The sequence below is a fragment of the Alligator mississippiensis genome, chromosome 12 (genome assembly GCF_030867095.1).
Source record: "Alligator mississippiensis isolate rAllMis1 chromosome 12, rAllMis1, whole genome shotgun sequence".
NCBI classification, from domain to species: Eukaryota; Metazoa; Chordata; order Crocodylia; family Alligatoridae; genus Alligator; species Alligator mississippiensis.
In genome coordinates, this window is record NC_081835.1 from 42,871,654 (window position 1) to 43,086,267 (window position 214,614).

General features: G+C 50.3%; 1 protein-coding gene across 3 annotated transcripts; it reads left to right on the forward strand.

Annotated features, from left to right (window-relative positions):
- The first annotated feature begins 63,772 nt into the window (after positions 1–63,772).
- On the forward strand, positions 63,773–190,432 carry SEMA3F (semaphorin 3F). Of its 3 annotated transcripts, none has more exons than XM_006265543.4 (19): positions 63,773–63,854; positions 71,779–71,939; positions 149,438–149,598; positions 151,209–151,271; positions 153,488–153,607; positions 159,924–160,013; positions 170,125–170,218; positions 173,220–173,339; positions 176,849–176,988; positions 177,176–177,290; positions 178,197–178,266; positions 178,930–179,074; positions 180,329–180,551; positions 182,895–182,983; positions 183,233–183,274; positions 184,060–184,217; positions 184,612–184,679; positions 185,226–185,359; positions 185,582–190,432. In XM_006265543.4, the coding sequence occupies exons 2-19, from the start codon at positions 71,828–71,830 to the stop codon at positions 186,032–186,034; spliced, it is 2,397 nt and encodes a 798-aa protein (XP_006265605.1). In that variant the 5' UTR covers positions 63,773–63,854; positions 71,779–71,827; the 3' UTR covers positions 186,035–190,432. The 3 variants fall into 3 exon arrangements, with proteins under 3 accessions (XP_006265605.1, XP_059572136.1, XP_059572137.1); XM_059716153.1 differs by lacking the exon at positions 63,773–63,854 and adding an exon at positions 64,481–64,568; XM_059716154.1 differs by lacking the exons at positions 63,773–63,854; positions 159,924–160,013 and adding an exon at positions 64,481–64,568.
- Positions 190,433–214,614: the final 24,182 nt, after the last annotated feature.

Consider the following 214,614-nt stretch of genomic DNA (forward strand, 5'->3'; position numbering starts at 1 on the left):
TCACCAGACAGAACTGCTCCAGCCCCAGCCCCAGCCCTGACCAGTGTGCACAGCTTCCTGGCATGGCTGCTATCACAGCCTTACAGGCACTGCTCGGCTCCCCCACCTCCAGCAATTCCAGCTTCTCCTCCTCCTGCACCTGCTGCATTGCTCCAGGGAGCAAGTAATGCAGGGAATACATGGGGATGCATGCCAGGCAGCATTTGCCCAGCTAGGGGGGGGGGCAGCTGCAGCCAGGTGGCTCCTGCCCCAGCACAGGGGGCTTCAGCTTCAGCTCTACCTTCAGCTCCCAGCTGCCTTCCACCTACTTGGCCGTCCAGCATAACAAGCAGCCACCAGTGGGTGGCTGAGTGGTTGGAAGGTGACCTGGAGCTGGAGCCTTACGCCCTATGGCAGGAGCCACCTGGCTGCAGCTTCCCCCCGCCTTGCTGGGCATCTGCTTCCTGGCATGCGTCCCCACATCTTCCTTGTGTTACCTGCTGCCCAAAGCAGCACAGCAGGGGCAGGTGAAGAAGGAGGAGCCGCTTGAGACATACCTGTGCAGCTGCCTGCCAGGAAGCTGTGAAGACAGGCTGGGGCCAAGCCAGAGCTGCCAAGTATGGCGAGGGCTGCCCCAGGTGGGAGCAGGTGGGACTCAGTCCCATGCTGAGGCTAGATGTAATCAACTGGTGGGTGCCTGCCTGTGGGCCAGATCCAATCAGTTGGCAGGCTGGACTTGACTCACGAGCTGTATTTTGCACCCCCTGCTCTAACATGAGGTGTCTCTTTTTGTTCCTCTACCATCTCACTTGCTTCATTTGTATGAAAATGACACTGGCCATCAAACCCAGCTGTGACTAAAGAGTCTTGGCCATGACTGAAACCATCTCCTTTCAGGCTTATAGGAAGCATAGCCTTGTGGTTACAGGACAAGTCTGAGAGACAAGAGATCTGTTCTCTGCTCTGCTGAAGACTTGCTAGATCACCTTGGAAACTTCCCTTAAATTCTCCTGTACATGGAGCTAATGAATCTCTGCCATACGGGGGTATTGTATAAAGAAGTTAAGTAACATGTGTGAGGATACACCAGGAGACTATAGTGATAAGATCACTACGGGATAGATAGAGGACAGGATGTGGACAGTGTATGTAAAGCATATGTTGTATAAATGTGACAAATCAAACTGCCTGTGCTGATCATCATGTGTCTGCAGGGTGTGTGGGGGTCATTGAGAGGATGGGAATTATCCTGAGATAATCTTATTTTTCCAGCTGGGACTTATTCCCAAGAGAGCATTCAAGGGAGGCAGATGAATGCAGTGGCTTGGTTATAATGAGTGTAAAGCCACAGAAATGAATTCTAGGGTAAAATCCATAATACACCGTAGAGGTCTTCACCTTGGATTTTGCTGCACACCAAAATTCGGAGCCTGGCCTCCAGAGTAAAATGCAAAGAAATGAAGGACCCTGGGCTCTCTACACAGTCAGTGGAGAAGAGTTAGAAGTCCCTGAAGGGTGATACACATAAGTCCATATGCCAGATTTAAAAGAGGTCTAGAGCTAGCTAGTAGGACACGCTGAGCACAGCAGGCTTTGGGCTCCTACACCACTCCAGAGCTTAGTCTCCTGAAATCAGGACTGCCTCCATCCATTCAAGATTTGTTTCTGAGGGCAGGCACCTTACCTCTACCACCCACTATGTCACACTGAGGAACCAGGTGTTCACTACCTAGTGGAATGCTCAAACCATTTGCTCTTACATAAAAGGTGGGCAGCATCAGAGCCACACTCTTCGGGATAAAATCTTTACTGAAAGTGACCATGGTTACTGTGCTCTGTCTTGGCCTCAGTGCAGCTGGTGCTCCGAGTACCTCCTTGGATCAGGGGCTTGGGCAAAATTTAGGTGTTGTTCTCCTGTGTATATCTGCTTCAGGGTACATCTTAGATGGGAGCAAGGCACGTGCTCAGAGAAGGGTGCTGCTGTGCAGGTACTGGGTGCATCTACATGTACAATTCACTCATAGCAATAAACTCTGGCACATACTGTACTGGAGTTTGTTCCCAGGTATGCTGTTTGAATATGCGCCCAGGACCACAGCACATTGAGCCAGGTTGAAGCAGCCCTGATTGGCAGGGGGCCTAGGGGGTCAGCCAACCAGCTCAGGGCTGCTCTGACCTAGCCCAGCTTGTTGATGAGGGGCTGGCTGGGCCATGAAGGTGCTCCAGTGTGCAGCTAGCCACCAGGTAGCCCCTGCACTGAGGCACCCTCATGCCCCGCCAGCTCCATCATTGTCTACACATGCATTGCTGCAGAATAAAAAACTCCACAACAAGATAGTACTTGTATTTGCAAGTAACTCTGCAGTAAACATCTTGTGTAGATGCACCCACTAAAGTCTACATTTAGGCACTGAGGGGATTGATTTTTAAAAGTAAAATGCAGGCACCAAATGAGTTGAGGGAACCACTGGGTTTTGCAGCTAGTGGGGGCTTCCTGGATCACTTTTTTAGGTTCCAAAATTCTACCTAAGTCCCATTTTAAGCACCTATGTTGCCTCTCCAGATCTCATCCCTTGTCCCTGCTCTGACACTTGGTGCACTCCCCTGACAAACCCAACACATGCCCAAAAGAGGCACTGTGTTAGTTGGACCCAACTCATCCCATATCTGTATAGATCAGGCTCTTTAGTGGGACTTTTTGGCACTTTTATCTAATAGCTGATTGAATCAGGGTTTGATTCTTTTCTCACTTGCACTGGTGTAAATCAGGTGTAGCCCTGTGGAAGTCACTGAGCTTCCACACGTGCCAGGACAGAGCTGAGCATCATGAGTGATGCACATTGCTGTTGCTCTGCTGTGTCTTTAGTGGCTCAGGCTCCTGCATCCAATATCACACAACCAGTCCGTTCCAAAAAAGGGACTAGTCATGCTCAGCTTGCCTCAGGATGGAGGTGGGACATTGTTCCACTGAGACAATCCCTCCAGGGTGAAGTTCTCCGCTGCACTGGGGCTTCCATAGTGCCTAGGCTGTGTGCAGGCTCTTTGTGCATCAGTGCATTTCAGCCAACTTCTTTCTTCAGCTTTATGATTTACAACCACCTGCAAACTCATTCTTCCTGGAACAGCTGCCTCAGGCTGTCCCAGAGGCCCAGCTGGGGTATTTAGATCCACATGACCCACAGCCCCTTCTTGTATCTATTTCTCATTGATTCACTTAATTTTCCATGAACTGCACTCTCCCTGGGAGCTGTTGGGTTAATGATGCCCATCCCACCCACTTCTTATCGGGAGGATTATGGATGATCCAGTAACTCTCTGCAGCTTTTCAGCCCTCTCTCTCTTTAGTTAATGTTAAGTCTGGATGTACTATCTCTTCTTCAAATGAGGCTATTGATCCCACACATAAGCCTCTCCATTATCAGCAAATCAGCTCTTCAAACAAGTTTTACTTTTAAGCTATGCTCAGTATTGATCCATTGTCCATAGGGCCGGATGTGAGTGAGGAATTGATTCCTTTTCTATGTTGTTTTCTTCCCTGATATTCATCAGATTCCAGTAAAAACACATCCAAGATATTCCTCACCTCATTTCTCGAAGGTGACTGTAAAAACCTTCACTGCTTCTTTTCCCACCATGCGCAGACACAACAAAGCCTTACACTTTCTGTGACTCTTCCTTTAAGTCCAAAGCCACAAAGTGAATCAAAACTCCCTCCGATTTCAGCAGCCTTTTTCCCATGGGATTGCTCCTCAAAGGCATTTGTTTTTCCCATCTTGTTTAAAGTGGAGCCCTCACCTGACACACTGTATGTGAGAGGCAGCCAAGTGGGGGCTATTGCTTTGTTATGGAGAATTGTGAGTTGCACAAGTAGGACAGCTACCCCAGGGACCATTTCTGTATGAACAGAGTACAGGATTATTTTCTGATAGTCTGCTTAGTGTGGTGTGTCATCTCCTGCTGGGCACAGAACCACGTACTTTAGAGCAGAGGTGCTCATGCTACCCAGTTCTGTGGCCAGATGAGTAGCACAGAGATGGTCCATGGGCTGAACTCCAAGTGTGAGGTCAGCCCAGGGGCCAGATGCAGTGTGCGGTTGATCTGGCATGCTAGAATTAACCCCATGCATCATGCTGTCTGGTACACTGAGTCATGTCATCCAGCCCATGGGACTTCCCATAGGTCCAGAAATTTGGCAGTCAGAGGGTGGTGGTAGCATGAATTGCCACAGCTCTGGGAGTAATAAACACTGCCAATTTCTGGACCCATGGGGAGCCCTGTGGGCTGGATGACATGGTGCTACAGGTCATAGGTTGAACAGCAGTGCTTTAGAGGAAGGAGCAAAAAAAAAATCTTTCAGTAGGTTTATTCCTGCTCCCTATATTCCCAGCTCTACTACTAGTCTCCTGTGTGACCTTCGGAAGTCACTTCATCGCCTTGGGCCTCAGTTTCACTAGCTGTAAATGCGGAGTAATACCTTCTGCTCTTCCTCACCTGGAGCAAAGCCTTAAAGCAAAACCAGAGAGAAATCCACATGCATCCTAGCCACCTAGCAATGGTATTTATAGACTCTTTGGCACCTGGCAGGGCATTGTTTTTGCCCTGGGAGAATTTCCCCCACTTCTGGGCAGTTTTTTCCACTGCAAGAATTTTCTTTACTAAGGCTGGTGACAGATGCTGACGCAGGAGTGTCTCTACAAAGTAACAATGAAACACTGAAGAAATGCTAAACTAGCACTGCATAGTGAAGTGGAGAGTGGTGCTTCCCTGGAATTTCCAGTGGTTTGGAATTCAAGGCCAAGAAGTTCCTGGCCATTTTACCATTCTTTTTAAAGTAACACTACTGTACTCTAGTTAGAATTTTTTCCTTTCAGATAGGAACTTTAAAGGTACCCAAGCATGTTAGGTACATGCAGAGCTGACCCGAGCAGGTTATGGGGCCCGGGAAGCATCAGCTCATGCAGGGCCCCGCCTCCACCCCGATTCCACATGCCCTGGATGCGAAGAAGCCGCTGCTACCAGTGCACCTTGAGGAATGACTACAAAATCTTCCATGACCTCAAGGGGCCCCAAAGCACGGGGCCTGGGGTGGTCACCCCAATTTGCACCCAGCTAGGTATGGCCCTGGGTACATGAGTCCCACTGGGCGCATCTATATATTCATTAATGTGCTTTTGCTACTGTGCATTGAGATTAGTACCTCTAATATGAGGTACTATATAAAGGCACATTAGGCTGCCCAAATGCACAGTAGCAAAAGCAAATGCCTTTTTAGTGATGCAGACAAGGTTCTTTGGGTGAATCTGATATCTTCTATTAGACCAACTTAAATAGTTGGAAAACAATTTTGGCAAACAAATTTTTTTCCAACTATTTAAGTTGGTCTAATAAAAGATATCGGATTCACCCAAAAAGCCTTGTCTGCCTATGTCCTTAGACCAACACGGCTACAACCTACACCCCTTTTTAGTGATGCTTAATGCACAGTAGACTAATTCTACTGTACATTAACGTATTAGCACAGTTTTTGACATGACACTTCAATGCGCAGTAGAATAGGCTACAGCATATTCAAGTGCATATGTAGATGCATCCACTGAAACTCAGTGGGAGGAAGGCATCTAAATTCACCTATTAAAAATGCAGAATTCCCTAAAGTGAATAAGTACTAAACAGTTAGTGCCTTTGAACTGGCTGAGTTTAGTCCCCACACCAGTGTGTTACCAGCATAACAACTGATCTTGGAGAGAGAGCAGAACTGGAACCTATGACCTACAGAGCTATACTGTATAAAGGCTGAAGTCAAAGTGAAGCAGCTTGCAATGTACTAACAAGGAAGTATCCTGTGCTGTCTATGGCCTGTATCTCTCAGAACACCAGTGCAGTCAGAAGCCAGAGGCCTCACATCACCTAGTATAATTAGTTCATTGACTAAGTGCTAGCTTCAATTTAGTTATCAATGAGCACATCTACAGGAGACTTTTACTGCAGAATTGCCTAATTAGCTCTGCAGTAAAGTCTCTACATCTACACTAGGCAGAAGTAAACTAATTAACTTCGCCATAGGTTAGTACTTGTAAGCACAAGCCCTGCTGCTCAACGTGCAGGCTCCTTTGCAGCCTGCAACAGCCCACTAAGTGGCGAGCACCCCCATGGTGCTCTGCTACATTATGATAAAACTGTAAGCCAACAGAAGTGACAGTGGACATTCCCTGGGGCTGTCCCATTGATCATCAGTGATGCTGGTGGGATAGAGAGGGCACATGCCTCTGAGAATACCCCAGTTCATTTCACCCCAGTCTATCACCCCACACATTTAAAGTGTGGCTCTGTTCTGTAAAGGAGCTTCCTAAATCCATCCCCTTTCCTGCTCTGAGACCTGCTCCCTGCTTGTGTCTGAGCTAGTTGTGCTGATGGCAGTGACTCAGGGGCTGTGTCCAGATGTGCAGAGGAGTGTGCTTGCAGTGGCAAAAATAGTAGTGGCACAAATTTATGCCTCTACTTTTTGCCACAGCGCACACCCTTGTACATGTGCTTTGTGAAGGGACAAATTGTTCCGCTTTAGGCAAGCTGCCTGTGCCCAGCTCTTCCCAGCTCCTGATGTTTGCCAGCAGCCAGAGATCTCCCTGGAGAACTAAGCCTCTGTCTTTGGGTGCACACTTCTGTCGCATGCACTGAGCTGTGCTTTTTCCTGGTGCTTTTTTTTTTTTTTTTTGCTACTGGGATTTCCCAATAGCAAATGTTGGCCCCGCACTGCAACTTTGCAACACAGGGCATGTTTTAACATTCTCTGTGTGTGGTTTGTATTGCCAAAAACTACATGCCCCTGCTCATCTGGATGTGGCCAGGGTGGGCAAATACAGACACAAGAAAAGGAGCTGGTAGCTGTCCCATCTCAAATATCTTCAGCTGGGTTGTCTACTACATTCCAAGCAGTTATACTTGTGCTAATCTATGAGCCTCAGAGGTCACTGGAGTGACAAGGAGGGCAGGGCCCCAATGGCAGTGGAGTGGTTGCAGATATTTATTAATGGTCCTGTCTCTTTTGCCAGTAAATGTCTTCGTCTGACAGGTTCTCTTCCTACCAAGCAATTAGAGCACTTCTCATGCAGCTAAAGCCTTTCATGTCTTTTAACCCCCTGTAAGATGTGCTGGCAGTAATGGCTTGAATTGCTCTGCCAGGAGTGTCTGACTGCTTTATTTAACAATGCACAATGTGTCAATGCAAATGAGTGCAATAAACAGTGAAGGGAGGGGAGAGACCTCTGCTTAACCTGCAGGCTGGAGATCCTGCAAAGTGTTATTAGTGCTGGCTCAGCCAGAAGTACCCTTTAGTTCTGAAGGGAGAATGCAAGCAAGCATGTTTAGAGGTTCAGAAAAGTAGCATACACACATAGCTTGTCTGGCCATTGACCAGAAGCCCCAGATCTTCAGGAACATGTATATCTCAGTTCCAATCTACCTCAGCCCCAAGGTGCTCAAGCTGCCAGTGAACCACAGGCCTAAACTGCCACACCACTTGTTAATGCAGACCTGTGCACCCCACCACTGCACCAACCCACAGTCCTTCTGATGCTGCAGTATCAGGTCCTCACTGTGATAACCTGCACTCACATGCAGGGTGAGGCCTCCCCACTCAGAAAGACTTTCCCTCCCTTATGTACTTGCAGCCTGCTTGGCTCCTCTCTCCTGGATTCCCACTGGTCTGTGCCATATCAAAATCCACTTATGGGACTTGCAGCGGAGCAGCAGCACTCTGCTCAACATCATCTGTCCCTGAACACAGCCTAGGACTCTGAACCTTGCTTCTTGTCTGATATGCAGCCTTGACACTCACAGCTATCAATCAAGGAATACTGGCCAAAACAACAGTCCTCTGCTATCTCCATCCTGGAGGGAGAGATACACACACACAGCTCTGCCAGCACCGCTCAGTATTGACCCACAGCCCACAGCTATCCCCGCCCTTGGCTTTCCATACACAGACTTCTGTGGGTGTCCTGAGATCTTGACCTGCTGCCCCCTGCTACCCAACCCTGCATCTCTACTTGAAATGAGTAGTGGCAAACTTTGTGTTGTGGTCCCAGAATTAGAATAAGAAGCCACCATACTCATTTTCAACAGTGACCAGGACCTTTATTAGAATTAAGGCTACTAGGACCAAACAAGGCAACTATGGCATTAACTAAATGAATTCTCAATCTTTTCTTTCCAAGCCTTCCTAGGCCCATCCTCCCATGTAAGTAAGAGAAAGCCACCTCTCCCTCCCCTGCTGCTGGAATCTAGCCAGCCTTCCCATCTAACAGTATGTGAAGGGCAGGGATGTTCATTTCTCATGCTGAAAGCCCCTGCACTCCTGAGCCCTGTGTCTCCTTGCATGATGGTTCTCACCCCCCATGTCCAAGTTCCCATCTGCAATCTCTACTCTCCACACAGTCCCTCTCTGCATTCCCATGAGCCCAGCTCCTTGGTCAGAGTTTCTTTGGGGCCCATTAAGAGCTGCAGCAGAGGCATCTCTGTTCCCCTAGAGTTCCCCGCATGTTGGCAGAGTGCTCTATACTTAAGTAATCTCATGGCCCTTTGGACCACTGCCAGATGAAAGAGCTTCTTCTATGCTAAAATGAAACAAAGGGCTTCTGCTCTTCCTCTACAGGAGACACCAAGGAGAGGTTAATTTATCCTGAGAAAAGAATAAAGAAAGATGGCCTCTTCTGCAAAGCCAAGATGGTAGGGGACAAGAAGGACTCATTGAAAGCTCCTTCCTTAGTCAGTGCAGATTGCAGGGTGAAAACTAGTCCCATGGAAGAGAAGCCTACCATTCTATCTGAGGGGGTTATGGTTGACCCCTTCTAGTCTGTGATGTTATGGAGGCGAGGCTTCCAAAAAGGTTACTGTAAGTCAAAAATAAGACATTATCATATATCATTATCAACAGAAAATGCATTGCAATGAATGAGTAGAAGGAACTCCTGCTCCAGAGCCCCTTCTGCTTGCTCATGCTCACACAGGCTCTGCCTTCCCAGTGCTGCTGCTGCCTTGCTACAAGCACCCCATCTGGATTTTTACTTCTGCATCCTGTCAATGGGTTTTGTATCTCAAGGGGGCAGAACAAACCTTGGTCAGGTTCCTTCTTTTCCAGTAATCAGAAAAATACATCTCAGTCTCCATGGTCAAGTGTGGTTGTAAGTGTCCCAGTCCTCACAGATAAAATATTGCATATGGGAACTAGGAGTGGTGGTGGGGAGCCCCATTTTTCTCTGCTTTTGCTCTTCATGCTCTACTCTCTGCCATGTTTTGTTCAATAGGATGCTGATCTGGTCATGGAAGATTTTGTAGTCATTCCTCAAGGTGCAGACATTAGGGCTGTGCAAAACAGTACTGTTCCGTTTTGACTTACGTTTCGACATTTTGACGAAACAGAGTTTTGTTTAGAATTTTGTTTCAGTTTGAAACCACTGTTCCGTTTTGTTTTGTGATGCCGTTTTGACTCTGTTTCGAGTTTCTCCCATAAGCTGTAATGAGGAAGCTCAAAACAGCTTCTCTTATCCAGCAGGCATATCAGGGGCCCGCAACCCTGGGAGGGCTGCGGGGGCTGTGCCAGTCCTTCTGGGATTTCAGGCCCCCGATCTGACTGCCGAATGAGGGAGGGAAGCCAGGTGCTGCCACTTGGGACTGGCACCAGCATGCCGCCGGTCCCAGGCAGCAGCACCCAGCTCCTCTCATCCAGCAGGCAGATTGGGGGCCATAGCCCCAGGAGGGCTGTGGGGGCTATGCGATGGGGCTCAGTTCCCTTCCTCAGCCCAATTGAGCTGGGGAAGGAAACTGAGCCCCATTGCTCAGTTCCCCTCCCCAGTGCTGCGATCCATTGGGCTGGGGAAGGCAACTCAGCCCAGCTGAGTTCCCCTCCCCAGCACTATGATCCAGCTGGGGAAGGCAACTCAGCAGATGGTAGCACTGATGAGGGGAACTCAGCTCAGATGGCCTCAGTTGCCTTCCCCAGCCTGATGGATTGCAACGCTGGGAAGGGGAAATGAACAATGGGGCTCAGTTCCCTTCCCTAGCTCCATCAATAGCAGCGCTGGGGAAGAGAACTGAGCAGTCGGCCTCAGTTCCCTTCCCCAGCCCAGTCCTAGCACTGGGGAAAGGAACTCAGCCAGGCTGCTTCGAAACTTGAAACGTTTCGAAACTTTTGAAGCATTTCGACTGCCCTTGTTTTGTTTTGAGGCCGTTTTGAAGCCTTCATTTCATTTTGATTTTGCTGTTTTGAGCTCGAAATGAGTCGAAACAGTGTTGAAACGAAACAGCCGGCGAAATTTCGCACAGCCCTAGCAGACATACAGCATGTCTGATATGAAGGAAATTGACCTTACTCTGCAATAAGCATGGAGCAGATGCATGACATATCACTGTAAGGAAACGCACTCCAGAGTAAAGCTACCCATCAAAAAGCGGGGAGTAATTTTACACCAGTTCACTTCCTCAGTCAATTCCAGTGTGGAAAAATAATTTGCTAAAGCAAACTGCCTTTTCACAATCTAGTGGCCAGGCACTATTATAGCTCCTACTACAAGCAGTCAGCTGGGTTGTGTGTTCATCTTTGCTATGGAGCAAATTTGCTTCAGAAATTTACTACTATAAATGACTGCATTATAATAATGTCATGTGTCTGCACCCTGACATTTACCTGAGTTACACTGCAAGATTTACTCAGGGTAGGACTGTGGTCTTTGCTTTTTCAGCCTCTAAGGAGAATCATCAGGGTGGTTGGCTGAATAGATTGGATCCAGGCTCAGTTGCATGTGTTTTGCCATCTCCTACCCTCCAGCAACACAAATCAGAGAATGCCTTGGTCTCTTGCAACACAAAGCATGGGTTTGTTTTTAAGAATCCTGATGTTGCAGCAGCAGGTACTTCAAAGAGATACAGAATCTTCTGTCTTGTTTGGAAGTGAATCTGCCAAGGTTTAGAACACAGTGTGTGCATCTACATGTGCACTTTACTGTGGAGTTGACTAATTAGCTCCACAGTAAAGTATCATTGTCTATATGTGTGCCGGTATTAGATGGAGTAAACTAATTAACTCAGCCATAGGAGAGTACTGTTGTGGATAGTACTATCTTATGGCAGAGTACTTTACTGCGATGAAACACACATGTAGACGTTGGCTGGGCATGTTACTTGCACACGGTCAGCCCAGCTAGCTAGGGACCTGCACCACCCCAGCTCAGATTGCTACTGTCCAAGGCACACGTGTTAACGCTGAGCCCAGAAGTAGCTGACTTCTGCATGAGTAGCTCTGGGGTTTATCACGTCGCATTAATTGCACATGTAAATGCATCCAGAGAAACTTAAACTACATAGAGACAACAGACAGTTCTAGCTCAACTGTCCCAGATTGTTGGATGCTAAAGGCCCTACTCACCTGCCTTAGCCATGATTAGCTAAGTCTTGGCCTGGTTCTGGAAAGGAAGTCTTTTTTTCTTTTTTTGCGGTGGCTGGATCATCATTAATGTTAGTCAAACATCAGGCCACCAGGAGACCAGGAGAATGAATACAAGTCAGGATGGCCCTCCCACAAGGTTCTAGCTTATGATCCAGAAAGTTTTGGTGCCTTCTGCCTAGTTCTTGTGATAAGCTGTCAGAGCTGTTCCATCACTCACCACCATTGGTGATAAAGCCACCTTTGTCTTCCTTGTAGAACTTGCAGGCTTATTGATGAACCATGGGAAGGAAAGTATTTGAACATCTCAAAAAGGCCAGCTGCTTAAGATCTAATGTGTGCATACCTGCTCGTGGTCACTGAAATCAAGCAAGTTGTCTAGCATTTTTATTGCAAAAACAAAGAACCACTTTAGGCTGTACATATTGTCTGTCATCTCATCTGAGACAGCTGACAGCTTCTTGCCAAGCTGTTTTCTAGCCTTCTGTGCTGAAATTGAAAAGATCAAAACCTTGGCCACATTGGGCATGTCTACACGTGCATGTACTGTGTACTAAGTTACTGTGCATTAAGTGCATTTAGGCCAGCATCTACACCTGCAGGCATTAAAGTGCAGTAACGCTGTGTTTGGACAGATTTTGGAGTAAAGTTAGTCCCAAATCAGTCCACACACACAGTGTTACTGCGCAGTAACACATCTACACGTGCATTACTATGCAGTAACTAATCGGGCTACATGCAGTAACTAATCAGGCATGATGCAGGTAGCAAATTTATGCCCAAATTGGTGTAAGTCACCATAGTTACTGCACAGTACAGGTGTGAACCTGTAGATGCACGCCCGTACTGTGCAGTAATTTTTGGTTACTGCGCGGTAACTTCAGTTACCGCCCAGTAAATGTGCATGTGTAGATGTGCCCATTGTGGGGCAGTTGCATCAGTTCAGTCTCTCATGCCAGGGGAGGGGCTAGTAACCTGCCTGATGAAGATTATGACTCCACTCTGAAGAGATGACAAGTATCTTTAGGACAAGCCAAATGTGGGGAGTGTCATTGCTATCACCATCATGGCTAGATACAAAATAACACTATAGGGGAAAGTAACTGAGAAGTTAGGAAATGGGTTGCTCTAAGGCAAAGCAGGCTCTTTGTCCATCAGTGAGGGCTGAAGAGAGGTTGTGACCACAGAATTGTTCTTGGCAGGCAATGAAGATAAGACACTGATTGAGGCTGAGGTGTCGCAGAGAGGGAGGTTGGAACATACTAGTCATAAGTCATTAATATGTCACCATGGTATCCATCAAAGGACACTTCAGAACAAAGTGGTTAAGGTGCTAACAAAACATGCCAGTCTGCTACTCAAATCTATTACACTTGAGGATGAGAGGGTTAGCAATGTTGCTCTGACCTTTAAAAAAGGGTGTTGGGCTCTTCCCAGGAATTACAGCACAGTAAGCACCACTCCAGGTCAACAAGTTACAATGGCAACTAGCACTGGAGAATTACAGGAGCATGAAATAAAGACAAATCAGCCCACTTCTCTTACAATAAATTCTCTCCACCTAACTAGAAAACTTTGAGTGTTAACTGAAGAGCGGCTAATGGGAAGACACCTGATATGATTTATTTGGACTATTAACAGGCTGCAACCTGTCAGTCTGAGTTGTATTTGCAGCATAGAAATGACATATAACAGTTAAAGCATCTCAAGTACAGAAAGGCACAACTCAGTGTTTAGGAACTAGGCACTGCTCTGGCTGGTTCTGACAAATGTGACACACAACAGAGCTGGCCAGTGATGTACACAGGGGAGCAAGGCAGGGGCAGAGCTCGTATGAGCAGTGGTGAGGAAGGGCACAGGCTGGACACTGGCCATCCTCTCAGTCAGAGCTAAGAGGGGCCTCCTGATTGCCCCAAATCTAGATGTCAGATACTTGGAGCAGAATGCTATTCACTTTTTGCACCCAAATGGCAGTTTACCCAGCTCCATAGTCATTACTTTTGGCACCTGCACACAGTTTTGGGTCCTGTTCATTGTGTGCTGAGTACATGTAAGTGTCCATGTGGCTACTGAGCATGCTCAGAAAACCATGCTTCATCCAGGAAGGTAGGCTTCTCCACATGAATGTACCTTAGTGTAAGTCAAAAAATTCTAGTAAATAGAATTCCTCCCCTTTCAACAGCCTAACACTTAGGGCACTTGCCCAGGAAGCAGAAGACCCAAGCCACAGACTAGACATTACCCATCCCTCCTCTGAGCAGCTTCGCTTTGCATTTCATAGTCAGTAGATGGAGGGCAATTCAGTGGTGAAACTTCTGCTCCAAAAGGAGCAAGAGTGCAAGAGCCCTCCTTTCCTAAACAACTCCCATTTCACTGAGCCACTCACTCTCTTCCTTGCTTGACTCCTCCTGCAACCAACTCTCTCTCTCTCTTTCCATCTCTGCCCCCACTTCCCCACTCAGAAAGCCAGCTTCAAAGGGAGGTCTGGCAAAAGAGGATTGGATAATGCCTAAGCTGTGACATGGTGAATTTGTAAATGATATCCAGAGAGAAGGACTTGATACCCACCTAATTCTTTGAACAGGGCAAATAGAAAGAAGAGGGCAGCATCTCTAGTAAAAAGCTTAGTTAGGCTGTGTTACCATGACCCTCTGATCTGCCAACAGATCTTTCTCCTGAACAGCCATAATGCTTCTGGCAACCTGTCTGTCAGTGGGGATAGCCATCTGTTGGCTTCAGTGCATCCAAGGATGAGGGAACTCATTAAGTATAGAATTCAACTTCCAGTGCCTGGCAGGAAAAGTCTGTCAGCAGATACAAATCCTCCTGCTCCCCCAGGCCTGATCTGTCCCTCTCATCACTCATTGGGAAGGAGCTAGAAGCGGTAAGCACTGTGCTTTCCTCTCCACTGCAATCCCAGTGATTCATCTTTTTCAAACTCAAGGTGTCCCAACAGAGTATTGTTAAGCTTGACACCTTCATTAGAACAGGAACACTTTTTCTCAGACCAGCAGCAGACATGTCTGTGTACCCTTTCAAGCCACACAACTTTTTTCAAAACACAAAATACTCATTGAAAAAAACCTTTTTTAGGAAAATAACAAATGTGTTTCAATGTTTTCTGAAAGTTTTTAACCTAAAAATCAGGTCCTGTAAAAAGAGTTCATCCTTGCCACCTTTTCCAGTGCAGATTAGAGGGAATATAAAAGCCACCAGAGTAGACTATCTACATTGTCATTCGTTTGGCCCAGTGCCTCAGTTTCCCCTTTGGGTTGGGTGGTTTAAAGGTCTAGTGACCACCACTCCCCTTCAGGGGTAAATAAATGCAAGTCAAAAGGAACAAAGAAAGTGGTGGGCTACAGGCCCCACATCAGGATCCAGAAAGACTCATTCACCCTGTCAAGCCCTCCAGACTGAGAAAACAGGCCCTTTATTCTGAGCATGGTTGATAAGTAATCCCAGAATACCTTTGTTCCTCTCCGCATCTTCCTGCACAGAACTGAGCTAAGATTTGACTTTAATGAGGCCTGAAGTTCACCCCGTGACAAAAAGAAGGGAGAGGGGAAGGGGTAGGACAGGAGGAACAAATGAACTCTGTGAATGTTAAGGTAAAAATGGCCATTTTTTTTTGTTTTTTAATTATCAAAAAATAACTTCAAATAACCAAAATTAGGTTGGCATTTTTTATGAATATTCTGTGTTTCTCTTTGGCTGGCTCTTATTTCCATGTTGGGAGCCACATGGAAAAGAAATGATACTGGAAACCTGGGATGAGGGTGATAGAAAATAAGAGGCTATTGTCGTGTCCTACTAGACAATTCTCTACAATCAAATGTACCATAGGGATTAGTTATGCAACCTCAACCTGAGCAAGCACAAACTCTTCTAATTGGTGCCACCAAACTGGAAGTGGTTTGTGTTAGGAAGAAATTGTGGGCCAGTATGACTAAATGGTGACTATTCAATGGTGTGAAACAGTAATGTCTGCATGTACCTCCATCAACATGCAGGCTAGGGACAAACATTCAAAAAGCCTGAGCCTGAATTGTATCATAGTGCTTAGTGCTTAGGGTTGGAAGGGACCTAACCAGATTATCAGGTCCAACCCACTGCCCCAGGCAGGAATGGGTGCCAGGGTCATATCACCCCAGCCAAATATCCATCCAAACTCCTCTTGAAGACCCCCAAGTTAGGGGAGAGTACCACCTCACTTGGGAGCCCATTCCAGAGTCTGGCAGCCCTAACGATAAAGTAGTGTCTCCTGGTGTCCAGCCTGAACCTTCTCTCTAACAATTTGTGGCCGTTATTCCTAGTAACCCCGGGTGGTGCCCAGGGAAACAGAGCCTCCCCCAATTCTCGCTGGTCCCCCCCTGGTGAGTTTGTAAATGGCCACCAAATCCGCTCTTAGCCTTCTCTTGTGGAGGCTGAACAGGTTCAGGCCCTCTAGCCTCTCTTCATAGGGTCTGCCCTGCTGCCCCTTGACCATGCGAGTGGCCCTCCTCTGGACCCTCCCAATGCTAGCCACATCCCTCTTGAAGTGCAGCGCCCAGAACTGGATGCAGTACTCCAACTGTGGCCTGACCAATGCCGCAGAGAGGGGAAGGACCAACCCCCTTGGCCCTGCTTGTGATGCATCTGTAGATGTACGACAAGGTGTGGTTAGACTTACTGACTGCTTCCTCGCATTGGCGGCTCATGTTCATCCTGGAGTCAACAATGGCTCCAAGATCCCTTTCTGCCACTTTGTTGACAAGAAGGGTATTCCCCAGCCTATAAGTGTGTTGCTGGTTCCTTCTCCCTAGATGCAGCACCTTGCACTTGTCTATGTTGAATTCCACCCTATTCTCATCCACCCACGTCTGTAATTTGTCTAGATCTAGCTGGATTCTGTCCCTCTGCTCCAGCGTACCCACCTCACCCCACAACTTGGTGTCATCAGTGAATTTGGACAGCGTGCTTTCCACACCCACATCCAGATTGCTGATAAAGATGTTGAACAGTACAAGGCCCAGGTCTGAGCCCTGGGGGACTCCACTGCCCACATCCCTCCAGGCCGAAAACGACCCATCCACCACTATTCTCTTGGTGTGACCGTCTAGCCAATTTGCCACCCATCTGACTGTGTAGGCATCAATGTCTCAGTCACCTAGTTTTTTTAAGAGAACGTGGTGGGAAACCGTGTCAAAGGCCTTCTTAAAGTCCAGGAAGACGACATCCACCCTGACACCCTCGTCCAGGGACTTTGTGACCTGATCATAAAAATAAACCAGGTTAGTTAGGCAGGACCTGCCCTCAATTAACCCATGTTGGTTGCCCCTGAGCATTACCTCCCATGCTGGGCCCTTGCAGATGTGCTCCTTGATAATTTTCAAAAAGGTCTGCCCAAGGACCGAGGTAAGGCTGACTGGCGTATAATTGCTGGGGTCCTCCTTTCTCCCCTTCTTGTAAATGGGGACCACATTGGCCCTTTTCCAATCCTCTGGCACCTGGCTGGTGCCCCACGAGCGCTCATAGCCAAAAGCCCCGCTATGACCCCTGCCAATTCCCTCAGCACCCTCAGGTGAAGAGCATCTGGACCTACTGATTTAAACATGTCCAGCCCCTCCAAAAGTTCCCTAACTAGGTCATCCCTGACCCTAGGCATGGCAGTGCCTCCCCTGGGTCCATCCACAATTCTAGTATTGAATCAATCTAGAATTGATTCAATCTTTGCAGGTTAATCTAACCTGGCTAAACTAAACTGGTTTGTAACCATACAGACATCCCAGAAATGCAGGCACATGTCTGCAGTGGCTCGGGCTAGAAGCTGTGGGGTTCTAAAGCAGCCCTCTCTTCCCTTCCACACTGCTGAGCTGAGGGGGGGCATGGCCAGGCCCCAGCAGGGGACTCTGATTAGGGAGGAGTTGAGGAGTTTCCCTACCCTTCTCCTGAGCAGCCCAGCATGCAGTTGATAACAGTGTTTATCACCCCTAATTCAGTGTTTATCAGCCTATTAAGGAAACAAAAGCATCTCAGCTACCTGTTGATCAGCTCCAAAAAGCCCTAAGTAGACACAGTCCTGTTTGCCTTTGTCCTGTCTGCCCCAGCACTGTAGCCAGTATGTGGTATGCTAGCTAATGCTGAGAGGTATCTGTGTAAGGCAGAGGGGAGGAGGGAGTCCCTGCTGAGCAGGGAGTGATGGGGGGTGTGGGGGTGGAGGGAGCAGCAGGGGGATGCCCAGCAGATGCCTGCAGTCTCTGCTGGAACTCCAGCCAGGGAGCACTGGGGAGGGGTTGGCTCTAGTATGGAGCAGAAAGCCCAGCCCAGAGAGCAGGCCAGGATACTGGGATTGTCTGGTTTAGCTTAAACCAGGAAGGGGTCTGGGACAGACATTGCATAAACCGGTTTGAGTCAAATAATTTAAATCTGATACTACATTCAACCAGGTTTATCTCAAACCAGTTTCAGACATTCTCAAGCTGGTTTATGTGCACTGAATATCTGTTTTGTTACAGATTTAAACCAGTTTCTGATCACTTAATCCAGTTTATATGTAATGTCTGTCCCTAGCCGCAGTGTCAGTGTGGGTGTAATGTGGCCCCTTCCCCTCTCATTTCTGTGTTCTTTTGGGGTCTATAGTCTGTCTAGTCATCCCTTCCCTTTGTGGTGCTCCTTTGCATGTTTCTTTTGTTGTACACCCTGCTCTCCCCTCACCACTGCCCCACCTTCCTGGTATTATTTGTTCTCCTGTTACTTATGATTTCTTGTGCTGCTCAAGTTAACTAGCAGGTGGAGGAGCCTGAAAGAGGATGGTCACCAGGTCCAGGTGCAGGCAGTCCCTGATGGCCCAAGGGCAGAAGTAGAAGAGTCAGGTAACCCAGAGCACCCTTTATAAGCCCAATCCTCAGGCCTGAGAGGCAGCCTGGCCATTGGAGCCACAGTAGGAAGGGCTCCTTGTGCAAAGACAAAGGGACTGAACTCTGGGCCAGGAAGAAGGGACTCTGAGTGGCAGCTGGGGTGAAGCAGACTGAGGATTCTGCATCAGGAACCAGATAAGTTCTGGGACCTTTTCTTTGTTTGTGGCTTGGAAAATGCTGTCCCAGGGCATGACAAACCCTGGGTAGGCCATTTTTGTTTTGAGCCAAGCAGGCACTTTAGGTTTTGTAGATTTTTGTTTCTGGTGCTCCGATTGTGGCTGTAGGGGAGGTGGAGACCACTGAGAGGGGTGTTTCAGAAATTTCAAATTTCAAACATGATTGTGAAGATAGAAGACAGAGATTGGGGGATAAGTTGTGAGCCCAGAAGGGCAAAGCCTGTGAGGGACTAAAAGGCTGTGGCAAGACTTGAGGCAATAGGTCCTCAAGCCTGAGGTTTCATCCTGCTGTGTCCAAAGCTTGTGGCCCTGAATATTGGGCTCTGAGCTAGAGGGAACAGCTAGAGTAAAAGTGGCATGAGGCCAGGAGGGACCCAGCCCAGATAAGGGTCCAACTCTGAATGGTTTCCTCACCCATGGGCAGCCTTCCCTATCAGTTGGTTCTATCAAGACATGGCAGGTGGAAATATTGTGAAGATCCAAATAAAGGTGGTGATTTTGATAAATCCCCCTGACTCCAGCAGTTAGAGCTTGAAAGTGTTAGAGTTTGGTAATAAAATCATGACAACTGGGTACACCAGGAATAGCTAACCTGTGGCATATGGCATACTGAGAAGGGGACAGGCAACACAACAACAGACAGGGCAGGGAGCAGAAAACAGAGCAGCAGATTGGGCAAGGGGAAAGAGAAGGAAGTGACCCTCAGGAAAGTTGTGGAGCTATTTCTGCCAGAAAGATTAGCCCTGCACTGGGCTATGTCAATCACTGCCCAGAGGTAAATTTTACAGATGGAATTTTGATGAAATGGATGAAACACCAACGTTTTAATAATTCCCAGGCAGGAGCTATGCTAAGGGGAACTTAATGTTTAGAGTATCAATTCTATGCTAGACTGTCTAGGTTCTGATAACATACTTGCCACTAGAGCATCTGAGTGCTGTTTAGTTGCACCTTAAATTGTTTGACTAGTGTCTGCGTATTTTCTCTCATCTTCTGTCTAGTGGGAGAGGTGTGGATGGTGATGCAGTAGACAGACAGACAGACAAGGGTGCACGTATATACAGAGCTATATTTTAGGTAAAGCAAAGTCAAAGAAAAGTGGTTTGCACTCCAACTGGAATGTAGAAAGGTATGTGAAGGTCCTTAACTTCTGTGGGAGTTCACAGAGAAAGCACTGCCTCCTGCTTTCTATAATTATGTATCAGTACTTTATGATAAATGACATTACAGGGATGTATGTTATCTCCAAACTTGGTACTGAGAGGTAATTAGCTGTACCAAACTGAAGTCAGGTAGAAGGTAGGGCTGTGTGGCACCTAAGGGTACCTATACACAAGCGCGGAGGCTGCTCCAACCAATGCATTGTAATTGCAGCACATCGTAGCAGACTCAATTAATTAAGTCTGATAAGCGTGACAGTTACAGTGCTCCAACAGCCTCGCTCGCCTTGTAAGCATCCCCATGCTTGAAAATGGCGGCCATGTGCCACAGGTCAAACAAGCTTTAGTTCAAGTGCCCTGCCACCATTTTTCAGTGCAGGGATGCTGATACATGAGACACTGAGGCACTTTAATTAGAGTGGTTTTCAGAGCTGCTCTAATTATAGAGCCCCTTCCCTCCCCACCCCCTTTCCTGAAGCATGTGTAAAAGTGCCTTTAGAGACTAACTGCTTTAAAGAGGTCTGAGCTTTTGTAGGCAACTCTGATGAAGTAAGTTGCTGCCTATGAAGGCTCATGCCTCTATAAATTAGTCAGTCTCTAAAGTACCCCCATATTCTGCCTTCTGCCAAACTAGGTACTGAAAACCATGGGGATTTCACAGTTAAAATTAAGCATAATCCAAATTAATTTAAGTCAGAAAAGTGCAGGTATGCCATGCAAACACCCTTACCTCTACTCTGAAGCGACACCATGAGAGGAAAAAGTATGGTTTTAAAAACTGATTTAATCTAACCCAGGAACCTAAATACTAGAATGCTAAATCACAACTGTATGGTTGTTGCCTGGGTAGAATCATAGACAATTTAAAAAATGAGTGTTGGAAAGGACCTCAGGAGTTTATCTAGTCCAACCCCCTGCTCAAAGCAGGACTATCCCCAATTATATCATCCCACCCAAGGCTTTGTCTACCCAGGACTTACAAACCTCTAAGGATGGAGATTCCAAAATGTCTCTGGGTAACCTGTTTCACTGCTTTACTGCCCTCCTAGTGAGAAAGTTTTCCCTAATCTCTAACCTAAACTTCCCTGCTGCAATTTAAGACCATTGCTTTCTGTTCTGTCATCTGCCACCATTGAGAATAGTCTAACTCCATCCTCTTTGAAACCACCCTTCAGATACTTGAAGGCTCTTATTAAATCCTCGCTCAGTCTTCTCTTCTCCAGGCTAAAAAAGACCAGTTCCCTCAGCCTCTCCTTGTAAGTCACATTCCCCAGCCCCCTCAAGATTTTCATTGCCCTCTGCTGGACTCTCTCCAATTTGTCCACATTCTTTCTGTAGTGGGGGGCCCAAAACTGGACAGCATACTCCAGATGTGGCCTCACCAGTGCTGAATAGAGGGGATAATCACTTCCCTTGAACTACTGGCAATGCTCCTACTATCCAGTCAGTTGCCAGCCTGTAGCTGTGCATGGGATTGTTCCATCCTAACTTTGCACTTGTCCTTATGGAACTTCATGAGATTTTGTTTGGTCCAGTCTTTTGATTTGTTGAGGTCTCTCTGAATCTTAGCCTTACCATCCAGTGTATTTACTACTCCACCCAGCTTGGTGTCATCCACAAATTTGCTGAAGGTGCACTCTATTCCATCTTTCAGATTTTTGATAAAGATATTGAACAAAACCAGGCCCAGGACCAACCCCTGGGGCACTCCACTTGATCCTAGCTGCCAACTAGACATCAACCTATTGATTACTATCCTTTGAGCCTGACACTCCAGCCAGTTTTCTGCTCTGAGCCCAATGTTCCAGCCAGTTTTCTATCCACCTTACAGTCCATTCATCCAGCCCATACTTCCTTAGCTTGTTTGGAAGAATGTTTTGGGACCCTGTATCAAAAGTCTTGCTAAAGTCAAGGTATATCATATCCACTGCTCTCCCCACATCCATAGAGACATTATCTCATCACAGAAGGCATGACGCCCTTGGTGAATCTATGCTGACTGTTCTTACACACCTTCTTCTCCAAGTGCTTAGAAATGGATTATTTGAGGAACTGCTCCGTGATTTTTCCGGGGACTGAGGTAAGGCTGCCAAGTCTGTAGTTCTCAGGATCCTCCTTCTTCCCTTTCTTAAAGATGGACACTATATTTGCCCTTTTCCAGTCATCAAATCTGAGTGCTTTATTTGAGTGCTTTACCTATGCATTTCTCTGTGCCACCTAATCAGGATCCTCTTATCAGAATGCTCAGCTCATATTAGCATGTGGTAGGGGAGCTTGCTTTCTGCTCTCACTGGGGAAATGATGAAAGGGAATGATTGGGGAAATAGCTTCAAAGGCTAAAATCCCCCATCAGCAGAGCAGAGGAATTCAATTCTTTGGCAGTGCCAGCTTCCCCCAAACCATCCTTTGCCATGGTGCTTTGTTCCTGACCTGGAAGAATAATAGATTCATAGATTGTAAGACTGGAAGGGACCTTGGAAGATCATTGGGTCCAGCCCCCTGCACCAGGTGGGAAAGGCAACTGGGGTCAGGTGACCCCAGCAAGATGACTATCCAGTCTCCTCTTGAAGATTTCCAAGGTAGGCGATTGCACCACCTCTGGAGGGAGCTTATTCCATAGTCTGGACACTCTAACTGTAAAGAAGTTTTTCCTAATGTTGAGCCTGAAATGGTCTTCCAGGAGTTTGTAGCCATTACTCCTGGTTCTCCCCAAGGGCACCCTGGTGAACAGTTATTCACTAAGCCCCTGATGTACTCCTGCAATGGAGTGGTAAACTGCTACCAAGTCTCCTCCCAGCTTTCTCTTTTCCAGGCTGAAGAGTCCCAGGTTTCTCAGCCTTTCCTTGTATGGCTTGCCATGCAAGCCTCTAATCATAAGGTGGCCCTTCTCTGGACCCTCTCAAGTTGTACCACATCCTTGTAAAAGTGTGGCACCCAGAACTGGATGCAGTACTCTAGCTGGGGGCTCACCACTGGTGAGTAGAGCAGAAGAATCACCTCCTTGGTCTTGCTGGAGGTGCATTGATCGATGCATGCCAGAGTATTATTTGCCCTGCTGGCAAGAGAGTTACATTTACAGCTAATATTCATGCTGTGTTCTATTATTACCCCCAGGTCTCTTTCATTCGTAGTGCTGGTCAGGTTGATGTTGCTATGCCTGTAGGTGTGCAGGGGATTGTTCATCCCCAGGTGGAGCACTTTACATTTCTCAACATTGAACTTCATCTGGTTCTGACTTGCCCAACTTGCTAGCCTGTCTAAATCCCACCTGTATCTGTAGCCTATCTTCAAGTGTGACCACGCTTCCCCATAACTTGGTGTCATTTGTGAACTTGGCTAGTGAGCTCTTCACCCGTAGCAATGAGAGGGGAACTCAGTCCATATGGCCAGTCAGTCCTTAGTCTCTCTGCTGGTGATTGTGGTGATGTCTGCAGTGCAGTCACTTGTGCAGCAGGCCTTCCACAACTGCTTTATTGCACTCTAGGAACATAGCCTGCATGATAAGGTATATGATCACTTTGAACCAGGTAAGCAGAGAAGGAAGAATCAGTTTCTTTTACCAGATCCCTTAGTGCCTTTCTTGCTTTTCTTCCCCCTAGTTGGTTCTCCCCCAGTGTCTCAGTATTTTCCATCCTCTGGCTGCCCATAGGTCCATTTATACTGTTCAGGGCTCAACTGCCCCACACATTTCAGGGCCTTCTGACCTCTACAGTGGGTTTTCATGAAGATCTTCTCCTCACTCACCCACCTGTAAGTGCTCAGCCACCTGTGTGGGAATCAAAGATTTCTAAAAGCTTGAGCTGGAAGAGACCTTCTAGAGCACTAATTTCATCTTTCTGCCTGTGTATAATTGTTTGCCACAAGACATTTCCACCACTTTGTCTAAGCTAATTTTAAACATCCCAATCAACAGGAAGGGAGGAGAACGAGTCCTGGTGGATAGCAGTCATGAAACCTGGATTATGCTTCCAGCTTTGTCACTAACTCACTAAATGACCTTCCTCAATTTGTTTTCTCTCTCTGTTCATCACTTTCAGAACTAGAAGCATGATAACAAAGTACTTGGAGGTCTGTATAATGAGTACTACCCATTGTTATGGCAAGTATTATCAGGTGGTACTGTTACCCATCTACTACCCATTGACTTTGAAGTCCTTATTTTTTTGGATTGTGCAAGCAAATGTGCTCTGCATTCCTGCTGCAGGACTATGTGGAGATGGGGAGTGCCTTTTCCTAAATAACTGAGATATTTTGAAATCTGGTTTTGTTCTGATCAACTCCAGAAGCCAAGCTGGTTGGCTGTCATGAGACCAAGCAAGTGAGCTTGCAGGAAATCAACCCGGCTAAACATTTAAAAACTGACAAATCAATGATCTCCAATGCATAAATGCTCCACTGACAAATTTCCATTGTATCCTGTTTGGATACAACTTCTGTGTAGAAGAACAGTGTGAAAAGAAAAGTGTGCTTCCAGGAACTCAGATTAATTCCTGAGCCGAGTCTCTCCCTGGGAAGGAAGAAGGGCTTTTGGGCAGGGATTCCTCGGATAAGGAATTTTTCTGTATGTTGTTTGATCACTTCTGTTCCAGGACCAGTGTATTTGGCTACAAACAGATATTGCATTTGTTCCAGGATAAGCCATTTTATCCTGGGACAAATTGAGATTGTTCAAATGTCCATGTCTATTGTTCCTGGGATAAATCTTAAAAAGGTTCACAGTACAAGAAGTACTAATAGTTTACCCTGGGACATTGCAAACTGTATCTAAATGGTTAGCCCAGGATTGCATTGTTTAATTAAAGGCAGAAAAGCAGCAGTGCATTCAGCCACTGACTAGACCCTGATTATAAGGATGATGCGTGTACATACCAATCCCAGGATATTTCTGTCCCCAGACAAACAGATACAGCTTGTCCAGGGACAAATGCAATGTCTATTCCTAGTCTTCATGTCAATAAAGGACATTATATTATGACTATACACAGACCTGCAATCACTGATTTCTCTTCCATTAGGAAGCTGACCTGTAATGTCACTTATCCTATCATTCAGCAAAGAGCATCACTGGAGTCAGAATGGGAGATATTAATGCTATCACTACTGATGTCAGTAGTAAGAGTAAAAATATCACTACTTCCCTTAGGAAACTGTTGAATGACCTTCTAGGTTGCACCATTAGCTCCCCTTTCCCCTTTACTTTCACTCCCACACTAAATAAACTTGATTGTTACTTACACCCATCGGATGTTTTTAGGTTGTTTACCTGTCCTTCCTCAGATCTTGGTCAGCCAAGGTAAGCAAATAGCTTTTCTAGGAACTCCTAATATATTTAATCTTCCTCTCCTCTCATGGCCTTTCCCTCACTCTCAAACTTTGCCCAGTACCAGATCCATCAACCCCTGACAGGGAACTAGTTTAAATGTTAGCTTCACAGCAACACCCTGTGGATTTCCCATCTCATCAGGCAGGAGATGGCTGATGGGATGACATTGCACAGCTGCCAAGACAAACATAAGAGAATCCAAGCAAGCAAGAGTTGGCAAGCCTATGAGTCATCCATCTATCAAGGAGTCCCTTGCAGCGAGTCCCTCAGCCAATTCACACTGTGGCATCTCCAGGTGATGGAACATGTTCCTTTATGGGATTAAGGTGGATCTAGAGTCTGGCAAAGACAGAGATTTCCACGGGATAATTATACCTCTGGGGAATTGGGGGAACTTGGCAGCTCTTGCACACAGTCATGTCCGGGTTTGAATTAACCTCCTGGTAAACTCCTCCCACTCTCCCTTTCTGTTTCTACAGCATTTTAGAGAGGAGCTTGCAATATAGAGCATTGTGCTTGATTTCGGAAGGGAAGGGACAGATTTGGGGCATGGGAAGGGAAGCTGGGGGGTCAACCCCATGAGGAATGTGGTTTCTGGACATGAACCAGCACCTGGTCAGCTGCTTGTGGGCTTAATACAAGCATAACCCAAAGCAGGAGTCCCCAAGTGTCCCAGTCTGTGCAGTGCAGTCCCTAGCAGGTGGAAGGACAGTACTATGAACAGCAGAGGGCACAGTGGAGCAGATGCTGAAATACACCCAGAGTTTAACTGCTTAAAGGATGTTTCCACCTCCTCCATTTTCCATGATTTCCATAAAAGAATGAGCTTGGGCTTTATCAGGAGATGACCTTAGAAAAGATCTGGGAAGAGATGGGCTAACTGGTTATGAGATGGGAAAAGTCATATGTTGTTTTGGATTGTTGGGGTTCCACACGAGGGGAGAGAGCTGAGGACTGGCTTTGGTTCAGGGCTCAGCCTTGATATCCTGATACCAATTCCTCCAGCTGGATCAGGATACCAGCTCACATGCTGAACCAACCATGAATGTGGTAAGGACACTACATCCTATCCAATACTGGGCTGACATGCACCACCATGACATCACACTGCTTAGCAAGTGTCCCCACCATCCCTGTAACCTGGGAGCTAGCCATCTCAGAAGTTGGGATGTGCAGTGGTGTTAGACCTGCTGGGGCCTGGGTAGCAGCTCTGTTTTGGGGCTGGTCTTCACTTTAGAAAATAGGGGTTAATGGTGTTTTTCTCCTATGGTTTTTGGCCCAGCTACTTTTAGAAAATTGACCAGAACTTTTATAATAATAGTTAATAATAAACCCTTATTAAGAAGGCATTTGTCACCACAGCAAAGGAGTAAAGAAGCCCAGATGTCATAAGCATCTGCACAATGGGGCGCTGTCATTTTTACAGGAGCCAAATGTCAGCCAGCTGAAAGCTAAATAAAGGTGCAGACTGTCAACCAAGGTTTAGGGCATAGATTGTCCCCTTTTCTCTGTGACTCAACAGAGAGAAAGGACAGTGCAGGTGTGCAAAGAGATCCTGGTAGGGGCTTTAGGATGGGGCCATGCCCCAAATAACCTGAACTCTGCCCTGCAGCAGTGTTGGGCTGATGAGGGAAACTAGAGTTGTCATTAAAAACAGCTTAATGTAATTTGGAACTAAACCCAATAAAAATCCAGTCTCTAATGGCTAGAGTTAAAGGGTGTTTAGCTACATTTCTCAATATTATCTTATATATAACCTTAACTCTGAGTTTTCTGGATTTACAATGGCTCTTTGGGCATAAGGAAGCCTTCAGTGCTGTTGTGATTAAGTTATTGTTACGGACTTGCCACTCTAAGTACAGATAAATATAGGGCTTTGTCTTGGATTTACGAGCTTTGTGCTTTCATCTTGTATATAAAACTCCAAGCCTCAACTGCTTTCTTGTTCTAGCCCCACTTTTCAGGCTGCATTTGTTATCATGTGGTGTCCCACTGTGGTGGCACAGCAGTTGGATCTTACACCTGTCTGGCATAGGGACTGGACACAAATGATGCAACCTTGATCAGCTCAGCAGCTCCTCTACTCTGATGTTAATAGTGATACATATCCAGAAGCCAGCACCAATGTCCTGGCACTGCCTGTCAGATGGAGAAGCAAGCCCTGCCTTCCTTTCCTCTTTCTACCTGCCTATCTTCCCATTCCCTGCATATTCTTTTGCTGTGAGACCTTTTCTGGTTTATGTTTGTCCTTGGATTAAATATTAAACTGATAAGATGTTTCAAGTGTTCTCTAGTGCTGAAAAAATCCAGATGATTTTTTTTTCTTTTGGATGCAAATGCAACTGGGCCAGGTGCCCGTGAATAGCTCAGCGAGTCTCTACTCGAACTAAATATTGACTCAAGGCATCATCAATTGCATTCTTCACATCCAGCAAGGAGGGAGATAAAGTTACGTTCCTAGCACTCCTTCAGCTGCTTTTCTGCACATCTCCATCGCATACATTCCTCTCTCATTGCCCTGCCTGAAATGCTGCTTGGCCACTTTCCTTCCTGATTGGCTCAGACATACCCAAAATATCCAGAGGAGCCAATGAAAAAAGTCCATTTCTGTAAGGGGACATTTGCCTCCAGTGTTTTGCTTGTTTTCTTCAGCGAGGTGTAAAGAAATCTTTGGCTGCAAGAAGCTGACCTTCACCTCAGCTCCCCACCCCCACCTTGCCTCGCAAATGCTGGGGGAGAACTTCTCTAGGGGAGAAATCTCTGCTTCATCGCCAAGGAAAACTCAAGTGAAAAGGGCCCAGATGTTTGCAATTAGCTGCCTCTCATCCTGTCTGATGTTTCTCTGCCCTCCTGCTATGCCACTTTCCAACGCCAGCTAGAGTGTGGATCTGAAGTTCAGGTTCCTGGCTTGTGAGCGCAATGCAGTACAGAGTTATAACCCTGTCATCACTCAGGGGAAGGAGAAAGCTGCTGAAGCTGGAGATTACACCACTCCTCACTTAGAAATGAGAGCCTCTGCTCAAACACACTCCGGGCCATGGCCTCCACGGCAATGTTAATCTAATGGCAAGTGGATAATAAAGGCCCTGCTCTGTGCCTGATCTCCAGAGTATGTGGGTCTGTGTTAGCTCTGCTAAGGGGCCTGATTCTTTAGCTGAAGCTGTTGCAACCATTCTTTTCATCTCCAGAAGCCCCCAGATGAATCCTGGATACATCCATCAAGATGGTGGTCATTACATAATCATTCAAGACAACAGTGTTCTCTATGCAGGGGGAAGCTATTCCAGCCTTTACTGCCTGTGCTGGGCAGATAAGTAAGAATAATGGAAAAGCAATCGCCAAGAGTTACCTGCTAACAGTGAGCCTGGGAGCTGAGGTGTGGAAGTGGAGGGGCCTTGGAGAGGCACTTATAGAGGTGGGATGGGCTCTTTGGCACAGGTGAATGCAGGTTGTGAGAGTTGGCTGATGTGGTTCATGAGCAGTGGTCTGATCCTGTGAAGAAAGACCTCCTGTCTTGAGATACAGAAAGAGAGGACACCACTGGGCAAAGTTAAATGGAATCTAAGAATGAGAAATGTCACCACTGGAAACAAACAGAGGCTGCCTTGAGAGTCAAGGTGACTAGAGGGAAGGTTACCCAAAAGGAAGCTCCAGGATGTTTGTTGCTCCAGTCAATCCTATTACAGGACCTTATGGCAATGCCCTTTTCCAGCCATGCCAGTGCACACATTCTTCAGCCAATGAGGATTGGTATATGAGGAAGAGCCAGGGCAGGGGCACCAAGGCTAGCACTATACCCCTAGCTAGCTGGGAAATGGGTTTTGAAACCAACATCTCCAAGCCCTGGCCAGGGCCCCAGCACTTTCCTATCCTTGCCTTCTCTCCACAGGAGAAACCCTGGGCTGTGTGACAAGTCCTGTTTCAAGATGAAGGGGAAGATGAGGAGAAGGTAGGTTGGTAAGAAAAGGGAAGACAAAAGGTGCAGACAAGAATGAGGGGTGCTAGGAAGAAGGTACAAAACTTTTGCTCTCTCACCTACTGGACTCCCTGCTGTTTGGACCTATTCCCAGGTGGGCTGTAGGAAAGTACCACTAAGTCCTACAGGTGGGACCTTACCTCTGTCTAAGGAGCCAAGGTCACAGCAGAATTAACCTGCAGGTACATGAGGGAAAACAACACATTGAGTTTGTTTAATTGACTAAAGTTATACAACTGTGCAGGTTGAACAAGCCTCTGCCTGCGCCCCTCAATCCTGATTCACATCCCCTGGGATCTCAGCCCTGGGATACCCCCAGCACTGCTAGTGCCTCTCACTCCCAACCCACAGCCTTCTGTTATCCCAGCCCTGTACTCCCACTCCTCAGTTCAGCTAGTGCTCCTCACTCCCCATTCACAGCCCCTTGCTACGCGAGCCCTGGGTTTCCCCCTTGTCTCCACCAAATTCAGCTAGCATCCTACAATCCTGACCTGCAGGCCATCCCTATCACAGCTATGGACTCCCCTCAGAGACTGGTGCCCTTTAGTCTCAATCTGCAGCCCACTATGCTGTTCCAGCCAGGACTTCCTCACCTCCTAAACTTCCCACAGCTTCACTGAATCTCACCTCGGTGCCTATCCAGAGTACCTTCTACTGTTTCAGTCCTGGTCCTTACAAGCAAACAACTCTGCCAGTGTTTCTCAATCCCAATACACAGCCCCTTGCCCTCCCTGCATTCCAGTGCTGGCATTTTCCTTTCATAATTTGTAATGGCCAAGCTAAAAGAAGTTGTCTAGACAAAGGTAACTGCAGAAGAAGGGCAGTGGGGACAGAGTGGATTACACCAGGCTTGCTAGCAAAGGGCAGACAGGCAGCAAGAGGCAGCTAGGTTATAAAAAGCAGGAATGTTTCTCTTAACAGCATGATACCAAAGGAAATTCCTGCAAACCAGCAGGGAACTCCAATCTTCTTATGCTGCTAGTACAAGGCACTAGCAGCAGTGTTCAGAATAGCAATTGAAAGGCAAGCTCCCGACAACAATGACATGATTCCAACTAGGGCTGATGCCCCAGTAACCTCATCTGGAAACAAGGACACCTACTGGAGCCCCTTCCCAAATGCTGATGCTGCGTCACACCGTGCTATGGTATAGACATGAGCATAGACCAGTCTGCTGTGATGCCTGCTGCAGGATCTTGCTTAGCAAAAGGGTTGGGATGCGTGATGCTGGGTGCCTCTGCACAAGGCTGAATCCCACCACTGGTTGAGATTAACTGAGAACTCTCAAAAGACATCTTCAAGGAAGCAGCCTCTATACATGATCCTGCCACCAGAGGAGGACAAAGGAGTGTAGGACTGGCAGGTGTGTCATCCCGGAGAGTCCTCTGCCATCGCAGCCACATCGTGGAATTCTACTAATCGAACTTCATTGTAAAACCCAGTATCTCTCTTTTTCTCACCGCTCCTGCTGGAAGGCTATTATGCAACTTCATTGCTCTGGTTAGAAACCTTGTAATTGCCCCCCCCCCCAATTTATCCATGACCAGTTTATAGCCATTTGTTCCGATGCCAGCATTGCCCTTTAGCTTAAATAGATCTTACCCTCCTAAGTTTTGGCCTCCTGAGGTGTTTCTAGAGAACACATCTCTTTTCTGCCTTCATTTTACTGGGCCAAACGAGGCAAGGTCAAAGCGCTACACATTAGCTTGGGTTACATTATAAACCTAGCTCTGAGCAGCTCTCCACTTATCCATACAGTCTCCCATGTACAACATGGATAACTTTACAATAAAACCCACTGGACAGTTTTCCTTTTTAAATACAAGATGCCCACCCTTTGATTTCCCTTTGCAGATCACTTTGACCTGACCATGACTCTAGCAGGATGCGGATATTAGCAGAAGGTTTCTGACCTGAGACCTGGCAGTGACATAGTTAACTCTAGTAGCACATTTAACAAGCACATTAAGTTAGGTCCCTGCATTAGCCCCCTGTGGAGATGATTTGAGAGGGAGGGGAGGCAGAATTTCACAGGCTTCTCATTCCTGTTGTCTCTCTAAGAAGTAGGAGGTTTTTGCTAGGTATGCATTCATAGTTGCCTCCCAGTCAAAAGGGCTCAGTGCTCCCTGTTCCACTTCACATGGGAACTCAGGTTAGGGGGAGCAGCCTGGCACACAGTGGGCTTGCTTTTCTGTGTGTGGACTTATACTCACCTGCTTGTTCCCCACCGAGCCAAATGTCTGGTGACCCACACCCCAAAGCATTCTTTCCTGCAGGGGCACACAGAGCTACCCAACCCAATTGTTTCTACACAGAGGGGTGTGTGACACTCCTGGCATGTTTCTGAAGCAAGGGGAACAGCTCCCTGCTTCAAGTAGTGGCAGAAGTACCAGTGAAGACCAGCCTGGGGGAGGTCCACTGTGTTATATGCTCCAAGCTGGCCCACATGACTTAGTGGCAGCAAATCTAATGCCCTTGAACACTCCTGGTTGGGGCCAGTAGGAAACAGCTCAACCTCCCACAGGAATGAATAGGTTTCCCTGTTGTCTGGGGAAGCTCCAGTTATCTGGAAAGGGACCAGAGAGGGTCCAGAGAAGGGCAACTCGTATGGTCAAGGGCCTGCAGACCAAGCACTACTAGGAGAGACTAGAGAAACTGAACCTTTTCAGCCTCCTCAAGAGAAGGTTGAGAGGCAACCTTGTGGCTGCCTATAAGTTCATCACGGGGGCACAGAAGGGAATTGGTGAGTATTTATTCACCAAGGCGCCCCCGGGGGTTACAAGAAACAATGTCCACAAGCTAGCAGAGAGCAGATTTAGATTGGACATTCATAGATTCATAGATGTTAGGGTCAGAAGGGACCTCAATAGATCATCGAGTCCGACCCCCTGCATAAGCAGGAAAGAGTGCTGGGTCTAGATGACCCCAGCTAGATACTCATCTAACCTCCTCTTGAAGACCCCCAGGGTAGGGGAGAGCACCACCTCCCTTGGGAGCCCGTTCCAGACCTTGGCCACTCGAACTGTGAAGAAGTTCTTCCTAATGTCCAATCTAAATCTGCTCTCTGCTAGCTTGTGGCCATTAGGAAGAACTTCTTCACAGTTAGAGTGGCCAAGGTCTGGAATGGGCTCCCAAGGGAGGTGGTGCTCTCCCCTACCCTGGGGGTCTTCAAGAGGAGGTTAGATGAGTATCTAGCTGGGGTCATCTAGACCCAGCACTCTTTCCTGCCTATGCAGGGGGTCGGACTCGATGATCTATTGAGGTCCCTTCCGACCCTAACATCTATGAATCTATGAATCTATGAATCTGCAAGGGGGAGTTGGAGCCAGAGGAACCAGTGAATGGTGACACCAGGAGAGTCACATTCCCACCTCACTTTAGACAAGCCTGTTCTGGGCAGTGGTATGTAAATATCAGCAGCAGTTGAATTTGGTTGGTCCAGATCATCTCAGTTTTAACTGGTGTCAAGGAAGTCAGTAACATGATCTTAGGAAGGGTATCCAGGATGTAGGCATATTGGTCTAAAGACAAAAGGAATCAAAACTAGTGGAAGAGGTGATATCTTTTATTAGACCAATTACGTATTTGTAAACAAATTATTTTAAAGTTAATCTAAGGAAGTGCATATTGTGCAGAAAAGCTTGTCTAACCTCTTTCCCAACTGCAGCTGGCCTAATAAAAGATTTCTCTCATACTTCCCTGACCATCATGGGTACAACAACTCTCCAACCTCAGGAAAGGTCAAAGAACTGGGGAAGGAGGTTGGATTGGAATAGTCTGACTGATCTGAATTGGGATCACAGGCATCAGGGCAGTTTGGAAAGACAAGGCTAGGACAGCAGGGGGGTGCAGGTCAGGACTGATGAAGCGAGGTGTGAGAGCAATCCAAAACAGGAGGTGCTGCACAATGGGACAGAGGAGTGTCAGCAGAGCTGCAGAGTGCAACCTAAAGGCGAGAGAGCAGGAAGAGGCAGGGCAGGACCGAAGGGCATTGGCAGAAAGGGGTGGGGGGGAGGGGTGCTGTAACAGGGGCCTGCTCAGGGCTGACTTCCCAGTGGCCCGCCCACCTGTTCCTGGGCCAACTGCCCATGTTCTCGCCCGCCATGCCTTGCTGTTAATTAGTTAATTTAGATGTTAATAAGCAGGAGGCTGCCCATTTCCTGCCCTGGTGCCAGGGGGCGCTATCTGCAGCTCCATTCCTCCCCTACACCGCAGCCCAAGCCTTGCAGATGGCATCTAGATGTTCCTCTAATCACCGGCCCCTCACTCTGGGCCCCACAATCCTCCTATTGAGCCCCGCCTGGATTCCTCCCTTCAGGCGGACTCTTCCGCCGTCATACCGGGCAACGTAGCTCCCTGAACTGATCACACCTTTGGGTGTGATCCCCCCCCCCCCCCCCCCGGGACCTTCGGCTCTCTAGCCCTGGCCCACCTCCAGGCCAGTCAGGACCCCAGGCTCTCAGCTCTTGGGCGTTCCTTGCGGTGCGCCCCTCCCAGCCCTTCCGGTCCTGGCCCCAGCACGGATCAGTCATGGGGAGGTCAGACAGGCCTGAGTCTATGGCCCTTTTCTCTCTCCGAGGGTCCACTCTCTGGGCCCTCCAAACAAAGGGGTCAGCCACCCAGTCATGGGGGCTAGGGGTTAAGGCTCCCCAACCTGCCTTTCACTGGGGTGGTCACTGGCCTGGCATTTCCTGGGGGCTCCCGCGCCACTGAGAGCCCCACCAGGCCACCCACTCCCAGCAGGGTGCAGTTTTAGGTCATGCCCAGGACCAGGAGCCTCCTTTCCATCCCCTCCAGCTCCTCCCTTATCTCCAGATGACACCAGCAGCCAGGCGATGTTGTTGCCTCACCTCCAGCAGCAGAACTGCCCTGTTCATATGGGCAGCCCTGAATCTAACACCCCTGCCCTCCTCAGGCACCTGCCAGCTGCTGCCTTCTGGCCCTTAAAGTGGCAGGTACCTGCAGCGCCCTGCCACAGGAGCCCAGAGCAGGACTATCAGGGAGCTGCACATCAGGACTAAGGGGCATCAATGGACTTGTGTACTCAGTCATATCTCCTCACTCTAATGATCACTAAACCACATGAGTAGCCTCCGTACACCAAGCCCCTCTGTGCATGTGACAAACCTTTCTTCTCCTCACAAAAGGGGTAATCCCGACAAACCTTTGCTGCCCACTGTGTCTGTAGTTCCCAGAGGCCCTGGCAGTCCATGGTGCAGTAGTCTACTGTCACCTTTGTCTCACTCCATGTGCAGTGATGGCCACGTCCAGTGCTTTTCCAGTGTGACCACTACTGAATCTTGGAAATGTCTCCTGGGCACAGAGGAGCCCGAGTGCAACAAAATATAAGGTCAAGGGTTAATCAGTGATCTCTCTGAGTGTAAGAATGAATGAACGCTGGTCTGACATGCACCGCAAACACTTAAAGGCCTGTGTCAGACTGCCCTGGACAGTCCATTGCTGACCTCTAGATTGCTGTTCTCAGGCAGCAACATTTTAAAAAATCAGTTTGAATGGGAAATTGCAGAACAAGAAATCATCTACAAACTCACCTGTATTAAGTGTGGTTTAAACAAGGACTATGGATTTGTATCCTATTACCTAAATTACCTTTTTTTGACCCCTTTGTTCCTATGTTTTCTTTGCTTGTATGCTTCTCCTAGTTCTGTCTCTCTCCCCTCTCTTCTCTCCCCAATCCCTTTTCCTCTCCCTCCTCTCTTCCCACATTTTGTATTCAAATCATTCACTCTGCTTTATACTCTGCTCTATGCTGTCCTTTCACAGCATCTGATAAAGTGAACTTCAGTTCACAAAACCCTGTGTTCTATATATATCTTAGTTAATCTGGAAGATGCAGCTCTACCCTGCCTTCTACCTGTCTTCAGACTAGCACAGCTAAATACCTCTCTGTGCAATCCCTTTGCCAGATATTGTTTCACAGTGACAAGGGCTGGGTACATTCCCAGAGGTTCCTACGAACACTCAAAAATACCAGCTGAAAACCTGGGGAAATGGAATTACACCATGTATGCAGTATTTCCCCATTTGTGAGCAATGAGCCCTGGGAGTTCACAAGCAGGCTTTTATTAAAAGGAAAAGACCAGTAACAACTTGGGAAAACCTGGATAACAAGCCAACAGGAGGCAAGGTTACCCCTAGGACTCTTTGGCAACAGTCCTAAGACAACTCTCCTCCCACAGCTATGAGTGGCTGATGTCGTGACTGCCACTACTCTTCTCTCTTCATGGTATATAATTCCTGGCTCATTATCCTACTTTAGAAAGGTTTAGGTTTGAGGCAGGTTGATCTTTCACACTAGGGGGTAGACAGGTCCAGGGGCCCAGCTAGAATAAGGTAGAAAGGCTCTTGCTAGAGTCTTGCATCTCCGCTATCACTTTGCCACTGCTTCAGAGCAAACAGGTGTCACTGCTGCTCCACTGGTCTGTATCATCACTCCTCAATTTTCTTCAGGCCACCCACTGCAAAGCAGCTCCTGTCATGTAACATCTCTTTTAGAAGAAAATCAGGAGCATGTGAAATCCATCGAAGTCCTTCCCATCACAGGGCAGTACTGATGGATGACATTTCTTTCCCTTTTCATTCATCCTGTTTACCATGCCTTCACCTCACCACAATAGACTCTAGCACAGGATAAGATGACCTCTGAGCCTTGCCACAAATGCCAACTGAATGCCGTTTCTGCTATGGGACCTCTGTCCATGTAGAGGTATCAGGAAGCTCTGGGCCACAAGATGCCCACAGCAAGCTCCCTCCCTCCCCTTAGACCACAGGCTTACAGATCAGATAGACAGACAGACAACTGAGGGAGATGCATGCAGGAACCTACAGACTTCTTCATTTCCCACTGAAGTACAATACTAAGGCTGCTGGGCAATCAACTTGGAGTCTTATTGGGAGTCTTTGTCTTAATGTAAGTCTCTCTCCTCCACAGCCAGATCGGCATAGATTAACTACCCAGGTCAACTGTTAGCTGAATGCAAAGTGATGATATTTCCCTTCTATTCCTGGCTAGAGAAGATGATCCAGTCTCATTCTATTCACTGTCATAACTCTTGCTGCCTCCAGCCCATTCATCTTCACCGAAGTCACTTGCATGGTCTGTGTGAGCTTGGAGGAGGGCTGCTGTTCAAGCCATGATCTCCCTCATCTTCATTCTAAGCCACATCATTCAGCCTTGCCACTTTCAAATCCAATCCCTCTATATCTCAGATTTACAGTGATAAAGAATCCTGTGCCTGTGCTTAGGGGTCTCAAGACTTTTCTCTTCATGCAGGAAGGTTAGAAACCGAGGGCAGTTTTAAAATGCAATCTCTGGTACTCTCAAAATCACATGACACTGACAGCTTGAGAGGAAGCAACAAGGCACCAAGAGATACCACTGCCCTATTGTCTTGCAACAGTTTAGCCTCCAGTTTAGCCCCTCCTGTTTTCCCAGAATCACCCTGTTCTCCCTTGGTGGGTGACTTAGCTCCTTTGTGATGAGATAACTGCTTGAAGCCTGGACAACCCTGCTGGGAAGGGGCTTCATTCACCACTGCAGCATGAAAGCATAGTGTACAAAAGCCATAGCATAATGAAGGGGGATGCAACCTAGGCACCAGCCCTGACTTCTGTTCCAGAGATGGGGAGGTTGCAAAAAGAGCAGCAGCTGCACTTCTGGCATTGCCACTACTGTGTCTGCTGCATCCCTGTGTACAGCTGCTGCTTAGGGAACTCAGGTGCCCAGCTATGCCTTTGTACAGAGGCATCTGGTTCTCATGTTCTGTACTCTGCCCTGTGGCTTTGGCTACACACCTACACTGCTTCAACTAAAGTGGTCAGCTCAGAAGCCTCCCAGGGAGCAGCTTCTTGGCTGACACTTCAAATTGTTTCTTCTCTTCCTAGATGTGGTTGATGCTTGCTTGACAGTCCATGATTTGTTGCCTTTTTTTGGTGATCTATGGTTGGCAGGTTTAGTTGATAGTGGAAACAATCTGGGTAATAGATGCTTCAGTCCCCAAGCTTTTGCTAATACAATACTTATTGGCCATGTACTTAGCAATTCCTATTGTGTGACAAAGAATTTCCAGGCCAAGCAACAGGCAGAGGAAGGGGAAGGGCAATACCTAGACAGGAGCTTACAGTTGCTGATGGGTCTTTTGGAAGAAACCGTGGACAAGCTTTGGCCAAATGGAAGGAAATCCCCCATCTTGTCATATTTCATGAATTGGAGATTCCTGCCTTGCCCCCAACTTTTTCCACCCCTAGAAAGAGGCTAGATGCAGTATTTCTACCCCAAACAGGGGGCAGCACATGGCAACTGCAAAGGTCTGGTGATTTTAATATCTATGATTCCCAAAGCAAGCTCACTGCTTCTTGTGCCAGGTTCTGTGTGGGGCAAAATAGTCAATACAAAATCTCCCCCCAACAAGGCACAGAGTCAAATCAGAGGAGGGGGAATGCTCTAGGAAGGGAAGTGCAATGCTTCAAAATGGAAATGAATGGAAGGCACTTGGTGGGCCTGATTCTCTGCTGGGTGGCGCAATGGGTCACAATTCCGGCTGGAAGCTGCCAGCAAGGATGTCCCCCTATGTCTGAGTGTACACTGTCGGTTGGCTATCCAGTCCATGTCACATCAGACCTATCTGGGCAGAGAGGTTGTGCAAAGCAAAGCAAGCTTATCCTCCACTGCACAGGGGACAATGAGGGCATGACCAAGAGTAGTTTCTTGGCTGCCCAGATTTTCCCCACTATTGGGACCAATGTCAGACTACATTTGGAGATGTGAGCCTGCAGCTATTCCCTGATGCCTATTTTTCTCCTGGCTGAATAGCTCCTGGCTGCTGGAGTGAATGAAACACACCTAAGATAGCTGTAGGCTGGACATACCAATCCAGAGTTCTGGAAGTGATTGTGTCACAGGCAGTCACACCCTTCCCAACCTCCCCACAAAGCAGGGGTGAGGGATGGATACACAAGCTGTGCCTCCTGAAGCTCATGCTCCTCTGGATCTTTGACTTATTCAGGATGCAGGCAGGAGAAGGCTGCTGCTCCTAGACCATGGGACAATCAGGCCCAATTGGTTATTTGTGTTTTTCATCCCACAATGCAGTGCAGCTGCATGGCAATTGCCTGGGGTCAGGAGAGTGAGGCTCTCTAGGAATTCCCAGGGACTTGTAACTACTTAATGATTAAATTAGATTGATCCACTAAGACTTACCTGCCTGGAAGCCCTGACCCTTGCTGCATGACCTGCCTGTGACCTGTACCACAGAGCACTCTCTCCAGTCAGGACTGGAGAGCTTTCCTGGGCAGCAAGGATTCATTCACGTAGCAGTTGAGTTTTAAGCAGATCTAAACAGATCTAAAGTCTGACTTAAGCTATGAAATCTAATAGTGTCTGAACGCAGTTGTCAGCAATCCTTAGCTGAGCAGCAGCAGCAGCACCATTATTGTCATTGTTGTTAGTAACCCTTCCAACACCTGGTGTCTCAGGAGGAACACAACTGAAAATGCATACCTGAGTTAGGTCTTGGTATCAATTAATTAAGAATACTATCGCTTTCCTCTGCATTGTCAAAGGCCCACTGTTGTTGCTTCCTGAAGGACATATGGTCTCATAATAAAGGTTATTTCCAATGTACACACTGATTTTATAATAAAGACAATTTCCAACGTATACACCTGTCATGAGATCCCACTGTGTCATCAGCAACAGGCATTGTGCTTCTGTTTCTCAGATTTACTGCAGTTCTTGCCATAACTGATTATATTTGTCTGTCATACCTTGCTTTTTCTGAATGCCACCCATACAAGAAACAATAAGAAGGGAAAAGGAAACCAAAGTGGACAGCAAGTGGCAGGTATCACTGAAAAAAGGTCAAAGATCTTCCCAAGCCTGCCAGTGCATCAAACCATAGCAGGGGTCAGCAACCTATGGACCACAGGCCATATCTGGCTCACAAAGGAATTGAAACTAGCTCATGGAGCATAGCATCAGTGATTTAGTAGCTTTGGCAGTGGGAGAAGCACAGCTGCAGGAAGTGGGTCAGAATTTGCAATATTTTTCCATGAGAGAATCCACATCATGGGGCAGCAAGCCCGCCTTACTCTGAGTTCCATTAATTCGATCCACTGCTGCTCGACGGTTGCTGACCCCAGTGCTACAGCATCAAAGACTCACCAGTTTCCATAACCATGAGGTACATAACACCCAGCCACTTTTGACTCCCTGGTCTGGATGACCTCATTTACAACTGGAGGTGCCCTTCTGATTTTGGAGGTGTAGTGAGGTACATTGCCCAAATTGCTCAAGTGCCTCACCACAGTTGCAGCTGCCTGCAATATTTTTTATTCACGTTAGCTTTAGTGTCAGTTTACTTTTTAATTTCCCAGACTGCACCTTGTTTCAGAGTTACAAAAGCTTGTCTACTGCTTGCTAGCAATCAGTAGGTTTGATGGCACAGCTCTTTACTTTTTGCCTTGCATATATTTGCAAGTTTAATAAGACCTGTGCTTGTTTATGCACCTGTTGTCCCTTTAATTATAGGGAAATGGGAAGCCACCGCTATACCTAAAAGTTTTATTAAAATATAACAAAACAGCAAGCAACCTACACGAGCCAATTAAATGGCACCCCATGCCCCCAGACTTACAGGCACAGAGTTACATTTAAATTGATATTTTATTCAGCAAATAAATCAACCCTTATCCAACTCAAGCCATCAAATTAATTAGGCACAATACACCCCATACAGAGTAGCAGTCCCCTCACCCCAGTAGTTTAAAAAAATAAGCACAATAGGCAGTAGAAAACCCTGCAACATGTCAGTACAACATGTTCTGTGGTATTTCATCATCCACAAGGCAGCACTTGCTTTAGGAATTGATTCCTCTTAAAATCACCACATGTGGCATGGATATGAGCACATATGATGTTCCTAGTTTCCTGAGCCTTATTTGACCCAGGGCCCATAGTGCTTATGGGAATGCTTTCTGAATGTGCAAAATGACTTAGGAATCTGATGGCGTGCAGGTTCCATTCCATATGAAAATACTGACTTCTTGCAGTGCAGACACTGTAGGACAGCAAGGTGTAATTGTGCCTATAATGTTTGCAGTGTTGGCATCCCAACAATTTTGGAGGCAGCACTATCTTGTCTTCTGCCTTCCCAGTGTGCTCTCAGTTACCATCCTGCAACTGCTAGGAGTATGGCTGAATGTTCTGTGCAACCCCATGTTGTCCAGGGATGGCTTCAGTAGCCATGGCAAGAGAATGGGGTCCCCCAAAACAATGGTGGCCATCTTCATCCTGTTGATGGTGATACAGTTGGGATGGAATAAAGTTTCAGCTTGTTCCAGCTTGTCCCAGCATGCAAGACCCTTTGCCAGTGCTTTGCCCACTAGGGTTCCTAAACCTGCCCTGTGGTCCATCAAGCCCTGCAGAATGGACCCAGCTCTCTCAAGACAGCTTTCAGAGGCCGTACTGTCAAGGGACATGGTTGTCATGGGTGACCTCAACTACCCTGACATCTGCTGGGAGGAGCAGTCAGCTAGATCCAAATGTTCACGTAGATTCTTAACCTGCGTACAGGACCTCCTCCTAATACAAGAGGTATACAGTCCCACTAGGGGAAACGCCATACTGGGCTTGGTGCTGGCTACAGGGGATGACCTGGTGGGGGATCAACAGACACAAGGTAACCTAGGGGACAGTGACCATCACTTGATTGAATTCACTCTCTGGCGTAGGGTGGGAAAGATAACCAGTAGGGCAGAAGTGCTAGACTTCAGAAAGGCTGACTTCAGTGTGCTCAGTAGATTAGTTAGTGAGGCATTGAAGAACAAGAGCATTGGTGAGATGGGAGTCTAGGAAGGGCGGTCGTTCCTAAAGGGAGCAATCCTACGGGCACAGAAGGAGACAATCCCATTGTGCAGGAAAGGGGGCAAAGGGGCCAAGAAACCCTCTTGGCTGAACAGGGAAATCTAGGAAAGTCTAGGGGCAAAAAAGGAGACATATATGCTGTGGAAGCAGGGAATAGCTACCAAGGTGGTATATACCTACTTGGCCCACACTTGCAGGCAGGCAGTCAGAAAGGGCAAAGCAGAACTGGAACTTAGGCTGGCAACAAAAATTAAAGACAACAAAAAGTCCTTTTTCAGGTACATAGGGAGTAAAAAGAAGGTGCAGGGCAGCATAGGACCCCTACAGGACAAACTAGGGCAATTAGTGACAGATAGGGGGAAAAAGGCTGGGCTCTTCAATGAGTATTTTGCTTCTGTAAATCAGGACAAATCTCCCAATTGGATCATAGACAGGCACAAAAGGGAAACCAGCCTACCAACTGTTAGTGCTGACTTGGTGAAGAGGCACTTGGAAGGACTGGATGTGTTTAAGTCAGCAGGCCCAGATGATCTTCATCCAAGGGTGCTGAAGGAATTGGCCAGTGTCATAGCAGAGCCACTGGCACAGCTGTTTGAGCACTCGTGGTGTTCAGGTCAGGTTTCAGAGGACTGGAAAAGGGCCAATGTGGTCCCTCTCAAGAAGGAGAGGAAGGAGGATCTGGGTAAATACAGACTAGTTAGTCTCACCTCTATCCTTGGGAAAACTTTTGAAAAAAACATTAAGGACCACATTTGTGGGAGTCCAGCAGGAAAAATAATGCTGAAGGGTACCCAGCATGGATTCATAGCATGTAGATCCTGCCTGACTAACCTTGTTTCTTTTTATGACCGTGTCACAAAATGCTTAGATGCAGGAGTCAAGCAAGGTAGGTGTCATTTACTTAGATTTTAAGAAGGCCTTTGGTATGGTATCTCATCCTATTCTCATAAATAAACTGAGCAGCTGTGACACAGATGATTACACAGTCAGGTGGGTGGCAAATTGGCTTAGGGGTCACACCCAGAGAGTGGTGGTGGATGGGTCGGTATTGACCTGGAAAGCTGTGGGCATCTTGGACCTGTGGTGTTCAATGTCTTCATCAGTGACTTGGATGAAGGCGTGGAAAGCACTCTTTCCAAATTTGCAGATGATACCAAATTATGGGGCAAAGGTAACACACTAGAGGGTAGGGAATGAATCTAGGCAGATCTGGACAAGTTGAAAAAGTGGGCAGAACAGAATAGGATACGGTTCAACAAAGACAAGTGCAAGGTGCTGCATCTAGGGAGAAGGAATCACCAGCACACTTACAGGCTGGGGGAGGATCTTCGCAGAAGCACAGCAGCAGAAGGGGATCTCAGAGTCATTGTTGACACCAAGATGAACATGAGTCGACAATGTGATGAAGTGATCAGTAAAGCTAACCGCACTTAATCATGCATTAACAGGTGCATCATGAACAGGTCCAGGGAAATGATACTTCCCCTTTATGTGGCATTGGTCAAGCCTCAGTTGAAGTACTGTGTCCAGTTTTGGGTGCCACACTTCAAAAGGGATGTGAACAACCTCAAGAGAGTTCAGAGGAGGGCCACTCATATGGTTAGGAGCCTTCAGCCGAACCCAAGGAGAGATTGATGGGCATGGATATCTTCAGCCAAGAGGTAGACTGGGAGGTGATCTTGTGGCTGCCTACAAATTCATCGGAGAGGGGCAGCAAGGAATAGGAGATGCTTTGTTTACCAGGGCACTCCTTAGAGTAACTAGGAACAACGGCCACAAACTGATGGAGAGCAGACTTAGGCTAGACATCTGGAAGAACTTCTTTATGGTAAGGGTTGCCAGAATCTGGAATAGGCTTCCAAAGGAGGTGATGCTCTCCCCTACCTTGGCGGTCTTTAAGAGGAGGCTAGATATGCACCTGGCTGGGGTCATCTAACCCCAGCGCTCTTTCCTGCCCAGGGCAGGGGGTTGGACTTCATGATCTACTGAGGTCCCTTCCAACCCAAACATCTATGAATCTATGAATCAGGAAGTAATCTCATGCTTTGCAGGTAATGTATTTTCTGGCTCCTTCAGGGTAAGCAAACTACAGGCACACATGTACTATCAATGGCCCAAGCAAAAATGGAGAGACCTATTCTTTGAAACCCTAGAATTTCAGACACATTCTGATGCCCACAGCTTGCAGAAAACTTCCATGTTAGCATCACAGATCACCACCATTTCAGCAGTTGACTTTCGAACACAAACCTGTTACCAATGAACCCACAGCAGTCTCAGATAGCCATTTTCCAGACAGTGATTACAAGCCAGCTCTGTCCTGTTATGGGCTCCTTCAATCATGTGCTGAAGTGTTAGAGGGTCACAGAGGGGCCATATCATGCCTGCAAGAAGATGGAATCCCAGCAGTTTGTTCCAGCTCATCTTCTTCAGAAACGCTGGTGTGTACATGGGGATAGTGCAAAAATTGAAGCATTCACCAGCTCTTCCAAATCCAACTTGTGTGCTGCCACCCCACCCCCTGTGATTAGCACTCTTACATGTTTCTGTAAGCTTGAATGATGTCTCTCTAAGCAAATGTCTCACATCAAAAATAGCTGAGCTGGAGTCAGGAGGAGCTCCTCCAATAGATCCCTGAGTCTGACACTGCACAGAACTGACCAGCATGCTAGGACAATGAAGATGCATGCAATGGCCAGCTAAGGTAACTTCCACCCTCAGGGCCATTAAGGAAAGATGAGTTAATTCACTATGAATAACAGAGCAATTCCTAGAAGGGCTCCCCTGTGTTCAGTGCAAGGGAACCTGGAATAGATGTCTACAAAACTTAGAATAACACATGATGACTACCAGTAACTGTGTGCATTTGTTAAACAAAAGTGTGTTGATGAAGGAAGGGCAGTTTGCCTGCCCTGGTCACACACAAAAATTGTGTGCTAAGTGGAAGATAAGAGACAAAATATCCCCATCAAATATGAAAGAACTCAGTTCTCATGGGAGTTGCCAATGCTGTGATTATTAATGATGCAATGGGTAGCAGATGCAATGAGTAGCAGCCAACTAACCACTGCTGAGAGTTATGTAGGCATATTAACCAAGGAGAGCTTTAAAAACAGTTTAGAAGGAGGACAAATGAGCTGGTCTGGAGGATGTTTACAGGGGCTTCTCCCAGACATAAGGGGAATGATGAAAGAAAGTACAAGTGGGACTCATTGGAAAACTGGATAAATGGATGGCCAAGAACAGCATCACTGACAAGATAAGAGTCAATATACTTATGACATAAGTATGCTCAAACTTGGTTTCACTAGCATGATGCCAGCAACCAACTACAGATAGGGCTGTACTTGGTAGTGTGGACCAGGGAGTAAAGCAGAAAGTGAAAAGAGCTGGTGTGGTCAGATGGGATTAGAAAAGGATGGATCCTTGTAATTAAGGCACTGGCGTGGCATTTAGGAAATCTGGGTTTGGCTCCTGCATCTGTTGGTGATTCCTTGCATGACCTTTGCCCACATCTGTGTCCAAGTTTCCCATTTCTAAATGAGAGATCATAATCTCCCACCTTCAGTCTACTTAGACCAGTGATCCCCATCTCATGGCCCATGGGCAACAAACTGCCTGCAAGATCTTCCAATAGTGCTTGGGATCACAAGAATTTAAAAAGCTTAAATTGAGGCTGACAGAGAGAGTAAACACACTCATGGAGTGAGAGGAAGTATTTGTCTCATGCTTGTGTAAGAGTGGCTAGCCAGGGTGCCAGAACCAAAAGTGTTGCCCAGGGGCTAGTGAAGGTTGTAGACCATCAGTTTGGACTGTAACCTTATTGGAAAAGACAAACCCTTCTTACTATTCTTATGTATAGCACAATGGGTCCTTGATCTTGGCTGGTTCTCAAGTTTAATTCTAGGCAGGCTTTTATATGATGCCCATCACTGTGGCATTTGGGTGTCAAAGAGATGGAAAAAACCTTGAATTACATTGGTAATTTGAAGCTGAATCCAACAATAGTGGTATGTGAGTCACTCTAATAGCCTGGTCCCTTTCACACTGCACTCATCCAAAATGTGATGCCTAATAACCCTAGCGATCCATGCTTGCTGCCTCCGAAGCCTGGAAATGCCTCTTACACTTTGAAAGTTCACACATTCGAGAATATATATATATATAACAAGCAAGCAAAGAGGTCGTCATTTCCTCTCCAGCTGTAATAATACCGCAGCGGAAGGCAGGGTGGGGGAACAGCGTGGAGGCTGCAAAGGCAGTTTCTGTGCAATTCTTTGAATTGCATGAGAGAGAAAAGAGATTGGAAAAGGCTGGTGGATGAGTTGGATAATGATTTTTGCCTCTGGAGAGTAAGAGCTAAATGTTGTTTGATTTCAGTTTAACCTTGAAAAGCAGCAGGTAATTGACAAAGCTTCTCCATCCAGCCCTGTCCCAGAGACACCCCCAACCGACTCACACCAAGAGCTTAATGAAGTCCCATTACACTTACTAATGGGAGCCCCAGACTGGGATGGGCCCAGCTGGATAACACCAGGGCAGATATCCAGGGTCCTTCTGAAGAGAGCACAGGACAGGCTGCTGGAAAGACTAGTCAGGGAACAGCTCAGGGATCTGAGCCAAGCCCCAAATCCAGCATTTCCAAGGCTCCTCTATCTCCTGCCTTTAACCTTGAGGGGGAGAGAGAGATGAAAAGCAGAAGAGATCTGGAGTGGGGAGCACTTCTAGCAAATGGTATTTCATATCAGCTGTGCATGGGCTTGACAGAAAAATGTCATTTGCACATCTAAGGAAAAGCCAACCCCCCTCTTGGTCCCAGCAGAGTCTGACAGTGGTGGAATATATTGTAAAAACCTCCTGTACTAGCTTTCTTTCCAGCTCCCAGTTCATGAGCCCAGAGGCAGAAAAGCAGCACCATTAACACTGAAATGGTGGGGAGCTGGACTCTGTCCTATTTTTGACCCCTCCCTGCCAAAGTCTTCTCTTGCCTTTGGGCAAATGCCCAAGAAATATCTCTGGGCTCCTCATTCTTCCCTGAGCAGCTCCCAAGTGCTCATGTGATATCTTGTAGCCAGGACAGACCAGGCTGATGAAATCAAGAGTTTACTGCTTGCCTGCTTCAGAGCTATTATCAGCAGTCTGGCCAGAGGTCCTTACTGTTAGTTAATAAAATACATATCCATGGAAGGCAATTGCAAGGCATGGGCTCATGGAGTTGGAGGAGGAATCTGTCCCATACTTGTGTAAGAATAGCTAGACAGGATCAGGGGCCCACCATGCTCAGGGCTGCACACAGACTGGGGAAGGCCAAAACCAGCTGCAGTGATCTCTCCCATCTGCCACTGCCCCAGGAGTCTACTAATGCTGCAAGTGGGCCATTCACTGAGCTAGCAATAAAGAGGAAGGATCTAAGATGGATTTCTGTATCCTCCTATATTGGACTCTGGGACCAGACCACAGGCAGAAAACTCTGACCTAGGTTTCCATGCTTATGTGGATGGCCTCTAGGTTGACTGGCTTTAGAGAGACATAGCAAGGTTACATACATGTCTGGCTTGGTGTAGACAGGGTGGAGCAACAGAGTACATTTAGCAAGATTCACTGGCCAGCTGGACCCCTTCAACTGCCCTTGGAGAGGCATGAGGGGCCCAATTCACCATTGCATTACAGCCCCTTTACAACAACTCCGCTGGGGTTCCAGGCCCTGGAAAATGTGCCTGGTTTAGGGGAGCCCATGTGTGGTACAGAGCCTGTGCAAGAAGCTTCATTCATACCACCACTGTGCAACCCTCAGGATTGGACTATGACTAAGCAATAGGGAGCATGGCCAGAAGACTGGTAATTCATAGCTGCTGCAATGGGGCCTTGGGGCCACAGATAGCTAGGTCTAATTTAGAACTACCTTTAGGCTGCTCTAACCTGTGAATTGGCCTGAAAAATAATAGGGAAGGTACAATGGTGGACTAAAGTCATCTCCTCCCTTCCCCAGAGCCGAAAAGGAATCTGGCTGTGTGGTAATGAGGACTGCATACCTAACAGTTGAACTTCCCAGACATTGAATCCAGGAGGAAAGCTGCACTTCAGAAACAACAGTAATGGCTTTAAATTCAACTTCCTAGGAGACTTCCCCCTATAGTGTAGTCAGGTCTTAACAACCATAACTAAGCCCTTGGAAAAATAAGGCCTTGGAGGAACAATTAGTTGAACAGGGAGACATGATAACTTTTCCATCAAATAAGCTCAGGAGTGTTAGAAAGAGGCCAGGGACCAATTAATCTCATTAGTGAATTAGGACAGGAAGCGATGGGCTTAAACTGCAGCAGGGGAAATGTAGGTTAAAAAGGAGGATGATTTATAATGATACAAACCTGGGAAGAGGCAATTCCAGTCAAGTACTACATTCTAGGTTAACAATTGGCTAAAGAGGAACATGAGCAGCCAAGGTTACCATGAAATTTGCCTTATCACAGTCTAAGTGTGTAAGCAATTTAAGGGGTCTGCCTGGCATAATTCTTAAACCATAATGCGTAATCATACAGCAGCTGACAAGGTCTGGAATTTAAACTCCTGACCTGCTATAGGGAGTTAAACTGACTTAAATGCTAAACTGTATTAACTTTCTGTTTAAGCTGGCTAACTTCTTAAAATGGTTAAAACATTTAAGATGCTCCCAGGAACAAAGTCATTAGTGTTGCGGGGCTTTAACATTCATATGTTTGTAGGGATTCATTCAAAAGAGCAGTGAGTAGGGAGCCTGTGACTGGAGGTTTAATCTTTTCCCTGCCATTGCTTTTCTATGTGACCTTGGGCAAGTCACTTTAATGCTGTTTGCCCCAATTTCCACATCTGCATAATGGTGGTGCTAGCTCCTGACAACCAGCGATGGAGTATGGGATTGTGGATGGCAGAAACCATTTCAAATCAGCTCAAGGAAGAAAGAAATGACCCAGAGGTGCATAAAGTATTTCCAAACAGGACAGCTGGATGTTAAAACCTATGTGAAACAGGTTAATTTGACTTACAAGGACACCAGAATTCAGCTAACAAAGGCAAAAATGCTTGCTTTGGCAGATACCATCATACTACACCAGTGGTGCCCAAACTTTTTGCTTCCCAGGCTAGATGACCGGTTTTGTGCAGGTCTGTGGGATGGATCCATTCAGTGGGCTGATCTAGTGAGCATGGGGGCGGGGCCCAATCTGGTGCATGCTAAAAGGGCCCAGGTCCCACATGCCATAATGTGGCTGCAACTTCATGCTGTATCGGCCTGCTAACCCCACCCTGGCCCTGTACACTTAGGACCAGGTCCCATTGCCCTGGTGCCACCCCTCAGATTGTGTCCTGCAGACACAGCATCAGGCCTTATCACCCTACCTTCACTCCATACACTCTGGATTGGGCCAAGCCACCTTGTGTGCCCAGGATTGGGGTCTGCTGCCCACCCCTACTTCACACAGACCCCTGCTAGTCACCAAAGGCCAGCTTGCTCAGATTTGGGCCATGCCACCCACCCCCAGCCAAACAGGAACAGGAATAGGCCCTGCTACCATAGCCTCTGCTGCTTACCCCTGTGCATGCAGGTGGGACGCTCCCAAAGGACCATGTCATCTGGTTCATGTGGCTTGGAAATTTGGCAGTAGAAGAGCAGCGGCAGCACTCCAGATTTCCAGGCCCTTGGAGATCACTGCAAACTGGGTCATGCTATTCCACATGCCAGGTCTGGGCCACAGGCCAGGGGTTGAACACCCCTTCGCTACACTATACAGCCCTCCTGCCTGAATCCTATCCCAGGGTTAAGATTTAACCAGAATCCAGAAGGGACTGGTACTCTCTTTCCTGGGCATTATTGACCCCATTTAAGTCTGTTGCCTCCTCCCAAGATTAATTTCAACCTCTCACCCCTTCCATTTTCCTGCGCTGGAGGCAGGAAGGGCTTGTAATAGGCTGGAGTGGGGGAGGGGATTGTAAGCAGGGGTAGATCTGGGGGGCTGGGGTGCAATGGTGCAGTTGTGCCCCCAACCCTTGATTCTTGTTCCACCCAAACTTTAAAACCAACTGTCTGTCAGGGGCAGCAGAATTTCTATTCAGGCAGCAATAAAAGAGTTAGTTCACTTCATGGCTCATTATCATCTCCCTGCTTCTTATTAATTTCTTTCCTCTATCCTTTTTAATGGTCTGGTGCAGACGGAAGTGACAATTTTTACCTGATCTGGCCACAGAAAGCAGTTTATAGCTGTGACCAAACACAATGCACAGCTGCAAACAGCTTCAAAAATGGCCAGTTGGGTGAAAATTTGACCCCTGTTGCATGGGGTATCAAATAAATACCTTATAAAACAGGGGCGGGCAAAATGCAGCCTGCGGACCAGATGCAGCCTGCCAAGCCATTTTATCTGGCCCGCGGGACCCATAAAAAATTTAGAAAATTAATATTTATCTGCCCTTGGCTGCCTGTCATGTGGCCCTCGATGGCTTGCCAAAACTCAGTAAGTGGCCCGCGGCCTGAAATAATTGCATCTTTTGTAAAGTGTGTCTTCAGAGCTCCTAGCCTGTCCCTGTTTTCAGAATGGGAGCCGGGAAGAGAGCAGGAGGAAGTTCTGTCTGGGAGATTTTCAGCCTCCCCCTCCCCTCACAGAGGGTGGGGCAGGTGTATTACAGCCTCCCCCAAGGTAGGGGCTCCAGTTCACCCACCCCAACCTTTAGCACCAGCTGGGGAGCTCCAAGAATGAACTCCCTCCACTGCTTTGCCCCCCTCCCACTCTGAAAACAGCAAGCACTGGCAGAGAGCCTGGCCATTGCTATGGGAACAGGGCTCCAGGCTCCCAGCCCGCAGCTAGATTCCCCTCTCCCCTGGAACCAACAGTGAACTTCTGTTTGGTCTGGGGTAACATTGTAACTCACGGCACTTGGCAAAAATCATTCTGAGTTACAGCTGGGAGCTGCACTTCTGCCTGCAACCCTTGATATTCCACTATTCAAACTATCATTTCTTCTGTAATTGTGCTGTCTGTTAGAAAAAAGATATTACCAGGAATGGCTATTTCACAGTCCTGCAGACTGTTTTTAGCTCTACCAATAAACATTAACTTGGGTGTGGCAATATTACCTCAAGTGTAGAAGTGACTGGCAATGAAGTATTAGAGACACTGTCAAGATGCTCAAGTAGGCTAGATTTTGTTTTATGAATGTGAATAAGAGGTGTACATTTAACTATAATGACTACAGGACTAATGACACAATATCATTTAACTATTTTGACAATTTTTGCCTACTTTGTTTTTTAAAAACTTTACATATACTCTAGAAAACTGGTGCACTTTCCAATAGTTATAGTTGGTTCTGCTTTGAGCTTAAAATGAAGAATATATTGCTAGCCCCTTAGCGTATTAGTAAAGGTTCTAGTTTTTATTTAAATGGAGAAAATGTGTTGTGTTATATGTGATGATGTGCTACACTACCTGTACACCCATTTTCAAAATCCTAGAACCACCCATGGTTGTAAGTTCTCCTCCTCACTCTTTTTTGTGGCTTTATGCACAGAGTATAAGTTTCTGAGCCAAAGCTGGGCACTTAGTAATTCAGGGCTGTCCAGTTTCAAAGTGGCTATGGCTGCATACCATGCAGGCCACATAAGTAGGTGCCACATGCCCTGCCACATGCCCTGGGGGCCACATTAATGCAAGACACAGGACCCTAAGCTGCACCCCCAGGCTGCACTATGAGCTCAGGGAGGTAACCTCCTCCCACCACTGTACCACATGTGCAGTAATTTCCCTCTCCCTGAACCACTGCAGTATCCCCAACTCATCTCTGGCTGCAGACTCCTCTGTTGCACTGCACCATAGGCTACCCCATGACCCAGACTATACCTCCCTGCCCCCTGGGGTAGAAGCAGAAAGCAAAGGTCAGGGGAGGGAGGGGGTTCTTAGAGACTACTGGCTGTAGCAGATGCCGGAGTGAAAGGGGAGTGGTGGCCAGGTGACAACTCTGTAATAATGTGTATGACATGGGGCCTGCCTAGTTCTTCCAGTCCTCCCATCAGTTTCTTTGTCTGGCAAGCTCTGGATATACCCACACTCTGACTCCATGGTCAGATTGGTACAGACCCGGGGGTGGAGAGGGGAGGGAGGGTGTTGCCTTCCTCTGTAGCGGGGGGCATAGCCCTCTTCCTTGGATTTCTCAAGTGTATTTTTAACAACCCTTGTAGCAGCAGGACATTGGCTGCCATTGTCTCCCTGCTTTAGCTGTGGCACTTTGAGGTGCCCCTCTTGTGGCTGTGTCAGGGTTGTCTAAATAGTTTTACTAAGAGGTTAGATAGTGGGTTTGGATAGGATGGTTTGGATAAGGATGATCCCACCGGGGGGGGGGGGGGGGGGGGGGGGAGCATGAACTAGATGACCTCTGGAAGTGCCTTCCAGCCCTACTTTTCTATGATTCTGTGATTCTAATGATGCTGATAAAGTAGGTTGTTACCTATGAAAGTTCATGCCTCTCTGAACCAGTTAATCTCTACGGTACCACCCTGATCCACCTCCTGCCTGACATGGCTAACCACCTCTGTGCTAATGGTGCTGTAATACTGCCTACTGAGGGCAGCTAACTCAGGAGACATAGGTAAACTCTGAGGTCTCAGAAGTTCAATACTTGTAGGGGTAACAGGACCAGGCCCCAGGGGCAACTGGATGCCCCCTGGTGGCCAAACAGCTCTTGCCTTGCCCTGGCTCTTTGTCCTCATCTGCCATGCCTTGATGTACTCACTTGATTTTTAAAAGAGAGGCTGCCCAAGAATCCTTATTGATTCCTAGTCCTTCCTTCAGCCAGCAGATCCCTCTTGGACCCAGCTAGCCCAATCCTATCCCCATGCTAGTTAGGCCCTCCTGGGCCTAGGGTGGCCATCATAGAGGACAGTCTGGTTGTCCTCTGTCCTCTATTGTTACGAAACCTGAAGAGAAAAATAGAGGACATGAAGGCATCGGGTTTTGTATCAATAGAGGACAGAGTAGCAGAAAACTGGAATGTCCTCTATGATGGCCACTCTACCTGGGCCATCTGTGCCTCCAGGGCACCTGTTGCTTTATGAGCCATTCCTGGCTTCAGCCTCTCTTATAGCCACCCCATGCCTTGCAGCTGTTATTGTTCAGTTGCTTTCCGTTGCTGAGGTCTTAGCCTCATTGGCCTCCTCCCCTCTACTCTCACTGGCCCCTTTGCTTAGGCTCATTGTACCAGATCTTAGCTTACTGGGTGCCAGCCCTTTTCTCATCCCTCTCAACTTTGAGCCCCAGCCTCATTAGGGCTGGGATTTCTCCCCCTGAGGACTCTGGTCTCAATTCTTGAGGGCTACAGGGCCCGTGCCCCATCTCCACCCTTTTTGGGCACTGGGCTCCTGGGCCTTTGTTCTTATCCTCTCAAGCTATGGCCTCATCCAGCTTAGGGTTCAACCCTTACTGGCAGCTGCCTGTCATTGCCTATAGCCTGGCCCATGGCTGGGTTCAAAACAATAACATGCCCCTCGAGCACCACTGAGATCCATAGACCCCTAATAGTCCCAACCTAAACCACTGGTATAAAGCACAAACCAAAATATAAGCCTTCTGGCTGCATAACAAAATCCTCCTCATTTTAGCTCCTTGCAAGCCCTCCCTGACTCTTGTTGGTGCAGACAGATCTCAAGCACTATCTTCAGCCACAACCTGTGCTGCAATGCTCTCTCCCCTGAGGCTCACAGCACCAGACTGACTGCTCCAGCTCAGGCTCTGGGCTTATATCTCTCTCAAGTTCTGCTAGGGTGACTACCCATCCCTTATTGGGCAGGACAGTCCTGAAATGGGAACATCAGATCCCAGTCCTGGGCTGCATGACTCTGGGACAGCATTTGTCCTGGACTTGCAGTGTTGTGCGGGCATCTGGGGTTTCTGTTCACTGCGGAAAAACGGAGGAAAAAAAGCAGGTTTCCCTTTGTAGGTTGGCAGAGTTCCTGGAGAAATACAACTCCAGGCAGTGGTGGAGAGAAGCTCCCCCAGCTGCCTGCAGGTAAATCCATGGGGGGAGGGGGCAAATTGAGGCCCCCATGGGGCAGCGCTGATGGCTGTGGGTGGAGGCACTGCCCAGCTAAGGCAGTGCACGGGGCCTGGGGTATGAATGTGCAGCTGCAGAACCCAGCCAGGGAGTGGGACAGAGCTGCGGGTGGTTCATTCAGGGAGCGAGAGGAGCAGCTCCCCACTGCTGCGTGCGTGCCGGGCAGGAAGGCATAAGGGAGCATATGCCTCCCAGATTTGTGTGTGGGGTGGGGAAGGATTCAGGCTCAGGGCTCCCCAACCTGCTAGCCTGCCCCCAGATGCCTCGTACTGGCTGTGTAGCCATAGCAAGATGCCCCCTGCCCACCTGGCTTCAGTGGCACGGAGTCATGCCCCTCGCTGCTGCTGGGCAGGCAGGGGGCACCTCGCCATGGCAGTGCACGGTGCAAGGCTCCCAGGAGCAGGACAGCAGGGTGGGGAGCCCCAAGCACACAGCTCTGTCTGCTCCAGCCATGCTGCGGGGAGGGCAAGTGGGGTGGGGAGGCAGGCATGTGTCCCACTTTCTAATTTGGAAAAGGTGGTCACCCTAAGCTCTTCCCACTTCTGGCCAGTTGGCTTCCTAGCCCTGGCACAGCTGATTCTCTATCATTCTAATGGGCTGCCAGTCTGCCTGCTGTGGCAGTGTTCCTGCTGCCCAGGCAGGTCTCTGCCCTATTGTACCACTGCAGAGCAGCCAGGTCTGCAATAGGCATAGCCTCTGACCCCTGGCTACCTATTCCCTTGCAGCCATCTCATCAAGGCAGTGTTCCGTCTGTCTGGAGAACTCTCCACTTGCTGCTTTTCCCTCAAAGTAACAGGGAGCCTCTGGCTTCCCCAGTATGAATGTGAGGCTGCAGAACCTGACAAGGGAGCAGGACAGAACCACGGGTGGCTCCACCCATAACTGTCCCGCTTCCTGGCTGGGTTCTGCAGCTGCACATTCATACCCCAGGAGCCAGAGGCTCCCTGTTATTTTAAAGGAAAAGCAGTAAGTGGGGAGTGTCTGGCTCCCTGTTACAGTACCCCTACTTTATTTGAGCCAGCCAGCCTTCGGAAAGGCATCCTGGGCATAAATATCAGATTGGTCAAAGAGACAATACTTGGAATTGCTATACCATTTTGGGAAGATGATGTTCCAAGTTACATAAACCTTGTCTTAACATACAAGTTGCATTGATAAAAATTAATACAGGTAATCGGGGGGGGGGGGGGGGTTGTCTTTAGATACAGCCGTAGGAGACTTTGGCTCAAAGGGAATAATCTCTTAATTTAAAGCCTTTTATCTCAGAAAGCCCCTATATATCATATTTCATGTAGTTTATTTGTACTCTTGAGTAGATCCATCTTTGGATGGATCCAAAGGTGATGATCTCAGGGGTGATCTGATGGCCACCTATAAGTTTATCAGGGGTGACCACCAGTATCTGGGGGAACGTTTGTTCACCAGAGCGCCCCAAGGGATGACGACTAGGTCGAACGGTCATAAACTACTACAAGACCGTTTCAGGCTGGACATAAGGAAGAGTTTCTTTACTGTCCGAGCCCCCAAGGTCTGGAACAGCCTGCCACCGGAGGTGGTTCAAGCGCCTACACTGAACACCTTCAAGAGCAAACTGGATGCTCATCTTCCTGGGATCCTATGAACCCAGCTGACATCCTGCCCTTTGGGCAGGGGGCTGGACTCGATGATCTTCCGAGGTCCCTTCCAGCCCTAATGTCTATGAAATCTATGAAATCTTTATATGTGTGTGTGTGTATATACACACACACACACACACACACACACACACACGTATGTATGTATGTATGTATGTATGTACACACACACATATAAATTGCTCAATGATTAGAAGCCTGGAAAACTTTGCTTTGTAAGAGAAATGGAAAAAAAGATTGAGGCTAATTTTCTTTGTGAACAGATAACTGAAAGGCAATATAATAAGATGTACAAAACAATGCATGGGACAAAGTAGGTAAGTCCAATTTCTGCTCATCCTATCTCATCCTCCTAGTACTAAGGAATATTAATGGAAAAACAAACATTTACAAATTGAAAACTGAAAAGAATCTAGTTTGAAGAACAACATGCAGTTAACCTGTAAAACTCATTGCCACAAGACAGCATAACAAAGTGAATATTCAGTTCCCTCAAATTTTCAATATTTTAACTTCCTTTTCTTTTGTCATTGGAATGAAAAAATACCCGAACATTTTTTTCAGGAAGGAAAGGCAGGAAAATGTCATTGGGAAAACCAAAAAAAGAATATTTGAATTGCCCTGTAGTTGTTGGGTGCGAGAGAAGCCTGGAACATAGCAGAGTACACTACCAGGCTCCTGAGATGCCTATTCAATATATGAAGTTCCACCCAGTAAACCGCCTTCCACACTATTGCATTGTGATCTTCATTGGGACAAGGACACTCTCTCTGTTCTGTTTCTGGACAGCATTTAGCTCAGCAAGGTCCAAGATGGGAGCTCCTAGAGGATACAGCAGTACAAATAATACCAATGAGAACAATAGTCCATATATAAATTCTGACATTTGCCTTGGGAATTTATTCTGCACTGATTTGGTCTCAGAGATCAATACAATGATAGTGTCCCCACAGCAAAATAGAAGATAGCATTCCTGCAACTAGTCACAATAGCAGCTAATTCTGTATTAGACTGATGATCGTTGGCCCCAGGAAAGACTTCCTTCTAGAGATGGCAATTTTTTCCCCCTCATGTTACCCTGTAATATTCTTTGAGCCACCCAAATTTTTCTATTTCCATTTCACTTCATTAGCCAGACCACAGAAGCATAAAGCTCAGCTACCCCCGGTTATAATCTCTGCCTCTGTGCTGCACAGTGTTTGGAACATGGGCAACACTTTATATAAAGGCTGATTGTTATTCTTTTCAGCTCTTCCTTCTCTTTAGGTAATTCATGAATGGCTACCTGCTGTGGCTCCTCAGTGTTATGGGGAAAGGTAAACAGGAGTATCCGACTGGCTTTCTTTATCTCATCCATCATTTTATATTCCTCTCTCATATCTCCTCCTCAGCCTCATCTTTTTAATCTCTCCTTCTATGGAATATTTTCGTTTCACCGATCATCTTTTGCCCTTCTCTAGAACTTGTATATTTCCACTGTTTCTTCTCTCGAGACAAGACAGACATACTAATGAAAGGGACGATGTCCTTCTGATTCTGTGCCTCCATGGTACAGTATTTTGCAATGCAGCTTCATTTTGTCTGGGCAGTAGCAGGTCCAGGGAGCCCAGTAGCGGCAGGAAGTAGTACTGGTGACTCAGTAGGTAGCATTCTTCTCTGTAAACAAGGTACCTCTATGCTAGAGGGCACTGGCTATCTTTCGAATGACAAACAAACTTAATGCCCTTGTGTTCACCAAAAAAATCACTGGCCTATTCAGCCTGAGCGTCCTGAGGAAATTCCAATCTAGGTGACTCCATGCTTCTGAAACCTAGAATTTCCCACCAGAGATCCAGATAAAGAAGTTATTCTTCCTTTGAAGGAATGGCAATGTGCAGAAAGGCTGAAATGTTCCAACCCCAGGGTGGCAGTATTTTAGAGCATGGATGATGTGATTGTAAAGCACCCTGGGATCCTTCAGGAAGAAGGATCTGGTGGAGCTACAATAGCATTAGAGAGCTCTACATCTGGACCAGGACTTCTTCATGGCAGGTACTATACAAACAGAGAACAAGCAGACAGTCCCTGCCCTAGAGAGCTCACAATCTAAATCCTGGCCTTGACTAAAACTGGTTTGGCTTCTTTAACCTACTACAGGTTTGGCCACTCATCCAAAAATAACAGATTCTCTTTCTGTAGGCATTATGGGCTTCACAAGTTCCCGTGATCTCCAGACAAGCTCTTCTCACTACAGCATTCTGTGGTAGAGTCAACTGTGGCCTCAAGCTCTATAGGAGCAGACTGTTATTCTGCCATAAATCAGGCATACAATTTAAATAGTAGCCTCTGTCTGGGGAAACCCATTTCTTGGCACCACCAGCAATAACATCCAGGGCACCTGCAGGCATCCCTGGAAAGCAAATCAACATCGTTAGAAAATGTATTTCTGGTAGGAAATGGCACTGACTTCCTTCCTTCCTTCCTTCTATTTCCTGCCTATTCACCACACCGTCTTCTTACTGCTCAGGCACTTCTCACATGGAGTCAAACTTCCTTCCACTGTTCAGGTGTGTGCAGCTGCAGTTTTATTCACTATAGATAAAATAACTTAATTTCTGGCTGAATCAAGGATCTTGAAGACTATGTTGTTTCCTGCCAGGGTGTCCCTAATCTGGCTAGATAGACTACCTACCTGTAGGGGAAAGGAGGAACTCCCATGGTGAGCAAGTTACCGAGGGTTTAGTAGGCTGCCTGTACAGCCAGCTGGCCTGATTAGTTCTGGCCCCAGACTTAAGGAGAGCCCAAGAGTTGCACAGTGTGCATCTCCCCAACTCAGCACACTTGCAGCCCTGCCCCCCTCCCACCCCCCGCAGTTCCTACCAGCTCCTGCCAGCGCTCAGTGCCTGCCCTGGAGCCTGCTTCAGTCTTCTTTCTGCCCTGGCCTGGATTCTGTTCCTGCCTGGCTGCCCCCAGTGCCCTGGATTCCTGGTCTCTGGCACTGACCTGACCACAATTTGTGGGTTCCTCCCTCCTCACTGAGCTTCTGACTTTGGTCTTTTGATTCTCCCCTGACTCAGATGCCAGTGCTTGCCACTCAACAGACTGCTGTATGCCTTGGCCCAAACTCTAGGTGAACCAAGATGGGTAGCTAGCATTGCCTTGTGTTATCTCTGCTTTACACAGAGATTTGCTGCCCCAAATCTATTCTTTCCCCTCCTTTACGTTTCACTTCTACATACAATGCAAAAGGCCCAGAGCTTGGAAACAGACAGTGTGCACTTCTGCCCCATTCCAGCTCCTCACTGCAACTCCTCTCCTGCTTGCCAGAATTTCAGTTTTCATGTAAAATAGAGGGGTGAGGACTTGAGCTCTTATGGGCAACACAAAAATCTCAAAAATGTGACCAAGGCAGAGTGGAGTTTGTAGAGGGGTTGGACATCACTTTGGAAAGGAGCAAACTGCCCCATTCACCTTTGGGAGGGGTGGATGTATCTCCACTGAGCTGTTCCTTTCAGGGTCATCATTTTTAACTATTTCATCACTCACCTCAGAAGTGGGAGTTGGGCTACATAGCTGCAGGCTACAAAGTATGCTGAGAGTGAGGTCTCATTTTGATGACACAAGTGGGTAGTATTTGGGTGACACCATTTCTTTTCCGCTAGCCAACGTGGAGCTGAGCCAAGTAGAGTTTAGGAAGTGGTGGGATTATGTATTAGACATCCCCACCTCATAGAGATGGAACCAAATTTGTGGGAGGAGCCATTTATTTCCCCCAGTTTAACCCCAGGCTAAACAAATATTGTAGGGGTTTAGGCCCTGGAAACAAGGTGGCATTGGCTGATGTTATGGTAATTAACCAGCTCTACATCATAATGCTCCTTTATGGCCTGCCTTTATAATGCCCAAGGGGGCGCATGGGAGTGAAAGTCCCAACCAAAAATAGGGCATAAATTCCTGGCCTTCTCTATAAGCTGGAGGCCAAAGGGTGTGAAAACTCACACTGTGTGAATTTTCTGGCCCTTTGCATTTCCTGGGGCACTTTTGCTTGGCTTTTCTTTCACCCACTTTGAATGGGAAGACACTGATTTGGACACTGGAGGAAGATTTTTCTTGGCCGCTGTACTTTTCACTGTTGACCAGTCTCTTTTAAAAGAGATCCGTCATCTGCACAAAACTTGTCAGGGAGTTAGATCCTGATTAGAACCAGTGCAGAGCTTCTTCCCCCTCCCCCCTTTTTGTTCAAGAAAGGTGGATTTAGGATTATTTTAAGCCATTATTCAAGTTATAACTGAAAGCTCATGTCCTGTGAGCACAAACTGACTGATGGGAGCCATATGCTGCCAGGCTGGACACAGAAACTTTCTCTCATGGACAGCCTTTTCACACAGCTCTCTTGAGGGCGCATGTGTAGCTGCAGACACACAATTTTCTCCTTCAGCTGCTGTACTTGTTCGTCCAAATAAACACTATCCGCCCCTCACCATGAATGCAGAAGAATCTCCATTGTGCAGCAGTCACGCACACACACATCATCCTGACAAGGATCTACAAACAAGGTAGTGAAAAGTTGACCCACCAAACCAGCATCACCCCACTGCAGCAACTGCCACCCACCAGCACAGACTCTGGGCCCATATCACTGCTTTAGCACTGCCCTGCAAGGGATAGCAGTCTTCCATTGCCTCCCCCCATCCGCTCACCATCCCCTTTGTCCCTGACCTTCTGCATATACTGCCTTATCATTGTACCCCTTCTCAATACAACTCAGCCCTTCCATATCCTTGCCCTGCCTCAGGGCTTCATGTAGGAGCCTTCCCATACTTTGTGGTTCCTAGCTACCCATACCACAGGGCTTTCTTCTGTTCCTTGCTTGGTACCTGCTCCCTGAAGGTTTGCATTTTGCAGACTGCCTACCTGAGGGCCAAGTTTGAACTGAGCTTGCTCTCATCACCCAGGAACTCCCATTACTCTTGTCCAACTCCTCTGAACTCTGCTACCTTTTGTGGGGACTGAGGATGAGCCCACAAAAGGATTTATGTGTCTCAGGATCCTCAAAAACCTCTATTCAGCTGCTATCCAACCCCAGAGGCACCTCAAGTCCCTTAGTGACTATGGACTAAATCCTATTTGATGTCATGGTTTTAAGTGGCACGTGCCCAGCTGCATAACTGCCAGCTTGAGGACCTAATGCTCAGTTCTCAATCCAGCTTTGAGCATGCTCAGCAGGACTGCATGCTGGGCAGGAGGGTGGTCAGTGATACAGGATAGTGAAGGTACAAATTGTAGTCACAGAAAAACTGATTAGCAGCTGCTTGCTGTCGAAGGAGAAGGCACTCCCCTTTTAACCCAGTAGCTGTTAGTTAAGGCACTTCCCCAGAGACAGAAAAACCCAGGGTCCAGACCCTTCTCTCCCAGAGAGGGCTTGAATCTGCATGTTTTTGACTGTCCTGCCTTGTTCTTGAACCACAAGGTCACAGGCATTATCAAGCCAGTTTTCCATCTTCCTCTTGCAGCTGGTGCCCTGGGCAGCCAAGGGTGGGAAATATGAAGGGCTAGGGAGGAAGAGAACAAACTAAAGGGTGTGTGGGCCTCAGTTCACTGACAGCTAGATGTGAGGGAGCCCTTGGTTCTAGTTTGGACCCTGCTTCTCATAGGGTTAGAAATTTCTCACTGCTGTTTATCCATTGCACATTAACTGCCAAGTGCAAAATGCCAGCTTCAAGAGGAGGGCTGGAGACATGCTTGAGCAGTGCTTTATCCATTGCCTGGCAGTGTGCTGGGATGCAGGTTCAAACACCCTCTGGCAGAAGGGGGCCTAGAACCACAGGAGAAGACCGAATCCCAAATTGTGCAGTTAGCTGGGAGATATCCTTCAGTGCCTCATGGTCTGTCTTTGAGCATGCACAGAACTGCCTTGGTGCTGATCAGTTGGGCACCTAACTCAGGCCTAAGTCTCATCTGAATCCCCAAAATAGGCATTTCATGCTCTGTCTCAGCTGCAGGACATGTACCAGATCACAGTCCCTCACAAAACATAGATTGAGGTGAGGGTGATGCCCTGCTTTGGCCCAATGTCCCCATGGTTAGAGCATTCACCCAGGATGGGGCAGGGGTGAGAAATCTGTTATCCCTGCCCCACGTGAGTGGTCTAATTCTGGAGCTGTACAGCCGTTCTTGCTCACTCCTCATCCCTCTGGCCCAATGAATGATTAAGTATTATACAGAGTGGTAAAGCTCAGCAGGAAAGACTGAGAGAGACCACACCAGAATGCCCTGTGGCTTGGTATTTAGGGTAGTGTGTCTCAACTGGTGGGCTACAGAATTGCTGGAACTGAGCTGTAAGGGTGGCTCTGAGGTGTGGAGGTGGCAGGCAATCCCCCACAATGTTCCTGGAACAAGGCTACTCTATACCCACTCTCTCTGGCTCATGAAGCAGCAGAGCCCCCTCAGGGAAATGCTGCAGGCAGGCTAGGTAGCTCTGCTGAGAGGCAAAACTAATTAGCCCAGCCACAGCATGCTGGGAAGAGTGTCTGCTGCTTGTGTTCCAGAGCTAGCACATGTAGAGCTAATGCAGGTATACCTGCAGCCTGCCTGACAAGAGGCATGGATTTGCAGGGTGGAAGGGGTATGCACTGCCAGGAATTGGGTTTTGGAAAGGGCTGAAAGAAAACAAGCTGTACAGAGAAGGCTGTGCATAGGTCTTGATGAAGAAGAGGTGCACTAAGGAGCTGTGGCGGTTTGGGGGCCTGTGCATGAAGTTAAAGGAAAATTGAGGGGTAGGGGGCTGAGCAGAGGTGGGCTGAGGGGTTGTGTGGGAGACTGAAAATGAACTCTAAGTACCACTGGACTAGTGTGCTCACCCAGGAGTGATTGATTCAAATCTCAGGCAAAGAAGGGAATCAAACCTGGTTTCCCATGTCCACAATGAATGCTCTCTCTAACTATTGGCTATCTGGTGAAAGCAGAGCTTCTCCTCTGGCTGTTTTGTAAGGCACCTGCTCCCAGGAGGGGGACTCTTGATGGTAAATCTTGAATGGAGGAGGTATCTCCCAGAAGCCCTGCATTTGGAACCTAAGTTCCAGATGGGATGGGTTTTCACACACCGCTGTCTTCAGTGTTTCCTATAGGTTAGATCTGATGGCTTCCCAGCCCCAGACTGATCCTTAGTTCTCCTACTTTCAGGTGCCTAACTTGTTCAACCCTCTGTTTGGAGTTGTCAAGGGCCTGGCTTGGGGTGGTGGATTCCACTAGGTAGTAGGTCTCTCAGTGCTGCAGTGCCTTGCACGTGGGGATCTTCCCAGCCTCACAGAATTACTGGGAAGGCAGATGATTAGTCACAGGTGGGGATCAAGCTGTATTTCGCTAGAGGGCCAGACAGATGTTCCACTCCAGGGCAGCAACCAGTGACTGTACCACCCATTATCCCCACTAATGTTAGTTGGACTGCAGTAAGGGGAGGCTGAAGGGCAGAGGTCAGCCTATGGTACACAGAGGCTGCAGGGCTGTGGCTGGGGGAGAGGGCTTTGTCCGGTTATCCATTTCCTTGCTTTACAGCTTCAGAAAGCTTGAGGCCTTATGGGACCGTTAGACCATCCAACCTCAGCTTGTACAAAGCACTGACTGTACAATATAATCTTTGTATCCAAACTGAGCCATAGAACTTGTGTTTAATTAAAGTGTCTTTCAGAAAGACAACCTTGGTCAGGTATCTCAGTGCTCATTGCTCTATACCAAGGAGTTCTGTGTCTTTGTTTAGGCATGAACCACAACCACATGAGTTAAAAAGCCACCACCCCAGAGAATGAGCTGGAGCAGATTCTAAATTTCTAGGGAGAGGCACAGAGGTATGGGCATGTAATGTATTTTGTGTCCCAGGTCAAATCAGCCAAATCAGTTCCAAATCGTATTGACTAAGCAGAACTCAATTGTTCCAAAAACCGTATCAATTGAGCAGGCAGAACTCAATCATTTTAGGCACCATGTATGGTGCTACAACCAGCCAGCATCCTCCATTCCAGGCTCTTACCCTGGGATTTCAGATACTCCCAAATCCATTGGCAGGCATCCTACATGCAGGCCTAAGCCCAGAGGCCTTGGGATTCCGATGCCCCCACATGATGGGCATGTGCCAAGGTCTGCTTTAAGAGCATACTTTGGTTCTTCAGGGAGGAAGGGGAACCCCAGCACCCACAGAGCAGCTGTTGCAAGCTACACAAATGTTTACTTTACCATAGAAGCACCTTGGTCCTAGCTCCTCTCATGCATGTTTTACATGCAGCATGGCCTGGGAAAGATGCAGGCAGACCAACCCTAGGCTCAACAGTTAGGGAGCAACGAAAAGGTCCATCTTCTGCTCCACAAGAGGTTAACTTGGGGTCTTCTCATGCAACAGTCAGAGGAGTCATTTTTCCTCCCAAGAGAGGCACGCTGTTCTGAGCACAAGTCCACCCCTCATTGTAAACTCCCTGCAGGCTGTTTGATTTGCACTTATAACAGTTGTGCATGTGTAAGGAGCACCTCCCATCCTTGGTGATGCCCAGATGCCTGGTTAGCAGGCAGATCACTGTGGGCCCTCTCTGGGGAACAACAGAACAGCATGGATTAGGTGATGCCTCATGAAAAATGTGATGATCCCAGGAGCCTATAAACCCTGGACAAACACCCCACCACTCTGGGCAGATTCAGAAGAGAAAGCGCCACCTACTGAATCTTGAGGGCAGACAGGGACCCGTGAATAGTGGGAGCTCCCTATTGCCAAGCACTGCCATGCCTCGGACCCTCGCTGCTGCAGTCCTGCCCTGCTGCCCATCCAGGAGCTTGCCCCCCTGCCAATGTGGGTGCAGCAGTCTGAGCCGCCTCCCTGGAAGGGTTAACCTGCTTTCCCTCGATAAGCAGATAGCAGGCAGGAGGAGTTGGGTGGGGGCTGGGATAATGAAGCACAAACTCTGGGAGCTGCTGTCAGTTACTGCCTGAGTTTTTCTTTGTTGTAGGATATTTGTTGAGATCAGGCTGGCTGGGTTCTGCGGTATCACAAAGCAAGGCCCCTTCCTCCCCTCCCTCCCTCTGTCACTCACACTCCTCTTCCTCCTCTCTCTGCCTCCCTCCCCCCGGGAGTCAAGACACACTGTTGCAATACACAGCATAACTCCGCCAGACAAAGGAGGGCCTTTATTTATTTATTTCGATCCGGGAGGTGGCCGGCTCCCCCCTGCCCCGCCGGCCACGTCCCGGCGCTGTCAGCCCCGGCCGCAGAGTCGGCGGAGACAGAGGAAAGGTACAAAGGGGGGCGCTTTACAAGACAAGTGTCACTGGAACAAAAAAGCCAGGAGCTGGAGGTGAGCGGGGAGGGGGAGGGGGACACCGCGGGGAATGCCAATTGATCCGAGTCAGGGTAGGAGGAGATGAGACCAATTGCTCTCCAGCAGCTCCGTGCCAGCCATTCCGGGCTGCCGGCCTCGCAGGGCACGGGGATGGCGCCGGCTCGCCCGGCCGCGGCGGGCCCAGGTTGAGCGGGGAGGGGCGGTACAGGTGGAAGGGGCCGGGGGCGGGAGCAGCGGGGATCGGGCCGCCCCCCCCGTCCGGCCCTTCTCGGCGGGAGGGGCGGGGCTATGCAAATCACAGGAATTAGAAGCCAATTGCCTGTGCCCGGGGCTCCGGGCTCAGAGTTTGGAGCCGGGCGGGCGCAGGTCCGCACCCGCCGCAGCCCCGCACCGCTCTCGGCACGGGCGCTCCTGGGCCGCTCCGCGCCGGCAGCCCCGGGCCGTGCGGGGCGCGGGAGGGGGCGCGGCGGCCCCCGTGGGCAGGAGGCGGCTGCGCGGTCCCCTATGGATTGGAGCGGAGCCCCGGCGGCCGCCTGAGCGCAGCCCCGACGGGCACCCGGCGCCGAGTCCGGCCGGCGGCGCCGCGCAGCGGGGCTCGGGGATGGCGGCGGGACGCCGCTCCGGGGAGAGCTGCTGAGGCTCGGCCCGCGCCGGCCGGGCTGCTCCGCCGCTGCCTTCGCGGGAGCGCCGCATCCTTTGCTGCCCCGCGAGTCCCGCGCCGCCCGCAAGGTGAGTGCGTGCCCGGGGCCGCGCGGGCGCTGCTGGCGAGCGGGAGCCCTGCGTGCCCCGGCACCCCTGGGCGTCCCGTCCCGTCCCGTCCCGCCCCGCCCCGCCCCGCCGCGGGTGACAGCTCCGCCGCCGGCTCCTCCGCTCCGCTCCGCCGAGCCGGGCGCGTCTCCCTGCCCTGCCCTGCCCTGCCCTGCCCTGCCGAGCGAGCGGCCGCGCCGGCTCCCGCCCTGCAGAGGCAGCGGGCAGGGCAGGGCAGGACGCGCTGGAGGTACGCGGGGAGCCCCCGCCTCGCCCACCTCGTACTCGCGGCGGGCGGCGCGGGGCGGCGGCGCGGAGTTGCTGCTGAAAAGAAACTTTCGGGTTGTTCTTGCTCGGCCCGGCCCGCGGTCCCCGGGCGGCGCGCCCTGCCCCGATCGCCGGGGCCCGAGGCTGTCCCGTGGGGCGGGGGGTCCAAGCGCTGCCCCGCGCCCCGATCGGGCCCGGCCGGCTCAGCGCCTCTGCGCTGCCGACGGCGCCGGGCCCCTGCGCGTCCCGCCGGGCATCAGCTCCGCCGCCGACCGGGCGCCGCCCGAGCTGCAGCCTCCCGAGTGCCGGCCTTCGCGCCCGCCGCTCCGCGCTCGAGCCGCCAACCCGGAGCTCCGGGCCCGCCGGGCGAAGGGGGCGTGTCTCCGGCCTCGCCGGTGCCGTGGGGGCCTCGGCGAGCGCCCGCCTGGAGCCCTCTGCCCAGGCCCGGGGACGTAGGGGGAGGCATAGGAGCCCTTCCCAATCCTGCTGCCAGCCGGATCTGGTAGTCTTCCCTTTGGCTTCCTACCCACAAGCCACCCCCTGGCTGTTAGGAAGGAGCCAGGGCGATCCCATCTCGGGAACCTCATTCTGCTCCCTCATCTTCTCAATTCATTACAAGGAGAAGGGGAAAGAAACCCAGCCCCTGACTGAGGGCTAGTGCCCAACAGCCCAGGCTCCTGGTAAACCCTGCCAGCAGCTGGAGGAGCCTGACTGGTGGTGCAAGGATGCTTGGGCACAATAGGTCGCTGCCCTGCTTAGGGGTCCCCGCTGCTTTGGTCTGAAACAGGTTGTGGCCTTGATTCCAGTGTCACCAGGTCCCTGCCCATCCCTCAGCTTGGTCCCTGCTGTGACCTGGCCTATGCAAGCAGCTTTCTCCAGATTGGTGTCCCCCACACCACTTCTGCACTGGGCCAAAGGGTTCATAGTGGGTGCCCCTAGGGTAGCAGAGTGGGCTGGATCTGCCACTGCTGCTTCCTAGATTACTGTGGGCAAGGGACCACATGGATCAGGTCTGGGACAAGGACTGGGACAAGGAGATTTGGGGGGGGACAAGGGGATGTGAGAAGAGATGCTCTAGTGGGGCACAGGGCTGCAGCCAGTGTGTCATCCTGACTGCAGCAGGCTCCTGGTCAGGGACAAGTGAGTCTGGCCTTGGGTTGCTCAGAGCCAGCATTAGCCAGGCTGGTGGGTAGGGGTCCTTCAGCTGGCATTTCCTACTCCTCCCTGGAGTTGACTTGGGGTGATGGTCTTTCAGGGCTCTGCCCGTTACCATATGGCGGGGGTGGGAGGTGGGGGCTGACCTCTGTGCACATGTGATGGAAAGATAGGCACTGGAAATGGGCAGAGCCTGGGTGCAGATTGGGGTTGGTAGACTGCGGTGTTCAACCTGCTAGTTCAATGAGGTAAGTGCCCTTAGCCCCAGCAGATCCCAGAGTAGGTAGTAAGCACTGCTGTCCCTTTAACTCACTTGTAGTGGCTGCCAGTGCTGATGGTCAGAGGTGTCCCCTCCCCTGCCATGCCAGGAGGCCAGGGACCAATATCACCTTGGGGAAACAGCCAGAAGTTGGCGCTTTCCAAGTGGGGCAGGGAGTGACATGGGAATGTGGTGGAGGTGTGTGTGGTCTGGGAAGAGTGCCCTTGGACTAGATCAGCATGTTGGGAGCAGCCTCAAAGTCTCACTGCTCTGTCTTTCTAAGATCCAGGCTGCTGCTTCACATCCTCAGGGGGTAAACTAGCACAAGGCAGGACCTTTGCCCTGAATGTTCAGGGGCCTCCGTCTTCCCTACCAGGAGCCAGCTCTGGGAAGCGCTATGACATGGTGCCAGGCCTCTCTATCCCAGTGGTCAGAGCCCCATATTGGTGAGGGTGGGTCCACAATACATTCCTGAGGGACAATAGAATTTTAGCTTGGGTGTCCTGAGAGGATGGTCATCTTTTTAACTTTCTCCCCAAACGTGCAGATGAGGGATAAGGGATCCCAAGAGCAGCTATCATGTCAAGCTGGAGAGGTTAAAAGAGAGAAAATATCTCTTAATACCCCCCAACAAGGACTGGACTGGGAGAGGACAGACAAGGAAAGAAGGCAAGACAGGGTTAAATGGGGCTGCAGTGGAGTTAAGTTGTGTGAAGTTATTTGTCCTGTTAATGGGCAGCAGCAATTTTGCTGATGTCATATTACATGTGTAGATCTTAGTCACGGAGTTCCAATTAATTTTCGTCTTTCTTCCTCATCTTGTGGCTTTCTTTTTCTCCCTAAACATTTCCTGTTCTCTTGGCTCTCTTTCTCAGCAAAAACCAACAACACCCACCCCTACAAGTGGGCATTTTAGCATCCAAAAGGGTTCCTCTTGCAGCTTAGAAAATCTTTTCCTTTTCTCTTAACCATCCCAGCTCTGAAACATTTTGTCTAATCTTTATTTTATTATTTAGATGGAGGAGGGGGAGGACTAGGAAGGAACTGAACTGTTTGTGAAAAAAAAATAAAATAAAATTGCCCAGTGTTAGAGCTTAGCACTGCCCTTCCTACGCCCCGGGAGAAGAGTGTAGCTTTTATTCAACGCTAAACAATCTGTGCTGAGCATTTGAGTTTCCCATTCTTGTGAGTGTAAATGACATTGAAGATAAGAATCATAAAGCTAAGATGAACTTGGAGAACAATATGTTTTCCTTTCTTTCTAGATTTGCTGTTCCTTCCAGCTTTGGACTCTGCTTTTTTTCTTTTATTCCCTATTTCTGATCCTTCTTTTTTCCAGTATCCTTCTTCCTCCACCTCCATTCTTTCCATTCTCTTCTTTCCCCTCCTTTTCTTCTCTCCCCCTTCCCTTTGTTTGCCAGCTCGCTCCCTGTCTCAGTGACGCGTGCACGGCTTCATCCAAATGCAATATCGGTATTTGCCAGAACTATTTCCGAGGCCAACGGGGGTTTTATTTAACTGCAACCGACTGTAGCTTTTCTATCACAGGGTAATTTGGTTTTCAGATGTCCCAGCCCCAAAACACACAGCATTGTTAAGTGCAGACTCACAGAACAGGGAAGCTACTATGGAAATCTGCTACAGTACAATAGACTTTTACCTTGTAGATCTGTGCGTATGTATGTATATGTGCGTGCGTGCACACAAGGGAACATAGATAGACAATACAAATGTTTACTAACTCTAGAGGCAATAGCAATGAAATACCAACCCCTGGGGAGCTGTAATTCCTGAGATTATAGTGTATTGCTCACAGCTGAAGGATGTTGAGTGCTCACCAGCTCATCCCATCCCCTTTACATTCTTCCAGGCATTAGCTTTACTAATTTGAGAGATTTTCTTATTATATCTAATACATTCAGTCTTTGGGGTCAGACATTTCTCCCCACCCCTGTCCTATAGTTTGTACCTTGGGCACAGGGGGGCCCCCTTGGGCACAGGGGGCCAGCCCTGAGTCTATTTTAGCTTCCTACCACACAGTAGGTCCCAAGGAGATTGCTAAGAAAGTTCTGTGCTGCCCCAAGGAGACATCCTGCTCTCTGGTCAACTCAGTCTAAGCAGCTTCTTGCCACAAACATCTGCAGCCACCACTGTTGTTCAAAGGCAATAACACAGACACCACCATCCAGAAACTGAGCCATGCACCTCCAGAGAGAAAAGCCAGTGCTGGTCCTGCATGTTGTAAAGCACCACAGCTCCCAACTTTGGCCTGCAGGAAAATCCTATCTGCTGTTAGACCTGGAGGGGAGACCCCTAGCATGAGCTGGCTCATGGGGAATAAGAGGAACTGTTTATATGATTTTACAACCAAGATAGAAATACTGCCCACATGTTGGGGAGAAGCCGTTCTGTACTAGAGTGTCTGTTCCTTTGCTTACCTGACCCCAAATACGGGACAGGAAGGAACCAGGGTCATGAAATAGGCAGGGTGTGGTAGCCAAGTCCCCTTTCTGCATCTGGGGAAGGGCTGTGCCTCCCCAACTCCTGCTGTATAGCACAAAAAAACAGGAGAAAAGCTGGAAAATGTAATCCAGCTGACACCAAAAGGCTCAAACCCCAGAAGGCAATGAAAAGCTCATGCTTTTGGGGGTCTAACTCATGACTTTTGAATATTTGGCTTTGGTCACTTTGCAATGGGGAACCTGCAAATAAGTCTTCCTTATCCTTTCACCCAAAAGAGAGCCCTTCTGCCCATCTTGACCACATCATGAATTGTTAGCAAGATCATGCTTTGGGATCATTATGCCAAATAAGACCATATGTGAACTAATGTCCCAGGGCACCTTGCAAAGAATCCCTTTCACTGATCTCTACCATCACTGGCCTTTGGTGATTCTTCATTAGGAACAGTGGTTCTTATTTTGTCTGCAGCTTCTGCAGAAGCAGGCCATACTGGGGTTTCCGCTGAGTTCTACAGGGCCAAGAGGTTGAGACAGTTCTCTAAGCTTGGGTACTTGTCTGAATTAAAACCACAGCTGTGAGCTGTCTTGGGACCCAATGAAAGAGCGTGGACTGAGCAGGAAAGAATTCTTCTTTGGTAGGCTATGTGAATTGGGTAGGAATTGTCTCCTGATACATAGCTTAATTCTATTACTTTATTGCATTGAGGCTGCTGCCACAGCAAACCAAATCCAGCAGTGATCAATAACAAGCAGTGTCCCTTATATCTCCTTAAACCCTTTACTGATGCTCAACACACTCAGCAGAGCCAATGAAGGTATGTGTTAGCATCAATGCTGCCTCGCTCTTACTGCACACTGAGCTCTATTTTTCAAACGCACATTTCTAAGCACTTTCTACAGGTTGATCAGGCTCAGTATCTCCACTATTAGAAGGGGGAGCTAAGGTGATAACTCAAGGTAGTCTGCATAGAACCCAGATATCAATATGTGACAGGCCTCTGTTCAGTGCCCCAGTCACTGGGTTACACTGCTTGTTTTCTAGGATGCCTTAGTGGGCCAAATTCAGAGGGATGGATGCAAGTCCTAGATAGATGGGACACTTAGGGAGATCAGTTTTGAAAGTAGAGAGTGACAAGCCACAGTCTTAAGTACCAGCCCATGGAGTAGATTTTGGCTAGCATAAGGTTCTTTGCTCTAGCAGCCAAAGGCAGAACAAAATCCAAGGCTGGGACTGAAAGCTAGACAAGATTCCAGCACAAAATAAGATGTCCACGTTTAGGTAAGGATGATCACCCTTGAAAGCTACAGCTTGGAATGCAGTAGCTTCCCCCTCACCTGCAGCCATCAAGTCAAATTTGGTTGTGTCTTTCAATAGAAATTACCTGCCAACTCAGTTGCGCATTATTAGGCTTAGAGCAGCATCACTGGAAAGGGTTCTCTGGCCTGTGATGGGCAAGAATAGATCATTATTACAGGCCCTTTTAGGAACATGGGACTTGAAAGGGTCTTCTGAGTCATCAAGACTAGTCACCACGTGATAGGATCCTGTACATAAGCCTTTCTGGTTTTTCAAGTCATGACTATGTAATTTAAGGGTTGAAATAGATGAAAAAGTGGGTGACATTGAGTTTAATTTTCCCAGGTTCCTTGGGAATCGCATCTGCACTGACCAAGTGGCTCATGTGTGGCCCCTGGCATTGGTTCCAGAAGGCTGAGTAGAATCTGTTCTGTGTTGAGCCCCTGTGGAGACCAGCCGGCCTGGCACACACTAAAATCTTTTTTTGGAAAAATGCTTTTTTTCCCCTTGTTCTTTAAATAATTAAGTCCAGATTTCCCCTTTGCTGGGAAACAGAGCCCATATGAGCATGCCTTTCCCCAGCTTGCTACATTTCTATGCTCAGTGGGGGACGAGGACCAGGAGAAGGACAAGGCAGCCCCATTTGACTTTATGGGGAGACAATCCTGATCCGGGAGAGGAGATGCCAGTGGGGTGGAGTATCTTAGTCCATCCGACCGCCACTGGATTGGGATATAAGAGGTCTTTTCATTCGTGAAAGGAGCAGCTTTGATTGCTTCCCCTCAGTCAAACTCTGTTTACTTTACCAAGTGAGACCAGCATATAAGCCTGTTAATTACAGTTCTGTTCTCAGCACAGCATTGGCTGGTCCTGGAGACTCTAGCTAGCCTGGCGGAGTCCAATTCTCTGCAGGAAATGGCAACACCTTCCTGAAATGTGCATAGTGACTATATGGGCAGTCAGCTCTTGTCCATCTCCCCAGCTTCTCTTAGCCGTCAGTGCTAAATGAGAAGCTCGTTTGCATTTTGGAAATGGTTGATTTCCAGGGTTTGGGCTTGTCTGATCAGATGGGTTTCTCATACTGGAGTGTGTGAGAGGGTAAAGGGACTAAGCAGGAAGATACAAAGAGATCATCTCTATGGCAGAATAAGATAGGGTCAGCTCTAGCCCCCATGGGGGAGATCTAGCTCCCCATTAACCTGCTTAGGGTCCATTCATCCACCAGTGGTGCCAGAGACCAGGAAGGTTGGACTGAGCATAACCTTTTTTTTATGGGGAATAGGTGTCATTCCCTGAACTCTTGCAAAAGTGTTTTATAGCATGTAAATGTCCAGGCTGGATAAATGATGCCCAGGAGTAAGGGGCAGGGGCTGGAGAATGGAACTCATGGGACCTTGAAAGTTGGAGTTCCCCCATAGAAGAGGCTGATGACTGCCACTGGGGGTTCTCCTAGTGGCAGATTCATGGAGTAAATAGGTTCCTGGACCAGTCCTTATATAGCTGCCGATGTCTCACACAGCATGTGGAACTGTGTCTGGGAGAGGACTGTGAATGGACCTGTGGGGCACAGCCCCCTGGAAATGGCTGTGTGTGGGGTTGCCTACCCATGCAGTATACTCAGGGCATTATGACCTTTGTGGGAGGGGTAGATAGCATCAGAAGGACCTTCCCATGGAGGTGAGGCCTGGTTGTCAGCACTTGCTCAGGGTGTTCTCAGGGTAATGCTGATTTCTGTCATATCCTTTTTGGCAGGTTTCCCCAGGACTCTGCCTGGATTTAGGGTCCAGACACTCACCTCACCATGCCCCTTGTTGCCTTCATCCTCTGGTCCACCCTGCTGACTCTGGGCTGGCGGGCAGCCCACACCAAGGATTATGTCTTTGCCACTCCGAGGGTGCAGCTCTCCTTCAAAGGTAAGAAGCTTCCTCCTCCTCACTGCAAAAGTTGAGGCATTGTACATTGTGTGCCTTGGTAGTAAAAACTAAATTACCATGGCTGTCCCCAGAGTCTATGCCAATGGGATCAAAAATCCAGGCCTGGGCCTTCTCCTCCTAGGGGCTTGCCCTGAGCTCGTTCCAGGGGTACAGGAATCCAGATCTTTGGACAATACTGGCCAGGATCATGTTACTTAAGTGGAATGGAATGAGGCTGGGAGCCTGTTTGTGTTGTGGATGGGCATGTTGTGGGTATCCCTCTCCATCTGGGGAGAACCTGTACTTGGGCATGAGGAGCTTTGCTATAATTTGTAGAGACAAGCATGGTGGCAAGTGTTGCAGGCAGCAGCTTGACAACACAGCAACTCCAAACTAATACTGGTGGCTAGGACCTGGCAAGAAGCCAGCCAAGGGTGGAATGAAGGGATGTCTTCACCTCCTCGGCTCTAAATTGTTGGATACATTCTGGCCTTCATGAAACACTGCATTAACCTAATCAAACAGTGCAATGGTTTGGGTGTGATATGGACAATCCATGGGGATGCAGCTGAGACATCATAGAAGGCAGTTCTTTCCAGGCCTACCACCCCACAACCAGGAAAGGGGCAAATACCCACTTTGGGATCAACATATTTTGAGTTCACCCAGCAGAGGGCAGCTGTTGCAGTGTTAAATAAAGCTTCTGCTTCCAGTGCAGGACACTAGTCCCCTCCCTCACGTCCCCATCATGTGGCATAAAATGCCATAGCCGTTAAGGACAGAAGTTTGCCTGTGGACATCAGTTTACAAAGATTTAGGCAAGGAGTGATGCCATCTGTTGAAAATGAAGCCATGCACTGGTGCTGATGCCTGTAGATCCCTACACAAATTTCTGGTCACTCAGTCAAATCCCATTGTCCTGTCATGATCTACCCAGCTTTGTGCATTCACTCGTGCTATGGACACATGGGACTTGTGCTGTGTCATCTGCTGATGGTGTGGGGCTTGATTTGTAGGGAGAGGCTGGTGGGCAGTTGCATGCATAAATCTGTGAATTACCTGGGTTTGCACAAGCAAACTGTGGGGAACGTGTATGCACATTTCTGGCATATGCAACCTGATCTAAGAATACAGGCCTCTGCTGTCTTTATGTACATCTCCTGTCACTCACCAACTGTTGGAATAGAAGAAGGATTCCTGGGTACAACATGTTAACTGTTCCCAGCCCCGCTACCCTTCATCTGCTGACCTTGATCAAGTTCCTTTGTCTCTCAATACCTAAGCTTCCCCTTTCACCTTTTATCTAGCTAACCTGTGAGCTCTCCCAGGAAACTCTTTCACTGTGGGTTTGTTCAGAGCCCAGCATAAAGAGCTCCTGGTCGGGGCTTCCAGGTCGCACTGTGCTGCCTGTAATAAACAAGAATGAGTGTGTGAAACAAAGGCACCGGGACAGGCTGGATGTGGGCCTTAAGGTCATCCCTGAGAGCAAGGATTCAAACTAGGGAGAGGCTGTCGTATACAAGCTCCCCCTGCCAGGACCTGGCTTGGGGAGTTTTTCCTTTGGATCCTCTGAACACATGTAGATGTGGGTAGCTGTGTGGACAATAGGGTGCCAGGCAGCTGGGCAGGCTGATTGGAGTGGTAGGGGCCAAACAAGAGAGAGACCATGAGAAAGGGCTCTGGGTGGGGAGTCCCAGGGAACTGGTGAATACTGATGATCTGTGTTGCTGGGCCATGCAGCTAGCCAGTATTCCCACCAGAAGGAGTTGGTTCCTCACGGTCTGCTGGGCCATGGCTGCTAACAGATGTGACTGCCACCCTTCAGATGAGTCAGATGTTTATGTGCATGGACAGAAGAGGAGTTACAGCTGTAACTCCCTACAGTAACTCTCCGTTAAAATCCAGCCCAGGGATAACGCCAGGCACAGTTCTTTACTGTTTTCTGCATATACCCACCAACTCAGAAAGGGGCTCCCTCCCATTATAACATGATGACACTAAAATCTTTTGTTGCTGCCAGTGACCTTTACCTCTGCACCTCCTCCTTGCCCTCCCATCCCACCTCATCTGGGCTGAGTCAGGCTGACTCTCTGAGGCTGTCTTGTACCTCTTGAGTGCTGAAGAGCAGGTACATGCTGATCACACAGCTAACAAAACAAGATGGCACCTGACAGGTGTTGATCCCACCTGCTGGAAATGGGGAGTTTAAATTTTCTATCAAACTTTTCCTGGTTTTGTTTTCAAAATCTTCTGCTTGTTGCACTGTGAGGCCCCATGCCCAGCCTGGCCACACAGAATCCCAGACCCTTGCTGCTCTCCCTATGCTCCATTCACATGCCAGTAGATCCAGATCCTTTGTCCCCCCCCACCAACACACACACACATTGCTGTCACACACACATCACAGCTGGCAGACCCAGGCCTAGCCAATAATGGATTCACCAAGTTTAGCCCTTGTTTAGCAATGAACTTTGGCTTGTGGGAATTTCCCCCCTTTTTTTTTATTCCACAAGCCCTTCCTGACAAGAGACTGCAGCCAAAGGGATTTCAAATCATCCGGACAGATTTGCCACCCGCGTTCCAGAAAGATGAATTGAAACTGGAACAGGTGCAGAGAAGGGCTTCTGAGATGATCAGGGGAATGGGGAGCCTGTCCCATAAGCAGAGACTAGGACAGCTCAGCATGTTCAGCTTAAGCACAACGAAAGGCAGAGAGAGGATCTGATTGCTGTCTATAAATACACTGGGGTGCAGACACCAGGAGAAGAGCTATTGAAGCTAAATGACAATGTTGGCACAAGAACAAATGGGTATAACTGGCCATGGATAAATTTAGGCTGGGAGCTACAAGAAGGTTTCAAGCCATCAGACTTGAGAGGTTCTGGAATGCCCTTCCAGAGGAGTAGGAGGGACAAGAAGCTGAACTGCTTTTAAGATGATCCTTGACACATTTATAAAAGGGCCGTGATGCCAGGTACCTGCGAGAACAGGGTAGCAGATTTGATCACCCAGGCCGGTATTTCTAATAGAAGTAGATACATCGGTCTGATATCGGATCGGCACCAATATAAAGAAAATTTACTGTATCGGAAATCAGCCTGATGTGGCCAATAATTTGGCCAATAAATGCCTGTGCATGTGTGCAGCTACAGCACAGCACATAGCAGCCCAGCAGCTTGGAGAGCTGGGTGCAGCTGGTAAGTCTGTTGTGGTAGAAGGGGAGGGAAGGGCTAGAGGAGGGAGCAGATGAAGAGATGAAGCCCCCGTGGTAAGGGAGGGAATGGAGCTGGGGCTGGGGCAGGCGCTGGCCAGCCGGGGTGGAGCGGGGCATAGGACAGAGCTGTGGCTCATCCAGGGGGTGCCGGGGGGGGGGGGGGGGGGCAGGTCTCACCACTGCACACACCCCAGGAGGGCACGGGGGGAGGGCACGTGCCTCCAGATCTGCATGGGGCAGGGCAAGCTGCAGCTGCAGGCTGGGGCTGTGCTGGGCTCTTCCCAGCAGGGGCTGGGTCAGGCTATGCTCAGGGCAGGGCAGGTGGTGGTGCTGGGACCGAGGGTTGGGGGGCTACAGTGAATTTTGGGGTGGCTGCAGACCCCCCCCAATATCTCCCCTCCCAGCACCGCCACCACCCACCTGAGCTCAGCCTGGCCCAGCCCACATTGGGAAGAGCCCACCACAGCCCCAGCCCCAGCCTGCAGTTAAGCCTACCCCGCCCCATGCAGATCCGGGGGCACATGTCCCCCATGCCCTCCCGGGGTGCGCACAGCAGTGGGAGCTGCCGCCCCCCAACACCCTGCCCTAGCCCCAGCCCCACTCATCCTTCACCACAGAAAGCTTGATCTGCCCCCCTCAAGCCCCTTCCCTCCCCCCCTTCCACCACAACAGACTTACCAGCTGGATGCAGCTCTTCAAGCTGCCAAGCTGGGTATTGGAAATCAAATTGGCATCAACCAATATGTCTCCTTAAAAATCAGCTATTGGTATCAGCCCTCAAAATCTCTATCGGTGCACCCCTAGTTTCTCATTGGTACTTACGATTCATGCCCAGTCTCCTAAATCACATGGCAATTTGAGGGGGGAGGGAGGAGAATTCCAAGGACTTTGAGGTGACTGATGGCACCCTTGAGCACTCTGATTCATGATTACACAAAAGGCAGGACAAAGGTTTGCTGGACACAGAGTGGGAGTGTCTGTAGATCCCAACAGCGTGTCTTCTGGAATGAGACAGATTTGGACTTATTGCTTTATAAGGCACTTTAGGGGAATCCCAAGGTATGAAAGGTGCTACTAGTTATCAGGCCTTCCTATTTCACATGGACACTATGGGTCAGATTTCCAACTGATATAAATCAGTGTAGCTCCTCTGGAACCAATGGGGCAAATCCCCAATGGTGTAAACCAGCAGTGCTCAGTGGAGTCAGTGAGCTAAGTCCAGATATCCTGTGAAGAAGCATCACTCCCATGCAGCCATTAGACTAAATCTCCATTTGTTGTAAATCAATGCTTCAATGGAATCAGTGGGCCAAATACTCAGATAGTGCAAGCCTCTGTAGCTCCACTCTAGTTAATACCAATTCCCATCATCTAAGGATGTGCTCAGTTGGCTCCCATTCTGTTTGTACATGGTAGAACTCCTTGTAGTTACCCTATTGTAGGGGAGGGATTCCCCTCTTACCTGTTGTAAGTAAGAGGGGAATCCAGCCAGTAAGGTGTAGCATGGCATATGGGAGTGACCTGTTGTACAAGGTGAGCAATGGGGTGCAGGCAAGGAGCCTGGACCACGTTGGAGGGTGTAAATACGTGTGCATGGATCTGCTTTATGTAGCTGCGAAGTTGTCAAGGGGGTTCCTGGTAGACAACACTCTTCAGGCAGGTTCCAGATAGACATCACAAGTGTCTGAGGCTAGGAGAAAAGAGGCAGGGAGATCATCTGGATCTAAGGAGGCCTCAGGAGAGTGCTTCTAACTTGGGCTCCTGCCCTGGGGAAACAGGAGGTCTGTTTCTCGTGTCTGGAGCCTGCAGTGTAGTTTCTACTCGGCATACAAAGAGAAGGTGTGTGCATGTGTGTGATGGTAGCAAGAGGCGTTTTATATGTTCCTAGTACCAGATCCCAGCCATGCTCTGGTGATTGTTGAATCACGGAAGAAAGCAATAGCATTGCCAGCTCTGGTGAGGTTTGAATGCACTGTGAAGTCCTACCAGTCTTTGCCAGCATAAATGAGAGAGGAGGTGGGCCTCAGGGCATCCGTGACGTCAGCTGTGCTGCTGCCATCTATTCCTAGGCCATACTTCAGCCTGCCAAGAGAGCTGTGGATTGGACACTGCGTGGCCAGTGTTCAATCCTTGCTCAACAGCCCCCCTCCCAGACACAGTTAAAAACAGAGTAGGTTACCAACTTCAACTCCATGCATGGAACAAACGAAGACACTGGTGCCTGCATGGGGGGGGCCCAATGGTTCTGGAGGACCTCTGGGCATCTTGGGATGGAAATCAGTAAAGATGGGCTAGGCCCTTTACTCATAGACATTGTATTGTTGTTATGTTAGCATTGTGCATATAGGGAAGGTCCACCCTTGTGCGGATGGGCCAGAACAAGATCTTAGCAAACGTACAATCCAGGTGAGTCCCTTTTTCAGGATTGACAGTTTGCTGCGTGGGGCTGGTTTTCACCTCTAGAACGTGTTGTAGACCTTTCATTGCTTTTATACTATTGGAATTCCACTTGAGTCAATGGAGAAACTCCTGACTTACACCAGTGTAGTGGAATGCAGTTACATTTGTTTCAAGGGAAGCTTTAGTTGATAAAATGATTCAAAGTATCCTAGGGGAAGACTGTCAAGTGAGTTGGAAAGTAGCTAAAAGGCCATCAGCAGAAGGCTGTACTGAACAGCTCTGCATTGACTATGAGAGGGGAGGATAAGTCAAGTCAATAATTTCTATGTCTCTCCGTGGCTAAGCAGCAGGATTAGTAGAAGGGAATCAGATCTGGGCCCAGCCTTGCATAAAATCTTTGCTAATGAATGCGAGTAACTCGCCTGCTGATGGGACAAGTAGAAACTGGTAAACTGGGAGGAGACCAGAAAAGCAAGATAACACAAAAGGAACTAAGAGTTTTAAGAGAGAGATGGTGTGTCTACATGTGATGCTATGTCACTGTAGCGATGCGCTACAGCAATGTAGCATCCACGGGTGTCTACATGTAACCAGCAGCTACTTTGCCATAGCAGCACGCTCCCCTGTTATAGCGGGTCACTATGGTGAAGTAGCTGCTATAAGTACTGGTGTGCTGTGCGTACAGTGAAGTACAGGAGACATATTGGCTGTGCGTACAGTGCAGTACAGGCAGTTACTGTGCCATGCTTTAGTACTTTCAAAAGGAAGTACTAAAGCACCGTGCAGTAACAACGTTGTTGCAAGGCAATGTATAGATGTACCCAGAGAGAACCAAAATTCATCTTATGGAGCCTGAGACTGAGGGATCTGAACGAGGCAAGGAGCAGAGAAATAGTCACAGTTCTGTGACCAGTGTACTGGACTGACAAAAAGTTGCGTAGTTCAACTAAGCAAAGATTCCTGGGCTCAGGCTACAAGTATTTGCTCCATGTAAAACCAAGGGGAGGATGTTTTAGCATGATGCATGCAGGTGTAACAAGGATGAAGTTGCAGGAGGAGCCCCATCAGATGGCTATTGTAATAAGCCAGGGCTGTCCAATTTCAGAGTGGCAGAGGGCTACATACTGCACTGGTCATGGGCCACAGGCCACACACCACATGGACTGTATGCCACAGGGACCACTTCGCAGCCCCCTGCCATGCACAGCTCCCTCGCTACACAAGTCCTCTGGTGCCCCTGCTGCATGAGTGAGCTCCCACTCCACCCCAGCCTATCTTGCTGCTGCCATGTGAGCAGCAAAAGCTCTCTTGCTGCTGTCAGTGTACAGGCAAGTGGGTGAGCACCCTCTACTTCAGCCACAGCTGTGGAAGTAGCATGAGCCCCCACGCTGCCACATGGGCAAACTCCTCCCCAGTTGCCACTACTGCACAATCCCAGCTGCTGCTATCACTGTGCAGGCAAGTCCCCCCTGCTTCTGCTCCTGCATGAGCCTATGTGTTGCTGCTGTGAGGGCAACCCTCTCCCCCCACCCCTTGTGGGTCAAGTGGCCACCAGTTGGACAGTCTGGGGTAAGGTGAGGGGAAGGAGCGGTAGGAGTAGCTTTAAGGGAAATGCAGCTCTTGGGCTGGGTGCTCAGGAATGAGTTTCAGGGAACAGTGTGTGTTGGCTGGGAGATATATTGATATATTGGGCTTTTTCCCAGGGCCATGGCTCTGATCCCCTGGAACGTGGATGTGCTGCAGTGTGTGGCATTTCCAGGTATCCCATGTGCAAACTCAAAGAGCAAGAGAGCCAACTGTACAAATTGCAGCTCTGTTTCTCCCTCCAGCTGTAAGCTTCTCTCTCACAGAGCGCTGCCTCCAAGTCTGAGACCAGGTTGATGGTGGTACATTTACTGTGCCTGGCAGCAGCACCCCTGCTCACTTGGCCCTGCCTCCTGCACTGGAGGCAGCATTATCACATCCATGGGGCACTTTAGGCATGCTAAAGAACATGGGGTCAGCTCACTGACCCTGTCATTCAGCAGTGTCATTTATCCCACCATAGCCCCATGTGCACATAGCTACATGGTTCCTGGTTCTGGAGGGAGCCTGGATGGAGCAGCATAGTGCAGTTGAGGGCAGTGCTGTTGGGCATAATAGTTTACACAGTAGACATGGCCTATACTCTTGCATAGTGTTTCCCACTGGGAAGCTGTTTATCATAACATCCAGGTGTTAGAGGGGTGGGGGACTGAGAAGTAAGTTTGTAAGAGTAATTATCTTAAAACAGATTGGATAACTGCCAGGATGACAATCATGCAACACCACTGTGCTGTGTAGCTTGCATGTAACCATACTCTGCATTTCTGACAACACGTACATCAATGCAATTCCTGTTCCATAGCTGGATGGTAGGCCTGGAGGCAGCAGAATTAATGCAGTACAGATAAGCATTATTAGGCACAGTATGCTGCAAGATTGTTTGTGCAAATTCACTTCCAAGTCAGCTGGGTGTTCCTTTTCATGCAGCTCCAATCTAACCTGTTCTGTCCTTGCTGCTGTGGCAGCCCATGAAAACAGGGCCTGTATATGTGAGGCTGGAACTGGACAGCTGCTTAGGGCCAAGGTTTTCCCAAGTGCCTGAGGAGCCAAGCCCATGTCCCACTGATGTTCAGTTTTATGTAGAAATCCTAGCCAGCTGTGATTCAGGATCATATTCCATTCCTCACCCACCACCCGCAACTTGAGGTTATGTCTGCACCACAGCAGCAAGGTGCTCAGTTGCATCAGTGAGGAAATAAGTCTCTCCCCCCCCCCCCAGCATCTTCCACTCTCATTTCATACATGCCATCCCTGAAAATGAGGCACTGAGGGACACCCTGGCACTGTGCTCAGGACCTGGGCTTGAAGTGTGCTCAAGTGCAGTAGGGAGGGGCATGCCCTGGGCCTATGCTCTGCTTTGCTTCTGGGATTCCTGCATGGGGAGGAGCTTATTTCCTCAGGTGAAGCTAAGCATCCTGCCCCCTGGAGTGGATACATCTTTCCTGCCTGTCCACCTGCTCCTGTTAACCCTGCCAGCTTCTGCTGCCTGTGGCTTCTTCTGCCTTGAGATCTTTTGTGCCCCTCAATCTGCTGTCAGTCAGAGGCAGTTAGATAATTATTTCTTCCTTGGACACCCCACTGAAAACCACTTGCACTGACTGGAAGTGTCTGGATCTGATGGGAGAAGAGGTTGCAGTTTTTCCCACTCCTTGGGCTAACTACTGGAGTGTTTTCTTGCTTCCCCAAAACAAGCAGTCAAATCCTGTCGTGCATGAGAAGATTGCTCTTTCTCTTGCGGCACTTGCAGCATCTCCAGTCAATGGGAATTAACCTCTAGCTTTCCTTAAGAGCCAGCTGGGATGGTGAAGCTGTAAATTGAGCTGTCTTTAATCGGCTTTTACGAATGGATAATTTCTCTCTATGAGTCTCTTTCCATTGAAGTAGTGGGGTAGGGCAGGGGGTCTGCAGCCCAGGAAGGTGGAGAGGAAGAGCTAATCAACTTGGGCTGTGAAAGTGATCAGCTAGACCCAGCCAGTTTTACCCATAAAGCTGCAGCCACTGGGGGAGAGGTGAGAGATTTAATGCACTTGATATCTCCTTCCCCTTTGGCCTCGATTCCACATAGTGGATTAGCAACCAGGCCCTGCTGCTGCGCTTGGGAGAGGAAAGGGATCACTTGAAGGTCTGGAACGGGCTCCCAAGGGAGGTGGTGCTCTCCCCTACCCTGGGGGTCTTCAAGAGGAGGTTAGATAGGCATCTAGCTGGGGTCAACTAAACCCAGCACTCTTTCCTGCCTATGCAGGGGGTCGGACTCGATGATCTATTGAGGTCCCTTCCGTCCCTAACATCTATGAATCTATGAAGATAAACTGCCTCCACCAGGGGGGCAGTCTAGGGACATGGCATAATGTTGGAGCTCAGGGTCCATTCACATAGGAGGCCCAGACAGGACCTCTGCTAAGATGTCAGGGCCAAAGGCTGGGGCAGTGAGACATGGCACTGCAGGGGTCAACCCCTACACAACTGGAATGGGTTTGGCTGTCTTGTCCTAAGTACCATTAGTAGGTGTTAAGTCACATCATAAAAGCCACTGGTGGCTTTGGCTGAAGTGATTGGATTTTCTCTGGGGAGGAGAACAGCTGGAATTGCAGCAGCTCTGCAGGGCTGGAATGGAGAAAGGGGGAGCTGCATTTTGGAATTGAGGGATGCCAGCACAGCTTGGGATGAGACTCAGGTTTGGAGTAACCAAGGGGGCTTTGGGTTAGGACTGAGTTCCTTGAGCATTTTGGGGATGGCAGGGATGAGATGGGGATGTCTGCAGGTCAGAATGGTAGAACTTGGCAGTGGGAGTGAATGCATGGTATGTGAGTTGGGCAGTACTGTGATAGCAAGGAGTACCATGTGGCCAGGACTGAGCTGTATTGGTCAACTTCTCCAGGAATCCTGGTCCTGGACATCCCTATGGCTCCCCAAATATCAAATGTGTCCAACCAGGGAGGACAGAATGCTTCCCAGAGAGTTGGGGAGGTTTTGGGACTTGATGCGGAGGGAAGAGATAGTCAGGGCAAGCCACAGGTGGAGATGGGTGGGTCTGAAGGCATCAATGGGTTGCCAGCATCAGGGTGGACAGGCATGTAGTTCTCTCCTAGGAGAAGGGGCTTGCTGTGGAGGGACTGGCCCAAGGGCAGTGACAGGCTAAATGGCTCTGAGGGGTTTCTGCAGAAAAGACAGGCACTTGGGAGGTGATGAGAGCAGGTAGGGCTGACAGCCAAAATATACTGGTTGCCCTCTATGCCTCTTCTGAGAAAGGGGCAGAGGAAGCTGACTATTGGGGCTTGCAATCAAAACCTCCATTAAAAACCGAGGGTATGACTTCTAGGAGACATAAATCAGAGTCACTGCATGGAACCCAATGAGCCAGACCCCAGAGAATTTAAATCTGCATTGCTCTTTTGGAGTTCAGTGGCCCAGATCCCCGGTTCAGTAAATCAACATAGCTCCATTGAGTCAGTGGAGTTGGGCCCCAAGCTGGTATAATCTGTTATTGTCCCATTACAGCCAAGGAACCAGATGTCCAGCTGGTGTAAATCAGCACCATTCCTTTGGTCCAATCCCCAGCTAGGGTGAATTAGGGTATTTCCACTAGGGGCAGAGAGTGGGGCCTCCAGAAGTTGCCAGTCAGCACTGCCAAACAGCTGCAGGGCACTGGGTCCACCAGCTGAGATCTGGCCCATGGCTGTGGCTCACAGTGCCAGCACTTGGGAATCTGATTTGGCCATGCTGAGGCTGTACCCCTGCAGCCTCAGGGAGGTGTGATCCACTTCCAATCAGCTGCCCCTTCAAAGCCTTTTGTGGAATTTATATAAATGTTTATGCTTCCTTGAGCTGGCTGGTTGGAAACAGGAACACCCAGCCTGGCTGCAGCACTGTAATTACAGCCAAGCACAGGGCAGCATGGTACTTGCTCCGGGCCAGGATCATGCCATGTGAGTTGAATGTGTGCCCCACAGTTCTGCTTGCATGTCTATCTGAGGAAGCCTGCTGAGCTCCAAGGCTTCCTCACTCATGAACCAGCTCCTTCCATTCTATAGGGTTTGTGGGTACAGGGCCCTGGCAATGACTGACATCCCCAGGTTGCTTCCCTCTGGGTTCCTCCTCCTTCTCTAGCCTGGTTTGTTTTAAGTGTCTCCTGTGAACAGCTATATCATTCACTTCCTCAACCCCCAGCCAGCTTGCAGTATAGCTACATTATCATCCAACATTGCAGGAGTAAAATGTGAGCTTCTTTGCACCACTCATGTGTACCCTATTACACTGGGGTAATTTGAAGCTAAACCTTGCCATCTTATCCCTCAGTGGAAGGGGACTGCGTTACCATGGCTTAGTTTCCACTTACCATGATATGATGTTCTTCTCTCCAGACCCTTAGCTTCCTGTGGGATCCCATGTATTTTGTTAGATACATGTATGCATCCCATGGGTTGGCATGTGTTACAAGACTCCTTCATTCCTCAGTTGCAGAAAACAAGCCAGCTATATTGTCAGCAAGGGGACGGCACCTCCTTAGCTCAAGCTGTAGCTGTTTAGGCTTTTTCATTTGAGGTCCTGGTGAACTAAGATGTGTTGAACCAAGATGGCAGCCCTTCCCATAGGTGCTCTGAGATGTTAAGTCATGCTGCTGGATTAGGAGCATTGCTTTTTATGATGGGCTCAATTTTGCTCCTGAATTTCCTAAGCGAACTCTTGGTGTCTGACTGGGTGTGTGTGATTCAGGGCCAGTTGTTCAAAGCAGATTTGGGCAAGCAGAGAAGGGGGGTGGGGGGGTGATGGGAAATGGATGGCTCAGGCCTGATCAGAATCTTGGTTCAGAATTGCCCTGGCTTTCCTTTTGAGCTTTTGCAAGGTTCTCACCCCCTGGGTCCCTGATGGGGATACTCAACTTAATTCCAGCATCACACACACATTTTTTTAGGCAACTGGACACACCTGGGCCTGATTCCAATCACTTGCTCTGGCTTTACCGCTTCATAATCCTATTGCAGCTACTTCTGGTACTTGCAAGGTGAGAACCAAAATCCCATCCTGTTTGCTGCATGGTACCTCCTCATCCCCTACCCTGCTTCCTGGGTCTTCCTGTCACATTGGGCTGTCCTGTGTGCTCAGGAAGGAGAATGAGGATCAGTGGAAAATGACGACAGTATCCTGAATGTTCCTGTTGATTCTCAGGGAAGGGGCGAGGTTGGGGAGTGGTTCTATTTATACCGGCTGGCGTGATGGGAAGGATAGCTTCTGCCGGTAGCAGCCAGGAGCCACACAGACTTCCTCCTCTCAACATTGGGCAAAAATAGGGTGGATATTTTTAGTGTGCTTTATGCTAAACACGCTCCCTTTTCCACTCTGCCACCAATGTCCTGCCTTTGCCTCCTCCTTTGCTCCATGGAGGGAGAGGGGACAGAGCACCAGTGGCATGTCTGCATGCTGCTCCATCAGGGCAAGACTCCTTGTAGAATGCATTCTCCCTCCAGTCTCCATGCTTACTCTGGGACATGCCAAAGACTCTTCAGGACATGGGAGACCCATTCCCGTTCCAGTAGACCTCTGGGAAAATCCCAGCCTCAGATCTCTGCTTGTTGACAGTTCTTAGCAACAGTCCCCAGGGCTCTGACATGACGAAGGGAAGTGCTTTTTCACACAATGTTTCATTAGCCCTTGGAATTCATGGCCGCAGGAAGTTGTTGAGGTCAAGACCATAGAGCACACATCAAAACAGTTTTGGATATTTATAAGGATAACAGAAATATCCAGTAGTTACTGCTAAAAAATATTCTGGCAGGGATGCTGAACTTCTGCTCCAGGACCTGCACCAGATTCTAAGTATTGGAGACCAGCAGGAGGCAGGACATGGGGGCAGGTTATCTTGATTCTGGTCCCACAGGGTCTTTCTAGCTCCCTCTGCAGCATCTAGCACTGGCTGCTCTTGGAGACAGGACACTAGATGGACATTAGAGTTGATCCAGGCTTGTGGGATAAATGATAAAGCCACCTCCTAGATGAAGTTTAGTCAGTTCATGAATTAGGTTACACAGCAGGGTTGCCTTTAAGAGTAGAGACCAGACTCAGTGACCCAAAAAGCTCCTTCCAGTGGTGTGTTCTATCGGAGCAGGATACCATGGGATCCAACATAGGCATCTTTGGGGGAATGCTCTGACCTGTGCTGTGCAGGTTTCTGACCTCACAACCCGCAAATCTTCTTTCTCGGAAATATCTCCACTGTCTGTATTACGAGCTCCCAAATATGTCAATGGCAAAAAGCCCATTGACTCGTCTGAGGTTACATGCCTTCCATTTGCTTTTCTCCTGGGGAGGAACTTTGACCACGAGTCTTGAGCAGTATCAGTCAAGGCATGGAAATCAGCCTCCAGGAGGAGGTTTGGGGCAATCACTTGCTGAGCCACAGAGATGATTTAAGTGCTGTCAGGAATCAGTTTTCCCACTTGTGGAAACAAGCTGCTACATTAAGTGGGAATTTGTTACCTCGCTGAGTAAAGAAAGGACTTCCCCCTCTCCAGCCCCAGACTTACGCTGAACTAAAACTCACAGGGAAGCACAGCCACAGCAGAATCCCCTGCCTAGAAGGAGAGAAATGGGAAACTGTTCACCTGGGCCGCATCTACACGAGTAGTGGTGTGCAGTTGCAGCAGCACAAATGCATGCCACAGTGCCGCAGTGGATACCCCTGCCTGTGTGCTTTGCAGTGCGACACATTGTCCCGCTGCTCCACATGCCGCAGGGGGCGCTGGCTGGGGCACAGGGTGCCTCAGTGCTTGCAGGGCTGGGTGGCAGGCAACCCCTATGCTGAAGCACCCTGTGCCCCAGGCAGCCCAGGGCTAGCCACATTGGTGGCTTTATGCTGCTTTTTTTTTTTTTTCAGGGGGTGAGGGTTTGCTACTGAGAAATCCCAGTAGCAAATTTTGCCCCAGCACTGCAAATTAGCAGCACTGCACATGGTTTAACATGCAATGCATGTGGTTTGTGGTGCTGCAAAGAGGTTTGTGGTACCACAAACTGCACGTGCCTGCACATCTGGATCCAGCCCTGGAGGTCAGCAAGCTCCAGTGAGAACCAGGGCCAGATTTACCAGCACAGCCTGACTGCTCACAGCTGTGCCAGCAAACACCCACAACAGAGACATAGATATCCCACTACAGTTGTACCATTACCAGGATGATTTGTTGTTCTTGGTAGCAGTATTCATGTCAAAGGTCTACCTGGGCCAGACAAGCCACTGGGTAATCGTGATTAAAGATATCTATGCTGACAGTACACAAAGCAGAAATGTGACTAGAGTCACTGTTGTCTGATGAAGTTAGTTTCAGCCCACAAAAGCTTGTGCTATATCTATATCTACCTTGGCTAATCTATGAAGTGCAAATCTACTTGACTTTGGATTGACATGGTTGACTGTCTCTCTGCCTTTGAATGACCAGGGACTCATTTACAGCTAGGTGTACTGGGAACAGCCTTCAGCATGAATCTAGAGTAGGGCTTGTATTCATGCCTTATGAGCTATCACAGGACACTGTGGCTGTCTGACCACTTGCCCCACCATGGTGGTAGTGATTTTATGAAGCCAATACAGAGTTTGGCTTTGCCAGTGCACATACATGAGCAGTACACTGTTGGTATAATACTCTAGCACTTCTGCCTACCTATAAAGCAGTCTTTGTGCTAGCTCAGCTTGCCCAAAGGACATCCTTTTCAGCAGAGAGCTCTTTGGTCCAAAGACAGCACACTGGTTGTCTTAAACTAATTCCAAATGGACAGGTGCCTCCTCCTCAGTCACTCCCCACTCTCTGGCCATCTCAGAGGGGTGACAAGGAGGGCATGACATAAAGACTTATCTTTCATGGCCATCTGCCTAGATCAGGGTAATGCAATAGGCATGTTCATACCACTGCTCTGTGATGAGGTGGAGAAGTCCAACACCAAAGCAGAGCATCTGGCACCTTATACTTTCAATAGAACTAAGGAATTAAAACTTTATTAGTGAGTAGTAAGAATCGTAGTTATTTACGTGACTTTGTAGAGATTGTAGAGAATGTAGAACCATACCTATAGCTGGTATATGTTGATGACATCTACAGCTGCATTTCTCAACTGCTGGGTTGTGACCCAAAAGCGGGTCACAAGAATATATGAAAGGGTTACAAAAAATCACAGAAAAATGTAGAAAATCAGAAATGTTCTCCTTTAAAAGAGAAAAATGTGGGAAACCATGAATTTCCGCATGCCAGCTGGCAGAGTTCCTGCCTGCAAGGGGCTGCTTGGGGTTGAGGGAAGTGGGAGGAGGGGGATGAAGCAGGGGGCACTCCCGTAGTTTCCCACAGGTAAGTATATGGGGGGGGGGCATAGACAACGTGTCAGAGAAGCACAGGTGATGCATCAGGGGTGCACATGCCCCCTCCCCAGATTTATACACCCACAGTGGGCATGGGACTGCAGCCTGGCCCAACTGGCAGGCTGCAGTGAGTCGACGCCCCACTCTGGGTCCTGTCTGCTGAGCCATGGAGGTGGCTTTTGCTGATGCTGGTCCTGCCAGGCCGTAGTCCCATGCCCGCTGTGTGTGCACACCTCCCCTCTGCCCCACACTCTCATCCCCTGCCCCACACACTGGGGAGCTGGGATCTGGGGGTGGGGGGCAGCAGGTCAGGAGTGAGGGGCACCAGCAGGACTGGGGGGTGGAGGGTTGTGGGTTGGGACTGGGAGGGCACTGGCAGGGCCAGGGGGCTGCGAGTCGGGAGTGAGGGGCACCAGTAATTTGTATTGCACAACTTGCACAATGATGAATGTCACGTGGGAGTAATAGTGGGCAACATGTTGTTACTGCTGTTAGTGTTTTCCTATTGATGTTGATTTCTGTCCTTAGTATTAAGACTGTTGAGCTGTTTTTACTAGTTTTGTGTAATAAATATTTTGGGTCCAAAATACTTGTGTGTTTTCTACTTAAACTATTTACTGGGTTGGGACTGGCCCTCACTGTTTACAAATGGGTCCTGGTACAAAAAAAGTTGAGAACCACTGATCTAGAGCGTGCAGTTAGTCCTGTAGCCTACGTTAGCCTTGGGTAAAAAGGGTGAAAAAGTTTCAACGGGACATTATTTAGAGAAAAGAGAACAAGACCCCATGTATGGTAACTGCATGAGTACAGAGTTGTAGGGTAGCAAGTCATTCTTTGACAATGGTTTAGCATGCGGTGTACAATTGCTCAGATGGGGAATAGTCCATGGCCAACTTATTGGTTGATGGTGTGTGTGGGAGGGGTTCAGTCTGTCCCCTTGCTTTCATTTCTGGCCAGTGGTCTTGGGCAGCTCTCTTCATATTGCAGATGGCCCATGATACGTCATTGCTAAGCAGCAGTCCTGCCTTTGGCTGGCAACTTACCAAAGTAAGCAGTGCAGGTCACCTGTTTGCTCTGGAACTCACTAGCTGGGTAGTCCTGCCTGGATTTATACCCAGGGAGTAGGTAGCAGAGAAGAGAATTGAACTCCTGTGCCCCAAGCCCTGGAGTCCTGGCCTACAGATGTCATCTGACAGCATTGCCTCTCAACTTCACACACTTCTGCAGACATCTCCCCTCCAACCTTTATATTTTGGCTCCTTTTGGCAATTCATTAACATGCTTCCTCAGAAGCCACATGGAAATGTCCACAAAGAAATTTTGCTTAGTGGCCAATATTCCCTGGGCCCCCAGTCAATGCTCTCCTCCTCCTCATCACCGAAGGAAGAGGATATTACAACGGAAACCAGCCCTGCGCTGGACTCTGTGGGCTTATCCCTGCCAGAGAGGGACATCACAGCCTGTGCCAGGCACATGCAAGTAAAATGCACATGCTGAGCTTTTGGAGAGACTGGAGGCATCTGCCTGGGCCCAGGACAGTGCTGCTTGAATGGCAGTACTCAGTTGGCATGGTGCTGTCCCTGTAGTGGAGGGGTTAAGCCTAGTCAGAGTCTATCATTACCCTCCCCAACTCTGGAACTAATCCCTGAGGCTGGGAAAGAAACAAATACAAACAGAGTGATCCCATGGGCTAAGCACTGGCAGAGATCCAAGGGGGAAGATTGTGGAGCCCAGGGGCTGGGCTGGGTGAAAGCATTATGAAACCACTTTTCTGAGCTCGCAATCCTGGGCTGTTGCAAGGCTCAGGGGAGTCCCTGGCATAATGTATAGAGGGGCCACCCATCTCATTTACAACTGCTATCTAGACTGTTCAGAAACTGCATGTTGCAACTACCTATGGCACACCCAACCAGCCTCTAGCCCCAGCTGGTCCAGGGCATGTGATAGGGTCCTGGGAATGCAGCTCTGTGACTGTCTCTGCAGTGCCTGCACCAGGGCAATTCCCCCATGACCTGGAACTTGGACTTTATACTTTTCCGACCCTTTTACCCAGAATAAAAAAGGACAATATGGGAATGAAGGTGCCACCCCTGGACTTTCAGCTCTGCCACTGACCTGCTCCATAACCCTGGTCACATCATATACCTTCTTCCTGCTTCATTTTCCTTTCCCCTCCCTTCTCAGTTTGTGTCTCTTTAGATGGTGAGGCCATCAGGCAAGCCCATACACTTTGTGATCTCACCCCCCTAGGACAGTAAAGGTCTCTCGGTGTCACTTGAATAGATCAAAGATTGGGGTGGATTTTTCCTGAGTGAGGTAGAGAGCAGATGGGTGGATAAGGGTTGGGGCAAGTGAGACTTGGAACTATATGCTGAGGAAGACTCATTAATAAGCCATCCCTCAAGCTGCTGTAGCTGTCTTGAAGCAGGGATTGCTTAATAAGCACACATTCAAGTAAACCTGGCAGGATTAGGGGTGCACAGGGGAGAGCCAAGGTCTGGGGGAGATCAGAGAGGCAAGGATTGTTGATTTACAACCTGTGTGTGCGCCTGAGGATTGTTGTGCTGTGCAAGGTGTTAGAGGACAGCAAACACACAGATACAGTGAGCTACATACATCCTGCTCTCTGTTATGTCCAGGAGACCTACCACACTTGCACAGGCTGTAGGCTGAGAGCAGAGGGCTTTAAATGCTTGTAATGTTGCCATCACCTGAATGTCAGATGTACCACTGTGCTTATTCCACAGGGAAGGTGCTTTGTCTTGTTTAGACAACCTGTGCACAGAATAATGCATCTCTAAAACACCCTTGATAGTGGGCTACAGCAACATTTCATGCCTGGGTTTCTTTAAAACAGAGCTTGTTCCTAGAAAGCCAAAGGATCTCTGGGTGTCTTTACACGTGCTCGGGGAGTGGGTGGGTGGGGGCGTGTTAATTAGAGCAGCTCTCAGGAGCCACTCTAATTAAAGTGCCCTCAATGTTTCATGTATTTAGCATCCTGCACTTCAAAATAGTGGTGGGGACACTTTAACTAAAGCTCTTCCACAAGCTTTAGTTAAAGCACCCCTGCTGCCATTTTGAAGCATGGGAGCACTGAATACACCAGATTCCGAGGCTGCTGGAGCATGCTAATTAGCATGCTCCAGCAGACTCAGTTATAGAGTCTGCTCTGACACGCTTGAATTACAGCACATCAGAGCAGGCGTCCCACATGTCTACAGGCACTGTTCATGCACAAATGTTTTCTGGGCTGAGAAGAAAGAAACTTTAAGTTAAAGGGATGTTTGCTTGAGAAGTGTCTGACACTGGGTCCACCTAAGACAAGCCTTTCATGATTGTTTTTAAAAGGGTTTTGAGCTCCATACACCAAGGTGTTAGTGGTTGGTGCCAAATGTTGGATGCTGGTCAGCAGCTCTTCCCAAGTGGATACTGAACATTTGCGTATGTCTGTGTCACTCTGAAGCAATTTCTTTAGGTGGTAAAGAGCACATGTAATGGTTGGGTGGGTCATGGGCTGTGATTCAGGCTAGGATGTCAGAACCTAAAAGCCTGAGATGCAATGGCTTGAGTTAAGGGCCAGTCTCCTTAGAGAAGAGGCATTGCCAGACTCCTCAGCTGCTACATGTGTTGCAGCCACTAGAAACAGGAGACTTGGTGTGGAGGGCTGCTGTAGTACAGTAAAAGCCCTGTTATCCAGCATTTTACTAACCAGCATTTCTATTAGCTGGAATTTTCGGCCAGCCAGCCGGACACAAAGGGGGTGGGGAGCTCGCATGCAGCCACTGCTATCGCCACCCACCACCCTGCGCTGTCGCTGCTCCACATGTAGCCGCTGCCATCACCACCCTCCCCTCCTCCAACTCTGCATCTGGCCGGAAACCCCTGTGCCTCAGGTAACCAGCATTTTTAGATTACCGACACCCCCCATTCCCCACTCGTGCCCGAAAACAGGGCTTTTATTCTACTAAGTTGGGCATCCTCCGTGAACCCCTTCACTTCCTAACTTTCTGTGCTGCATCTCTCAGCTAATGCCCGGGGCTGTGATGGGTGTGTGCCTTGGTCACTTGAACTGGAATGAGACCACCAGCCTCCCAGCAGCTTTTCAGGTGGTAACAGCTGTCACTCCCTGTTGACCTGGCTTTGACTGGAATGGGCAGTCTACAACCAAAAGGCTCTGTAATCGTATTACCAACCCCCTTGAGCCATCCAATCTTGTAAATGCCTTACTGAAGTCAAGATATATTAAGTCCACCCTGCTCCCTTTATCTACTAAGCTTGTTATCCAATCAAAGAAATAAACTGACTGAGTCTGGCATGGTTTCTTCTTGAATAATTCACACTGTCTTGTACTTACCATCTCATTCTACAAATTGACTGCTCTGCTCCTTGTCCCATTGTCCTTTTGTAAGACACTGGCCTTCTTTTTGGGTCCTTATGTCCTCCCCATGTTTTTCCCTTCAATGCTGTTTAACATTTTCCATTCCTTCAGGCTATATTTGCCCATGAATTCTCTGAAATAAACATTAGTATATCTCATCTTGTATTGTCCACAGCTATGCAGCATGCTGGCATAGAAGGATCCACCTGGCTTGAAACTGTTCTGGCTAGCTAAATTTTCTCATCCAGTCCTCCTTCCTAGAGCCATTTGAAATCTATTTTATAGGGCTGTGCAAAGCTTCGGGTGGTGATTTGATTTGGAGGAGATTCAGCCCGATTCGTTGGCCAAATCTCCAAATCCGAATCGAATCAGGGGACCAGTTCAAATTGATTCAAAGCTCTCCAAATCTTTTCCAAAGATTCAGAGAGCTTTGATGACTCGGGCAGTCCCCAGTGGCTGCAGCAGGGAGCTTCAGCCACTCTGAGCTGGTAAGTACTAGGGGTAGGGGCCTGGGGGAGGCATGTGTGGGGAGGGGACCATAGGGGGACCCCTGCCAACCCCCCCAAGCCCTGCCTGCTCCCCCAGCCCCCCATGGCTGCCCCCCTCCCCCCCCCACTTGGTACTTTAAAGAAAAGCCCTGGTGCTCACCGGGTGCTGCCGGGCGGGGGGCAATCCCTGCTGCCCCCACTGCCCCATGCTGCATGGGGGGCTCTGCATGAGCCTTCCGACCACCCCCCTGCTTCCCCAGCCCCCCACGGGTGCCACCTGGGCCCACTCTAGCCCTTTAAGAGAAAAAATAATGAAGAAAAGCCATGGGACTCAACATCGCTCCTGCTGCGGTCTCGGGGCTTCGGGGTCTTGTGCAGAGCCCCCGACATGGTGCGGGGCAGTGGAGGGCAGCAGGGATTGCCCCCCGCCCGGCAGAAGCGTTGAGTCCTGGGGTTTTTTCTTTTTTTTTTCTTGAAGAGCCGGAGCTGGCCTGGGCAGGGCACCCGTGGGGGGCTGGGGGAGCGAGGGCGGGGTTGGGGGCCTTGTGCAGAGCCCCCCGTGCAGCATGGGGCAGTGGGGGGCAGCAGGGATCCCCCTCTGCCTGACAGCATCCACTGAGTCGGGGTTTGTTTGTATTTTAACAAGAGCTGGGGCAAGCGGGGCAGGCACTGCTGGGCGGAAACAGCGGGCGGGGGATGGGCCCGGCCTGGCTGATTCGGAGATTCGGCCAGATCAAATCAGGACAGTGTTTTGAATCACCGAATCGAATCACTGTCCCCTGAATCGGCCAAATCCAAAGCAAATACTAGCTACTTCACCCAGGCCTACTATTTTACCACTAGTATATATTATAAATGACGCCTTCTCCTTGGTTAACAAGTTGTAAAATAGATCTACTTACTTTTCAGTGCATTTGCAGCTTGCAAGGACTGCTGTTTGTCATGGTCAGAGTCAGAGTAGTCCTAGTTTTTTAAAAAGAAGAATCCTGGCACACACCATTTGCTATTATTAAGTTTATTTTCCTTGGAACTAGTTTTCATTCGTTGTTTAAATATATGTAAATTTAGCAAAACACCCAAATCCACATGCTATAGAATCTATCTGCAGATCTTCTGGAGCATTCGCTCGTGTGCTTTATTTGGATAAAACATGTTACACATTCCTATATTACATGGTTTATAAAACCATTTAAAAACTTAGGTTTCTCTTCCAAACATAACCACTGTGGAGATGTACAGAGCCAGAACTATCTGTCACTCCCTGAGGCGTTGCTTATTAGCATTCTGGTGACAAAGATTGTGATTTAAAAAATATAGGCTTGGGGGTTTTGTACCCCCAAATAATGATTTTAACAAATGTACTTCTTTACCTATGCCCCAGTTCTGCTACCTTTCTCAGACCCAGTTGAGCATTAATGAGACCCCTTACAGCGTTATGGTAGTAATCATGATCTGTAAAGGTATCAGAAACTGAGGTTTGGATTAGAACAAATACGGGCTGTTTGTCTTGAGTGTTCTTGTAGGCGCTCTGTGTGACTGGTTAGCTAGATCCCATTATATCCTTTCTTCTTCTCTGTCTTCCCATAACACCTCAGAGCCCCCAGACCCCCATGCACTAGCAAAACAACTGTCTTTGCCCCAGAGAGCTTACAAGTTAAGCATAAGACAAGAGATAACTCGTGAACACAGGCAGGTTGGGAACACAAGACACAGCATTGGTCAGTGTGGTAAGCGGGGTTCTCAGCCCCTCGGCAGCCTAGCTACAGTTTCTGTCCCCTGCCTGCATGAGCATGACACTCAAACAGGAGATCAGGGAATAACATCCTTTGGGGATTGACAGTCATTCACATGAACCTTCCCAGGAATGTGGATATGTGCACCAGCCTCAGGGAATACATCCAAATCCATGTGAAAACAGTGAATAAGCAGGGCTTTCCGGAGGCAAGGTGAGTCAAAGCTACTGCATGCATTCATCCAAATATTAATGTTTCCTTTTTTCACTCCTCCTAGAGCCAGTGAACGTGGTGATGTCTGACCTGTGCTAGGAATCAGGATCTCCCGTTAGGAAGCAGCTCCTCCAGTTATGATAAATAGCTTCCCCCGCTCCCGAGGACATGCTGTCTTGTGACCGTGCCCAGGAGCTTGGAGTTCCACGTTCAGGAAGTCCTGGATGAGAGATGATGTCTTACGTGCAGGAAGGAAGAAGGCTTAGATGCTCCACCTCTCCTGGCTGTCTCTCTCTTGAATACTTTGCCATTCAACACTAGTGGTGATTCTCCATCACTTCCTGTCTTTAAATCAGCTATAACATATTGTATTCCCTTGCCTACCACAGGTCCCCACGTAAGATATGTCCCTTGTTTTGAAAGGTGGCATGTAGGAAAAAAAAGATACTTTCCAGAGTTATGACCTAGAACTGCCTTTTTCATGGAGAGACTGTGCTGCAAGACAGCTGCCAGCTTCTTCGTGTGAGCAAGCTGGAGGGATGGAGTCCAGTGCTAAAACTTTCATAGCTGCTCTCAAACTGGTGACAGTTTTTGACTTCTCATGTGGCTGCTCAGCCAGAAACTGTTGCCAATTTGAGAGTGGCTGCAAAAGGGTTAACACTGGACTCCACCTCTCCAGCTTGTGGCCTAAGAGAGAAGCTGGCAGCCTTCTTGCAGCAGTGTCTCCATGCTTCTTTTCCTCTAAATTACTATTCCAGTGAAGAAAAAGCAGTTTCCCTGCTTAAGACATGTACCCGAATTTTGGAGGGCTGATTTTTGGGAAAATGGGGTATGTTTATGTGAGTAAATATGGTGTTTGGCTCAGCTCAGGGCTTTCTGGGTGAAAACCTAGGGTCTGGGCTGTGCTGGAGGTTGGACTAGTTCAACAGGTTAGTTACTACTAGGGAAAAGTTCTGCCTCTGTTCACCGGAGTCATAACCACTGCTTTCAGTAAGCCTGGATTTCACCCCCTCCCGTATCCATGGAAAATGAATATTCCTGCCACTGGCCTGGATGAGCTTTTAAAAAAAAATGACAGTTAATGATTTTGTAAATATTTATGTATTTGGAAAAATCATCTTTGCTAAGCTCAAGGATGGGCCATGGCCAAAGTCCACAAGTGCTTCTTCAGCTGTGCTAGCAGAGTGCAGAGTGTAGGAGGCTGACATTGTCTATTGACATCAGAGGGTAAGCAGCTGGGTATCGGCTCTCTTGTCCCTGTGAGTCCACCTTGGAGCTGGACTCTTCACCTGTGGAATTCCCTGCTGCCTGGTCACTGCAAGGATGCGCCACTTGGGTTGGTGACCAGGTGCTCTCTTGGGGGAGGTACCAGTTTCTGAAGCATCCAGCCTTGGGTACCTTGAGTCTGTTCCCATGCTGCAGGTTCCCCTTTGGAGATGCATCCCTGGGGGCATGTAGGATTCACACATATTGCATAGATTGCACACTAGGATCCAACCCCCTGTTGGTGTGTTTGGAAAGGCCCCTAGTGTCCTTGGCACAAAGGGATGCCATCCTCCAGTCCTCTCTGCTCCATCTCATTTCTCCCTGGGCCACCCTGACCAGCACCAGGGAAAGGTCCAGCAGTGGAGGCTTCCCATCACTGTGTGCATGAAACTATGGGCCAGACTGCAGCTGCAAGGGCCCTTAGGGATTGAAGTTCCCCTCAGTTTACACCAAACAAGACCAGAATTTGGCCCTTGAATTGCTGAGCTGCTAGGACACCTGGTGCTACCATGGTCCTAATGTGTCTATGGACAAGGCATCTCAATGGCAGTGGGCCAGGGTTAATCCACACCAGGTTCAGGTCAGCTTCTCAGCTGCTGTTTGAGAGAGGAAAGGACCCTTGCAAGGCTGTCTTGTTTTCAAGGAATCTACACCTACCTCCTACCCTGCAGACAGCAGAGGGTGAGGTGTCTGAGAGGAGAGCAAAGAGAAGGAGTAGCAAAGTTTGGGGCAGAGACGGACAACTCAGCAAGGGGCTGGTGGGAAATGATGAGTGATTTATTGATGCCAATTAGCCGTGAAGAGTTTGTTTCCTATAAGCAGAATAAAGGGCTCTATGCAGAGGGAGCTGCTTCCTCAGGAAGTTACAGAGGTCACCCATGAAACTTGGTGAGAGATACTGGTGTTAATGAGGGTCCCGTAGTTCCAGTGAGCAGCACCTCTTATTCTCCCTGCCCTGCAGAAACTTGGCCTGAGTTTCCAAAGTGCTTCTCATACATAGAGCTTGTAGGACAGCCTGGCTAGAGGACATACTTTGTTCACATCAGGCTCCATCCCCTCTGTGTTGAGTGATGCTTCCTTGCCTGCATTATTCCTCCTGTTCCAGCCCTGCTTTCTCCCAGGCTGTGAGCAGGATGGGCTGGGACCTGGCCTCCAGAACTGAGCAGACAGGTTAGTTGTGTATAGGCAGAATTGTCTTGCAAATGTCCCTAGCCAGTTTGAACAGAGTGGCTCTCCCCCAGGAGCAGGGGGCAGGTGGCAGGGGGTGCCTTGTGCAGGGGGAAATTAGGAATAAGGCTAATTGAGACAGAGCTGTTCCTCCCTACACAAGTTTCCAAGATTTCCAGTATGGTGGAGTGCTGTAGCCATGGTGATCCAGGAAATACACAAGAGACAAAGGGGGTTTTGGTTATATCTTTTATTGGACCAGCTATATAATTAGGAGAGGTATTAGACAAGCTTTGGGGCTCAAAGTCCTTTCCTCAGATCTGAGAAAAGAACAGATACAGCTTAAGGGTCCTCCCTTGCTGAACTGGGATCCAAAGGCAAACTCTTGAAAAATGCTGTGAACAGATAATCAGAGGAAAATTAGGATCAAGTCATTTGCAAGCTGACTATTTTAAACCTATTTTTTTTCTAAAAGAAAGAGTAAAAGTATAAAATGAGAAGTCATTCGGAGCCAAAGAGCAGAGGAGCTGATTTGTTTAGGAGATGGCAATGTGACTTCCTTGGACCATTTCAAAATGTTTTCAAATGGGGCAATTGGTCTGACCCATCCCCCACCTCAGGTGCTCCTCATGCAAAGAAGCTGGCATTTCCCAATGGAAAAACATTTTGTCAGAAAATTCCCAACCATCTCCAGTCAGGGGCCGCCAGTGCAAAGCCTAGAATTCACATCCTGCTGCTGCTTGCTGATGCCAGTTCAGCAAGGGCCAGCTCTTCTCGGGGGCGGGGGGGTGTAAGACAACATTCACCCCTCTTTGACCCTTCCCTCCCAACACCTTACCCTTGCCTGAATCATAAATACATGGAGCTGCTCCAGATCCTTAGCAAGAACACCTGTTCCTCCAGTGCCTTTGAACCTGTAACCGAGCAGGGAAGAAAACAGCTGACATTTCTGGGTGGGAAGTTTCCTGGGGCAAGCCCCAGACAGCTGCCTCACTATGCAGAGAGCCCTGTGCTCAGACCTCCCCTTCAGATCTTGACACCTCCCATCCAGCCAGGGACTAGCACTTACACCCTCAGTCCTCAGCGGGACATGGAGCTCCCAGCTTCAACTCCAGCTCCGGCTCCATTGGCTTTACAAGATGTTCTGGAATAAAGCATGCCTGTCTCCTTTGGCCCCTGCAAACTGAGTGGGTGAGGGAAGGGGTGGCAGGTGGAGGTAATAGGCTTATCCCTGGCTTGCCTGGCTTCCCTTAACTGCAACAGTGAGGCACATGTGGGAAGATGGGGTAGAGGAGTCAGGCAGGCCCATGTTGCTTGTTTGGCAGATTCAGGATGAAAGCAAGGTATACGTGCATCTTTATAGACTAACTAAATAAAGGGTCAGTGTGACCAGTGGGTGATGCCTATCCCCTGTCTGTGATGATTTCCTTCCCTTCCCTCCAGCTTTTTTTGTACTTTCCTCTGATCCCGTTCTTTGCTCTCCGTTGTTTCTTTCCCACTTGCTTGCTCACTTTTCCATCTCACTGCAGGGGATCTGCATGCATCTCAGGTTCTGATCATTCTTTCTCTCCGTCCCATGGGTGCCTGGATTGCTTCCTGTCTGCTGCTGTGGGATACCCCAGCTGAATGAGCCTCATATTCTGCAGCTGGTGAAGTGTGTGCTGCTTTTTCCAGGCCAGGAGGTATCCTACACCCAGGAGGCCAGCAGGTCTGTGGTCCCTCTGCCACATTGCCATGGTACACAGTGGTATTGGCCAGTCCTGTGGTATGTTTTGATGACGAGGCTTTCGCCGTCACTCCACAGAAAGTGCAGTGTTTATTACAGAGACATTAGGACCTTTTGGGCATGTCTATATGTGCTATTAATGCTATAAAGGCTTACTGCCCAGTAAAATTCTGTGCAGTCAGCCTTCCCTGGGATTATGTTTACACATGCTGCCTGTTAGAAGCAAATCTGTTCTCAGTGGGAGCAACCAGGTACAGGGTTGCTCTTACCCTGTTCTGACCACCTGCAGCATCCAGGAGCAGCTCCAGGCTCCTCCAGGGTGCTAGCCTGGGGGATGGCAGGGAGCATGGGACTGGTTCCTGAGGGGAGCTAGGAACTGAGCAGTGCCAAGACTGGGGGAATTCCCTGTTCCTGATGCCCCCCTGGTGTTGGGGCTGACTGGGAGCAAACTTGTTCCTGATCAGCATCTCCATGTGTATTTACAGTAGTAGCTAACTGCACAGTAGACTTATTTACTGTGCAGTAAATGGTGCACACTGTAAACAGCATTGCTTTACTGCACAGTAGATTAGTCTGCTGGCTGTTCCATATAGATAGGCCTTTTGTTAACCAGCTGCTGCACTGTGAACCAGGTACAGCTTTGCTTTTAGGCTGATAATTACATACCAGAGCCCACCAGTGCATAGATTGGCATGGTCACATTGGACATCCATAAGGTGGGATGCAGTCTCTTTCCCAAGCTCATTCTTGTTTCTCCTCTTTCAGCACTCAGAGGTGAGATAGGGATTGGGTACCTGTTTATTCTAGATAACAGGAGACCGAGACAGCATGCCATCCTCTGAGGGGCTTGCTATTCCCCCTCTGCACTCATTTCAAGCTGATTCTAGCAAGGCCTCTACCCACAGAGGCACAATGAGAACTTCCAAACAGGTGCTGGGTGACTGTGCATACTGAAGTGCCCGTGGGAGTCGGAAATGGTTTGCAATCAAAGCAAATGCACACAAGTAGCACAAATGCTCAGCGGAGCAGCAAAAACACCAGGGCTGTTTCATCACTACACCATCATCAGACTTCTTCAGTTCTCTACCACCTGTGAATTGGTTAAATAGGAAAAAAGCTTGGCTCAGGGCCACAGAGACTCTCTTATTACATGTAATTAGCTTAATTACATCATAAATAACCCATCAAGGGGTAGCGAAGGGAAGCTCAAACAAATCAGCAATCCTGCTTTTAGATGCAACCCACGCAGTGCTTTGATCAACCCAATAACAACAAATGATTTAAACATGCATGGAGACAACCCCACCACAAGGCCTTCATCTCTAAGGTGGCACAGACCTCCTCCTTGCCAAGCTGCCCTCTCCAGTTCATATGTGTTCCTATCTAATTGGCAGCTTTAGTGTAAAGGAGAACCAGAAAGATGAAGGCAAAGTACAGGATGTCCAGTCTGGGAGGAAGAACTTTCAGTCCATTTGGACCCAGGCCTCATTTTTCAGAATTTTTCATGACCTGGAAATTCTAAAATAAAAGAATAGTTTCAGAGGCAGCAACATGTGGTGCTTCTGAAATACCCTGTGTTCTCCCCAGGACCCGGCAAAGGTGAAATGTAGTTGGCATTCTTACCAGGTTCACTGCTGCTCAGAGCAAGCATGTCCACTACACTCAGCAGCCGTTACTGCTTCTAGGACCTGGGGTCCCAGGTAGCTGGAATGGTGGGGATGTTCCCAAACCACTGTTACTAGCCTAGCCTTGTGGGGGCCCCAGGCAGAGGCTAAGGAAAGGGTCCCTTCCTCCTCCTAGCAGCACCACTACTCTGTAGATATGAGGTAGCTTAGCCAAGTGGGACTCCCATACCTAGAGTCCAAGGGAACTGTTCTGGTCACCTCTGTTGCCAGATCTGAAGAGCTCAGGCTGTTGGTCTCTTCCAGGAATCCTAGGCTCTGAGTCTTAGCTTCAGGATAGGAGTCCCAGGGTCTCCAGAACTGGAACAGCATACCTGGTGGGGTTCCTGGCAGCTCTCCATTAACCTAGGCAGGGTTCCATAAGGACCCTCCTCTGATCCACTGAACATTTATCAAACCCAAGATGTTTCAGTGAAACTTAGGATGCATTTTCAGCAGAACTTGCCAAATACATTCTAGCAAGTTCAAGAATCAAGGGTAAGGTATGCAAAGGTAGTTGGGTTTCCAAAGATGCAGCGAGGGGCCTGGCTGAATTTATAAAAAGCACAGAAGATTGGGTGTCTATCCCACTGACTTCAATAGGCGTTAGCAGCCTGATTCCATAAGGTCCCTCTGCAGACCCCTTTAGGTGCCTATTAGCATCTCTGAGGACCTTTGTAAATCTGTAAATTAATTTGTTATCATACCCTTGCAGTGGCCTGGACCTGGGGAAGTCATGTACCTTCAAAACAATGAGGACAGAGGGGTACCCAAATGTGACTAGAGCCATTGCTAGGTTTGCCACCAGAGAGACTGACAAGGCACTGGAGGAGGCCAGTCCCCACCATAGTCAGAAAGCAAACATAGAGCCTTGGTGTGATCAGAGGTTCAGACAAACACAACTGAACAAGGACCAGCATGGGTATTTCCAAGCATTGAGAACCACTTGAGGTTTTGAAAACATACAGGTCACTAGCTCAAAGGAGACAAAACTCTGGAGGTTTGAATGATCATGGATGTGGTTTGTTGTTTCATGGTCTCCAAGCACTTGGGGGTTACATTTTCAAATGTTTTTTTGCACCCACAGGAGCCAAAAAAACAAATAAAAGTTGGGATGCTCACAGGTAATTGTGTGGCTCCAAGGGCTGGGGCTCTGCAGACATGTACCAAGTCTCATGGGAGTCATGCTAAAACCATGATTCTTGTCAATGCTACGGGCACATCCCTTCCTCCCCATGGACCATTAGCATTCAGCCCTGCTGATCTCCCAGGCCTTGCTGGGGCTGATGCTGATCTGAGAGTCTGGCTTCTTACTGAGTCTGTTTAAATGGGCAAAGCAGAGTCAGCAAGAAAAAGCTAATGAGCTTGTGGGAGGATGGGAGACATCTCCCCAGTGCAGCTGCCATGGGTATTCCACATCCTCCCCCACACCTTGCTGAGGGCAAAGGGCAGCTGCCTTGGTTCATTGCCACAAAGGTCACCACGGGCAAGTTGGCTGTCAAAGCTGCCCAGTCAGCCAGGAAGACCCCGTGCAGTGGGGCACAGTGTGCCGGCCTTTGGTGAATGGTCCTTTTATCTCTGGGAGACAACGGAACCAGTTTGTTTGGTAGGAGAGACGGGATGTTTATTCCTCCTCTCACCATGCGTTCATCCAAGCATGGATTCCTTCTGCACTTCTGTTCACTCCTAGCTGAAAGCCCTGTGGATTCCCCCATCCCAACCCTTTCATTCCCAGAGAGTCCTGTGCCAGCTGCTGTGTGATCCCCTGGCAGTGCGCACTCTCACACCAGCAGGGGCACACACCGCCATGGATTAGGCTTTTTCTGTGGCTGGTGGCCACCTGCATCTCCTGGGGGTACAGAACCAAAAGGCTTGAGGCCCCACATCTGGCACTGATTCCCATGGCTGATCTTATCTCATCTCTGTGCTTCAGTTTCCCCATCCCTTACATGCCAGCTGAGCAGGGCAAGGGAAGGCCCTGAATGTGCTCTCACCACAAACCTTCTGCTCTGGCAGCAAGTGCCATGGAGTTGATGCCTATAAATCAATACCCATGATGATGGTTGCACAGCTGAGCTATCTCCAGGCTGCAGGTCTGGTGGCCAACTGGCAGTTTGCCCCATGGTGCATTTAATGGCTCAGGAAAGATGGCCAAGACCCGTGTTTCCCAGGGAGGGTGGTCACTCGATTAGGCACTTGGCTGAAACAGCAAGAGGGAAGCCTGTTACTTTCTTGAGCACACTGCCCCTTGCCTATCTCTAGAACCAGCCCTGCCTTTAGGCACTGAGCAGGGCTGAGCAGGGGACATGGCTTTTTTTCACTGGGGGCATCTTCACAAGGAAGAGTCCCAATGAAATGGCTTTGAAGGAGCATACCATTGGCTTGAACTGGGCTGGATTTTTATCTGAGTGCCCTGGCTCTGGGGGGGTCTGTGGTTTGTATGAGGTTAATAGAACATACCTTTGCCCATATACAGTTGATATATGGAACCAGGACCCCTCTGCACACCCAGGGCACCAGCATGGTGTGTGGGGCAATACAGGATTCAGTTCATAGCTAGAATTACTGAGATACCAGTCACACAGAAGACCCCATACTGTAGGGTATGTGTGATCACCATCATCATGGTCAGCACTGGGGACTGACCCAGAGACTCCTCTAGCTAAAGGCATATGCTGCTCTACTTTGAGCACTTGTCTGGGGTGATGACAGACCCCTCTCTAAGTAGGGGGCCTGGAGAGGGACCCCTAGCATGCCTGCACTGATCAGCATCTTGCACATGTACACAGCACCCTGCTGCCATGCAGGTGTGAAAGAAACCAAACTCACACCTACCCACATGCACTATCAATTATCTCCCAGGCACGTTTCAGAGCCCAAGCAGGGTATCGTAAAACCTGATGGAGGGGGCAGAGTTGGGATCTGTGGCATGGGAGCTGACAACAGAGGCTGTGCCCTAGGCTAACTGTGGGAACCAGGCTTTCAAACTTGCCATTCAGCTGTTGGTTTCAAATCAGTTACAGCTTCAAAAGCTGACTGTGCAGGAGGCAGCCTCAGCCCACATATCATCTTTGTGGGCAGGGGCAGGGAGGGATGCAGCTGTGTGCTGGCAGCTGTGGGTCAGGCAGACACGTTTCCAGTAGTGTCTGACAGCAGAGGGGCAGATTCTGTCTCAGGTGAGGGAGCTTGGGGCAGAATGGGTTGCTCTTCCTACCAAGACCTTGTCAATAATCCATCTGGATGGGATGCAGGACTCGGTTTCAGGGCATTTCCTGCCATAAAGTCTGCATCTGAGGCTGCAGGCTGGTTCCCCTGTGCTGGTGACTACCAGCCCCCTCTGTCTTGTCAGCTCCTGACCCACTGGGTCTGTTTGGGCCTCACCCCACTGCTGTGCGTCCTCCTTTCTCAGGAAGCCTTTCCCTATCCTGTCTTTCTTTCCAGTCTCTGCATCTACCCCTGCTCCCCTGGCGTCTCTTAATCAAAGGCAGCTGGGAGGTGATTGGAATAACATGGGGGACAGCCCATGCTCCCTTAACCATCATGTGGCAAACATGTTATCTCGCCAGAGAGACGCACATTTCCTGTCTGCTCTGACACCCTGGCTCAGCAGGCCTGACGGGTCCTGGCCGCTCTAACCTCAGTATGGATTAGCTCTCTGGATAGACAGCTTATCTGTGGAAAATGCCACAATTCAGCTCTACAATTCAGAGCCTTTGAAGAAGAACTGAGGGACAGGGATCTGTAACATATGTACGTTCGTGTCTGCTGGTTCCAGTTCGACCCTCAGAAACACACATGCATCTCCCATCACCATCAATGAGATTTGCAACCTGTGATTGAATGGAACCAGCTTGAATGGGCTGTCCTAAAAATGCCATGTGTTTAAATGGGCCTGTCAGGGAGTACATGACAGCAACAGAATTTGCAGCAGGCAAGAGCTTCTCCCCACTGACACCACACCTGCCTCTCACCTGAAAGTGATCCTGAGCTTGAGCTTGCCATTAAAGCCCTGCCTGCCCAGCTGCATTTCCATCTTCTGAGCTGCCTTTTAGCTCCCCTATCTGAGAGCCAAACACCAGCCCCAGTTGGGGGAGTTGGGCTGGGGCTGGGGCTGGGGCTGGGGTTGCCCAGCAAACCTGGATTCCATCTCACAGATCAATGGGGATTTTGCCCTTGGGTTTGTGCTGCATTGGAACGGAGCTGAGACTTTTCCCAATGTTGAGGAGCAGGGAGAGAGCCCCTCCCATGCCTCACTTCCATCCCCACCACATGGGTGAGTTGGGAACCTAATGGTTAGTGAGCTCACCTGGATTTGAGTCTCTGCTCTGCAAGTCACTGCCACTCTGTCACTGATAAACAGTGAGGCATCTCCATAGTCTTCTGGCTATAGGCAGTGCCCTTTGAGCACAACTGAAAATGCATCTTCATTGGAGACACAGAGCACAGTTTTCTCTTCTCAGTGAACCTCTACAGTGAGCAGTGTGAGAGTGAGATCAAACACAGGGCCATTGTCACAGGCGTAGCCAGGGCTTCTGCACTTGGGCAGTCATAGGCTGCCACTCAAGACATGAGCGGGATCTTTCTGTAAAGACACCAGATCCCTACTACGACAAGGGCCTGGCCTGCCTACCAAGGCTTGGCCACAACTGAATGCCTGGCTACAACTCTTGAAATGCATGCTGCTTCCCTCTGGACATTGCCATCTCTGCTCAGGACATGAGGCTGGATTCTCAGTTACACCACCCACCCGGAGGTAGATCAAACCAGGTGCAAATGACTGTAGGGTGATGTCACAGATCCAAGCCCACAGCCACTGCTGGTCTCCCCTTGCCAGACCCTGCTCCCATAGCACAGGGCTCCCGGAGAGTTCCACTAAACTTAGCAGCAGCCAGACCAGCCTTTCCCCACTCTGCCTTCTCATAGTTTCCTGTTCTCCTGTCCTCTCCTTTGTCTGACTCTTTTCTCACTCCTTTCTTTGTGTTTTCCTCCTCATTTCTTTGTCTCTTTTCCTGACCCAGTTTTTCTGATCACCTCCACGCCCCACTTGCTCTTTTCCCTTGCCAGTGTACTGCTTTCCCTTTCTTCCTGTGTCCTCATCTCTCTCTCACTTGGTTTTCCAAGCATGTGCACTTCCTTATGGGGGTGCATTTGTGCATGCAAGCTTTTTAGTCTGTGCACGTGCGCATGGTTATGCATGTGTATATTCATACGTGTGAGCATGCGTGCAGGTGCATTCATGTGTGGCTGTGTGTGGGTGCACATATGTGACTAGATATATATGTATGCATGGTTGCATCATTTTATGCATGGCTCTACAATTCATGCACATGAGTGAGTGAGTGGTACATCTGAGTGAATTAATGTGTGCATGTGCATATGAGTGTGCATGGAAGTGCATGGTTGCATGAGCGTGCAAGAACGCATATGTGTGTGTATGCATGAGTACATGACTGCACACAGGCATGTATGAGCACATGCGTGTGCATGACTGCACATGCATATGAGTGTTTGCATATGTTTGCACTTGAGTTTGTGTACAAGAAATGCATATATGTATGTGGATGGGTGGGTGTTGTATGAGTATGTATGAGCACGTAAGTGTGCATGTGTTTAAGTCTGTATGAGGTACTCAGATAAATTGCCAGAACAGTCCTCACTTAGGGGAAGTCATTAAGTTGTGTGCCTTATAGCAGGTGAAATATGATATTAACTACTCTGTTGGCATTTAAATTAAATTCAGTCACCCAAATTAAAATAAAGAAAAGCCCCTTCCCAAAAGGCAGCACCATCCCTGCTGCCTAGAACACTAGGAAGCGGTTATTGAATATAAACACACCGTGTAATTTACATGTTAATTATGTTGAATGCACTACAAGGCCATAATTAGAAACTAATTGGGTGAGAGCACATGTAATTGGTTTTGCTGGCACAGCGGCCAGGCTAGTAGTGCACCTGGGGAAGAAGCTTTCCCAAACCCCAAATGGAATTAACCCCTGATGCCCACTGTGCCAACACCCAGCAGGGAGTGTGCAGCTGCCATGTATAGGGCATCAAGGGAGACAGACAGGTAGAGCTTCAAGGAAGAGTTTGAGCTGGTAGGACTGGCCAGGAGAGTAACTGCCTCTGCATTCTCTAAGGAGAATCATAGAAACATAATGCTGACAAGGCCCTCAGGAAGTCATTAGTCCAACCCCCCTGCTAAAGGCAGAATCATCCCTATCTAAACCTTCCCAGCCAACTGCTTGTCTACTGGCTCTTAAAAATGCTGAGAACAGCCCTGACACACAACTACCAGGCATGATGCCCAAAGCATCAGAAATACCCTTCTAACTTGCCATAGATAAAGCAGGGCACTGCCAATGTCTTGCCACCACAAGGGCAAGAAGTAGTTTGTTAAACTATTATCAAGAAATTGTTCGCTGTTCACAAACGCATCCCAGTGTCTTTCATCATGTTTGCAAATAGTTCCTCCAAATCCTTTTCAGCTACAGAGAGATGAGGGTGAGTTGAGGGTGGCTGTGAAGGTTATCAGCTTTTCTGTGTACATGTTGAGTCATTTGGTCACTGAAATGATGGGGTGTTCCTCTGCTTCTTAGTTGGATGCCTGAAATGTTTAAACCAAGAGATTGGCCGGTGACAAAGCTGGACTCGGAGGCCTTCTTTCCTCCCTGTTCCCAAACACAATCAACTGGAATCACTCAATGAAATTAAAAGGCTGTAAATTTAGAACAACTACAGGGGAGTGGAGCAGAGGAACTGCCCCTGCAATTCATTACAGGAAAGAACACCATTTGTAGCTGTTCAAGAGACCGTAATAAGGGTAATGAAACCATGTGCCTCCACTAGTAAAACCATCTCCTCTGGGAGGCCAGAGAATGCTTCCCTCACTTGCCTAGGTCCAGACTGGCACAGATAGCTAGTAGTATTGTGAGCAGACTGAAGGGAGGGAATCGTCTTTCTCTGGAACACTGGATATTGGCTGCTGCAGGATTCTGGAGGCCAGATGTAGGGATGGTGGGTGAAGGATTACATGGATTGGCCTGATCCAGAGGCTGGATACCAGGTTAGAAGGGACTGGACTGATATCAGAGGACCTCCTGGGTCCAGCTGAGCCTGCTCCCCCACTGTCACCAGGAAGCATGTTTTGGTATTGCTTTAAATGTGACAGAACAGGTGAAAAGATCCAGGTTTAGCTGGGCCAGGGGTCTGATCATGTGCAGTGACTTCCTGCATCTGCAACCAAGAGACACGGCGTTTGTATGAGAGGTTTGTTGGGGGGGGGGGGGGGTAGCTGAGCCCAGAGGATGCAAATCCGTGCAGTGGCTGCCACCAGTGTAGAATAAAACCTGCTCACACTGCTCCAAACCAGCAGAAGCCCATGGCCGTTCCAGCCATTCAGACATCAGCAGTCAGGCTCCCAAAGCCTGGCTTAAGAATGACTTTTTTTTAGAAAATCACAAATCGTGTGCCTTTCTTTGTACAGTATTTGCCTTGTGTTCCTGAGTCTTTAGGGTCATGCCAGCAAGCCACAGCCACAAGAACTGGAAGCCTGCTGGGGGTTTTGATGTAAAAGCTGCAGTTGCCCCATAGCCCCATGACTCTAAGAGCTTGGGCTCTTGCAGTACATTTGTGAGAGTTGACAGCACTGACGCCAGGTCAGGACTTTTGGCCTGTGATTTAGGGAGACTTTGGTGATTAAAGGGTTTGACTCAGGGTCTGAAGTGTTGTGGTCAAGACACCCTAAAGCAGAAGCACCTCAAAACAGAGGCCCCTGCCAAAAGAAAGCTTGAGCTGTGGTGTCTCTTTGTTCCTCATAATGAACAAAGGGGCCCTGGTTTGCTGATGGTACTGGGGAACAGGAGAGGGCTTTGGCCCAGCAGTCCCAGACAGCTACATGCTTATATTGTCTGATGACTGCTTTCCCCTTCCTCATGGAGCCTGGCTTAGGCCTCAGTGCTGCTGGCTAATTGGCTGGCTGGGCAGAATGTGTTCGGGTGTTCCAGGATTTTCCTGTGGTGGCAGCCAATTAAAAGGGGATTAGGCTGCTGTCCAGCCCTGGAAATGGGGTCTTTGTTGGCCTCCTTTGGTGCGAGACAGGTCTCTTCAGTGTGAGATAAGATACTTTGTTAGGAAAGCGACTCCACTAATTAGCTGTTTTCTTTGAAATAAACTTGTTTCATTTGGTTACATGGGTGCTGAGGAGAGATCAGGCCTTGCTGGCCCTGTCCCACGGGTGGACAGAGGCATTTCCCAAGCGGTAGGAGCGGAACTGAAGCAGGGCACAGACTTTCCCAGGCAGGAAAAATGGCATATTTCCTGGCCAACACATTTTGTACCCAGCAACTGGACACACAGTACAAGAACTCAGCCAATGCCACTCTCAGACCCCAGTGCAAGCCCACTGGAGGCAGTGGATTGTCACTAGCATCCCCATAGGCCAGCAGTGTCTCAGGGTCCTTGAATTATGTAGATAGTCAATTAATTTATTTTCATAGATTTCACAGACATAAGGGCTGGAAGGGACCTTGGAAGATCATCGAGTCCAGCCCCCTGATAGTCTATCATTTAAATATGTGAAATCAAGGGGCCTGGTCTTCAGTATGTGTCAGCACTGTTGCTTCCCCTGGGAGGGGAGATGCCATGATCACCACCACAGTGGAAGGTAGTATTGGTCCAGGTGATTTTGCTGTACCTGGAAAGGGAGATTCCCTTCTCCTTGGCCTTGAATGGCTTTGGGCATATCTACATGAGATGCTTTCCTGCATAGCAGACTAACTTGCGCAGTAAGTATCACCATCAACATGTGCACAGCAATTAGGGTGCAGTAGACTAATTTATTGCGCTGCTGGATAGTCCCTTCACATACAAGTGGTATCCAACAGTACAGTAAATTACTGTGCTTAAATGCATGTGTAGATGGTGACATAGGGGTAGTTTACGCCAGCTCAAATTGAGCCAGAGTATATTCAATTGCATTAATTGCATGTGTAGATGCACCCTGTGTGTAGTTGAAGATGGAGACTTGTTCACTGCACCGCAGGCAGGCACTCCTACAAGAGTCTACTATAGCCTCCCAATAGGAGGATCTCAGCTACACACTTTGTTTTATGGAGACAGGGGATTGCTCTTTGGCTTGCTTCTTCAGCCTTTTGGCTAAGGGCAAGTGAGACCCAGGGGTGTCCAAACCCCAAGACCTCCAGGCTTGGGGCCTGCACACAAGATACCTGCCATGGATTTGGGAGTATCTGAAGCCCCAGGCTGAAGAGCCTGGGAGGTAGGATACTTGCCAGTGGTAACACCACATAGACCTGAACAACTGAGCTCTGAGTGGATGTAATTTGGAACTGATTTGACTAATTTGGTCTGACACACAAAATTTAAAAAATGTTGTTTTTCATGCACTCCCATGGGGCTTGGTAGATATATGCCAACTGGAGATTGGTCTTACTAGACTTCCCCCAGCTGGAAATCTGGCCCTTCCACGTCAGGCTCCTGGTAGAGCAGCCCTGCAAGGAGTGGCATTCTGGCTGGCATGGAGAAGGCCTGGGCTGGGTGGAATGAGTAGGACCCTGGCTTTCTGTACTGAAAAGGGGCTGGTTCAGAGCCTTGAGGCACTGCCCCTCCCAGCCTCCTCTCAGCCAAGTTCTTAGTGCTATCACCACTCCAAGAGGCTAAGACCCCTTGGGAAATGTCATGGAGCCCCATAAAAAAAAAACACTTTCCACGGGGAGGAAAGCCAGAGCAGCCTAGTCCTCCAGAGCATGGACACTCCCACACTCCCGGCAGTCCTCTGACCCACATGACTTTCTTTTGCATGGCTACCAACCACAGCCTATGCAGCCCAACACTCTGGAACCCAGACACACCCTAGAGCAGGGGTGGGCAAAATACAGCCCACCAATTGATTGTATCCAGCCTGCGGCTGCCCCTGCCCGGGACAGCCCTTGTCACGTTCCCACCTGTGCCCACTGACAGCCCTGCCCCAGCTCTGACCAGTGTGCACGGCTTCCCGGAAGGGCTGTTTCCGCTGCTGCTGCAGCCACCCAGCTATTGCTGCCCTGCGCACTCTCCCCCACCCATCCTCCAGCAGCTCCTCTTTCTCTTATTCCTGCCCCTGCTGCACCACTCTGGGCAACAGGTAGTGTGGGAAAGTGGCATGGGTGGAGAAGAAGCTGCATCCTGGCAGCTCCTGCCCCAGCACAAAGGGCTCCAGGTCCTGACCACCTTCCACCCATTCTGCCCACCTGGCATGATGAGCAGCCACCTGCAGGCAGCCTAGTGGGCGCCAGACAGTCCTGCTGGGAAGCTGTGCACACTGGCAGGGACTGGTGCCAGGGCAGAGCTGTCAGTGTGCACAGGACAGGTGCAGGCAGGAGAGCAGTGTGGGCTGCCCTGGGCAGGAGCAGGCAGGGCTCAGCCCTGGGCAGAGTGCCACAGGGGCAGCCGTGAGCCGGATGGGGGGTGATGTGGATCACACCTGTACCTGTACTGCACTGCACCACATGGGCAAGCTCTGCTGCACATGCCCCCTGCCCCCACCCCCGGTTGGCTCCCAGGACCTAGTGTGCAGGCAGCCCCTGCCACACACACACACACACACACACACACACACATACACACATCTCCTGCCCCCCACACACACCCACAGACACCCTTCATGCAACCCCCATACACAGAACAATATACAAGTGTTAGACTTTATTTTGAGTTGTTATACAATCACCTCTATATACACTACTCAAAAAACATAAATCAGGACAAAAATATTTTTTTTTAATTAAATTAAAATATGTTATAGTAGATGCTTGATTTTAATATATAATATGTTTTTTATCTATAATTTGTTGAAATGCTATCTTCTGAAAGATTTTATGTGTGTGGCCCTTGACAGCTCAACAAAACGTGTTAAGTGGCCCCCCACCCAAATAATTGCCCACTCCTGTCCTCGAGACTCCTACAGAACCTCCTACATGCCCCTCTCCAGCCTGCACAGCTCCCCTCAGCACAGAGCCAGGCACATCGGGGACTCCCCCAGCCCCAGTGCAGCACCCAGACACACTCCACTCCAGTGCTTCCGCACACACATTTCTACGGCAAGACAGCTCCCATCAGCACGGGCATGGCATGGCGCACTCCTGGAACTCACACACTGCTCCGTACCAATGCCACACAGCCCACTGCAGGTCACATTAGCTGCTTCTCCAGAGACGCAGGTAGAAGCTCACCCTCGCATATGCCATGCTGCAGCCCACTCAGCCTGAACTGCCAGACATGGATCCCAACACCTGCCCCCAGTGGCTATACAGCCTCCCCTCCTCCCCCCAGCAGCAACTTGCATCCCAGCCTAGGAGCAATGGCTTGTGAGAGCACGCAGGGGCCTCTGCTGAATGTGCCCTTGAACCACTTCACTTGGGAGAGAGGAGCAGGGTGGGACAAGGCCCCTACGGTGTCTTCTTCCCTATAGGATGATATTTTAGGACAATGAGTTAATAGTGGTGAGGCCAGCAAAAGATACCAGACCCTCCCCACACACCCAGGGACACCATCAGCTGAGATGCCAGGGTACCTTGCATGCTTTGGTTGAGGCCTCAGGCTGAGATAGTACCAGGGACAATCTTGGGGTACTCATAGCTGTCTGGGGATTCACTGTGCTGCTTGCCGCAGCCTGAGCTCAGCCAAGCCTAGCCCTATCACCCATGCCCAGGCCATCCCATGTTAATGGGATCCATGATGCCTACCAGAGCCAGTAAGCAAAGGGCACCTTGATTCTATTCCTCATCAGAAGGTAAGTCCCACAGCAGACCCCCAGGCTACCCAGCTCCAGGAGCAAACCCAAATCTGGGACTGGGATTTGAACCTAAGATCTTGTGGCCACCTGAGCAGCAAGAGGAGGTCTAGTCCCTTGCAGGGAGCCAGCCAGGCACGAGCTGATCTGGAAAGGACTCTTAAATCAGAAATGGTCATCAGTCCCTTGCTGTGAGGTTGCCAAGCATAGCCTTATCTAGGGCTATTTAAAGTCTGTATCTAGCTGCTGAGACCTCTGCTGTGGGTCACCCAGGTCTTCAGCATGAAAGATTTGGAAGTATCTGAAGCCCCAGACTGGAGGATACTTGCCGGTAGTAGGGCCACTTATGATTCTTAAATGATTCAAAGGATTTGGAACCGATCTGGCTGATCTGGCTAATTTGACCTGGGACACAAAAAAATCTTCTTAAAAAAATGCAATGAAAACCCCAAGCCCCTCCTACCTGTGGGACTCTCTGAAAAGCAGAGATTAGGCTGGGAGGGGCTCCTTCTATCTGAGTTGCTGGTGTCAGCGGTTCCTGGAGATTTAGGTTCTGGGGGTCAGAGGTCAGTGCGTGGGCTCGGCTGCCTGTCCATCACCTTTAGAGACATCAGCTTCACAATCCCCTAACTGTCAGTGGGCATCAGGCATGCAGACAGGGGGAGTGACAAGTCTCCTTCAGGGCCTGCTGTGGTCTCCAGCCCCTCTTTGTGGACTCCTTAACTGAGTGGGTGTGTCTGCCCACCTCTGATCACTCAGGCAAGAAGCCTTCTGGGGGCTGTTTTGTCTCAGCAATTGATGTTTGACTTGAGGAGCAGGAGAGTGAATGGAGAGCTTAGCGTTTGAATGGCACTGCACAGTAGGGTCCGGAACCCCACAGAGCCCTTTGTGCCTGGCCTCATCCCATTCTTCCATTGAGAAAGCGCTTCACAAAAACCAGAAGCCCCTTGGATACAAACAGATAATTTACAAGGGTCTGGGGGCAGTGGGATTGGGAGTGGATGTAGTAGGGTTGAAATGGTTCCCAGGTTCTTGAGGAAGTTCCAGGGCAGAAACAGACCAGGACAATCTGCTGGGCCTAGTGCTTGCCCATGAGACCCTGGAAACAAGGAGAGGCCCTCTCCCCTCCAGGGCAGGTAAACCATAAGAGTTCACCACACTTAGTGCAGATGGGTCAGAGGGCAGGAGCAGAGTCACAGCCTTCTGTGACTGCTTAGAGGTGCCTAGGGAGATGTAGCTGTCTCCTCAGCCAGCTGTGTATTCCCAGACACCCATTCTTGCTGTGTCTTTGTCTGTCTGTCTATCCGATGGCATGCATGTTTCTCTCTTACCTCCCCACTGGAGCTGGTTTGAGACGCAGGATGGCAGAAAATCCTCAGTCCATTGTGTTGTTCCCCATTTCCAAGGGATTCAAACCCTTGGTGTCTCACTTGCCATCAGCCACAGCACAACCAGCAGCTGAGATGCAAAATGGCAATGGTGAGCTGACACCAGGGAATGGCTGGCACTGAACCAGGTACATGTGTATAAATAAAACCTGTAACACTTGGTATGTACCAAGAGTCTCCATAACTCATTTCTTTACCATTGGGAAGCTTACCTGAAGGGTGACAGAAAAGGACAGTAGTGTCAGCAGTAGTGAAGATGCCTATATGACCAAATTAGCATCTTCATATAGTAGATCTTGCCTTCCTAAGCTGTAGAGAGAGCCTGACTGGGGGGAAGGAAGGGAACACCACCATTAGAAACAGAAAATCAGTACACATTGAAAAAGACTGAGTTGCGGTTACATCCCTGTTTAATTTCCCTCTCTTGCCTGAAGGTCTGTGCTTGTACATTGTTTATTTTTATCTTGGATTTGATGGATTGGTGCATGGTTTTAATGATGTCGTAAGTTTTTCCATTGATCCCATTTTGTAGCAATTTAGGGAGCCTTTGAAAAGTCTATAAAGTAGACAAATATCTTCCTCTGCGTGCTTTGTTTTCTTCTTGTTTGTTAATGAACATCTGCAGGGCAAGAAATGAGCTTAGTGGTTGCTTTCTGCAAGTGAAATCCAATTTGTCTTCCCATATAATGTTGTTACTGCTCAGGTATTGCCCTTATCTTTTATTGAGGATGCTGCAGAGTAGTTTGCTGACACTGCTGGTAACACTGATACCTCAGTAGGTGTTTGGGGTGAGAACATCTCAATTTGCATGTATTGGGGTAATTTACCCATCTGACAGCCTCACTGGAGCTGTTAAAACTGGTGAGTTAAGATAAAGAACTTTAACTCTGGACTTAAGTTTAACTGGTGTTTCAGCACCACACTTGATAGATTGTCCGGGTCCCAGGAGTCCCTGAGTTTGAATTTCCAAAGGTAGTTTTAAAGGGTATTTACAGATGTAACTGTCCTTTCAGTGAAGTTGTTCTGGTCTCTAGCACATCTCGGGGTGTGGACTGCCAACTTCTTGGAAGTGCTGTCTTCAAACGTCCGCATTCTGGGCCTGGAAATCTTTCCTGGGTTTAGATTCTTCCTGCTTTGATGGAAGCTATTGAGGTCTGTTGCAATTTAGTTTATGCTCGTTTTCCCTTCCTGGGGTCTCATCTGACTCCTGCTGATTTGTAGCCCTGTGGGGTGTCATGGTTAGCACAGCACAAGTCAGCCTCAAGTGGCTCACGGTGATTTAAACAGGAGAGTTTCTGCATTTTTTTCCATAATTTATGACTGGTTATATTAAACCATTTCCCCTTTTATTTCTGCTTTTCCAGTTGCAGGGCTTTTCCCCAATGCTGTGGTTAGTGACTGCTTTGCTGCTCTGTGGGGGCCCTATGGAGATGTCTACAGTATGTCTGCATCATGTCTGGGGAGGAACCATTCAGGCCATGCCCTGCTCACCCACTCCTGCTCATGCATGCCAAACCCAGAATTGTCCTCTCATGGCCATTTTGAGACCTGTTTCAAGGCCTGTATCAAGGTGTGTTTCAGTGCAGCCACATGGGATCCCCCCAGAGCAATCTCCCTGCTGCGTTTCCAGGCTTGGTGCATGCGAGTGGCAGCAGGTCAGCAGGGCCCTTCCTGCATGTACCAAGGACACGGAGTAAATCTAGCTCCAGGATCAGTTTGACCCCAAGCAAGTCACTTCCACTCCCTGCTTCCTCTCCTGCTTCTGGTCTGTCTTGTCTATTAGACTGTGAGTGTGCAGGGATGAGAGCTGCTTCTAGCTGTACAGCTCCCAACACAGCAAGGGCTGGCCAGGCTCTGGGGACTACTACATTACAAGCACTAAATGAGCAGGCAGATAGAATCAGTGCATTTCTTTATTTATTTACTGGCAATGCCAATGTTATTTTCTGGCTGTAGAGCAGTTTGCTTCTCTGTGGCTGCTATTTTTACATTGTTTTAGTATTTTCCTCTGGAATCTTCACTTCAGCTAGATTTCATGGGTAGAACTGGGTGTCACTGCATTGCAGCAACCTGTTCAACCTGAAATGAAACCTTAGCCATAGGCTATGCGCCCTTTTCTGGCAAATATCCTGCTCTTGTCCCACTGCCATTCAGCATCTTTATTAACAATCAGGAACAAATATAAAAGCATCCTTGGTCATATTTGTAGTTGACACAACAATTGGCAGAACAGCAAATCACTTAAGCCACTTCTACAAGGCTGGTGTGGAGTGCTGTTGAGGTGTGTGCTTTCTGATCAGCAGGCATTTTCCTAGAGCCAAATGCAAGGTCACATTTACTGAGTGAGGGAGCAGATCCTGGAATGCAGTGACCCTGGAAAGGATACAGGGGTCATGGTGGATAAACAATTGACTACCAGCTCCCTGGGCATTGCTGTAGCTACAAGGAAAACATGAGTTCTGTATGTATGAACTGGGGAATACCAGGGAGAAACCCAGAGGTGGAGTTACCTCTGTAAATGGCATTAGCAAGGCCATTACTGGATCCTGTGTCTATTCTGGTGTCAACACTTGAAAAATTAGGTTGAAAAATTGGGTCTGGTTCAGAAAAGAGCTACGGGACTGATCTGAGGCCTGGGAAACTGGCTGTATGGTGAGGCATTTAAAATCTTTGATCCATTTTGTTTCTCCAAGAAAAAGTTAAGCAGTAATTTGATCATGGTCTACAAATACTGGCATGGGGAAGGGATTACAGAGAGGAAGGGGCTCTTTCATCCAGTAGAAAATGGAATAACAGGATCCAGGGCCTGGAAGCTGAAGCCAGACAAAGGCAAGCTCGAAATAAGGCATGGATTCATAACACTTGGCGGCAGGAGGAGGGGAGAAGAAGGGGGAGAAGCCACGGAACAACTGTGCTATGGATGTGGTAGCCTTTCTTTACTCAGTGCTGGAGGCCATGACTGAATGAGCAGTAGCTCAAGCAGAAGTTCTGGGCTTGAGACAGGTGTCACAGGGCCCATGCTTGGCAGGAGATCAGGCTAAAAGATCACAATGGTCCCTTCTAGCCTGACGAGAGAATCTCTGTTCTCCTTTAGTGTAGCTATAAGGGAAGCTGCCCTTCCTTTCTGCTCTTTAGGATTATCATTCTTTTGTTCCCATTTCTGTAGGATATTGGCTGTCTCACTCACCCCTCTCTGGTGCCTCTGCATCCCTGCTCCCTGAAGCAGGACAGCAATCTCTTTTCGGAACACGGGCCCAAGTAGCCGGTCCATTTAGGAAGCTGTGCCTCCATCTGAGAGAGGGATTCTTTTTTCTCAGGTTTGGAGCTGCTTGTGCCCTGGCTGGCATCGCAGAGAGCAGCACTGGGGCTCTCCGTCTACTTGTACTCCATTAAAACCCACAAAGCGGAAACCTTTGGGATGAGGGAGGCTTAACGTTCCCCAAACCAGCATGGATCTGAGCAGAGCAACTCAGCAAGTGCTGGGGAAATGCATTAAACAGCTTTTATAGATTAGCCCCTTAGAGTAAAGAGCTGCTTTGCTCTGTCCCTGAAACACCGATGCAGGCTTATGACCAGAGATGCAGAGACACAGGCATGCACACCAGCAGGGAAACATACATATGCACTCATGCGAGCAAAGAAGTACACATGCATTGGGGCACAGACACATAAGGCAGCAAAGAAACACATATGCTGGGTCATACTCGCAGAAAGAGGCAATGTGAACAGGCTGGGACAAGGGCACACTAAGGCTAGGGTTTACTTCCTGGGGTCCCTACACTTACTGGGCAATAGCAGTCACAAAATTGATGACTGCTAGTTAGTTTCAGGGCTGTTAATGCAATGGGGGCCCCTAACTAGCTGGGGCTTCTGATTCAGTGGCACACTGCACGCTAGTCTAATATACTGCAGCAGGGATGTACCTGTGCACACTCTGGGATGCTGTCATGTAAGCAGGAAACACCCGTACACTGGTGCACATGCATGCTAGCAGGGAAACATATAAATATCAGCCCTGCCATTGTCTAGAGCAGAGTCCTGGCCCTGGTGCCTTTATGCTGGAGTCTGCCTGCCTCAAGTCCTGGCCTGTCCCTGTAACTCAGTCCTAGCCTGACCATCCTGAACAGAGCCAAAAGAATCCTCCAGACCAAATCTCTTCCTTCCCCTCCCCTCCCCTGGTATTACTGTATGTATCCTCACCACCAGGCCACCTCTCCCAGATAAAACTTGCTTGGTCCCTCCTAGTCAGGCAACCTGCCTGACATAGTACCACCAGGTCCTACTGCCATTCACCTGCAGCCCAGCACCACCAGGTTAATAGGATATGATTGGTAGGCAGACACACACAAACACACATCTGGTATAAGTCATTGCATCCGAGTGCATTCAGTGCTGATTTACACCACTTGAGGTGCTGTCCTGTGATACCCAGGCAGCTCCAGGGAGCAGGGTGGGTATCAGCCATGGGGTGCAGCAAGCAGGGAAAGGACCAAAAGGCAGGGCTGCCAGGGCAAGGAAAGAAGAGGAAGAAAGAGAACAGGAGTGTAAAGGGAGGGGATAGGCCTGACCTTCCCTCTCTCCCCTCCTGAACAGGGGGCTCTGGCATTCCTAACTGCTGAGCCATTCAGGGGATGGGGTGGCTAAGCTTTCTGTGCTATGGTGGCCTGTCATCTCCCTCCATCCCAGCTCCATCGAGAGAAGGAGAGGAGCACCACTGAGTTCCAGCCTAGATGAGGGAATGAAGTACTCTGTGCTAGCTGGGGGGGGAGCTGCAGGTCCCTCCAGGGAGAGGAGGCAGGTGGAGCCCCTCTGGCATTGTGCTGCTGTAGAGCTAAGCATTTCTCCCAGTCTGGGGCCAGACTGGCAGGGGTTCAGGATGCTCCACCTGCAGAAGGGAGTGGTGGCTGGCGGGGCAGCACAGGAGCAAAGCTCTCCCTCTAGAAATAGATCCATTCCCTGAGGAGAGTTTATTACTGCTGCCAGTCAGTGCTAACACCAGGGGCAGAGGTATGTGCTAATGTCCTGAGTCCAAACTGTTCTTGGTGACTGTGCAGGTGCTACACTAGCACCCTGCAGCAAGCAGGGCAGGAGGTCCCCAGGCTGAGCCACCTGGCGTCATTTAAGAGCCCTGAGTGGGAGAGGCCTTGGTTTTACTGCATCAATAGGAAAGAGGCAAGGACTTCCCTGAGGCTGTTAGGAGGGCTGAGAGTCAGAGATCTACTTCTGCCTTTGCAGGGGCTGCACCAGGGCCCATTTCAGGGGGCACAGGTGGCAGATCCTGTGCAGTCCCTGGTTTAATGGGGATTCCTGGGCTCTGATGATCCCCTCCCTTCAGCATGTCACACTGGGTAGATGCTCATGACTTGTGCCAGTCCCAGGGACATTTTTCAGATGGTTGCTGTGCTGACCCAGGATGCACTCTGGGTATGTGCCCTTGAGAAGAGGGATGGGACAGGCACTGACCAGGAGCCAAATGATCCACCCCGCCATGAAGTGCAGCTCTGGGTCAATCGGATATTCCTGCCAGTGAGCTTCTATGCACTAGCCCCCAGACTCTGGCATCAGCACAGAGAGACCCGCCGCCCAACTAATCCAGTCTCAAAGTGACTCCAGACGTAGCTGCTTAAAATGGGAGAGAGACAGATGACCTCCCCTTTCCAATCTGCCTGTCGCCCCCCTGCCCCAGCTCCATATGGCGTCTGCACAGGGCATTGCAGAACCCCTTCCTGCCATGCTGGGCTAGGAGAGCATTTGGCTGTGGAGCTTAGTGTGAGTTTCGCACCCACATGGACTGCAAAACCCTCTTCAAGATCCCAGAAGGAATAATGGTGTTTCCCCTTTTATGCTTCATCTTTCTATCATTACCTCCTCTCATTTCCTATTGCCTGATGTTGTTACCCTGTGTCTGTTCCTGTAGAGTCCTCCACAGAGGGCTGCAGCTGCTGAAGAAGGATCGCTGCTGATGGGTGTCCTTAGAGGGGAAGCAATTACCTGTCACTGGTCTGCTCCCTCCCAACTCCTCCTGGCTCCTGTTGCCAGGGTTGGGATCTGGGCAACCTTCTTCAGTGACTTCAAGCATTCTGTCCCCTCCTGTCACTCAAGCAGCAAACTCTAGACCAGCCAAAGCCACACTGACTTGTAGTCAGACACAAGTTACTACAAGTGATGCAGGGTGACCTGGGTGACATGTGATGGCTACTGTGTACTGGAGCTGAGACTACAGGATCTCCTAGTCCATTCTGACCTTGGACTCTATGAATTCATGAACCTCAGGGGTAGATTTTCAAACAGGCTCAGCCATCCATAATTCCATGGAGAACAAGGGAAAGTACCCCCCACACCCAACTATTCCCCTGCCCCATAGCTGTTGCTAACAATAGATATACAGCAATGGCCATTCTGAGAGATGGGGGATGACCGGGGCTCTGCACCAAAATAGGTCTTCACAGTCAGATGTTGCAGCCAAATGATTGGTTGGGTTGAAGCCAAGTAAGGGGAGGGGGGGGGTCTGTCCAGGCTACATGGGGGAAGGATCTCCCTAATCCATAGGGGAGGTACTGGTCTCGCCCTTGGAAGGAGCTGTCCACTGCAGGCAGTAGAGGCTGGTTGGCTGTGGAACCCCTGGAGGAAGAGCAGATCTTGGCTGGCAGCTGTAGTCTGTGCCCCTGGATCTGGCACCCACCATACGGAGGCATAGCTTTTCTGTATGTGGCTTTGGAGCTGCCCAGTGGTGCTCTCCCACCTTCCCATACAGTTGTGCTGGGGTGGGAAGGAGCGGGTTCATCTTGGAGCTCCTCAGGACCCTTCCATTGCACAGCCAACCCATTCAGAACTGCTGGCAGAAGCCAAGGCCACTGCATGTCCAGGAATGGGGAGGTGGGTTGTCACTCCCTGGCCCCACAGGGGTGAGGGGTGGGGGAGGCTGTTTTCCTTGGAAGAACTTTAAAGTGTGGGCTAATTAGAAGTGTAGCAAGGGTGAGAGGCAAGGCAGACATTGCTGGGAGAGAGATTACTGGACTGTGTCTGAGACATGGGAATTAAGCTTTGCAAACAAGGCAGAGAGGAGAGAAGCAGCCTGGAGGAGTGGGAGGAAGGGCAGGGAGCAGGAAAGGGATCCCTGGACACAGTGCCTCCAGCTACCCCCTCCAGGTATGGCCCTGCAGACTGAGGGATCCCTGCTTTGTACAAGGGTCACTTTGTACAAGCCTCAGAGCATGGGGCTGCTGCCGTCACCTCTAGCATCCCTTCATGGGAAGTCTCAGAAGGGATTAGCTTGGAAGTGCAGAAGCCACACTGCACAAGGGGCATGCCGTACCCCGAGTGTCTGCATGGGTTGGGACAGCTCAGGAGCCAGGGAAATTGGGACCACATAGGTTTAGTCTGCAAGGGTTGGACTAGCCCATTCCATTCTTGAGCTGGGGGGCTGGGGCAGCACAGTAGCCTTTGAAGCACTGAGTACATGGCGGACAGTGGGGAGAGACAACAGATCGGCAGCAGGGCACATAGCCAGTGCTTTGCTGACTCATCTAAGAGGCACAGCCCCAAGTCGCACCCTGCCATGACACATTTCCTGCCTCCATAATTGCTACTTTCAAGGACACACGTTTTGGCCTATTTTGCCCACTCGGATGCCTTGACAGCAGGAGCCCAGAACTGATCCCAGGGCACTGCTGCCCATCCACAGCTCAGCCTCCATAGTCAGTAGAAGGGATGCTAGAGACTGATGGCTTCCACGAGGAAACCAGGTGGGCAGAGGAAGATCTCTTGGGTCAGAAGAGGGCAGAGAAAGAAAGGATAAGGTGATTCAGGAGTCAAGAGACCTTTGCAGTGAGATTGTGGGTTCTGATCCAGCCCTGGGTTGGGAGCAGCCATCATTTGATGGCTGTTCAATGTGCACACGGAAGTTCCTAGTGGGACAACTATCAACTGGAAACAGCACAAACTTCCCATCAGCTGGGGCTAGACTTGAACCCACAGAGTTGCACATAGACAATTGCAGGTCATCTCAGCTGGAATAGGAGGGCAAGAGCCTCCTCATCTGATGTGTTAATGATAGGAGCAGTAACAGGTGGAGAGAAACTTGCTCTATTGTGCCCTGGCGGCATCAGCTGTTTGATCACAGAGCTTGGAGTGGACACATGTCCATCATCCACCATTGTGGTATGTGATCCTGGCCAGGGGGCAGACAGTATAGAGAGAAACATGACTACCTGTATGGAAAGACTCCCAGGGCAGAGGAATGTTAGAAAGCCCAGATTGGTTTGGACAAGAGCTTGCTGTCTAGTTCCTCGTTGCCCACTGGCTGATGCACTCTGGATGCTGTTGTAGTGGGCCGTGGTGCAAGCCCTGGTGTCAGGAGTGCAGTAGCTGAAGCAGGGAGCAGGCTCTGCCAGTTGACATAGCATCATGTTTGTTTGATTGAGGCTGCCTCTCTGTACCTGGCAACATGCTTACTGCACTCAGAATAGCAACATGCCGGAGACTGGAGCGATTTGTTTGCATATAGGAAGTGAACTCTCAATAGGCCCATCCTCCAGGTTTCTCAGCAGCTACAGGCACGGACCTCCATGGCCCTCCTGGTGTTCAAGGATGTCTGAGCGCTTGTAGCACCCACCCCATGCTTCCCCTGCGCCCTCATCTCCTCCGGCCTCTCTGACCTCATGTCTCCTGACCAACATTCCCGCCCCCCCCCACTTAATCTATGCCAGCCTCTCAGCCCAGCTCCATCCTACTGTTCCCCATACTCCAGTGTCTAGCACAGCTCTTTCCCCATACACACCTACACCTCCCTAACAATTCCATCTGCATCTCTTTACCTACAAAGTCCCTCACCACCCCCAGCCTCTTGACTTGGCCTCTCTGACTCCAAGCAGTAGGAAGTGGGGAGACTGAGAACCCCTTCCCTTCCCCCAAAACAGCCAGCTGGGATGGAAGGTGGGCAGTGCAGTGGCATTAACATGCCAGTGGAAAGCCAGCAGTGTGTTTGCATCAAAGCACTGTGCAGATGGGTTTGTGCACTGTGCCCCCAGCAGGCCGTGCTAAGGTGGCTAGAGTCCCCAGGTCAGCAGTTGTCCTAACAAATCTCACCCCCTGTAGGGGGTTGCTGACCCCTTGGCAAGTTTCTTTGGATGCAAGCCTGGAATCTAAGGTTCAGTGCCCTGGAATTTTAAGCACAGGCCCTTTGACAAGGGAAGGCAGCCAAGCCTTCACCTCTTATCTCTGAACACAAAACACCGTGAGAACTAGCAGGAGAGAAATAGCCTTTGCCTGCCAGCATCTCCCATGGGCAGAGGAAATGCTATGACAGCAGCTTCCCCCCATGTCCACAAAGTTGAGAGTGCCAGGCTCGTTCCCAATAGAGGCAGGGAGATCTTGAGCAGACGGGTGGGAAGGCTTCCTGGGTTGGGTGGTCCCATTTCCCTTTCCTGGTCTGTGAGACATAGGGGATAACAGCCCAGTCATGCCTGGAAGGAGATGGAGAGAGAAGAGATGCTTTGGGTCCTTCGTCCTTCTCCTGAACAAATGCTCCATGTGCCCCCTCCCTGAGGAAAAGGCCTCACAGCTGCTGTCTTGTCACTAAGCCAACATTTACTCTATAGTGACGTGGCCTGTCCAAACTTACATCCATTCCTAAGTTACTCATCAATAGCAGCAGGCACTGGCACTAAGCTAGACAGGCAAGATCTTTTCTAGTCGTCCCTGCCACTACAAAAGAATTTGCCAGGGGGTGATATGGCACAGAACAAACAGTTGGGCCCATGGTCATAGCGGTTGGGAATGTTGCCCACATCATGGCCCTGCTGAAACTAGATTATGTCTTTGTGCTGGTGCATGGGACAGGTCTGTGTCTCAGGACAGTCCATGCCTACAAACCATAACAGAGGACCCAGGGCAATCCAGTCCTACACAGGACCCACCAGCTGGGATAGAGGGCCCAGTTCCAGGGAAGCGGGAACTTACTGGAAAGTGCTGCTTAAGGGGGAAAGACGTTTAGGAATAGACGTTACATTTGTCCTGGGATAAGTTGTGCCTGTGTTTGTCCCAGAACAGCAAAGTCCCAGGATTGACATGTATGCACATCACCCTCCCAATCAGGGTTTAGTGAGTTGCTGAATGCACTGCCACTTTTCTGCCATTGATCCAATGATGCAGTCTTGGGACACCCGTTCAGATGTACTTTGCAATGTCTTGGGGCAAACTGTTAGCCCTTCTTATGCTATAGACCTTTTTAGGGACAACAGACATGGAAATCTGAATGACTGCACATTGTCCCAGGATAAAGTGGTTTCTTCCAGGACAAATGCAACATCTGTTTGTAGCCTTAATTACACTTTTTAAGAAACCCCCAGAAGCAGTTAGCAAATGGGAATGTAGACCCATGTGAAACTGTTGCCAGAGTACCCCCTGAAGGTTGGTGGGGGAGATGTAGACCCCCCATTGTGTTCCACTGGAATGGGCTTCTGGACATGTGTCTGGAATACATATGTGAGGCACTGGGTGGGAGGGAACACTCCCTGACAGGAGGATCAAAGCCTACATATGTATGCCGTGTGATGGCTCCAGCACATGAAGCAGTGGAGGCCATGGGGTGATTCACTTGGCACGCAGACATTTGGGATGTGCTCTGGCTTAGTTTTCTCAAGGAGAAGCCAACAGGCAGTGAATGCAGCCCCCACAGGCCTGTGCTCAGTGGGCAGGGGGTGGGAGCTGAGGCTCATGCTGTGCTGGGATGAGATTGGGATGGTGAGGAGGGCTGGACATAGAGCTGGTGCAGTTTAGGAAGGAGTGTCATAACCTGGGGTCCAGCAGAGGCTTCTTCCTGTGGGACACTGCATGTCCCTTTCTCTGCTGTTGGTAAAGTGTCTGTAGAAGCTGTAAGGGAGCTGCTCCCCATCACCCATGACCTGAGCATGGACACTGTTTGAAGCTACCTTTGCTGTCAACCTTGCATTCTTGGTGAAGGGGGGGATGAACTTGGTATTTGCCTTCTAGCTTTACCTTCACGTTCCTTTTCCCAAGGTCTAATGCCAAGCACCCAGTCCCAACCCAGTGATATTACTGAGGACAAAAAAGGGCCAGGACTCCTTCCCAAGTCAGGGGGACTGAGGGAAGTATCCTATGATCTCCCCCACTCCTAGAGAATCCCACCCTCCAGCCAACAGGGAATAGTGCCTTCCAGAGTCTCAGTGCAGCTGACTTGGGCCCCTTGCATTTGCCTGCCCTGCAAGCAATGATCCCGTGAGCTCTGAAACAATGTCAACAAACCCGCCACCAGCAAACAATCCATCACCCTGGAGCTGCCACTTATTGAAAACAGATCCGAGAGCCATAAACAATTCAGGTCTCGGCCTCCGTCTCTGCTTCGCTTTTGTTTGCTGGCACAGGTTGGGTTTCCTTGGCCAGCTGCATTGAATAAACTGAGCTCTACTTCATTAATTACTCAGATGCACATCAGCACGATCTCCAGGGAGCAAAGCATCCTCTCAATCCCGCCTGCCGGAGGTCAGGAAAAGCCCTTTCTTGAATTAGTGTAACATCAGCCCTTGGGAAAACAAACACATGGGCCAACCAAAGAGAAATATTGATGGTCAAGGTCAAAAGGGGCGGGTGATGATCTCACATCCTATGACATCATTTCCTGCAGTGAAGGTAGTCATGGCATGGCCTGAAGAGGAAGCATATGATAATTTTGACTTAGTCAGTCCTGGAAGTTGCCCACTGCTCTCCTGGATCTTCCTACCCATTTTCCAGCTCACTGTGACTCACCTCACCATAAATTTGAAGCAACAAGGCAAAGCTTCCTTACCCTCCTGGCACCTCTGGCAACCACACTGACCACAGGATTTCTGCTGCTTCCGTTTTCCTCCTTGGTAGAAATAATAGAGACTCATTGGGCAGAGTTTTGGGGTGGCAGCTACTGTGTCTTCTTGGCCTGTGATGTTATCCAGTCTTCCAAGCTAAGCAATGTCTGGCCTGGTCACTACTGGGATGGGAGACACCAGGGGAAACCATGGAGACTGCAGAAAGTGGACCTGCTCTGCTCTCCCTTTGGGTTGGCAGTGCTTGGGGATCATAGAGATGAGACATAAAAACACTTGCTTTGTTTGTACGTTGTTCAAAGCTGTACAGGTACTTTCCTGTAGGCCTGTGTGAGTAGGCAGCTATTCGATCCAGCCGTGTCGGATGCCAGCAATCTGATCCAGAGCTCCGGACTGGGTTCCTGCTTCGATCTGGCCATAGGTTATAATGGGGAATCAATGAAATATCTATAGCCTTGCAATTTTTTTCGTCTGATTTGGATTAAACTTGCAGGGGTGGTGGCCTCTGCTGAGAGAATGAAGCCTGCCAAGTGTCAAGAACATTGGTGCAGGGGTTTGGGGGGAACTGCACCTCAAGCTGCAGACAAGCAAAACTCGTGACATGGGTGACACTGTGTGTGTTAAGGCGCAGCAGGGTGAAAGCTGCAGGCCTGCTAGCCCCTGCTGCGGCCACAAAGCCTGCCAGCTCTCAAGGAGATTGGTGCAGGGGTTCTGGAACCCCTCATCCATGGGAGCGTGATGGCCTGTGGTGGCCTGGGCACCCCCATCTATGGGAATGTGATGGGCCCGTGGGGCCCTGCATCTCTACCTGCTGACAGGCAAAACTCGTGACATGGGTGCTTGTGCAACTGACTGTCTGTCTTGGGGCAGTTGATTGTCTATATTGACTATTTCTTCTCCTTAGTCTGTGGTTTTGTAAGTGTTAATCCTTGCTGATTAACTCATTAACACCTAATTAACACCTACAAAACCACAGACTAAGGAGAGGAACACTTCTTGTACCATTGCTAGTAACTAGCTTCCATATGAATCCCTTTCAGCCTAGCCCTGACTGTGCTGCATGCATCCCCCTTCTGACTGGTCTCTGTGTAGAAAGCAGCACCCCATGCAGATAGTAGGCAACTTCATTTCTCCTGGCAGCAAGTCCACTGGATCATCAAAGGCGGGTGGGGGGGCATTTATGCCCATCAGATTGAATTAGAGTCCTCTGCCCTGAACTGCAAGTTGCCACCCAACTCAAAACAAAGTATCAAGAGGTGAAAAAGTCTTCACAAGTCTTCCCCCCCCTGCCCGCAACCCTGACTCTAGCTTAGCCCCAAAGCTCCTGTAGGAGATAGTGAGGTCCGAGCAAGCTGTGTTGAAGAGAAACAGCTTCAGCAGAGCTCAGGCAAGGCCACTGGCTGTTGACCCATGGGGGAGGCAGGAGGCTATGCCCAGGGATTCAGCAACTAGCTCTGAGGTGAATGGCAGTCACCTGGGTGGGATGGGGCGGAAGGCCTCTCAGGCTCAGTCCCCAAGCCTTGCAGGAGCTGGTTTAAACCTGGCTCCTGCTGTCACTTGGGACTTTGCAGGTGAATAGAGCAGAGCAGGCCCTGGCAAAACACTTGTTCCTAGACCCCAGGAATGTCATCTTCACTTAGGCAGACAAGGTTCCTTGGGTGAATTTGATATCTTTTATTAGACCAACCCAAATGGTTGGAGAATAGTTATTAAGCAAGCTTTCGGGTTCAAAAACCCTTCATCAGGCTAAGGAAGCTTCAGCAGTTGGTGTGTGCTCTTCACTTAGGGCACTCATCCCACTTAGGTGCAGCAGAGCCAGGGCTTTCCCTCATGGATGGCACTGGGTTCAAAGCTCTGCCCACATTTGCCAAGGACCAGCTACCCAACAAGCAGTGGGAAATGGCATGGAGAATGAAACTTGGGACATTCAGGGGCTGGGGGGGCCCGCAGCCCTGGTAACTCAGGAGGAGCTTTAATAGGAGATAGGAAACCAGCACCAGAGTGGTGCTGATGAGGCAGAGGCTCCCTGCTATTCACCCTGCCCTGCAAGAGTCCAGGACTGCTCCCTGCCCAGCTCACCTGCCCCCACAGCTCCAGAGCAGGCATTGTTAAACAGACCTTCTGCTCCCACCTGCTGTACGTGGTTCCCGCCCCAGCAGCTTGGACCAGCAGCCCCTACCCCTCTGCAGCAGGAATGGAGTGGAGTTCTCTTCCCCGGCCAGTTGAAAAAGTTGGGGGAATATGGCTCTGTGGCTGTCCTCATTCTTGTGGCTGAGTCACAGAGGGAGAAAAGTCACTGTAAAGGATGCTGGCCAGGTGCTAGCTCCTTGGATCTGACTGAGCACTCTGGGTTCAGTGGCTGGGGGCAGAGAGACATTGGACCAGATGCCTGGGGTGGTGCCCTAATACTGTGTGACCCTGGGGAGATCATGGTAACTTATTGTGGCTCAGCATCCTCAGAGTGGGGCTTCTAGCACTGTCTGCCCCCTTCCTGCATCCTGAGGTCCCTGGGCTGATATTAAGCATGGCTCTCCCCTAAGGATCTGAAGTCAGTAGGTTCAAATCCCAGTATGGGATGGGCATGTGGCAGGCTCCCAGGGTTGATGTTGCAGTGTAGTGTTCACTTGCTGGGATCAAAGCTAGAAATGGATGCTCTGGCAAACCCAGCTCCCTCTTGCCCCATACTGTTGTGATGGTGACCCTGCGGGTCCACCAAGAGCCCTCCCCAGAGCTATATGCAACTCAGTGCCTGCACAACAGCTCCTGAGCTCAACCCTACCAGCTGCCGTAGTTCTCTTTGAAGCGAGCAGGAGTCTGGGGTCTGCAGGACCAAAGGCACGGTGCCAGGAAATGGCTTTAAGTGAAATGGCTTTAAGCAAACAGTCTGCACTGGGCTGCGGGTGTGGGGAGGTGTCACTAACAGGTCAGCTCCTGCCTGGTAGGAGGGGAGGGAGCAGTGGGAGGGGGCTGGTCCTTGCACAATGGGTTCCAGTATCAGGCAGCTCCATATGTCTCTTTGCAGGGCTGTTCCCCAGGTGTTGCATGCACTCAGCCACTTCCTGGCCACTGAATGGCAAAGCATGGCAGGACTCTCAGGCCTCAGGTTTCCTCAGAAGCCTGTTCAGCTGCTTAGACCCCAAAAACCTTGTTCAGCTGCTTGGCAGTGACAGTCCGGTTGTCCTTGGAGGTGTTCACGCAGGAAACTTCTGGCTGCAAAGGAGGTGCCACTCAGAACAGCCCCATTCTGTGCCATCTGCCCCTGCCCAGCCTGGGCAGAGCATGCCCCCCGCCCTCCAGGCCAGGCTGCCTGAGCACCCCTAGCCTTCATATATACCCCCAGGTACTTACCCTGTACCATAAATATGCTCCTCCCTTGTGTAGAAACTCACTAACATCCTGTCCCAGAAAGTCAGCAGTTCCTGGCATCTCCAGGTCAATTAAGGGAAGGAAGAAAAAAGAATCCAGCCAGTTTCTGGAAAGCTGCCTGGAGCAGCAGTCCACAGTGCCCCCTCGCACCCGTTTCCCCCACCCCAGCTCCCTCATGCACAGCCCATGCATATTCCCAGTGCCACCCCTTGGCTGATACCAAGGGGGCTTGATCTTGCAGCCTCTGCTCATTGCAGTCCTGTAGCCCTTCTGTTGCTCACAGCAAGGCTGCACTGCTCATGTCTGGGGTGGTTATGAGGGACATTTGGGGGGGAAAATGATGGCTTTCTTCCCCACAAACGCATGTCAGGGTTTTGACCCTAGCCCAGCTGCACAGGACAGTGACTGTTTGGGTTCAAAAACCACTGCCAATAAAGAAATGGGGAGGTGGGAAAAATGGTCAGTTTTCTCAAACTGAAAAAGCCCGTTATGTTTCCTGAAATCATAACCTTCTTCACTGGAAATCCCCACGGTTTCACTGCAGTGCTTTCATGCTCAGTTTCTAGTTGTTTGGTTTTAATTAAAAAATTGGAAAAAAATGTATTGAAAAAACAAATTTTGACCAAGCCATTTCAGCCCAGTGGAGCTTGCTGTGCTAAAAGAGGGAAGGGAACTGAGTAGGGGCTCTCAGGTTCTCCATTTCTTCTGTCAGTGCCCAGAAGTATATCTGGCCAGTGGTATTAGCAAGAATTGGAGCTGGTGTCCAAGCTGATGGAGTTGTGTAGGAAGGGGGTGGAGAGCTGTGGGCTGCAAAGTGGCTTCCTAACCAGCCATTCAAATCAAGCCTGTGGTATAACTTCTCCAAGAGCCATTGGGGTGCCTGCCAAGCCCTTGTGATGGGCACTTGTGTGGGGGAGTTTTTGCATGAGGGATGTTAATGACCAAAGCATTGTGATTTGTGAGCATCACACAGAGGTGCCTCAAGCCCTGTATCCTGTGCTCCATCAAGGCCACACCTAGTCTCTGGTGTAGCCACAAAATTCTGCCCTGGGGCTGAGAGCCTGAGCACGCAACCCCAGCTTAGAAGGGCTGTGACATCTTCCATCTCTCGTCATCACGATCTATCAGTCGGGATAGCAGACTGCACATCTCTGCTCACTCTGCTACTGATCTCCAGAACTGGCCAGCCTGCTGGGGTGAGTTGCATCCCTCACTGCTTGGCCCAGTGCCCGTTTCTCCATGGCCTTTCCTCTACTCATGTCCATATCACCCAGGTGTGACACCCCAGTTAATGAGAACTGACCAAGGCAGCTTTTACCCAGGCAATTTGCATCACACTAGAGGCCGCCTGCTCCTGGGCTCATCACTTCCTTGACATCTTGCCTAATTTAAAGGGACAGTGCCCCATGTTTGACAGGCTGCCACACAGAAAGGTGATTGACTTGGTGGCAGAGTATAACTGCTGCAAATTTCCTCCAAGTGGTGCTTGTCCAGGCCAAGTGAGTAGGCCCTGGGGGGGGCTGTCCTCAGCTATTTAAAAGGACACCATCGAGGATGTTGTTGTTGTTGCTGTTACTCTTTGCATTATGCCCAGAAATGCTTTGATGCTTTCATTGCAGAAGGGGTTGATTCATACTCCCTGCTCTTTGTTCTATGCTGGCTCCCTCCTATAGGAAGGCAAACAGAGGCAGCTCCCAGTCCAGGTCTAGGGCAAGCACCACTGGGAGGAGGTTGCTGGGAGAGAAGAACTGGTGGGATGGGTCAACAGGACATGCTCAGGACAGGCTTGGCTGAGCCTTTGCATATTGAATATCCCCTGCTGGGGGGCAACAGGAGTCAGGTCTTATAGCACCTGTGCAGTGGAGAAGGGACAGAGCTGGGCTCTCACAGGCCAAAGGGACTGGGGTATGGAAGCTGGGGATGCTACAGGGGATGTTTCTTGTGGGCCTATCTGGACTCAATCTCCACGACATGGTTGTTTGTGACAGCAGGGCTAAGTACTGACAGTCAAAAAGCCCTAGGCTGAATCAATTCAGTCTTTGCAGATTAGTCTAAACTGCACAGATTAAATTGAAATGGAAGTGAACAGACATTTACCTTTGATTCAGGAAGTGCAGCCACATGCATGCAGTGGTTCAGGACAGAAACCAGGGGTGGTAGAGGACAGCTCTCTGGCTGTGTGTTCACTTCTTTTTCCTGCTGCCTCCAATGTCTCTGGGATTTGCAATCCAGAATTACAGCAGCAGGACTCTGCAGGTTTGCTCATCACTTCTTCTTCCTGCTTCCAGGTGCCTCTGGGATTTGTAGTCCACAGTTGCAGCCAGCAGTGAGTTTGAGCAGAGGAAGGGGTGTTTAACCCCCATCCCTGGCCCCGGACTCCAGCTGGGGTGGGCTGTATCCCCAGCTGGACTTGTCCCCCTCACCTCCTTTGTCAGCCAGGCCTCACTGCTCCAGCTCCGAGCAGAAGGGTGGAGCCAGCCCTGCTCTCTGGAGCAGACAACACCACAGCACAGACGAGGGCTGGAAAGCATGCTGGGATGCTGGGGGACTGTGATTTAACATAAACCAGGACGAGGTCTGAAACAGAAGTTTCATAAACCAGTTTGACCCAAATCAGTTAAGTCTGATACTACATTCAACCAAGTTTATCTTAAACCAGTCTTAGCCATTTTGGAACTGGTTTATGTGCACTGAGCTTCTGTTCTGTTACAGGTTTAAACCAGCTTCTGATCACTTAAACCACTTTATATGTAACTTCTGTCCCTAGCCCAGGGAACTGGACTTGATGACTAAGTTTGCCCTTCCCAGCCCCATGTTCCTGTGACAGCAGGGTACAGTAGATACACCTGAGCTAGTTTTATATTAGCTAGCTTGAGTGTCAGAAGCAGGCCAGCCATGGGTGGATGGTGCTAGTAGCAAAGCCAATCCAAGAAGCAGAGTAAATCTTTAGCCCTGCTGAGCACTGTGCTGCTGCAGATACACTACTAGCTGTACCCAATCAAGACTTTAACACTAGCACAAGCTGCCTAGGGGGTGGCACAATCTCTTCCACTGGATATTTCAGGAAGAGCCTGGCCAGGTGTTGACTTGGGATAGTTCAGGAATAGCACATATTGCCTCTTATCAGAAACTAGATAAGATGTCCCTTGAAGTCCCTGCTGGTGCTCAGACTCTATGAACATATCTGCAGTGGCCTACACTGCAGGATGTAGAGCAGTCATAAGAACTTAAGAACATAAGAATTGCCATTTACTAGGTCAGACCGTAGGTCCATCTTGCTCAGTATCCTGTGTTACACAGTGGCAGAGAACAGATGCTGAAAGGGAAAGTGAACTCAGTATTACCAAGGTTTCTTTTCCACTGTTCTTCTCTCACTTGCAGCCTCCAGCATTCAAGGTCCAGGAAGGACCCCACTATTTACTTCTTTCCACCCTGAAAACTGACCATTTATACTCACTTTTTGTATTCTATCTTTGAGCCATTTTCTAATCCATGAGTGGATGTTCCCTGTAATCCTGTGACTACCTAACTTAGTTAAGAGCCTCTGATGGGGGGACCACGTCAAAGGCTTTTTAGAAGTCCAAATATACTAGGTCAGCTGGGTTGTCCCAATCCACCTGCTTACTGACACCCTCAAAACACTCTAGTAGGTTGGGGAAGCATGATTTCCCTTTGATAAAGCCATGTTAATGCCTCCCCAGCAAGTCATGTTCATCCATATGCTGAACAATGCTTTTTTCATGATTGTTTCTACCAGTTTTCCAGGAACAAAAGTTAGGTTCATTGGACTGTGTTTCCCAGCATCCCCTCTAGAGCCTTTTTTTGAACATGGGAGTCACACTGGGAACCCCCCAGTCCTCTGGTACGGAGGCTGTTTTTAGTGGTAGGTTGCAAAAAACAGCTACGAAGTCAGCAGTTTGAAGTGTAAGGTCCTTAAGGACGAATGCAATTAAGTCCTGGTGATTTGCTACTGTTTAGTTGATCAATTCCTCTACAACCTCATCAACCTGGGACACTATGGAAGAAAGACAGGTCCTCTGGGAGTCAAATTACCTCCTGATGCTCAGAGTGGTGCTTGTTTTGGATAAGCATGCCATTGTGTGATAACAAGCCACTGATTGACAAGCCACTCAGCCCACGCTGTCACTCCATTCCCCAGATCGCTGTAAGCTGAAAGTGTCTATGTGTGTGTGTCCACGTGTATAAGCTCCTGAACACGTGAGCCTGAGCAGCCGGGACAGAGACACTATAACACTGTCTCACATGCAGTCCCATCACATGGCTTCTTTCCAGAGGATTGCATGTGTCCCGGAACAGGATAGCTTGAAGTAGACAGAGTCTGAAGGCAGCTGAGCTCTGGGAAATGGCTTAGAGGAAGAGCAGATTATATAGCAGTCTGCCATGGCCTTCTGGGAAACAAATGAAAGGGAACAGAGGGATAGGGAAAATGGAAGGGAGATTCCAGAAAACAGATGTGCTCCCCACTCTCCTACACTGTGCCTTTAAGAGTCTGAGCAGTGCAGCCAGTGACCTCTGAAGAGCAGCAGAGTGTGCAGGACTGTCCTGTGTGTGTCTGCATATCCCAAGCTGAACGAGGGGTGATGACCCTCCTGGGAGCATCAAAAGCTTCTTCTCTGCTTCATTTTCACATGCTGTGCTTCAATCCTCCATCCTCAAGGGATAGATTCATAGATTCATAGATGTTAGGGTCGGAAGGGACCTCAATAGATCATCAAGTCCGACCCCCTGCATAAGCAGGAAAGAGTGCTGGGTCTAGACGACCCCAGCTAGATACTCGTCTAACCTCCTCTTGAAGACCCCCAGGGTAGGGGAGAGCACCACCTCCCTTGGGAGTCCGTTCCAGACCTTCGCCACTCGAACTGTGAAGAAGTTCTTCCTTATGTCCAGTCTAAATCTGCTCTCTACTAGCTTGTGGCCATTGTTTCTTGTAACCCCCGGGGGCGCCTTGGTGAATAAATCCTCACCAATTCCCTTCTGTGCCCCCGTGATGAACTTATAGGCAGCTACAAGGTCGCCTCTCAACCTTCTCTTGCGGAGGCTGAAAAGGTCCAGTTTCTCTAGTCTCTCCTCGTAGGGCTTGGTCTGCAGGCCCTTGACCATACGAGTTGCCCTTCGCTGTACCCTCTCCAGGTTATCCGCATCCTTCTTGAAGTGTGGCGCCCAGAATTGCACGCAGTACTCCAACTGCGGTCTGACCAGCGCCCTATAGAGGGGAAGTATCACCTCCCTGGACCTATTTGTCATGCATCTGTTGATGCACGATAAAGTGCCATTGGCTTTTCTGATGGCTTCGTCACACTGCCGGCTCATGTTCATCTTGGAGTCCACTAGGACTCCAAGATCCCTTTCCACCTCTGTGCCACCCAGCAGGTCATTCCCTAGGCTGTAGGTGTGCTGGACATTTTTCCTCCCTAGGTGCAGCACTTTGCATTTCTCCTTGTTGAACTGCATCCTGTTGTTTTCTGCCCACTTGTCCAACCTATCCAGGTCTGCCTGCAGCTGTTCCCTGCCCTCCGGCGTGGACCTTGTTGTTCATGGCCCCAGTGCCCCTCCAAACCTCCATCTGGAGCTAGAGGCAGTGCCTGTGACTATAGTGGTCCCAGTCAACAGTGCCTCTTGCTTAGCCAGTGGGCACTGTCTGTAGTGTGCCTGCCCCAGGAATGGATCTCACACAGAAGTGGCAGGAAGGGAGGCCCAGCACCTCCATGAGCCAGGTCTTGGTGCCATTGAAGGTATGTCCAAGTGCCTGGTCCCTTGGGGCTGTGAGCTAGTGAGAAGGTGAGTGAGACTTATCCACAGAGCACAGATAGGTCTTGGTGTGGTGGGAGCCTGCTGAAAATGGCTGGGCCCCTGCTGGGGGCAGCAGCTGGAAAGGATACAGGAGCAGCAGATGATGTGGAACGTGCCCAGAACTGAGTATTGCTGCCCTTCTCCTGCATGCGACTTGAGTGATCACTGAGTGCAGCAGCCCTGGCTCAGCTGGTGGCCAAGCAGGGACCAGATGCGGGAATCTCCATGCCAGCTTCCCTTTGCCAGATGTTTGCCTGTGTTGAGTGAAGAGAGGGAAAGTATCTGCTTCAACAGGCACCTGGTCCCCACCCCCATCTCCACCCCCACCGAGCTGCCATGACCATGTCTGCATCCCTGCCCCTGATATTGTGCTCCCACCCTGCCCCAGGCAAGCACAGTCTGTAAGGGCAACCTGGCAGATGTCTCTAGGAAAGTGACTGGGGGAGTCCAGGACTGAGCAAGGCCAGGGCAGCTAGGGGCTGGGGCAGGATTGGAGATGGACTGGGTACCTTGTGAAGAGAGTCCCTCCTTCCTCCCATTTAAATGTGTCCCCCTCACAGACGTGCTGCCCCTTGCCTACTACCTTTTTTTCCAGCTCTCTCTTCCTTCCCTGCCCCTTCCCAACTGCCCCTGCCCCCTCCATGGGCTGAATGGATGTGCAGTCCCTTCTGCCCTCATTGGCAGCCCCCAGAGCTCTCTGAATGCTGCATGCCCTGCTTGCCCCAGGGCAGCCAAAAGGCCTCCTCTCTCCAGTTGACAGGGGCAGCGCTTCCCCCTGCCCTGGCCTCCTTGCCTGCCATTCCTAGGGACTGGTTGTCCCCATTGATTAGAGCTGACAGGACCTCATTAGGGGCAGAGATTAGGGAAGGCTGCAGGGGGGCTGTGTCTGGTTCTCATTACTATCCATGGCTGGTCACTGCCTAAGGCCAGTCCTCACAGGGACCTGTAGCAGCCTGCTAGCAGCATGAGTGGCCACATGGGAGAACGGGCACCGGAAGAGCTGAGCAGCCCTTCCATCACCCACACATGCACCCCTACCCCTCCACCTCATCATCTACACATCCAATCTTGCACCTACACCCATGGGCCATACACATCCCGCACCCCTACCCACCCCTACATCCGGATTCACCTGCATCCATATGAAGATTTAACCTTCTAAGCCCAGCATCCACACACAGATTCCCCCATGCATCCTCAGCTAACCCTCCACACACAAATGCCATGCTACATGGAAGTACCCCCTCACTGACACACCTCTGTCCTTCAGGCATGCCCACTGCCAGTTTGGCTGTCCAAGGCAAGAGATTTCACCAATGAGCAGCTCAGGTTTGCACAAAACAACTGTGCCAAAGTGCCCATGACTGTGGCCAGCTTTCTGAACCCACTTCAAGGCCCAGCTTTCCTTGCCCCTGCTGCCTCAGATTTAAGCTCAACCGTGGGGACATGGGTGAAAGTTTAAAATACTTTGCAATTCCCAACGACAAGAAATGTTGATAGGGAGAGGTGCACAAGGGAGTCAAATAGCCTGAGTTAGTCCAAACAAAAAGGCCTGCTGGATTTTCTGGTGTGTGCTGTGAGACCAAGCCAGCCACGGTGAAACCCCAAACCTTGTCTAAGTGTTTAGTGTTATGCGGTGACAGGATCCTCGTAACCTGAGTCCATCGCAATTAGCACAGCCTGTTTGCCACCTTCTGCCACCAACCTCCTTCTACCCCAGCTGCTCCCCAGATCTCTTCCCTCCCACCCCACAGTGTCAACCCAGGCTCTCCCGAACTTCATGCACTTACTGCAGTGGAAATTGCAATGATTTGTAACTGACTGAAGTTACCCCAAGATCAGAAATGGATAGATATGCTGTTATCCCAGGGTAGCATATGGTGCTCAGGCAGCTATATGACTTTCTTGATGGTGCCAGGGCAAGTGGCAAGTACTCAGGGTATTTTGGCACTAGGGTTTTCCCCATAACCTCTTAATGCCTTCACTCCTCTCTTCCTCGCACCACAGACAATAGAAAGGGACAGGCTGGTGGTATGGGTGGTTCTTTGGGGCAGAATCTGGAAGGCAGGGCAATGCTGTCTGTCAGACTACTGGATATGCTGCTCAGATGTCCACTGGCAGCCTGCCACCTCAATGCCCCATTCCCAGCCCATCTGGACACAGCCCAGATGAGGCCTGAGGCACTAGACCCTTCTGTGGGGCTCTTCCTCACATGCTTCCCTGAGGCTGCCCAGTTGGGATAAGGAGCAGAAGTCAGTTCCCTCATTTCAGTCAAGGGCTTCAAAGAGAGGGAGTGCCCTGTACCACCCAGCCCCCACTGACAGGGGCACACGAGCTGCTGCGCCTGTAGGAAGGGCCTGCACTGCAGGTTTGCTGCCTCTGCACCATGCGGGCTGCCTGGTTCCCAGCCCCAGAGGGAAAGGCGGTCTGGTCAAGGGGCATGCAGGCTGCTCTGATCACCACCCACGAGCTCTGGAAATGAGGGTCACAGAAATCTCAGGGAGCTTTGTTTCCTATCTTTGTAACAGAGGCCAGAGAGGCTCTGGCCAGATGCTGGATCCCTGCCCAGCTGGGCCTGGAAAATAACTCCCTCCCTGCCCTTCACGCCCTCTAAAAGAACAGCTTGTCGAGCCATATATGTAGAAAGTCAACGTATTCCAGACGCGGTCAGGAGCCTCCTGCTCCATCCCATCAGCGCCCCCTGCTGGGACCCGAGCAGCCAGGAGCCTCTGCCCTCTCTGAGAGTGCCCCCTGGTGGGCGATGCTAGAAGGGGGTAACAGAGAGCCCTGTCACATGAAAGTTTCCCATTTGGAGGCGCTCTCAAGGCTTTCCTTGCACACGGACAGGCTTGGATGACCTTGAAAGGACTTATTATTTTAGTAATAACTGGCATAGCTGGGATTGCAGCAGGACAGAGGAGAGAGCAAAACAGCGCATTCCATGCTGCTGCCGCCTTACTCCCGTGGATTTGGAGATTGCAAGGGGGGAGGAGGGGCAGGTTAGAGAGAGAAAAACCCAGGTCTGACAACAGCAGAAGGTCAAATCATAACACCCCTGTTCTCACCAGCAAAACCTGTCCATGATGACACCAAGCCCAGCTGCCTGATCTCAGGACTCAGAGCTCCATCTGGATGATACCATTTGGATTCTGCTGACTGGCACAGAGCATGACATGGCATGCCAGCTGTGCCCAGTGGCCAAACTGGTGGTGCCCTGAGTCATCACAAGTGTTCCTCAACCATTGAAGTGTACCAGAAGAACTGTGTTGATCTCTGTACAGAGGGGGTGGACTTCTGGTGCTAACCATGTGCTATGCCAAGATGTTCAGGAGATTATTTTTGCTAGCCAAAGGGGCTGTGAAGCAAGACATCACACTGGTGGGGTGGAGGGCATAGCAGGGCAGAGGCAAGGTGAAACATTGTCAGGGCAAGTGGTAAGGGAGGCAGAGGCAGGTGGCACAGTTGGGCAGAGGTGAGGTCCACAGTGACAGGACAAAGGGCAGAACTGATCAGCCTGTAGGCCCAGAACAAAGTACAAGCATCCCTGTGATTTCAAGTCAGATATGCCATACCACTTTTGTCTGGAACATTGTGGGAACTGCCAGGCATAAGCGGTGGGGGGTGAGCCCCACCTGACCCCTATCTCTCCCTCCTGCAGGACTGTTGTGGGGCAGGCATGCACTGGTGCTGTACGCAGTGGCAGAGGAGTGGCTTCACGCCAAGTGGCACTGGGTGCTGCAGGATGGCACCGTGGTGCTGCTGCTGTTGCCATCTGCCGCAAAAAGGGGTGGGGGTTGAAGCCCTGTTAGTCCTGGCCTTCCACCTCCTATGCTGCTAGGGCACAGCAGTGAGCACCAGCACGTGCGAGAACATCACTCATGGACTGCTGTCAGGGGGGAGATCTGACTGGGTGCTGCCAGCAGGAATCCCTTGCTGATAAACTGCCTTCTCCTGCACAGTGAGGGGTGGCTTCCTGCTAATCTGTGGTGGTTGGTAATGTGTAGCATGTACAGATGAGCCAGCCCCAGGCTACTCAATGTCTAGGGTTTTATGGGCATTCCTGGGACCCTCAGGACTGGAGAAGTGGAAGTATTCAGGGACAGATTTCAAGCAGTGTAACTTCAGGGACCCCCCAAACCACCTCATGTTCTGCTCTGTCCTTAGCCTTTTACATTGCTCTTTGTTGAGGTGTGTCATCTCCCCCCAGACAGAGCAGGGTCTGAGTCATCAGTGATTGCTGTTCCCTTTCTCCCCTTCCTGGTTGTGCTGGGGAGGAACTGGTGGGGCTGCCTGGGTTTGTGATGGATGGATGGAAAGGAAACCGAATGAGTGTGCAGGATGGATGAGAGGATGAACATCTGAATGGACAGACAAACGTATGGCTGCATCAGTGGCTTATCATGCAAGCAGATTGAGTCCCTCTGTGTTGCTAGAGCCAGTGCACGCAGGAACAAAAATCCTGGCTCTTGCCCAAAGCATCTGTAGCACTCCTGACTTCCATCTGTCTGCCTCATTTATCTAGTGAATATTCATGACCCTCATTATCCTCCTTCAGTCATTTCTCCCACACTCAGGCTAAAAATAACTTTTGAAGAAGAAATTTTTTTCCTCCCTAGAATATAAAGCACTGAAGCCCTTGGTTCACCAGTTCAGATGAGGTGCTTTTCTGCATCATAAGCAGAGCCCCCTAGAGGTGAAGATAAGCTCCTGCAATGGGGTCCTGATGGGGCATGATAGGCTGGGGGGACAGATTTCCTTCACTAGAGCCCAGCTCCCTGGAAAGGCCACCCCATGGGGACGGTACAGTCACACCCACACCAGCTCTTTGTTCTTTCCTGCATTCCCTCCTTGTCTTTCTTGGTTTGCCCCACCCTGGATCAGCTCCAGTTTCCTTTTTAATGCTCAGTGCACAGGCTCAGGATGCTACATCACAAGGGCTCTTGTCTGGAGAGTCTGTGATTTCAGAGTATTTTCACATATCAGTGAGGACTGGGTCCCATGGGGAATTCCCTGGCAGGTATGGAAAAAGTTGGGCAGAAGAGGGAGGAGGGGAAAGAAATTAAGGGTGGAAGGTATAAGAGTTGCAGGAGAAGGATGATAAAGATTAGGAGAAAATTTTGCTAAGCCGTAGTTTGCTCTGTGGGCTGAAATACAATAGGAGCCAGATGCCTAGAGAGCAGTGTTCCATCCCGCTGACCAAGGGCTGGAGGCATCTCTTGCCTAATGCCATAGGTGTCCGGTGATCTCAGGTGTTGCCTGACTCGCCCAAGAGCTCTGCCCACATTGAGGCACCTAAATAAGGGCTAGATTTTCCATGACACTCCACAAACTAATGCTTTGCCAAGAGTTATATGTCTGCATTTTAATAAGGGTAGTGGAGCTTCTGATTGGTCAGTACACATTCTGAAACAGTGCTGCTGCACATTGATGTTGGTGTCCACGTTCTTCCTAAGGAATGAACATGCAGAGATGCATTGGGTGTAGAGAGTAGTAGCAACAATATTTTCAGGCAAAGGATATTTGGCCAAAAACATCTGAAAAACCACTGCTGTAGCAGAAAGTCTGGAGCAGTCACTGCTTGTAGTTTGATGGCATAGCGTTGTGGCCTCGTCCTGCAAGGCACCGGCTTCTGACATCAGAGTCAGAGTTGCGTTAGAGAGCAAATGTCTGGCTCCTTCACACCAGGTTCACCACCCTGGAGAAGCCATGCTGTTTAAGAGGAGAGGGTCAGCCAAAATTTTCTAGCTCAAGTGGCCAGAATTTCCTAATAGCATGAGGTCAGCAGAAACTGAAGGCAGTGGGGATGGATGGATGGATGCCGTTTTCCTGCCAGCCATCTCAGGCAGTGAATGGTTAATTCCTGCAGCTCACAGAATGCCCATGGAACAGACATCTGTGTTTGCTGACCTGCTTGCAAAGACAAAGGCACCAGCTGAGGCTCCACAGGCATCAACATGGCTTTGAGAAGAGAGATGGAGGGTTCCCCCATAACTGGGACGTTGCAGTCAAGAGCAGTCTAGGGCAGGGCTGTCTAACCACCTCCTGTCCAGCCACTGCTGCCCCCATTGCTCTGGTTGCAGCAACAGCCGGGGTCTCCAGGCTCCTCCTTCCTCCACCAGCTTTCACCTCCTGCCCCCACCCCAGGGGGCAAGGTGGGGTAGCATGGCACAGCCTATGTTGCCAGGGGAGCCCACAGCAAGGTGGTACCTAGTGTATGGCTGGGGGGCCCAAGGCTTGCACTGGTATGGCCTGCCCAGTGTGTGGCCTCCAGCTGCTTAGAAGTTGGAAAGCCCTGATCTAGAGGGACAGTAAAGGTTGGCCAGCCCCTACAGAGGGATCAGATTGCAGCCCACACTGTGGCTGCGTGTGTGTCTCTCTCCCTCACCCTACGGTAACTAGAGAGCCTGGACAAATAAGGGTGACAAGTCTTGCAGACTGCTAGCCACCATCCTGTTGGGATATTGCTCTCCTGCCTGCTCCCTAGTCCCAGGGGGATCTATTTGCCATCTGTATGAATATTGCTTGGCAAAGTGCCAGGGTGCATCCTACTTGGGGCCATACTACAGAATTCACCAATGTCTTGTCTTTCTGTTACCTGGGCAGTGGGGAGGGACTGTGTTGCTCAGGGGACCTGTAATGACAGCATTTGCATTAGTGCAGGGGTTGTCAATTGGGGGTACGCATACCACTGGGGGTACTTGAGAAGGCCCTAGGGGGTATGCAGGGGTGGGCAGGGATGGAGTGCTGCCATGCACCATCCTGCACTGCCACGCAGGCACCACCCACCCAGCCATATGCAGGGGGCGGGGGAAGATCACACAAGGTGGCTGCCACTGCTCTGCACTCAGCCACGCACCACCTCCGCTCCACATCTGGCTGCCAGGGGTACATTGCTCCACATCCAGCTGCTGGGGGTACACTGATGCAAAAAGGTTGAAAATCCCTGCATTAGCATACAAGAGAACATGTGCGGGGAGCTTCCTGTGGGCTGGAAAAGCCTCTGAAGTCTGATGAATTGGCCTATGACTTGATAATGGCCTGTGAGGGCCACATGGTAGCTGGAAGCATGATACAGAAGTGCCATGGTGCAACAGTTTGCTTCCCACCAGCCTCCAGAATTGTCACCAGACTGGATTCTAGGTCTCCACATCTCTGCTGGCCAGCAGGTAGATGGAAGGAGCTCTGACGCTTATAGAAAAAGGGTGTATGTGTGTTTGCTGCCTGCATAGGTCAACTGGAAGTGGCTGCACTGTAAAAGGGATATTTGCAGCCTTGGTTCCCTGGCCAGTGGGCAGGTCCAGGCTCCAGTGCCTGGGTGGTATATGTAACTGGTGCTGTCAAGACCATCAGGCAAGAGAAAAGGCCAGGAGTGTTAGTCACAGGTTCAGGGTTTTGAGGTTAAAGAAAAACAAGATCCAGGACCATGTTCATTGTCTCTGGGACAAGCTAAGTTGTGCAGTCCATTGTTGCTTTCCTGCAAGACCCTTAAGTGAGCAACTCCCTGTATGCTGTGTGGCATGGACCACCAGGGATCACAGGGGAGTCAAGCAGACTATAGACACTTGGGGTTGAGGTGTCTTGCCACAGGTGAGGGAGAAGCCTCCTGGGTGACAAGCCTTGGCCCTGCTTGAAGGGTGAGTCCCCTTGAGCCTGCTTCCCCTACAAGGTAAGAGGGGCAATGGCCCCAGGTCCTACCTCATGGTAGACTTCTGCTGTGACCAATCATGCCAAGAGCAAGAGACCCCACTGCCCCCACTGCCTCAGGGCTCCCCTCTTTGGTATGGGACCATCTTTGAGTGGGGGAGAATGCAATGGCCCGAGCCTGGCATGTGCTACTGCCCAGAGCCCCTCGAGGTGGAATCTCCTCTTCCTGGCCCTACTGTGCTCCCCATGAACCACCTGGCACCAGCTGGGCTTGCAAGATGCCAGTTCCTGGCTTGCTGCCACGTCTCATTAACACAGCACTCCAGGAAGCACAGCCAGAGGCAGGGATTAGGGGCTGCTTTAACCTCTAAAGCTGGCGCAAATCTGCCCTTTGGGAGAAGACTCTGCCAATACCCCAGGCAGGAGCAAGCTAATCCCCTGGCATGCAGAGCAGCAGGTGGAGGGTAAATGCCCTGCACAGCACAGGCAACCAGGCTGTTAGCACAGCAAAAAATAGCTCTGCCCTTCGAGGGACTCTGGGGCGCATGGTAGAGGGTAAGATCAGGGGCCAATCGGGCAGTCCCTGCACTATTTCCCCAGCTAACCGCACCTGCTGCAGGCAATGTTCTGTGCTGGCCTCCAGGGAGCTCTACTATGCCACTTCCCACATCCCTGTGCCACCTGCCTGCACCCTCACTGTCAGCCATGTCTCATTGTGTCACTGCCCCTTCACTCTGCCACCTGCAGCTACTTATTCCGCCATGTGCCCCATTGCTGTGCCACCCCTCCTTGTCACTCTGCACTCCCCATCAGTGGGTCGTGTTCATTCTGCTTCCCTGGGCCACCCTGTCTTTTTGTGGCCAGCTCAGCCTATTTATTATATCACCCTACTCTGACTGAACACAAATATCCTATAAAATGTAATGGGCTCCACTCATAGTGCAGCTGAGGGGAGTGAATGCAGCCATGATAAGCTGTGGGCTGAGGTTCGGGATGAGAAACACAGGCTTCAGTTTGCCAGATAAATGGTCCATATGTCTACAGCACATGGACTCTGAGAAAGCCCTCCATGCTGCATTCACTCCCCTCAACTGCACTGTGAGTGGAGCCCATGAAATTTGATGGGCTTTTTGCTGTCCTTTCACTAAGAGAAATTGTTAGCCATGGTAGTCTGAAGTCAGGCAGAAGTCAAGGTAGAGATGCATTGTATAGACTAACTGTGTAACTGTTTGTGAGTCCAAGCTCAGTTCATCAGATGCTGTGAAAGGACCAAACCAACATGAGCTAACTTGAATAAAACCAACTTGAACACAAAATTGTGGAACAAGAAATCATCTACAGACTGAATGATGTTAAATTTGGTCTAAACAGTGACTATAGATTCTTATCCCATTACTTAGATTAGCTTCTGTGACTCCTTTGTTTCTATGGGTTTATTACTTGTTTCCTTCCCAGCACCAGGAGATTTTGTATTCAAATCATTCTCTCTATTTGATAGCTTGCTTTGTTCATGTCCTTTCACAGTGTCTGATGAAATGAGCTCAGAATCACGAAAGCTTATGCCTCTCTGATATACTGAAGTCTACAGAGTGCACCATGCCTTCTGCCAGTAGCACTGGGTGGATGGTCATGGGTTACACAGTGCTGCTTCTTTCCCAAGGACACTAAAGGTACTGACAAAAAAGCCCTGCAGAAACATCCAGTGAAAATACCCTTGTATGTAAGGATCTGACAGAGTCCTGATATGACACTGTTTCCTTTGGAAATAAGCACTCTCTCACCATGGGATGGCCAGTACAACAGAGCAGTGGCAAGAATATTCACAGATACTCTTGTAATATCTAACTGTGGCCCCAAGCCAGGCAGCTGTGGGAACCAGTGCTCTTCACCTCCTTCTAGAGGTGCTGTTAGGACACTTGAAGTATTCTTCCTGCTGCAGGTCCATTTGCATACACTCTTCTCTTGCTTCCTCTATGGACAAAAAAGCAAACTGCAGCCCCTGCACCTCCTAGCAGATACAACTGGCATGTATGTCAGGAGCTGCTTACTATTCCCCACCATGAGCAACGTAGCTGCCCGCTGTGGAACACACTCCTAGCTGCAGTTACATGCTGGCAAGAGTAAACACACTGCAGGTGAGGATCTGTAGCACTGTGCCTGGAGCCTTGCCCTTAGCAGCAGTAGTCCCTGACTGGGGAATTCAACCTAGGGCAGTCCAGAGCTGAGAGATCATTCTGTTGCTTGTGACTGTCAGAGGCAGCCATGGTGGGTTGGGGACAGCTGGTGAGGAGTAGTAGTGGTCCCAGGAATAAGGGGCTGAGTTGAGCTGGAACAGTGGTGCTGACATGCTGCCCCATGCTGGGCAAGTGGATTATTTCAGTGGGTGAGGCCTGGCTTTCACTGAGGGGTTCATGTTCTAAGGGGCTGGCTGGCCTCCCAGGACATGTGTCATGGCATTTGGGGACATGCTGCATGCCCATGCCCAAGCACAGCACAGCCATCCTTGCTGGCCCCCTGCCCGAGTACATGTCAGGCTCTCTACAGGCTTGCCCCACCCCTGCTGAAATCCATGCCACTGCATCTTCACAGCTATCACTGCCTGAGCTGGCTCGATTCCAGCTAGCGCGGGAGAGCTGTAATGCACCAGTGATGGCAGGTAGGCACAGCTATAGCCTGCTGGTGTGTTTGCTGTGCAGTCGTGCCTGGCTCTGTTAGAGTGCTGTGTGTGTATAGGAGAGATCAGGAAGAAAGCAACTTCTGAAGAGGATGCATTTTTAAGTACCTAAACCTGAGAGCAGACAAGGTATCAGGAAGGGGCCAAGCTATTTGTCTCACCTCTGGATCCCTTTGCTGGTTCTGATCCTGGCTCTTCTCAGGACTAACAGCCCTGGGAGAGGGGTCGCCTGTTGAGCCATCCAGCTTTACCCCCATCCTGCCTGACCCCCGTTCTCAGAGCCCTGCCCAGAATTTGTAGCACATCTGCTCTTGCTTCTGGCTCTAAGCACGTTCGTCTGGCAGCCAGGCCAATTTCTCCCTGGCTTCTGGCCATTCCCCCTGTCTGTCCAGTTATAGTCCCCCTCCTCGCACCATGTCTCAGCTGCTGGTTTGTAGAGGCACCATCAATCCCTTTTGCTCTCAGCCCCACCTGTTAGCAGCCAGAGCATGTGGCCAGATCACTTCTCACCTGCCTTCCTGGAATTCACCCACACAGTGAGAGCCTCCTGTGGAACAGCTTGGTGGACAAGGCTGGTGTGGGGCCACAAGGCTGGTGTGGGGCTCCCTAGTGCTCAGGGAGAGCCAGTTCCCCTGTCAGCAGTAGCCCATGTCACCCTGCCCTTGCCAGGTGACTTCATTCCCCCTGCACCATCCTGGCCAATCCCACTTTGTCCATGCAGCAGGCTCAGCAGCCACCTCTGAGCTGTGGCACCTGGGCAGGACACATGCCAGTTGCCTGTGCGGGCTTCCACAGACTGTTCCTCATTCCTGTCTCTTTCTTTTGGCTCCAGGCCCTGGATAGTGGAGTCATCAATGCTCTCAGGGTCTGGGGTCACGGCTGTTCCCCAGCTGGCAGCATGGACACTGGGGGTCTGCCTTGGCTGTCCTCTCTGGCTGGCTCCCTCAAGGATGGGAGGCTGGTTAATGCTGGAGTGTGCTCTGTTTGGGTTTGGCCAGGCTGGTGCAGGAGGCCTGGCATAACATGATCCAGGTTTCCCTCAGGATTTTCTGCCTTGCTGAGACCAGCTAATGCTGGAAATGGTACACCGAGGCCCAAACAGAAGAGTTTTCTCTGAAGAAGCACGTCAACCTAAAGATCTTTCCTGAGACTGAGACTGAAATTGTACATCGGGAGGCCCTAACCTAGCTCCCATCCCTGCTCAGATACCACAGAGACCAGGGCAAGATTGTGGGGCATCAGCAGAGCTGTACACAGGAGCCCAGGGGTGGGATGGCAGGGAGATGTGGGTTGGGATCTAGGGGTAGTAGCCAAGCTGGAAAGGAAGACCAGGGATGGGATAACAGGGGGCTGCCGGTCAGCACTGAAGGATACCAACAGAGCTGTGGTACGGGGCAAGGCCACCGGTTCATGGCCATCTGTCTGATCCTGGATGTTTCCCCAGAGCCACCAAAGTGACTCTCTGCTGTCCCCAGATGGGTGAGAAAGCTCTGTATTGTGAGAGGTCTCCTCCCACAAGTACTGGAGGGAACCCAGTCCCTGAGCAGGCATTCACCCAGGAACACTAATGCATCTTGCACCCAGTGGCCCCTGCAGGGCCATTGCTCCCTCAGAGTGCTCCTCCTACCTGTGCCTGGAGCAGGGCACCAAGAGCCTGCAGGTCTTCAGCATGCCAGGCTGGTTTCCACACTGCTCTCCCATTAATGCTGCACCAGGTGGTTCTGCTCACTGAGCTTTGCTCCCAAGTCTCATGCTGAGGTCAGCATGTCACAGTGGTGATGTGTAGGGGGTGCATGGGGGTACACATGCACCCCCTGAGAGTGCAGGTGCACTCCGTCACCGGTCATGCTCGCCGCTTAGGTGATGGGTAAGCAGGGCAGGCAGGAGCACTGGTGCCTCCCCTGCAAGCACTGGCCGCTTCCAGAACCCCCCAGCCCGGGTTAGTGAGATTGGTCATGGTCTCCGGCAGTGAGATTGGCCACAGAGGACCGCCCCCTGGTCAGTGAGATTGGCTGCAGGGGATCCCCCCAGTCAGCGAGACTGGTGGCTGGGAGGGCACATGCCCCCCCTGACTAAGGCAGCACCAGTTGCCCATGACATGTCATCAACACATGAGCACAGGATCAGTGTTACAGAGAAGTGATGCCTGAGTAGGTGATACTCAGGACACCAGAGAACCTAGATAAGGTCCTGGGTCTTCAAGATGAGACTAGGGCCCCACTGTGCCTGGGGGTGCATAGTCACAGAATGCACTGTCAGTTGAAACAGAGGGGATGTAAAGGATGGGAGGGAAAACTGAGGCACAGAGAAGGAGGCAGTTTGTAGAGTCAAACCACCTAGCTGTCCTGAGCTGCCCTAACCACTGCATCCTCCCTGCCCTATTGTGCCAGCTGCAGGCCATGGTCAAACACCTGTAAGTAAAAGAATTCCTGTTAATAAAATCTCTGCCCCCAACAGAAAGCAGGTGCCACCTTTGTGAGGAAAGTGCAAAAGCAGCTGATGCTGCAGCGGCAGCTGGATGCGCTGCTGCAGTTGACACAACAGGTGCCAGGGCTGTGTTGTGCATCATGGCTGCCCTGGGTGTGGAGCTGCCATGCTACACCTCTGAGCCAGACAGGAAGAGTGGAGAGCTGGGGATGGAGGAGGAATGAGCGGTGTGGCAAGGCTAGCCAGATCCATCCCAGTGGTGCTGGTTGGCAGTCTGAAGAGTACATTAGAGACAAGCCTTGTGAGAGCATCTGAGCAAGTTGGAGCAGTGGGCATGCCTGAGGAGACATGGGCCAAAACACAAGCCTGCTGGTGTTGGCCAGGCACTTGGATATATGCTCTGGACCCCTCATTCAAAGGGCTGGGCTCAAGCTACCTTGTGTCTGCAATCCTGCATCATTGGAGCATGTGCATGGGCAACTGGTGCTGCCTTAGTCCGGGGGACACATGCCCCCCCCCCCCCGCGACCGGGGTGGGGGTCCCTCGCAGCCGATCCCACTGACCAGGGGGTAGGCCCCCCTCAGCCGATCCCGCCAACCAAGGGGTAGAGGGTTCTCCCACCCCGTGGCCAATTGTGAGGCAGATGATCACTGCATCTGCTTGCAGAAGTGGCTGCGGCCACTTCTGGAGCACCACAGCTCTCCACTCCTTGGCCAGCGCTCTCAGGGGGGGGGCACCGGCACTCCTGCCTGCCCCCCTGCCTGTCACCTAAGTGGTGAGCATGGCCAGTCAGGTGGTGTACCAGTGCTCTCAGGGGGTGCACGTGCCCCCCTGTGCACCCCCTACACCTTGCCACTGAGCATGTGTATGCATGGGAGGGGATTAATTAGTGGAAGAACAGGCCAAGCCTGAAGAGGAAACCCCCCTTCCAGGATCTAGGGAACAGAGATCAAGTTCCCTGGCCTCTCCCTGCATGAGTCACAGCCCAGAAACTATTCAAGTGCAGCCAACCCTGCACACCTGTGTGAATGGATAGGGTTACTGCCAGTGCCCCCAGAGAAGGCTAGTACTGTGTATCCACACAGCCACCTGGCCCCTGCTGCCCTGGGGGCCTCAGAGCTCAGCTGGGGCACGCCGAGCTTTGGGTCTGGGCCTGGGCAAGGAGGGGCATGGCCACAACCATTTATAGGAGACCCTCACCATTCACAGGGGATACATTCTCAAGATCCCCGCAAATGACAAAATCCACAAATAGGGCACTGCATTCATGAATGACATCTGCGTTCATGAACGCAGTGCCCCCTGGCAGCTGGGGGTTTGGGGGCACAGCTGCACTGGCAGTGGTGGGAGCGTGGTGGCGGGAGCCCGGCAACGGCAAGCACAGAGCTCCCAAGGAGCTCCTGTAAGTGTATTTAAGATGCAGGTTCAGCATTCATGAATATTTGAAACCGCAAATGCCGAGCCCGCGAATAATGAGGGCTTCCTGTATTTCTACTGACCCTTTTCTGGGCTCACTCCCTGGCAGGCTCTGGCAGAGGCTGGAGGAAGCTGCTCTGTAATTGGGACCTCTCTCCCCTGGGACCAGCTCACACACAGAGGGAGCTGCTGCATCCCTGTCAGTATTGTAACCCCACCCCTCACTCCCAGTCCCCTCCAAAGCTATTGGGTCTCCCCAAGGCACCTTGCTTGGGGGACACAGTGTTTTGCAGAGGGTCTTCAAGCTCCCAGCTCCCTTGAAGAGCAGGACTGGGAACCTGTGTTGCACTGAGGCAATGCAGGGCTCAGCTGGGGGGAAACATCCCTGCTGCTCTGCAAAGCCATCAGGTCATCTCCCTAGCCCCTGCATGGAGCAGGCTCCAGGGAATGGTCAGACTGTAGTCTGCCCCGCTTCTCTCAAGGCATCTCAGAACCAGCCTCCAGTTGCTCAAAGGTCTCAGGGGAGCTCTCACAGGGGTTTCAGCTGGTCAGCCTGAAAGCAGGAGCTCTCTGCCCCTTTGAGTCTGTTATGGCCCCAGCCCTGGAATGTGCTGCCCTTGCTCAGCCCCAGCATGGCCCGGGCAGGGTGGCCATCATAGAGTGGGGCCTCAGCTGGGGCCTGTGCACTAGGATCTTTACACCGTAGCTTGGAGAGTCCTATCCTTGCTCAGTGGTTAGGGGGAGGGGTGCCCTGGTGGGTGTAATGTGGTGTTTGGTAATTGGGGGTCACACTACATTCCCAGGCTGGGATATGCAGGCCTGGCTCTGGTGTCCCAAACCTCAGAGTGATTGAATTTTGCCACCTGTGCTTCCAGCACCTGTCAACAGGAACCCTGGTGCTGCCATGGTGGGCTGCCACTCCTCAAAGCTTGGGCATGGGTCTTGGCAACTAAGAGACCCATGTGAGAGGGGACCTGACAGGTCTGTGCTTACTTCACAGAGCTGAAAGCCACTGGCACTGCGCATTTCTTCAACTTCTTGCTCAACTCCAGTGATTACCGCATCCTGCTAAAGGATGAGGACCATGACCGCATGTACGTGGGCAGCAAGGACTACATCCTCTCGCTGGACCTGCATGACATCAACCGGGAACCCCTGATCGTAAGGGCCTCTCTATCCTGCCTTTCACTCAAAAATGGGGAAGGGGAATTTGGGACCTCTGGAAGAGGAACTCCATGATGTGAGGTGTAGGCCATGAAGGTGGAATAAAAAGGGTCATGGTCTAATTAGTGCTGTGATTGCAGCCCAAGCTATATCTTGGCAAGACCGAGAGTCACTGCTTAGGAGGGAACTGGGACCCTGTAGCAGAAGCTGCGGGAAAGGGGGCCCCTCCACCAGTCCTACTCGCCTGTCATGTCTTTCTGGAAAAAAAAAAAAAAAGAATTAATTTGGGAGTTGTCTTACCCCTACCCAAAGCAGAGGGTGGGAGGAATCCTAAGGTGAGGACTCACGACCTAGCAGGGCTTTGTGTGCCTGTTGGCTCCCCAAATTTCCTATCCAGGCCATCACTCGGTTGGTTCTCCTCTTCTCTCTTTCAGTCCAGCAGACTCAGACTCTGGGTTACTCCCAGGCTTCTACCCCTCCCAGAGCTGGAATGCAGGACCTAGGGCTTCAGAGCCACTCTCCTTAATGCCTTGTGCCACTGCAGCTAACTCTTATAGGGAAAACAACAAGGAGCTCAGTCTGGTTAGCTTGTCAAAGAGGGGGTTATGGGGAGACTTTATCACAGCCCACAGTACTCACACAGGGAACAGGAATTTGGTAACAGTGGGCCTCATAGTCTAGCACAGGAGTTGGCAACATTTTTGGCTGGAGTGCCAAAAAACCCCAGTTTCAACCCACACCTTGACTTGGAGTTTCAGGGGCAGATGGCAGGGGAGCAGCAAGGGGCCTGATCCTCGTTGCTGGTGACAGGTGCACATGTGCTTCTAGGTGGACAGCAGGGAAGAGGTTTAAGGCAGCGCAACCCTGACCCCTTTCCCACCATGCACCCTGAGACACATGTGTGGACCCCGGTGGCAGGGCTTCAGACACCAGTGCAGCTGTTTGCAGCCTCCCAGCTGCCTGCCACAACCAGCCTGGGTTCTGGGCAGCTGCTGCCTTCCACAGAGCCTGGGCTGCTTGTAACAGGGCTTGCAGCCTCCTGGCTGCCTGCTGCAAACAGCCCAGGCTCTGTGGCCAGCAGCAGCTGCCCAGACCCTGGGCCAGCTGTGGCATGCTGAGCAAAATAGCCTAATGTGCCATGCTCTGGCATGTGTGCCAGGGGTTGCCAACCCCTGGTCTAGCAGGTAGAGATATAGCAAGATCCAATGATTAGAGGTTGAAACCCAACAAGTTCTGACTAGAAATAAGATAGAGGCCTGAGGAAGGATATTGAGATAGACACAAGCAAGCTTTTGTATCTCTTGGTTGGTCCAATAAAAGATATCACCTAAAAAATGTCTTCCTTCTCACATATTTCTAGACCATCACAGTTACAACATCACTCCTACACTAAAAATTAGATTCACATTTTGAACAGGGAGAAGAATTATCCACTGGAACAACTCGCCAAGGGTTGGGGTGGATTCTTCGTCCCTGGCAATCACAGAGGCCAGTGGGAGCTCTTTGTGGGGCCATCGACTTGGGCAGTTTATTTTCCTTTTGAACTCATCACATTTGGTTTGTGTGTGAGGTCCAAGCTAACAATGAGGTGCTTATTGTTTTGTCAGATTCACTGGCCTGCTTCCCAGCAAAGGATCGAAGAGTGCATCTTGTCGGGGAAAAACAGCAAGGTGAGTACTAGCCAGGAGCAGCACATAACCAAGGGGTGGGCAGGGATGCCAGTTGATGTGGAAAGGCACCTGCCACAACATTGGGCTGCCACTGACATCTGGCATTCCTGCACCAGCGGGTGCTAGATCTTTAAGAGCAAACCTCACCCTATCAGGTGATATGATAATATCACAGGATTTCATCACCGGCCCATCCGGAACCCTCAAGTTAGCAATGTTGGCATGGGGTTCAAAGGCCTGTGGTTCATCATTGAAGCTTGCTTATTCAGCTCCATCACTAGGCCATGGTAACAAACTCTCATCCATCAAGGACTTTGCAGCTGGCCATGCAGGCACACTGGAGCCTTTGGAACATTGTGGCAAGTGCTATAACTCCCGCCCCGCGCTAGGCTTGCAGGCACCAATGATTCTCCTGGGGCTCCAGCAGCATTGCTAGGCACAAGGGCCAGAGGGCTCTCCCTGCTGGCTCTGCAAGGCTCTGAGTGGCTGTTGCTTGCTTTAGATCCGTTGAGGACTCTGGCTCAGAAACAGTACCCTGCCAGTACCACCCAGGCTTCATCAGAAATCACTGAACCCTCTGCTATGAGCCCCAGTCGAGACCTTCTTAAGTGAGTGTGAACAACCTAGAGGAAGCAAGAGGTCAGAGGTCACCAAGCTGCTTCCTCCCAAGCCAGAGCCCCCCTTGGCTGGCAGCCGCCTGACCTTGAATCTCCCCCCATCCCCTCCGGATTTCTCAGCTGCTACTGTTCCTGCCGCAAGGCTCTGGCCTTCCAGCCCCCATGTGTCTTAACAGAAAGAAAAGAAAACAAAAGCCTCTGCTTATTGCTGTCTCCTTTGCATGCTTCCTGCGCTGAACTCCAGCCCGCTTGGCCTAGGCTCAACTCCTCCATGGACTGCCCCCCATGGAAGTCATGGAGGAAACATGAGCTGTAAAAAGGAAACCCAATCCATGCCTTTGCTCCCACTCCTCCCTGCTAAAGCTAACAAAGGGATTGGACTCTGCAGGAAGTGGGTGGGAATAGCTGCTCAGCCTTCTTGCTGCTCCTACCACCTCTCACCTGTTGGGCATTCAGCCCAATCAGCTCTGATCAGTCAAGACCACCCTCCGCAGAGCCATTACCTGTGAATAACCCATAGGCTGGGTTGACTATGTTAAATTTCACCCTTTGTAGAGCAGAGAGTGCTGGAGGTGCCCACTAGCCTTTGTCCGCTGCAAGATATTGGCACTGCTGTGTGACATTCAGAGCTTTCTCCTAGGCACAGGACAATCCTCAGAAATTGAAGCCTAGAGGTCACCTTGCTTATACTTGGGCATTTGTGTGACACTAGAGGTGTTCCTGTTCCCTGCAGAAATACGGGCTATGAGCCAGTTATTAGCTACTCCAGTCCCTGCCTCCCCCGCAGGGGTGCTATAGAGTTGAGCGTAGGCGACACATAGGGGAGGCATGGGGGGGAGGAAAGGGGGGCACACATACCCCGCCCTGAAATTGGTCCTCGCCAGCTGGGGAGTGGGGAGCATCGGCCAGTGCCCCCGCTGAGACGTGCCAGCGTCAATTCCGGATTTTCTGGCGGCATTTCTGGTTTGCTGCTGGTGCTTCTGGAGTCAGCGATCGGCCGCTGGGGGGACCCTCTCTTCTCCATGGTCAACGACTGTCCATTGGTGTTCCTTCACCAGAGCCAGGAGACACCAGTCACCCATGGAGCTGAGCAGGAGCACTGTGAAAAGTGAGAAAGAACCACTAATTGAGGGGGAGCTCCTCAAAACTCCACTCCAGCCCATCCCAGCAGGGGTGCTATAGGGATCAGGGCAGGAGCACTGACTGTGGGTGCAACGCAGAGACCCTCTGTGTGAGGAGAAGTTTCATTCACTGAGCCTTTCCGAGGGAGGGTGCCAGGCCAGGCTATGTACGGAGGATGAAGATAACAGACATCACCTGGATAAACATAACATATCTCTTTATCCTGGAGGCTTTGAATACCCCAGCTGGAAATTTACAAATTTACAAAATTACAATTTACAAATGGAAAGCTGAATAAAGGAATAAGTTTCAGCCTTGGTTTCCTTTGCTGCCCCAGCTCAGGGGCACCCATCCTCCTGCTATGGAGCCCATATGGCTGGCAGATGAGAACCCAGCCCCTGCTATGTGAGCAACACTGTGGGGTGGAGGAGGGAACCTGCACCCAGCTACCCCTCACACTTTCCTCTTGCTTTCCAGGGTGAGTGTGGGAACTTCATCCGCCTGATCCAGCCCTGGAACCGCACCCACCTATATGTCTGTGGCACTGGTGCCTACAACCCCATCTGCACCTTCGTCAACAGGGGGCGCAAGGCACAGGTGAGGTGCCGATGGTGGAGCCAGAGCCTGCTGCCAGGCTGTTGCCATACAGACAGAGGATTTGATCTGCAGTGCCAGGAGCCATGGTGTCCCTTTATACCCGCTGCTTATCTTGCTGCCCTGCCACAGAGCTGGGCTAGGGGATGGGGTGGCAGGGCTGCATCAGCTCCCCTGATGGATGGTGTTTGCTGGGGTCAGGATCGAAGGATATAATGCAGCCAACAATGCATGATGGCAGGCACCACCACCTCTGGGCTCATAGTCCCAGTATGTCCCCCATGTTGCAAGCCATTCAGCTACATCAGGGTTTCTGAAGACCTCTTGGCCTGATCAGCCTGACCCAATACTGCATCCTTGGTTCACCCTGTGAACCCTGCAAGAATCCTTTAAGACACCGTGATCAGGGTCTGAGAAGCAGCGTCTGCTAAGTGCTCTTCCCTTTCTGAATTCTGCTGCCACCCAGCTCCTGTAGCTGAAACCTGAGGCTTTAAACTTGATGCCAGCTTTGATCCTACAGAGCCAAAGCAGTCACAAGCATCTATGAGCACAGCACCTGACTGGCCACCCAACAGACTCTGAACTGTGGGAGGAGGAATTATACAGGTTTCTTGTCGGGGGAAAGGAGGATATAAGATGGCAGTACTTGGGCCAGGAAGCCCTTTATATTGGGTCCTGGAGCAGGATCTTTTGGCAGAGAAGGGTCTATCTCAGGGGTGGGCAAAATTTAGCCCGTGGGCAAGATCTGGCCCGCTGAACGATTCTATCCAGCCTGTGGCTGCTCCTCTGAAGGAGAATTGTATCCAGCCTGCGGCTACCCTGGCTGTCGGTGCCTCTCACCCTTCTCCCTTCCCCATGCCAGCCAGCTGTAGTAGCAGCACCCACTCCCCTCCTTGGCCCACCCTACCCCAGCCCCCAGTGTTTGCTCTAAGGCAGGGGGCACTGAGCTCCTGACCAAGCTTCTGCCCAGTGAGGCTATCTGTGGCCTGCTTCAACCCTATGGCCATTCACAGACCAGACAGCCCAGCTCCCAGCGAGTCGAAGCACAGGTAAGGTTCTTCTCGCTGGTGGGAGGGGGGATGCAGGGGGAAGAGGGCCAGGAGCTGCAGGTTATCTGGGCTCCAACAGGCTGGGGCCTGGTAGGGGTGCAGGCACCACTAACATAGCTCTGTGCTGTGTTCCCACAAGGCACTTCAGGCTGCGCCACATAAGCACAGCTAGAGCAGCTGGCACTGCTCCTACCTGACCCCAGCTCTGCTCCTGTCTGGCGCTGGCATGGCTCCTGCCCAACCCCAGCCACGTGCTGGGGTTGGGCAGGAGCCGTGCCAGCTGCATTTATGTGGCCCAAGGTGACACACAGGAACGCAGTGCAGCATTGATGTAGCTCAGCCCAGTGACATGTGAGGGTCTTGGGGCAAGGTAGTGGGTAAAGGGAGGAGAGGGAAACATAGCACAGCACCAGCCCAGCCATACCCAGATAACCTGCAGCTCCCAGCCCCCTTCTCCCTGCCCCATGTCCCTGGCATGCAGCCAGTGCTGCACTGTGTTCCCATGCACTGTCTCAGGGCATGTAGGTGCAGCTGGCACAGCTCCTGCCTGACCCAGCCACGTGCTAGGGAGTTGGGGTGAGGGAGGGGGTGCAGGGAGAAGAGGGATGAGATTCGCAGGGGGCTGGGATTCGCAGGCCCAGCCAGGCTGGTGCCATGCTGTCTCCCCACTTCTCCCTGCATCCCATCCCCGACCCCAAGTTCCCAGCACATGGCCAGGTCAGGCAAGAACCACTCCAGCTGCACCCACATGGCCCGAGGTGGTATGTAGGAATACAGCACAGCACCAGCCCAGCCCGGTCACTTGCAGAGGGGGAATGCAGGGAGAAGGAAGGAACAAAGCTTAGGTTCCCCTTACCTTTGTCCTCTCTGCCCTTAGATCAGGGGTGGGCAATTATTTGGGCCAGAAGGCCACTTAGTTTTGGTGAGCTGTTGCAGGTGTATAGTGGCAGGGGCAAGGGGGTGCTGACCCAGATCATTATAGCTCACCAAATCTCCCTAAATGGCCCTGGGGCCCAAATAATTGCCCACCCCTGGTCTGTTTGGAACATAGGCTTTCGAGCTGTGACTCACTTTTATGATGAGATGCACAACACCTAAAGATTTGCACGATTGAATTATTTTTTCATGCCCTTCGTGATGTGGAAACCTCAGGCTGGTGCCTGTGTGGCTACAGTCTCTTGATGTGAGCAGCTGAGTGTTAAGTGCTCTCAGTGGGCACCATCATGGCTACAATTAGTCTCTCCTAGGGTCCAACATAGTTGGATTCTAGTGGGCTTTGGTGGCTTGCTGCAAATTGTAAGGCAAAGGCTTTGGCACCACAGATGCAAGGATAAACATGGTGAAGCACAATGCAATGGATGGATGGATGGATGGATGGATGGATGGATGGACGGACGGATAGACGAATGGACAGAAGGGTGGGTGGGTGAGTGGTAAAAGAGGGTGTGTTGCATTTTACTGCAGTTCACAGCAATTAGTTATGCATATCTGTACCTGAGATGGACTCCTGCCCTTAGACTCAAGAGAGAAGAGCATATCCAAGAGCAAAATATAAAGTTCTGTGGCCTGATCCTCAGTTCAGCTCTACCCCAATATAAACCCGGAGGGATGCAATTGATGCCCTATAGAATCGTGCTGGCCTACCCTGGTGTGAGAGGAGAATCCAGTCTGTTAATTGCAGTGGTGTCTTGGCGGAGGTGGAATGGGCCTCCGGACCCCCCTCTCTGTGCCCAAACAGTGCCATGCACAGCTGCAGAAGCAAGATGAGCATGATGGAGCCCTCCACAGCTCCTAGGACCAGTTCTGTACTGGCGTAGAGTCTGGCATGAAGAGCAGACTCCTGCCCCTTTCTCCTTAGCCCCACCCCTCATCCTTCAGCCACAGCCCTGTAGCGTGGGCTGGGAGAGATATGCATGGACAGCTACACTGATTCATCACCAATGGAGAGTTTCCCTATCTAGGCCAGATGTGTGATTTGGGGGCCCTGTAAACTGGTTCTTCACACCAAGCTGCCTTCATAAATAGACATGGAAATCAGAGCCCATCCTGCCCCATGTCTGCAGAAGGTTGCATGACTGGTAAACCTGAGCTTGTTCAACTAGCTAAGGTGAGGAGAGGGATCCCCCAGTAATGTGCAGCCTCTTAACCCCTCAGTTGTCAGTATGAGAAAGAAAAGGGGGCATGGTCAGGGGAAGGGGGCATGGCCATGGGTGCTTTGACCAGGCAGAGCAGAGTTGATGGAGTGGGATGGGGACTCTGTACCATTTTCATAGTCACTGTGTGCTCTGTGCCGATTAGCTATCCCACAGGTTTGAGCCCTGTGGCTGTATTTCACATCTTCTTAAGTGAGGTAGTTAACCATGTTAGTCTGAAGTCAGGCAGAAGACAGGGTAGAGAGACACCTTATAAATGAACTAGCTGGTACACACACAGGGAGAGAACACTGACCTGAGAGGCAAGCAATGTGGACTCTGCCATTGACTGTCTATGGGACACCGAACAAATCACATGTAAACCAGATAATGCTACCCACACATCGTACAAAGTGCAGAGCAAAAACGCTGTGCTAGGGCTAAGCATTATATGATCATACCGTGGATGTACAAATGCCTCATTTGCAGGGTACTTGCAAGCTGGGATTGGCAGGCTCCTATATGCTATGGGAGAGTGAATCAGAGGCCCTGTAACAACAGCTGGGGCTGGTTAATAAGCCAATTCTTGTTCATGCAAATGTCTTTAATATTGTCACTCTTCTGATACATGTTAGGTGGCACTTGGGTCTCGTTCAGTGTCTCAGCAGGGATGCACTGTCTTGATATATTATTGGTGTAACTTGTTTATTAGCACAATGTACAACTGTCTGGGAACAGAGACGGTCACAAACAGCATGCAGAGCAATTCCTCCGTTAAAAAAATGTCAGCCCATACACCAGTTCCCACTTCCTAGGGAGTAATTCCATCTCAAGATAGACTTGTTAAAAAGAGTAAAGCAGAGAGAAAAGTCCTCTGCCATCTCTAACAGGAAATAACAACACAAGAATTTCTTCAAAGCCTGTCCACTGGCTAAGAACTGGTAAGACTACATGTAACAGTAAGTCATGGTAGCTCTACCTACCTGTATTAACTCTGTCATACCTCGGCTAATTCCTGCATTGCTCTAAATATATTAATTTGATTCATAGATCATAAAAACATGTGAATATATTTAATTCCATGCTCTCTAAAGGACATATACTTGCACATCCTTGACATCCTCTTGCTCTTCCCCTGCTTCCTGATTCAGATCCTGCCCCCATAACCCATTTGCTGAGTGTTTGCCCCCATCCCCTGTGTGCCAGCCCACAGAGGGTAGAGCTTTTATAGCTGCCAGCTGCAGAAGCCATGTTCTTTTAGCACAGGGTGCGCATACCCCCGGGGGTACTTGAGAAGGCCCTAGGTGGTACGTGCAGGCAGGGATGGAGTGCTGCCACACACCATCCCGCGCAGGCGCTGCCCACCCGGCTGGACTCAGGGGGCAGGGGAAGGTCTCACTCATCAGCTGCTGCCTCTCTGCATTTGGCCATGCACCACCCCTCCCCCACCCCCCCGCTCTGCATCCGGCCGCCAGGGTACACTGACCCAAAAGGTTGAAAACCCCTGTTTTAGCAGATTCTGTGTTTACTTCTAGAAGTCCCTGGTCAATATTCCTGGACTACCAAGAGGGTCATCACACCTGCCCCAGAGCATGAGGCCTGGGCAAAGTGGCTCCCTCCATTCCCTCCCACCAGCTCTAGTCACAGATGAGCTAAGGCTGGTCTGTCCCCTTCAAAGACAGGTTGGAGACCTATGCTCATTTTTCATTGGGCCACACTGCATAATTCAGTATCACTGGTGTTGGTTGACCCCAGCCCTTTCTGGACAGAGAAGGATGGGAGGAGCCTGGCCTGCCCTCTCACTGTCTATTTGGAGCAGATGGGGAAGTAGAAATCCTGTTCAGCATTGTGCTGGTTTTATGCATACACAGAGCTCTTCATCTAAGGCCCTCACCCAGTTGAGGGGTGAGGCTTTCCACCTATCGGTCAATCCAATTGAAATACAAGGGTGCCTGCCCTCTGCACTGCTGTCCCTTGGAGAAGTAGGACCTGGCCCCAGGCATGAGAATACTAAATCTTCATGTCCCGGGGCAGGAGCTCAGGAAGGGGACTAGCAATTTTACTGGTGAACCCCTCTGGGAGGAGTGTGACCAAGGCACCACACCATTCCCAGAAGAGACAGACACCCTCCTCTGAGACTAGGTTTGCCCCAAAGTCACCTCCCCTGGAGCACCCTCATGCTCTTCCTGGGCCTGGCAGAGCATAAGGTAGAGGCAGGGAAACTCACTGAACCCTTGGCCACTGCAAGGAGCTAGTTTAGCCCTGCCCATTGTCTGGGTATTGCTCTAAGCAGAGAACCACAAAGAAGGGCACAGACCAGAGCTCAGCATAGGGGAATGTGCCACTGGGTTGCACATAGCCCTGGGAGTGGGCTATGACCCACCCAGCTGGAGTCTCCTACAGTTGATCAGGGTGGCAGTTAAAATGCATCTTTCCCCTGCTCTCCTGAGCACTCTTTAGGACAGTAGACAGGAGCTGATCAACAAATGGACTTGGGAAACCCAAGAACCACTCTCCATATTAATGCAGAGCAAAGGGAACTCCATCCAGCACCCCTCAGCATGACACACACAGACCCCGTGCACAAGTGTGCAGCCCACATATGATTGTACAGACATGTTGGCCCACACCCCGCACTCATGGGGGCACACTTCCAGGAGAGGCTGGGCACACTGGTGTGTGCTCACACAGTCACATTAACATGCCACACATGCAGTATCAATACATGCACGTGCACTGTGCATATTTATGTGCATTGGCCACAGTCATAAGTACTATACACAATCATCTGGGCATGCTGTACTGGGAGCATACTCAATCACACATGCCAGGCACAATAGTGTTCAGAGTGAGCCATGCCCAAGAGTATGTGCCATGCATGATCACATGAACACACTCACAGCACACCATGCACAAGGTCTGTCTGCAGGGGGAGCATTACAGCCTGGTCCCGGCACACTGGCAACAGGGGAGCTTCTCCCTGCATTGCACATGGGCTATGAGACAGCACCTTCCTTGCTTCTTGGTCCCTCCCGCATGCCGCTCCCTCAGGCAGGTCCCTCCCACACTCTGCGCCCCCGCACCTGGGTGGCCCCTGTCCCCGCTGCCTCTAACTCTTGCACTGCTCCTTTTCCTCAGGCTTTTGCGCTGACCCAATCCATCCAGCTGGGAGGACGGGGAAGCAGAGCGGCCGACTCCTCCCTCAGCCCGACATCGGCGGAACGCAAGGTGGGAATCGCGCTCAGAGCCCCCACGCCCTTCCCCAAGGGCACGAACCGGCTTCCTCCCAGGGCATGCCAGGAGCCTGGGCTCCCTCCCCCTCTCCCTTATGGCATGTTCCTAACCCTCTAACCCACAGGGGCCGGGACGCTCATCACAATGGGCTGTTCCGTAAATTCCCCCTGCACAGAGCGCGCTTCCTAGAACAGCCTGTCCTTGCGTCTCCTCTCGAATGCCTTCCTTCCTCCTGCCTGGGGCAGACTCACACAGGCAGGGACACTGTCAGGATCTCTGGCCTCAAGCCTCATTTTAAGGGGATCCATGTCCTTTGGTTCCCATTAAGACACAATCTTACACCTGCTGCTTGAGGGGAAATCTTAAGAGCAGGGGTGAAGGAGAGGTGGCAATAGGCTTTATTATTGTTAGAGGTCACACAAAAAATAGAGTACCCCCCACCTGGCTCATGCAGAGTGGAGAGCAAGTGAAGAGTTGTGTCCATTTCAGCGCTGGCTGGCAGTGGATTCATGGCTTAGTTGGAAATAACAAGACCTCTTTGAGAACAGGGGGAACGGGATTTTCCAGCATACCATAGGAAGATGTGCAGCCCTAAGGAATCAGCTATGAGGCATCCTGCATCCTGACAGTGTCTCTTCCATGAATTTTCTTCACACAGGACTAACACAGGGGACTAGGTAACTGCATGGAGGTGGGCAGGGAAGGTTGGTTTCTTTGGTTCTGTAAGCAGCTCTAGATGCTGATGGAGATCAGGAGGTCATGGTCCTAGGATGAAGTTCAGCTCCTGCTGAGCTTTGACTTTTCCACCTTCTAACCTGCTCTAGCCTTGCCTGATGTCCAGAGTCACTCGCTCACACCACACATCCACAGGAGTAAGATTCCTACTTTGCCTTCTTGGCTGCCCCAGGGTCCATTCCAGGGGACACGGGGCCCCATCCAGTTCTTTTCTTCCTGAGCTTTGTGCCAAGATTGGCAGATGTTGACCACGAATACTTTGCTGAGGGGTCAGAAGTAGCTGTTAGTATTCTTCTCCCCTTGTGCTCCCAGCCAAGGGCTGGTGGTGGGTTTTTGTAATGTGGCCTGGTTTTTGTAATGTGGCCTGGGTTCCATCGTAGTGCTGATGAATTCCACTGCTCATAGAAGCCCTGCATCACTCAGTTGAGCAGGCAGGCAAGGTAAGGTTTCATTTCTGTGCCTGCATTAAGATGCTTCACCACCAAAGTGAACTGAAGCTCCATCCCTTCAACCAGGCACGTGCAGATTCAATGCTGTGGGGAAAGGTGGGGTGACCAGCACTGGAAAGTAAAGCTCTCTGTTGACTGACAGCTCTTCTGTGCTGCCCCAGCCCTCTCTGCTGCTGGTTTTGCCCCATGTCTTGAGTAATGAACTGAGACTCAACTCATTCCATGCAGGCCACTCAATGCAGGTCCTTATTGTACTGACCAAACAGGCCTGCACATTGCATTCCTCCTACCTTCAGATTATCTTTCTCTTCAGAGCTCTGGCTTTTGGTGACAGGAGTGGGGGACAGTAGGGGCTGATCTAGTCTCTAGGACAGAGCTCCTCAGCTGAGCCCAAATAAACTCATAGCCTCGCTCAGGACCCCTGCTGGGCAGCAGCTTGGCAGATTCTTTTTTCTCTGCACTTTCCCCCTTGCGTATTTGTACCAGTGAGGTGGCTGCTGGAGAAGAGCTTCTAATGAGCCTGAACTTGCAGTGGTGGGTACATAAGGAGCAGCATCACAACCTGCTGGGAGACCCTACCTTCTCCAAGAGAAATCTGGAATGCTGGGATGGCCAGATTGGTTTGGGGCTTCATCCTGCTCTAGGTCCAACATTGGCCAGTACCACTGCAAGAAAGGCCTCTCCTGGGCCTTCTCTTCCTCAGTTCTCCATCACTCAGTTCCCAGAGACAACCTGGATGCTCTGCAGCCAGTCTTGGCTCATTGTGACAAGATCAAAACTCCCTGAGACCAAAATCCACTGGCTCCAATCTTGGTTTCGTCCTCAAGAGTAGATGCAAACTCTATCACCTGTACTGGGATAATAAGCACCAGACAGTTCAATTCAGCATCTCACATTTGGCCTTAACTGCAGTTTATTTAGGCTGATGCAGCTGATTGTTAATGTACTGCTCTCTCTTTCCAGGACTGGCCAGCCCCATGCTAGGGAACAAAACAGCAACCATGGGAGCATCTTCCACATTAACCTCACCTCCCCCTGCTTGATATTTTCCAAAATATTTCCCTTTGGGGATGAGACTTCCTGGAGTTGTTCTCCACTCAAGGGCAGATTTTTCTGGCAGGTTGAATCATCACAAGCCCTGGTTTTGATTTATGAGAGAGAGAGAGAGAGAAGGGAAAAAATGTTTTCCAACTTTGAAAAACTCCTAGCAGTGCATTTCCAAAGAAGTACCTGCAAACTGGCATCTGATGACTTACCTTGGGAAGTGTCTCATGGAGCAGTCAAGCCTTACAGTAATGAACTCAAAAACATTTGGCAGTTGGGTACTGAGTATGTGTCATGGCTTGTTCACCAGATTATCTTTGAGGATGCAGCCACAACCTAGACAGGGATCAAATTCTCCCTGGGTTAATAAGTCTCACACAGTGTGACAGGACTGGCCCCTGAGGTAGGTTGTGATGCCCCCTGGTGGCTGCCTTAATCCTGCCCCACTCCAGCTCCCCCTGCATTTCCCCTCCTTGTCTCGCCTGCCACGCCATGATGTCAGTGTTATATTATGCTGGAAGACTGCTCAAGGCCTGGAATGATTCTACTGGTGTTGCACTTACCTGGACTCTCGTTCCCACTAGTTTTTCTGTGGGGCTCTGACCCCTCTGGACACAGTCTCTCCATGGGGCTCTGACCCTTCCAGACATTGGTTCTCTGACACTGGGCCCTTTCAGTCCTAATCATGGCCCTATGGCCCTAATTGCCTTAAGGGCTATCTTTGTGGCCTCCAGCCACCCCCACAGCCTCGCCCACGCCTTACAGATTTCACTCAGTCATCCTTCAGGCCCTCTGGCCCTATGTTGGATTCAGTCATACTAAGTTCAGGGAGTTCCTATTATTTCCTTCCCAGGCTTAATTGAGCAGTCTACCAGCTTTCTCTGAAGATTGTGTTTTGGCTTACCCAATTCAGTGTCTGTTCCAGTTTCAGTAACGGGGGCTAGCCTTCTGTTCCACATAAGCCCCAGTGATGTTCTTGTTAAATTGGTAGGTGCGTGCTGAAGTGAACAATAGTAACGCATATGTGGCATAGCATAGAGACAGGTCATCCTACCCAGCAGAGCCAGCTGACACACCTTCCTCACTTCAGCCAGCTCCCATCTTCCCCAGAGCACAACATGTGTTGAAGTTTAACATTCTTAAAGCAGAATCAGCTAAACTTCACCTATAGTATAGGTCAGTGCCAGCTATTTAAGATCATTCAGGGATTTAGGGCAGTATCAGCTACAAAAAAAAAAATACCAGCAACTTGGTTTGAGTAAGGAGAGAGCAAGGGATGTAGAGGACTGGCGAGGGTGGGGAGACTTCAGCCACTGCCACGGCTTCCTGGACACTATTTTATTTAGCATAAGCAGTTTTGGCATATTGTTTCAGACATCTTAAGGCAATACCATTACTGGTGTGAAGAGCTTGCAGGCCACCAGGTAGCATACTAAATAGGCATAAGTCAACAATGTGGGACATGGTTTGAACTTGCCCACAAAGGCATTTTTTGTCACTGCGAAGGCCCGTAGGTATAGGTTTGATGCACAGTAACCCTCTCCAGCTCAAAAATAGTTGAGAAGTGTCCTATAACTACATGGCCAGTTAAATCCTGGTTGACTGACTCCAGCCCTGGATACAGGTGTGGATATATCACACCTGGGGTGGTGGGAACTGAGGGCTTGATCTTTAGATGGAGTGAATGGATTTCAATGCAGTGTTGAAGGCAAGGATTTTTGTGAGTGAAACTTTTTATTGGATCAATTGTAAAATCGGGATACTAGTCTGGTCCAATAAAGACTTTTTTTTAATTTTTAATCCAGACACTTTGCCCTTTGAAAACATCCCCTAGATACCTGAAATACAGCCTGGTTGTAAAAGGATTCTTAGAGCATGACAAAATGACTGCCAGATGGGTCTCTGCATACAGAAGGCAGAAGATATGCCAGCCCCCATGTGTGCTGTTGTAACCATCCTCAGGGAACAGAGGAAAAACCACCACCACCTTCTCGTAGCATGCATAGTGTGGGGGAGGAGGTCCATGGAGGAAGGCCCATGTCCAGTAGCGTCTCATGAGTGACCATGAGGAGATGAGAGTCAGATAGACAATGTCACACTGGAGATCGGGGGGCCTCATTCTCTGTGCTGCTCAAGCTCCTCTCAGCACCACACTGTCTGAGAGCAGCTATGTGTCTTATCTGCATGTCCCTAATCTCTTGCGGGGGCTGGACACTTTTCAGATTTATGCTGATTTGTAACAACTTTTTCCAACATGTGGGAAACCTTCCACTGGGAGATCTGCTGGCAGCCTGCTTAAGTTCAAAGACACTCCATGGGTTGCCTGGCCCAAGGGGTTCCCAAAGCCTGGTACTCCTCGCTGGAGCTGGGCGAATCCTGCCAACAGGTCTTGCAATTCCAGATGGCTCCGCACTCATGCTGTCTCTTCCTAAAGCTCTGTCTCCTTGACCATGTAAGAATCTTACTTGCTTTCTTGCTTTCTAATTCTAGCCTCAATCTTGTAGAAAAATGCTTGAAACCATGAATTCTAAATGTCTTAATTCCAGAAGGCAAAAGGGAAAAAAACAGGTGTATTTTATAAAAAAACTTCTCGACTTTTAATATGTAATGTTGTTCTTATGGCTGATTGTTCATTAACGTGCTCACATGAATAGGTTTAGCTTCCTGTTGGTGTGTGGGGGATGGGTTTTTTTAATGCAAATACTCCTATGTGAATGAGGTGACCTTTATTTTGCTATTCATCATTTGTACTTTTTTTCCCAATTTTAAAATCATGCCAGTTGTCCAGCAGAAAGAGTACCATATGTCCAGGCACACAGGGCACAGATCCTGTTATCTGAAAATGACTCTGACAAACTATCAGTTTAACAATTCTGTGACTGGTTGTCTATGAAAGCAGGGGCTGCTGCACTTGATGATCTAGGGGGTCCCTTCCAGTCCAATTTTCCTAATACTGAATAGAAACTGAATTCAGGAAAGTCTATCCAAGAAGGATCTGTGACCAGCGGAGAAAAAGGTAAATGTTCTGGAGGAATTATTCACAATAAAGGTTTGTCCAGTGCTGGCGATGTTTTCAATAATTGTAACAGAGCTCATCTGTATCATTAACATACAACTGATATTTGCGCCTGGAGAAATCTCTGTAGTACTGTGTCTGCAAGGGTGTTGCTGTGTGTTTGTACAGAGCGTGCATGGAGGTAATGTTTGTATAGCTCTATCCTGCGTGTGAGGCTGTGGTTGGGTTTGGTGGGGGTGTGCACTGCTTTCGCTTGGTCATATTGACAGGCACGCTATCAGCAAAGCTCTATGCCTGAGCTTTGCTTTACTCATTATGATGCAGGCTGATCTTTTTCATCCCGTTCATTCATGCCAACCCTAATGTCCCTTTATACCTCAGTGTTACACCAGTGCTTCCCACACTGACTCAGCCCATTCCAATGAAAGTAGCTGACATGAGCAAGTCCTCAGGTAATAGAAAGGTCGAGGGAGGGAGATTAATTCTGTCTCATCCAATCCATCTTTAAGACAACATCAGTGTAGCTTAGCAGACCCCATTGGTGTGAATTCCTGAAACAGGGATGAACTCATTACTTAGCTATTTAAACTGCGTGTCTTTTACTTTCAGCCCTTCCTTCAGATCCTTCCATTTCCAAATTTGTTACCATATTGCAAAGCTTGTAACCTACCCACTTTTTCATCTCCTTAGAAAAGGACTGATGGAACATTCCAACAATCAACAATGATTATGTTAATGAACAGCTTAAATTCAAGCTGAACATCTGGACTAGAGATAGTTCAAGTGTTCCAACAGAAGGCTTTGCCATTGAAAACTAGCCTTTTTTCATAAATGCCTTTTTCTACAACAGCATTTTTCACATTCTGTGAACATTTTTATAGCTTCTTAACTTTTTAAAAAATAATCAAAATAATGATCACATTTTTCATTTCCTAAATTTTGGGAAATGAAAAGGCTCAGAAACCTTTTCAGTAATGTTCTCAATGAAAATGTTGTTTTAAAAGTTTGCAAAAGGAAAAAAAATAGGTAATTTCAAACACTTTGAAAAGAATGTTGCCTTTTTCACACAACTGATTTTTTTCCCGTCTTTCATCTGAACTGGATCTTTTTTTCATATTAAAAGTAGAAGGCACCTTGTAAGAGTGCAGTGAGGCTTTTCCTTGAAATGTGGATGGAGCCTTTATGCACAGGGTTCAGTGTTACCATCATATCCAGAAGAGGAAGAGGAAGGAAAATTCAGATGGCTCTGTGCTAGACTCTTAATTAATAAGGCAGTCCATTTAAGAATGTTTGATTCTACTATGATGCCCTGTAGAGTAACGCAAGCTTTAAATGAGGCTGGTTGGACTTCAAAGTTACACATGAACAAAAAGCTTGCCAGATTGGATCAGAGCCAAGGCCTATATAATCTACTATCCTGTCTCTGTGGCTGCCACCAGAAATTTTAGAGGACCAATATAACCCTTCTCCCCCCTCCCTGCAGTAGCAGATCTGTGATAATCTAACCTTTATGTGAGGTCTCATCCTAATCTCTAGTTGTGAAAGATATCATTAATTCTTTCCAAAAGTTATTATAGGAATAACATCGTGATGACTACTCTAGAGTTACCATAAAAAATGGCACAGTTACCACAGGGATTTATAAAATAACTTGGCTGTTATAGAATTGGTATGATGATGGCCTGACTGCCATTGGCTTAGCATGGAGACTGAGAGCTGCTTTAATGGGATACCATCATCTTGCAGTTGAGTGAGTCCCAACAAGGAGCTGTAGGTGTTTGCAGGCCATGGACTTGCCATCACTTGTATAGTCACATTGGTATAACTTATACAATCACATTTTGTGATCAGCACTGGTGAAACCGCAGCTGAAGTACTGCGTCCAGTTCTGAGCGCCGCACTTCAACAAGGTTGTGGGAAAGCTTGAGAGAGTCCAGACAAGAGCCACCCATATGATCGGAGACTTGCATGGCAAGCCATACGAGGAAAGGCTGAGGGACTTGGGCCTCTTCAGCCTAAAAAAAAGAAGGCTGAGAGGGGACTTGGTAGCAGCTTACTGCTACATCAAGGGAATACATCAAGGGCTCAACAAACAAGTGTTCACCAGGGCACCCTTGGGCAAAACCAGGAGTAATGGCCACAAACTCCTGGAAAACCATTTCAGGCTTAACACTAGGAAAAACTTCTTCACAGTCAGGGTGCCCAGTCTGTGGAATAAGCTCCCTCCAGAAGTGGTGCAATCGCCTACCCTGGAAATCTTCAAGAGAAGACTGAACAGTCACCTCGCTGGGGCCACCTAATCCCAGTTATCTGCCTACTTAGTGCAGGGAGGCTGGACCCGATGAACTTGCAAGGTTCCTTCCGGCCCCTTACTATATATGAATCTATTAATTTTCTCTTGCAATACTCTTCTCTGCTGTCACTTCGTGAATGGGCACTCAGAGACAGTGGGAAAAAGCTGGCTATGGCCTCATCTGCATTGAAGGTGTGCCATCCCCAGTCAGGCCCTCAGTAGAGCTATCCTTGATGTAGGCAATAGAAGCCTTCAATTTTTTATGAAGGGCCGTCAGCTCATGTTTCAAGCAAGGATAAGTTCAGTTTACCAACATTATTCCTTCTGCAAATTACCTTTGTAGATGCTGCATTGTTACTTCTAGTGAAAAATAGTTTTCCAGTACCAATCTCACAATGCCCCAGTCCCCTCAACAGTGGGTCTACACATGCATTAGTGCACCATTGCTACTGCGCATTAAGTTTAGTACCTCTAATATGAGGTACTACATAAATGTTCAGTAGCCAGCACTAATGTGCAGTAGCAATGGTACACAGTCTTTTCATGACATGTAATATGCAGTAGGCTAATTCTACCGTGCATTAGCATGATAGTTGCTGTGATGCGCTAATGCACAGTAGTATTAGTCTGCTGCGCATTGTCTAGTGTAGACATGCCCATTGACCACTGAGGTCATAGAGACTGGAAAAAATGCCCTTCTTAAGAGTCTGCAGTGTCTTTTGTAGCTGCATTTTTTCTTGCTGGCCTACCTTTGTGGGTTGACAGGACTAAAGTTTAAAATTTAACACTTTTGCCAGTTCTCATGATTTTATCGCAACCCTTATGATTTGGGGTGTATGTTTTAAAATCCAGCAATTGGAATCAAGAGGCTGTTTGAGAAACATAGCTTCATTTACTAATAAAAGTAAGATTCAGCCCCTTGTTGCACATAAAAGCTTGTGTGCATGAAGTGAGAGTACGCTGAGGACTCAGAAACAAGAAGGCAAATAAAATGATCCAAGATTTATTATTTTTAAAACATCTTGTGACTTTTGAATCTCCTGACTTTGAAGTGCTTGAGATTGATGATATTCACTTAAAACAGGCTGAAATTTTTTGCTGAACAGAGGTGGTTTGTTGATTTGGGGGCCTATTAGTAAGGAAAATAGTTGAAGAAAACATGCATGCCAGGTCAACTGTATGAAGTAAATAAACTGCCCCACTGCCTAGAAAGCTGTTGAGGGGTGGTCCTTCCTGGACTGCAGCAACACAGGGTAGTACTTCCTGGAACAATATCTTCCTGTACTAGTGATACGATAGTGTGTGAGGACAGCATATGTGCCTGATCTCCCCATTTGATCTTCCAGCACCCACATACTTGCAGTGCTAGCATCCTCCATTTCCCTATTTTAAAGTCCATTGGGAGTTGAGTTAGCAGGCACTAATTGAAGTAATGCATATAAAAGGACGAGGAGGCATTCAGACCACTGCAGCTTGTCTTGGGAGGTAATTTCTTTATCAAACCCAGAGGCAGCTACTTGCCAGCAGTTCCTTCTGTTTGACCTGGACCTAGGTGCTGTGAGGTCTGGTATTAATGGCCAGCAACATTCAAGAAAATCAGCCTTGTTCTTTTCTTGCTGCTGTAATAGAAAGGGTGCTGATCATTCCAGGTTTTGCAAGCTGAGCAAGGCCAGACTTGGCTGTTACCTGGATGAGAAACTCCCAGTTAAACAGGGAATGCTGGCGGTGACTCCAGGATTTGCTCCTCCTTTTGAGAAAGTGCCCCAGCAGAGCACTAAGGAGTGGTGATGTGTCATTATTTGGGTGAAATGAGAAACGGAGCTTGTGGGCCTGATTACTGAAAAAGATTGGAATACTGCCTATCCATGCTGTCCGTAGAAAGCCCAGGCAAAGAGATGTGCCCGAAGGTGGCAAAGCTAGGGCCTGGTTACTTTTGTTGGAACCGAGATCCCAGCTTGGTGTCCTATGACTCAGACGTGTAAGCACCAACTCTGGCAAGACTGTCTCTAGGAGTGGGAGGCTCTAGCTTTCATTCAAAGGATGGGGGACAGAGCAGGGCAGGCTTGGGTCAGTCACTGACTGAGTTTGCATTCATTAGGATTGTATCTGTAGTAACAAGCAGGCCTATGCACATGGCCTGGACAGGAGCTGGTAGCATACAGCAACCTTGGAATAACAGGTCCTTATGCTGCCCCCTGCCTGTAAAGCCAAGCTCACTTGGGCAGCTGGAATTTCCCAGTGGCTTTTTTGTTTAGCCACAGGTGGAGGTTTGTGCAGGAGTTTAGCTTTGAGGCGTGACATAGGTCCCTCATGCCCTGCTCAAATTCCAGTTGGGTTTATTCAAATCTGCCTCTGCAGGTCCATTCGAGCCAGTGTTCTCCTTCATTTCCTGCCTTTCCTGCAGTGTTGCTGCATGCTGTTAAAGAGCTGCTGTGATCTTCCCCTGACGGGGCTGCTTTTCCATGGTGGATGATATGGTTCTTGTGTGTACTGATAAACCTGAGTGTCACTAGCTTTTATGGAAACAGAAGGGCGGGTTATAATGACTTGCTCAACTGTCTGTTCTAGGATTATATCTTCTACCTGGAGCCAGACAAGCTGGAATCTGGCAAAGGGAAGTGCTCCTACGATCCCAAGGTGGACAGTGTCTCAGCACTAATAAGTGAGTCCTTTTATCTATCCTACGACTGCAGTGGCATTTCTCCGTCCTCTCCTTCCTCCTCCTCTCTCTCCCATCCTTTTGTTTCTATTTCTGACCCAGATAAACTAAGTTCAACATTACTGGAAACAGTGATAGGTAAGAAGTTACATGATCATCATCCAGCCTGTCTAACCCAGGCCTAGGACCCACTGCAGTAATTCCTGGTTGAATCTTTTGCATCTTCTTGCGAAGTCGAACAACCCTTTGTTCCCTGAAAGGGTTGGCAGACCGGGTGTAATGCTGTCAGTCATAAATGATGCATAAGTATTGACAGTGCGGGGGGCACAACTCCATGCCACCACCCCTGCTGCTGCCAGGCCCTAGATCTGGCCAGGTGGCAGCCCTGCACCCCACCATTGGCACAGAAATCTCGGAGGACACATGCTCTCTGTGCTTCCCCTTCCCCCCCCATGCCTCACCTATGCTGTCAGTGCAACCAGCAGCATATGAATTTTTTTGGCAAATTGAAATCTCTATTTCCAGAGTTTCTGCTTTTCTCATAAGCAGATCTTGGAGCATCTTGGGGTGCTCTGGGGTAAGATGGAGCAGGCAAGACCTGGGTCCTGGTAGGCAACATGTGCCATTCTCTACCCACCTTAGTGAGGAGAGTGCCTGAGCCCCTTGCCCGTGACACCACCTTCAGGGAGGTGGCATAGACAAGGCTGCAGTGCCCTAGTGTCGGCCTGGTGAACACGTGGTTGTGGGGCCACCTGAACTCATGTACCTGAGAATCCTGATGCTTCTGGCCTGAAACCAGGGTGTACCATGACTCTCCACTACTCGTGTCTGTGGAAGTCTCTATCCACTGGCTTATACATGCCGTTTACTAGCTTCACCTTGCACCACCTGGAACTTGGAGGCTAAGCTTCCATCTGACCACATGGTGTAGTCAGAGCTGCACAGTCCTTCCTTCTGCCCCAACCTGCCCCCAGAGAGCTGCCCCGCACGCCCTGTGCTAGTCAAGGCCACCGCTGTCTGGGAGAGTTCCACAAAATCCTGACCCCTCTTCCCCCTGTATCTAGAGGAGGACAAGCAAGTGGGTTGATGGCCCCCATGGACAGAACTGTACCATTCCAGAGCCTCTGGGCTGTGCCCCAGGGCTGGCAGTGAACTAGAGCACTCATTACTTGTGAAATATTAGGTTGTTTGAGAATAATGTTAAAATCAGAGGTGATGAAATTCTCTTTAAGAATTTAGGAATTTCTCTTTATTCTCTCTCTCTCTTCAGGACAGGTAGCAGGCAGGAGTGGTAGTCTGTCTCCAGTAGGAACAGCTTGGTACTCTCCCCTCCCCCTTCTCCTAGGGAATATTAGCTTAACCAGGTGGAGCCTTTCAGTCCTGGTAGTTCCTCAGCTCTGGGCTTTCACAGCTCCATTGAAGGTGACTGCTCCAAAGGCTCATTCAGGGCCCCACGGCCTCAGCTGCTGTGGGGCCAGCAAACCCAGCCCTTTGAAGCCCTGCACTGGTTGCAGCAGTGAAGAAACTGAAAGAGTCACTGCAGAGCATGCCTCTTCCAGCTGACCCAGCCCAGTGACACCCTGCACCAACTCCCTGGCAAAAGGGTGGTTTTACTTAAATGTGAGGACCTAAAGGGTTGTGACTAATAGAGAGGCCTGCAGATGCCATAGGGATAGGAATAGAGTAAGAACCCTGGCAGAATAGGAAAACGTAGAGGGTGAAGGGGGTCCTCCCACCCACACCCCCTTCCCAGAAAGTTGTCTTTTCTCTCAGGGGTTAGAAATCAGACCAGTGCTCTTCCTTTTCACTCCACCTACTTCCTGTGTTCTTTGTATCTAGCTTCTCTGATCTCCTGCCCCATCCTGCCCAATTATCAGTAATGCTACTTACCTCCTAAGCCAGCCTGGCTTCTGAGCACTGCTGGGCAGGGGGAGATCCCACTCTGTAAGGCAGGGAGAGCAGCGGCTGTGTGGAGTTTTCCCCATGGGGGAAGCAGGGGCCAGTGAGTGTCTGGGATGGGGTTAGAAAAACACAGAGGCAGGCAAGACGGAGATGTAAAATAATGAGGGATGGGATTGATGCCCTGCCACCCCCAGACCTAACATGCAACAGCTGCACCAGACTCCCCCAGGAGCAAACACCACCACTGGCCAAATCTCTCACTTACTGCTAATCCCCCCAAGCCCCTTGATAGGACTTGGCCGCCTCTGATCCTCTCCAGACGCTGGTGTTTCCTTACATGACAGGCCCAACACTGCTTAATTAATTTGGGAGCAGCTGCAAATCCACAGGCTGGTCACTGGGCCTGGGAATGGTGAGGGGGCTGCTCCTGCCTTAATGCCAATGAAGCACAGCACTGGAGGTTGGGACCTGCCTGTGTGGTGACGACAGAGCTCTGGTCCCTTTCTTCACATGGAGGGTGCTACTTCCAAGGCTTCCCTGACCACCTGAGCCCTTGCTTCAGGCCCAAAGGGTACCTTACACCCAGGTCTAGCCCTCATGCTCTTAGGGAAAAATCAGCTCTCTCCCCCAGCCTGTAGGGAAGAGCCTTCCTTGAGGCATGAGGAAGGATTCTGGAGTCAGCAGGGACAGGCTTATAGTCCCTATCCTGTGATATGTCCTGGTTGCTGGCAGGGAAAGGGGGGCCTTCCAGTGTACCCATCATTTCCTACCTGACTCCTGAGTAACAGCACATATGGGCTTCCCACATTTCCCATTTACTACCAGCAGTCACAGGGCATCCTGATAGAAAGAAGGCATTACCCTTCCTACCCTCCATGGCACTCAGGGCCCCATCCCGGGGATGGGTATCCTTCTGGCCCACTCTGAGGACGGTGGTCACATGAGGCTGATTCTGTGCTGATGTCCATCCCCATGGAGGCTAAAGGAACATGGTCATGTATATCTGTGGGCAGGTTTTAGCCAGATATACCAGTCACCCTACACACTCAAATGTGGCCTCCCCCTCAGCAAGGCTCTACTGATCTCTGCCTCCACCCCACAGATGAGGAGCTCTATGCCGGCGTCTACATTGACTTCATGGGCACTGACGCTGCCATCTTCCGCACCATGGGCAAGCAGACAGCCATGAGGACTGACCAGTACAACTCCCGCTGGCTGAATGGTGAGCAGCAGTCTGGGGAGAGGTCTAGGGCGGGAAAGGAAAAGCATTGGGCATCTGCCCAAGGGCCACAACCCATTTCTGATGGGAGGATAAAGCATGACACCTGCATTTTTTTCTGGCCCCCCAATACCCAGGGCTCCTGTGAGGGTCTAAGTGGCACCCAGAGCACCCCAAACAGGGTTCTTAAAACAGTGACTTGAAGGGGGCTCCCTCTTCCATCCCAAAAGCAAAGGGGACTTCCCACCCTGGCAAAGAAGGGGGCAGCATGGGTCCAGTGAGGAGCCTTCTCTGAATGAGGAATCAACAGCCAAGCCCCTAACTAGTCCTTCTTCAGCAGTGCTACCATGGCCTGTGGCAATGAGGATGTCTCATGTCCTTAGGGAGTGTGCATTTCCTTCAGTCTGAGGGGCAGAGCAGGGCTTCAGTGCAGGACTGGACAAGGTTTTTATGACAGGGATGACGTGTACAATGGGATTTTCCCCACTTCCCTCTGAACCTCCTCTCCAGCCTTCCCTTTCCCACCCTCAGTTTCATTGCCCCATCCACACTACACGGTATGCTGGAAACTCCCTCTCTGCTTCTTCCTAGCTTTGCACCCAGCCGTTCCCCATTGCTCTGGGCAGCTTCTGGGACAGTCCGCAGCTGTCAGTCCTGAGCCTCTGCTCTCTCCTGGTACCTACTGGCGGTTCCTTCTCCTCACAGTACTCTAGTAGGCTCCCTCTTGCCAACTGGCTCCCTGCAGGACAGCTTTTTAGGCAGAAGTCCCTGTGTGGGATCCATTTGCAGCAGTGAGGCTCACCGGTCACTCTTCAAAGCTTTGAATACAGTTCCATCTCTACCTGGTAACACAGGGTCCTTGCCCAGCCTGTCCTCCTCATCAGCACTGCAGGTCCTCCAGCTGTGGCAGAACCACTGAGGAGAGCCCTGGCATGGGTGCCCTGGATCTCAGAATGCATCTAGACAGTACCACTGGCACCCCATCTTTGCCCCTCCAGTGCAGCTGCAGTGATGCTGGCAAGAAGGGGAGGATTTTCAGGGCAGACAAGGCAAAACAGACCCACTTTTGTTTTACTCCCTCAGAAATCCTATAGTACATGGGGGCCCAGCAGCAGGGGTAGAATCTGCCCCTATAGCCCCCTGGTCTGCCATGGGGCTGACTGGAATCAAGCCATAAATTCTTTGAATCTTGGTCAGGTAGTTCATAAACATTGAAAGGGCAATTGTGACAGCAGCTATCTTGGCCATCATGCGCTAGGGACTGAACTGAGTACATCCCGAGCTGGTACAGCATGAGCAGAAGAGAGCAGACTGAGGCCATGCCAGACTCATAGCCACAGAAAGGGCCACTTGCCCACACTTGCCTGTGGGTACCACAAACTCTAAGAGAAGACATCTTCCCAAGGCACAGTGTACCAAAGTGAAGCATGTGGTACACTGCTGCATTCCCTCATCAGAGGCATTATAACTGAACAGGACCAGTGCTGCAGCTATCCAACTGGAGCCCAAGACACAGCTGTCCAAGAACAGCCATTCCAGAGTAAAGTCCATGGTTTCAGCCATGACAAAGAACGTGATGATTCCTGCTTATGGGGGCTCCTTCCTGAAGGGCCTGGGTGACACAAGAGCTAAGGAGACACCAAGAGGAAGAACAGTGAGGTCTCCACAACCATCTGCATCCTACTGTGTCTTGTCAGGGCAGCCTTTCCCAGTGCAGTCATCTGAAAGTGGTGCAGTCTGTCAGCATATAAACCACCCAAGACACTTGGTGGTTTGCAGGTGTGGGGCAACACATGTGAAATGCATAGCATTTAACCCAGCAGCTGCTGGCATCCCATGACTCCATCCCTGGAAGCCAGGTAGCCAGTCTGAACACAGCTTCTTCTCAGCTACTTTTCAACATAGCAAAATCCAGAAGCAGTGGCCGCTTCTGTACATGGGGGTAAGAATTCCCTCCTGGCAGGGAGCCTCAGCCAGAGGGCTGGAGCAAAGGAACAGGTGATCCTCAAGAGGTTCCTATGGTGTCTGCAGGAATTGCATAAGTGAAGAAAAGGAGATGATGAAGAGTGAAGAAAACACTAACATAGATATACAGATGGGCCTCTGTGGGAAAAGATGGGCAAACAGACAGCTGGATGGATGGCTGTGTCTGTATGGAGGATGTATGCACTGATAGATGCATAGATAAATGGGTCTGTATGGGGCTGGGTTGATAGATGAATGGGAACAGATGGATGGATGAGTCTGAATAGGAATGGATATTTGGGTCTGGATGGATTGGTCTGTACAGGGACAGATAGATAGATGGGTATGTATGAGGATGGATGGGTGGAAGAACAGATCTGTTTTGGAATAGAGTGTCAAACTTTTCATCTGCAGCAGCCAAACCAGAACAGTTATCTCCAGCTTCCCTCCCTTCCTCTGCTGCACCAGAGGGAGGCATCCAACGGGAGGAGTGTGTGGCCTTTTTGCGGTAGCATCTCCAGCTGTGGCAAGGGAGCCTGGCAGCTGAATAAACAAAGGTCAGAGCCATAAGATTATATTTCCGGTATGGGAGCTGTCATTTAGGGAACCTGAGGAGAGCGAGCTGTCACCCCGGGCTTAGTGGCACACTGATTAATTGCGGATGGATTTTCTAGCAGAAGCATGGATCACTCTAGCTAGGGCTGCGGAATAGTTTCCATTTTAATCTTCTACTTTCAGGAACTGATAAATTGCTGAAAATTCTGGACTGAAATCACAGGCTTGTTTCTGCACTAGAATGCAAATTTTTTCTTAAAAGTTTGACCAAAAATAAGCCATTTTTAAGTGTAAAGAGTGTGCAAGGAACAATGAACTCTTCCCATTGTAAAAGAAAAATAGACCTTGTACGACTGCACCAGCCAGGATAGCCTGTTGAAAACTGGCATGGATGGAGCCCACACTGAGACACACCAAGAAGATTTAATACTGAAGTGATGGAGTTTTGGCCTCACTGAAACGCACACAATAGATTTGTAATGCTGGGAACAATGAAAGAGCTCGATCCTTGTTCTGCTGGAGTGAGCCGTACAACTCCAGGTAGTCTCAGTGAAGTCGGATCAGCCTTAAATTTATGAAGGACACAGCCGGGTTTACTCTGCACACAGAACAACATAATGGCAATCCAGAGCCTGCACAGCCATCAAGTGAAAAACTTAAGCATCCCCCAGGGCTCCTTGGAGAGCAGCTCCCTCCTACAGAGACCTAAATTCATTACTGTGCAGTCTTGCCTATTTTAAGTGACATCTGTGGCATTCTCAAGTGGATTTTCTCCCGAGATGTTATGTCAGGTAGGTATTGAGAGAGAACTCAGCTTCCTTGTTAGGCATTCCAGTCAAGTCATGCCTGGGTAACCTTAACTCTGCCCCATTTGTGACTGCTTCTATGCCTCTATTCCATGAGGCATTGGAGTTGGCATGGTTCAGCGAGGAGGCTATGCCCACTGATGCAAATGTGCCTTGACTTGACCACAGAGGCATGTCTCATTGCAGACCCAGCATTCGTTCATGCACAGCTCATCCCAGACAGTGCTGAGAAAAATGACGACAAGCTATATTTCTTCTTCCGGGAGAAATCAGCCGATGCTCCGCAGAGCCCTGCTGTCTATTCCCGCATTGGGCGCATCTGCTTGGTATGTACCTGTTCCCTGCATTGCCCCCTTCTAGAGGAGGTTGGGGTTGGGTATTCCCCCTACCAGCCCATACTCCTGCCCCACTTCCACAGTGCCCCTGCTAGGCAGAGACAAACCAGCTGCATGATACTAGGACACCCTGTGGTTTCCCTCAGTGCCTGAGGACAGTGTTTTGCCCTTGGTTTAGAATGACGACGGGGGTCACTGCTGCCTGGTGAACAAGTGGAGCACATTCCTGAAGGCCCGGCTCATCTGCTCTGTGCCAGGACCAGATGGGATTGAGACACACTTCGACGAGCTCCGTAAGTGCATGGCAGGAGGTGGGTCCAGGCACTGCAGCACAAGACAGGGTGGTGTGGCCTCCTTTAGGGACAAACTAACCATGACCCCTGGCTGGGAGCAGGGGGCATCTGGGCTCCCTGACGTTCACTGCAGAATGGCATCTCTGAGCAGGACATAGCAACAGGCAGGGCACTGGGGCAGTTGCTATGTCCAGCTCCCCAGTGCCCAGCTTCTGTCGTGAGTGTGCAGTGCTGCAGAGCCTCTGCCCGTGGCAGCCTGCCAGGCATCTCTCAGCAGGGTTGGGCAGGTCCTCCCAGGCTCCCTGCGAGGCAGCACACAGCCCTGTCATGGCTTTTCAGCACCCGCCCTGGCAGTGATGGATGGGCTGTGACTGGGAGCAGGACACCGCTCTGCCCCAGTGCCTGCCTGTTTGCTTTGCTTCGCTTTCCCCAGATCAGTTCCAGATGGTGCCCAGCATTGCCTCTGGCTCCTGCTGGGAGCCCCCACAGCAAGCCCCCTGCTCTTCCTCCTTACCCATCACACCTCTGACAGACAACATTCCTGTATTACAGGCCCCCTCAGAACTGGAGAAAGAAGCTGGAAGGGGCACCTCCCACATCCAGCCCTCCAGCCCCACTCCCTACAGCATTTTGTGCTGGGAGAGGCTGGGGCTGGAGTAGCCGGGAGCTCCCCCACAGCAAACACCCCCACCTCATCTCTTATAATGCCCCTTGTTGAACTAGACTGGGACTAGACTAGCTTGAACAATCCCACATGGCCAGCGCTCCCAACCCCGTTTCCTAAAGTACTCCTAGTTCTTCCTCCCCCATCTCTGACTTATTCAGCTCCTCCTCCCCTTATGGAGGGAGTTTAGAGCCCAGACTCTCAACTCCAGTTGCTAACTCTCCTTCTCTTCTCCCCTCAAGAGGACGTGTTCATCCAGCAGACTCAGGACATGAAGAATCCCATCATCTATGCTGTGTTTGCCGCCTCAGGGTGAGTGCCCTGGGGGAGGGCAGCAGGGACAGATGCAAGATCAGTCCTATGTAGCCCACTTGCTAAGGTGGTCTTTGTCACATGGAAGCCAAAGGGGCTATGGCTAGGCTGGAGCCCTCTGAGAACAAGCAAGAGCAACAGGAAAGAGCACCGTGAGGTTGAACATTTTCCCCAGGGGAGCAGGCCCTCTCAGCACAAGAGGCCACAGACCTTCAGGAGAAGCAACCACGCCCAAGGACAATGTCATGGAGAGGTCTGAGGGTCTGTGGCTAGGATGACTCATGTTTAGTGGCAAGAGGACATGGTGAAACAGCCATGTGGCACCATTCCCTGGCTACACCCAGCAATGACATTGCTAATGCTTCTACAGCCAGCTGTGTCCTGCAAGTCCAATGCCAGGCTGGGAACTGGCCACTCTGCCCTAGGCTTGTCGTGTGTTAGGAAAGGATTTGGAAGCATATCCAGGCTCTCCAGAATGGAACAGAAGGCAGATCAGTCAGGAGCAGCTTGGAAAGTTGAACGGGTCTGGTCCCAGTGCACCTGGGCAGAGGGTCAGTAGCCCCAGCCGCAGGACACTCAGCCAGGGCAGGGGGCAGGTAGCTTCTCTTCCAGCAGTGTGACCTCCTGATGCTAATACAGCATTCCCTCCTCTGGCCCTGCCAGGTCTGTGTTCAAAGGCTCTGCTGTGTGTGTATACTCCATGGCTGACATCCGCATGGTCTTCAATGGGCCCTTTGCCCACAAGGAAGGGCCCAACTACCAGTGGATGCCATATACTGGCAAAATGCCCTACCCCCGCCCAGGCACTGTAAGTACAGCTGGAGCTCCCAACGGGAGTATCTGCCCCGACAGAAGGCCATCAGCCAAAGGCTGTCTTGTGGGGGTGGATGCGGTGCATGTATATGTGTGTACACGCATGGTGGGCACAGTCTGGCCCAGACAGCATGCGCTCACAGTTCATCTGTGTCTTTGTGCATGTGTGTACATGTGGTCTAAAGCGTGACTGGGTAGTGTACACTCCTACTCTGTGTGTGTGTGCATAAGTATGCATGCATTTGTGTGTGCACATGCATATGTGTGTGTGCATATCCACACATGCGTGTGTATCAGGGAAGATCACAGAGCACCTGCCCGCCCCTGTGCCTGGGCTATGATCTCCGTGTGCAAAAGTGCAATACTGTCCCTGTGGGGAGGCCCCATCCCTACTGTCACATGCTTTGTCACATGGGTTCAAGAAGGGGCCAGTGTCAGGGGAGGAGTGGGAAGTGGGTCTGTCCCTCTCCCCATCTCCGCCTCCCCCTCTCCCCATCTTCATCCATGCATCTTCTCTGCCCTTCCTCCCTCATGGGGAATCTGCTTGGTCTTTCCTGCATTTCTCTTCTCTCTCTCAGCCCTTTGTGCCCCTCCACTGCCCTTGTCACATGTTAGGGAAGGGTTTGGAAACATATCCAAGCCCTGCAGAATGGGACAGAAGGCAGATCAGGTCGGATGGGTTAAAAGGTCTTTCCTTACCTGCTGCTTTGCTCCATCTCCAACTCTGCTCTCAGGCCCCCTGGCATCCCTGTGCAGCCAGCCCACCTCTCCCCTGCTCCCCTCAGCTGGACTCTTCCCAGTGGAGAATGGCCCCGTAGGCACATTCTCTCCCTAATGGGGGCCTTGGAGTTTCCTGTGGCTGCTGGGCACTGGCAGAGCTCATGTTGGAGCCCTGGGGCCCTGCCCTGGCTGTGAAGGTAAGACTTTCTCACCCACACAGCCAGGACAGATCTGTGAGCTGATGACAGGAGTGCTTAGGGGTGGTACTCAGAGGTCAAGTACAGCCGCAAGCCCATGGTTGTGGGGCTCCACCCCACTATGGTCATAGGACAGGGAAAGGCCTCAGTGGAGGGAGTGACCCTGAGGTGTTGTTGCCAGATGCTGTGGGGCAGGCTGGCTTGTGGGGTGGGCTGTACCCCTCAGGACTAGAACACTGCCTGAGGACAGTGCAACGAGGCTGGGAGGGGACAGGTGGGGTCAGCAGAGCCACAGGTGATGCCAGTGTTTCACCTGCCGCCCTGCTTTCCAGTGCCCAGGTGGAACCTTCACCCCATCCATGAAGTCGACCAAGGATTACCCGGACGAGGTGATCAATTTCATGCGCACGCACCCCATGATGTACAACGCTGTTTACCCCGTGCATCGCCGGCCCCTCGTGGTGAGAAGCAATGTCAACTACAAGTTCACCACTATTGCTGTGGACCAGGTGGACGCGGCGGATGGGCGCTATGAGGTGCTTTTCCTGGGCACAGGTACCCGCAGCCATGCACCACAGAGAGTACACACACAAGCACCACCCATACTGGCCAAGAGGGAGGGCATGGAGGGAGATTAAAACACCCTTGGCTTGCTGGGCTCTGGCTGGCCAAAGACCTCCTACTGTGTACTCTTGTTTCAGACCCAGCTGGCCAGGGCAAGAGCTGGAAACAGGCTGGTTGGCAGGGCAGGATCAGCAGGGCAGAGATTTCCAGGTGCTGCCCTAGAACCTCTTCCAGGTCCAGTCCTTTTCTCCTGGGGGCCAGTGTTGCCCAGTGCCAGCCTCCTCTGTGCAGCCTCTTGCTGGCCGAGGTCACCCCAGCTGAGTGGTCGCTGCCTTCTGCTGCCATGTGGGAAAGGGCTATTCTTTGCAGCGGGATCCAGTGGGAATCTGACCAAAGGGAGACAGAGGGGTTGGTTACTTGGTGGTCCTTGTTGACCAGTTAGCAGCATGTGCTCCTCTAGTTTTCTTGTAGCGGGCCTTGAGCTGTGGGCTGCCAGCAGCCAGGAAGTGGGAGCCCTGCCAGCACCTCCAAGCAGGCATCTAGGAATGCTGAGGACCCAAAAGATCTGTTAGCTCATAAATGCTGTCTCTCACTCAACTGTTTGCTCACTGGTCTGCCCCAGCTTCTCCAGCTGCCCCTGAAGCCTCACAAGTCCTTCCACCACCTGTCATATCCAAGCAGGGAATATCTCACTTCCTCTGCCATGGCTGAAATGAATCTCCTGCTCCTGCCCTCTGTGGAAAATACAAAGTGGAGAGAAGGTGGGGATGATGCTTTCCCATTTCTGCCCTCCATGCCAGGACCTGAGTTGCTCTGCCTCCACCAGAGTTCTTCCCCAGCTATAGGTGCCAGAGCACTGTGAGATGGATGGGAGCCCACCCCACAGACTGGAAGGCAAGAGCTGGAGGGAACAGTCTTGCCCTGGCTCTAGGAGCAGACCAAGGATACTGATTACAGCCTAGCCCAAGAAGCCATCAAACTAATGATGCTCTTGTTTTGAGCTCTGCCCAACCCCATTTCTGGCCACACCAAAACAGTAGGACATGTTCCCAGAGTGCAGTGATGGCCCTGAGTCTGCCTGGCAGTGGCACCCATCCTTCTGTTGCAACAGCAGCTTTCCAACTTCTGTCCAGCCTCTTGTGGCTGTAAGTTTCTCCAACCCATTGTGCTAGCTAAGCAGGGTCAAGCTGCTTGGGCTGCAGGGTCATGGCTAGGTTGGGCATCCTTGTTGGTGACTGCGCCTGTAAAAGGAGCCTGGCATTGTGTATGTAAGTCTTATGAATGGAATATCTGGTTGGGGCTGGGATTGCCATGGCCCTTGCAGAGCCCGTGGCAGCTCTCAGAAGGGGCTATCTGGCAGCAAGAGTGATTTCACTTTGCCTCCTTCATGCTTATGTTTTGCTGGACCCTAGGACATTCTGCCCTGGAAGAAGTCACATTTCAGGATCCCTTTCTGTGTAACTGTGGGTATCCCAAGGAGTTTACACAAAACAAAAGTTATTATTCCTCTTCTATTAGTGGAAATCTAGTGACTAGTCCAGGGCACCCTAGAAGCTTACAATAGATCCAGGATCTAAGCCCAGGTCTGCTGAGTCACAGGCCAGTGTCTTAGAAAGCCAGTCTTCTTTTCCCTCCTGAGCAGCACAGATGCCATCTTAATTAGCTGCCACCTGCCATCCCACAGGCTACTCATGGTAAGCAGAGAAGTGCTGTCCCTCACCCACTCACTAAGGGGTGAATGGCTGTGAAGTGCTAGACAGTCCTGGGGAAAGCAACTACCAGGGAAAGGCATGGGCACTATTTTGAATGGGGCTTTCATGCTGCACTAAGAATGGGGCTCGTTCAGCACTGTCCCATGTTCACTGAGAATGTTGCTTGGGCTGAAGCCTCGGTCAGAGCAGGAGCTGGCCACATGGTGAGTAGCATCTGCTCAGCAGGCCCTTACCTCCTCAGGGAGAGCCCAGCTGAGGCTTAGCCCAGGAGCTTCCCACCCAGATATGTTGGTCACCTATGAAATGCAGGAGTTGAAGTCCTGGTGATGGCACTGTCACCAGGGTTTGGAGGATGTCTCTGAAGTATGCCATCGGAGACAGCTACCCTGTTCAAGGGAATGGTTATCCTGTCTGCTCTAATAGCCCTGTGCTGCCCTTCTGCCTCTCCCCAGCTCCTGAGTGGCCTCTCAGCCCTTGATTCATATGCAAAGCTGAGATGGCAGGTCAGGCCCTGTTGAGCTACACACTGCTCTGCCCGCTCCCCTCTCTCCTGGGTTGAGATAGGGCATCAAAAGTCCATCCTAGCAGTGCTGAGTGCTCTGTGTGCCTTGTTGCCTTGCAGACCATGGCACAGTCCAGAAGGTGATAGTTCTCCCCAAGGATGACATGGAGACAGAGGAGCTGATGCTGGAGGAGGTGGAAGTGTTCAAGGTAAGGCCTAGGTTCCTGCACCACCTCCCCTGTCCTGCCACAGGGACTTCCTCATGGCTGATGGAAGCTCTCTGAACCTTCCTGCCCTCCTTAAAGCTGGCATTGGGCTTCTTCCACCTTCTGTAGCTGCAGTTGGCCACAGGTCACCCAGATAGTGTCTTCTCAATGGTCCCAGACTGCATGAACAGCTCTGAAGGGTCTGAGGTAATTGCCAGGACTGACCACTGTGCTCCCATGCTTTTGTTCTAGGTTCCTGCCCCAATCAAGACAATGACCATCTCCTCCAAGAGGGTGAGTCTGAAATATGCTGCACGGGGATTTAGGCAGGGACTGCGCCTCTTCACATGGAGAGCCCCTGCAGAGAGCCACACCTAACAATGCTCCCACATCCATCCAGGGCTGAGGCTTCCTGTTGCATCCCAACAATGTCATTCTCACTGGTAACCCCCTCAGTGAGGAGAGATGGAGATGCTGTGATTACAGCATTTTCCTGTGGCCTTCCATGTTCACCTAGTGTCATTGCTTATGGGTTTTGGGGCTGAATCTCAGGCAGGAATTTCATGTAGCCCTTACAGTGCATCTTTCTGGGGACCCAAGGGCCCAGCTTCATCCACCGCCAGTGAAATAATTCTGCCATGGAGCTGGGGCAGCCCTGAACAGGGCGACCAGAGGAGAAGTACCATCCTGCTTGCTGTTCACTCATTGGTTGGGTTCAGAAGGGCTGTGGGTAAGAGGGGGCTCTGCTGGACAGGTTTGTCTCAACAGTCACTTTTCTGGTCAAAACTGCTCTAGAAATGAAAGGAGCCAGCAATGCCACCAAGCCCACCCTGCACATGCTTGCCTGGAAGCCCCCATGTGCCTCCTCTGTCCCACCCCCTTCCACCGCTTCCCTCTCCAAGTAAAGAGGCAAGAGGCCATGGGTGGCTGCCAGCCCCTCTGCATTCCCAGCATCTCCCGTAGTGCTGGAGCTCTGGGTAGCCACTCTCCCATGGCTCCTCAGACAAGGGAAGGCCTTTCAGGATAATCCCAGGCTCTGTGGCTCAGCAGGATCTCACAGTGCTTTCTGCCATTCACAGCAACAGCTGTATGTTGCCTCAGCTGTGGGCGTGACCCACCTGGCCCTGCATCGCTGCAATATGTATGGGGAGGCCTGCGCTGACTGCTGCCTAGCCAGAGATCCCTACTGTGCCTGGGATGGCAAGGCGTGCTCCCGCTACTCTGCCTCCTCCAAGAGGTATGATCAAGCCATGGGCAGGGGAGAGAGGGTTTGTTATATTGAGCAGCCCCAGCCAAGGGCAGAGCCAGCACCATCAATGCTGTGGGGAGGGGTCATCATGTCTCCTGGCTGAAGTTCACCAGCAGGGCAATGGACTGGGAAACAATCTCCATGGGCAACCTGCTAGCAAGGTTGCAGGGGGGTGCTTGATGCCTCCAACCAGAAACAGGAATGAGGAGACTCAGCCCTCAAGCCCTGCAGTGTGGAGCAGGATGGGCTGACCTATTCTGGCTGTGGGGACTAAGCTGTACATTCATGCAGCTATTCTCAGGCCCCCCAGGTTCCCCATAGCGATAGGCTAGAACCCTGAGGCTGTGGACAACTTCTGATGTGCACCCCTCTCTCCCTGCAGGCGAAGCAGGCGCCAGGATGTCCGGCATGGTAACCCCATCCGCCAGTGCCGGGGCTACAACTCCAATGGTGAGTAGAGCTTTCTGGCCAGAGCCCTGGGCTTGAGCCAGCCATGGGTGAGGGAAGACAGCGGAGGGAAGATAGAGGGACAGGCAAATGAGACAACTGATGGTTGAACAAGCTGATGGCTGTATTAGATGTGTAAATTGATCCACTGGATTGAGAGATGGATAGTTAAATTGTAAGGACATGGTGGTGAGGTGAATATACTAATAAAGGAATACTGATAAACGAATGTATCGATATAGAGGAGCACGCTAGCTGAATGGGCAAACAGATGGATGGATTAGAGTGATGGGTGGATGGATGGATATGCTGCTTGAAGGGATAGATATATTGGTTGCCTGGCTGGCTGGATCAGAGCATGGGATGAGATGGAAGCAACTGTGGATTGGTTTGTCAGAAAGTGTGTAGCCAAAGGGCAGAAGATGCTGTTGCCAGGTCAGGAAGCTGGAGGGAGATGTTGGGTTACTAAACTTTCTGTGCAAGAGCTGGATTGTGTGCATTGTGCAAGTTCCAACATCTGACCCGTATCTCCTCTACCCCAACTCCTAGCAAACAAAAACACAGTGGAGGCCATCCACTATGGGGTGGAGGGCAGCACAGCCTTCCTAGAGTGCCAGCCCCGCTCCCCACAGGCTACTATCAAATGGCTCCTCCAGAAGGACAACAGTGATCGGAGGAAAGAGGTAGGAGCAAAGAGGAGGCCACATGTATGAAGCTCATTGCCTGCAGCTGGGGATCAAGCCCAAGCGGTCTGTGGGAAGCTGAGGGAAGTCTAGATTGGCACCCGCCAGCACTGATTTGTCTTTATTCCACCCTCTCTTTGATGACCCAAACCTGTGTGTTCTCTGCTGCACCTGGCCATGTTTCTCTTCCTAATGCCCTCATACCTTGCATCTCCTTTCCAGCTGCGCATAGAGGGCCGGGTGCTGAGGACGGAGCAGGGCTTGCTGCTGCGCTCCCTGCAGCTATCCGACAGTGGCCTCTACTCCTGCACAGCCACAGAAAACAACTTCAAGCACACAGTGGCCAAGGTGCAGCTGCATGTGCTGAACAGTGAAACCGTCCATGCCGTGCTCTTCCATTCAGAGACACCCAGTCTGCGGGCTGATGGTGACATCTCCGCGGCAGCCATGAGGGCTGGTGTCCCCGGTGCACCTGGACCTCACTACCAGGACCTGGTACAGCTCCTCACCCAGCCTGAAATGGGACTCATCAACCAGTACTGCCAGGGCTACTGGCGGCATGCAGCTGCCAGCCATAAGGAGGTGCTGGCAGGCCTCAAAACCAAGGAGCAGCAGGACCAGAAGAAGCCACGAAACCGCCGGAATCACCAGCCAGACATGGACCAGCACACATGAAATCACCACCAAGGACTTTGTTATAACAGTGCTATATTTTTCCCCCCTTTTAATATTGAAATATCTATAAATATATATATAAATATATATATATATATTATACACACACACACACACACACACACACACACGCTCCCCACCTCCCTTTCAAGACAGTATTTATTTGTAGGTTGTACATAATCCGTGGGAGACACAATCTCAGCCTTCCCCTGCCCCACTGCCTCCTGGATACAGTAGCAAGGAGCCCAGAGGTACCCTGTCCAGCAGCTTGTTCTTTCCTCTTCCTAACTTCTAAGGTACTGTAAAATAAATGGCACATGTGGAGCGAGGAGGCAGAGCTAAGGCACAAGCCGTGCCCCTGGGGACTTGATCCAACAAGAAGGCCACGCTGTTGTCTTTAACATGAGATTTCTCCAGGATCTGCATGACCTGCCCAGTGTCTCAAAGGCACTCCAGAGTCCTGAGGCCTGGAGGGGCTCTGTCCTTAGTCATGTGAGGAATAGGAAAATGTTGCTTAGTTAAGATCACTGAAATACCTCATTTTAGCATGTGCTGTTTTTGGGGTCACCTCAGGCAGCACCCTGTGAACTCTACTCCAGGGGTAGGTTCCAGTCAGTCACCTCCTGCCTCCAACTGAGGCTCCATTGGGGTATTACCTCATGGTAGCAGAAAGCAAGGAGAGGGTGTCTGGTTTGGGAAGAGGAAGTCTGACAGGGGAAGTGATAGGGTCATGGCCCACCTTGATGGGATGTCTTGGCCTCCTCACTGACAGCATCCTTCCCCCGTCAGAGTGAGACAAGCTTGGTGACTCAAGGAGGGAGAAGAGAGTTCTCAGTGAGACCACAGGGACCAGGAAAGCCTGAAGAGACCCTGAGAGGTACCTACCACACCTGCACATCCTGTGACAAGTAGTAGACACAGTAGTAGACAAGTCATCCAGACTGGGGGACTGTCCATTGCAAAGTGGTGGAACAGGGGAACAGCACCTCTGGATTCTGGCCTCAAGTGTTCACATGGACCAACATGCCTTTCGGACGGAGCATGTGGATCAGAACCACCTGCTCTCCACCGAGGCAGCCTCGGGGAGCGATGAATCCTTGTGCAGCAGCAGACTTTTAACAGAGGAGCAGGGGATGGAAAAAGGTGTGGAGGTGGTGATATGGAAGGACTGATTGGGGGGGAGGAAAGTGTGGGTAGGGACTGGCAGTGGGGCATCTGGCACTGAGGTTCTAGCCCACTGAGGACCTTGGCAAGTCCCTGCATCTTGCTGTGCCTCAACTTTCCTGTCTGACTACCTAGGATTGTTTGAGGAACAGTCATTTTGCTGCCTTCTCCATAGCCATGCTTAGCCTGGCAATGCCAGCCGCTCTGCAGAGGAGCTTCAGGAATGAGCTCAGGGATGGGGGTGGCACTGAACTGAGTGGCCTTTGCCAGCTGGAGGACCTGAACTGTAGGTCGCCCAGTGCCTGCACAGATCTGGCCATGTTGGAGGTCTCTTGTGGAAGCTTTGCTGTAAGGCAGGAGTACAGAAGAGTAGAAAGAAAACTCAGACCCCCGCATCCCGGCCCCCCGCTCCTCCAAACACCCTTTGGAAGGAGTGAAAGTGGTGAGGGAGCAGGGACTGGCTGATAGTACCAAGGGAAATACAAAAGCAAGGCCTAGCAACCTATATCTTCACCCTGACAGATCCCAGGGTACTTTGCAAACTAAACGTACTGGGGGTCACTTCACTCGCTACTTCAAGGGAAAGATGAGCAGCAGCTATTTCAGCAGGGGGCAGCCATGCTAGCCCGGCAGCAAGGGCAAGGGGAACCCTGAGTCAGATGTTTGATGACGTGTTGGTGGGATGTGGCCAGTGCCCTTATTCTAGGGGTTTCCACCCATCCCAAAAACCACTACCTAAATGGGCTGTTATTTGCAGTGCTGACTTGCGTCTAGGGAAAGAAGCTGAGAGCAGAAGGCAGATCATGGAAGCACTCACATTATGGTAAGGGGTTTGGAGGGGGAAGCAATTGGAGGGTCCTTGGGATGGGAGAAAGCTGGCCAGAAATGGGAGTCTGGGTGTAGGCTGCTAGGCACATGCAGCCCCTGTGGATCATGGTGGTCACTACGAGAGGCCTCCCTGAGCCCTGGCCTGGGGTTAGCATTGGTCTATTAGCTACACTGAAGCCAGGACAGCATCTCTCTTACAGACACAGCCCCGGGCAGCGAGGGCTAGTCACGGGCTGGCGAGGCTGTTTGCACTGCAGTCCTTGTGAACAGGTGGTGAACCAGCTGCCCCTTCCATACCTCAAGCTCTCTGGAAAGACCAGCTGCCCCCAACAGAGCTCATACCCTGGTGCTCCCCTGCTCCTTGCGCTGTGGGTTTGGTTCAGGACTCTGGCTGGATGAGGGAGGTAATAGCAAAGGCATTCCTGACTTCTACTGTTCTCCCAGCCTGTCTCACTGTGGGGACAGGGTGGTTCTGGTATCTCAAGAAGAAACTGGCACTTAGCTAGCAAAGTACTGGTGACTTCAGTGGAAAGGGCCTCTGACAGCTGAGGAAGCAACCTCCTGGCTGCTTGGAGGTGGGTTTCCCTGCCTCTGAGCGAAGAGTCCTGTGCTCTCGCTGCTCACAGAGTATGGCCTGACCTTGTTGCAGCAAACATGGTCAAGGCCTGACCATGATGCCAAAGAGCACTTTCAATGGTGCAGTCTGGGAAAAGCCTGGCAGCTACCCCATAGTGCTTCAGTGCAGGGAGAGAGCACGGGAGGCCCCGCGCACAGAGCAACGCTGCAGAAGGACAGGCAGGGCAGCCTGGGCCATCTCCATTCCCAGAGAGGGCTTGGGGAGAAGAACCGCCGTCTGTGAACCCAGGCCCAAGCAGAGAGGTGTTGGCATTGTTGCTGGTTCCACTGCTGTGTGTCTTGCCAGCCTGTCCCCAACACACTGGTCCTGCCTCCCTCCTTTCTGCGGGGTGGGGGGGCACAGGATAACAGCACTGAGGTCAGCCTTCCAGATCAGTCTGTCACTTCCTGTGCCTACAGCCACCTGCCCTTGGGTGGGCAAGGGCAAGAGGCCAGGAAGATTCTTGTCCACCCCACAGAGAAGCTGCAGGAAAAAGTGCCAGAGACTTCACACAGTTACCCCAAAAGAGTGAGGAAGTGGGAAGAAGATGAAAGGGAACACATCATAGGCTCACTGCACTAGCAGTTTCCACTGTTGTGTCATCATCTTTGGAGACGCAGGACATGCTTAATGGCACTGTCCCAAGGCTGTGTCCATCCCTGCTCACATGACGGGCACTGGCAGTTTACCCATTCTGAACACCACGTTTCTTTCCCCTAACAGCTCTTGGAGCCCTCTTGTCAGCTCAGATCAAGCGTAGTGTCTATGCTTGTCTGGCAAGGGAAACACTGTGACCACTGAGGTGGTCTTCCTAGTCGCACCCGGGGAAGACCGCTCTGCTGGCACAGGGACAGTATCTGCCAAGCTAATGTATAATAAACCTCCCATTTAGCTGCTGGAGTGGGAAGGTCTTGGCTTTATGCCCACTTTATGGAAATGAGAGAGTCCTCTGTAGCTTGCTCCTGCAGCCGTATGGCTGAGGGCAAACAAAACGCAGGGGCATCTGAACCCCAAGTCTCCGGGCTTGGGCCTGCAAGTAGGATGCCTGCCAAAGGATTTGGAAACATCTGAAGCCCCAGGTGTTTGCCGGTAGTATGGCCATTTATGGTTCTGGACTGACTCACGGATTTGGAATTTGATTTGGCAAATTTGGCTTGAAATATGGGGGAAAAATTTTTTTTTTTAAAGCTCTTGGAGCCCTCACAAGAGAGAGGGAAGGAGCAAAGCATCTTGGGAACAGCTATGCAAATTAAAAAGCAAGAAGCAGAAAGTCATGCCCTCAGAGTCCTTCTCTTTTGGTCCTAGCAGGTTCAACACAATGGCATACATTGCTGAGGGCAAAGGAATAGCATGCTCCCAGTAGCCAGCCAGTAGGACAGCTCTTCCTTCCCAATTCAAACCAGCAAAACTCAAATTGTGTCCTGTGGTTCCCTCTGCTGCTAAGGCCTCTTAACCCCTTCCAGACAGACTGAGCCTTCAGGATCCAGTGGGCCTTCCCTTGGACTGAACTACATGTAGTTCATATTGTGGGTTTGGACTATGAGGTTCCCAGGTCCAGCTTGTCTTTCCTCGCTCTCCTCCAGGCTGGCTGTATGTGCCGGCTTGACCCAAGCGCCTGTGCTCTCTGGTGTAAATAGTTGTAAATGGAGAATGTAACAGAAGCCGAAAAACGAAGCAGTCAATGAACCTGCTCCTGGTGGAGAAGTGGAGCTCAAAGGCACATCATGCCTGTAATGTGAACTTCCTGTGGATGGGAACGAGCTAATAAACACTGGCTTTGTTTATGGAGACTCTGCCTCTGCCTTTTTCTTGCCTTTTTCTTACTTGCTGCTCCTCTCCCTCCAACAGGGTCTTTTCTGCCCCAACAACACTGGAGGTATAGGACCAAAGCAATCCACAGGGCAACTGTGATGCTCCCCCTTCCACTGTGTGGTTTGTGCCCTGCCCTAGTGCCTGGCCCAGAGGAGAGGGTAAAAGCCTGTATGTCACTAACTAACAGAGCTGTTCCTTCACCTTAGGTAGGAATGGCCCATATTTTTACTGCTGATGGTCCAAACTTGGTTCCCCAGCAATAACTCTTGGGATGGGAGGGGTGCTTACACATGTCCACATGGTGTGCATAGCTGAAGGCACCACATACCAGGCTTGGACACGGACAGCATGAAAGGCAGTTTTGGAAGCTCAGGACTCAGCTTTGGTGAAAAATGTCATCCACTCTTGCAGCCAGTGGAAGGCAAGTCCTGGAGGGCAGGGCTGATTCCAGCCAGCACAGGGCAGTGTGGACTTGAACACACCCTCCTTTGGGGCTGGACTCCATGATCTTCCGATGTCGCTTCCAGCCCTACTGTCTATGAAATCTATGAAATCCTAGTAGTTCAGCAGCGGAAGTCACTCCTGGTGGGACAAATGCAGCTGCTACTAGCTGCTGGCTCCTACAAATCCATGGTCCTTAGCACACGTTCCACAGGGAGACGGTCTGGTTGGGATACTCATTGTCTACCTGGAGGGTAAGGGACCCCAAATGAGTCTCCTCAAAAGGCAATATCCCAACACAGCATTGCTTGCCTGCAGTGTCCATGTTGGGGAAGGCTGTGTTGGGGTCTGAAACCACGAACAAAGACAACAGGGATGAATCAGCCCCACTAGGGCTGACAGGAGGGGCCTGAAACAAAAGGCCATTAGAAAATGCTGCTTTGAAACAAAGGGTTTGGCAAAGGCACATCCATTTCCTTGAAAAGTCTCAGTTATTGAGGAACAAATTAAAAGAACAATGGTTGACATTCAGGGAAGTTTTCACTGCATGCCACAACAAGATCAGGCTTGTTGCATATCAAGTTTTTGTGAAACTGGGTATGAAACATTTTAAAACTGTGAGTTCCTTTTGGTGGGGAAGACCCTGTTCTTTGACCTGCCCCCTTTCCCTGCCCCCTCCTCCCCGCCCCAATTGCTCCCAGCAAGAGTCCCATTCAAGGCTCCGGCACTCCGCAGTAGATAAGGTGGCCACAAAGAAGGATAATGCATACTATCCATCCCCTCCAGGCATAGGCAACTGGTAGCAGGGGCATGTGCCCCCCTCCCCCCCCCAAGATTGGCCACCACCGCCACTGGCTTCTGCGGCTGGTCACCGCTCGCCACACACACACACACACACACACACACACGCACACACAAACCCTGCCGCTCACGCCGCTGCCAACTTCTGCAGGCGCTCACCACCCCACCGCCAACACTGCTAACACCGCTGCCCACAAACTGTGCTCCCCCAGTTTCAGGAGGCACCAGTCACCCATTCCTCCAAGAGAAGCCACGGTCGCCACCAGAGAGCACCAACCTTCTGCAGGCCAGTACCTCCTACCTACTGCCATGAGCTCACCCAGCCCCCATACAGAGCTGGGTCAAGAGCAAGACCTGACAAAGAAAGAGCCAGCTCCCACAGGCCAAGCTCTGGTCCCAGGAGAGGGGAGAGAGGTGTGGCAGGATCCAGACACAGTTGCTGCAGCTGCACCAAGAAAGTCTAGGTGCATAGGATTCCTCAGCTTGCTGGAGCTCCTTGCCTCAGCAGAAAAGGGGGATCTCTGAGGCTGTTCCCCAGTCCCTCTTGCCAGCCCTGGCCACATTGACCCAGGCCTGCTGAAAGTCTAACCCAGGGGAGCACTGGGCCAACACGGGGGCCCCTACAGGCAGATCTCCATGGGGACAGCTGGATCCAGAACACACACATTGCACTGACCTAATGCACCCTGCTGCCTTGAATTGTCCAGCACATTCCTGCCTTTTAGAGCTGTGTCTACACAGTCCCATAGAGCCTTTCAAATGCAATTTTCATCCTAAATTTAGCAAATGGCCCTGCATCGGCCAAGGAATGTTCCTGAGGTGGCAGCAATGTCCTGCTGCAGCTGCTGAGAGCAATGCTGTTAGCCCAGTCTTCACCACCACACTGCCAGCAGCACAGGCAACAGCCATTTCCAGTGGGCCTCAGACCCATGCCTCATCCAGGTCTACATCCTGATTTCAGTACCTTTGGGTAATCTTTTCACTGATTGGAGATGCAGTCAGGTCTGTCTAGGCACTGACTCAGGCATGAGCCAGAGGTATAAAGCCCCTGGCCCACAGTACCTGTATGGAAGAGAATGGGAACTTGGCTCTGTGGCCCCCAACCCGAATGATCCTTTCCCTGAGTGCTGGACATATACCACAAGTGACAACCCCATCAAGCCTCAGAGTCAAAGGCCCAGGGGACAAACCCAGGCTCTCCTGAAAGGACCTGAAAGCTTTATTCTATCAACCCCAGCAGGGAGCTCTATGAGGAATACAGCAGAGGGGAAACCATAGAAATCATAGAAAATTAGGGTTGGAAGAGACCGCAGGAGGTCAGCATTGCTCAAAACAGGACCATCTCCAACTAGATCGGGGCGGGCAATTATTTTGGGCGGAGGGCCACTTACTGAGTTTTGACACGCTATGGAGGGCCACATGATAGGTAGCCAGGGGCAGATAAATATTAATTTTCTAAATTTTTTAGGAGTCCCGCAGGCCAGATAGAATGGCCTGGAGGGCTGCATCCAGCCCCCGAGCCGCATTTTGCCCACCCCTGAACTAGATCATTCCAGCCAGGGCTTTGTCAACCTGGGCCTTAAAAACCTCTAAGGATGATCAGGATAATCAGGGGGCAGCAGGGCAGGCTCTGCGAGGAGAGCCTACAGGACCTGAACCTGTTCAGCCTCCACAAGAGAAGGCTGAGGGGGGACCTGGTGGCCATCTATAAACTGGCCAAGGGAGACCAGCAGGCTATGGGAGAGTCCCTGTTCCCCTGAGCACTACTGGGAGTAACAAGGAATAATGGTCATAAGCTGATGGAGAGTAGATTCAGGCTAGATATCAGGAGGCACTACTGCACAGTCAGGGTGGCTAGGATCTGGAACCAATTTCCAAGGGAAGTGGTGCTCGCTCCTACCCTGGGGGTCTTCAAAAGGAGGCTAGATAGACACCTTGCCAGGGTCGTTTGACCCCATCTTTCTTTCCTGTCCGGCAGGGGGTCGGACTTGATAATCTGCTCAGGTCCCTTCCAACCCTACCAACTATGAAACTATGAAACTATGATGGAGATTCCACCATCTTTCTAGGTAACCTGTTTCAGTGCTTCACCACCCTCCTAGTGAAAATGTTTTTTTCTAGTATCCAACTTAAATCTCCCTTGGTGGACCTTGAAACCATTGCTCCTTGTTCTGTTATCTTCCACCACTAAGAACAGATTAGCTCCATCCTCTTTGGAACTGCCCTGCAGGTAGTTAAAGGCTGCTATCAAATAATCTCTCAGGCTTCCCTTCTGCAGACTAAATAAGCCCAGTTCCCTCAGTCTCTCCCCATAAGTCATGTGCCCCTGCTCCCAAACCATTTTTGTTGCCCTCTGCTGGACTCTCTCCAACCTGTCCACATCCTTTCTGTAGTGGGGGACAGCAAAACTGGACACAGTACTCTACTGCAGACTAGACCAGAACAATTAGGGAGTAAAAGGAAGGCCCAGGGAGGAATAGGACCCCTGCTAAATGGGCAGAAACAATTGGTGACAGACAGGGGGGACAAGGCTGAACTCCTCAACGAGTTCTTTGCCTCAGTGTTCCTAAGTGAGAGGCACGACAAGTCTCTCACTGGGGTTGTAGAGAGGCAGCAGCAAGGTGCCAGACTACCATGCGTAGACCCTGAAATGGTGCAGAGTCACTTGGAAGAACTGGATGCCTTTAAGTCGGCAGGCCCGGATGAGCTCCATCCGAGGGTGCTGAAGGCACTGGCCGACATCATTGCAGAGCCACTGGCGGGAATATTTGAACGCTCGTGGTGCACGGGCCAAGTCCCGGAGGACTGGAAAAGGGCTAACGTGGTCCCCATTTTCAAAAAGGGGAGGAAGGAGGACCCGGGCAACTATAGGCCAGTCACTCTCACCTCCATCCTTGGCAAAATCTTTGAAAAAATTATCAAGGCTCACATTTGTGAGAGCCCGGCAGGACAAATTATGCTGAGGGGAAACCAGCACGGGTTCGTGGCAGGCAGATCATGCTTGACCAATCTAGTTTCTTTTTATGACCAGGTTACGAAACGCCTGGACACAGGAGGAGGGGTGGATGTCGTATACTTAGAGTTCAGGAAGGCCTTTGATACGGTATCCCACCCCATACTGGTGAACAAGTTAAGAGGCTGTGACTTGGATGACTACACAGTCCGGTGGGTGGCGAATTGGCTGGAGGGTTGCACCCAGAGAGTCGTGGTGGATGGGTCGGTTTCGACCTGGAAGGGTGTGGGCAGTGGGGTCCCGCAGGGTTCGGTCCTTGGACCGATACTCTTTAATGTCTTCATCAGCGACTTGGACGAGGGAGTGAAATGTACTCTGTCCAAGTTTGCAGATGACACAAAGCTATGGGGAGAAGTGAACACGCCAGAGGGCAGGGAACAGCTGCAGGCAGACCTGGATAGGTTGGACAAGTGAGCAGAAAACAACAGAATGCATTTCAACAAGGAGAAATGCAAAGTGCTGCACCTAGGGAGGAAAAATGTCCAGCACACCTACAGCCTAGGGAATGACCTGCTGGGTGACACAGAAGTGGAAAGGGATCTTGGAGTCCTAGTGGAGTCCAAGTGGCAGGAGATGGAAGGGGAGGAGGAAACCCTTGGGCAAGAAGAAACACCACGTTCTTCACACTCCAAACAGAACAAGAGATCCACAAGGACCCAGAGGAGGAGGCGACGAGTGCTCGTCATAGGCGACTCCATCCTGAGAGGTACGGAAGGTCCCATCTGTCGCCAGGACCCCTCGGCATGAGAGGTATGCTGCCTCCCTGGAGCAAAGATTCAGGATGTGACGGAGGTAATCCAGGCCAGGATCAAGCCCACCGATTATTATCCCATGGTCCTAGTCCATGTGGGTACTAATGATGCGGCCAGGAGAACCCCCGATCACCTGATGGCGGACTACAGTGCTCTGGGCGGCGTGCTGAAGGAGTTCGGTGCACAGGTGGTTTTCTCTTCCATCCCACCAGTGACCGGACGAGGAAGACGGCAGGAGAACTGCATCAGAGAGACCAACTGGCGGCTTCGGCAGTGGTGTCTCAAGGCAGGCTTCGGCTTCCTGGACAATGACCCGCACATCACGACAAGGGACATGCTCAGCTGGGATGGGCTTCACCTGTCCCCCAAAGGTAAGCGTGTGTTTTCTACTAGGTTGGCGGATCTCCTCCGGCGGGCTTTAAACTAGGCTCGTCAGGGGGAGGGGAGTACGAGGGCAGGGGAAGCTGTGGACCACCAAACCATGTGGCACCCACAAGGACAGCCCAGCCTGAAGAAGGAGAACATTGGGAACCTGAAAGCCATGGGGAGACCAGCACTACAGAACAGGTAAGAAACAAGAAGGTAAGAAACAATGGGCCCCTTGGGACTCGGAGCGGGAGGGCAGCAAAGGCACCAGTCGCAGGGCTCAAGTGCCTATATACTAATGCTAGGAGCATGGGGAACAAGCAGGATGAATTAGCGCTCCTGCTTGCACTAAACACCTATGACTTAGTGGGGCTAACAGAGACCTGGTGGGATTCATCCCATGACTGGGCGGTACATATTGAGGGCTATAGATTGTATAGAAAGGACAGGTTGGGGAAGAAAGTGGGGGGGGTTGCACTTTATGTCAGTGAGCAATATACATCAACCCTCATCAAGACAGAATCCGAGGTTGAGGAAGTAGAAGGATTGTGGGTTAGGCTACATGGGGGGCAAGGAGAAAGGGATTTGGTGGTAGGGGTCTGCTACAGACCCCCACACCAAGGGGAAGAAATAGATGCGGGGCTCCTGAGGCAGCTCTCGGAGACCATAAAAGCTAAAGAGGCGGTAGTCATGGGGGACCTAAACTACCCGGACATCTGCTGGGAGACGCAGACAGCAAGGTCCCATCGCTCACGCAGGTTTCTAACCTGTGTACAGGACCTCCACCTGACACAGGAGGTGCATGGTCCCACTAGGGGGAATGCCATACTGGATCTGGTATTGGCAACAGGAGATGACATGATAGGGGACCTCCAGATCGGTAGCCATTTGGGAGACAGTGATCACCTTATAATAGAATTCAACATAAGACGGCGAGTGGGTAAGGTAACTAGTAGGGTGAAAGTGCTAGACTTTAGGAAAGCTGATCTCAATGCACTCAGGCGATTAGTCAAGGAAGCACTGCAGAGTAGGAGTTTTGATGGGATGGGTGCCCAAGAAGGGTGGCTGTGCCTAAAGGAAACGATCCTTTGGGCACAAAGCAAGACGATCCCCGAGCGAGGCAAAAGAGGGAAAGGGGCCAGGAGGCTTCCCTGGCTGACCAGAGAAATCCAGGGCAGCCTAAGGGCCAAAAGGGGAGCACATAAAAAGTGGAAACAGGGTGAGATCACTAAAGATGAATATACCTCCTCTGCTCGTGCTTGTAGGGAGGCAGTTAGGCAGGCCAAAGCTACCATGGAGCTGAGGATGGCAACCCAAGTAAAGGACAAGAAATTGTTTTTTAGATATATTGGGAGTAAAAGGAAGGCCCAGGGAGGAATAGGACCACTGCTAAATGGGCAGAAACAATTGGTGACAGATAGGGGGGACAAGGCTGAACTCCTCAATGAGTTCTTTGCCTCAGTGTTCCTAAGCGAGGGGCACAACAAGTCTCTCACTGGGGTTGTAGAGAGGCAGCAGCAAGGTGCCAGACTTCCATGCGTAGATCCTGAGGTGGTGCAGAGTCACTTGGAAGAACTGGATGCCTTTAAATCGGCAGGCCCGGATGGGCTCCATCCGAGGGTGCTGAAGGCACTGGCCGACATCATTGCAGAGCCACTGGCGGGAATATTCGAACGCTCGTGGCGCACGGGCCAAGTCCCGGAGGACTGGAAAAGGGCTAACGTGGTCCCCATTTTCAAAAAGGGGAGGAAGGAGGACCCGGGCAACTATAGGCCAGTCACTCTCACCTCCATCCTTGGTAAAGTCTTTGAAAAAATTATCAAGGCTCACATTTGTGAGAGCCCGGCAGGGCAGATTATGCTGAGGGGAAACCAGCACGGGTTTGTGGTGGGCAGATCATGCCTGACCAACCTAGTCCCTTTCTATGACCAGGTTACGAAATGCCTGGACACAGGAGGAGGGGTGGATGTCGTATACTTAGAGTTCAGGAAGGCCTTCGATACGGTATCCCACCCCATACTGGTGAACAAGTTAAGAGGCTGTGACGTGGATGACTGCACAGTCCAGTGGGTGGTGAATTGGCTAGAGGGTCGCACCCAAAGAGTCGTGGTAGATGGGTCGGTCTCAACCTGGAAGGGTGTGGGCAGCGGGGTCCCGCAGGGCTCGGTCCTCGGACCGATACTCTTTAACGTCTTCATCAGCGACTTGGACGAGGGAGTCAAATGTACTCTGTCCAAGTCTGCAGATGACACAAAGCTATGGGGAGAAGTGGTCACGCCGGAGGGCAGGGAACAACTACAAGCAGACCTGGATAGGTTGGACAAGTGGGCAGAAAACAACAGGATGCAGTTCAACAAGGAGAAATGCAAAGTGCTGCACCTAGGGAGGAAAAATGTCCAGCACACCTACAGCCTAGGGAATGACCTGCTGGGTGGCACAGAGGTGGAAAGGGATCTTGGAGTTCTAGTGGACTCCAAGATGAACATGAGCTGGCAGTGTGACGAAGCCATCAGAAAAGCCAATGGCACTTTATCGTGCATCAGCAGATGCATGACAAATAGGTCCAAGGAGGTGATACTTCCCCTCTATAGGGCGCTGGTCAGACCGCAGTTGGAGTACTGCGTGCAATTCTGGGCGCCACACTTCAAAAAGGATGCGGATAACCTGGAGAGGGTCCAGAGAAGGGCAACTCGTATGGTCAAGGGCCTGCAGACCAAGCCCTACGAGGAGAGACTAGAGAAACTGGACCTTTTCAGCCTCCGCAAGAGAAGGTTGAGAGGCGACCTTGTGGCTGCCTATAAGTTCATCACGGGGGCACAGAAGGGAATTGGTGAGTATTTATTCACCAAGGCGCCCCCGTGGGTTACAAGAAACAATGGCCACAAGCTAGCAGAGAGCAGATTTAGATTGGACATTAGGAAGAACTTCTTCACAGTTCGAGTGGCCAAGGTCTGGAACGGGCTCCCAAGGGAGGTGGTGCTCTCCCCTACCCTGGGGGTCTTCGAGAGGAGGTTAGATGAGTATCTAGCTGGGGTCATCTAGACCGAGCACTCTTTCCTGCTTATGCAGGGGGTCGGACTCGATGATCTATTGAGGTCCCTTCTGACCCTAACATCTATGAATCTATGAACAGGAGTCAGCAGTGTGACGAAGCCATCAAAAAAGCCAATGGCACCTTATCGTGCATCAGCAGATGCATGACGAATAGGTCCAAGGAGGTGATACTTCCCCTCTATCGGGCGCTGGTCAGACTGCAGTTGGAGTACTGCGTGCAATTCTGGGCGCCGCAATTCAAGAGGGATGCGGATAACCTGGAGAGGGTCCAGAGAAGGGCCGCTCGTATGATTAAGGGCCTGCAGACCAAGCCCTACGAGGACAGACTAGAGAAACTGGATCTTTTCAGCCTCCGCAAGAGAAGGTTGATAGGCGACCTTGTGGCTGCCTATAAGTTCATCACGGGGGCACAGAAGGGAATTGGTGAGTATTTATTCACCAAGGTGCCCCCGGGGGTTACAAGAAATAATGGCCACAAGCTAGCAGAGAGCAGATTTAGCTTGGATATTAGGAAGAACTTCTTCACAGTTTGAGTGTCCAGGGTCTGGAACGGGCTCCCAAGGGAGGTGGTGCTCTCCCCTACCCTGGGGGTCTTCAAGAGGAGGTTAGATAACCATCTAGCTGGGGTCATCTAAACCCAGCACTCTTTCCTGCCTATGCAGGGGGTCGGACTCGATGATCTATTGAGGTCCCTTCCGACCCTAACATCTATGAATCTATGAATCACTTCCCTTGATCCCTGGTAATGCTCCTACTAATGCAGTCCAGTATGTCATTAGTCTTCTTGACAACAAGGGCACACTGCTGACTCATATCCATCTGATTGTCCACTGTAACCCCCAGGTCCTTTCCTGCAGAGCTGCTGCTTAGCCAGTTGGTCCCCAGGCTGTAGCAGTGCATGGGATTCTTCCATCCTAAATGCAGGACTTTGTATTTGTCCTTGTTGAACCTCCTGAGCTTTCTTTTGGTCCAATCCTCCAATTTGTCTAAGTTACTCTGAATCCTAGCTCCTTCCTCCAGTGTATCTACTACACCCCTCAGCTTGGTGTCATCCATGAACTTGCAGAGGCTGCACTCCATCCCATCTTCCAGATTGTTAATGAAGATATTGAACAAAACAAGCCCAGGACCAACCCCTGGGGCACCCCACTTGATATCAGCTGCCAGCTAGACATTGAGCCATTGATTACTACCCATTGACCCCAACAATCCAGCCAGCTTTCTATCCACCTTACAGTCCATTCATCCAACCTCTACTTCCTCAGCATGATTGCAAGGATGCTGTGGGAGATGGTATCAAAAGCCTTGATAAAGTCAAAGTATATCACATCCACTGCTTTCCCTACATGCACAGAGCCAGTCATCTCACCATAGAAGGCAATCAGGTTGGTCAGGTTGATTGTTCCTAATCACCTTCTTCTCATCCAAGTGCTTAGAAATAGATTCTTTGAAGACCTGCTCCATGATTTTTCCAGGAAATGAGGTGAGCCTGCTGATATGTAGTTCCCTGGATCCTCCTTCCGTTTCTGAAAGATGGGCACTATTATTTTCACTTTTACAATCATCCAGGACCTCCCCTGATCACCATGAGCTTTCAAAGATAAGGAGTTTTCAAGGATAAAGGAGTTTCACATCAGCCAACTCCCTCAGCACCCTTGGACACATTGCATTCAGCCCCATGACCTTGTAGATGTTCAGCTTTTCTAAACAGTCCCTAACCCAGCAGTTCCCAAACTGTGGGACGGGTACTACCAGTGGTACGCAGACAACCTGTCAGTAGTACATGTTAACAGATTTATTATATTTACTTTACATGACAAAAATTTGCTGGTGATACTTAAGGTTGCATCGGTTTAAATTAGTGGTGCACAATCTGTCGGAGTTTGAGAATGGCTGCCCCAGCCTGTTCTTTCACCACTGGGGACTGCTCACCTTCTCCCCAAAACAAAAGGAGCAAAAAGGAGACAGTCAGGTCCCAGGCCTTCCAGCAGTGGGTGCTGCACAGAGGGGTGCCAAAGCATTAGCTCTGGAGGAGATCCCAGCTACTCCAGGCCCAGAAAAGGAGTAGTGTAGAGGTAAAAGCAGGAGCACTACCTATGGGGCAGCTCCCAGCTACTCCAGCCCCAGCAAGAAGTGATGTAGGGAGTGGGGCCAGAGGGCCAGGTGGATCAATAGTCCTAGATACTCCAGCCCCTGTCCTCTCCCCTCCCCTCCCCTCCCCCCCCCCCCCACGCTCTTGCTGGGTTTCTTGTGCTTTGCAGAAGCCATAAACTCCCCTGTATATCACAAACCCAGGTAATTTATTTCCTGCCATGTCTGTTTATGAGCCGACAGGTCACAGCTGTGGCCAGGGGGGGTGTTGTGTTTCTCAGGCCTGGCCTCTCCAGCCTGACACAGACAAAGACTCCTTGTTCCTCCACCTCCTTCCACCCTCCTGCTCATCTCCCGCGCCTGGACGCAGGCACACGGCAGACAGGGAAGCAACCTCCAGAACCGCAGGAACAGCTGCATGGGGCATTTCTTGACCCTATGTGCAGCTGGATACTGTAGTGGGGATGCCACTAGACACCTAGAGCTCTGCTCTGCCTGGTGCTCTCTCTCAAGGGGGCTTGGTCTATGGGATCCCTATGGCCCACCAGGGCAAAGGATGCTGATAGCATGGGTGAGACTCCTGGTGTCATGGCCTGGCCCATCAGGCAACAGGAATAGGTAGAAGACCTGGGATTCCCCAACACGGTGCTGTTGGCTTCCCCAACTCCATAGCCGGCTGAGAACACACAGCATGTTTTTCCATACAAGTCCTGCCTTGTTCAGTTCACAGTGGGTAACGAGGCCACAGCAAAACTCCAGACCCAGGCAGCTTCCATCAGGGAGGCAGGGCAATTCACCCCTGCGCAGGTACCCCTACAGCAAGCCCAGAGCAGGACCTGGTCCCAGCTGGGCTGAATGAGGCAGTCAGAGCAGTTAATCCCCTGAAGCCACAGGCAACAGGCCTCACCCACTCCAGGCCTTAACAGCCAGACCCAACACACAGTATGGGCAATCTAGGCAAAGGTGAAAGGTCTTGCTCTTGACCCTCCAGGTGCTTCCTTGCTGGTTCTCTGTTTTTGACTCCTGACTCTGACTTCTGATTCTGGCAGGACACTTGGCCTGCCCTGATTCTAGTTTTTTGCTCTTGATTCTGGTTAACCTTTGGTTCTGGCTTTTGGTTTCTGATCCTGATTAATCCTCAATTTACCCTGTCTCTGGCTCTGGCTTTTGACCTCAGTCTGTCTTGACTTTGGCTATGGCTTCCACTTCCAGTTCCAGCACCAGGTGCCTCCCTACCCCCAGCTCGTGGGAAACCAATCTGGACTGCACCCATGCTTCAGGTGCCTAAACACTAGAGCAGACCACCCAATGTCCTGTTCCTAATGCAATGTGGTGCTGCCATAGGAATGAGTCAGCTCTGAGCAGCAAAGGACCCCGCCTCCTCTGCTTCAGCAGCTATAATTCATGCAAGGAGTGAGGCAGAGGACTGCAGGATGGGCATTTCAGACTTCTGCAGAACTGGATGCAACTTCTCAGTCACTGAAAAATATCAGTTAATTGGACTGAAACCATTCCCCAATTGGGGTCAAATTCTGTGAAGAGTTTCCTGTGAGAAAATGCCATGTCATCATGTAACTAAGACTCTCTCATGCTGCATAGGAGCAAGGGAGCTAACAGAAGATTGCACTGAGGACGTCCTTGATTTTGCAGCCTTAATAGTGTGTGTGTGTGTGTGTGTGTGTGTGTGTGTGTGTGTGTGTGTGTGTGTGAGCGCGCGCAAGCACATGTGCACATGCATGATATTTCCTAGGGATTTTTTTTAAAAGCAAACTAGAAAAAATTTAAATCCCACCTATAACATCATATTGGTTGGAGTAACATGGGCCCGCCCTCTATGGTAGGGCTGGGCCCTCTGTTTCCATCTCCAGATGTCTGCCACATGAGCTAACAGAGTAGCAGCGAGCAGTAGTGGATTGATATCCACTCCCCAGGCTACCATTCAAACAGTGAGATGTACCCTTTGACTAAGCTCTTTCCCAACAGCAGAGATTGGTGGGGCTCTAGGCTCCTGCCTGTTCCCCCAGTGTCTGACCCTTTCTACCCTATCCCCTCTGACTGTCTCTTCCCCACTCTTGGCTCCTTGTCCCAGTCTCAGACCCCTAGTCCAGCTCTTCTCAATCTGTTCCCTTCATCCATTTCTCTGCAACTAGATCCAAGTTCCAGGCTACTTATCCTGTATCAGTTCTCCCCTGAGCCCCATGCTCTACTCTGTCCTGTTCCTAGCTCTAGTACCCATCTATTTGTCCAGTCAACCCCCATTTCCCCTCCCCTAGGTACCTTGCAAACTTGCTTCCCCTTTCTCCCATGCTGTTTCCCCTGATCCTGATGTCCATCCCACTTTCCTTGTCCAGGTGGCCCCAGTCCCCTCTCCCCATCTCCTCATTGGAACTGTTCCCACCCAGCCAAATGGCTCCCTTGTTTTCACTGCCCAGCTAGTCCCAGATTCTTCACTCCTACCCTCGCCCTACCAAGCTTCTTGTTCCCATCTACTCCTTGTCTGGGATTAGTCTCTAAATTTCAAAGCTTTATAACATGACCAAATTTGGGCAAGTTATGGGGATGACAAGAAGCATGCCCTTGGCTGAGAGACTAGTGCCTGTCCCTGAACTTGGGAAAGCTAGAATGGTTCCAAAAATAAGGTTGCCATACATTTTAACCATGGGCAAAGTGATACCCTTTTCCCTGGCCTTGCCCTGTGAAATAACGGAACCATTTTGGTTGATGTAGTCCAAAAAATATAACTTATGGAAGATGCTCAACAGGTCAGATTTCAGCCCATTCACTCAGAGTTTGGCAAAGTTTCAAGCAACTGAAAACAGACAGTATGGACAGACAGACATATAAGGCACTTCAAACTCTGCCTTTTTTTAGGTGCTTTTAACTTGCATACAGATGTACAGCTGCCTCCCAGCTGAAATATCACTATGAAGCACTTCAGAGTTATCCTTGTTTCTTCCAGGGTCAATTTTGGTGATTCAGACTGATTTGTAGTACTGACACTTTCATCTCTCCACTCAATTTTTATAGTGCTCTAAAGTTGATTAAAGTGCTATAAATATTACATCTGTCTGTGAGAGTCTGCTAATGAGCAGTGCTGGACAACCTGATAGGCAGTACTCTAGGATGGTTTAGGAATAGCGCATCCTACATCTGTGCAGAGGTTTGGACTTAAATGACCTTTCCAGCCCTAAGATTCTATGATTCTGTAATCTTCATTATAAAGGGAACTAACAACCGCCTCCTGTAATCTACCTTATTCAGCGTGTGACCCAGGCATAATGTATCTAAACCCCACACTAAAAGCAGAAGGATTAATTTCCTTGTGGGTTTTTATAATCCCATCGCTCTTGTAAAGCCAGTTCTTGAAGAAGTTTACAACATTCCACAAGATTAGTGATCACTGGATGTGAATGTGAAATACCTCAGCCTGTTTCATGCACAGAAAAACAAACCATGTTACACTGAAATTGAGACGGAAATTTGCCAGTAGCAATTCAGATTAACGATTGTTATGGAGTGTTTTGAGTGTCCCTAAGCCAGCATTACAAACCCAAGAAATTTGGAGAAAAAGTTACATTTAAGATAATATCTCAACACTCTAAGGAAAGACATGCAACCATCTAATTACCCTTAACTCTGCCCAGTAGTGATACCATACAGTGACCACAGAGGTAAGGCATTCTAGAGCAGTGGTTCACAACCTTTTTTGTACCAGGACCCATTTGGAAATATCATTGGCCAGTCCTGACCCAGTGTCCCTCACTTCTGACCTGCTGCCCCCCAACCCCAGGCCCTAGCTGCCCAGTGTGTGGTATAGGGGTGGGTGTGTGGGGCAGGGAAGGCCCCAAGCAGTCCCTTGCAGGCTGCAACTCTGCCAGCACGCAAGGGAAAAGCCACAGTTTCACACATTTTTCTTCCTTAAAGGAGAATCCATTTTTAAGGTTTGTTGATCCATATTTTTAAGTTTGTTTGCGACCCTTTAAATATTCTTGCAACCCACCGTTCTAAAGGATTCAGTCCCTGATGAGGTTACACTGTTCTTAAACACATACAAGAATCTGTTGTCACACTTCTCCCTGTGGCATCACAATGGACCCCGAGAGAGCACTCATAGAGTCATAGAGAAATAGGGCTGGAAGGGACCTCCAGAGGTCATCTAGTCCAAACACCTGGCTAGGCAGAGGTCCCCAGCCAAAACTGTCCCATTCAGCCATAGTCTAAACTCAACATAAGACTACCATCAACCCTGACACAACATAAACCTAATACCCTATCCTGACACAGGTAGAGCACAGGAAGCACAGCAGTCAATGTCCTGCTTCTATTAAATGTTGCTGCTTCTATAATGCCTCAAATGGGGCATTTCTAATCACCTGCACATATGCAGACTCAAAACAGCTTAAAATTAACCTCTAAAAGTAACCTCTGACAAACCTACAAAGCAGCTAGTAGCCACAAAAGATGGGCTCATAGCTGCTATGAACAGGAGATGGGGCAGCACCAAGCCACTAGATAGAACATGTAACTCCAGTTTTGCATGTGCAGTTGACTAGAGCAGGGATGTCAAACTCATCTGGTCCTCTCAGCCGGCCTGTGGGCCAGACTGGGACCAAACCCCTGAGGACTGGCTGCAGCACCCAGCCTAGTGTTTGGGCTGTACTTGGGACCTGGTCCATAATCTACCATAAACCACACAGCCTTCGGGGAGCACCATCTCGTATTCAACCAGTCTGGCATCAACCAGGTACCAGTTCTCTGCACCCTAGGCTACAACTCGGGAGATACATTCCCTGACAAGCTGTTCTGAGCAGTACAAACTAGGGCTGTGCAAAATTTCATCAGGTGTTTTGTCTTGAAGCTGTTTCAGCGCATTTTGAACTCAAAACAGTGAAATCGAAGTGAAACAAAAAGCTTTGAAACAGCTTTGATATGAAACAAGGGCACTCGAAACACACCCCCAGGAGGAGTCCGGCCTAGCCCCGCAGCCCTCCTGGGGGCGTGCGGGGCCCCAATCTGCGTGCCAGATGAGAGAAGGCTGCCGCTGCCGGCAAGAGTCAGGACTTTTGCTTTGAACAGTTTGAGGTGCAGTTTCCCAAAAACCTCTGCACCTATCTCCTTGAAACTTGACAGGCTTCATGCCCTCAGAAGAGTCTACCATCCCTTCAGTTTTCATCCAGGCAAGAAACGACAATGTTTTAGGCATTTTCATGATTCCCATTATAGCCTATGGGCAAAATGTCGAAACTCATCAAAACAGCAAAGCAGTTTCGATGAAATGAAATGGGACAGTGGTTCAAAATGAAATGAAACAACAAAACAAAACACTGTCCCTTCAAAATGGCAAAACGAATGTCGAAACGAAATGATGGTGTTTCGCACAGCCCTTGTACAAATCCCTTCCAGCCTCCTAGCTGGACTCTAGGCCAAAAGGCTCAAACCCCACATTACCTGTGCCCAGTCCCTCAGAGGTCTGGGAGCAAAGGCCAGCACTTCCACATGGTGGTTCTCTCCCCCTTCCCTTATACATCCTCCCACCACTGCCTGATGGACAAATCATGGCATGGCACCAGTCTCATGCCCACACATCTGGGGCCGTGTGATCCCAGTGTGTGCTCCAGCCAGTGGGGGGGGGGGGGGGGTGTCAGACTAGATGATCTTTTTAGGTCCCTTCTGACCCCTAACTACTATGAAACTATCAGCATGCCCTCCCCTCCCCTACACCCATAGTCCAAAAGGAGCCCTAGGCACCAAGTCCCCCTGAGAGCAAACACAAGGGGGAGCAGAGCTTTGAGCAACCTCACTGTAGCATCCACCCGCATACCGAGTTCAAGAAATGGCCATGTGGCTGTTCCTGGGGCCCCACAGTTTGCTTCCCTGTCTGCCATGTGCCTGTGTCCAGAAGCAGGATACAAGCAGAAGGGTAGAAGGAGCCGAAGGAACAAGGAGCCTTTTGTCTGTGGGCTGAAGCAGGCAGGCCTGAGAAACACAGCAGCCCCTGGCCATAGCTATGACCTGTTGGCTCATAAACAGACACAGCAGGAAATAAATTACCTGGGTTTGCAATATGAAGGGAGTTTATAGCTGCTGCGAAGTGCGGGAAACCCAGCTTGCAGAGGAGGAAGCGGGTAGGGGGCAGGGACTGGAGTAACTAGGACTAGGAACAGGCCCTTAGGGCAAGGGAGCACGCGGGCTAGGGACAGACATTACACATAAACCGGTTTAAGTGATCAGAAACTAGTTTAAACCTGTAACAAAACAGATGTTCAGTTCATATAAACCAATTTAAAAATGCCTGGAACCTGTTTGGGATAAACCTAGTTGAATGTAGTATCAGACTTAACTGATTTGGGTCAAAACGGTTTATGCAATGTCTGTCCCAGACCCTCTGCTGGTTTAAGCTAAACCAGACACCCCCAGCATGCTGGCCTGCTCTCTGGGCTGGGCAGGGCTCTCTGCTCCACAGCAGAGCTGGCCCCTCCCCTCTGCTCCCTGGCCAGAGCTTCCATAGAGACTTGCAGGCCCAGCAGGGTTTGCTGGCTTCCCCCCCCCCACCCCCAACTCGCTGCTTAAGCAGAGATCCTTTCCTCCTCTCTTCCACAGCACGAACTGTAGCCATCATGTGGTATGCTAGCTAATGCTGTGTAAGACAGATAGATCAGTGCCCACTTAGGGCTTTTTGGAGGTAATCAACAACTTAGATAGTAATATCCCTGCATTCCTTCCTTTGGAAAAACGCTGTTTAAGAAGAGCTCGTAATGAGCAAGGCTTTGTTTTCCGATGGGGTGTTAAATGCTGATAACAGAGCTGATAAATGCTCTGTTATCAAGGGGAGAACCCCTCCCTAATCAGTGTCCTGCGGGTGTGGGGGGTGGGGGGCTGGCCACACCCCACTCAGCTAAGCCCTGAGGAAGGGAAGAGAGGGCTGCTCTAGCACCACCCAGCTTCTAGCCTGAGCCACTACAGGCAGTGCCTGCATTTCTGGGATGTCTGTCTGGTTACAAAACTGATTTTGCCTAGCCAGGTTAGACTAACCTGCAAAGATTGAATCAATTCAGGTTCAGACTTTTTGAATGTCTGTCCCTAGCCATGAGGTCCCTTCCAGCCCTAAACTTCTGTGAATCTGTAGATTTGATCTGGTCAATTTGACCTGGAACATGAAAAATTTTCAAAAAAACCCCTCAGATAAGCAGAGGAGTAATTAGCCTTATTAGTCTGATGAGACAGATGCAGTTCCTTCTGTCCCAGGGAGATACAGAAGATCCCAGATAACCCTTCCCAGTTAAACACACAAAGAACTATCAGCTGCTGTTGTTTGGATACAGTATTACTGCACAGAAGTGCACCTAGACAGGTAGGTTACACCTAGCAGTGCCTTCTGTCCAAGAGACTCTGCTATGCACAAGGGGAGCCAAGTCACAACAATTAATGCATGTGAAAATACTGCAATTTGCCTTTCTCTGCATTAGAGTTTTAATCTGTACTATTTACAATATAAAAGCCAACAAACACTTGCAGGGAAGGACTCCAGACCTAACTGGATGAAAACCCCTCTAAAGAAGAGGATATTAGGAATAAGCAAAGAGCCTGCCAGGAAAGGGGGGAAAAAAGGACTGATCATTAATGAAAGCTGTTTTGGAGGTCAGGACTTGTAGAGCTATAGTGAGAATTGCCAAGCGTTATGCTGAGTTAGATTCTGCAAAGGAAATTAAAACAAAAACCAAAAGGTTCTGCAAGCATAGAAGCCAAAAGAAAACAAGAGAAGTGAGGCTGCTTCCCAGCAAGGAGAGGGTGCAGATTAACAGTAATCTAGGTCTGGCCACAGACTGAATGGCTGATTTGCCTCAGTTTGCAGTCAGGAGAATGCCACTGACCTCAGGGCAAAGACAGGATGGCTAATGAGAATGAGAACTGGAAATGGAAATTACCACAGCGGAGCTGGAAACAAAATTCAAAGAGCTCAATGCACTAGAGACAAGGAACCGGATAATCTTCATTCCAGAGCAATGCAAGAACTGGCACATACAATTGTAGGTCTGGGAGCAAGGATTTTTAATAAATTTATTGGAGGTGGAAATGTCTGAATGGAGAAGAGCAAGTGTGGTACCATTCTCTCTCTGCTCCCCCTCCCTGCTCCTATGCCAAACATCTGTTGGACAGGCCTTCTCCCCACCCCCCTGGGCTGCTTCAGCAGGGGATCACACAGCTATGATGTGTTTGCTCCATCAGAAGGCAACTTGGATCCATTTGAGCAGTAATTATCCTGAGCACCACAGTCACCAGACTTGGGCTGAGGCACCAAGCACAGTCAGAAAGTGCGAGTACCCACTGGACACAGGTGCACAGGAGGAGAGAGACTAGGATTCATGCTTACCCTCCCCCCCTGCTTCCTGAGACCCCATCTTACCCCTTCCTCAGAACCTTGCTTTTATACCAATTCCAAGAAGCTCCCCCACCCACAGGCCGTGTCCCCCATCCACCAAATAGTATCTGCAAAACCTGTGACATCATTCATAGATACACCAGCATGAGCTGCTCCAAGCGGTAGGTGGCCCAGCTTGGTCTTGAATAGTTGAGAAGCTTCTCTCCCCGCAGGCGCTCTGGTTTGTCTGGGAGACACTGCTTGCTCATGGCAGCCTTGTGCTTTCAGTGCTGGCTGCATTTCAGTCCCCAGCATAACAGCCTCTCCTCTCCTGGTACCTGGCTCCCTCCTAGGCACAGGACATTCTGTCGAGAGGAGAGCTCCCTTAGCAAGCTGCCGCTACAGGGCTTTTTTCTTTTCCACCTGGTCAGTAGTCTGTTATCTTTACTTTATGGTCAGTCTAAGAAGGGGGAACCCACATGGGATGCTTCAGTGGAAAGGCCTCAGATCCAGTGAGCCAGGGCAGGCAGGGTGTGACAGGACAGGTCTGGTTGGGCATTTGTTTCTGCTCTGGAAATGAATATGGTCCCTCCAGAGCAATATGGCCTAGATCTAAAGGGTATCAATGGAAACCTTCATAGAGCTCAGTGAGAGCAGGAGCACGCCCTCTGTGTGTAGGACAAACCTACTGTGATCAAGTCCTAGATATTACCTGGGGGACCTACAATAAACTTCAGCCTTCTTGGGCAAAACCCTAATCATCAGCCCCCTTGAGTCCCCAGGCCAAGGCTGAATTGTTCCCCCCACATCATGCTCTGGTTCCCTGCCTATCCTAGTCCTGTGTATTCCAGCAATAGCTTGCTTCCCTTCTTGGTGATGATGTGGCAGTTCCTCCAGCTTCCTTCCCTGAGCTGTGGGCTGTCAGCAGGTGAGGAAGGGATAGCCCAGCCAGCAACTCCAATCAGACATAGCTTCCTTCCCTTCTTGAGATAGTTCTGCCGTACCTGGGGAGAGCTCATGGGAGGCAGGTCTGCCCAAGCCATGGTATGGAGGGCGGCAATGGGAAAATGTTAAGAGTCATGAACCAAAAATGACAAAGCCGTAGGGGAAATACACAGTGCCAGAGTGAGGGACTAACATATGGGGGTGAGGAGGGGAACACAACTAGGTTACAGAGAATACAATGTTAGCCAACTAAGCCTCCCGGGGGGACAGTGGGAATCTTTTCCCATAGCGTATTTCTGTATCTCCACACTGGACAGGGGCAGAAGTGACAAGAGCTCATACTCAGCATCAAGCGCCATCAGCAAGCTGGTCTGCAACCAGGACATGGCATCAATCCAGCAAACCATCCTGTTTGGCTGCTACAGGCGCCTGCCTCAGACCTGCCACCCCCTTAGTGGAGGGAACAGCTGAGACCTGGAATTCGTTACACCCATGGCAGAGGAAGTGGGATATTCCCCACTTGGATGTGACAGGTGGTAGAAGGACTTGGCAAGGCTGCAGGGGCAGTGGGGCGGCTGGGGCAGGCCAGCAATTGAATGGCTGAGTGAAAGACAGTATTTATCAGCTAATAGGATCTTTCTGGGTCATTAGAATTGTGGATGCCTGATTGGAGTTGCTGGCTGGGCTATCCCTCCCCCACCTGCTGGCAGTCCACAGCTCAGGACCCACGGCAAGGAAGCTGAAGGAGCATATGCTGCCACATTATCACCAGGAACAGGTAACCAAAACCTCCACCTCCCTTTAGTTAGGTTCCTATTGGAGCCTGCTGCACAGAGCAGCCCTCTCTCACATGGCAGCAGAGGGCAGCAACCACCCAGTTGGGGTGACCTTGGCCAGCAAGAGGCTGCACAGAGAAGGCTGGCATGGAGCAACACTGGCCACAGGAGAAAAGAAGCAGACCTGGGTTACTCTGTCCTAGAACAGGCTCTGGGGCAGCCCCTGGAATCCTCTGCCCCCCCAATTCTCCTTCTGTCAACTGCTTGCCCTGCCCAGTCAGGTCTCTGAAACAGGAGCACACAGTGGGAGGTCCTTGGCCAGCTGGAGCCAGCTGGGGCCCAGCAAGCCAATGCCAAGGGTGTTCTAATTTCCCCACATGCCTTCCCTTTTGGCCAACGTGGGTGGTGCTCATGTGCCTGCTCTCTGTGGTGCATGGCTGCGGGTACCTGTGCCCAGGAAAAGCTCGTCATAGTGCCCATCTGCCACATCCACCTGGCCCACAGCAATGGTAGTAAATTTGTAGCTGACAGTGCTCCTCACCACTGGGGCCTGGCAGTGCACAGGGTACATGACATTGTACCTCATGCGCATGACAGTGATCACCTGGTCTGGGTAATCCTTGGTTGACTTTGTGGATGGGGTGAAGGTTCCACCCAGGTACTGGAAAGCAGGGCAGCAGGTGAAACACTGGCATCATTTATGACCCTGCTGACCCACCTGTCCCTTCCCAGCCTCACTGGACTGCCCTTGGGTACAAATGTAGCCCTGAGAGGTGCAGCCCACCACTAAAGCCAGCCCACCCCCCAGCATCAGGTAGCAACACTTCAGAGTCACTCCCTCCACTGAGGCCTTTCCCTGTCCTGTGACCATAGTGGGGTGGAGGCTGACAACCATGGGCTTGCGGCTGTACTTGACCTCTAAGTACCACCCCTAAGCACTCCTGTCGTCAGCTCACAGGTCTGTCCCAGCTGTGTGGGTGAGAGGATCTTACCCTCACAGCCAGGGCAGGGCCCCAGGGCTCCAATGTGAGCTCTGCCAGTGCCCAGCAGCCACAGGAGACTCAAAGGCCACCATTAGGATGTACCTGCCGGGCCCTTCTCCACTGGGAACAGTCCAGCTGAGAGGAGCAGGAGAGGGGTGGGCTGGCTGCACAGGGCTGCCAGGGAGCCCAACAGCAGATCTGGAGATTGAGCAGAGTAGCAGGCAGGGAAAGACTGAGGAAGGGCAGCAGAGGGACATGAAGGGCTGAGAGAGAAAGTAGATGCAGGAAAGACCAAGCAGATTCTCCACAAGGAAGGGCAGAGGAGATGCATGGATGGAGACAGGGAGAGGGGGAAGCAGAGCTGGGGGGAGGCTCTGCTGGGGGAAGGAGAGAGGTGACCCACTTCCGACTCTGCTCCGGACACTGACCCCTCCCTGCATCCACGCAGCAAAGTGGAAAGGCAGTGCTGCACTCACTGCACAGGGATGTCACAGCCCAGACAGACACTGTGGGCAGGCACACTGCCACGGGCACTTACATGGAAGCAGTGGCAATGCTATTATGTGACATAACTGGAAACCAGTCCCACATGGCTGCCTTGTGATATGCCAGGTGACCCCCATCTGTCCTCATGCTACCAGCCCTTAGTCAACCCTGACACAGCTCCTGGACAGGCTGCGTCTTCTAAGGCCCCATGGCCTCTTGTTCTGGGAGGGCCTGCTCCCTGGGGTGAAAATAGCTGATTCCAGAGTTCTCTTTCCTGCTGCCCCTGCCTGACCTCATAGGGCTCTATCCAGCCATAGCTTCCATTCCCTCCCCCTCCCCTTGTTCTCTCTCCCTCACCAGGGCTAAGAGACCATCCTACTGGCTGCTGCCTACTGTTGCCAGTTTAGTGGGCCCAGATCTCCCAGGCCTGGCTTCTCCCAGCAAGGGGCTCTGTCAGGAGAATCCTGGGCTGACAAAGATGTGCTGGGTAAGGAGAGGAGCAGGGGGCTTGCTGTGGGGACTCCTAGCAGGAGCCAGAGCCAACACTGGGCACCATCTGGAACTGATCTGGGGAAAGCAAAACAAAGCAAAGCAAACAGACAGGCACTGGGGCGGAGCGGTGTCCTGCTCCCAGTCTCAGCCCATCCATCACTGCCAGGGCGGGTGCTGAAAAGCTATCACAGGGCTGTGCTCTGCCTCCCAGGGAGCCTGGCAGCACCTGCCTAGCCCTGCTGAGAGGTGCTTGGCAAGCTGCCATGGGCAGAAGCCTGGCCTGGCCTGGCCTGGCCTGGCCTGGCCTGGCCTGGCCTGGCCTGGCAAGAGGGGAACCCCTGCAGCACTGCACACTCATGACAGAAGCTGGGGCCCTGGGGGCTAGGCAGTGCCGTAAATGTTCTGCACCCTGCTCAGAGATGCTGCTCTCTGTAGTGAGCCTCAGGAAGCCCAGATGCCCTCTGCTCCCAGCCGGGGGTCATGGTTAACTTGTCCCTGCAGGAGACTGCACCGCTGTGCCATGTGCTGCAGCACCTAGGTCTACTGCCTGCTGTGCACTTACAGAGCTTGTCAAAGTACACCTCAATCCTGTCTGGTCCTGGCACAGAGCAGATGACCTGGGCCTTCAGGACCATGCTCCACTTGTTCACTAGGCAGCACTGACCACCATCATTCTTCTAAACCAGGGTTGTCAAATCTCACGAGCTGGACGAGTGGCACGGGGCAGGTCCATCAGGCCCACACCGTCCTCTCCCCTTCCCCCCTCACCCGCATGCCTGATGCAGTAGAGTTGGCACCCTCCTAGGTTAATCTGAGACACCTGTGGGTGGCGCAGTCTGAGACTCAGCCCCAGCAAGTATCAAAAGGGGCAGCACCAGAGGCTGGATCATGGGACTCTGTGGTGCCATATGTTTGACACCATTGTTCTAAATACGGGGAAAACACTGTCCTCAGGTGCTGAGGGAAACCGTGGGGTGTCCTAGCGGCACACTCCTGGCTTGTCACTGCCCAGCAGGGGGTGCTGTGGGGAGTGCCTAGGAGCATGGGCTATTGCAGGGGAATCCCTGGGACTGTACCCCAGGTTGTTTCACCAGGGGTGCAGCTGTTGGGGATGACCCTATGATACCATTCCCAGTGGGGGACAGCACTGTAGATAGAGAACAGGAACTCTCAGCTCCAGACACAGCCAGTCCCAGCAGGGCGCACTGTAGAGTGCATGGCAGAGGCAGTAGCTCTTGGGGGGTGGGGAGGAAATCTCCCGGGTACTCCACTCCCAGCCATTCCTGATGTGGGGAACTATAGGTAGTAATGTGGCAGTGCTCGCTTTGGGACAGCTCCCTGGTCCTCCATCTGCAGGAAGCAGAGTAGCTACTAAAAAGATTAGCCCATTATGGGATAGACGAAAGGGCTCTGTGGGGTATCAGCCAATTGCTTCTGGCAGAAGAAGCAGAGTTTATCATTATTCTCCTCAGCACTGTCTGGGATGCGCAGGTGGGAACAAATTCAGTGTTTGCAACCAGGTATGGGGGAGTGGGAAACCATGCAAATGCTCTCCCCAGTGCAAATGCAGCTACTATCTTCCCAGGGAGACAGGACTGTGG

Bases quoted from the DNA above. Each gene is read 5' to 3' on its own strand.
- SEMA3F (XM_006265543.4), top strand. From the start codon at position 71,828: ATGCCCCTTGTTGCCTTCATCCTCTGGTCCACCCTGCTGACTCTGGGC. The intron at 71,940-149,437 runs GTAAGAAGCTTC...CTTACTTCACAG, and splicing joins GGTGCAGCTCTCCTTCAAAG to AGCTGAAAGCCACTGGCACT. The intron at 182,984-183,232 runs GTAAGGCCTAGG...CTTTTGTTCTAG, and splicing joins AGGAGGTGGAAGTGTTCAAG to GTTCCTGCCCCAATCAAGAC.